The sequence below is a fragment of the Vitis vinifera genome, chromosome 12 (genome assembly GCF_030704535.1).
Source record: "Vitis vinifera cultivar Pinot Noir 40024 chromosome 12, ASM3070453v1".
NCBI lineage: Eukaryota > Viridiplantae > Streptophyta > Magnoliopsida > Vitales > Vitaceae > Vitis > Vitis vinifera.
This window is the reverse complement of record NC_081816.1, coordinates 20,450,701-20,739,058: the sequence shown is the minus strand read 5'-3', so window position 1 is coordinate 20,739,058 and position 288,358 is coordinate 20,450,701. Positions and strand designations below refer to the sequence as shown.

The following is a 288,358-nucleotide window of genomic DNA, read 5'->3' as shown; positions in this document are numbered from 1 at the left end:
ATTTTGTACTAGTTTTGTAGTTATTAAACTTTCATTCTGTTTTTGGACATTTGGCTAATATAAATGACCTTTTGTAATTATGACTTCTCGTATTACTTATGGATGTAGTGATCGGCCATTGACATAAATGGCATAAATGTATTCGCTCAATGCTGATGATGGTATATGGATGATGTATTTTCTTTTACATGTATATATTATATCTAGCTTATTTTGTTTATAGCTCTTGATATATAGGTTATTTTCATCTCTTTAAACCTTCTTCTGTAGATTTAAAATTGTTGGTGGACATCACATAATTGAGGTTCCCATTTGGGTGCCATGAATATTTTTGTGTTTTAAATATTGAGTCTGTAATCCCTGGTTTCGGATGGCAAAAGGAAGGTTATGACTATTTCCATCAAAAGCATAGCAGAATCACGCGTTAGGAAGGTTATATTGAGTATTGGTTCCTCATAAAATGTATGTATTCTCCTCCATTGGTCTAATCAACTATAATGTCTACGAATATGGTTAGGCGACTTTAAGTTTTTTTTCATAAAACTTGGGCAGTTTCAACCGGTTGATGCATTGCATCAACCGGTAGCAGTTTGTTTTGCTACCGGTAGCAACTTCCCATTTTGCTTTTGCAAAAAAAAATTGGCAGCTTCAATCGGACGAGAAACGACATCAACCGATCATAAGTTGTTTTGCAACTGGTAGCCATTGGCCATTTTGGGTGGTGCATCAAGAAATGACCAGTGTCTACCGGTCGAGTGCACAGGTCAACCGGTTGAATATAACCGATCGACCAGTTCCTCATTAATATTATTGGGTGAGATATGCTTGCCTGCTTGCATAAATTATCGTACTAAGTTTTGGCCCTCTTTTTCCTTATTAAAACCATTCTTGATTTACTATTTTAAATAGATTTTTGGCACAATTAGATCATCTCAAATTAATTTGTGTAACTTGTGAATTTAGGTAATGGAAGTTCCTTAAAAGAGACTTCAGATTCACCTCCTCTTGTTGGTGCTGCCTCTATTGGGCTCATGGGCCTCATAGGTGTTGTGGACAAATTTGTGGAGGTTTTGGCTCTGTAGTAGAAATTTGGTATGTGAGGTGTTGAAGATTCTTTGGGCTTTTATTCCAGTCAAATGCATGAGATCGATTTTGATCCATGATTTTCCGTTTTCCTTTTGTTTTCATCAGTGTTCTTGGTGATCGGGTTTTCTAAGCATATATTTGATGCTGTTGTAACTTCTTACTAAAGTCCTTTTGGAAAACATCATTGTGAACAGTAGTTGTATACTTAATATCCAAAAAATACTTGTAATAATGAAATTTTTTCTTTCTCCTCCCTAAACTTTGCTGAAAAGAGCTTTCAAGCCTAAAACCCTTGTACCTAGATGTGTTTTTGTTGTAACCAAACACACTGTAATGCTGTTTTAACAGCTACAAAGAGATTAAGGCAATAAAAAGCTGAAGCACACAAGGCTCAAGTTGATTAATCTCTTCTAGTTAAGCATTATGTTATTCCATTTTCTACTGTTCTTGCAATCTCAAGGGTTTTATTTTTTGCTCTCCTGATTTTTCTATCTGTTATTGTACAATTTTAGTTATCTACATTTAACACTCTGTGAGTGCTTTGAGTTGCAAGTTTTCTTTGATATTGCAATTATGAAAAATTTATATGTGGGAAATACTTATAAAAAATAATCAATTTTATAGCTTGTTGTTTGTGTTTGGTGCTTTGACATATCTAGTCTTTAGCTTGAAGAGTGAAATCCAGAAAAATACCAAAGTCAAATTTCTCGGAATCTAAGTCATGAAATTTTGGTCCCAAATTTCTCTGTGCAACAATAATTTCCAAAAAGAAGGATTAGGAAATACAACCTATAATTGAGCTATGGTTTCTTCAGCGGAATCTAATTGAATTTTAAGTTTTGGCAAGCAACTGACCATGGTGAAGCAGGTCCTAGCTAAAGTTATACATCAGAGATGGTTTTGCAATGGTTCAAAGTGTGTTTTGGGCTTATGCGTATTGGACTTATAATGGATTTTGATGTAAAGCTAAATTTTATCAGATGAAATTGCTTCATCATCAATTGGTTAGGCTGCTCAGCTAAGCAATTTTTCATGTTTATGATGATTGGTGTCTATAGCAGCATGAGGAAGTTGTGAATTTTTCTCATACATTTCTAAATATGTTTCTTGATAAGTGGTTATAGCTTAATGTAGAATGGTAAAAGAGAAGAAAGTAGAATTGGTGACAAAATACATCAATATATGGTTTACTCAAATATGCCTAATTATATGATTAATCTGAAGATTACAATTTGTGTTTCAGAATTGGGATATCTGGGAGAAGGCATTGCCCATTATGAAAGATTTATGGTGTAGCTTTGTGATGTCCAGCACTTGTCATGTGCATTATATACTACATACTTGCCTATTGTTATGTCCAGCACTAGGTATAGTAGTTAAACGTTTCCCATCACTTCCATTCCCACAAGTGTCATGTCTAGAACCTCATTTTTTGTAAAGCTGGTCTCAGCCTAGGAGAAATGAGGAGGGTTATATTGGGTTGACAATGAAAATTAAATCCTTAGTAGAAGTCTTAAATCCTCAAGAACATTTGTCTACAAAATTTTCAAGTTAGTGCATGGCCATTTGGTGTGACAGAAGATGATTCTAGATGGGATTAAAAAATTGTCAAAAGGATAATGTATAGCTGACCCAAAATTTTAGAACTTGTTTCAAGGTTCAAGAGGACCTAATGCCCTTGAGGCCTTGTTCAAGTGGTAAAGGGTTGGGGAGGGTTTGTGGGAGGTTCCAAGTTCAAGCCCCAATGGCGATTCAAGAGGACTTAGGTCTATGTTTCAACTCAAAATTCAGAATGGTCACATTGATAATGGAATCATTCCTTTGAAAGGAAAATAGTTGGCTCCATAACATTTTCTGCCTAAGTATTTTAATCAGGGAAGTGCAATTTTTTTCTTTTTTCTTTTATATTTATTTATTTGTTGGGGCATGGGGAGTGTGGATGGTGTTCTCAATTGTTATGATGACCTTGCTTAGCATTTTAATTGTTGGTGTCTTGAAGAATTACCAAGTTTCGAGGATTTGATGTGATAATTTTTATGAGTATTCAAGAAGATGCTCCAATTATCAAGATATGCTTGAGGCGTTTTTTATGGCACCATTATGTTTTATATCACTTAAACTAGAATTGATCTGCACTATTTTGATGAAGAAAAGAAAAAAAACTCTCTGATGGATCTCCAAATTGAATATAATTCAACAGCATGAAGATTTAATCCCAAGTATTGGGGTTGGCTACATGAATCTTGGTTTTTTGTTCTACTCTTTAAGCCATACTTTTTGCTTAATCATACACCACCAACATGTTTTGTCTTTCCGTTTCAACCATTCTCTAGAATTGACTATATACAATTTTATGTAAAGAAAAACAAGTAATTTTAACTTGTAATAAACAACATGATTGCTAAAGACCTAAATGATGATACAACTTTGAAGTTGAATGGCCAAAAGACATTTATGTGGTTAACTCCAAATATGCAGGGACCGCATTGTTTGTTAAGAAGTGTTTTCAACCAAAAAAGGTCTCTTTCTCTATTGATCAAAAGGGTATTATGGATAGGATCTTTTTTTTGTTTTATCATATGAAGAATTTCTTACTTTGATCAATTGTTCATTCTTTTCATGGTTAAGTAGAAGTTAATTGCACTTTCTTCAAATTGCAATTTGCCCATGCATTGCTTGAACATGTTTCCAGGTAATTTGTTGCATTCATCCATGTGTGTATTTATTTATTGGAATTCTTGTTATGTTTATTTGCACATGTGAATTTTATGAGTGGCAAACCGTACATATGATCTAGAATTGCATTCTAGATCAAAACCCCAGGACCCTATCCCTTACAATGTGGCTTCATGGGTCTTATATGGAAGATTGGATGCATGTGAGGGTCCACAGCAGTCACAGTAGGCCCTAAATCAATTACAAGATTAAGGATGCCTGCTTGATGCAAGGCTAGCTGGTCTCTAACCAAAGTTGCCATTGCTAGAATATTGAAGGTCAAACATACATGTAACAGAACGATAGGTTAGCTGGTGCCATGAAAGAAACTGAATCTATTGTTGAGATGATCACTAGGTTCACTGAAATTGTCAATGGCCTTTAAGCATTGTGAAAGGTCATAAATGAATCCGAAAAGGTGATGAAGATATTGAGGTCTCTCCCCTCAAAGTGGCATACAAAGGTCACCGCTATTCAAGAAGCTAAAGATTTGACCAAGCTACCTATGGAAGAGAACTCTTAGGGTCATTAATGACTTATGAAATCAGTTTGACAAAGAAACTATAAGAGAGTGAAGACAACAATTGGGGATTTCAATTGAAAAGGGCAGGGGGAGGATCACTAGGCAAGGAAATGGACAAAAATCGAAGCGTTGCCCACGTTGACCGCGTTGACCATGCGGTCAACCGGTTTAGTAACCGGTCGACCGGTTTGTCGGGGCTGAGAATTTAAAGAGCCTCCCGCGCCCCAGTTTCTCACCCATTTCTTCTGGTTCTTCAACCCTTGTGCCGTTCCAGCTGCCCTCAAGGGATTTTTGACGCCATTATAGCCTTCTGAGAGGTACAGATTGGATTTTGGAGGTTAGGGTTTTGGATTTTGGGACCCAGGGCTTCGCATTTGGGCAAGTTCCTCCTCAGTTCGCGCATCAGGGCCTGCGTCAGTGTCTTCCCGCGCTTGAGGGCTTTCAGGTGTGTGTGCATCCCTCTCTTCAGCCTCGTCTCCTTCATCTCAGCCTTTCGGATGGCGCTTAGGAGAGAGTCAGCCGCTTCCAGGGCTCAGGGCAAGCGCCCTGCTGATCCATCTCAGCCAGATCAGTCGGAGGCTCGCCGAAAGGCGAGGTACGACACCGCTCTTTTCGACTCTGTCAAAGACTACCAGAGATATAAACAAAAATTCGCCCAGAGGAAAGTTGTTCTAGGGAGAAGCATCAATTTTTCTCAGCTTAAGTACTTTGGATTTGAGGAGATATTTGGACAGATGAGATGGCTGCTAGTGGTGACTATTTCGGAGCCTATCTTCCTGACTCTGATTCGCACTTTCTACTCACGGGTGACCTACGGGGTTGGAGGACCGATCACTTCCACTATCAGAGGAGTTGAGATCACCTTGAGTCCGGAAAGCATTTGCCGGATTTTCGATATACCATCAGTTGGACTCAAGGTGTATGAGTCCAAGGTGTGGCCCACGGTGCCGGGATTTGAGCCCAGAGAGGCTATTCAGACCCGCATGCTCCCCTATGGTCGCTTCCTCACGAGAGTATTCAAGGATGCCGGGGTTGATTTGAGCCGCGAGACAAATTTCGAGGCCCCAACCACGTATGACACATGTGACGAGCAGTCTCTGAGGCGGATGAAGTTTGAGAAGGCCCCTGATGGCTCTTGGATCGAGAGAGCTGAGCGACCACCGGCACAGGACCAGGGGCAGGGACAGATGCATCCTGGAGATGAGGAGGAGGCCGAGATTCGAGAGATGGAGAGTGGGCTAGACCCTCAGAGGGACTTTGAGCAGAGCATGCCTGAGTGTGACATTCCTCCTCCACTTCAGACGGAAAGTGTTCAGTTTGAGGCATTCTTTCTTGAGCCGATGATATCTGAGCCGGCATACACAACTGGACCATCTGAGTCATTCTTCACTGAGCCTTCTCACGCAGAGATACCATTTCAAGCACCTCACGCACCTGATCATGCGCCTTGGATGGATTTATCCGCTCAGATCAGTTCTCTTGGGACTTGTATGGAGGAGCTTGCAGTCGTCAATGATACTCGTTTCCACTCTATGGAGGATCGCATAGATGAGTATCAGACCGGCTTCACCTCTCAGTTTGAGCATCTCGATCAGAGACTTGGGCTTCTTGAGGAGCGTATGGATCAGTAGCATGAGGAGATGATGACCTACCTTCGCTCAGTGTTTCCTCCACCTCCGCCTTGATATCTTCGAGACCCCCCCCCCCTCCCCCCTTCGTTTCTTTATGATGTTGCCAAATGGGGAGAAATTTTAGGATCTAGGGGGCACACACATGTATGACATTTCCATATCATTAGTCTTGTGTTGTGTATATGCGATATTATTATATATGATATGATATTTTCAGAATTCACATTGTCATTTAAAATTTTCGCTTTAATTGATCCATGTTTGGATTGAGGGGGGGATTTCTTCTCTCCTAGATAACCAAGGTTTGTCATCATAAAAAAGGGGGAGATTGTTAGCCCAAGGGTTCCCCTAATCGGGTTTTGATGATAACAAACCATGGTTAAGTGACTAATTGTTTTAAATGTTTAAGAATTTCAGCTATAAACTCGAAAATTCATCAAATGACCAAATGAATACATGATCGAGATGCTTGGAAGACTTGAGATCAAAGGAAATGAATGTAAGATGATAGCATGAGTGCACTTAGGATGTTCAAACTTTTTCATGCATCTTAGAAAACTCGGTTTATTCTTTAAAACTTGATTTTCTTTAAAACCCGAGTTTTATCAAATATACCTTAGGTAAATTGACTCAAAAGTGGCATATTAATTCACCTAAAGACCTTGCCTAAGTAGTAGAAAAGAAAGAAATTTCAAAAGGAAGGTTTTCGGGGCCAAAAAGCTCAACTGGTCGAGGCTATGGCCAGCCGGCTCAATAGGGTATGAAACCGGTCGATCGGTTGACCCTGTCCGGTCGAGAACCGATCGAGGAGTGTCAAAAACACTCTCTCCCATCCATTAGCCTTCTCTTCCCAGTTGAGGTTCACACACTTCCCGGTCGATGTACGGTCGAGGTCTGGTCGAGGCAACGGTAACCTGTCATGCATTAAATGCTCCAACGGCTAGTGAACCGGTCTACCCCTACATCGACTGGACGAGGTTGCCTTTTGCTGTTTTTGACTCCCGAGCTTAGAAACCTATAAATTGAGAGCTCCACTTCATTTATGACTAAACATAACAATTTTTTTTTAATTAAAAAAGAAAAATTTGAACACGTATTCCTGAACTTCGAAACTCCTCAGGGCAGTCCCTTCAAGGGAAAAATCTCAACCCAGTAAAATTCTACACTTAAATTCTAGTTGAGTCGAGCCACCTACATGGTGCCTTGTGTGTGCATACCCATGTGTTACCACCCTTATGTCACAATTGAGCCACTACCTGACACCCCTTGCATTGACAAGCTGCTTAGCATCATAGGCATCCCTACTTGCCATCTTATTTTGAATATGGCATGTCAACCTGCATGTGATAGGTAGTCATGGGTGTAAGTTGGCATCACATGAGGCCTTGACACCACATCAACTTAATCAAGGTGGTGATGCTTGGCCATTATGTGAGAGGTTTTGGAAATTGACCCTAAGCCAGCCAGCCAGCTAGCCAGGGACTATGGTTAAGCTTAGTCTTTCTTGGCTGAGTTTTCATTTTTCTCCAGTTTAGGTTTTCTTTATAGGATGTGAAAAATGGTGAATCTGTGCTTCCCTCATTTGGTTCTATTGAAATGCTATGACATGACAAGTCCATATTGTATGTGCCATCTTGTGGATATATAATATATATATTTTAGTTTTGACGGTTGCATGGGGTTTTAGAAACTTTAATGAAGATGAATGGTTACGGTCGTGTGTGAACCAAATCTACATTAAGGCTCATTTTTTAAAAATAATGGAAGATGCATTGCTAGTGGATTTGTCTCCAAATCTGTTGGATAAACTGTGCAGGAATGCAACATTAAAGAAATTGCTGATGAAGATGAACCCCCACCAAAAAGTTCCAAGGATTATATAGACCAACACATGCATTCTCTTTTGCTGGTGGTGCAAATTTGATCAGGAGTTGAACAAATTTGACCATAATATGTTACAAGATTAAATTATACCAAGCATTGGCACTAATTTGAAGTCACTGAGTAATGATGAGAGGCACCATGAAATGTGTTCAAGATGCAGGAAACAAATATCCTTGTATTTTCTAACATTATTGATAAATCCTTGCTAGTTTAACTATCTTTAATTATTGAAATGATGCATTGTGTAAACATTAAGGTCATCATTTTTCCCCCCTAAAAATTTGAATAAAACTGAGATGTTTTAATGATATATTTGACAGCTTGGATGCCATATGAAGTTCTACACTCAAATGAATAATCCAAGTTCTTTATATTACTTTTCAGAATCCAGAACTCTGTCCAAGGTGAAAGTGATGTAATTTGGTTTGAAATTTGATTTTGCAGGAATATTTGTTTTATTCTTTTGATAAGATCCAGGAATAGTTGTTGACATTTGCAACATGGGAAAATCCTGGGCGGATGATATGATTCTCAGCTACAATGATGTTGTACTTAGGCGATCAGATTTGGACATCCTTAGTGGTCCACGCTTTCTGAATGATCGACTCATTGAGTTCTATTTCAGTTATCTTACCTCATGTTATCCTTCTCCAGACATCTCATTGGTGCCACCTTCGATTGCCTTTTGGATAATGAATTACCCAGACACTGGATCCCTCAGAGATTTTATAGAACCCATTATGCACGAAAGCACTATGCATAAACAGACCAGACAGAGAAAGCACTATGCAAGAACATGTGCAATTGCAAGGAAGGGCTCATAGGACATTTGCCCTAATTAAAAAAAAAAAAGAATTAATGCCCGCACTAAGCATAGGATCCACCTCAATTCCTTCCAAAATTTTACCAGGAAAGCAAAATTTTTGTGATGTCTATACTTTCAAGATTCCTCAATCTCCAATATGTGGAAATAATCTAGAAGTACCAGCACAATAAACAGTGTAATATACTTTTCAAGAGTGCATACCAGCAAAATGGTAAGATCATGTCCTCCATCATCCCTTTTCTCCTTCCCCTCTTTGAAGTTGACTTAAACACAGGAATAGTCTTGGTCCCTTGTGTGGGTGGACAGCTTACATAATTTATGTATAGAAAGAGCGAAGAAAGGAGATGGATTTTTCTCCTTTATCTACAGTGAGAAGATATTAGTAACATAAACTAAGGTGATTCATTAAAGTCCCCAAGCAAACCAACCATACCTAGAAACTATCTTACATGGTAGGATGGATAGTTTTGGTCCTTTCAGTGGAGAATGCTAATCTACTCCAAAAGGTGAAGAGTTTACATATTGTATGACAGTGAGACGGAGGGATGTTTTTATTTTTTCCTTGTTTTCTCTATCCTTTTCAATGGAAGTTGTGCCCAAGGCATTGAGGGAATCATTAAAGAAATAACAAGAAGCTGCTCTACACCTAGACTCACAATTGAAGTCTATCACTGATCAAGAAATTGAGTATATTGATATTTGTCAAATCACAACCAAGAATTGAGTCTCATCCTGATGATGTGATTAGTCCTCACTTTTCATGTTGTGCATTACTAATGTATAAATGGCTCATTGAATTACTATAAATTCATTAACTTCTGAAGCCCAATTTGGGATATGCTGGTAGCCAAGTAAATGCCTGTAGGTTCTATGAACTCAAATCGATCTTTAAGATTGAACAACGTTTAATGTAAATTCAGGCCTTAATTCCATGATCACTGTTACTTCGATCTATCAGCGCCACCGCCTTGACTACACCATCGCAAATACCATTACAGGTGAAAAGTTTCAAAAAATTTACTAGAACTGAACTCTTTCCTGATTGGTCACAGTGAAACCGAACACTCCTCAGAATACCAAATTTCCTAACAGGCATTTGTAGCAACTATGGTCATCAACTTCATTCTTTATTTATATTTTTCTTAAAAAAAAATTAGAAAACAATGTGCATGCTTTACGTATCTCTTATTGCCCCCCTTTTATTTATGTGCCAGAGAACCATCGCAATTTGATTGATGTGTAAAATTTCTTTGGTATTTTTCAATTTGGCCATGGCAAACAAATGATTGTGAATCAGTCAGGTCAACACTTACTACATGGCAAGGACAAAATTGCCTTCCCTTGGAACCCAACAAGTCAGACAAGAAATAATGTTGTTGCAATCTTCTTACACTTGGATTCCAGCTCCAATGAGCTCTTACACAATCTCTTCAAGATTTGAACCAATTGAAGGCTTTCACACTCAGTTTACACAAAGATGAAACTCTCAACCTAGATTAAGGATGGCTCAAGTATAAGAGAAAGCTAGGATGAATTACAAGAGTACACTAAGAATATGCAAGTGATGGTTTGATGCACTAAGAAAGAAATGAGAGCTTTTTGATCAAGAACAGGTAGGTAGGCTTTGAATGCAATTGTTCTCTTAGTCATAAATGAAGAGGAGCTCTCAATTTATATGTTTCTAAGCTCGGGAGTCAAAACCAGCAAAATGCAACCTCGTTCGGTTGAGCTAGGGGTCGACCGGTTCACTAGCCGTTGGAGCATTTAATGCATGACAGGTTACTGTTGCCCCAACCGAACCTCGACCGGTCCTCGACCGGATCTCGACCTGCAAAGGAATCACCTCGGTCGGGAAGAGAAGGCCACTGGGAGAGAGAGAATGTTTTTAACCTTCCTCGATCGGGACTCAACCGGACGACCTCAAACGGTCGACCGGTTCATTAACTGGTTGACCGGTTGGGCGTAGCCTCGACTAGTTGAGCCTTTTTGGCCCCAAAAAACCTATTTTTTGATTCCTTTCTTTTCTAACACTTAGGCAAGGTCTTTAGGTGAGTTAATATGCCAATTTTGAATCAATTTGCCTAAGGTATATTTGATAAAACTCGGGTTTTAAAGAAAATCAAGTTTTAAAGAATAAACCGAGTTTTCTAAGATGCATGAAAAGGTATGAACATCCTAAGTGCACTCATGCTATCATCTTACATTCATTTCCTATGATCTCAAGTCTTCCAAGCATCTCGATCTTGTATCCATTTGGTCCTCTGATGAATTTTGGAGTTAATACTTGACATTCTTAAACATTAAACCAATTAGTTACTTAACCATGGTTTGTTATCATCAAAACCCGATTAGGAGAACCCTTGGGCTAACAATCTCCCACTTTTTGATGATGACAAACCTTGGTTATCTAGGAGAGAAAGAAATCTCCCCCTCAAACCAATCATGGATCAATCAAATGATAAACAATGTAAAACACGAAGAATCAATTGATAAAAATATCATATCATATATATATGGAAATCTCACATGTACAATAAGATAGATATGACAATGATAACAATGACATGCATGAGAGACTCCTAGATCCTATAGATCCTAGATCCTATAAATATCTCCCCCTTTGGCAACATAAAAAAGAAATGAAGGGGGATCCCAAACACACTCAAGGTTGAGGAGGTGGTGGTGGAAACACAGAACTTAGGTAAGCCATCATCTCCTCGTGCTGACTCTCCTGGCGGCTCTCAAGACGCTCAATCCTCTGTACGAGATGCTCAAACTGAGATGTGAAGTCGGCCTGATACTGATCGATGTGATCCTCCATGGAAGAAAAGCGAGTATCATGCACTACGACTAACTCCTCCAGACGGGTCCCGAGAGAGCTGATCTGTGCTAACAAATCCATCCAAGGTGGATAATCAGGAACATGAGGAGCCTGAGATGGTAGCTCGGTAAATGATGGCTGAGATGAAGGGCCTGCTATGAAGGACGACTTAGTCATCATAGGCTCGGAGAAGGTAGCCTCAAAATGAATGCCCTTTGATTGATGTGGAGGGAGAATGTCAACCTCGGGCCCTCTTTGCTCAAAGTCACTCTGAGGGTCCAACCCATCCTCCATTTCTCTAATCTTGGCCTCCTCCTCTACTCCAAGGTATATCTGATCATGTCCCCGAGCCTGTCGCTCGGCTTTCCTAACCCAGGAGCCATTGGGTGCCTTCTCGAACTTCATGCGCCCCAAAGACTGCTCATCATACGTGTCATAAGTGGTGAGGGCCTCAAAATCTGTCTCTCTACTTAAGTCGACCCCATCATCCTTGAAAGCACGGGTAAGGAAGCGGTCGTAGGGGAGTACACGTGTCGAGCTCTCAACACAGGAGATCATGTGCATCATCATAAGGTAGCCAACATGAATCCATCTCCTAGTGAGGATCGAGTCAACAATGAAAGCCTCGAGGTAGGAGACCTCGTCTCGATGTCCTCCACGTGGCAAGAGAATCGAACAAATCATATGGTGAAGGACTCGGCTAGTCACTGTCAAGCTGTGAGCCGATGGTTTGCCCATCCCCTGAGGATCGACAAGTCCGCACAACCTCTGAATAGCCTCTCTAGGCTCAAATCCCAACACAGTGGGCCACGCCTTGGCCTCATAAACACGGAGTCCAACCGAAGGGATGTCGAGAATGCGACAAATGTTCTCGGGACTCAAACGGATCTCAACGCCTCTCACAGTGGATAATACGGGTCCTCCAATCCCGTAGGTCGCCCGAGAATAGAAAGCCCGCACTAGAGTCGGGAAGACGGGCTCAGAGATCGTCACTACGGGCAGCCATCCCATCCGTCCGAACAACCCCTCAAAGCCAAAGTGCTGAAGTTGGGAGAAATTGAGACTTCTCCCTGGGATGACTTTCCTCTGAGCAAATTTTTGCTTGTAGCACTGATAGTCCTCATTCGAACTGAAGAGTTCCGTGTCAAACCTTGCCTTTCGACGAGCCTCCGTCTGCTCGGGCTGAGATGACTCAACAGGGCGCTTGCTCTGAGCCCTGGAAGTGCTCGTCTCTCTCCGTGGTGCCATCAATGAAGTGAAAGAGGTGAAGAAGGAGTCCAAACAGGGAATGAAAGCAGAGAGGAAGATGCAACCACAAACCCGAAACCCTAGACGCTTGGAGATGAAACTGAACAACCCTGACATGCATGGTGAAGAGAGGAGACACCTTGAAGAGGTGAAACCCTGGGTTTCAAACCAAAACCCTAGCCCAAATCCGTCCCAAAATCAAGTCCTCAGCCTGCAAACGGTCCGAAATCTGGCCAAAAACTCTTCGGGAAGCAAGGATATGAAGGGGCGGCAAGCTCTGGAGGCGAAAATGGGAGAAATGAAGCGCGCGGGGGACATTTTAAATTCTCAGGCCTGACGAACCGGTCGACCGGTCCCTCAACCGGTCAACCGCTTGTTCAACGGTATTATCTTTGTAAAAAATGGGAAAAAATTATACTTTGATATTATTATTGTAACATCTACAAAATTAAATAAAATAAATTTATTAAATGAAATAATTTAAACTATAAATATTATAAAAATATTAAATTGGATTTAGATTAGGTTTGGGTTGTTCGAATTTTTATTTGTATTTCACCTGAATTAAGTTTGGAAAAAAAAAAATTGTACCCAAAAATTATAAATAATTGTCGAACCTTATCCAAATTAAGGTTGGCTTAAGTCATGACAACTTGCCTAAATTGCACCTCCTAATTCCGATTATCCAAAAAATACTTGATGGCCTATTGAAGAAAAAAGATCAAGTCTCAATAACCCCTTAAATGAGGATTCAACATAAGTTCAACATTTTTTAAACAAGTCAATTTTGGAACGACTTTGTGGGATTGAAAGAAACCAACAAAAACCAACAAAGGTACAAAAACTGATGCATATGGTGGTAGCATAAGGTTATATAATTCATTAGTTACTTCCAATGCAATTATTATGATCTATGCGAACGGTCATTTATTATTTTATTCATGTTCTTTATGTCCATGTTGAAATGTGTTATTTAACTAAAAATTGCATCAAATGCATTTCATTTCCCTTCTTTCTGATATATCTCCAAGGAGTATACTTCTACGAACAGTTTGTAATCCCTCTGTACCTTGATTCTCCATGGCAGAATATACATAATGTTATCTTGATGTCAGTAACCCTATATTGGCTGCTCTATGCACTATTTGATGCACTATGCACCTTTTGATGCACTATGCACCTATATCAACAGCTTCTGAATACCATGGAAAGCCACACTTAGTACATGGCAAGGACAAAATTGCCTTCCCTTGGAACCCAACAAGTCACACAAGAAACAATGTCGTTTCATGTCCTGGTGTGCCTAGGTGAAAGGAAAAGAAAACAAAGCAAAACAAGATATGCTTACCGTAATTCAGAAAATGACAGTCATGTACAGTTAAAAGTAATGTCCTAAGCTGAAGGGAACATGGGGAATGTTATTAAATTCTGAAAAGTCATATTAGGGTGCGAGGCATAAGCAAAAGTTAACGTGGAGACCTTGGTTGTTAAGGGCTTGGTTTGTGATTATGCAACTCTTTTGAGATCTATACATGATAAGGTTGGGTTTTTTAAGGATCACAAGATCCGTTTGGTGTTTGATGTGAGCTTGTCTGTGGGTAAGCCTATGTCTTGATCTATGTTGGGAATAGTAACAAAGAGAAGTCATTTGTCTTTATCTAATCGCCATATCACATACCTAAATGAAAACAAAATGAAGTATATTAACCGGTCGACCAGTTAACATTTCCTTGTATAAGTTGTAATTTGTTTGGATTCCTCCATAGATTCGTGTATTGATAGGCTATTTGGTATTTTGCTACATGTAATTGCTCTTTTTTTGAAGGGACATCATTGTGGTAAACGAACATCCATATAAACCAACCTTTAGTTGCGTGCAAGCGGTTATATATTTTATGAGAAGGTGCGTTAATAATAAAGGTCGAATTGAAGGCCTTAAGGTTGAATTTGTGTCCTCCTAACACGGAAGTTCAAAAACAGTAGCACACAAGGTAGGGATAATCCAATGGGAATAATGTTAAAGACGATGGTCAATGCAATGACACTCGACTAACATGGTGGTCAACTCTATCAGGTAGTATATGCATAGGGAATAATTTGTTTGGTGTAAGTGATATGAATTTTATAATTGAAAATGTATGTATAGGGATGAGTATAGCTGAATGTTTACTCATCCATATTTAAAATACATTTACACAAACTAAATATTATAAGCATTAGAAACCTCTTAATCCAACTTCAAGTCTTCAAATTGTGATCTTGTAATGCTCGAACAATCATCTATTGAGTAATCATGACATCCTCGTACATTGTGATGAATAAGAAGTCAAGGTCTATACAATTTAGGTTTCAATCCTCATAGGTTATCCATACAAACTAAATAAATGAGTTGCAATGATTATAAGTATTTAAAACCTCTTAATCCAACTTCAAGTCTTCAAATTTTGATCTTGTAATGCACAAACATTTATGTATTTAGTAATTACGACATCCTTGTACATTATGATGAATAAGTAGTCAAGCTCCGTAGAATTTCGATTTTATTTCTCGTAAGTTTAAAACACACTTGGACATATCAAATGAGCCATGCGGCCTCCATTGATTGGGTGCAAAATAATTATTTAAAAATTCATTGATATAATTCTTGGTATATATGGAATATCATGTCCCTTTCATGGCATTCCATGATATTTACTCTATTTAGGAGACTAACATGACAAGATGAGAAATTTCACTTACTTTGAATAAAATGAGAGCGGAATGAAATTAATAAATGATAAAAGGAAGAGGAAATATTTGATAAAATATTAAATTAATAGTAATTAATTATATTTATATTAAATTTAAGTGAGGTGAATAAAATTAATCTTAGAAAATAATGATGTTCAAATTTCCAGGGTTGGATTGAGTTTGGGTTCTTTGTATTAGACTTGAGCAAATTGGGTCTATATGATTCAACATGTATTTATATTTTGTGTAAAATACATTTTTTTTTGCATATTTATACTAAATTTAAAAATAGTTTGGGATGATAATTAAAATGGAAAAAAAAATTTATGTATCTTTGTAAAAAAGGAATATGTATGTTAAATCGATGCAAGAGAATATGTACACAAAAATATTTTAATGAAAACATTCATATTGCATATTATAGTTGTGCTAATTCTTATGAGAAGATGAGATCACAAGATGAGTATTAAATTGCTTGAAACACAATGGTTCAGACCAATCGATGCTTCATCATACATGTTTGTAGTCACACTAATATATTTGAAAGGTGCTTTGTAATAATTTTTTTTTTTTGGTGATTTTTTATTTGTAATGATAAAATATATTGCCCTATAAAGTTCGAAAAACCCGCTTAATCTTTGGTCTCGTCGTCACCCCTATGTGTCATTATTTTTTCCACATGCCCTATATCCGCTAGGCTAAGTAATGCACAAGGGTGAAAGTAATAGTGTGTTATACATTATGAGGTGGGGTGATATCATCTCATGACTGATGAATAAGGTTATGCTAGGACATATGAAAAGCCAACGCATTGGTGGTAAGAAAAATGTTTCTTTTCTTTAATTTTGTTTCCTCTTATATTCAAAACTCGCAGCTTCATTCCCTACGAATAATTGGCCAATCTATGTCATTATTGGGTAATACAATTTGAGTGTATGAATGACCAATTCAATAACATAAATGACATGTGAAAGATATTCGTGTATCGATCGACCACCATATGAAGTGGTTGAAATTATTATTACAACCGGTACACACTTCCCCTTTTGGTGCTTCAACATAAGAATTGGCAGTGGCTATCGGATGAGACTATAGGAAACCGGTAGCACTGTACCGGTCGACCGCTTATTAGTTAATGAAGTATGGTGGTAAAATGTTGGATTCATGCATAGATTGTACTCGACAAATTCAAAAAATTTTCAGACATCATATGGATTGAATGTTGTTTAAGTAGGTTCATTACACTTAGGAAGTGGTGAAATGATTTCCAGAAAAATCAAAATCCAAAAATACTAAAAAATTCACAAGGGTACGTAGAATGTGAGGAATCCTCACATTGTTCGTACCTTCCATATTCTCCACTTCTTTGGAGTTTTAAAAATTTTTAGGGACATCAAATGGTTTGGATGTTGTTTAAATAGGTTCGTTACACTTAGAAGGTAGTCAAATGATATCTGGAAAAATCCAAATCCAAAAATACTAGAAAATTCACAAGGGTACGAAGAATGTGAGGAATCCTCACATTGTTCGTACCTTCCATATTCTCCACTTCCTTGGAGTTGTTTAAATTTTTTGGGACATCATATGGCTTGGATATTGTTTAAATAGGTTTGGTACACTTGGAAGGTGGTGAAATGATTTCCAGAAAAATTCAAATCCAAAAATACTAAAAATTTCAAAAGGGTACAAAGAATGTGAGGAATCCTCACATTCTTCGTACCCGCCCAATTCTCCACTTCTTTGGAGTTTTTAAAATTTTTTGGGACATCATATGGCTTGGATATTGTTTAAATAGGTTCGTTACACTTGGAAGGTGGTGAAATGATTTTCGGAAAAATCCAAATCCAAAAATACTAAAAAATTCACAAAGGTACAAAGAATGTGAAGAATTCTCACATTCTTCGTACCCTCCCAATTCTCCACTTCTTTGGACTTTTTAAAATTTTTTTGGGACATCATATGACTTGGATATTGTTTAAATAGGTTCATTACACTAGGAAGGTGGTGAAATGATTTCCGAAAAACTCCAAATCCAAAAATACTAAAAAATTCATAAAGGTACGAAGAATGAGAAGAATCCTCACATTGTTCATACCCTCCCAATTCTCCACTTCTTTGGAGTTTTTAAAATTTTTTGGGGCATCATATGACTTGGATGTTGTTTAAATAGGTTCGTTACACTTAGGAGGTGGTGAAATGATTTTCGGAAAAATCGAAATCCAAAAATACTAAAAAATTCACAAGAGTACGAAGAATGTGAGGAATCCTCACATTCTTCGTACCCTCCCAATTCTCCACCTCTTTGGAGTTTTGAAATTTTTTTGGGACATCATATGGTTTGGATGTTGTTTAAATAGGTTCGTTACACATAGAAGGTGGTCAAATGATATCCGGAAAAATCCAAATTCAAAAATACTAAAATTTCAAAAGGGTATGAAGAATGTGAGAAATTCTCACATTCTTCGTACCCTCCCAATTCTCCACTTGTTTGAAGTTTTTAAAATTTTTTGGGACTTCATATGGCTTGGATATTGTTTAAATAGGTTCGTTACACTTAGAAGGTGGTCAAATGATATCCGAAAAAATCCAAATCCAAAAATACTAGAAAATTCACAAGGGTACGAAGAATGTGAGAAATGCTCACATTGTTCGTACCCTCCCAAATCTCCACTTCTTTGGAGTTTTTAAAATTTTTTGGGACATCATATGACTTGGATATTGTTTAAATAGGTTTGTTACACTTAGGAGGTGGTGAAATGATTTCCGGAAAAATCCAAATCCAAAAATACTAAAAAATTCACAAAGGTACGAAGAATGTGAAGAATCCTCACATTCTTCGTACCCTCCTAATTCTCCACTTGTTTGGAGTTTTTAAAATTTTTTGGGACATCATATGGCTTGGATGTTGTTTAAATAGGTTTGTTACACTTAGAAGGTGGTCAAATGATATCCAGAAAAATCCAAATCCAAAAATACTAGAAAATTCACAAGGGTACGAAGAATGTGAGGAATGCTCACATTTTTCGTACCCTCCAAAATCTCCACTTCTTTGGAGTTTTTAAAATTTTTTGGGACATCATATGGCTTGGATATTGTTTAAATAGGTTCGGTACACTTGGAAGGTGGTGAAATGATTTCCGGAAAAATCCAAATCCAAAAACAGTAAAAATTTCAAAAGGCTACGAAGAATGTGAGGATTCCTCACATTCTTCGTACCCTCCCAATTCTCCACTTCTTTGGAGTTTTTAAAATTTTTTCGGACATCATATGGCTTGGATATTGTTTAAATAGGTTTGTTACACTTGGAAGGTGGTCAAATGATATCCGGAAAAATCCAAATCTAAAAATACTAAAAAATTCACAAAGGTACGAAGAATGTGAAGAATCTTCACATTCTTCGTACCCTCCCAATTCTCCACTCATTTGGAGTTTTTAAAATTTTTTGAGACATCATATGGCCTGGATATTTTTTAAATAGGTTTGTTACACTTGGAAGGTTGTGAAATGATTTCTGGAAAAATCCAAATGCAAAAATACTAAAAAATTCACAAAGGTACGAATAATGTGAAGAATCCTCACATTGTTCGTACCCTCCCAATTCTCCACTTCTTTGGAGTTTTTAAAATTTTTTGGGGCATCATATGACTTGGATGTTGTTTAAATAGGTTTGTTACACTTAGGAGGTGGTGAAATGATTTTTGGAAAAATCGAAATCCAATAATACTAAAAAATTCACAAGAGTACGAAGAATGCAAGGAATCCTCACATTCTACATACCCTCCCAATTCTCCACTTATTTTGAGTTTTTAAAATTTTTTGGGACATCATATGGCCTGGATATAGTTTAAATAGGTTTGTTACACTTAGAAGGTGGTCAAATGATATCCGGAAAAATCAAAATCCAAAAATACTAGAAAATTCACAAGGGTACGAAGAATGTGAGGAATGCTCACATTCTTCGTACCGTCCCAAATCTCCACTTCTTTAGAGTTTTTAAAATTTTCTGGGACATCATATGGCTTGGATATTGTTTAAATAGGTTCGTTACACTTCGGAGGTGGTGAAATGATTTCCGGAAAAAATCCAAATCTAAAAATACTAGAAAATTCACAAAGGTACGAAGAATGTGATGAATCCTCACATTGTTAGTACCCTCCCAATTCTCCACTTCTTTGGAGTTTTTAAAATTTTTTGGGACATCATATGGCTTGGATATTGTTTAAATAGGTTCGGTACACTTGTAAGGTGGTGAAATGATTTTTAGAAAAATCCAAATCCAAAAATAGTAAAAATTTCAAAAGGCTACGAAGAATGTGAGGAATCCTCACATTCTTCATACCCTCCCAATTCTCCACTTCTTTGGAGTTTTTAAAATTTTTTGGGACATCATATGGCTTGGATATTGTTTAAATAGGTTCGTTACACTTGTAAGGTGGTGAAATGATTTCCGGAAAAATCCAAATCCAAAAATACTAAAAAATTCACAAAGGTACGAAGAATGTGAAGAATCTTCACATTCTTCGTACCCTCCCAATTCTCCACCTCTTTGGAGTTTTGAAATTTTTTTGGGACATCATATGGTTTGGATGTTGTTTAAATAGGTTCGTTACACATAGAAGGTGGTCAAATGATATCCGGAAAAATCCAAATTCAAAAATACTAAAATTTCAAAAGGGTATGAAGAATGTGAGAAATTCTCACATTCTTCGTACCCTCCCAATTCTCCACTTGTTTGAAGTTTTTAAAATTTTTTGGGACTTCATATGGCTTGGATATTGTTTAAATAGGTTCGTTACACTTAGAAGGTGGTCAAATGATATCCGAAAAAATCCAAATCCAAAAATACTAGAAAATTCACAAGGGTACGAAGAATGTGAGAAATGCTCACATTGTTCGTACCCTCCCAAATCTCCACTTCTTTGGAGTTTTTAAAATTTTTTGGGACATCATATGACTTGGATATTGTTTAAATAGGTTTGTTACACTTAGGAGGTGGTGAAATGATTTCCGGAAAAATCCAAATCCAAAAATACTAAAAAATTCACAAAGGTACGAAGAATGTGAAGAATCCTCACATTCTTCGTACCCTCCTAATTCTCCACTTGTTTGGAGTTTTTAAAATTTTTTGGGACATCATATGGCTTGGATGTTGTTTAAATAGGTTTGTTACACTTAGAAGGTGGTCAAATGATATCCAGAAAAATCCAAATCCAAAAATACTAGAAAATTCACAAGGGTACGAAGAATGTGAGGAATGCTCACATTTTTCGTACCCTCCAAAATCTCCACTTCTTTGGAGTTTTTAAAATTTTTTGGGACATCATATGGCTTGGATATTGTTTAAATAGGTTCGGTACACTTGGAAGGTGGTGAAATGATTTCCGGAAAAATCCAAATCCAAAAACAGTAAAAATTTCAAAAGGCTACGAAGAATGTGAGGATTCCTCACATTCTTCGTACCCTCCCAATTCTCCACTTCTTTGGAGTTTTTAAAATTTTTTCGGACATCATATGGCTTGGATATTGTTTAAATAGGTTTGTTACACTTGGAAGGTGGTCAAATGATATCCGGAAAAATCCAAATCTAAAAATACTAAAAAATTCACAAAGGTACGAAGAATGTGAAGAATCTTCACATTCTTCGTACCCTCCCAATTCTCCACTCATTTGGAGTTTTTAAAATTTTTTGAGACATCATATGGCCTGGATATTTTTTAAATAGGTTTGTTACACTTGGAAGGTTGTGAAATGATTTCTGGAAAAATCCAAATGCAAAAATACTAAAAAATTCACAAAGGTACGAATAATGTGAAGAATCCTCACATTGTTCGTACCCTCCCAATTCTCCACTTCTTTGGAGTTTTTAAAATTTTTTGGGGCATCATATGACTTGGATGTTGTTTAAATAGGTTTGTTACACTTAGGAGGTGGTGAAATGATTTTTGGAAAAATCGAAATCCAATAATACTAAAAAATTCACAAGAGTACGAAGAATGCAAGGAATCCTCACATTCTACATACCCTCCCAATTCTCCACTTATTTTGAGTTTTTAAAATTTTTTGGGACATCATATGGCTTGGATATAGTTTAAATAGGTTTGTTACACTTAGAAGGTGGTCAAATGATATCCGGAAAAATCAAAATCCAAAAATACTAGAAAATTCACAAGGGTACGAAGAATGTGAGGAATGCTCACATTCTTCGTACCGTCCCAAATCTCCACTTCTTTAGAGTTTTTAAAATTTTCTGGGACATCATATGGCTTGGATATTGTTTAAATAGGTTCGTTACACTTCGGAGGTGGTGAAATGATTTCCGGAAAAAATCCAAATCTAAAAATACTAGAAAATTCACAAAGGTACGAAGAATGTGATGAATCCTCACATTGTTAGTACCCTCCCAATTCTCCACTTCTTTGGAGTTTTTAAAAATTTTTGGGACATCATATGGCTTGGATATTGTTTAAATAGGTTCGGTACACTTGTAAGGTGGTGAAATGATTTTTGGAAAAATCCAAATCCAAAAATAGTAAAAATTTCAAAAGGCTACGAAGAATGTGAGGAATCCTCACATTCTTCATACCCTCCCAATTCTCCACTTCTTTGGAGTTTTTAAAATTTTTTGGGACATCATATGGCTTGGATATTGTTTAAATAGGTTCGTTACACTTGTAAGGTGGTGAAATGATTTCCGGAAAAATCCAAATCCAAAAATACTAAAAAATTCACAAAGGTACGAAGAATGTGAAGAATCTTCACATTCTTCGTACCCTCCCAATTCTCCACTTCTTTGGAGTTTTTAAAATTTTTTGAGACATCATATGGCCTTGATATTGTTTAAATAGGTTTTTTACACTTGGAAGGTGGTGAAATGATTTTCGGAAAAATACAAATCAAAAAATACTAAAAAATTCACAAAGGTATAAAGAATGTGAAGAATTCTCACATTCTTCGTACCGTCCCAATTCTCCACTTCTTTGGACTTTTTAAAATTTTTTTGGGACATCATATGACTTGGATATTGTTTAAATAAGTTCGTTACACTTGGAAGGTGGTGAAATGAATTCCGAAAAACTCCAAATCCAAAAATACTAAAAAATTCATAAAGGTACGAAGAATGTGAAGAATCCTCACATTGTTCATACCCTCCCAATTCTCCACTTCTTTGGAGTTTTTAAAATTTTTTGGGGCATCATATGACTTGGATGTTGTTTAAATAGGTTCGTTACACTTAGGAGGTGGTGAAATGATTTTCGGAAAAATTGAAATCCAAAAATACTAAAAAATTCACAAGAGTACGAAGAATGTGAGGAATCCTCACATTCTTCGTACCCTCCCAATTCTCCACCTCTTTGGAGTTTTGAAATTTTTTTGGGACATCATATGGTTTGGATGTTGTTTAAATAGGTTCGTTACACATAGAAGGTGGTCAAATGATATCCGGAAAAATCCAAATTCAAAAATACTAAAATTTCAAAAGGGTATGAAGAATGTGAGAAATTCTCACATTCTTCGTACCCTCCCAATTCTCCACTTGTTTGAAGTTTTTAAAATTTTTTGGGACTTCATATGGCTTGGATATTTCTTTAAATAGGTTCGTTACACTTAGAAGGTGGTCAAATGATATCCGAAAAAATCCAAATCCAAAAATACTAGAAAATTCACAAGGGTACGAAGAATGTGAGAAATGCTCACATCGTTCGTACCCTCCCAAATCTCCACTTCTTTGGAGTTTTTAAAATTTTTTGGGACATCATATGACTTGGATATTGTTTAAATAGGTTCGTTACACTTAGGAGGTGGTGAAATGATTTCCGGAAAAATCCAAATCCAAAAATACTAAAAAATTCACAAAGGTACGAAGAATGTGAAGAATCCTCACATTCTTCGTACCCTCCTAATTCTCCACTTGTTTGGAGTTTTTAAAATTTTTTTGGACATCATATGGCTTGGATGTTGTTTAAATAGGTTTGTTACACTTAGAAGGTGGTCAAATGATATCCAAAAAAATCCAAATCCAAAAATACTAGAAAATTCACAAGGGTACGAAGAATGTGAGGAATGCTCACATTTTTCGTACCCTCGAAAATCTCCACTTCTTTGGAGTTTTTAAAATTTTTTGGGACATCATATGGCTTGGATATTGTTTAAATAGGTTCGGTACACTTGGAAGGTGGTGAAATGATTTCCGGAAAAATCCAAATCCAAAAATAGTAAAAATTTCAAAAGGCTACGAAGAATGTGAGGAATCCTCACATTCTTTGTACCCTCCCAATTCTCCACTTCTTTGGAGTTTTTAAAATTTTTTTCGGACATCATACGGCTTGGATATTGTTTAAATAGGTTTGTTACACTTGGAAGGTGGTCAAATGATATCCGGAAAAATCCAAATCATAAAATATTAAAAAATTCACAAAGGTACGAAGAATGTGAAGAATCTTCACATTCTTCGTACCCTCTCAATTCTCCACTTCTTTGGAGTTTTTAAAATTTTTTGAGACATCATATGGCCTGGATATTGTTTAAATAGGTTTGTTACACTTGGAAGGTGGTGAAATGATTTCTGAAAAAATCCAAATGCAAAAATACTAAAAAATTCACAAAGGTACGAAGAATGTGAAGAATCCTCACATTGTTCGTACACTCCCAATTCTCCACTTCTTTGGAGTTTTGAAAATTTTTTGGGGCATCATATGACTTGGATGTTGTTTAAATAGGTTTGTTACACTTAGGAGGTGGTGAAATGATTTTTGGAAAAATTGAAATCCAATAATACTAAAAAATTCACAAGAGTACGAAGAATGCAAGGAATCCTCACATTCTTCGTACCCTCCTAATTCTCCACTTATTTTGAGTTTTTAAAATTTTTTGGGACATCATATTTCTTGGATATAGTTTAAATTGGTTTGTTACACTTAGAAGGTGGTCAAATGATATCCGGAAAAATCCAAATCCAAAAATACTAGAAAATTCACAAGGGTACGAAGAATGTGAGGAATGCTCACATTCTTCGTACCGTCCCAAATCTCCACTTCTTTGGAGTTTTTAAAATTTTCTGGGACATCATATGGCTTGGATATTGTTTAAATAGGTTCGTTACACTTCGGAGGTGGTGAAATGATTTCCGGAAAAAATCCAAATCTAAAAATACTAGAAAATTCACAAAGGTACGAAGAATGTGATGAATCCTCACATTGTTCGTACCCTCCCAATTCTCCACTTCTTTGGAGTTTTTAAAATTTTTTGGGACATCATATGGCTTGGATATTGTATAAATAGGTTCGGTACACTTGTAAGGTGGTGAAATGATTTTTGGAAAAATCCAAATCCAAAAATAGTAAAAATTTCAAAAGGCTACGAAGAATGTGAGGAATCCTCACATTCTTCGTACCCTCCCCATTCTCCACTTCTTTGGAGTTTTTAAAATTTTTTGGGACATCATATGGCTTTGATATTGTTTAAATAGGTTCGTTACACTTGAAAGGTGGTGAAATGATTTCCGGAAAAATCCAAATCCAAAAATACTAAAAAATTCACAAAGGTACGAAGAATGTGAAGAATCTTCACATTCTTCGTAACCTCCCAATTCTCCACTTCTTTGGAGTTTTTAAAATTTTTTGAGACATCATATGGCCTTGATATTGTTTAAATAGGTTTGTTACACTTGGAAGGAGGTAAAATGATTTCCGGAAAAATCCAAATGCAAAAATACTAAAAAATTCACAAAGGTACGAAGAATGTGAAGAATCCTCACATTGTTCGTACCCTCCCAATTCTCCACTTCTTTGGAGTTTTTAAAATTTTTTGGGGCATCATATGACTTGGATGTTTTTTAAATAGGTTTGTTACACTTAGGAGGTGGTGAAATGATTTTTGGAAAAATCGAAATCCAATAATACTAAAAAATTCACAAGAGTACGAAGAATGCGAGGAATCCTCACATTCTTCGTACCCTCCCAATTCCCCACTTATTTTGAGTTTTTAAAATTTTTTGGGACATCATATGGCTTGGATATTGTTTAAATAGGTTTGTTACACTTAGAAGGTTGTCAAATGATATCCAGAAAAATCCAAATCCAAAAATACTAGAAAATTCACAAGGGTACGAAGAATGTGAGGAATGCTCACATTCTTCGTACCGTCCCAAACCTCGACTTCTTCGGAGTTTTTAAAAATTTTTGGGGCATCATATGGCTTGGATATTGTTTAAATAGGTTCGTTACACTTAGAAGATGGTCAAATGATATCCGAAAAAATACAAATCCAAAAATACTAGAAAATTCACAAGGGTACGAAGAATGTGAAGAATCCTCACATTGTTCGTACCCTCCCAATTCTCCACTTCTTTGGAGTTTTTGAAATTTTTTGGGACATCATATGGCTAGGATGTTGTTGAAATAGGTTCGTTAAACTTAGAAGGTGGTCAAATGATATCCGAAAAAATACAAATCCAAAAATACTAGAAAATTCACAAGGGTACCAAGAATGTGAGGAATACTCACATTCTTCCTACCCTCCAAAATCTCCACTTCTTTGGAGTTTTTAAAAATTTTTGGGACATCATATGGCTTGGATATTGTTTAAATAGGTTCGTTACACTTCGGAGGTGGTGAAATGATTTCCGAAAAAATCCAAATCCAAAAATACTAAAAAATTCACAAAGGTACGAAGAATGTGAAGAATCCTCACATTGTTTGTACCCTCCCAATTCTCCACTTCTTTGGAGTTTTTAAAATTTTTTGGGACATCATATGGCTTGGATGTTGTTGAAATAGGTTCGTTACACTTAGAAGGTGGTCAAATGACATCCGAAAAAATACAAATCCAAAAATACTAGAAAATTCAAAAGGGTACGAAGAATGTGAGGAATGCTCACATTCTTCGTACCCTCCAAAATCTCCACTTCTTTGGAGTTTTTAAAATTTTTTGGGACATCATATGGCATGGATATTGTTTAAATAGGTTCGGTACACTTGTAAGGTGGTGAAATGATTTTTGGAAAAATCCGAATCCAAAAATAGTAAAAATTTTAAAAGGCTAAGAAGAATGTGAGGAATCCTCACATTCTTCGTACCCTCCCAATTCTCCACTTCTTTGGAGTTTTTAAAATTTTTTGGGACATCATATGACTTGGATATTATTTAAATAGGTTCGTTACACTTGGAAGGTGGTGAAATGATTTCCGGAGAAATCCAAATCCAAAAATACTAAAAAATTCACAAAGGTACGAAGAATGTGAAGAATCTTCACATTCTTCGTACCCTCCCAATTCTCCACTTCTTTTGTAGTTTTTAAAATTTTTTGAGACATCATATGGCCTGGATATTGTTTAAATAGGTTTGTTACACTTGGAAGGTGGTAAAATGATTTCCGGAAAAATCCAAATGCAAAAATACTAAAAAATTCACAAAGGTACGAAGAATGTGAAGAATCCTCACATTGTTCGTACCCTCCCAATTCTCCACTTCTTTGGAGTTTTTAAAATTTTTTGGGGCATCATATGACTTGGATGTTGTTTAAATAGGTTTGTTACACTTAGGAGGTGGTGAAATGATTTTTGGAAAAATCGAAATCCAATAATACTAAAAAATTCACAAGAGTACGAAGAATGCGAGGAATCCTCACATTCTTCGTACCCTCCCAATTCTCCACTTATTTTGAGTTTTTAAAATTTTTTGGGACATCATATGGCTTGGATATAGTTTAAATAGGTTTTTTACACTTAGAAGGTGGTCAAATGATATCCAGAAAAATCCAAATCCAAAAATACTATAAAATTCACAAGGGTACGAAGAATGTGAGGAATGCTCACATTCTTCGTACCGTCCCAAATCTCCACTTCTTTGGAGTTTTTAAAATTTTTTGGGGCATCATATAGCTTGGATATTGTTTAAATAGGTTCGTTACACTTAGAAGGTGGTCAAATGATATCCGAAAAAATACAAATCCAAAAATACTAGAAAATTCACAAGGGTACAAAGAATGTGAAGAATCCTCACATTCTTTGTACCCTCCCAATTCTCCACTTCTTTGGAGTTTTTAAAATTTTTTGGGACATCATATGGCTTGGATGTTGTTGAAATAGGTTCGTTACACTTAGAAGGTGGTCAAATGATATCCGAAAAAATACAAATCCAAAAATACTAGAAAATTCACAAGGGTACGAAGAATGTGAGGAATGCTCACATTCTTCGTACCCTCCAAAATCTGCACTTCTTTGGAGTTTTTAAAAAATTTTGGGACATCATATGGCTTGGATATTGTTTAAATAGGTTCGTTATACTTCGGAGGTGGTGAAATGATTTCCGGAAAAATCCAAAGCCAAAAATACTAAAAAATTCACAAAGGTACGAAGAATGTGAAGAATCCTCACATTGTTCGTACCCTCCCAATTCTCCACTTCTTTGGAGTTTTTAAAATTTTTTGGGACATCATATGGCTTGGATGTTGTTGAAATAGGTTCGTTACACTTAGAAGGTGGTCAAATGACATCCGAAAAAATAAAAATCCAAAAATACTAGAAAATTCACAAGGGTACGAAGAATGTGAGGAATGCTCACATTCTTCATACCCTCCAAAATCTCCACTTCTTTGGAGTTTTTAAAAATTTTTGGGACATCATATGGCTTGGATATTGTGTAAATAGGTTCGTTACACTTCAGAGGTGGTGAAATGATTTTCGGAAAAATCCAAATCCAAAAATACTAAAAAATTCACAAAGGTACGAAGAATGTGAAGAATCCTCACATTGTTCGTAACCTCCCAATTCTCCACTTCTTTGGAGTTTTTAAAATTTTTTGGGGCATCATATGGCTTGGATGTTGTTTAAATAGGTTCATTATACTTAGGAGGTGGTGAAATGATTTTCGGAAAAATCGAAATCCAATAGTACTAAAAAATTCACAAGAGTACGAAGAATGCGAGGAATCCTCACATTCTTCGTACCCTCCCAATTTTCCACTTCTTTGGAGTTGTGAAAATTTTTTGGGACATCATATGGTTTGGATGTTGTTTAAATAGGTTCGTTACACATAGAAGGTGGTCAAATGATATCCGGAAAAGTCCAAATTCAAAAATACTAAAAATTTCAAAAGGGTACAAAGAATGTGAAGAATCCTCACATTCTTCGTACCCTTCCAATTCTCTACTTCTTTGGAGTTTTTAAAATTTTTTGGGACATCATACGGCTTGAATGTTGTTTAAATAGGTTCGTTACACTTAGAAGGTGGTCAAATGATATCCGGAAGAATCCAAATCCAAAAATACTAGAAAATTCACAAGGGTACGAAGAATGTGAGGAATGCTCACATTCTTCGTACCCTCCCAAATCTCCACTTCTTTGGAGTTTTTAAAATTTTTTGGGACATCATATGGCTTGGATATTGTTTAAATAGGTTCATTACACTTGGAAGGTGGTGAAATGATTTCCGGAAAAATCCAAATCCAAAAATACAAAAAAATTCACAAGGGTACGAAGAATGTGAGGATTCGTCACATTCTTCGTATCCTCCCAATTCTCCACTTCTTTGGACTTTTTAAAATTTTTTGGGACATCATATGGCTTGGATGTTGTTTAAATTAGTTTGTTACACTTGGGAGGTGATCAAATGATATCTGAAAAAATCCAAATCCAAAAATACTAAAAAATTCACAAGGGTACGAAGAATGTGAGGAATTCTCATGTGCTTCGTAGCCTCCCGATTTTCCACTTGTTTTAAGTTTTTAAACTTTTTTCGAACTTAATATGACTTGGATATTGTTTAAATAAGTTCATTACACTTAGGAGGTGGTCAAATGATTTCCGGAAAAATCTAAATCCAAAAATACTCAAAAATTCAGTACATTTTGAGGGTGTGAAATGGATCGGAAAATTCAAAATGGAAATTTACCGAAAAAATATGTGAGGGGTTTGGATTTCCATATTGTTAGTAATTATACATTTTTCGTATTTTCAATATTTCAACCAATTTTTTTTGAAAAGCTAAGAAATAATTTAATCATATATTCTCAATTAATAATTAGTACACAACTAATTTAATTTTAATTTAATATATATTTTATAAAATTTAGTTTTAGTTTTCCCATTTTTTTAACTTCATAAACCAATTATATTTCTTTTCACACTTCAAATATTCGTCAAATTTTTGTCAACAAATTATTTGATGTTAAAATATATTAAATTTACTTTTCCTTAATTTATAAATTATATCACCAAATTCTTTATAATTTTTTTTTATTTTAAATTTAATTTTTATGTGGGGTTTAATCACTTTATAGTACAAAAATAAATAAACTGCAATTTATTTTTTCAAAATTTTCTTTATTTTTCTGTTTCATAAAAAAAATTTCCTAAACAAAATAATTACATTAAACAAATTTATAATTGGTTAATGTAATAAATGTAACAATGTGTGTTGCATAGGATTATTTCCCATGGCAACCGGTTGGGTGACTTGAAGAAGTGGTTTTGTTTATTTTTTTTTTAATTTAGCATGCCATGTATAGAGATCCTATTAGCCCAAAAAAGTGGGTATGGTACTGAAAAGTGCTTTTCGGTACCGTAGCAAGACCCTTTAATCCGATGAAAGTGTTTTACAAGTGTCTCAAATTATATTTTATGTAACTTTAACTTTTTTTTTTTCTCTCCTAGAAACATAGTTTAAATTTTATCAAAGAAAAAAAAAATACAAAAGGAAAATTCATAAATATTTCAAAAAATAAAAAGAAATTAAGAATGTTTAATCTATTTGGCATACAACTAGAAAAATGTATATTGTATATGGTGTAATTATTTTATAAAGGTCTTTGAATTTATTTCTCAAGTTTAAATAATTATTTTTTTATAAAGTTCAAGGTTCGTTTTCCATCAACTTGTGTGATCCAAGTTCTGATAAGGGAAGAGTTTCTACTTTGATCCTATGGAAAAAGAAAAATTGCTTGAAAGATTTTCAAATTTCCCATTTATCAATTACTTCATCAACTTTTTTTTTTGGGAAACATATATTTGTTTTACCATTTTGTCTTAAATTGGTTTCTAAAAATTATTTTGAAGATAAAGAAAAAAACATTGTTTTTAAGATCATATTTAGTAATTTTTTAAAATAGTTCTGAAAAATAATTTTTAAAAACAGTTTTTGCAAATTGTTCTATAATGTTTTGTAGAACAAAAGTCATTTTAGGAACTTGACACGTTTTAAATGTGTTTTAAAAATCATTTTTATATTTAGTGCTTTATTTTTAATCATGCGACATATTTTATAAAACAAGTGAAAACGACTAAAAGACATTCTCTAAAAACAAAAAATAGTTTTTTGATAGTCAAAATATATTTTTTTTTATTTTTTACTAAAAGACATTCTCTAAAAACAAAAAATTGTTTTTTGATAGTCAAAATATATATATTTGATTTTTTTGTTTTGTTTTGGAAAATAGAATACTATTCTTAAAAATAGTTATCAATCAAACCCCTAATGTTTTATAAAATAACTATGCTTGACAAGTTTTTGAAATGAAAAATGAAAAACTTGTTTGAATAAGTTATTTTTAAAAATATATTTTTTGTTTTGGTTTTGTAAAAACATTGCAAATTCAATTTATATAATATACATTTAATTTAATTTAATTCAAATCTTAAAATGAAAATAGTTTTATAATTATAAATAAATTATAATAAAATCATAAATTATATTTTTTATAAAAAAAATTATTATTTTAGTCTATGTTAGAAATATAAGAATATTAACATCTTCTTAATTGTCTTGCTTAAAAATAAATAATAATAATTTTTAATAATATTTTATTTAGAATGAATAATGAATAAAGTTCAACTTTTTTAACATGTAAATAAGTAAAATTTTTCATTTGCTATATGCATTTAGTAATGAATTACTAATATAATATTCTAAAATATTTTGATTTAATAAAAATTAATTATATCAATTTTTTGAATTCAAAACTATTATTAATATCTTTTTAAATCATTAAATAATTTAAATTATTAATTATATCTTTCTTAATTTATAATTTATTTACCTAAATTTAAAAAATATATTTTTATAAAAATTTTGAAATTCTTTTTCTAATAGTTGAATGTATCAAAATTCTTAAAATCTAGAGAATCTCAAAAGAGTCGTTGGTTAGATTCATAAATAATTAAAAAAATCTTTTTTAACAAATAACTAATTTTCCAAGGCAAAGGATGATCGAAACCAATGGTTATAAAAATATATAATAATAGCTTTTAATTTTTTATCAACCATTTAATAAAAAATTATTTCTTATGAATTAAGGAAGTTGGTTTTATTTTGAATTCTAAATTTATTATATTAAATAAATAAAATTTAAGAAAAATCAATTTCAATATCCATCAATTAAAAATGCATTTTGATTTAATGTAATTCTCATAAATAAATTGAAGTAGATTTTTTTATTTAAAATATTTGTTTACTACATGAAATAAATAAGGATAAAAATTTTAATTTAAAAGGATAAATTTCACTATAAAATTATTTAAATTTAATTTTAAAAGATCAATTTTGCAATAAAATTATTTAACAACAAGAATCTTTATTTTATAAATTGGTTAAATATGAAATAAAAAAGTTTTAAAATTTTTAAAAAAATAGGGGAGCTAAATAAAGAGAGAGAAAGAGAGTGAGAGAGAATGAGAGAGAGGTGAGAGTAGCACGTTAATTTTTTAATTTGACAATCAAGGGTATTTTGAGGATTTTTGGAAAGTAACATCCTTCTCCTCAATTTCTATTCCATCATTAGGTTTTGAGTTCATATATGGGTGATATGAGGATCTTGGTTAATTATCAGTCTCAACTCACCTCAAAACACAATTCTCCCTTATTATTATATATTTTTAAATAATATTGATATAAAAATAAAAAGGAAGATAAAATTAGATAATACATTATTTTTATTTATTATAAATTATATATTTTAATAATATAAAATGCCATTACTTAATTATTACTAAATTTGTATCCTTTAAAATTAGATCCTCCAATAAGAAACCGGTAGCAAGTGTTTTCCAATTCAAATCAATAGTCATGATTAAATATGTAAATCCAATGGTCAAAAATCTAATTTTGGTACAACAGACAACAAATTTTTCCTACAATCACTTTCCGTTTTATATGTTAACCAAGATGACTACTTTAATGGGTATTTTGGTCTCTCCATATTTTACATCATTCTTATCAATTATACAAGTAATTAAGGACTTTTAACCCATTATCAACAAATAGACTCCTAAAGCATAATTCTCCCTCCCTTTCCTTCTGGATGCAGCCAAAAAGGAACTTTGAATTCCAAATTTTCATGGTAGACCCTGTACGTCACCATTGTTTACCAGGCCACATGCTCTTAATCTTAATCTTATGGGGTAAGAATGTGAAAGTAAGGGCATATAAATGGAAAGTGGGGGTGGTGGATGAAGGTAGGTCGGCCTAATAATTGAGGGAAGGCAAGTTGCTTATCTTCAGCAGACCTGGGAATTAAGTCGTCTCTAATTTAATGTGCATGCAAGTGGAGAAAAGCATTGGCTGCAAGAGATGAACTAGTACAAGTTGATTTTGACAACTATAAGGAGATAGGCATTGGCTGCAAGAGATGAACTAGTCTAAGTCAATGAAAGGTCATGAAAAAGAAGTGGAGTAATTAAAATGTTCCATGAAGTAGATTAGCCTAAGTATATGTCTTTGCTGCTGTCTACTAGGGACAGCGAACTAGCCTTCACAATTTGATCACCTTAATTAACCTCTCCAAAACCTTTTGATTATAACTTATTTGACATTAATTAACCTCTCCGAAACCTTTTGATTATAACTTTGTTGGCATAGAAACCAAGTTCCTTTTCTTTGGTCCCTTTGGATCCCCATTCCTAAAATTTTCTTTGCAGATCCAAAAATTTCAAATTTTAATCTCTTGAAGAAACACCTTTAGTATAAATCCAATTTTCTTTATTGTGTGATTGGCCGGTATGAAAATCATGGAAGATGTCTTTTCAAAAGACATCTTAATTATAAATTCAGTTTTGTCAAATTGTGGAATGTGTCACCTAAAAAGTCATTTAGTATAAATTCGTTTTCTTCACTGTGTGACTAATATGAAATTTTAGAAGAAACACCTTTAATATAAATTAGATTTTGTGGAATTATGGGAGTAAAAATTCAATTTTTTTTTTTAATATTTATGATTGATAAACAAAAAAAAAAATTGTGAAAAAGTGTTTCTTGAAGAGACATTTTTAGTATGAATTCGATTTTATGAAATTGTGGAAGATGTCTCTTTAAAATACACTTTTAATATATATTCAATTTTTTTAATATATATGACTGATTAAAAAATTGTAAAAAGGTGTCTCTTAAATATAAATTTAATTTTATAAAATTATGAAAAGTGTCTCTTGAAGAGACATCTTCAATGTAAATTAATTTTTTTTGTCGTGTGTCATTCATATGAAAATTATAGAAAATGTCTTTTGAAAAGACACTTTCGATGTGACAAAAAGTGTCAACGATTTGTCAATAGTTTTGTAACTACCATCTTTTAATTTTTTTTTTTCTCAAAGTAGCTTTAGAAGTTAAAAAATAAAAAAAATAAAAACCGAAATTTTCATTTGGATACAGGGGCTTGGGCCTCATGGACACACAATATAAAGTGCATAAAGTTTGAATCCTTTTTTTTTAACATGAGAATTACAATTTTTTGCATAAGCACTCCAACACGCACATGTACTTTTTCAACACATTATATTGTTAACTTCTTAGATTTGAAGTATAGTATGTATCCATTTAGTACTTTGGTTTTTCCCCTTATAATTTACATAAATTAAGAAGTTGAGAGTAATTCAAATTAAAGTATTTTGGTTCGTACCACTTTTATTAATAGTGCTTAAGTTAAAAATATTCTTTAAGAATTTTTTTTGCTTTTAAAAATAGAAATAAGTAATAAATTCTATATAAAAGCTAGAACCTCTTGTACGGAAAATATAGATTTATATTATGTATCTAAATATCACTTTTAAACATTTTAAAACTTGAAATAGTAAAAATTTGTTGACACTTGAATTTTTTATAAACAGTATTTAGAATCACAAATAAATTAAAAAATAAATCATTTTTTTAGTAAAATATGAATGCTAGTATTACAATAAAATCATAAACTATATGTTTTTTTATACAAAAAATATGCTATGTTAATACATACTATAAAAATATAGATATTAATATCTTCTTAAAAGCATAATGTTGACTCTCCAAGAACCTAATATTGATTATCATCCATCAATCGTCCGAGTGTTTTGGAGTGCACCTTGATTCATAATCTTACTTATCCATTATGATGCACTTCAATCCTAGTTTCCTTTGTATTTATTCGAGTCAAAATAGTACACAAGGATTAATCTTCTTTCAATTGCAGATCTTATGAGGATTAACTAGTGTGGAATCACTTAGACAGCTTAAGAGCAAGGTATCGCTTGAAAGGGTACTTTGGAATCATAATTTAAAAGAAAAAGTTTGGAGAATTTGTCTTTAAAAGTTTTGTTATAACAAGGTATCTTAGAACCATAATCCAAGTATAAAGAGTTTAAAGACTTGAGCTTTAAAAAGTCTTAGATTAATGGAACATTTATCGTGATTAAAAATTGAGGAGAGTGGATATAAGTCGGATATAAGTAGGATTACACCGAACCACTATAAAAATCTTAAGTTTAAATTCTTTTTGTCCCTTTTCTATTTATTTTATATTATTGCTTAAATTATCTCTTGTATTCATTTTTGTATAGTGTGTGAAAAGAGATTAACACTATATTCACCTCTCTTAGATGACTATTGTAGGTTGGTTAATGCATAATTTTAACCATTTCTATAAGAAGTTTTGGTATTCAAATACTTAGTTGAAAGTGATAAAGTTTTTTATTAAAAATTATCTCTTATGTAAGTTCAACCATGAAGAACTATTAGGTCATGTTGAGAAAAATGATTTTCTCATTTTAATTTCACCATAGAAAATATGAAAGAAAATAAAACATAATTAAATTTACTTTGAAATTTATACATTTCTTAATTATTTAATCTTTATATAATAAAAAAAATAAGTTAAATGAATTTGAAAAAATATATAAAAATAATTTATTGACTTTAAATCATATTTTTAATTTTCTGCACTTTTTCTTTTTTTCTACTTTTCATCTCTATTTTCTTTCCTAAACATTTTCCTTCAAATTTTTAGAGAAATAAATATAGCTTAAAAGAAAATCTAACAATAGGATATTTCAACCTTTATAATAATAAGAAAGTCTATTCCATGAATATGTCCTAATGCAAAAACATCAATGACTTATAAATTGACTCGGAAAAGAATTTGAGACACTTTCCAATAATTATCCTTATAACTTAATTTTTTCAATTATTTGCTTCATACGTTCTAAATCCTTTGAATATTTAATATATACATCGAACTACTTAGATAGGTACAAATATACTAGGCTACATCATAAAAGATATATCAAATACTCTTTTGGGCTATCATGTCAATTTATAAACATGATCAAGCATACTGCAGACATTATATTTTGACCTAAACAACAGAAGGTGCTATATTCCTATCTCCTTGCCTATTGAAAATGGCCTAATGGTTGATGTTGGGATCAATAAGGTGACCGAGTAGCGCTAGGATCTTTAATGCAAGTAAAAACTTGAGCAGACTGTGAGCATATATAGAAGAGAAGTCAATTTTCATTTCATGAAGAAGTGAAGAAGTGAGTAAGGTCAACACAACATCATCTTTCCTATACAAAGTTTGGAAGCTTGAATGAGGGAGTTATGGTCTACCACCCTCTTCAAATGGTACCAACACCATAATGGCAAACAGAATTACAAAAGCCCTCAAAATCGAATAAATCGAATTACGACATTCTTCATGGGAATCTCAAATGTATAGGCCTTCACCTGAACTTTGGTATTTTTCTTTTCAAACAAACATCTGACTCTACTGAGATGAACAATGAGAGTCTGAATGGACCTCCTAGTCCAGAAAAGTGGGGTGTGGTACATAGTGTACATGGAAATTTCTGATCATAGCCAAGACCTAAGAAACACCAAACAAGAACTGTATGAGATCAAAATTAGGCAAAAAGAAAAGAAAAAAAAAAAAATAAGTCCGGCTAAGTACATAACAAAGAAGATGCATTCCCATATCCTTGCCTTTTGACAGTGACCAATTGGTGGTGTGGTATCAACTATCATTCAGGTGATCTCTCCCTACTTGCAAGTAGAACCATAGTGAATACTGTCTCCAGTAGGTGCAGACTGCCCAACCAAAATAGAGCAATCTCAGTAAAATTTGAGTAGGCAGTACCGTTAAGGTACTCTGCGTTCAATAAGAACAATGAACCGGGGCACTAAAACAATGACATCTTCCTCACTCCACCTTCCATCTGGAAGATCCCTTATAACAATTTTATTGTAAATTGACATAAAGCATGATATACATCACTGCACAAATGCTTTAACTATTGGAAAGTATTAGCCAAACGAGAACCTACAAAATGATGCAGTCATGATTAAGAAAAACTTGTGAGGTCTCCACTATTGGACCATCGGGAAGTCGAAAATGAAGTCTCTACAAGTACAAATCCATAATAGATCATGACAAAGGATCAAAGAGAATTAAAATATTTCACTAACCATAAATCATGATTGAGGCTCAAGAAGAGCAAGTCACTTAGAATACCCTGAGAGCTGCTTGGCACCATGCCTTTATGACCATAGCCAAATCAACCAAACCTTACAGAAAGCAAGGAAGCACAATAGAGATGATAAGAAATTTTGAAGCATAAACTTAATTTTTGAAACAAATGAGTATGGAACAAGTACCTGATTGACATTGATATATTTCCATCTTCATCAGTATAACACATCGTTGATGATTATGTGTGGAATGTGAGCTACATACTGCCAATCTTGGCCTTTCCCAAATTGGCAGAGACCTTCCAGCAAAGAGCATTTGTAAACAACCAGAGAAGAGAGGGAGTTTGGCAGTCTCTCTTTCGTCAGGTATTGGAGCTTCGGGCAGCCGGAGATGTGCAATTTTTCAAGTGAGCTATGGTGTTGAAGACCTGCTTCTGTTAAAGATTTGAGCTCAGGGCAGCAGCAAATGGATAATGTTTCGAGGGAGGTGAGATGTTGAAGCCCCTCTTCTCCAAAGGATTGGAGCTCAGAACAATTGCTAATGGATAATGTTATGAGGGAGGTGAGATGTTGAAGCCCCTCTTCTCCAAAGGATTGGAACTCAGGGCAGTCGCCAATGTGTAAGTTTGAGAGAGAGGTAAGTTGTTGAAGCCCCTTACTGTCCAGAGACTTGAGGTTTGGAAGTCGTTCAATTCTGAGAGTGGTAATTGTGGAGGGCAGTAGGCACTCCCAGGGAAGAGAATGAATCTCTTGGCATCCACCCCTGATATTGAATGTTGTAAGAGAGGCCAGTCTTTGCAAACCCCAGTCCACCTGAGATGTGAGTTGGTCGCAGGATGAAATTTCAAGTTCACGTAGGTTGGAGGGCAAGCCGTCCCTCTGAAACAACAATTCTGGACAATGAAATAACCTCAAACACCGCAAAGTTAAGAGGGTGTGCTTCAATAACTTGAGCTTCAAGCATCTGGAGATCTCATACCTTGCTGAGTCGAGAGCCGGCAATTCAATATATACAAGATCAGGGCACTCATAGATATTCAAATAATTAAGAGATGTGGGATCCCCCTCTGAAATGGAGATATAGAGGAATTCAAGCCCCTGAAGCTTACTGATTTCAAAACAACGCAATCTTGGGAAGATGCTTAAGGAGAAGGATAATGAAAGAGAATCACAGGTGTTATCTCTGATGTGTATATTTTTTAGGAAAGGGTGGTGGCATCTCAACAACACAGATAGGAGAAACTCTAGCTTGGAACAGTGAGAGATTTTTAGTGATTCCAATGCATTAGTGGGTAAACCAACTCTGCGCAAGGATCTAGACAAACAACAATATGTGATTTCCAAATATTTGAGAAGACAAGTTTTGCTCTGGAGCGGTTCCTCTTCTATTAGAGTCTTCACAGAATCACATTCTGTAATTGAGAGCCTATGCACTCCCACTGGTAGTTGCTTCCACTGAGAGATGTTTGAAATTTTAACGCGTGAGAATTGAAGAGCAGTGAAGCCACTAGCTGGCCTTTTCAACTGTAATTTACCACAATCGACCATCGTCAATTCACTGATTGCAGGGACTCTGAGTGAAGGCACAAGCAGCTGCGGACATCCAACAATTTCAAGTTTCTTCAAGGATCGAAGCTGTTTTGGTAATTTCCCAGTGAGTTTTGGACAGTTGATTATATAAAGCTCCTGGAGACGAGGGAATTCTCCACGTCTGCATCCACAATACAACCATTTCTCCCAATTATGCATGCACTCAAATATTAGAGTTTGTAAGGATGGGAAGGAAGGCTTAACTACGATGGAGGAAGAAGCATTCCCATAATGATAAAACTCACTACCCACCCTCTCTATTCCATTCATTCCTGAGATCCGTAAGTGTTCAAGAGAGGGTAGCTGCCCAAGTGGTGGCAATGATAAGCAATTTTTACATTTCCAAAGCTCTAGGGTCTGGAGATTAGAGAAAAAAGGATTTGCTACCCATGTTGGAAATCTCGAACCACCAAAACGATTAATAGAGAGTCTCTTTAGGTTTGTATGTGGCCGAAGATTATCAATTATGTCTCCATCTTGTATAATATCATCTGCTCTCCAATCCCAATCCAACACTAACTCCTCCATGTACATCTTGTCCTTCAAATTGGCTTCTCTTGCATCCCTGCCACATTTCACATTCTGCAACTTTGAAATTCTAAGTGTTCCCTTTATATCTGAAAGTTCCTTCAATTCTCCAATCCCCGACCTGCTCTTTTGCCCCACAATGAAATCACTCAAGTTTTGCAAACATTTTAAATGGCCAATATGACTTGGCATCTCTCTTAGTGGGGTACGATGAATGTCAAGATAACACAAATTAATCAAATTTTCGATTCTTGAAGGCAATTCATATAGATTCGAACACATTGACAATATCAATGTTTGTAAATTGTACAAAGTACATATTGATGTAGGTAATTTTTCAATCAAAGCATAAGAGAGATCCAAGTAGCGCAAATGTTGTAACTTGCCAATTGAATGGGGCAAATTAACAATACCATAGCCACGCAAACACAACACCCGCAAGCACCTAATTTCCGATAATAGATTGTGTAAAACTCTATTACTTAAGTAGCCAAACATGTAAACCCTCAATGGTAAAAATGTTCGCAAACACTTAAATTCAGAAAGTGTTCCATATCTATCAAAGCTATTATATTCTCTCGGAAAATATGATAAATGACGAGTCTTTTCTGAGATTTGGCATACCCGACCATCCTCCAAACTAACAGAAAATTCTCCAGACACCAGTTGAGCCAAGTCATGAATTAGGTCATGCATTACAAAGTGTGTCTTCTTTTTCCAAACTGAATTTTGAAAAAACGACTTCGATAAAAGCTCGTGAAAGTACAAGTCACCTACCTCTTCCATTCTTCTCTTGCCTTTTGATTCTTGTAAAAGACCTTCAGCCATCCATAACAAAATTAGCTTCTCTTTCTCCAATTCGTAGTCCTTGGGAAAAATTGAGCAATAAGCAAAACATTGCTTTAGATGTGAAGGCAGATAATTGTAACTCAATCTCAATGCAGGAAGAACTGTATCAGTGGACAAATCCCATATTTGGCTGTTTAGTATATCATCCCATTTCCTCGCTTCAACCTCAGAATGTAAAAGGCCCCCCACTGCTTTTACAGCTAGTGGCAAACCTTGGCACTTGTCCACAATCTTCTTACCAATTGCTTCTAGTTGTGGATACGCACTCGAGTCTCCATTTTCAAATGCGAGTTTTCTAAACAGAGACCAGGAATCTTCAGAGGATAGTTCACCAAGACAATGAGAATAAACAGCGCGCATAACAGCTGCAACATTGGTGCTGCGGGTCGTTACAACAATCTTGCTTCCCTTTGCCCCGCCTTTGAGTGGAGTTTGTAGCATAGCCCAGTTACTAGAGTCCTCGTTCCAAACATCATCCAAGACAAGTAGAAATTTCTTCGTATTAATTCTCTCTTTCAGTTTAACTTGAAGCTGATTTAGGTTATTTGTCTCGAAAGTGGATGAAGTAATCTCCTCCAGAATTGTTTTTGTAACTCTAATAGGATCAAATTCTTCGGAAACACAAACCCATGCCTTCAAATCGAAGTGTTCCATCACCCTTGGGTCATTATATAGAAGCTGAGCAAGTGTGGTCTTGCCAAGGCCGCCCATGCCCACTATGGAAATCACACCTATCTCATCCCTCCTTGCATTATCAGACAACACCTGTTCAATCATCTTCTGTTTTTCATCATCCCTGCCATAGACAAGAGATTCATCCACCAAAGAAGTAGAAGGCCACCTTTGTGACAGTTTCTCGCCAACACCTTCTTTCAACCCAAGGACGGCTCTGTCTCGTGCCATATCTTCAAGTCTATCAATGATCTCCTCCACCCTCTTTTCTATGCTCTGACTGTCAAATGGGGCATGAACCCAGGTAGACATGTCCATGATGTTACCCACCTGACTTGTGCTGGTTTGGGACTCCGCAGCTTCCATCTTATGTCTCAAAGCCTCTGTGGCGATCTCATCCAATATGTCCTCCGCATCATACACAGCCTCTTTAAGCAAGACCAGCCACTTCTTCACATATGGATCTGTAAATTGTTTGACCTCAGCATCGTTGAGCACTGCATGGACGACCAGCAACTTCCTTTCCAACTTCTTCAGGAGCGCATCACTGAGCTTCTTCCCCCGGATGAAGCTCACAACCTCGCGAGAAGCCAACCTGTCAAATAGAACTTGAAGAGAAGCGGAGAGGAAAGCTCCCCCAACTAAAGCCCCAGCCATGTCTGTTGGTTTGTAGAGAAAAGTGAGTGATGAATCAAGGAAAAATGAAGGTAAGCGATCCAAAATCAAACCACCAAAGTGGAAAAGATTGGTTTGTATTGAGAAAATGCAATAATTTCTTGGTAGCGAAGCTGGCTCAGTTCTGGTTTGGCCAAAAGCAAGTCTGGATTCCAACGCTAGAATGAATTATTAGAGAAGATGGTTGAGCCCAGGTGCTGACTTTGTTTACAAACCAGTGACCACCCACCCACCCACAAAGTAATAGAAGGAGAAAAAACGGGTAGAAAATAAACATATAATTTACTTACATTTAGAAGAATTAGTTGGCAATTGGCCCCTTGAATAATCTATGAAAATTGATTATAAACATCAGACTCATTTCTATACATTCATCAACTTTGTTTAGTAGGAAAAATAATTTTATAAAACTTTAAATATTTTTTTTATTATTAAACTAATTAGTTAAAATAATTTTTTTTTCATATGAGCAATTATTTTCCAAGATTCTGTATATAATTTCTCAGTCTAAAATTTAATTGAAAGATTAAGGGCAGCACCCTTCTCCAAGGTATGGAGAATGAAATGATGGTGGGTCCTAGTTTTAATTGCGACCACACAAATTCTGTAATCATCCACCTGTTTTTTTTTTTTAAATAAATAAATAAAATTTATAAGTCTAATACCCATAATACCTTCCTTTTCTACCCATCCATCCACTTCTCCAAACCCTTGTCACCATTGCCAGGACTAGGCTGGCAATGGTGATTGTTACGACGCCTATTGATGCAGGAGTCGTCGGGCATTGGGTGAGCAACCTATCATTCACCCTCATTGGTTTGTCCCATTTAAAAAAAAAAAGAAAAAAAAAAGAAGAATTGGATTAAGGCTTGAGACAGGTACGTTTTGGAGGTCAAAGAAGATGATATTTTAATCCGATGAAAGTGTTTTACAAGTGTCTCAACTTATATTTTATGTAACTTTAACAATTTTTTTCTCTCCTAGGAACATAGTTTAAATTTTATCAAAGAAAAAAAAACAAAAGGAAAATTCATAAATATTTCAAAAAATAAAAATAAATTAAGAATGTTAATTTTATTTGACAGACAACTAGAAAAATGTATATTGTATATGGTGTAATTATTTTATAAAGGTCTTTTAATTTCTTTCTCAAGTTTAAATAATTATTTTTTTATAAAGTTCAAGGTTCATTTTCCATCAACTTGTGTGATCCAAGTTCTGATAAGGGAAGAGTTTTTACTTTGATCCTATGGAAAAAGAAAAATTGCTTGAAAGATTTTCAAATTTCCCATTTATCAATTACTTCATCAACTTTTTTGTTTGGGAAACATATATTTGTTTTACCATGTTGTCTTAAATTGGTTTCTAAAAATTATTTTGAAGATAAAGAAAAAAAACATTGTTTTTTAGATCATATTTAGTAATTTTTTAAAATAGTTATGAAAAATAATTTTTAAGAACAGTTTTTGCAAAATGTTCTATAAGATTTTGTAGAACAAAAGTCTTTTTAGGAACTTGACATGTTTTAAATGTGTTTTAAAAATCATTTTTATATTTAGTGATTTATTTTTAATCATGCGACATATTTTATAAAACAAGTGAAAACAGCTAAAAGACATTCTCTAAAAACAAAAAATAGTTTTTTGGTAGTCAAAATATATATTTTTGATTTTTTTGGTTTGTTTTGGAAAACAGAATACTATTCTTAAAAATAGTTGTCAATCAAACCCCTAATGTTTTATAAAACAACTATGCTTGACAAGTTTTTAAAAATGAAAAATGAAAAACTTGTTTGAATAAGTTATTTTTAAAAATATGTTTTTTGTTTTGGTTTTGTAAAAACATTGCAATTTCAATTTATATAATATAGATTAAATTTAATTTAATTCAAATTTTAAAATGAAAATAGTTTTATAATTACAAATAAATTATAATAAAATCATAAATTATATTGTTTATAAAAAAAATTATTATTTTAGTCTATGTTAGAAATATAAGAATATTAACATCTTCTTAATTGTCTTGCTCAAAAATAAATAATAATAATTTTTAATAATATTTTATTTAGAATGAATAATGAATAAAGTTCAACTTTTTTAACATGTAAATAAGTAAAGTTTTTCATTTGCAATATGCATTTAGTAACGAATTACTAATATAATATTCTAAAATATTTTGATTTAATAAAAATTAATTATATCAATTTTTTGAATTCAAAACTATTATTAATATCTTTTTAAATCATTAAAGAATTTAAATTATTGATTATATCTTTCTTAATTTATAATTTATTTACCTAAATTTAAAAAATATATTTTTATAAAAATTTTGAAATTCTTTTTCTAATAGTTGAATGTATCAAAATTCTTAAAATCTAGAGAATCTCAAAAGAGTTCGTTGGTTGGATTCAGAAATAATTAAGAAAATCTTTTTTACCGTTATAAAAATGAATTATAAAATTTCTTTCTAATAAAATAAGTTATTATTTTATCTTTTTGTACAAATAACTAATTTTCCAAGGCAAAGGATGATCGAAACCAATGGTTATAAAAATATATAATAATAGTTTTTAATCTTTTATCAACCATTTAATAAAAAATTATTTCTTATGAATTAAGGAAGTTGGTTTTATTTTGAATTCTAAATTTATTATATTTAAAAAATAAAATTTAAGAAAAATGAATTTCAATATCCATCAATTAAAAATGCATTTTGATTTAATGTAATTCTCATAAATAAATTGAAGTAGACTTTTTTTATTTAAAATATTTGTTTAAAAGATAAATTTTGCAATAAAATTATTTAACAACAAGAATCTTTATTTTATAAATTGGTTAAATATGAAATAAAAAAGTTCTAAATTTTTTAAAAAATAGGGGAGCTAAATAAAGAGAGAGAAAGAGAGAGAGAGAATGAGAGAGAGGTGAGAGTAGCACGTTAATTTTTTTAATTTGACAGTCAAGGGTATTTTGAGGATTTTTGGAAAGTAACGACATCCTTCTCCTCAATTTCTATTCCATCATTAGGTTTTGAGTTCATATACGGGTGATGTGAGGATCTTGGTTAATTATCAGTCTCAACTTACCTCAAAACACAATTCTCCCTTATTATTATATATTTTAAATAATATTGATATAAAAATAAAAAGGAAGATAAAATTAGATAATACATTATTTTTATTTATTATAAGTTATATATTTTAATAATCTAAAATGCAATTACTTAATTATTACTAAATTTGTATCCTCTAAAATTGGATCCTCCAATAAGAAACCGGTAGCAAATGTTTTCCAATTCAAATCAATGGTCATGATTAAATATGTAAATCCAATGGTCAAAAATCTAATTTTGGTACAGCAGACCACAAATTTTTCCTACAATATAAAATGTTAACCAAGATGATTACTTTAATGGGTATTTTGGTCTCTCCATATTTTACATCCTTCTTATCAATTATACAAGTTATTAAGGACTTTTAACCCATTATCAACAAATAGACTCCTAAAGCATAATTCTCCCTCCCTTTCCTTCTGGATGCAGCAAAAAGGAACTTTGAATTCCAAATTTTCATGGTAGACCCTGTACGTCACCATTGTTTACCAGGCCACATGCTCTTAATCTTAATCTTATGGGGTAAGAATATGAAAGTAAAGGCAAATAAATGGAAAGTGGGGGTGGTGGATGAAGGTAGGTCGGCCTATAATAATTGTTAAGGGAAGGCAAGTTGCTTATCTTCAACAGACCTGGGAATTAAGTCGTCTCTAATTTAATGTGCATGCAAGTGGAGAAAAGCATTGGCTGCAACTGCAAGAGATGAATTAGTCCAAGTTGCTTATCTTTAACAATGCCGGCTAGACGAGAGAAGCTGATTTTGGCAAATATAAGGAGATAGGCATTGGCTGCAAGAGATGAACTAGTCCAAGCCAATGAAAGGTAATTAAAATGTTCCATGAAGTAGATTAGCCTAAGTATATGTCTTTGTTGCTGTCTTCCAGGGACAGAGAGCTAGCCTTCACAATTTGATCACCTTAATTAGATCAAAGCTTATCAATTTCAAAACCGTCTTCAGTGCCCCTTAAGGCTACCCTTCACTGTTCATACAAAAAATATGCTATGCTAATACATGCTATAAAAATATAAATCTTAATATCTTCATAAAAGCATATTTATTATAGACAAAGTATGCATACTTTTGATTTTGTATGTAATTAATTAGATTACTTTTTTGAATTCCAAATTATTCTTAAAAATTAGAAGATTTATTAAATAATTTAAAGTACTAGTTATGTCTCACTTAATTTAGAATTCATTTACTTAGCGAAAAATTCTAAAAATATAGTCATTTTTATAGGAAAATAGTTAAGTTATGACTCATAATGCATTAGTTTTGGTCTATTATTATTTTATAGTCATTAGATATATATTTTGAATTTCAAATTATTTTTAAAAATTATTAAACTCATTGATAAATTCAATGCAAGGTCTTGTTTGATTTGAAGTTCATTTCTCTAGTAAGAAAAATTATAAAAAAATAATAATTATGTGCAAAAAAAAAAAACAATATATTTATTTTAGACCAATTTTTGTCCATAAATTTTTTATATTAATTGGAGTACTATTTGAGTCTTGAATTATTTTTAAAACTTACTAGACTTGCTAATAAATGTGACACATTAACTTGTTTGATTTAGAGTATTCTATTGATCAAGAAAAGAAATTGGAAAATATGATTCTATGTAGAAAAGAAACAATAGTCAATTTGAATAATTTGTATCCATAACTTTCTTATGTTAATTGAATTAATATTTGAGTTTTAAATTATTTTTAAAAATACTACATTTTTTTTTTAATAAATCTGATGTATTAAACAAGATTTGAAGTATATTTGTCTAATGAAAAAAATCGAAAAAATACAATTCTATGTAAAAGAGAATGGAGTTATTTTAGATCAATTTAATTCATAAATTTTTTGTATTAATTAGATCACTATTGGAGTTTTAAATATTTTTAAAAAATATGAGACTCATTAATGAATCTAATGCATTAAATCTTGTTTAATTTAAAGTTTATTTGTCTGGTAAAAACTAGAACAAAAATATGATTATATGTGAAGAATATACTAACAAAGTCATTCAAAATGAAGTTTAGTTTGTGAAGTTCTAGTATTGATTAGATGGATTTTGAGTTCCATGATTTTCTAGTAGCAATTATATAAGTTTTCAAGTTTCAAATTATTTTTAAAAATTAATGAATTTTATGTATAAAATATTATTTAATTTAAAATCTATTTGCCTGATGAAAATTTAAAAGAATTTAAGAAAAATGAAATAAAAATTAAAAACAAATCATATTTGAAGATTGAATGAAAGAAAAAATATTTTGTATTTTACCTTATTTTCTTTTTATGACTTTATTTTTTTATTTTTTATTTCTTTGTATTTTCCTTTTATTTTTAAAAACTAATAAAAACAATTTTTATTTATTCTCTAAAAAGAATTCTATTTCACTTTGTTTTTAAAAACCGTTCAATAGAATAATGACCTAACAATGATATGAATTTTAAAACTTTTAAAAATAGAAAACCGTTTTAAATGTAATGGCCAAATAGACCCTTAGTGTGAGATTTTTTATTTTTTTTAAAATTGTTTAATAGTATCTTTGGTAAAGTGTTATATGTGTAATAAAAAAAAAAAGGACTTGTTGGGTGTTAACATTAATTTTTTTATGAAAGGACTGACATGCCATTTAAGTTTTAAATATCAATTATGATTTAATAAATTTTTATGAGAAAATTTTGATAACTAATTGTCCACTTTGATGGAAAGTAAGATAATAGGTATATTTAAAACTAGTCCTTCCTCTACCTAGAATAGAGATGCCGGTTTTTCTCTCCATCAAAAAAGCATTGGTTAAGATTAAAGGGGTCAAGAGAGTTGGTAGAAAGTTGATCCACAATCAAACCACCCATCTGGAAAAGATTGATTTGTATTGAGAAAATCCAATAACTTGTTGGTAGTGAAGCTGGTTCAAATCTGGTTTGGTCAAAATTAAGCAACTTTGGATTCCAATGCTTGAATGAGTTATTGGATTGGAGAAGATGGTAGACCCCAGGTGCTGACTTCGTTTCCAAACCGCCCACCCACAAAATAAAAGATGAAGGAAAAACGAGTTGAAGAAATAGTTTGAAATTGGCACCTTGAATACTCAATGAAAATTGACTTGTAATCTGATCAGACTCATTTTAATACAGAATTCATCAACTTTGTTTAGTGGGAAAAATATTTTTATAAAAATTTAAATTTTTTATAATTAAATAAATTAAAATAAAAACTTTATCATATGAGCAATTATTTTTCCAAGGGTTGTGTATATAATTTCTTAGTCTAAAATTTAATTAAAATATTTTAAAAAAAAATCTCTGATGGTGGGCCCTAGTTGCTGACATATATTATTAACATTACCACAACAAACAAAAGATAAAGAGAGAAACAAGAAACAAGAAGTTTTAATTGCTACCACCTAAATTCTCTAACCATCCACCTGTTTTTTTTTTTTTTTTTAAAAATAAATGAATAATATTTGTTGGTGTTGTGTTAATTAGATACAGATCTGTCTAACTTCATTGGATTCAGACAAACCTCTTCCCTACAATGAAAGGATGTTCGGACAGGTGGTCCAAGCATGCCCCTCTGAAGCTTAAGTTAGGAATTAACAAGGATGAATCCAACTATTTTGAATGACTATGTACGCGCATACTTTTTTTCATGCTTTTAGAGGGGTTTTTATAGAGTAGATGACACCATCATCACAATGCTGATTGTGCATTCATGTCTTTCTTACGATGATGATTGCCATCAGGGCGGATTACTAATAAGGCAGTCAACACCTTTACCTTAGCGTGGATTGGGCAATCATACCAAGCAAGAGCTATCAACTGGTGTCATTTGTTGGTTATCGTGCAAAAATCTCGGACCATATAGTTGATTGTGCATTTGCGCTTGTCAATGTCGCTAATTGCGTGTAATGACTAATTGACACTGGTTTTTGAATGTAAATGTCGTCTAGTCCATCGCTCAGGCATCAAGTGTGATTAACCATTCATTCAATGTCTAGAGACTTAAGCTCGATGGGTTTGTCCATTATATCTGGCATTGAAGAAGAAGGAAATATCTTGCCCTTTGTGCCATACGAAACTTATCTTGGTCCAAATGGATCAATCTTGGACGGATTATATGTTTACCTTGGACGACCAAACGGTCTTGAGTTTGGGGAGCGCATGCGGAAGGAAGCCTCCCACAATGCCCCTTAATCCGTTTCCCCATGTTTAACAAAGTAGCTGACGAGTTGAGATAGAATGGGTTATTTGTTTTTTCAAGTTTTTAAGCGCCAAGGATTGCATGTTATTTGGGCCTTCAATGAGGGGTCAACATCGACCGAGGGAGGCTGTCAAGCGACGTGTCCCTCGTGGGCTTTAGCAAGTGTTGCCAGGCCGCATGTTTTTTAGGTTGCCTAGGTTTTTTATCCCTATAAATATTAAGGTTCCACACATTTGGCTCACCTTTTGGCATTTTCCTCCTTAAAGTCCTTTTGCCTACCTTGCTCTTTCGCCACCATTGTGTTTATATTGCTCTCCTTTGCTTTCATTGTCACTGTCGGCTGGTTTGTTGTTGGAGGATCTCTTCTCCACTAAAAAGAGTTTTCAGTCTTGATTTTGGTAACTTTTCTACTACATGTTCATTCCTTTGTTGCGCTTGTGATTGTTCCTTGAATTGTTTTGATTTTGCTAGTCTAGAAAGAAAATGAACATATCGTTGTCCAGATTTAGGGTTTCTCAGTTTCTCTACTCGCTTTTATGGTTTGTTTGGGGAAGATATGGACATGTTGATGTCCAGATTTAGCGCTTTTTAGTCTCCTCTCTTGCTTTGGTGTTGTCACTATGCCCATGTCATCAACTTACTATTTTCGTTATCATCGGGATGGTGCGATGTGCGCGAATTTTCCTTTGCCATTAGCGAAGAAACTTGCTCTACAAGTTTCCACAGCCAAGTCCATCTAGACTCAGACTATTAGTCCATCTAGGTTTATTTATATATTACTGAGGCAACACCGAAAGACAGATGGGTCAGGTGGTTGGTTTTGATAACTGCGTTAATTCGTGCAGGTTTCCACATGGCCCAGGTCCACTTAGTTTAATAGAGAGAAGAGGAATTACTTCTACCAACGGAAAGCCTCAGTAGGGTGGACGAAAAAAATACTAGAGTCGGGCGTCTCTGACTGGAACGTCTAATTGGTGTCCTGTCTGAGCGAGAATTCCGAGCTCGTTTTCATATTCCTGATACTATTCTAAATTCAGCTAACAGACAACGAGGCTTTATCATTTATTAACCTTCCGAATAACATGATGTATTTTACCACGGATCAATTCGCTGCTAGGTTATGTCTTTCCATTCCTTCCATCTTCAAAAAATTTATCCATTTCACACAAATCGCTCAAACTTTTCTTCATTTAAATATTATTCAGATATTGATAGGGTGTAGTGTATTGGACATGTTTTTCCAGTTGGATATTTCCCTATTGGAAGTCTTATTCATCTATACTGTCAAAATGAGCCAAAAGGAAAGGTTTAACTTATCTGCCCTCCTTCCCTCCAATTGGTGATTGGTCTTCTAGATTCATGCAAAGGCTGGGCCAAGGGGCATGTTTTGGCATCCGGACCTTGGAGTGGTTCATCTAAGGGTCCAAATGGAGTTTTTTCTCCATAGTGTTCATTGGAGATTCCAAGTAGGCCATGCTTCTATCACTTTCTTTATATCTTATTGTTATTTCCTCATTGTTGTGAATCTATTCACAATCTTTATGTTCGTTTAATACAAGTAAGAAAATATGGGAACGCCTTGTAAAGTGGGTGGAAAAGGCTTCATTCGCCCGACTTAACAAGTTGTTCAAAATAGACGTTGTTGAACGGGCTCACAGCGCTTTCTTATCGGACAAGAACCTACTAGCGTTGATCAAAAATCCTAAGTCGTTTATCATCCTTGTGTTTACTCAACTAGCTCCTGCGTATTTGGTACCCGACGAACGCTTCGTGTTGAAGGATTTGTATTTCTATGCGAATTTTGAGGCATACTAGGCTCGTCTAGAGGAATGGGAGAAAAAAAAAATGCCAAAATGGGACATTGAGGCAAACTCCAGCTATTGGTCGTCCATCTTCCAGTACCGCTATCCATCCTCCTACTCAAAAGAAGAAGAGGCCTACTGCTCATCCCGTCTAAAAGGCGAGAACTCCATCTTCTGTCTTGCCGTCGTCATCGTCAGCTTCATCCTCTTCACCATCTCTGTCATCTTCGTCTTCCAATGACGAAGCAAAAACAGGGGTTAGCGACTAGTGCCCCTTATTATTTGTGAAGAGGAGAAACAGGAGGAGGAGATGGCCTCCAACTTGAGGGTTGAATTCCACGAGAGGCAACATAAGCACCTATCCAAATCCATTGCTATCAATCTCTCTCCTTCAAAGAAAGCCTACCCGAAACCTGCCCCCAATCCTCCATCCAAGTCAGCACCATGGACTACTATTGTAGCTGTCATTTCGGAAATGGATGAGAAACCTTCCTTTGTTGATGACATTTCTTATCACAAAATAAGGAAACCTTTTATCATCCTAGGAGAAATCAGTGAGGACTCATTCGAGTGTCTGAATACTTCTCCTCTCTGTCCAAAGACAACCTATGTCCCCAATCGGGAGGAGATATCCAAGCTTCTAAGTTGTATCTCTTCTTTCACCGAAAGTGAGCTTCTAGTATCGAACATGGGGGTTCTCTTCCCAGCTATGCAACGAATCCTGGTCAAGGTGGATGAGAATTCTATCTAATCTTTCATGGCATGGCTTTCGTCCGGTACTCCATATGCATCCATTGATTGCATCCTTCATATGAAGGACTACACAACTTTTGAGATAGCAAAAGTGGTTTTGCTTGTGACTTTTCTCGTTTTTCCTTTAGTCTCTCGTCTCATAATAATCTCTATTATCCCCAGGTGGTACCCGGAGTTCATAACCTCTTGTGACAACAAGCGCACATTCTCCAGTGACTAAAAGTAGTCAAAACCATGAGAAGATACATTGCCCATAACATGGATGGAAGTGAGGATCTTCTTGCCAGCTTGGAGACAACGAAAAGCAAGGCTGCTGCTGCCTAGAAACTGGTTGAGGAAGGTTCTTGTCTACTGAAGAAGGGCGAGGAGGAGAAGAAGGTGCCTTAAGCTGAGGTTTTCCAACTAGTTGAGGAGAAGACGATTATGACAACCGAAAAGGAGAAAACTGAAGAAAAAACTGTCCGGTTAAGGCGGGAGTTGTAAAATCTTCTGGCAAGGTTTGCCTCTCAAAATGAAGACTTAGAGGCAGACTACCAAAATTAGGTGGATGACATGTTCTTCTATGGTTATCGATGTTGTATGAAGAAGCATGGCATTGCCCATGATACTCCCAACTTTCCTTTTGATGATGAGGACGAGTTTTTAGGTTGCTCTACCCAAGGAGTTGGACCTTCTATTAGGGACGATTCCCCTAGCAAGAGGACTTGATCTTTTTTTAATTTCTTTTCTTTAGTTGGCTGTGGCTTTGACTTTTAGACGTGTAAATACAATGACTGCTCTTTTAAGTTTTTTTCCTCAATGCCATTACATTTTTTTTAAGTGTTTGTTTTACCCGTTTGTTCTTGCTATATTATTTTGATAAGAAACTTTTGTTGATAATGTTGCTTCAAGTTGGTGACATTTTATGGGCGGAGCATGGGTACACCATCTAGTGTCTGGAGATGGTACACCCCTGAGTCTCTTGCCTTAATTACAACATAAAACTATTCCCAATTAGCTAGTAACTTTTTGGCTCCTACTTTAGTTGTGTTCTCAAATATTCTTCTAAGGACTAAAGATCTTGGCCAGAAAAATTGTGGTCGTGCCCTTTTGTTGTATTGAGTGATTATCCTTTGATGGTAAGAAGTTATCCAGATAGTTGCATCTCCTCTTTTCATCTACCCAATCCAGTTGTGTTATGAGTTCTTCATCATTGTCCCTTTAATTTGCATGGTTGTTTTGGCAATAGACATGCCAATTGCGATTGGAATGATGGCTTCCATCGCATAAGCAAGGACAAAAGGAGTGGCTCTCATTGGACGTCTAAATGTTGTTTGGTAGGCTCATAAGGTTCTGAGCAACCCATCCACCCATTTTTCTTTTGCTCATTCCAATCTTTTTTTCAGTGCATTCAATATGATCTTACTTGTCGCATTCGCTTGCCCTTTGATTTGTGGATAGTAGGGTGTTGAGTATAAATTCTTGATATTTAACTTCGAGAAAATTTTCAAAAGATGACACTATCAAACCGTGGCCTATTATCTGTAACAATTGCTCGTAGAATTCTGAATCGACATACGATGTTTTTCTAAATGAACTTGGAGACATCTTTGTCTTTGATGTTGGCATAGACTTCTGCCTTTACCCACTTGTTGAAGTGGTCGGTTGCAATGAGCAAAAACTTCTTTTGTGTTACTCTAATGGGCAACAGGCCGACTATGTCCATTCCCCACTATGCAAATGGCTAAAAACTTGTTACTGGGTTAAGAGCTTCTAAAGGTAGACGATGAATAGGAGCATGTTTTTTACACCGATCACATCTTTTAACATAACTTTTAGTGTCTCGCTTCATGGTGGGTCAATAGTATCTTTGCGTGTAGGTGCGGTGTGCCAAAGTTCGTCCGCTTGGGTGATTGTCGCATATGCCCTTATGGAGTTTGGCCAGGACATATTTGGCTTCTAGCTCACTCAAACACTTTAGGTATGAACCTCCAAATGATCGTCTATAGAGTTGATCATTAATTAAAGTGAAGCGTGCTGCTTGTATATGAAGTTTTTGTGCTTGCTTCCCATTTTCTGGTACTTCCTGTTTGGAGGTATTTCATGATGTCGAGAATCCAACTTGAGTCTGTTTAACTAGTATTGCACACTGGCTCAGGTGTGATTGAAAGCTCGACTTTGAGGTAGATAGGTAGCATTACTATCTCATTTATAGGGAGAGTGGCAGTTATTTCGACTAGTGTGTCTACCTTTCCATTCTCTTCTCATTGTACTCATCTAGCTTTTTCAGGCATTCTTCCATCATGGCGAGGTATCAAGCCATACGTTCATCCTTTGCTTCGTACTCTCGTTGAACCTATCCGATAATTAGTTGAGAGTCGCTCCTGATTTCCAACTTGGTTGAGGATAATATTAGAGCGAGGTCTAGCATAACTAGCACAACTTCATATTCGGTCTCGTTGTTAGAGGTCGATAAGTTGAGACGGATAACTTGCTCTATTAGTTTCCCAATTAGTGACTACAAGACCAAACCTACTCCGGATCTAAACGCTCTGGATGCTCCGTCTACATGAAGTGTCCACCATTGCTCTTCAAGGTGGTCGGTCATATGTGTTTGTTTTGGGAAGAGTTCAGCTATAAAGTCAACCAAAACCTGCCCTTTTAAGAATAATTCGTGGCTGATACTTGATTCCATACTCGCTGAATTCGATTGACTATTTCAACATTAGTTTGGATAGGTCCAACTTGTGCAAGGTAATTCTGAGCGGTTGGTTTGTAAGTATGGTCACTTGATGAGCCTAGAAGTATGGGCGGAGCTTTCAAGCGGCATTTTTTTTGTGTCAAAGTAGTCTACTCTACTTGGGAATACCAAGTCTCAACATCTACCATTGCTTTGCTCACACAATAGACAGATCTCTATTCTTTGTCTTCTATATGCCGAAGTAGGACGACATTGATAGCATAATTAGATATAGCTAGATACATATAAAGTTTTTCACTAGACTTGGAGTTGCTCAGAATAGGCGGTTTAGTGAGGTAGTACTTGACTGCTTCAAATGATTGCTTACACTCGTTTGTCCAACCGAATGTGCTTGACTTCTTAAGTGTGAGGAAGAAAGGTCTTAGTTTGTCTATGAAATGAGCTATGAAGCGAATTAACTTCAATTCCTGTGAGGCGTTGCAATTCCTTTTCATTGTTTGGAGCAGGCATTTCGAGGATGGATTTCACTTGAGCCGGATTAACTTCAATTCCTCTTTGGGTTACCATAAACCCTAGAAACTTCCCTGAACTGACGCCAAAGGCACACTTGGCTAGATTGAGCTTCATGTTATATGTCCGCATTAGATAAAATGCTTCTTCCAAGTGATGGACGTGCTTAGCTTGGGTTTCACTCTTTACAATAATGTCGTCAATGTAAACTTCCATAGTTCAACCGATCAAGGGCTTGAAGATCTTTGTCATTAGCCTCTGGTAAGTAGCACCAACTTTCTTAAGTTTAACGACATGACTTTGTAATAGTACGACCCTTATGGTGTGATAAAGGTTGTCTTCTCCTCATTTGGCTAGTACATAGAGATCTGGTGGTATCTGAAAAAATAGTCTAGAAATGAGAGCATCCCATGCTTGATAGTGGCATCGACTATCAATCTATTTGGGGCAAGGAAAAACTATCCTTTGGGCAGACGTCATTCAGGTTGGTGTAGTTAACACAAACTCGTCACCTCCCATCTTTCTTCGAGACTACCACCACGTTCACCAACCAATCCAGAACATGTGAATCCAACTTCCAATAGTTTGTTAATTTCCATTTGAATGATTTTTTTTGTTTATCCAAATGAAAATGCCAAACCTTTTTCCGGATAGGCTGTGAGGTGGGTGAGACGTTGAGCTTATGGAAAGCCATGACTAATGAATTCCTAGCATATCCGAGTGAGTTTCGGAGAAGATGTCCTTATTGCGCTGAAGCATATTCCTTAGCAGCTCCAGCTCATCTTGCGTAAGCAGGGAATTAGTGTAGATGATTGGATCTGCGTCATGTGAGAAGCACAATGGTTGGAGCGGATCAGTCGTATATGAATCTTTCTTTGCCAGGCTCAGTAATTGCTATTACTCTCTTACATTCGATGACTCCAAATGCGTCTCTTTGCTGGTTGGATGTCCGGATTCTAATGTCACTTGATAGCATTGGCGCACAACTAGCCGATTGCCAAGGAGATCGACTTGTCCTTCTTTTGTGAGGTAGCTCATCATTTGATGGTATGTGGAAGGAATGACTTTCATTTTGTGAAGTCATGCACGTTCCATAATGGCATTGTATGAAGACAAATCATTGACCACTGAGAATCGCACTTTCAATGTGATCGACCCAACTTGGATGGGCAACAAAACATCGCCAAGTGAAGTTGTTGTAGCTCCATTGAATTCAGACAACAAACGTCCTGTGTTCTCTAGGGCGGATGATGAGTAGCTCATTTGCTTATAGGTCGACATTTGTAAGAGGTCGATTGAACTACCTAAGTCAACTAGGATTCTCCTCACATCAAATCCGCCTACCCCCAGTGTTAGGATCAAGGCATCTTCATATGGTTGCAACATCGGATTAACATCTACTGAAGGGAAGATGATTGTGTCGTTAACTGGACGTGCACTTCCTTCTACAAAGGTGCACTGGACGGAGTTAATCCGTTCTCTTATAGAAGCCTTGCGGAACAACCTTCGTCTTTGTCGCTTGCTTGTCATCTATTGGACCTTCGTGTATGTAGTTAATGACAGCTTTAGGAGTTACCGGAGATGCAAGGGCTTGGACGACTACCCCTTGCATCGTCTCTCTTTACTCGCTGGTTGTGTGAACATACTGTTGTGGATCCGCATTTTTCACGTGCGTCCCCACTCAATGACGAGACTCATTTTTATTGGTGAAAAATTAGTTTTGGAAAAATTGGAGTCGCCATTTATTTTATTTTATTTTAAAAGGGAAAATAAAATAAGAAAGAAAACCCTAAAGAAGTGACCTCATAGTTTTGGAAAAGCGTGCCTTCGAAAACAGAAGTCTTGGTCCAGGGATCAAGTTACCTATTGGGAAGGTACCTCTAAGAGGTAGCACCCCTCTAAGCCCTAAAAAGTTCTCTACTGGCTAAGTCGAGGGAAATGTTGCAATTAATAAAATTTACAAGTCTATTACCCATAATACCCTCCTTTTTTACCCATCCATCCACTTCTCCAAACCCTTATCGACTTAGCCCTTCCTTTTCTTCCCCTTTCTTCCTCGTACCTTTCCTTCCCATTTATCTTCTAACTTAAAATTATTTCTAAAACATTGAAAAGCGAAGAAAGTCTAGGGTAGCACGAGCCAGGCTGGCAATGGTGACTAGTACGATGTTTGCTGATGCAGGAGTCGTCGGGCACTGGGTGAGCAACCTATCATTCACCCTCATTGGTTTGTCCCCTTTTTTAAAAATAAAGAAAAAAAATGAAGAATTGGATTAAGGCTTGGGACAGGTACGTTTTGGAGGTCAAATAAGATGATATTTTAATCCGATGAAAGTGTTTTGCAAGTCTCTCAACTTATATTTTAGGTAACTTTAACATTTTTTTTTCTCTCCTAGAAACATAGTTTAAATTTTATCAAAGAAAAAAAAACAAAAGGAAAATTCATAAATATTCCAAAAAATAAAAATAAATTAAGAATGTTTAATTTATTTGGTAGATAACTAGAAAAATGTATATTGTATATGGTGTAATTATTTTATAAAGGTCTTTTAATTTATTTCTCAAGTTTAAATAATTATTTTTTTATAAAGTTCAAGGTTCATTTTCCGTCCACTTGTTTGATCCAAGTTTTGATAAGGGGAGAGTTTCTACTTTGATCCTATGGGAAAAAAAATTGCTTGAAAGATTTTCAAATTTCCCATTTATCAATTATTTCATTAACTTTTTTGTTTGGGAAACATATATCTATTTTACAATGTTTTCTTAAATTGGTTTCTAAAAATTATTTTGAAGATAAAGAAAAAAAAAAGCAGTTTTTAAGATCTTATTTAATAATTTTTAAAAATAATTTTGAAAAATAATTTTTAAGAACAGTTTTTGCAAACTATTTTGTGGTGTTTTGTAGAACAAAAGTCTTTTTAGGAACTTGAAATGTTTTAAAAATAATTATTATATTTAGTGCTTTATTTTAATCATTTGAAATATTTTATAAAACAAGTGAAAACAAATAAAAGACATTCTCTGAAAACAAAAAATAGTTTTTTGGTTGTCAAAATATATTTACCTAATTTTTATTTTTTTTTGGAAAACAGAATACTATTCTTAAAAATAGTTGTCAAACATACCCCTAGTGTTTTATAAAATAACGACACTTGACAAGTTTTTAAAAATGAAAAATGAAAAACTTGTTTGAATAAGTTATTTTTAAAAATAATTTTTTTTGTTTTGGGTTCGTAAAAACATTGCAAATTCAATTTATACAATATAGATTAAATTTAATTTAATTCAAATCTTAAAATGAAAATAGTTTTGTAATTACAAATAAATTATAATAAAATCATAAATTATATTTTTTATAAAAAAATTATTATTTTAGTCTATGTTAGAAATATAAGAATATTAACATCTTCTTAATTTTCTTGCTTAAAAATAAATAATAATAATTTTTAATAATATTTTATTTAGAATGAATAATGAATAAAGTTTAACTTTTCTAGCATGTAAATAAGTAAAGTTTTTCATTTGTTATATACAATTACTACCGAATTACTAATATAATATTCTAAAATGTTTTTATTTAATAAGCAATTAATTATATCAATTTTTTGAATTCAAAACTATTATTAATTTTTTTTAAATCATTAAAGAATTTAAATTATTAAATTTATTTATTTTTAATTTATAATTTATTTACCTAAATTTTAAAAATATACTTGTATAAAAATTTTGAAATTTTTTTTCTAATAGTTGAATTTATCAAAATTCTTAAAATCTAGACAATCTCAAAAGAGTCGTTGGTTGGATTCAGAAATAATTAAGAAAATCTTTTTTACCATTATAAAAATGAATTATAAAATTTCTTTCTAATAAAAGAAGTTATTATTTTATCTTTTTTTACAAATAACTAATTTTCCAAGGCATAGGATGATAGAAACGAATGGTTATAAAAATATATAATAATAGTTTTTAATTTTTTATCAACCATTTAATAAAAAATTATTTCTTATGAATGAAGGAAGTTGGTTTTATTTTGAATTCTAAATTTATTATATTAAATAAATAAAATATAAGAAAAGTCAATTTCAATATCCATCAATTAAAAATGCATTTTCATTTAATGTAATTCTCATAAATAAATTGAAGTAGATTTTTTTATTTAAAATATTTGTTTACTACATGAAATAAATAAGGATAAAAAATTTAATTTAAAAAGATAAATTTCACTATAAAATTATTTAAATTTAATTTTAAAAGATAAATTTTGCAATAAAATTATTTAACAACAAGAATCTTTATTTTATAAATTGGTTAACTATGAAATAAAAAAGTTCTAAAATTTTTAAAAAAATAGGGGAGCTAAATAAAGAGAGAGAAAGAGAGAGAGGTGAGAGTCGCAAGTTAATTTTTTAATTTGACAATCAAGGGTATTTTTGAAAAGTAACATCCTTCTTAATTTCTATTCCACCAATAGGTTTTGAGTTCAAACATGGGTGATATAAGGATCTTGGGTCAATTATCAGCCTCAATTCACCTCAAAACACAATTCTCCCTTATTATTATATATTTTTAAATAATATTGATATAAAAATAAAAAAGAAGATAAAATTAGATAATACATTATTTTTATTTATTATAAATTATATATTTTGATAATATAAAATCCCATTACTTAATTATTACTAAATTTGTATCCTCTAAAATTCGATCCTATAATAAGAAACCATTAGCAAGTGTTTTCCAATTCAAATCAATGGTCATGATTAAATATGTAAATCCAATGGCCAAAAATCTAATTTTGGTACAGCAGACCACAAATTTTTCCTACAATCACTTTCCATTTTATATGTTAACCAAGATGACTACTTTAATGGGTATTTTGATCTCTCCATATTTTACATCCTCCTTATGAATTATACAAGTTATTAAGGACTTTTAACCCATTATCAACAAATAGACACCTATAGCATAATTCTCCTTCCCTTTCCTTCTGGATTCGGCCAAAAAGGAACTTTGAATTCCAAATTTTCGTGGTAGACCCTGTACGTCACCATTGTTTACCAGGCCACATGCTCTTAATCTTAATCTCATGGGGTAAGAATATGAAAGCAAAGGCATATAAATGGAAAGTGGGGGTGGTGGATGAAGGTAGGTCGGCCTATAATAATTGTTAAGGGAAGGCAAGTTGCTTATCTTCAACAGACCTGGTAATTAAGTCATGTCTAATTTAATGTGCATGCAAGTGGAGAAAGGCATTGGCTACAAGAGATGAATTAGTCCAAGTTGCTTATCTTCAACAATGTCGGCTAGACAAGAGAAGCTGATTTTGACAAATATAAGGAGATAGGCATTGGCTGCAAGAGATGAACTAGTCCAAGTGAATGAAAGGTCATGAAAGAGAAGTGGAGTAATTAAAATGTTCCATGAAGTAGATTAGCCTAAGTATATGTCTTTGCTGCTGTCTTCCAGGGACAGAGAGCTAGCCTTCACAATTTGATCACCTTAATTAACCTCTCCAAAACCTTTTGATTATAACTTATTTGACATCAATTAACCGCTCCAAAACCTTTTGATTATAACTTTGTTGGCATAGAAACCAAGTTCCATTTCTTTGGTCCCTTTAGATCCCCATTCCTAAAATTTTCTTTGCAGATCCAAAATTTTCGAACTTAGTTTTTAATCTCTTGAACAAACACCTTTAGTATAAATCTAATTTTCTTTATTGTGTGACTGGTATGAAAATCATGGAAGATGTCTTTTCAAAAGACATCTTAATTATAAATTTAGTTTTGTCGAATTGTGGAATGTGTCACCTAAAAAGTCATTTAGTATAAATTCATTTTCTTCACTGTGTGACTAATATGAAAATTTTGGAAGAGATACTTTTAGTATAAATTCGATTTTGTGGAATTATGAGAGTAAAAATTCAAATTTTTTTTAATATGTATGATTGATAAAAAAAAAAAAAAAGAAGTGAAAAAGTGTTTCTTAAAGAGACACTTTTAATATGAATTCAATTTTATGAAATTGTGAAAGATGTCTCTTCAAAATACACTTTTAATAAATATTCAATTTTTTTAATGTATATGTCTAATTTAAAAAAATTGTAAAAAAGTGTCTCTTAAATATAAATTTAATTTTATAAAATTATGGAAAATATCTCTTGAAGAGACATCTTCAATGTAAATTTAATTTTTTTTTTATCAAGTGTCATTCATATGAAAATTATGGAAAATGTCTTTTGGAGAGACACATTCGATACGACAAAAAGTGTCATCGATTTGTCATTAGTTTTGTAACTACCATCTTTTAAATTTTTTTTCTCAAAGTAGCTTTAGAAGTTAAAAAAACTCGAATTTTCATTTGGATATAGGGGCTTGGGCCCCATGGACACAATATAAAGTGCATAAAGTTTGAATCTTTTTTTTAACATGAGAATTACAATTTTATGCATAAGCACTCCAACACGCACATGTACTTTTTCAACACATTATATTGTTATCTTCTTAGATTTGAAGTATGGTATGTATCTATTTAGTACTTTGGTTTTTTCCCTTATAATTTACATAAATTAAGAAGTTGAGAGTAATTCAAATTAAAGTATTTCGGTTCGTACCATTTTTATTAATAGTGCTTAGGTTAAAAATATTCTTTAAGAAAAATTTTTGCTTTTAAAAATAGAAACAAGTAATAAATTCTATATAAAAGCTACAACCTCTTGTACGGAAAATATAGATTTATATTATGTATCTAAATATCACTTTTAAACATTGAAAAACTTGAAATAGTAAAAATTTGTTGACACTTGAATTTTTTATAAATAGTATTTAGAATCACAAATAAATTAAAAAATAAATTATTTTTAGTAAAATATGAATGCTAGTATTATAATAAAACCATAAACTATAAGTCTTTTTATACAAAAAAAATATGCTTCAACCTTCCATTGGCATCCTAAAAGCATCATCTGATTCTGCACCAGCCTCTCAAGAGAAGACACGTGGTGGAGCAAGGCTCTTCCACGTGGCAAAATGAGCAGCTGCCCGAATGGCCCCAAATGGGGGGTCTACAGCTATGTTAATACATACTATAAAAATATAGATAGTAATATCTTCGTAAAAGCATAATATTGACTCTCCATGAACCTAATATTGATTATCATCCATCAGTCGCTGAGTGTTTTGGAGTGCACCTTGATTCATAATCTTACTTATCCACTATGATGCACTTCAATCCTAGTTTCCTTTGTATTTATTTGAATCAAAATTGTACACAAAGATTAATCTTCTTTCAATTGTAGATCTTATGAGGATTAACTAGTGTGGGATCACTTAGACAACTCAAGGGCAAGGTATCGCTTGAAAGGGTACTTTGGAATCATAATTCAAAGGAAAAAGTTTGGAGAATTTGTCTTTAAAAGTTTTGTTATTACACGGTATCTTAGAACCATAATCCAAGTATAAAGAGTTTAAAGACTTGAGCTTTAAAAAGTCTTAGATTAATGGAACATTTATCGTGATTAAAAATTGAGGAGAGTGGATATGAGTAGGATTACAACAAACCACTATAAAAATCTTAAGTTTAAATTCTTTTTTTCCCTTATCTATTTATTTTAATAAATTGTTTCTTTTATTGTTATTTATTATATTATTGCTTAAATTATCTCTTGTATTCATTTTTGTATAGTGTGTAAAAAGAGATTAACACTATATTCACCTCTCTTAGATGACTATTGTTGGTTGATTAATGCATAATTTTAACCATTTCTATAAGAAATTTTGGTATTCAAATACTTTGTTGAAAGTGATAAAGTTTTTTATTAAAATTTATCTCTTATGTAAGTTGGACCATGAGGAACTATTAGGTCATGTTGAGAAAAATGATTTTCTCATTTTAATTTCACCATAGAAAATATGAAAGAAAGCAAAACATAATTAAATTTAATTTGAAATTTATACATTTTTAATTATTTAATCTTCATACAATAGAGAAAAATAAGTTAAATGAATTTGAAAAACTAATTTATTGACTTTAAATCATATTTTTAATTTTCTTCACTTTTTCTTTCTTTCTACTTTTTATCTCTATTTTCTTTCCTATGCATTTTCCTTCAAATTTTCCGAGAAATAAATATAGCTTAAAAGAAAATTTAACAATAGGATATTTCAACCTTTATAATAATAAGAAAGTCTATTCCATGAATATGTCCTAATGCAAAAACATCAATGACTTATAAATTGACTCGAAAAAGAATTTGAGACACTTTCCAATAATTATCCTTGTAACTTAATTTTTTCAATTATTTGCTTCATACGTTCTAAATCCTTTGAATATTTAATATATACATCGAACTACTTAGATAGGTACACATATACTAGGCTACATCATAAAAAATATATCGAATACTCTTTTGGGTTATCATGTCAATTTATAAACATGATCAAGCATACTGCAGACATTATATTTTGACCTAAACAACAGAAGGTGCTATATTCCTATCTCCTTGCCTATTGAAAATGGCCTAATGGTTGATGTGGGGATCAATATTAAGGTGACCGAGTAGCGCTAGTATCGTTAATGCAAGTAAAAACTTGAGCAGACTGTGAGCATATATAGAAGAGAAGTAAATTTTCATTGCATGAAGAAGTGAAGAAGAGAGTAAGGTCAACACAACATCATCTTTCCTATACAAAGTTTGGAAACTTGAATGAGGGAGTTATGGTCTACCACCCTCTTCAAATGGTACCAACACCACAATGGCAAACAGAATTACAAAAGCCCTCAAAATTGAACAAATTGAATTACAGCATTCTTCATGGGAATCTCAAATGTATAGGCCTTCACCTGAACTTTGGTATTTTTCTTTTCAAACAAACATCTGACTCTCCTGAGATGAACAATGACAGCCTAAATGGACCTCCTCGTCCTGAAAAGTGGGGTGTGCTACATAGTGTAGATGGAAATTTCTGATCATAGCCAAGACCTAAGAAACACCAAACAAGAACTGTATGAGATCAAAATTAGGGGAAAAAAAAAAACAAAGAAAAGAAATAAGTCTTGCTAAGCACATAACAAAGAAGACGCATTCCCATATCCTTGCCTTTTGATAGTGGCTAATTGGTGGTGCGGTATCAACTATCATTCAGGTGATCTCTCCCTGCTTGCAAGTAGAACCATAGTGAATACTGTCTCTAGTAATTGCAGACTGCCCAACCAAAACAGAGCAATCTCAGTAAAATTTGAGCAGGCAGTACCTTTAAGGTACTCTGCGTTCAATAAGAACAATGAACCGAGACACTAAAACAACGACATCTTCCTCACTCCACCTTCCATCTGGAAGATCCCTTATAACAATTTTATTGTCAATTGACATAGAACATGATATACATCACTGCACAAATGCTTTAACTATTGGAAAGTATTAGCCAAATGAGAACCCACAAAATGATGCAGTCATGATTAAGAAAAACTTGTGAGGTCTCCACTGTTGGACCATCGGGAAGTAGAAAATGAAGTCTCTACAAGTACAAATCCATAATAACTCATGACAAAGGATCAAAGCAATTAAAATATTTCACTAACCATAAATCATGATTGAGGCTCAAGAAGACCAAGTCACTTAGAACACCCTGAGAGCTGCTTGGCACCATGCCTTTATGACCATAGCCAAATCAATCAAACCTTATAGAGAGCAAGGAAGCACAATAGAGATGATAAGAAATTTTGAAGCATAAACTTAATAATTGCCACAACGTTTTTTATTTTGAAGGAAGTTATTTTGAGTATGGAACAAGTACCTGATTGACATTAATATATTTCCATCTTCATCAGTATAACACATGGTTGATGATTATGTGTGGAATGTGAGCTACATAATGCCAATCCTGGCCTTTCTCAAATTGGCAGCGACCTTCCAGCAAAGAGCATTTGTCAACAGCCAGAAGAGAGAGGGAGTTTGGCAGTCTCTCTTTCGTCAGGTATTGAAGCTTCAGGCAGTCGGAGATCTGCAATTTTTCAACTGAGCTAAGGTGTTGAAGACCTGCTTCTGTTAAAGATTTGAGCTTAGGGCAGCAGCTAATGGATAATGTTTTGAGTGAGGTGAGATGTTGAAGCCCCTCTTCTCCAAAGGATTGGAGCTCAGAACAATTGCTAATGGATAATGTTATGAGGGAGGTAAGATGTTGAAGCCCCTCTTCTCCAAAGGATTGGAACTCAGAACAACTGCTAATGGATAATGTTACGAGGGAGGTGAGATGTTGAAGCCCCTCTTCTCCAAAGGATTGCAACTCAGAACAATTTCTAATGGATAATGTTGTGAGGGAGGTGAGATGTTGAAGCCCCTCTTCTCCAAAGGATTGGAACTCAGGGCAGTCGCCAATGTATAAGTTTGAGAGAGAGGTAAGTTGTTGAAGCCCCTTACTGTCCAGAGACTTGAGGTTTGGAAGTTGTTCAATTCTGAGAGTGGTAATTGTGGAGGGCAGTAGACACTCCCAGGGAAGAGAATGAACATCTTGGCATCCACCCCTGATATTGAATCTTGTAAGAGAGGCCAATCTTTGCAAACCCCAGTCCACCTGAGATGTGAGTTGGTCGCAGGATGAAATTTCAAGTTCACGTAGGTTAGAGGGCAAGCCATCCCTCTGAAACAACAATTCTGGACAATGAAATAACCTCAAACACCGCAAAGTTGAGAGGGTGTGTTTCAATAACTTGAGCTTCAAGCATCCGGAGATCTCATAACTTGCTAGGTCGAGAGCCGGCAATTCAATATATACAACATCAGGGCACCGTGAGATATTCAAAGAATTAAGAGATGTGGGATCTCCCTCTGAAACGGAGATATAGAGGAATTCAAGCCCCTGAAGCTTACTGATTTCAAAACAACGCAATCTTGGAAAGATGCTTAAGGAGAAGGATAATGAAAGAGAATCATAGGTGTTATCTCTGATGTATATATTTTCGAGGAAAGGGTGGTGGCATCTCAACAACACAGGTAGGAGAAACTCTAGCTTGGAACAGTGAGAGATTTTTAGTGATTCCAATGCATTAGTGGGTAAACCAACTCTGTGCAAGGATCTAGACAAACAACAATATGTGATTTCCAAATATCTGAGAAGACAAGTTTTGCTCTGGACCAGTTCCTCTTCTATTAGAGTCTCCACAGAATCACATTCTGTAATTGAGAGCCTATGCACTCCCACTGGTAGTTGCTTCCACTGAGAGATGTTTGAAATTTTAACGTGTGAGGTTTGAAGAGCAGTGAAGCCACTAGTTGGCCTTTTCAACTGCAATTTACCACAATCGACCATCGTCAATTCACTGATTGCAGGAACTTTGAGTGAAGCCACAAGCAGCTGCGGACATCCAACAATTTCAAGTTTCTTCAAGGATCGAAGCTGTTTTGGTAATTTCCCTGTGAGTTTGGGACATTTCTTTATATAAAGCTCCTGGAGACGAGGGAATTCTCCACGTCTGCATCCACAACACAACCATTTCTCCCAATTGTGCATGCACTCAAATGTTAGAGTTTGTAAGGATGGGAAGGAAGGCTTAACTGCAATGGAGGAAGAAGCATTCCCATAATAATAAAACTCACTGCCCACCCTCTGTATTCCATTCATTCCTGAGATCCGTAACTGTTCAAGAGAGGGTAGCTGCCCAAGTGGTGGCAATGACAAGCAAATTTTACAATTCCAAAGCTTTAGGGTCTGGAGATTAGAGAATGAAGGATTTGCTATCCATGTCGGAAATCTCGAACCACCAAAAAGATTAATAGAGAGTCTCTTTAGGTTTGTATGTGGCCGAAGATTATCAATTATGTCTCCATCTTGTATAACATCACCTGCTCTCCAATCCCAATCCAACACTAACTCCTCCATGTACATCTTGTCCTTCAAATTGGCTTCTTTTGCATCCCTGCCACATTTCACATTCTGCAACTTTGAAATTGTAAGTGTTCCCTTTATATCTGAAAGTTCCTTCAATTCTCCAATCCCCGACCGGCTCTTTTGCCCCACAATGAAATAACTCAAGTTTTGCAAACATTTTAAATGGCCAATATGACTTGGCATCTCTCTTAGTGGGGTATCATCAATGTCAAGATAACGCAAATTAATCAAATTTTCGATTTTTGAAGGCAATTCATACAGATTCGAACACATTGACAATATCAATGTTTGTAAATTGTACAAAGTACATATTGATGTAGGCAATTTTTCAATCAAAGTATTAGAGAGATCCAAGTAGCGCAAATGTTGCAACTTGCCAATTGAATGGGGCAAATTAACAATCCTGTAGTTATGAAAACATAACACCCGCAAGCACCTAATTTTCGATAATAGATTGTGTAGAACTCTATTACTTAAGTAGCCAAGCATGTACCCCAATGATAAAAATGTTCGTAAGCACTTAAATTCAGAAAGTGTTCCATATCTATCAAAGGTATCATATTGTCTACGAAAATATGATAAATGACGAGTCTTTTCTGAGATTTGGCATACCCGACCATCCTCCAAACTGACAGAAAATTCTCCAGACACCAGTTGAGCCAAGTCATGAATAAGGTCATGCATTACAAAGTGTGTCTTCTTTTTCCAAACTGAATTTTGAAAAAACGACTTCGATAAAAGCTCGTGAAAGTACAAGTCACCTACCTCTTCCATTCTTCTCTTGCCTTTTGATTCTTGTAAAAGACCTTCAGCCATCCATAACAAAATTAGCTTCTCTTTCTCCAATACGTAGTCCTTGGGAAAAATTGAGCAATAGGCAAAACATTGCTTTAGATGTGAAGGCAGATAATTGTAACTCAATCTCAATGCAGGAAGAACTGTATCAGTTGACAAATCCCATATTTGGCTGTTTAGTATATCATCCCATTTCCTCGCTTCAACCTCAGAATGTAAAAGGCCCCCCACTGCTTTTACAGCTAGTGGCAAACCTTGGCATTTGTCCACAATCTTCTTACCAATTGCTTCTAGTTGTGGATACGCACTCGAGTCTCCATTTTCAAATGCGAGTTTTCTAAACAGAGACCAGGAATCTTCAGAGGATAGTTCACCAAGACAATGAGAATAAACAGCGCGCATAACTGCTGCAACATTGGTGCTGCGGGTCGTTACAACAATCTTGCTTCCCTTTGCCCCGCCTTTGAGTGGAGTTTGTAGCATAGCCCAGTTACTAGAGTCCTCGTTCCAAACATCATCCAAGACAAGTAGAAATTTCTTCGTATTAATTCTCTCTTTCAGTTTAACTTGAAGCTGATTTAGGTTATTTGTCTCGAAAGTGGATGAAGTAATCTCCTCCAGAATTGTTTTTGTAACTCTAATAGGATCAAATTCTTCGGAAACACAAACCCATGCCTTCAAATCGAAGTGTTCCATCACCCTTGCGTCATTATATAGAAGTTGAGCAAGTGTGGTCTTGCCAAGGCCGCCCATGCCCACTATGGAAATCACACCTATCTCATCCCTCCTTGCATTATCAGACAACACCTGTTCAATCATCTTCTGTTTTTCATCATGCCTGCCATAGACAAGAGATTCATCCACCAAAGAAGTAGAAGGCCACCTTTGTGACAGTTTCTCGCCAACACCTTCTTTCAACCCAAGGACGGCTCTGTCTCGTGCCATATCTTCAAGTCTATCAATGATCTCCTCCACCCTCGACTCTATGCTCTGACTGTCAAATGGGGCATGAACCCAGGTACACATGTCCATGATGTTACCCACCTGACTCGTGCTGGTTTGGGACTCTGCAGCTTCCATCTTGTGTCGCAAAGCCTCTGTGGCGATCTCATCCAGTATGTCCTCCGCATCATACACAGTCTCTTTAAGCAAGACCAGCCACTTCTTCACATATGGATCTGTAAATTGTTTGACCTCAGCATCGTTGAGCACTGCATGGACTACCAGCAACTTCCTTTCCAACTTCTTCAGGAGCGCATCGCTGAGCTTCCGCCCCTGGATGAAGCTCACAACCTCGCGAGAAGCCAACCTGTCAAATAGAACTTGAAGAGAAGCCGAGAAGAAAGCTCCTCCAACTAAAGCCCCAGCCATATCTGTTCGTTTGTAGAGAAAAGTGAGTGATGAATCAAGGAAAAACGAAGGCAAGCGATCCAAAATCAAACCACCAAACTGGAAAAGATTGGTTTGTATTGAGAAAATGCAATGTTTCTTGGTAGCGAAGTTGGGTCAGACCTGGTTAAATTATTCGAGACGATGGAAGGCCTCAGGTCTGACATTGTTCACAAATGACAAACCACACAAAACAAAGGAGGCCGGCTTGAAAAGGAGCATGGACATGGCCGGCCACAAGAAGGGCCAAAAAACTTATTTAATTAAGCTTACAATTTACTTCCGTTTAGAAGACTTATTGGCCATTAGCACCTAATTAAATGATCTTTTAAATTTAGAAGAGTTTTTTTATTTCATTTCCAAATATCTTGAGTAGGTGAAATTTTGTTGTGACGATTTTCAAATTTAATATTACTGATCATTGTCATATTTCAACACTTTCATAAACTCCTTTTTGTGGGAGAAATATTTTATAAATTTTTTTTAAAATTTTTAATAATTAAATATGTACAAGGCACAAAAAAAAAAAAAAAAAAACAGAAAAAACAAAAACAAAAACAAAAACAAAAGGCAAAAACAAAAACAAAAAACAAAACAAAAAAAACAATGAATAAATAAATGAATAAAGGATTCAATAATAGTTGAGGGATGTTTTTTTCCTACGAATTTTGATATTTCATTTCAATGAATTGAGTTATCATTTTATTTATTTTCACACTCAATCAATTTTTGATAAAATGTTGCAATATAAATAAATACTTACATGGTAATATGAAGGTTATGTATGCTTATTATATAGTTTTGTCAGCCATAAAGTTACATAAAATTAGTTGAGATTATGAGATCATTTACTAATTTTGACAAGATTTTCACCATAATTAATTAGTACAATTATTTGAAAATTATCTATCAAGGAATATTTTTCTAGGTTTTTAAAAATGATTTTAATTATTAGAAGTAACTTTAATTATTATAAAATTATTATAAAAATGATTTTAATTTTGTTAGCCATATGCTAAAACTCAAGTGTATTTTCCATCTCCAAGAAACAAGAGAAAGTGCAATTGTAGAAGGAGATTATCTATAACAAGAAGACTTCCTTTGAGTTATAATCAAGAAGAAAATATCATTAAGATTAAAGTGGATCAAAATGGGTTTAAAAGGAAAAAGTTTATGAAATTCAGGTTTAAGATACTACATTGTAAGATTGTTGGTGCACTAAATTATGATTGTGTGCGTATTTTTATTAAAGTAGCTATCACCAAATTTCATCCAATTAAAATCAAATTGTAATAAATCTTTTTAGAAGTTGGATGAAGTATTTTCTCTTTGAAACCACGTTTGATTTATTTATTTCAAGCTTAAAAGAGTTCTAAAAAGGTATGAAATAAAACTACATTAAGTATAGTGTTACTAAATTTTCACTAACTGGAAGCTAAAGGACAATGGAGTGTTAATGAGCGATTGATCAGGTCGTTGACCAAATTGCCCATGAGAGGTCTTTCAATATGCCCCTTCTAGCTTACACATAAAATTATGATGACCTTTCTGATTCAATCAAATAATTGATCAATTAACATAGGGCCTTACAATGTTAATTTCCACTACATGTATAAAGACCTTTCAACGGTAACATAGGCTTATGAGTAATGACTAGTTGCTGCTCGATTGGGACTTCAGGGTTTTTATCTCTAATGATCACTAGTTTACTTTCAATACATATATAAAGGCCATTTAATTCTCATTGTTGACTCTCCAAGAACCTAACATTAATTATTATCCATTGGTTGTAGGGAGTTTTTTTTTAGTGCTCCTTGATTCATAATCTTACTTATCCACCATGATGTTGTATTTATTTGAATCAAAATTGTACACAAAGATTAATCTTCTTTCAATCATAAATCTTATGAGGATTGACAAGTGTGGGATCACTTGGGCACGTGGTTCAAGAGTCGGGTATTTCTTGAAAGGGTATTTTGGAACCATAATTCATAGAGAAAAATTTGGAAACTGTCTTTAAAAGTTTCATTATAGAAGGTATCTTAAAACCATAATCCAAGTATAAAGAGTTTAAAAGTTTGGATTTTAAAAAAATTTTAAAAAAGTATGGTTGTGGCTAGGGCCTTGGTCCCTAAGCTTTAAGCGGCTCCTGCAGCAGTGCCCACACATGGTGAAGAAAAGCTTACTCGGGTTATTTCTAATAGAAGTTAAAGGACGATGGTGTGTATGTATCAAGTATTGTATTCTATAGCAATCCATTTGCAAAAACAACAAATATTTTTTTCTTAATTTTTTTAATGTTAGAAATTGATGATACCAACTACTCCAAACAGAGTACTACGGTAAACTACTTTCATAATTATCAAAGATACATTTTCTTAAAGTCTAATCGAAAGAAGAAAATGTTTAAAAAAAAAATGATTTTCTTATATATATTTAGTTTTACCATAAAAATATGAAAAAAAAAAAATTATTAAAATTACTTTAAAATTTATATATTTTTAAATTATTTAATCTTTATATAATAAAGAAAAATAAGTGAAATGAATTTGAAAAAATATATAAGAATAATTTATTAATTTTAAATCATTTTTTTTTCACTTTTTCTTTCCCTTACATTTTCCTTCAATTTTTTTTGGAGAAATAAATATAGCTTAAAAGAAAATATAGCAATAGGATATTTCAACCTTTATAATTATAAGAAATTCTATTCCATGAATATATCGTAATGAAAAAAATATCGATGACTTATAAATTAATTCAAAAGAGAATTTGTGACCGCCTTCAACAATGATCCTTGTAACTTAATCTTGAATATATTTAAAAAATCTCAATCGTTTGATTTATACATTCTAAATCCTTTGAAAATTTAACATAGACATCAAACTACTAATTTACAAACATGATCAAGCGTACTGCAGACATTAGATTTTGACCTAAACAACAGAAGGTGTGCCCATTGAAAATGGCCTAATGGTTGATGTGGGGATCAATAAGGTGACCGAGTAGTATCATTAATGCAAGTAAAAACCTGAGCAGAGTGTGGGCATATATAGAAGAGAAGTAAATTTTCATTGCATGAAGAAGTGAAGAAGTGAAGAAGGTCAATACAACATCATCTTTCCTATACAAAATTTGGAAGCTTGAATGAGGGAGTGGTAGTCTACCACCCTCTTCAAATAGTACCAACATTCTTCATGGGAATCTCAAATGTATAAACCTTCACTTGAACTTTGGTATTTTTCTTTTCAAACAAACATCTGAATCTCCTGAGATAAACAATGAGAGCCTGAATGGGCCTCATGGTCCTAAAAAGTGTGGCTTGGAAATTTCAACAGCAACATACCGTACATGGAAATTTCTGATCATAGCCAAGACCTAAGATGATGTATTCCCATATCCTTGCCTTTTCACGGTGGCTAATTGGTGGTGTGGTATCAACTATCAATAAGGTGATCTCTCCCTGTTTGCAAGTAGAACGCAGCGAACCATCTCTGGTAAGTGGAGACTGTCCAACCAAAACAGAGTAGTCTCATTAAAATTTGACCAGGCCGTGCCATTAAGTAGCATGTCAATCCATGGTAACAGCAGAGCCACCTGATCAGTTTTTGTCAAGGATACAGTATCAGCAGAATAGTTTCTCTGTGTTCAATAAGAATAATGCCTACAGGCACTAAAACTTCATCATCTTCTCCACTCCACGTTCCATCTGGAAGAACCCTTACAACAATTTTATTGTGAATTGACATAGAACACGACATACATCACTGCATGAATGCGTTAGCTATTAAAAAGCATTAGCCAAATGAAACATACCTGTTCCTTTATACATGCCAACCTTATAGAACCTACAAAATGATGCAGTCATGATTAAGAGAAACTTGTAATTTGCAGATTAATTGTTAAGTGAGGTCTCCACTGATGGAACATCTGAAAGAAACCAACCAGTACAAATCCATAATCGGTCATGAGAAAGAATCAAAGCAAATAAAATATCTCACTAACCATAAATCATGATTGAGGCTCAAGAAGAGCAAGTCACTTAGAACACCCGGAGAGCTGCTTGGCACCATGCCTTTATGACCATAGGCAAATCAATCAAACCTCACAGAGCCAGCAAGTACAATAGAGATGATAAGAAATTTTGAAGCCTAGACTTAATAATAACCACATCATTTTTATTTTTTTTAAAGGAAGTTATTTTGAGTATGGAACAAGTAACTGATTGACAATGATAAATTTCCATCTTCATCAGTATAACTCATCGTTGATGATTATGTGTGGAATGTGAGCTATATGCTGCCAATCTTGGCCTTTACCAAATTGGCAGCAACGTTCCAGCAAAGAACATTTGTCAACAGACAGATGAGAGAGGGAGTTTGGCAGCCTCTCTTTTGTCAAGTATTGGAGCTTCGGGCAATCGGAGATCTGCAAATTTTCAAGTGAGATAAGGCGTTGAAGACCTGCTTCTGTTAAAGATTCGAGCTCATGGCAGCCACTAATGGATAATGATTTGAGGGAGGTGAGATGTTGAAGCCTCTCTTCTCCAAGGGATCGGAGCTTAGAACAATTGCTAATGGATAATGTTGTGAGGGAGGTGGATGTTGAAGCCCCTCTTCTCCAAAGGATTGGAACTCAGGGCATTTGCCGATGTCTAAGTCTGAGAGGGAGGTAAGTTGTTGAAGCCCCTTACTGTCCAGAGACCTGAGGTTTGGAAGTCGTTTAATTCTGAGAGTGGTAATTGTGGAGGGCAATAGGCACTCATCGGGGAATGATTCCATGTCTTGGCATCCACCTTTGATTGTGAACATTGTAAGAGAGGCCAGTCTTTGCAAACCCAGTCCACCTGAGATGTGAGTAGGTTGCAGGATGAAATGAGAAGTTCACGTAGGTTGGAGGGCAAACCATCTCTCTGGAACAACAATTCTGGGCAACCTCTTAAATTCAAACTCTCCAAAGTTGAGAGGGTGTGCTTCAATAACTTGAGCTTCAAGCATCTGGAGATCACATAAGTTGCTCAGTCGAGAGCCGGCAATTCAATATATACAATATCAGGGCACTCTTGGATATCCAAATAATTAAGAGATGTGGGATCCCCCACTGAACTCAAAATTGAGAGGAATTCAAGCCCTTCAAGATTATAGATTTCAAATTGGTTCAACCTTGGGAAGAAGCTTAAGGAGAAGGATAATGAGAGAAAATCACAAGTGCTATCTCCGATCAGTATATATTTAAGGAAAGGGTGGTGGCATCTCAACAACACAGGTAGGAGAAACTCTAGCTTGGAACAGTGAGAGATTTCTAGTGATTCCAATGCATTAGTGGGTAAACCAACTCTGCGCAAGGATCTAGACAAACAACAATTTGTGATTTGCAAATCTTTGAGAACACAAGTTTTGCTCTGGAGCGGTTCCTCTTCTATTAGAGTCTCCACAGAATCACATTCTGTAATTGAGAGGCTATGCACTCCCACTGGTAGCTGCTTCCACTGAGAGATGTTTGAAATTTTAACGAGTGAGGTTTGAAGAGCAATGAAGCCACTATCTGGCCTTTTCAACTAAAATTTACCACAATCGACCATCGTCAATTTACTGATTGCAGGGACTTTGAGTGAAGGCACAAGCAGCTGCGGACATCCAACAATTTCAAGTTTCTTCAAGGATCGAAGCTGTTTTGGTAATTTCCCAGTGAGTTTGGGACAGTGCCGCATATAAAGCTCCTGGAGACGAGGGAATTCTCCACGTCTGCATCCACAACACAACCATTTCTTCCAATTGTCCATCCACTCAAATGTTTTGTAAGGATGGGAAGGAAGGCTTAACAGAAATGGAAGAAGAAGCATTCCCATAATGATAAAACTCACTGCCCACCCTCTCTATTCCATTCATTCCTGAGATCCGTAAGTGTTCAAGAGAGGGTAGCTGCCCAAGTGGTGGTATTGATAAGCAATTTTTACATTTCCAAAGCTTTAGGGTCTGGAGATTAGAGAATAAAGGATTTGCTATCCATGTCGGAAATCTCGAACCACCAAAAAGATTAACAGAGAGTCTCTTTAGGTTTGTATGTGGCCGAAGATTATCAATTATGTCTCCATCTTGTATAATATCACTTGCTTCCCAATCCCAATCCAACACTAACTCCTCCATGTACATCTTGTCCTTCAAATTGGCTTCTCTTGCATCCCTGCCACATTTCACATTCTGCAACTTTGAAATTCTAAGTGTTCCCTTTATATCTGAAAGTTACTTCAATTCTCCAATCCCCGACCTGTTCTTTTGCCCCACAATGAAATAACTCAAGTTTTGCAAACATTTTAAATGGCCAATATGACTTGGCATCCCTCTTAGTGGGGTACCAAGAATGTCAAGATAACGCAAATTAATCAAATTTTCGATTCTTGAAGGCAATTCATACAGATTCGAACACCTTGACAATATCAATGTTTGTAAATTGTACAAAGTACATATTGATGTAGGCAATTTTTCAAGCAAAGCATTATAGAGATCCAAGTAGCACAAATGTTGTAACTTGCCAATTGAATTGGGCAAATAAACAATCCTATAGTTATGCAAACACAACACCCGCAAGCATCTAATTTCTGATAATAGATTGTGTAGAACTCTATTACTTAAGTAGCCAATCCCGTAAACCTCCAATGATAAAAATGTTCGCAAACACTTAAATTCAGAAAGTGTTCCATATCTATCAAATGTATTATATTTTCTAGGAAAATATGATAAATGACGTGTCTTTTCTGAGATTTGGCATACATAAAAAATTCTCCAGACACCAGTTGAGCCAAGTCATGAATAAGGTCATGCATTACAAAGTGTCTCCTTTTTCCTAACTGAATTTTGAAAAAATGACTTCGATAAAAGCTCTTCTGCCCCACATTAATGGTCATTGGGCTCATAGCTTCTGGCAGCATTTTAGGATGCCACATTTGTTCTGTTGCCTTGGATAGGTGGAAAAGAAAAGGGGGGAAAACAACGACACACAGACAAAAAGAAAGAAAAAAGATAACATTATTTAGTAGACTGCAAGCTGCAGCTGAACAATAACATGTGCATAGATATAGAGAGACAAGAACTTATGTATGTTTGTGTGTGTGTATGCAAGAAACATATCATGATAAAGAAAAAGTTGATGAAAACAAAGGTCAGACATTGCATTCACCTTCAGTGTGGTATTTAAGTTATTTCTCACATTGCTAAGGAGCTTTATTTGGTCATGATTTTCAATTAAGTTTTGGCACTCTTGACATAGCCTGAGGCAAAAGCAAGTAAACACATTAGTCCTTAAAGTTGAATGCTTTAATACTGAGTTGAAGCCTAATAACTGCACATATAGAAAACAACAAGAATTTTCTAGGAAAATCATAAGCAGAACATACCTCTCAATAGAGAGAAAGTTCTCACGAAGCTGGTTTATTGTCTTTTGAGATGAGGAAATTGATTCCAACCCAGCCTGTACCTGTTCAACCTGAATTTAAGAGTGTTGTTTCAATAGAACACATCAATATGGTAGTAAAATTAAAGTGCCTGGGATTCTTCAGCTCCATAGACTCATAAAAAAAGTGAAGAACATAAGAGACTTAATAGTAACCACATAACATTAATAACAACATAATAATTTCCCTGAAGCTTAGAATAGAAGTTTCTGTATACCTGCTCTGCAACCATCATACTAAGTTGTGCATCATTTGCCTGACATTAAAAAAATATAGCAACATTCAGAAGGCAACTTGAAGGTTTTACATAAATTTAATATAAGAAATATTAGGAATTTAGCATTTTTATGATCCATTAAAAGATCTAGTTAGGTTAGTCAGAGTTCCCTCAGATGTCCAATGTGATCCAGCATGCTCTGAACTCAATCCTTGAACGCATCATTGAAGACCATCAGGATCAGTCAACACACTTTTTTGGCTATACCAAGTGACCTAGAAAACATAGGACTTGGATAGTTTTTAGTTCCCCACCAATCTTTTAAATGCCCTAACTCATTGCATAGGGAATTGGATCTCCACACATGCTAGGAGTATATTTGAGAATTGATAGATTGAGCCCCTTCATAAATTTAGCTCTAAGGCTTTTCTTTCTCAATCAATTGTCAATAAAGATTCTACATGTCAATTGATGGAGCACTCTATTGATCGGATGCTAAGAATAGTTGAGTTCCATACTAGTTTTAAATCCTCTTACAAGCCTAATTGGACTCCTCCTTGTTGGGGAGCATCTTAAAATCTTTCACTTCAGAAACAGAGTGAAGTAGCCCCAAGAAAGCAAAACTTGAGAGATCTGATTCCTAGCACATGAACTCAACTTTCATAAATAAAACAAGCTAGCAACTCATTCAACCTGATCTCACACTTCAATTTCCATGTATCTAGAGAGTTCCAAGATGATTGCTCATTCCAGTCACCCAAAACCAAAAATTTCTCTTGTTCAATCAGTATAATCTTAACGCAACACCTGCATAACTTCAAAATTTTGCATGTGTGTGGATAGGTGTGCACACACACACACACACACACACACACACGTACTCACCTACATATGTGATTGAAACTAACCCAAATTGAAATAGAAATTTTGACTATTAAATTGGACAAAGAAGCATCACCTGTTGGCGCGTAATGTAATCAGCCTTGATTGACGAAATTGACTGCAAAAGTTCAGGTAGTGGCAAAAGTTTGGCAACCTCACGAACCGCCGCTTCCTTGGCTTCAATTCCAAGATCCTCTACAATCATTGTCTAAGCTTGATGTATGAGCATGTAATAAATTCAGTACCTGGACAAATGGAACGTCAAATCTTTTGAAATTTTAGAGAGACAAAACACTATTGAAAATTATTTGTCGCTCATTGTCTCCATGAAATCTTTAAGGTTAGTGTTAAACTAGAGCAATGCAGGAACAGATATAGACAGAATGGTCGAACCCACAAACAGCGAACCACAACTCAACCCACTTCCCAACTCATCGATGAGTTCCAGAAATGATCTCCTACTCAGGTTTCACAACCTGACAAATAGGCAGATGAATGAAGGGGCAAGTTTACATGCACATTTGCTTATTTCTGATTGTAAGGTCATTGTCCACAAACACGGATTTGGATTTAGAATCCAAGGATGAGAAATTCACCTGTTTGGGTGAAAAAATGAAACGGAAGGATACAAGACTCCATAACACAGTTTTCCATCAACAATTTGTGGGTTTTTCATCAAACTGATTCGGTACAATTTGAATGTATCATCAAACGACTTGCACAGTCCAACACTCAGACAAAACTCACATTAAGAAACAAAATTCAGAATAGTCAAAGCTCCCATTCAAAAGAAACCCAAATAAAATCAATCAAATTCAAGTCAAAAGAACAAACTAATTGATCAAAAGAACATAAATTTAAGAGAAAACAATGAAGAAGATAAGACAGAAATTGGCGTACCCACAAATGAGAGAGTTTCAGGCTATAAAATCCAAATCCAAACACAAATAAAAAGAAAAGAAAAAGAAAGAGAAATATAATTAGGGGCAATGGCAGCAGGGGCGAGAGAGAAGCTGTTTCTCTTGCTCTAATTATTACTCACAGATCTGAGAAAAGAAGTTTTTCTGCATTGTTCCAATTTATTGTTCAAGAAGGTGACCAACAGCATTTCAACTTGAAATCGAATAAGTAATAAATTTGTATTAATTGGAGATAAATACCTAGTATTTCAACCCCAAACCCACACTGCTTAAGAAATTTCATCCATAATGAGATACGCTGTGCAAAATATATTGATCAAACCCTCACCTAGCTATTCCATGAGGACCACTACCTAATAAAAGGCAGGATACTCTATATTATTTTGACTTTATATTTTTTTCCTACACTTTCTCCGCAACCAAACACACGCAAGTGATTCAAAATCTCAAATAGAAGCGACAAACGAAAGAGCCTCCAATATTGAGAAAATTAACCAAAATTGGAATAATTGAGGATGCCCTTAAGCTATAATTCATATACTAAAGCCTAAATTAACTCAATAACTTACCAGGGAAGATGGATTCTGAATTTCTGAGAGGATTCGCACGTGAGGAAGTGTCCGATATGGAGTGGCACGTGAGCAACTAATAGCGGTGACGTGGCTCTTTTTCATCCGATTTGTCACGTGGCACTTCGGGTAACAAATTTCAGGGATTTTTTTTTAAAAATAAATAAATACAAAAATACGACACTTTTTATTACTTTTTATTTTTATTTTTACACTAAACTCGTTTTCTTAAGAGACGAATTCTTCTTTTATATTGAACTTGTCTTTTAAAAAGACGAATTCACTTTTTGTATATTTTTTATTTTAAAACTTTTTATATTGAAAATGTAAAAAATATGAGCTCATCTTTTTAACATATGAGTTCACTTTTACATTGAATTCGTCTTTTTAAATCACGAGTTCTATTTAAAATTAAAAAAATACTATAATTTTAAAATTATTCAAATTTCAATAAATTCTCCCATGGGAAACAAACTTTCTATTAAATAATAAATTCATCTCCGATGTCAAAAGAAAATAGCAAATAATTAAAACAAAAAAATATATATACAAGTTATATGATCCATAAGTTTATTAATTGTAGTAAAATATGGAGCTTCTTAACCTAGGGGTTCTTTATTATTTCAATTGAACTTTTTCCTTGTAGTATGAACTCTTTATTATTTCAAGTGATTGAATAACTACTTGTAAATTAAGTTTATTCATAAAATTGATTTGTCCATGTGAAAATACTTCAACACTTTCACTATGCTAGTAGATTTAATGTGTTTTGCACAGTTGCTACATATTATAAAATTGGAATACAAACTTCTTCACTATTTTAATGTACAGTAAAAAACTATGGACAAAAAATTATTAAAGAATAGTTTAAAATAAGTTAAAAGTCAAAATTAAGATATTCATGTTGATCTCAAGCTCAAAAAAGAAATATAAAAACGACAATAAATTGAAAAGTGAAAAATATCAAAATGTCCTTATATTAGACAACTAGAAACTAAGTATTTTTCTTCTAAGAAAAAAATGAAATATGAAAATTTGTTTTGAATAATAGAATGGTATACGTAGATTTGAGGACATACACGTGAGGGGAAACAAAAAACACAAAAAGTTCGTGATTGCTCGAAACTTTAAGATTTCTTTAATTATCTCTAATGTCTAGTTTACTCACAATACATGTATAAAGACCTTTTAACTCTCATTATTAATTCTCTAAGAACCAAATTTTGATTATTATCCATTGGGATAATGGTTTTTAGTGCATCTTGATTCATAATCTTACTTATCCATTTGATGCACTTTGATATCATTGCTTCCTTTGTATTTATTTGAATCAAAATTGTATAATACAAAGATTAATCTTCTTTCAATTGTTAGTCCTACGAAGATTAACAAGTGTAGGATTGCTTGAATAGCTCAAGAGCGGGATATCTCTTGAGATGGTACTTTGGAACCATAATTTAGAAGGAAAAGTTTGGAGACTTTGTTTTTAAAAATTTTGCTATAGAGAGTTCCTTAGAACCATAATCCAAATATATAAAGTTTGAAGGCTTGAGCTTTAAAAAGTTTTGGATTAGTGGAACCTTCATCCCAATTGGAACTTGAGCAGAACGGATATACGTAAGGTTATGTACTATAAAGATCTTGAGTTTGAATTCTCTTTATCTCTAGCTTTCCTATTTACTTTTATGCATTATTTCTTTTATTGTTATTTATTACAATCTCAAAGTTTTCAAATATCAAATCTCAAAGTAGTATCACCAATGCACTCCTCTACATAGTAGTGGGTGTTGTATGAGTGTCTTTTAACTACAATCATGGGTCCTTAGATGGAAGGATGTATTCATATGAAGAATTCTTTCATAGATAGGGATAGAGGGATGATGTAAATTAATAGTATTGATGTTGGAACTAAATGTTTCTTTTCTACTATGATTCAGTTTCCTTCATTTTTTGTCTTCCCATAAATGAAGCTTGATTGTCAGCGGCTAGTAATTAAGAATGCGTTTAACAATGATTCTAGGAAGTGTTTATAATATTTCTAATACTTGAAAAATAAAATTTTTCAAGTATTAGAAATGATAGAAATATTTTCTAAAATTACTGTCAAACGCACTCTAAAGCAGGTATGAATATCATTAATGTGAAAAGGTAAAAACTTGAGCAGACTTGGGAGTATTGAAGAGAGGAGAATTTTCATTGCATGAAGAAGTGAATAAGGTCAATACAACATCATCTTTCCTATACAAAATTTGGAAGGTTGAATGGGGGAGTTATAGTCTACCGCCCTCATCAAATGGTACCAACATCAAAATGGCAAACAGAACTACAAAAGCTCTCAAAATTGAATAGATCGAATTACAACATTCTTCATGGGAATCTCAAATGTATAGACCTTCACCTGAACTTTGGTATTTTTCTTTTCAAACAAACATCTGACTCTCCTGAGATGAACAATGAGAGCTTGAATGGACCTCCTGGTCCTGAAAAGTGGGGTGTGCTACATAGTGTACATGGAAATTTCTGATCATAGCCAAGACCTAAGAAACACCAAACAAGAACTGTATGAGATCAAAATTAGGCAAAAAAAAACAAAGAAAAGAAATAAGTCCTGCTAAGTACATAACAAAGAAGATGCATTCCCATATCCTTGCCTTTTGACAGTGGCTAATTGGTGGTGTGGTATCAACTATCATTCAGGTGATCTCTCCCCGCTTACAAGTAGAACCATAGTGAATACTGTCTCCAGTAGGTGCAGATTGCCCAACAAAAACAGAGCAATCTCAGTAAAATTTGAGCAGGCAGTACCATTAAGATACTTTGCGTTCAATAAGAACAATGAGTCGGGGCACTAAAACAACGACATCTTCCTCACTCCACCTTCCATCTGGAAGATCCCTTATAACAATTTTTTTGTAAATTGACATAAAGCATGATATACATCACTGCACAAATGCTTTAACTATTGGAAAGTATTAGCCAAACGAGAACCTACAAAATGATGCAGTCATGATTAAGAAAAACTTGTGAGGTCTCCACTGTTGGTCCATCGGGAAGTCGAAAATGAAGTCTCTACAAGTACAAATCCATAATAGATCATGACAAAGGATCAAAGAGAATTAAAATATTTCACTAACCATAAATCATGATTGAGGCTCAAGAAGACCAAGTCACTTAGAATATCCTGAGAGCTGCTTGGCACCATGCCTTTATGACCATAGCCAAATCAACCAAACCTTATAGAGAACAAGGAAGCACTATAGAGATGATAAGAAATTTTGAAGCATAAACTTAATAATTGCCACATCATTTTTTATTTTAAAGGAAGTTATTTTGAGTATGGAACAAGTACCTGATTGACATTGATATATTTCCATCTTCATCAGTATAACACATCGTTGATGATTATGTGTGGAATGTGAGCTACATACTGCCAATCTTGGCCTTTCCCAAATTGGCAGCGACCTTCCAGCAAAGAGCATTTGTAAACAACCAGAGAAGAGAGGGAGTTTGGCAGTCTCTCTTTCGTCAGGTATTGGAGCTTCGGGCAGTCGAAGATCAGCAATTTTTCAAGTGAGCTAAGGTGTTGAAGACCTGCTTCTGTTAAAGATTTGAGCTCAGGGCAGCAGCTAATGGATAATGTTTTAAGGGAGGTGAGATGTTGAAGCCCCTCTTCTCCAAAGGATTGGAACTCAGGGCAGTCGCCAATGTATAAGTTTGAGAGAGAGGTAAGTTGTTGAAGCCCCTTACTGTCTAGAGACTTGAGGTTTCGAAGTCCTTCAATTCTGAGAGTGGTAATTGTGGAGGGCAGTAGGCACTCCCAGGGAAGAGAATGAACCTCTTGGCATCCACCCCTGATATTGAATCTTGTAAGAGAGGCCAATCTTTGCAAACCCCAGTCCACCTGAGATGTGAGTTGGTCGCAGGATGAAATTTCAAGTTCACGTAGGTTGGAGGGCAAGCCATCCCTCTGAAACAACAATTCTGGACAATGAAATAACCTCAAACACCGCAAAGTTGAGAGGGTGTGCTTCAATAACTTGAGCTTCAAGCATCCGGAGATCTCATAACTTGCTAGGTCGAGAGTCGACAATTCAATATATACAACATCAGGGCACCGTGAGATATTCAAAGAATTAAGAGATGTGAGATCCCCCTCTGAAATGGAGATATAGAGGAATTCAACCCCCTGAAGCTTACTGATTTCAAAACAACGCAATCTTGGGAAGATGCTTAAGGAGAAGGATAATGAAAGAGAATCATAGGTGTTATCTCTGATGTATATATTTTCGAGGAAAGGGTGGTGGCATCTCAACAACACAGGTAGGAGAAACTCTAGCTTGGAACAGTGAGAGATGTTTAGTAATTCCAATGCATTAGTGGGTAAACCAACTCTGCGCAAGGATCTAGACAAACAACAATTTGTGATTTCCAATTTTTTGAGAAGACAAGTTTTGCTCTGGAGCGGTTCCTCTTCTATTAGAGTCTCCACAGAATCACATTCTGTAATTGAGAGGCTATGCACTCCCACTGGTAGTTGCTTCCACTGAGAGATGTTTGAAATTTTAACGTGTGAGGTTTGAAGAGCAGTGAAGCCACTAGATGGCCTTTTCAACTGCAATTTACCAAAATTGCCCATCCACAAGTCACTGATTGCAGGAACTCTGAGTGAAGCCACAAGCAGCTGTGGACATCCAGCAATTTCAAGTTTCTTCAAGGATCGAAGCTGTTTTGGTAATTTCCCAGTGAGTTTGGGACAGTGCCGCATATAAAGCTCCTGGAGACGAGGGAATTCTCCACGTCTGCATCCACAACACAACCATTTCTCCCAATTGTGCATCCACTCAAATGTTAGAGTTTGTAAGGATGGGAAGGAAGGCTTAACTGCAATGGAGGAAGAAGCATTCCCATAATGATAAAACTCACTGCCCACCCTCTCTATTCCATTCATTCCTGAGATCCGTAAGTGTTCAAGAGAGGGTAGCTGCCCAAGTGGTGGCAATGATAAGCAATTTTCACAATCCCAAAGCGCTAGGGTCTGGAGATTAGAGAATAAAGGATTTGCTACCCATGTCGGAAATCTCGAACCACCAAAACAATTAATAGAGAGTCTCTTTAGGTTTGTATGTGGCCGAAGATTATCAATTATGTCTCCATCTTGTATAATATCACATGCTCTCCAATCCCAAGCCAACACTAACTTCTCCATGTACATCTTGTCCTTCAAATTGGCTTCTCTTGCATCCCTGCCACATTTCACATTCTGCAACCGTGAAATTGTAAGTGTTCCCTTCATATCTGAAAGTTCCTTCAATTCTCCAATCCCCGGCCCGCTCTTTTGCCCCACAATGAAATTACTCAAGTTTTGCAAACATTTTAAATGGCCAATATGACTTGGCATCTCTCTTAGTGGGGTATGATCAATGTCAAGATAACGCAAATTAATCAAATTTCGAATCCTGAAGGCAATTCATACAGATTCAAACACCTTGACAATATCAATGTTTGTAAATTGTACAAAGTACATATTGATGTAGGCAAATTTTCAATCAAAGTATTAGAGAGATCCAAGTAGCGCAAATGTTGTAACTTGCCAATTGAATGGGGCAGATTAACAATCCTATAGTCACGCAAACACAACACCCGCAAGCACCTAATTTCCGATAATAGATTGTGTAGAACTCTATTACTTAAGTAGGCAAACCAGCGACCCTCCAATGATAAAAATGTTCGCAAACACTTAAATTCAGAAAGTGTTCCATATCTATCAAAGGTGTCATATTTTCCTAGAAAATATGATAAATGACGAGTCTTTTATGAGATTTGGCATACCCGACCCTCCTCCAAACTAACAGAAAATTCTCCAGACACCAGTTGAGCCAAGTCATGAATTAGGTCATGCATTACAAAGTTTGTCTTCTTTTGCCAAACTGAATTTTGAAAAAACGACTTCGATAAAAGCTCATGAAAGTACAAGTCACCTACCTCTTCCATTCTTCTCTTGCCTTTTGATTCTTGTAAAAGACCTTCAGCCATCCATAACAAAATTAGCTTCTCTTTCTCCAATTCGTAGTCCTTGGGAAAAATTGAGCAATAGGCAAAACATTGCTTTAGATGTGAAGGCAGATAATTGTAACTCAATCTCAATGCAGGAAGAACTGTATCAGTTGACAAATCCCATATTTGGCTGTTTAGTATATCATCCCATTTCCTCGCTTCAACCTCAGAATGTAAAAGGCCCCCCACTGCTTTTACAGCTAGTGGCAAACCTTGGCACTTGTCCGCAATCTTCTTACCAATTGCTTCTAGTTGTGGATATGCACTCGAGTCTCCATTTTCAAATGCGTGTTTTCTAAACAGAGACCAGGAATCTTCAGAGGATAGTTCACCAAGACAATGAGAATAAACAGCGCGCATAACTGCTGCAACATGGGTGCTGCGGGTCGTTACAACAATCTTGCTTCCCTTTGCCCCGCCTTTGAGTGGAGTTTGTAGTATAGCCCAGTTACTAGAGTCCTCGTTCCAAACATCATCCAAGACAAGTAGAAATTTCTTCGTATTAATTCTCTCTTTCAGTTTAACTTGAAGCTGATTTAGGTTATTTGTCTCGAAAGTGGATGAAGTAATCTCCTCCAGAATTGTTTTTGTAACTCTAATAGGATCAAATTCTTCGGAAACACAAACCCATGCCTTCAAATCGAAGTGTTCCATCACCCTTGGGTCATTATATAGAAGCTGAGCAAGTGTGGTCTTGCCAAGGCCGCCCATGCCCACTATGGAAATCACACCTATCTCATCCCTCCTTGCATTATCAGACAACACCTGTTCAATCATCTTCTGTTTTTCATCATCCCTGCCATAGACAAGAGATTCATCCACCAAAGAAGTAGAAGGCCACCTTTGTGACAGTTTCTCGCCAACACCTTCTTTCAACCCAGGGACGGCTCTGTCTCGTGCCATATCTTCAAGTGTATCAATGATCTTCTCCACCCTCGACTCTATGCTCTGACTTTCAAATGGGGCATGAACCCAGGTAGACATGTCCATGATGTTACCCACCTGACTTGTGCTGGTTTGGGACTCCGCAGCTTCCATCTTGTGTCGCAAAGCCTCTGTGGCGATCTCATCCAATATGTCCTCCGCATCATACACAGCCTCTTTAAGCAAGACCAGCCACTTCTTCACATATGGATCTGTAAATTGTTTGACCTCAGCATCGTTGAGCACTGCATGGACGACCAGCACCTTCCTTTCCAACTTCTTCAGGAGCGCATCACTGAGCTTCTGCCCCCGGATGAAGCTCACAACCTCGCGAGAAGCCAACCTGTCAAATAGAACTTGAAGAGAAGCCGAGAGGAAAGCACCTCCAACTAAAGCCCCAGCCATGTCTGTTGGTTTTTAGAGAAAAGTGAGTGATGAATCAAGGAAAAATGAAGGTAAGCGATCCAAAATCAAACCACCAAAGTGGAAAAGATTGGTTTGTATTGAGAAAATGCAATAATTTCTTGGGAGAAGCTGGCTCAGTTCTGGTTTGGCCAAAAGCAACTTTGGATTCCAATGCTAGAATGAATTATTGGAGAAGATGGTTGACCCACAAAGCAAAAGAGGAAGGAAAAAGGAGTAGAAAAAGTGGCATACATGCACATGGCCTGCCACCAGAAGGGTTCAAGAAAATTATTTATACAAACTTATATTTATTTTCTCAATAAAATTAGTTTCATTTTTATAAAAATTTAGATTTTAATAATTAAATATATTAAATTATTTATTTATTTTATCATATGAACAATTATTTTTCCAAGGATTGTGTATATAATTTCTCATTTTGAAATTTACTTAAAAGATTAAAAAAGAAAAACTTTGATAACCCAGCCCCTTCTTTAAGGTATTTGAGAAAATGCAATGATGTTGAACCGAAATGATGGAGGCCCTACTTGCCGACATTGTTGACAATACCACTGCGCTACACAGAAAACAAAAGATAAAAGAAAAGAAAAGTTAAGGGAAGTCAAAAAGCCAAGAAACCAGTACATGGGCTGCCACTAGGAGGGTTAAAAAATTATTGAAATAAATTTATCATTTACGTAACTTTAACATTTGTTTTCCCTTAGTAATTCATAGTATAAATGGTAAAGAAAAAGTGAAAATTCGTAAGCATTAATATCGTGTATAGTTTTTCAAAAAATTAAGGATATCTACACTAGGAGAATTTATATTGTTTGTGGTTTAATTATTTATTCATATTTCAAATACAGGAAGATGATGAAATTATGAAATAGTCTCTTACTTTGTTGATGAAGTTTCTACACAATATATACCTGTCCTAGTATATGGTCAAATTAAAACTACCTAAAATAAAAATGAGAAACTAACTAAAATAAAGGATATATATAATACCAACATTAAGAAAAAGAAACTAGTTAAAGTAAATGATATATATACTATCAAAAATAAGAAAATGAGTCTAACTAAAATAAAGGATATATATACTAATTATAATCCTATAATTTTTGTATTTGATTGAAATTGACTTTCCTCATTCTCTCCCCTCAAGATGGAGTTTCCATAGATAACACCAATCTTGATGCGTAAATCTTACCGTGGTTGTCAAGATAAAGGTTTGGTCAAAGCATCTACTAGTTGATCATTAGAGCCGATATAGGAGACGTGGAGTTGACCTTGTTGAGCTTTCTCGTGAAAAAAATGGAAATTGATTTCAATATGTTTCATGCGAGAATGGAAGACCAGATTTGCACAAAGATAGGTGGTGCCAACATTGAAGCAATATATGGTTGGCGGAGCATTGATAGTGATGGCAAGTTCGATGAGAAGTGATTAGATCTAGGTAGGTTCAATTGTTGTATATGCAATCGCCCTATATTCAGCCTCTAATGAGGACCTCACAACAGAAGTTGCTTGTTGGAGTTCTAGGAAGAGCATTGGACCCAAGGAAGATGAGATATGCATTGGTGGATGTTCAGTCATCTGTATTACCAACCCAATCGACATTGGAGAGTTCTTGTGAAGATGAAGATCATGAGTGATTGTGCCCCAAAAATAATGTAGAAGTCATTTGACGACAAACCAATGACTAATTGTTGTACAATACATAAATTGAGACAACTTATTGACAGTGAAAGATTGGTTGAGTAAAAGTGAGGTACTAAAAGGCACCGACAATGGACCAATACTTAGTAGCATCAATTAGAGAAGTGTTGTTAAGCACTTGGAGACATTGGTGTTGACATATCATCGGCATTGTCTATTTTGGCTATAGTAAGAAGATATTGGATATACTTGTGTTGAGAGAAAAAGGCTCCTACAGGTGTTGGAAGAACCTTAATGCCAAGAAAGTAAGAAAGAGTACCAAGATCTTTAATGGAGAACTTAGACCTTAATTGAGTAACAACCCGTTGAACAGTGGCAGGGTTGCAACCTATAATGATAAGATTGTCTACATAGACCAACACAAAAATAGTGGGATGTTTTTGTTGTAAAAGAAATAAAGAAGTGTTGGAGCGAGAATTGACAAATCCATTAGAGAGAAAGAATTGTCACCAATTCATGGTACCAAGCACAAGGTGCTTGTTTGAGTTCGTAAAGCGCCTTTTTAAGATGACATACATGTGATGGTTGGTTGGGATCAATCAACCCAGGCGGTTGACTCATAAAAACATCCTCATTGAGGTGTCCATGAACAAAGGTGTTGTTGACGTCAAGTTGGCGAAGTGACTAACCATGTTGAACGGAAAAACTAAGAAGTAAACTACTGTAGTGGGTTTAATCACTAGGCTAAAAGTCTTGTGGTAATCAATGCCCGCCTGTAGATGAAAATCTTTTGCCACAAAGCGAGCTTTGTAGCGATCAATTGAGCCATCAAGGTAGCACTTGATTCAAAATATCCATTTGCAGCCACTAAGGTTTTGTAACGTATGTGGAGGAACAAGTTCCCAAGTACCATTCTTGATGAGAGTAGTGAACTCTTCAGACATTGCTTTGTGCCATTTAGGTGATTTTAGGGCTTGGGTAACACTAGTGGATTCAATGGGTAGGTTTGGTGAAGGTGTATTGAGGAGAGCATAGTTGGGACTGGGTTTGAAAATATTGTTTTTAGACCTTGTTTTCATGGGGTGGGTTATAAGTGCCAAAGGTGATGGAAAAGGTGCATGAATTTGCATAGGATTAGAGTAGAGGGAGAGAGGACTAGGTGAAGGTTGGGGTGGATTGGAAGGCAAGAGAGAGGGTGAATGGGAAGAATAAAGTATAGAGGGTGTACTTTGTAGGGAAGAAACAATAGTGGATGTGGATGAGAAGGTCCCAATTGTGCCGAAGTCATTGTCACCATTTATTGCTATGGAGATGGAGTTGTTTGGGAGGGAAAACACAGGAATGAGTTGGAACAGGAGCTAGAAGTGAATTGTGGTAGAATCGGGGCGAGGAAGATATTAAAGGACAAGTATATGATAAAGAGTTTGGAAAATTGAGTCTATCTGAAGAAAAAAATAAATCACACCCAATATCAACAAGGTATGTCTATGAATGATCATATACATGCATTTGATAGAATTGTAGCAGTTTTGTTGGATTTAGATGAGAATAGGGCCTTATGGTTATTGAATTCTCTTCTTGGTGATTATGGACATCTCACCACCACCTTACTTTATGATAAGGATATATAAGGTAACCTTTGATGTTGTATATACTACTTTACTAAGCTTTAAATACGAAAAAAAAAGGACCAAAAAGTTCATAGAGATATATTAACAAAAGCATTAACAATGAATGACCAATCTCAAAGTCATAAACCTAGAAAAGAAGATAATTCTCAATCTAAACGCAAATCTATAAAAGATGAATGTTCCTTTTGTCACAAAAAATATCACTAGAAGAAGGATTGTCCTAATCTACAAAAGAAGAATAAAGACAAGACAATCTTTAATGCTTGTGTGGCCATGTTTGGAGAAGATGAGTCATATGCTTAGGTTGGCTTATCCTTGGTTAGTAACTCAAATCAATGGATTTTGGACACTAAATTCTCATATCACATGTGTCCCTACAAGGATTGGTTTTCAAGCTTTGAAGAACTATAAGGTGGAGTTGTTTACATGGACAATAATAATGCTTGTAAGACAATAGGAGTAGGTACAATATGATTGAAAACTAATGATGGATTAACTAAAACATTGACAAACATTCAATATGTTCTTAGTATGAAGATATGGCTCATCTCATTAGGAGTATTAGAATCCATGGGGTTCATTGTTACTATGAAAGATGAGATTTTGAAAGTTATGTAAGGTAAAATTTTTGTTAGATAATGGTGGTGAATATAGAAGTGATCCATTTTTCCAAGTATGTTAAGTTGAGGGCATTGTTTGACATTTCACAATTAGAGATACACCACAATAGAATGGGTTGAAGAGCAAGAAAATGTATGTTGTCAAATGTTGGATTGAGCAAAAAAAATATAGGATGAGGTAGTTGTTTATGCGTGTCCTCCTTTCAATGATATACCATCTACTATAATTAAGGGTAAAAGTACTCCTATTGAGGTATGGTCTGGAAAGCCTTCAAATGATTAATATTCTTTGTACTTTTTTTGTTCCATTGAATTTTTTTTTGTTTTTGTTTCTTTCAAGTGAAGTAATCTAAAATAGATCCAAGAGCCAAGGAGACCATTATTCATGGGACTTAGTATAGGTGTGAAAGGATATCATCTTTGGTGTCTAGATTCAAAGAAATAATTTTGAATGGGGATATGACTTTTGATGAATATGCTCTATTGAAACATGTAAGAAAAGAAAATTGTTCTCAAATTGAGGAGACTGAGTAATCAAGAATAGGTGGAGCTGAAGACAACAATAATCAATCCAACAAATGTTAATGAGACAAATGATGACATTCAAATGACAAATGAAAGTATCAAAGATGAAGAAGATCCTTCAAATAAAGCACTTCAATAATAGCAAAATTCAACCACAATTAGTAGACCAAGAAGAGAGATTTGCATGCTTGCTCAATTTAATGATAATATGGCATATGTACTTCCAATAGTAGAAGGTGATGTACCTTCTTTTTACTATTTGGACTTAGTCAATATCTTGCAAATTTAAACACCTTTGACTAAGGTATTTAGATTCGTTTTAGTCAATTTTTATAGTTTTAGCCAATCTTAGCGACTTTGGCCAATTTTTGTGTGCAAAAAGTATTTTTTTTTCAATTAAGAGCCTCCTATTTGATTCGATTATTTTCTGATTTGAAGGTTAGTGGTTTAATCATCATTGCCCGAGGACGTAGGTAAGACATTCTTACTAAAGCTCGTGTAGGGTTCTTTCGTTGTTATCCTTTTTTCTGTTTTTTGAGTATTTAAATCTGCATAAACAAGAAAATTTTGATGATCCCTGGCTGCTATGTGCCCAGGAGAGATTTGCCTAACGAGGCTTTATGTGTTTTTGGCCTATGAGCGTTTTATAAATCGCCCCATGACTTTTGGCCTATGAATCTTAACAATTTGGTCTCTGGAGCTTGACCTATGGGTCTTTGGCCTGAAAATTGCTTACCTTTATTTACAATATTCACTTCAATGGATTCAATTTCCAACCTTTCATTACCTGTTACCTGTTACCATTGTATTTTTTTGAATCAAATCCACACTTTTCCTCTGTTAGAGAAAATAAAAAAACCCATGCAGCATTGGAATCAAAAAAGGAGGGACAAGATTGAGAGTCATTTTTTTATCCCAATTAGATAGAAGGTTCTGATTTACATCAGGGAGTTTGGATCTTCAACTAGGAAAAGCGTATCATTGTCTCTAATAACTTCAATGGAGTCGATTTCTGCTCCTTCTTCGTTCGTTACCATTGCATTTCTTGCATCAAATCCAAGCTTCTCACCTGTTGAAAATCATTCCAAAGTCATCCTCTCTATTGAAATGAGTTCTAAAACAACATCAAGTATGCCATACTTGGGGGCAATTCTCGTCCCTTCTGAAAGTTTTTCGAATACTACAATGTCAATGGGGACTCAGTGGCTTTATGGCATGTTAAAATTCAGTGCAGAATTTTGAGTTTAGTCAGTAAAGGCACAGAAAACTGCAGTTGATGAAAATAGTTCAATAGTTTTACCGCTATGGATCATTGTCTAATAGTCTATAGGTTGTGTCACTTCATTGTTTACTATTGAAATTAGGATGGGTTAGGAGTTCTAGTTGGATACTGATAACAACGCATAGTTATTAGAGAATTAAACAAGAGATGGGGTTTGAAGAAGTGTACCTGCAATGGCCTTGAGCTCCATTAATGAGTTTGGCAACCTAATCAGCCGGCCAGCTTCAGTGCAGCAGCTCTCTTTTCTCTGCAGAGGATGGCCTCTATATATGCTCACCCTTGGAACATTTGTTCCTTTGAATCCTCCATTAGTATTAAACTCCTTTTCTCCTCCTTGGTCCCTCAACAACGTTTCATGATCAGTAGGCAAGGTATCAGGCACCATAATTCGGTGTCCCATCTCTCGCTTTTGCAGCATTTCATTCAGAGTTTCTGAAGAGAACTCATAGGTATTGGCATGGATAACATCTGCGCCATTCATTACAAGTAGCTTTACCATATCTGTGTGGTCTTCTGCCATGGCAATCTGGATTGCTGTTAACCCTTGGCGATTCTTCGAGTCTATGTTTAAACCTTGTTTCAGGAGCTCCTTCATCGCTGTTAGGTCATTTCTCTTTGCAGCAGTGCACAAAAGATCACCAGAAGTGTAGGGATCTGAAAGGGAAGCACAGTGATATAGGATCCAGAATATAGAATTGTGTTTTGCAGATACAGCATCCCATAATGCAGTGTTGCCATTTATATCTGCCATGTATGGTGTTATGATAATGATCAGATGGAATCAAGAAATGAAGTTGACGATTGGATCATATTTTCATAGACTTCAAAAAAATTAAGATATATAACAATCCTATTTACCTCGGACATGTACATTGCACGCATGTTTGAGAAGTACCATTACACAATCTTCATGCCCTTTTGATGCTGCTATGTGCTGAAGCATCACAACAAATCATGATAACCGTTTCAATATGCTGTTAGGGGGTTTACATTTTCCAGATGAAGAAAAAGGCCAATGAGTTTGATCATCTAGCCAGGAAGCTCAATGAACAACCTGGTTTGATTAGGCTAGTAAACAGTTTCCTGGAAGAAAGGGGTATTAGATTGCTGGTTCAGGGGTCTATAATGCAATCTTAGAGGTTTTAGAAGTTCGTAAGCAAAGCTTGAACAGAGCTAATTCAGATTGGATGCAACTTTGAGCTCCATCCATGTCCAAACAAGCAGAGCATTGTACCTGTTGGACAGAATAAAGCTTGAAAAGTCTACTTTGGTTGCCAATTTTTCACTTATTTTCCCCCATTTGTTTGGAAACCATGAAAGTAATACCAATTTTGCAGTTCTAGGCATTTTGGTTACAGTATGCAAGCATTGTATGTACTCGAAGGCATGAATATTTGGCATCTCTGGCTTTTAGAGAGTGTACCTAGAGAATGAAATTAGGCCCTGGGGAGAAGTAATGTCCGATAAAGTTTCAAAATCCAACTGACCCAATTGAAAAAGAATCGAAAAATGAAACATTTGACATGTATTAGGATCAAGAAGCTGTAGCCTCGATTCTCTGTACATCCAGGTGACTAAAGGATTGAAATATTATGAGTTGAAACCAGCCAAGACAGAGTCGAGTTGGGTTTATCTCAAAGTTGTGATCTTCTTAAGTTCTTAGATGTTTAGAAACGTACCAATGGGGTTCTTCCTTTGGAGTCCCCAATATCAGGGTCCAATTTTGCCTTGAGAAGCTCATCAAGAAAGGCTGCGTTGCCAGTGCTGGCAACAGTCAGTAAATTGAAAGCCATGTTGGGGTTAACATCTTCTTCCCCATTCTCCACCAGCAAATCTCCAATGTTTAGATCCTTAAGCCTTTTGTGATGCTGCAATTCACCATTATATATCATAAAAATTAGGTCCTCTATGGTAGATCATATCAAGAAGCAGAGCATGCGACTGATCTTGTGTATTGGTGAAAACGTTGCTGCAATATATACTTGCAAATGATCTAATAAAAACAGAGAGCAGAAGAAAAAACAGAAGGGGGAAGGAAATTAGTACTCAGATAGGTACAAACCTGAAGAAAGTTTTTAAGGATAATCACATTGTCTTCCTTCTTAGTCTGCATTGCTTCTATCAGTGCACTGGTCTTCAGCCTCAGGAGTTGTGAAAGGGTCTTGGTTCGGAACGTATAGGTTTGAGGTCTGCAGCAAAGTGCCCCAACTTCTCCAAACATGTCTGCAGACTGTAGAGTCCCAACAACATGCTCTTTCTCTCCCTCATAATCAATAATTTCAACTTCTCCAGATACAATTATGTAAACGTCATCTGGCGCCTCATTCTGCATTATAACATCTTCTCTAGGAGGTATGTACTCAGCCTTCATCTTTGCAACCTGCTCAATGTGATTACATTGTTAGAGAATCTCACTAGGATTAGAATTTCTTCCAAGTTTTCAATATTTTAGATGTTTGATCCTATTTTATTCAATATGAAAATCAATAATTTCACTGGAAAATCAATAATTTCACCAACTTTCTTAGTTAGGAATTGAACTTCGTTTTAATTGAATCCATCCAAAAATGGTCTCATACCAGGAGCAAGAGTATTTCTCTTGAGATTCCCTTGAAAAGATAGACCTTCTCCACAGTTGGCAAGAATAAATGCTGGCAGATGCTTTTGCATATGGATTTGGGCAGCTGTTCAATTAGTTGGTGCTGATTCAAGCTCTCAGCCTTAAATCTCAAACACATATAAGCCAGTATCTGCTCTTTCAATCTTGGAGGCAACCGGTTTCTGCATACAAAGTTTGATGCTGCTTCTATGCTATTTCTCTATGTCACAAGCCACAGATCCCAAAATTCATCACTCATCTAAACATGGTTAACTTAATCTGAGGACCAAAAGAGGGAAAAAGATCATAGTACTCACAAATTCCATAGTACGTCTAGTGCCTTCAACAACTAAGTTTGTCATGTTACCGATCAAGTAAGCAGTTAAGCCAAGGTTGAATAGCATGTAGAAAATGATGAAGATCATCTCCATAGTGTTCACAGCATGCATGTCACCATAGCCAACAGTGGTCATGGTGGTGATGGACCAATACAGGGCTGAAATATATCTGATCCAAAGGCTTGTCTCTCTAAAATTCGGTATAACGGCTCCAATCCACGTCTTTCCTTGATGCGGGTATCGATCAGCTAGCAAGTAGTATAGGCACCCAGCACAGTGGACCAGAAACAATGTCACCTACACCAAAAAAATGTACACTTTCTTCATTAGGTTAGCTACTTTTACTGGAAACAAATGACAGAAAACTCAATAAGACCAGGGCATGCACCAACAAAATTGTCGGTATGTTAGTATAGATCGCTTGTGTATACATGCAGCTTTACTCTTAAATTGTACTTAACTGATAATAGCCTAGCACATCGAACCCAGAAATAGCTGAATCTGATGTCCTTCTCAAGCCTGAAAAAGAGGAGAGAAAGTGAGAAAAGAAGAGAATTGGGTGGAATTGTGGCTGGGATGATTAATTGAATAAATCAACCTGGTGAAGAGTTGCTTGACACGGCGGAGACGCCAGAATCTGAGCAGACCCAAGAGGGAGTAGGAGAGACCCACTTTCTGTTTGCCAGTGATCAAGGAGCCCAGTGCCTCAAAAGGCATAGTTGATGCCATATCCATCAGAAACCATGTTGACAGGTACCTATGGCATTGTTACAAGCTTGGTTAATCCTCGTGTACTAGTACCCTTTACACAAAGGCCACCAGGGCTTGCTTGAAGCAAATTTTGATCTTTTCCAATAACACCCATCTTCAAAGAATTGATCTATATTATTTATTTAACAGTTCGGGGGTGTAAAAGTAATTTTAGTCATTGTTTCTGAAATTCCTCAAGGACAGCCCAACAAGCAAAAGGCTGAGCCCAAGAGGAGGAATACAGTATGCTTGCAAGTGAGATGCAGTGAGGCACACCTTTGGCATGGGAGACATTCATTATAAGGACGACACCAGTTTTAGTAGGGAATAGTTTCAAATTAGGTCGTTGTGAGCATCTGTTTTGTTATTATATCTTGTTGGAAAGAAAAAAGTTCCTTCTTTTTAGAGCATCATGGTTGTTTTGTTGACTTGGTGATCCAGTGGAAGAAGTAGGTCAGAGTAAATAAACTATTTTCCATTTACGGGCATATGCTCTATGATTTGGGTCCAAGGGAGGTGGGGTGATCCACCAATTAAGACACTCAACTCAATAATTGAGGTTTGGTCACACCATCTGGGAGCTACACATTGATGGTGATCATGGGCTTTGTTGAATGACAGATGAGAGTTGGGCCACTACATATATATAAAATAACAATAATGGGGTTGGTGACTCTGATTTGCATCCATGGCCACACCCATACACCCATGCACCCATATCCACATACCCTTCAAGTGTGTTATTCTCAGAAAAGGCATTGGCCCACAGTGCCCATTGATGCATAGTGCTTGTTGCACTATTCGAAAAGGGCATGGAATTATGACCATACGGTCAGGCCAACCAGTACAGTACCATCTCAAAAAGAAAATAGCAAAAAGAAAGTTTATTCCAGAAGTCATTCTCAGCAAATTAAAGTGATTCAAGAGAGATTCTCTTCCCATTAGAAAAAAAATAAAGATGATTTTCTCAGCCAAGTGCTATGTCCTGATAAGGACATTCAACCAAAGAATCAAATAGAGTCAAAACCAGCCTTAAGTGTGTCTATATGCAACATGACCAAATCAAACAAAAATCAAAGTCCTAACTGGGAATTGCTAATTTCTTTCCTCATCTGTTTGTTTCTAGAGAAAGAAAAGGGAAAACATTTGTGGGTGCTTTCAGTATCTAGGTGTTGATTAATGATCTCTTATAGCTTGAAGTGATTAATCTACTAACCTCACTGCAATCTTTCTCCAGTCACAAACAAGTAGCTGAGTTCTTCGATCAATGTAAGCGACAAAAAATGTTAAGACGATGTCAACAGCGAAAAATAGATCAACGACATTATCCGTGATATATAGTTGTCTATTTGGAGAGGCTTTCAGAAATGCAACTTGAAAAGGGTAAATCCATAGAGAGTAGGCTACTAAAACCACCATAAATGTCTCCCAACACCTGCATATGTGCAACATACAAATTTATCCTTGCCCATACTCATTACTAGATCAAACAAACACTATTCATCAAATATAAATTATTCAAATCTTATTATATAATGAAAATCAAGGAGAAAATTTTGCCTTCAAACTAGAAATCAACCATAATATATAGCAGACAATATTGAGTTATCAGAATAAATTGTAGCCTAATGGTTTTTCCTAACTTTCCTCTATTGAAATAGTAGTAACACTATCTAAGAATCACTTTTCCCACAAAAAAAGATCAATAAAAAAGCTATATGCCATGTATGTGTCCTCTAATAAGGCCATTTAAAGGGTGAGTATCATTCTTATTTGCAGAAGTGCATGGTGACCGCTGATTGGAAGCGATATATATCAGTGATTCCAGCAACTTTCCCTTTTCTATTTGAACGAACACTTTTGAAGTTCAATTCTCTCACTCAATCAAGAGTTGTGTTCATTATGGTTAAGTCATCAACTAAGCATGAATAGACAACTTCAAAAACTGATATATATATATATATATATATATATGCCAGTATATATGCTTATTTATATACATGTACACATAAATAGTGGTTTGAAAAGTAATTTATCAGTCTATTAGATATGGACCTATGGACATGAAGGTGTGCACGTATGCATATAGACATTATTTACGTTTAACATGCATATTTTAATATATCAACCATATATGAACTGATCATGGTAATAGAAGTTTAATCATGATGATTGATTTTTGTCCGTTTCTTCGGGTATAGTACTCATACCTGTATCTTGAATCCATTGGTGAGATGATCCATCCTTTGGGCGCTAACGGATTTTGGTTATAACTTGAGACACCTAAGGGAGGGAGAATGACCTTTGACAGATTCCGGGAGTTGAAAGGTTTGGAGTCATCATGCTGCTTTTCTTCTGGCTTTTTCAGACTTTTCCGGCTATGATCTTCCCTCTTGATCATGTTGGAGGCTGAGTACAGACTGTAGAGCTGATGAGGAACTTTCATTTCCATTCTTCCCAAAACAACTCAACCAACTCTCTTAGCTGGGTACTGCTTTTGAAATGATCGTTAGGGTGTTTGAATGGGTTTCAGAGAGGAGGAAAGAGAGGCCAAAAAGGAGAAGAGAGGCCTGTGAGATGATATAATTGTGATGTGTGAGGGACAATGAGTGGTGGTCCTCTCAATTCGTAGTGAGTGTCTGTGCGGGCAATGGCCTAATGGAAGCACCTGCATTGATTGATATGTTTGTGATAAGATCCCATAAGCATTTAGCAATATTTTGGCTGTGTGTGGATGAGGACTATGGAGGGCCATTGCCCTTTCCTCACCTTTATTATATACATACATACATGATGTTAACTGGTCTAAACAGTTCCACATTGGGACAAGGATATTCAATATGTGTATAAAAGATAGGACCCAGTGATATACCACATGGCCACCCAGCTGAAGGTTTATCATCACACAAAATTCATATCTCATATCATGTTACAGATTTGAATTGAATTTTCATTAAATTTTCATTACATTGTCGGTACGTAAAGATCCCGAAACGTCCTGAAAAGTTAGGCTTTTAGTTTGGCAAAACTTCTTAAAGATCGTATAGCACATGCCTGGTTTTTTTTGGATGTCACCATCAGTTTGACAACACCATCAATTTATCTTTAATTTACTGCATGGTTGCACATACACATAGAGCATTCTGAACTAGACCACCCCCTGATCACATTGATTAGCTGAAGGGAATATTAGGTATCGATCTTTGACTTGCACCAGAAAAATAAAGGTAAATATGGGATGCAGCAAGTTGTTCTAGCATGATTGTATGCAATATATATAGTTTTGGTCAATGATATGTAATTGCCCTCAACAAACCAAGTCACATGAAGTCAGTAACATTTGATTTTGAGGGGACCATGGTGTCTGTTGTGATGTGATTGAAGAAATTATCCCAAGGTATATCACTTTTGGTGCATATCTAGGGTTGTGAGGAATGAAACAACTGCACACTAAATGAACAAATCAATTGAGAAATTTTGGTTCAATACACTGTAAATGAAACCATTTCTTGATTAATCTCTGAGAGTAAATCATTTATTCACAATAATAGATCATTAGATTCATTTCAAACCAATATAGGTTTTAATTTGTGGGTTTTTATTGATTCCATTACTAGGGTTTGTTTGAGAACATTTTTGAAAACAATGCTCGAAAAAACAATTTTTTAGAACAAATTTTTAAAAATTAGTTTTTGGATCTTTTTTTTTTAGGAATAAAAATTTATTTGAAAGTTTCAAATATTCTTAATTTGTTTTTCTATGTTTCCAAATATTTTTAAACAATAATTTTTATGTGTAATATTTTATTTTCAATTATTCTCCATATATATATATATATATATATATATATAATTATTTTTTTTAAAATAAAAATAAAAATAAAAAATATATTTTTTGAAAAACACTAGTTTTCAGAACAATTTTTAAAAACCTATTTTGGGAATAATTGATAATAAAATCTGTTTTCTATTTTTTTATTCTTCCAAAAAAAAAAAAAAAAAACCTGCTCTTTATAGTAGTTGGCAAACATGGTAACATTGGGCACCCCTCTCAGTCACATTGTTCTGATATTGGACCATAAGGCACACCATTACCATACTGGAATACTAGAAAAAGAAAAAAGGTATCTAGCTATTTCCAAGTGGCCATGGCATGAAATACCCTTCATTGATGCCCCTAACCAAACCTCAATCTGAGCCCTGCAGACAATAATTCCATGTTAAAAAGCTAGGCAAATACTATGCTTTTCATCTTTTGTCACTACCCAGAATATATCCAAATCGTGTACACATTGTCACCAGTATACATCCATGCATTAGTTTTGCACTAGTGCATACATTTGGTTTTCCTTCTTTTAGGAATCAAAGAAAACCCCAATAGCATTCTTGAGCATATATTCACCTTTTCCCAATACATACTAATCCACCTTTCCCTACTAATCCTTGGACAAAACTTCATATCTATCTATCAATCTAGATATTTATCTATATATATAATTTTCGTTCTTATAAATAACCAATCATTTGGTATGTATAAGTATTTTTTAAGACTGTATATGAAAGTCAATTGATCATCCAAAGTAAACAATATCTACATCGATCATTCTGTAGTATCAGAAAATCACATCTCCTTCAAAAAAGTTTGGCAAATAATGTTGTTACACAATTATCTCGTCCAATATCTGTAAATAACATTTTAAATCAAGTCCAAAATCGAGAATATCTATATAGAGCATGTACAAGTCATTGACAATATCTACGCTAGACCAAAAGCAAACCATATTTACATGAATTGTGAGCATGGTAGACAACCATTATTAGAGAATTGCTTTCAGCCATTTATTCTTCCCAAAACTTTGCCGTGTTGCCCTAAAATTATGCTTTGTTGGATGGCATATAATCATCTTGGTGGTGATGCTATACATGGATATATATACAACAAATCCTACAACAAAAAACTAATGTTTTCCTAGTCACATTACCAATTCAGGCTTGCACCCACCAAGCATATTGTGATTCATACACTTTGAACATTTCATTAATGGCAAATGTGACTAGCATGGAGCACATTGATATTCGACTAACCCTAGTTTTGCAAATTGCTTTGGCTTAATGCAAAATTAATGACATTAATCTAAGTAGTTTTGAGATTGAGTGTCAATTTGATTCATTTGAGTTTGTTGAGCTCCTCCTTGTTAGCTTGGTTTGATGTGATGCTTACAATATTTTTTGGCGTTTTCATATTTTTAGCCTCTTTAATAAATATTTGGATGAATTTCATTCGCCTCATTTGGGGTTTTAACTAAAAATAACTAGTCTCCATTGGTTTGAAAATTCATCAACTCACCTCCTTGTTAGCTTGGTTTGATGTGATGCCTACAATATTTTTTGGCATTTTCATAATTTTAGCCTATTTAATATAAATTTGGGTTAATTTCATTCGCCTCCTTTGAAATTTTAACTAAATATAACGAGCCTTCAGTGGTTTGAAATTTGTCAAATACCACCCTTATTTTGAATTAGAGGAGAAGTGAAAATATCAAATGAGAAGTATAAGGAAAACATTTGATGAAATTTCAAACCAATAGGAGCTAAATTTATTTAGCTAAAATCTCATAAAAGGCCAATGAAATTAACTTACATAAATTTTGATCTTAATCATTATAATAATGTCCTCTGTAGATTAATGGATGGGTGATATATGTTATGTCGGTTAAAATTTTCTACAAAGCATAAGTTATAAATACTAAAATTAGAAGAGGTGTTATTATGTGATGAAACAATTTGAATCCTCAAATAAAATTATTTAATTTAAGAATTAATTAAGATAGAATTAGTTTGCTCTCATCAAGTATTTCTTCCATATAGCCTTCTTTGGATTCTTTGTGAGTATAAAATATTATTTAAGAAAACATTTTTTTAAAATTTAAAAAATAAAAATAAACAATAGATGTAAAATTTTAAAAATCATTTTCATTTGACTTGGTATAATTGATAAAAAGCTTTATTTTGCAGATGATCTAACAAAGGCCAAAATTTACATCCATATAAGATTAATATTTAGCAATTTTACTATTGAAATGAAGAATTTGGAACCATTGTCTCCTTGGGCCTACCTTTTTTTTTTCTCTATGGATTTGTTTGTTTGTTTCCCGGGAAATATGATACCCAAAAGATAATTGGAGAAGTGCCATCTTTTCAAATAATTAGAGTTGGTTGTTGCTTTGATATTGCTTTATCTAGGTGGGTGAGTGTAAAGGCATTACAGTAATGTTTGATAAGACAATCAAATTCAATGTAGAGATTAGTGATTGATATGAAGAATATTGAACCCAATTAGTATATGTATGTGGCTCTTCTTTTATAGAAGCAACTCTACCTCGGATTTTTGACAAATACAAAATACAACACTTCTAAAAGATATTTATTAAAATATGACTTTTAAAATCATTTCCGAATCTATCACACTTTTTATAACATCAATTGATTTTTATTTTTTATTTATTTATTTTTTATGAAGAGACAAACCCATCATTGGTATGGTGATGAACCTAAATCAAAATATGTTCAACAATGGAGATTGTGAGCTTACCTAAGGCCCACTCTTACTCTATCTTTTGAATAAAAGCATTTTAAATCTTTAGTAATTACCTTAATGAATAAATTATCCAAAAATATTCATTTTCTAATTTGAAATCCAATGTAATTGGAGAATGTCAATCAAGAAATTTTTAAAATTTTAATAAAAATATTTTTTAAAAAATAAATTTTGATGAAACCCTTCTCTCAAAATTTTAAAAACTATTTTCATAAAAGTCTCATTCCCTTACACAAATCCAATTAATGAATATATTATCTAGGAAATATCTTCAAAGAAATTTATAACCATCATATTACTAAGGTGGTGTTTGTTTTTTTTACTTTTTGTTGAAAACAATTTGTTTTCAGAATTTAGGTTGTTTGTTTTTCTATTTTTTCATAACTTATTATAAACTTTTTACTGAATAGAAAAAACCAAAATATGTAACTTTTTCTAAATAGAAAAAATAACATACTAGTTTTTTTTTTTTTTAACTTTTTAATACATAATAGAAATAAAATACTACAAAAACAAACAACCTAATATTTAAACACTATTAAGTATTAAGGTTCTATTTAGAATTAAGTAAAAAAACAAACAATACCTAAGTCTTTTAGTAATAAATTTTTAATCATAAATTATCTTTAATTAAAGTTTTCAGAATATTTATTTCCAAAATTGGAAACTCTAATATAATAAGGAAATTACTAATTTATAAGATTTTGAAAATCTTAGGAGCAACACCTTACCCGCTAAAGGAACTTTTACTTCTCATATTCAAAATTTTCATTAATCTACTTTTTTTATTCCTCGACACATTTCCAACTTAAATAAATATTCTCATAAAAACTTCATAATAATTTATTCCATTAAATACTACCAAAAATACAACTTTTAGTAATTCCTTAATGGATAAAACATTCTTTTTGAAAAAAACTTCTAAAAAATGTTTATTTCCTTAAAAGAATTAAACAATTCATTTTGGAATGTATTTTCAAAATATTTTATATCTCCATTAAATTACTAAAACTTTGCACAAATATTTTGTTAAAATTTCTTAAAATAAATTCTTTGTCATGAGATTTTCTAAACCCATTATTTTCTTCTTAAATCGGGACTCTTATTCTAAAAGAATTTCTCTCTTATTCCTTTATTATTGGACTATTCATATCCACAAAAACAATTTTCTTCTTCCCTCAAAGGGGGAGAGCCTAGAAGACAAATGATACATGTAGTTATCCTTCTCTCAGGAGGAGAGAGTCTAGAAAACCACTATCCAACCAAGTGCATAATCTAAAAAGGAATAGCAATTTCATTTTTCAACAACAAGTTTTAAGAAAAATAATAATAAAGAAATTAACTTTTCATGAAAATTTATTTTCTTAAGAAAAATCCAAAATCATTTTTAAAAAATTTAAACAAATATCTTGGTAGGTTTTCTTAATCATTAATTGTTTATCATGGATTTTTCCAAAATTGATTTATTTCTTTAAAGATTTCATAATAACTTAGCACATTCCAATTTAATAAGTTATCTAATTTAGAAAAATCATAGGAAAATTCACTTACCTTAGGAATACCAAATATTCACATGTTAATAGCATACCAAGCATAAAAGGAAATTAAAAAGAATAATTCTCATGGCCTTAAGGATCCTCTTGCATATTTGGTAATTAAATATGGATAAGAATATAAATTACCAAATGACCAAAATAATCCTACTACCAAAATAGAGTTAGTTATACAAAAAAAACCCTAATCTATTACAAAAATTCCAATTTTTTTTTTTATCTTTTTATGCTACTGCCCCTTCCTTATTGTTGCCTCCAGTTGTTGACCACTCGAGCGCCCTAAGGGATCGCTTGAATGCTTGAGCCACTTAAGTGCTAATCCTAGCACTTTAGTGTTGCATCTTCTTCAAGTGAACCCAAGGTTGTTTCTTTTGCAAATTCTAATCATTTCCTTCACCAAAAACTTACCTTGGTCGAAGTGGAAGTCATGATGGCTATGATTGACATACAAGATCACTTTCTTGCCTTCTATTGGTTACAAGATTGATAAAACCTAGATTTTTACAATAAAAATCTTATACTCCATCAAAAGAGTTTACAACCAATCTAAATAAAAACAAGATTTTTACAATCAATTAAAAAAAAATCCATGCTCTTAAATACGGAGATTACAACTCATTCTAGAAAACAAACAATCCAAACATTATTAGAACCATCATATTACAACCATCAAAATAAAATCATGGACAAATTTAATTATCCCATATATTCATCCTTGGGTCATGGGATGAATCAAAATACCCTGTAAAATAGAGTTAGCACACCTTAAAGCAGATCTGACAAGCAAAAACCTATCTTAGGGTTCTGATATTAGTTGATGGGAATCCTAGATTTCTATGTTCCCAAACCCTAGATCATATAAGTACAAGCAAATCTACCCTAGGTTTCTCTAGGACCTATTCTAGCATAAACAATAGCAATAACAACCATATAGAATAATAAACTAAAGAAAATAGTTATCATACCTAGATTTGGATGTTCCTTGATCAATTTCTTACAATGAAGGATGTGCTTGAATAGTCTAGAGGTCTTATACACCCAAGATCTTCTTTCGTCCGATGAATTGAACCATGATCTTAATACTCCAAAGTGTGGGCTTTGGAGGGAAGGAATTCTATGCTCTTCTTCTCACTCTTTGGAGATGAAAGATAATTATCTCACCAAAAGCCTCGGAAACTCTAACTCTTAAGAGGGTATATATAAGGTTCCCATACTAGGCTTTAGTGACTTGAGCCCACCAAGGTTTGAGTCACTTAATATAACCTAAAAAGAGTTCTAATTGATTAATTAACCATGTAGGGTTATCTAATTAATCAATTAGTCCAATCCAAAGAACTTGTTCACTATCACCCTATACAACCTACGTAATAACCAAAACACCTTTATGCATAGGAGTATTGGCTCCCTCAAAATCCAATTTTGAAGTTGATTTAATATTTTACTAAAGGTAATCAACTGCACTCCAATACCTTATGAAAATTACAATGAGATGGAGCTTCAGTTTATAACTTACTATCCACTACATATAGAATCCCTATGAACTAGTGTCTGTATTCTAACAAAGTAGTGTTATCACCTATCAAGATTACCTCTCCAATCTTTGAGTTAAAGATATCACTTATATGTGATCAATTGATATACTTTAACTCTAAGGAACATGTGTCAAAATTTCACTAAATGAAATGTTATGGTCATAGTCTTCTAGATCACATGTCTTTTAGATCATCCAAGGAGACACAATATCTCAATCTCATGAGATGTTATAGTGTCTCTATTGAGAATACCTATTGTTACCGGCTTCCATCAATAATGACCCAATCTACAGGGAATATATGATCAGCTTATGATCTCTCCCATAGGTCAAAATCACTATTAACTTTAGTACAAACTCAACATTCTTTTAAGGTCGAGAGTCCATATAGTATAGTAGTTTGGTGAATCATGGTAATTAATAGTCTTATGTCTTAATTTATCGTAGGTCTTATCCAATGTACATCACATACACTAGTGCAGTCACCATCGGAAACTCATCCTAATGGCCAAGACAAGTCATCCCTCCAATTAAGGTGTAATGCACTATTCTCTACTAGATTGCTCAAATCCACAAATTGATTATAGATAACTTATCTACTTATAAAGAACTCATGATTCGTTTCCTTTATGCAACTCACAATACACCCAAGTCATGTTCAATGTAAGAAATATGAGTTGAATGCTCAAATTGATATTAATGCATAAAAAGTGATAGTTTAAGGATAATGAAGTTTAACTTTGTTACATCATGTCTTGTTTTTAGGGGCTTAATCCCAATATAAGCATCTTATAACCAATGTCTAACAATGCATCAATAAAGTATAAAATGATGTAAGCCACTCAATAACTGACATGATAAAACTTACCAAACCAATATGATTATGTCACTATAAAAACTGCATAATTGAAGTAAACCAAGTTATGAAGAATTCTAAGTCCTTATTTTTTTCTCTTATATTTATTAAGCTCTCTTACTTTCCATGACTAACTTGAGCCATGGAGAGGGGGTCGACAAACCAACCACCTCACTCTAATTGTTTTCTCTTTTGTTGTAGACGAAGGTCTTGATCAAAAGTAGCATAGATCTTAACATAGACTTGGAGCCTATGTGAATAGATTCAAAGCTTATATGAATAGATTCAGATCCTAAAAATTTCAAGAGGTTATCCTAACATAGATCTTATGTGAATAGATTCAAAGAGCTAGTCGCCCAAGCCATAGAGGCATTTTTTAGAATATCAATAAAGGTAAGTGTACCCTTAGAACTCATTGAATGCCCTAGTATCAAAGAGATGTGAGATTTATTTCAAGTCTAAGCATAAGATCTAGGATGGATGACCCCCAATGTGCATACTACAACACCTTTAGGATGACTTAGAACCAATGAATCATAAGGAAGTGTAACAATTGAGGCAAAATGGGGCTTGATACACATTAATCGAAAGGGAATGGTACAAATACTCCTTCACTAGCTCATATCGGCCTCTTCCACCTTACAATGGAAGTAGTAAAATACATCTTAGGAAAAAAGAATGCATGAAATAATCTATAGAGGATATATAGGGGTATAAACCATGGATCACTTAGGCATAACCAAAAGCTATTATTGACCAACTATGTAAAGAGATGCTCACCAATAAATCGAGAAGTGTGATATGTTCGAATGATTCACCCTTGCTAAACGTAAAGCCCTTGAAGAACTAATGATCCAAGTCGTGCTATGGCCACTCGTCTAGTAGGGATTGGACACAACTAAACTTCTATCTATCCTCCCTACTAGAAAAGGTCCATGACTGTAGCCACCAAATATTACACCAAATTGGTAGAAGCTAAGGCTCACTCTTAGGTGAAAATGGGAGACATACCAAAGTTCATATGGAAAAATATAGTGTGAATCATATGCCCTCATGACAATGAGGCCTAATTCAAATGTAAATAATTTAAGAGTTTCTACAAGGAATTGGGGATAACAAACCTCAATGCCATACCACACCACAATACTCATAGGGTAACGACCAAGCAAAGGTTACCAACAAAACCATCGTGAACTGCTTCACAAAATGACTAGATAAAGTTAATAATGCCTTGGTGAAGAAAATACCAACCATCCTTTAAGCCTACAAAATAATTAAAAGAGAAGCTAACGAGGAAACCATTTTTGCATTAACATATGAGCAATGATAGCAATAGTGATCCACATGTCTACATGTCGCATACCCTATGAACATAGGATATGCGTTCAACCTACTAAAAAAACAATAAGAAGTAGTCGCCCTCAAAGTGATCACTACTTATCAACAACATGTGGCATCATCCTTTAACCTGAAGATTTGGGAAAGACAATTCCATGAAGGACAATTTCTATAATGAAGGATCATGGAGAATGTTAAGGACCTAATAAAAGGCAAGTCGAGACCAAATAGGAAAGGCTCATACCATGTTCAAATAGTCTAAGGCATAGGAGTGTACTATTTAGAGCAACTAAATGGAATAGGAATACCCTAATTCTAATATGCTTTTGATATGAAGAAATATTATTAATAAATAAACCTTCAAGTAAAATCTTACAAATTCATTCCAAGCTAAGCATCTTCCTAGAAAGATCCATATCACAACTAAACCCTAGAGGTTAAACCCTTAAGAACATTAACCTAAGGTTACAAAGTCATTTTAGATTAGGTATCTTTGTAGAATGACCCTATCATAACTAGCCCTAAATAGCTACAACCTCAAGGGCATTAGTCTAAGGGTACAAAGTTATTCTAGATCAAGCATCTTCTAAAGTGACCTTATCATAGTTGACCCTTAACACCAAAACCGTAAGGGTATTAGATTTAAAGTCATTATAGGTCAAATATCTTCAAGAATGACCTTATCATAACCTAATCTTGGCAGCTAAACTGTCAAGGGCATTGGCTTAAGAGTACAAAGTCATTCCAGGTGAAACATCTCTCTAGAATATTAACCATATCATAATTGGCCCCTAGCAACGAAACCCTTAAAGGCATTTAGCCTAAGGGTACCAAGTCATTCCATGCTAAGCACCTACTTAGAACAACATTTTAGCTATCGAATGTTGACAAAGCATGAAAAAGAAGAATAGTCATTTATGCATCATTTTCATTGTTGTTCTCTATGCCAATCTATGCCAAAACTTGAGTACAACTTATATGTTTTCCAAACTCGAAGGTCAACTTCAATTGAGCAAAGTACACTTCAGTCAGGCAAGATTAAGTAGCCAACACATCCATATAAGCCTTTGTTACATCTACATTAAGTGACTCAATACTGCAAGTTTGCCTCACCAAAATTATAGACATTTCATCTTTAGCTTGAATGGGTTCCCTCTCTACTCTTCACTTCTTCCTAACTCTAGTGTAGTTAGATCTCCAAAGTAACTAGTAAAAAATGAGCAATATCTTTTAGCTCAACTTAAGCGAAGTTAGCTAGACTTTGAAAGGCCATCACCTCCTCCCGCAACCTAAAAATTTTACCCCGAAGGGCTTTGTTCTTTGCATGTAAAATGGAAGTTGGCAATTGGAACACGACCACATTTTTTTTTTCTCCTATAATGCCTTGGATTTCTTAGCTAGTTTTTTCTCCATGACCAAGATGGACTTCTCAACTTGGCCATGAGCTATGGCATCTATATTCAAGGATAGCCATAAGCACTTGATCGCTTCTTCCTTCTAATTCATCAATAGCTTGACTTACAAGCTAGCTTAATTCATAAGATTGGAAGTAATCACACAAGCCAATAAAAAAAGAATAGGAAAAAAAGGTTAGGAATTAGAAAATAAGCAACCAAAAGAGGAGTAAAAGAATGCTTATACCATTTCAATTAAATTTAAGAGATTAAGAGTCCAAAATTTAAAGGATCTTATTCGCTACCTAGAACATTCCTTGACATAACCCTTCTTCTAGGATCTTATGCTCCTCAATGTTAGAAATGATGGTAATCTCGTGATTGTCCATCTTCTAAGGGTGATAATGAGATTAATAGACCATATGAGGAGTTGAAGCCTTAACTTTGATCTCTCTAGAGGTAGAATCAAGCATTAGTTATTGCTCTTCAATGTTAGAAATGCCAAGAATCTTGTGTTTGTCTATTTCTTAAAGGTGGTATTTTCCTTTAACAATATGGATCTCATCAAAACAAGCATAAGCTTCTCACCTTGACCTTGGACAGACCAGGTTTCACTCCCACCTAAGGAGGGGGTAGAATGCAGCATAGATTCACTTGTTTTTTCCTCTCCAAAATAAATGAGAGAGCTTTGTATAAAAAAAAGTACCCCTCAATGGCTAGATCCACTAGCAGGAAAAGAGATGTCATAGGAGTAAATGTGACAATGCCTTTAAGTGAGTTGTAGAGGTGATGAGAAAAGACCCTGATCTATCTTGAGATAGATCAATCGGGTAGGCGTGAACTTTTGTGACTAGAGAGGCTACAAATTTCTTAGGTTTCATGTCAAATAAGCCACTTGGCATGTTTAAAAAATCAACTTAGTAAACAATAACAATAACAAAAAAAAAAAAAGTAAGAAAAGATCACCATACCATCACCACCCTCAAGTAAAGGCATTAGAAAAACATTCTTTGGCACGTTTAGTCTCTCCTAATCTCCTTCGACTAGGAAGAAATATTTGTGCACCTATTTCTTCTTTAAATCAAAGATTCTTGAAAGTAAGCTCCAAGCCCCATCATTGGGGAAAAAGATAAAATGTCTCAATACTATAATGTTGACTTAATATAAGGGGATCAATTATCTAACCTCAATGAAGTCGTTTAAGGTTAGGTTCATGATCACAATTGCCATTAGAATAGTAAAAGTGTTCAAATTGAAATGGTGGAGTGTTACCTTTACAAAAGAGAAAAAAATGACACAAAAATGACAATAATGGCTAGCAAAGCCTTGCCTTTAGGTGGTCCATCAGAACATAACACTCTCGAAGATGCAAATGCCATAATTCATCTTTGCGCAAAAGACCCAAATCCTTCACATTCAAAAGGATGCGATAATGACAAGTTGAATAAGCAAAAATCTAACATTTTATCTTGGTGAAGAAAGGTAAAGAGAAGCAAAAAAAAACAAAGAGAGAAACTTAAATTGTAGTTGATAGAAGCAAAAAATAAAATAAAAAATAAAAAATAGAGAAGTTGGAAATTGTTTTATGTAGGCACTAAATATGGTTGTTGGAATAACCAAAGTAGGTACAATCATTGTGTAGCTACTATAAATCTTTTCAAATCTATGGTTTCTGTAAAACCACTTTTTTTTTTATTTTCCCACTCATAACTTTACCATGGGAAACACTAAATGGGGTAGAGATGCCTAAACCAAATGATGCATGCCATATTACAAGAGGACATGAGTAAAAAAATGATTGAATGGTTTAATGCTAACAATCACATAATAACTATCCCCTCCCAAGGTGAAATTCAAATAGTAGTGGTAGAATTAAGGGAGGAAATTGTAGGATTCCTATACCAAGCAACACATGCTATACAAAAGGGCACGATTTAAAAGACCATTAGGTCGGTTTAAGCTCAATAATGGCAAAATGATTGTCCCCTTCCAAGGCGGCATTCAACCTAGCAATAGTAGAATGGGGAAGGAGGCATGAGTCAAAAGAGGACTAGATGGTTTGAGCCCGACAACAACATAATGATCGTCCCATCCTAAGGTAGCATTTGGACTAGCAATGGTAATTAATTGTAATAAAACAAGCTTTAAATGTGATTAACTCCACACTAAAATTATGGCATACAAAACCTAGTAAATACAATATATGTAGAGTTGTATACCATAAAATAAGCGTTATTTAACGAGTGTTTGACAATGCATTGATAAAGTACATAATGACGTAAGCCGCTCAATAGTCAATGTAGTCAAACTTACCAAACTAATACAAACGGAAGACCATAAAAACCATATAATTGGTGCATCCCAAGGTATGATGAATTTCAAGTCTTAGTCCTTCTCTTAATATACATCTATTAACCCCTCTTATTGTTCATAACTAACTTTATCATCAAAGAAAGGTCGATCAAATCAACCATCTCACTCTAATCATTTTCTCATGTGTTATAGATGAAGGTTACAATCAAAAGTTGCTTACCAATTTCAAGAAAGTGAAATAAATTATAATTAATGAAAACTATGGATTCATATTTTTAAATTTTAATTTTCGCATAATAAATTTTAAAATTAAGTTATAATTAATGAAAATTATATGATAAAATAAGGTATTGATAAAATACAAACTAAGATAAATTGTTCTATATTATATTTATTAAAATTCAAAATAAAGTAAAGTTTATAACGACTTTTATTATTGTAATTGAGTTTATAAGTATATGATTTTAAACCATAAATTTTTATTACTTTGTAATACATTTTTAATAATTTACTAAATTTTACACCATCAAATTAAATTAGAAGTTTTCGACTTGAATTTTAGCTTGTTAGATGGAGTTTCAAGCCAAGCTTATAAGAAAATTATAGGTTCAAGCTTGAAAGAAAGAAGTTCATTGTTTCTGTTGGATCCAAGTTTTGATTAAGTTTTTTTCAATGGTTCAATTGGATTTCTAGTTATTAGAATTGTTTTATTAGAAATTTAGAATTATATTTTACTTGTTTTGCCTCCGTAATAGTAGGAAAAGTGCATCTGCATCCACCAAATTGATCTTTACATCCACCTAAATGATAAATATTTCTAGGACAAAAATTCCCCTTAATGAAATTCCTAAATTATCTTATTCTTCTTCCTTCATTTCTCTTCTAATCTCTCCATAATCTTGATAAAATTTATCAAAAAAGTTTTGTTTCTCACCAATGGATAAGCAAATATAATTTGCTGGATGCAACTATAATTTCTTACTTCCATTTGATGGAAATATATGATCTTATTGATAATATTTTGATATTTGTTTGAAAATTAAAGAAAATATTTTAAAATTTCTTTCGAAAACATGTTTTTCATGAACCTTTTTCAGTTTTCCCTCTTTTGTTTTTATGGTCTTTGTTATCATTAGAATATCTCATTTTTTCTTTTGTATAATTTTCTTTTCTAAATAGACTTTTGTTTCCCAAGTTTTAATTTTAAATCCAATGATTGTAGTCCAAACTCTATTCTTCGAATGAACTCCAAATTAATTTCTTTAAACTATGCATAATTGAACGAATATAAGATATCCTAATATATATATCCATTGGACATGATATCTTCAATACTTGATTTGAGAATTTAAAAAAAAAAAAAGAAAAAGAAAATACATTATTTTTTAATATTCGATATTTGTTTAAAATAAAAATGATCTTGTATCACATATTTACTATTAAAAAAAGTGTGAAATCTCTCACATGTTTAGTATTATTTATAATTGCGTTCTTTATAATTAGTAAGTAATTTTTTATTTCTTTGTTAATAATATTCATAAATAAAATATTCATAAATAAAAATATTATATTATATTGTTAAATATATAAAAAAAATCATATAAATTAGATATTATATTAAATAATACATATATTAGTATTATTTTATTATATATTTTATATATTTTTTTAATTCCTTTTTTTAACTATAAACTTTTTTTTGTTAATTTTTTGTTTCATAAAATGAGTAATATAGGAAATTAACACAAAAGACAAAAATAAAGAAATAAATAAATAACTTAGGATTATTGTTTAGTTGAAGATACGATATAACAAGCAACAAGATAACTTATTTTATCTCAATATCAAATAAAAATATAGAACATGATATATAATCTATTGTAGGTTATATACAACTAATCAAACATGGTTTAATTTTATTGAATATCAAATCATTTATAAATATCTTTAATAGTAAATTTTCCCTTTGTACTTTATTCAGTCAACATCATTATCATATATCATCCTAAAAGTGTGTCACACTATCTAGTGGATATGAAATCAAATAACAATAATGATGATAAGGGTAATTAAATTATAAAAAGCTCAAAAGAACACCTTATTCTAAACTTAATGACTAGAGATTATCATGAAAGCTCGAATTTTGTGGTAGCTTATTTTTACTTTATTCGGTGTACAATGGGTGATGCGCTCTTCGATGACAGGTTTACTCTTGAGTTGGGGAGGCTTTCCTATTGGTAGAAAAAAGAAAAAGGCTTGGAAGGTTGCTTCATTATGCTTTTTTTTTTGTCTATTTGGAGGAAAAGAAATAGGAGAACCTTTGAGAATTTTGGATGTTCAAATCATTCTTTAAAAAGTTCTTTTTTGTATCTATTTTGGGATTGGGTAAGATTGTATATTGGGGATGACTCCTTATCGATGCTTGATTTTGTAGATTGGTTAGGAGCTTTGTAAGGTATGGTTGTTTCTGTGTGTCTGTGCCTTTTTGTTTTTTGTTTTCTTGTATGCATCATGTATACTTTTCTTTTTAATACAATTACTTTTACATATATATAATAAAAAAATAAATAAAAAGTCATTCCAGATCAAGCATCATCTAAGATGACTTACAATAACGGACTCTTAACAACCAAAAAATGCATTAGCTTAAGGGTATAAAATCTTCCATGCTAAGGATCTTCCTAAAACAACCCTATTATAACCTGCTCTTGGTAGCTAAACCCTCAACGGCATTGGAGTACAAAGTCATTCCATATGAAGCATCTCTCTCTATAATCACCATATTATACCTGCCCTTAGCAACTAAACCTTTAAAGGCATTTAGCCTAGGGTACCAAGTCAGTCCAATTCCTACTTGGAATAACCTATAGCTACCAAATGTTGACAAAGCATGACAAAGAAGAACAATCATCTATGCATTGTTTTCATTATTGTCCTCACAAATCTATGCCAAAACCTAGGTGCAATTCGTTGCAAACTCGAAGATCAACTTCACTTGAGCAAAGTACACTTTAGTCAAGCAAGATTAGGTAGCCAACACATCCACATAGGCCTTTGTGACATCCATATTAAGTGACTCAATGGTGCAAGTCTGCTTCTCTAAAATTATAGACATTTCATCTTTGGATCAAATGGATTCCTCCACTTCTTCCGAACTCAAATGAAGTTGGTCTTCCAAAGAAACAAGTCATGAACGAGCATCCTCTAGCTTGGCTTCAGCAAAGTAAGCTTGACTCTAAAGGGTCATCACCTCCTCCACGCAACCTAAAAACCTTACCTTAAAAGGCTTCATTCTATGCATGCAAAATGGAAGTTGATTATTGGAATGCAGCCATGGAAGTTGATAATGCCTTGGATTTCTTAGTTAGCTTTTTCTCCATGACCAAGATGGACTCCTCAACTTAGGCTTAGTTCATAGCCTCCAAATTCAAGGATAGCCATAGGCATTTGATCGCCTCTTCCTTTTGGTCAATCAACAGCTTGAGGTACTAGCTGACTTGACGTATAAAACCGAAGGTAAATCATGCAAGTCAATCAAAAAAACAAAAAAAATAAATAAAATTAGAAACTAGAAAGATAAGCTACTAAGAAAATCATAGGTTCAAGCCTGAAAAAGAAGTTCATTGGAGATTATGTTGGATCTAGGTTTTGAGATTTTAATTTTGAATCAAGTGATTGTACTTCAAACTCTCTTCTTCACATAAAATTCAAATTAATTTATTTATACTACATGTAATTGATTGAATATAATAGAATAAGATATCAGACAATATCGTATATCACTTTACAGAATGTAAGTGATATCATTTCTAGTCAAATATTATATCCAATAGACATGATATAAGATACTATCTTCAGTAAGATATTTCAAGCTTTTATTTTATTTGAACAAAAAATAAACAAATGAAATAGAAAATATTTTTTTTTATAATATCATTTAAAATAAAGATGATATTGCATCACATAGTTGCTATTAAAAAAAGGTATAAAATCTCCCACATGTTTAGTATTATTTGGACATCGTTCTATAATTTATAATTTAGTTAGTAGTTTTTTTATTTCTTTATTAATAATATCCATTATTAAAATACTATAAATAAAAAATATTATATTATTAAATATATAAAACAATTTGTATAAATTAAATATTATATTAAATAATACATATATTAGTATTTATTTTACTATATATTTTATACATATTTTTCAATCTTTAATAAAAAAAATTGTCAATATTTTATTTTACAAAATGATTAATATAGAAAATTAACAAAAAAAAAAAAAGCAACTTGATGATTTATGGAATATATGTATCTCATATCTCGATTTAGGATAAGGAGATCCTTTATTTTATCCCAACACTCACCACATATGGGATAGAATATATTATCTATCACATGTTATATTTGAGAACAAAACACGAGCTTAACATAATTGAATACTAAATTATTTAGTTATCCCTTTTGCTTTATTCAATCAATATCATTAATATGTATTATCCTTAAAGGGTGTCACTATGTGGTGGATGTGAAATCAATAATTATAATGGTAATAATAATGATGATAAGGTTGATTAAATAATAAAAAGTTCAAAGGGCACACCTTATTCTAAACCTAATGACTGCAACATTACTTATGAGGCCCACCCTCGCAACAATTCAATCAATTGGTCAATGTTGACTGGTATCTTCTATTGATAATAATTTAAATTTTTGTAAAAAAACACACTTTTCCTTTTTATAAAATATCAATTCATGTTTAGATATAAACCGAAGAAGCATTTTTATATTATTTTAATAAATAATAAAAAAATAATTTTTGAAAAATTAATATTATATTTGGTTTTTGAAAAAAAATTGAAAGAAAATGGGAGAAAAAGAAAATAAATATGAAAAATATAAAGAAAGAAAAAAATAAAGGAAAATAAAAATAAATTTAAGTTAATAAATTATTTTTATATTCCACTTTAAATTTATTTCACTTATTTTAACTTTTTCATATAAAATTAAATAATTTTAAAATAAATAAATTTTTAATTATATTTAATTTTTCTTCATATTTTTCATAAAACATCCCAACATGAAAAAACCTTCTTTTTTATTTTTAGCATTTTTTTTTCTTTCCTTTGTATTTTTCTGAGAACCAAACATAAACTAAGGTGGTATTTGTTTTTTGGTTTTTTGCTGAAAGCAATTTAATTTTAGAATTTAGGTTGTTTGTTTTTCTACTTTTTCATGACTTATTATAAATTTTTTACTAAATAGAAAAAACTAAAATATGTAGCTTTTTCTAAATAGAAAAAATAACACATTGATTTTTTTTACCTTTTAATATTTAATAAAAATAAAATACTACAAAAACAAACAACCTAATATTTAACACTATTAAGCCTTAAAGTTCTATTTAGAATTAAGTAAAAAAATAAACACCACCCGAGTGCTAATCTACCAAATATTAAGGATTTTTACTTTTAAATCACTAGCTTTTATCAAATTTTTACCATTGGACTCATATGGTATTTTCCATTCTACCTTGTCAAATTGGAAATGGCTTTATTTTGTATACTTCTACCTTGTTCCAGATGACCCAGTATGAATAAATACATAGATGTGTGCCATGAATAATTACCGAGTCAAATAAAATCAAAGACGAGAAACCAAGAATTCCAGCATTGAGTACAAAACTTTCTACTTATTGCTATCAAATGTGGAATATCTAACAAAAATTTCTTGCATTCTTCTTTGCAAGAATTTCCAGATAAATTAACAGTTCAAAATTTTTATATCTCCAAAATATCTCAGCCTACCTCTTCACAGTTACTGAAACCTCCCTATGGATTCTTAACCCCAAGGCAAAAGACAATATTTATCAATAATCAGTTGTTACAGAGAGTTCATATCAAGAATGATATAATATAGAATCCTTCAAGATCTCCTCCTCAGTTGATAGTCTTCCCACTGCTGCAACCTATGAATTCCTTCTCCTGCATTGCCTGCTTCTTCCTTCCAGTTGGGAGTGCCTGGCAAATCCCTAATGAAGCATACAGTTTCAGGGTTGAAATGGAGGATGTTCTTGGGATAAATTATATTATGGGATAATGCCTTGGGTTTCCCATCAAAATGTTCTAATGAACTGAAAATGGTGGATATTCATCACAACTCTGATTTAGATTCCTGGTCATCTTCTTCAGGTGAACTGTCAGTGATTGGATCCTGTGATTGTTTAGGAGGTGTGACTGGCTCTTGGGGGTCCACCTCCCCTGAGACTTTTGCAGTGAATTGTCTTGCCTCGAAGTCAAGATCTTGCCACTCAGGGACTATTCTTCTAGCACCCTGGGAGAATGACAAAGAGCAAACAGAAATGGAAAGGGAAAGAAGTGATGACGGTGGTGGTAAAGTTATTTGAAGAGAGGGAAGATAAGCTCAAGGATATGAATGTTTACCTGAAGCTTGGGTTCCTTTGTCATGGGATTGTTGCAAAGATCAATGGTTTTTGCCTTGGATTTTGTAGCATTTCCGCACCATGATTCACACCATAACCACTCTTGGGGAAGTGAAAAGATGGGCACCGTATGCTGAGCAAAGTTTGGAAGATCCTGAAATGTGGATGGCTATCAGAGCAATGCATATTATTTGGAAAATAATAATCAAGCAAACAGAACATAAAAAGATAAAATGATGGAGCATTCAGATGTTGTAAGGAGCTTGAATGAATTCAGAGTGCATTTGGCATGAGAGAATAGGAACGAAAATAAGATGGGAAATGGAGTGGAATCATAATACCATGTAGAAGCAAGGAATCAAAATCCTAGTGAAAGTAGGATTTGATTTCTATAACAATGAATTTAATGCATTTTTTATTCAGATGCCCATTCTAAAAAAACAATCCGAAGACATGAATGAATAGGAGATGGAATTGACTTCTCATTCCCATTCTCTAATCCAGCATTACAAACATAGCCCCATTGTATTTTGCGCAGGAATTGGAACACATCACAAGAATCTTGATACCAGCTAAATAGACTTTTTTAGATAGGGCACTACAGGATTTTTATAAATGTTTCTGATTTTATCAGGTAGCATGATCTTTTCATAATACATGACCAACTTGTTTGCTAAAATTTTACATGAATGCACTAAATTGATATGTGTTTAAGGGCTGCTATGTCCTAACTAAATGAACTAAAATATCATTATCTTACAGACTGGAAGAAAACATATCAATTTCACGAGTCACCATGAGTCCCATTAATTTTCTTCCCCTGCCTTCTTCAATGTCAAACTCATTTCTCTTTCTTTGCCTAACATAATAAAAATGAGTATTCATTAAAATTAAATCACATTAACCCACACACCAGACTCAAATGTCATTTTGGTGACAACATAGAAGTAACGAATTGTACACAGGTGGTAATTTAAGGTGATAGTAATGAAATAGAAAAAATTATCTCAAAGCTTGATATCGAATGTGACATGGACCAATACGGCTTCCTTCTAAGTGGTCTTTCCCTTTAAGTTGCGCACCAGTTGTCTTTAACAATGCCAAGTTCTGATCAAAATTGAAAGGTTGGACGTAATTTGTTCAAGAAGTGAAAAAATGTTCCTTGGAACCAAATTCATTTACCTGTATAGTAATTGAAATGAGTCATGTTTGGCTTCCATAGCGTTTCAAACTAGTTCATTATCTTGAATGTATAGGATCGGTTTCAAAATTCAAAAAAATGTCATTTTAGAACTTGAGTGAGACTGGAAAAGGCTCCATAATGAATTTATGACTTCTCTTTTAGGTAGGGAAAAATCTCCGAAGAATTGAAACTTCCTCCAGTCTCAATCGGATACTTTTGAGGTCTCTGTTTCTATATGGAGAACCATGGTCTAACAATGTTAGGGGGTGGGATTTTTCATATTTTGTTGACAGCATTTTTTTGGGTAACCCACTTGGTTCTCACAGTGTGATGTGGGTTTGCCCCTTCTTTCTGTTTTGGACCGTTGATAAACTAAGATGCTTCATTATTGAGTCAATATAGAACAGGGAGAATTTACAAAACTTGTGAAATTTATAAAGCTAATATATTGAATTATTATTAAAGGAACTGAGAGTAGAAGATGATACTGAATAATCATGAAAATGGTGACTTGCCTGATCAAGATTTGATAGACTGTTCGGATCCTTGCTGAGAGTTTCATAGAAAACCCTTAGATTATCTCCCGCTGCAGTTTCTCGGAATTTCACCAAATCAACAACATATAAAGCACTGGAGGAAGTATGCCACATGTCAGAACTGTAGTTCTTTCTCGAAGAATTCTAGCAATCCATGAAATGAAGAAATTAATGAAATCGGTTATTTACCTGATGTGATATGGTTTCCCCCTCAAATGATCTTTCCAGAAACCCTGTTCAACAAAAAATAAGGGATAATATAAGCCAATAGAGTAGGACAATTAGATCAATCAGCATTTCAATGGCATGCTTAATAGAACCATGAACCCAAACATAAAAGAGGATGATATTGAAGGGTATCTACTTGTCTCCAAAATCGATATCCATCCATATCTTTGTTGTTGTCACAGAAAGGTGTATATGCAAGTGGTCTTCCTTTTATATCCATGTCATAGAGTTCTCCCATGTCTGCCCTGACAATTTGATCGGCATCGACAAATATAACCTGCAGATATACACATTGATAGATTGTGAAAAGCTATACATGCATGTGAAGTTGGAAAGCATAAGAAGATGAATGAAATGGAAACAAGGCAGCACTCTATGTTTAAGCAGGACTTGAAACCAAATTACCTTTTCCAAAGAAAGTGGGAAAATAACATCAAGGAACAGGATTTTATATGCCCAGATAATTCGCTGCTTTTCTTTCTGCTTATGCAACCATGTTGGCCATTTGTAAGTAATCAACTCATACTCAAAACCATATTCCTGTGCCATATGTGGAATTACATCCTGCATTGAAAGTTAACAACAAAAGAGAGTTTCCCCATAAGAAATTGACTACATTTAATTTAGAAGAAAACAACGACAGTCAAAACACTAAAAGAAGAGTGAAAGAAAATGGTTGCAACCTTAAATTGAGGAGAAAGATAGTTCTTTATAAACCAGAATTTTACGGGGCGATTGCTGTTCTTCAGGACACTTAGAATCATGATTTTCAGAAAACGTTCATATCTGCAGAAAGCAAACCATTAAATATTAGCAGAGCAATTTCTGGTACTACAAACAAACAAAACATAAACAGGAATTAGCGCAGACTCCCTCCCTGTAGAAATGGAAATGTCATGCTCAAACTGTGTCAAGGATATTCTAAAGAAATCTGCCCAACTCATATACAGCCCATTTAATAATTGGGTTAAAATTCTCTGGCACAAAAACATCCTGTTGATTACATGGATAACATGATCCGATGTGCATAACTCATTAAACAAACAGGTTGGATTAGTTCGAGTTGGATTAAGCCTTGTTATAGTTCATACATAACTGGTTAACTTACATGTTATAACCCATTTAACCTGTTTGATATTTCAAACTAATAAAATTACAATTTGACTTGTTTTGTCAATTAATTTATTGAAAAATAATAAAATTAATGCATATCAATAAGAATTCCTGTTTCTTTTTGAGATTTTAAAAAATAGATTATGAGGCAAAAAGGCTTAAAATACAAGCCAAGTCCTAATTGTGCTTAAATAATACAAAAATTAAAATGAGTCATATACAGGTGGAGTTGTAGTCGTATCAAAATAGCACAGATTAGTTAAGTGGGTCAAAACAGGTAGAACAAGTTGGACATCTCTAGCTTCAAAAAGACTTATTTAATAAATTAGTAAAGTCAGTTGACAAGAGCATTACAAACACAATTACATTTAACCTAAACCAATAATGTTGTGTCATTTTCAAGTCATGTTTATGAATCGTGTGAAGAATTTCCAACCCTACTCCATTCATCATTTTTTATATCTTATACAAAAATGATAACCCATAGCCTGAGAAGAAGTAAGGTTCCCTTACCTCACCTTTTTGGCTTTAAAAGCAATGGAAAAATCGTATATAAATTTTAGTTCAATTTCCTAGGGCAAAAGTGCTAGGAAGCTCTTGTGTAAAATTACATATTTAATATGAAAATGTTCAAGATTTAGTTTTTTTCTTAAATTTCAGTAATTGCACTAATTGTTGATAAGAGTATAACATATTGAATATTAACAGTTCGAGTCCCCTCAGGGCCACTGGAGGTTTACCCGGTCGTTAACTTCAGGGCCCAGTGGGATTAGTCGAGGTGCGCGTAAGCTGGCCCGGACATTCACGGTTATCAAAAAAATAAAATAAAATAACATATTGAATATTAACATGAGGTCAGTTCATTATTGTTCTGCAGGCCATAAAAATGACACTTTCCAGGATCTTGATCTTTGTTTCCTTCATTGTATGTTCATTAGTTTCCTTCATGCATAAATATATATATATATATATATATATATATATATGTACAGTATATAAATCTATTTCTCAACATGCGATTTGTTCAATATTAAATATAACAAGATTTTAACAAACAAGTAAAATCATTGTCCAAGTTCAGAGAAATATAGAAAGAAAAAAATATTAAAAAGAAGGCTGGAAGAAGAAAGACAGGAAACACTCACAAGTGTCCAGAAGCAATGGAAAAAATATTAATCGTTTTCCCACGTCTTCCACCTTTTCCATGTCCCTGAAAATAAAGAATTTTTTTTTTTTTAAAAAAAAATGTCCCACCAATCACCATCGAAAAGCTTAGTAAAAAAAATATCCACAAATTAGAATTGATATTGATGCCTAATTTTGAAAAAGATACGATGTTGGAGATTCATAAATGACAAATTCTTCGTCATGCCAAAAAATTTAACCATGACAGGTGAATATACAGCATATCATGATTGTCACATTATGGACATGCAGGACTAGAGTAATAAAGCTGGAAAGGTAATTTCTTCCACAAATTAGATTCCAAGTTAACATCTATTATCTATTAACAACTTGAAATTTTGCTTTTTGGAAGAATCTTCATGACTGAAATGAGGGTTTTCCTTTTCTATTTTTCTTCAAAACACTTGTCCTTATCAATCCCTAACAAGGATGGACCAAGGAGAGGAGGATTTTGTTTACCTCCAAATCCCTTTGCTGTATCTCTTCAGAATTGTTATGGAAGATGTTATTTAATCTAGCTAGGATTGTCTCAGGTGTTCTAAGGAGATTCGATTAATGATATCTCCTATGATGGCTTTAGTAAGGAGGTGAGAAGTAGAGTACTTCAGAACTATTAGGGTCCTCCAGTTGGCAAGGAATGCAAGAATTTTAAACATCATATAGAGAACACTGAATAATATGTGAAATTGGCATGGATGAAGCTCTTATCATGCTTGCTTTGGTCCATTTAGGAAGAGTTAAACAGAAGAACCTTTTTTTTTAATAGAAACAACCACCTTCACTTATCTTAAGACAAGTACAAGAAGGATGAGCGATCCTTCAAGGGTGTATAAAAATGTTATAAAGTAAACAGAAGACCTTTTGAAGGCCTCAAGAGGTCAGAATGAGCTGTGAAGGGTAGTTTCTTTATGGCACTAGTATTTGTTGTCTAGTATTATTAAAGAAATCGGCGATCTTTCCTTCCTAAAGTCTGTAGCTACTTTGGGATGTCATAGTTAAGACTATGTCATGCCTTTAATTTTTTCCTTCATTATTTTGCATTTGCATGCCTTGTATACTCATGTATACATGGATTATAGCCCCTTCTTGTCAGCTATTAAGATAGAGCCCTAGAAAACATGACATAATATAACAGATTTAGTTTCATTAATAAATTTATTTATGATTTTGGTTCCCTTTACTATCCTATTTGTATTAATTGGTTATTTGAGCATTTATGCTTCCATCACTTGTATTGTACATAACTTAGGTGCATTAGGAGTTGTGCAAAAAATCCAAGTTATGGGTTTTTTGCAAGATGATAAGTAGTTCACAACCGATTCATGGATTTGGGTAATCCAACAAAGGTTGTATAGCACTACCTCCTAATTGAAGGGATAACTTGTCTTAGTCATTGGGATGGTTTTCCCATAGTAAGTACACTAGTGTATATAGTTACATATGAGATAGAACTTATTGTGAATCATGACATTAGCTATCGGGTAGTCATGATTCACCAAACTACTATACTATATGAACTGTTAACCTTGAAAAAATATTGAGCATGTGCTAAACTCAATAAAAGGCTTTGACTTATGGGTGAGACCTTTAAGGTAGTTATATGTTCCCTACAGATTGTATTACTATTGATGGAGGTCAATAGCAACAAGCATTCTTGACAAAAGCACCGTAATATTTCATGGGATTAAAACAGCATGTCTCCTTAGGTGATCGATATGTTAAGGAAATCTATGGTCATAGTAATTTATTAAGTAGAATTTAACATATGCTCTTTGTGAGTTAAAATTTATTAGTTGATCATATAATAAGAGGATCTATAACTCAAAGATCTTAAAGGTAATCTTCAAAGGATGTTAGCACATACCTCATTAGATTACTCATACCAATTCATGGGGAGTCTGCATGTGGTGGATAATAGGTTACAAACCCGAGATTTGTCTCGTTATAATATCATAGCAGACTGGAGTGCGGTTGTCTCTCTTTAGTAAAGTGTTGAGTCAACTTCAAAATTGGTTTCGAAAGGATTTAGCATTTTCCTATGGGTCTCAATGGTCTTGGTTTGAGCTCTTGATTCATGGTGGTATGTTTGTTTGAGGGGATAATGGGTTTGCAATTCATAAGTGTGCTAATGGCGTTTTGGTAAAAACCTAAAGTTGCATTAGATCTTATGAATGGTCTTTTTGGATTAGGTTAATTAATTAATGGAACCCAATATAGCTAATTAATTAATTAGAACCCAAGTGGGCTAGATTAAGTGACCTAAGGCCAAGTATGGGTCTCAATGGTCTTGGTTTGAGCTCTTGATTCATGGTGGTATGTTTGTTTGAGGGGATAATGGGTTTGCAATTCATAAGTGTGCTAATGGCGTTTTGGTAAAAACCTAAAGTTGCATTAGATCTTATGAATGGTCTTTTTGGATTAGGTTAATTAATTAATGGAACCCAATATAGCTAATTAATTAATTAGAACCCAAGTGGGCTAGATTAAGTGACCTAAGGCCAAGTTGGGCTCAAGTCACTTAAACCCATAGGGAAGCCTATACAAACCCCCTTAGGGGCTTAGGGCTTCACTTTTGCATCCTTGGCTTGTAGACTCCAGAAAACCCTAATCTCCCCTCTAAAAAGAGAAGACCACCCTTCTCTTGTGCCAGAGATCAGTGAAAGGAGAGATCGGGTAGCAGATTGTTGGGTCCAGACAAGATCTACAATGCCTACGAACTATCTTCATCAGATTAGAATCAATCTAGGAACATCCAGATCACAGATATGACTCAAAATATCTAAATTTATAGTTGTTATTGGTTTTTATCGTCATATGTTTCCACTACTTAGATCTAGAGAGCCTTAGAAATAGTATGCATGCACCCTATGAGATGTAGGGTCAAAGAACGAAGTAATCCAAGCTTCCCTACATTAGTACCTTTCAAATGGAAGTATACACGAGAAAAAGCACCCTACGGATTTCAATTAGTAGAGATCCTTGTTCATCGATTTAGCTTCACCGCTATGGGTTGGGAAGCTATTTTCTTAGAAGATAAGAAAGGGAGCTCTATTCTCCAGTGGACTCCCATAAGGCTTCTTAAGTTTAATTTTGAAGGGTGTTCCTCAGTTAACTTGTGCAAGATGGACCTTCAAGGGGGTATTAAGGATGATAGTGGACTTCTTATTGAGCTTATTATACGTCCGCTGCATTTGGCTTCCTATTAAGGCTGGGATTTTGACCTTTTTTTGGTTAGCAGCCCTTTAGAGGGCCTAAAGATTGCTTCTTCCATGATGATTTCTAATCTTATTGGGAAGGGGGATTCTTAGGTTGTTATATCAAGGTTCTCATCCAATGGGAGAGGTCCTTGGCATTTAAATCAGGATTGCAAAATTAAGCATATAAAGAAAGATGTGGTGGTTTCCTTGTCACAGAGACCCTAGATTGGCTGGGGTTTCCCATGACTGAAAGGTGTAAGTTAGACAAGGGAAACTTGATCCCATGAGTTTTTTGTTGGGGATTGTGTTCCCTTAGAAGGATTTTGAGGGTAGATTCTCAATACTGCAAAACACAACCACCAAAATTAATGAGAGCATGAACTTGTATCATGCATTTAATCAATGATACCTGAGTTACAACTAGAGCAGAACCCATGGCAAAAGTCTGATATACTATATGATCTAAAACTAGAGAAACCTAATGGAAAGTTAAATTGCAGTAATTAGGAGCTTTAGAATCCACTAATAGTCTCCAATGGAACTCAAATTAAGAGTGACTGGAGTCACAAGAAAGAGGGAGGGTTTGCATATTATATATATATATATATATTAGAGAAAGAGAGAGAGAGAGAGAGAGAGAGAGAGAGAGAGAGAGAGAGAGAGAGAGAGAGAAAGAGTCACCACTGAAGTGCTTTCACTCTTTTTCAACTGCTCCCCACCACTGATAAAGCCAGAAGCCCATTTCAAAAGGTTGGAGTTCCAGCTGTCATGATTTCCCTGAAGAATTCAACAAGAAAATGGTTTTCAGTTTTCACATCATACATTTGTACCTAGTCAGCTGCTAAACCTTGTTTAGTGACATGTAGTTTGAGGGAAACAATTCAATAAATGGCAGTGAGAACTCACTTTTTTTCCATCTTGCAAGTGGTTATCATCAGAAGAAATCAACAAGTTTTCATGCTCTTTGCCCTTTTTCTTCACTACTTCCAAATGAACTAGTTTACCTCGTAAGTCGTTTATAGTGATACGTTTTGACAAAGGTGAGTCCTGACTTCCAACACCACCTTCCTTCAGAAGGTAGAGCTCAGAACTTCTACCTGGAGCAAGTTGTAGATACCAAACCCCAGGAAAGACTTTCATTTGCCAATAACCCAAATTGGCCATCACAAGGGTATCAACCAAGTGAGGTGTACTTTTAGTCCCAAGAATTAACTGAAGGCCTCTAGGAGGATCATGATCTTTTTCTGAACAATGACCTGATCAATGATAGTTAATTGTAAGAACAATAACAATCACTGATAACACGCAAAAATATCAAAATGCACCTAAACACAAATTTACCTGTTAAAAGAAGAGCCTCAAGTTCAAACACGGCTTGTAATGTCCTTGTGTCTCCAAGGTTCTCAAGCAAAATATTATCCAGGTCATGTCTGAAAGAACCAGACCAGACCAAGAAAAGATCAAATGTAAACAAGTTAGTCTAATAAGATGCACACACAGATTCAAAAAACTGACATCAATTCTTATACAACAGGTAATGGAAGAAACATACACAGCAATAACAGGCTCAACAAGCCATGGCTCAGGCACATCGAGATTCATAGTGAGGGTTTTGGATAATGGCATATTGGCAAAAAATGCTTTAGGGCCATTGATTGTATAATCTGTACTGCTGAAGTCATCCTGCAAAACCATAGCATAACTAAGACACCACATGCAAGCTGAAATTTGGTCTCTAAACAACAAAATACACTGCTGATACCATTGTTGGAACTACATATCTGTAGTAATTCTTCAAAGGGATGTCCACCAGAGAACTCTGCCGGGAACCGGAAAAAAAAAATTACATTTATTCCTCAGAAGGCATTTGTGGCATCTTTGAATAATATCAAAGAAATAAATATTACAAGGAGAGATTACCATAAAATGCTATAAGAAATACAGATTAAAAACAATATCATCTTGAAATATAATTTATGAGAACATATACTAATATTAACTAAGCCCTTTACCATAAAATGGAGGAAACGGACTGATAATTAACCTAAAATGGAGGAAATCAACAAGTTATCATGACTTCCAATATAAACAACATATTTCCTACCAAATCATTATTCAGGAAAATTATCAAAACAGTATCATAGAGTTCAGAAGAGCATGACTGCAGTTGAACACATGTACATTACAGCTGCATTTCATTCTTCCCCGTTTATACCTTTTTTCTAATACAAATTATGATTAGAGTGTCCATTTCATATCATTCAGTATGTGTTCTCTTTTCTGCATTGAAAAAAAAAATTCCTAACCAAAAAAGTAAGAAAATATCAGCATCTCCTTGAATCATCTTCTTTCACCTTTAAAAGGTCAGAAAGCCTTTTTTTTTTTTAATGACAATTCTTAAAGGATTTTATATTTTAATGGAAAAAGATAGGAAAATATTTCACATGCAGAAAAAAATATACAGAAATACAATCACTAAAAAATTGAATTTCACTATGTTATTTAGATGAAAAACCCACTTTGCCAAAGAAGTGGAAGAAAGAAAAATTACATAACAGATGTTCCGGTGAAACTGGTTGATTGATTATTTAAGTGCAACTTACTTTCCTATTTTATTACATTTTCATATAGTTTTAAGTGTACATTATTTTTAGAATTTCAACTCAAGAATTGGGACCAAACCAATCTCACAGCAGAATATCTTTTTGCTCACAGAAAGGATCTAAAGCCCAATTGATATCACTAATCTGAAAAAGGAAAAGACATTATATTAAATCTGATGATTCTGTTAGCTTCAGAATTGACATAGAGATAAATAAGTTTCAAACATTTTAAAGGTACATGAAAAATACAAAAATAAAGTTACCAATGGATTAAGTATAATCCTCATGCTTGGTTGAATGTATTTCCATAGAACCCGAAGAAGTGAAGCAAGCTTCTGCCCCGATGGGCTTAAAGGATCAACGACAGCATCAATGTGAATGCTAGAATTTCCATTATTCAACAGAACCGCACTGTACAACCAAAACAAGGTGATGTGTTAGATTTCAGGAGATAGTAAAATAATAATTTCTAAATTAGTAGATGAAGAATGAATTATCGATGAAGCCTAAATATTTTTGTTTTCAATAGGTCAATATGAAACTGAAATAAAGGGCACCCAAAAGGAGTGAAACCCAAGCACAAAAGACGATGAAGCATAGATAATTAATTAGAAGAACAAGAATCAATGGAACACGACACTCATAAGTGATTATTCTGTCTCTGAAAAGGAAAAAAACACCTCATAAGTGACAAGGGCACGACCCAAAAGGGAGTTATGCTAAATGGAGGCATACAAAAAACCAGTAATTTCTAAGACTGTACCTTGGGTGGGTTGGTTGGGTTGATGACTAGCCCAAGCCCAACCCGAATTAAGAAACAATGAACCTCAGCTCAACCCAACCCAAACTCTAACTCGAGGTACTCAACCCAACCTCATTTTTCTAAGCTCAGATTAGATTCGATTTGATCAAGTTAGACTCGGGTTGGTCAGGTTAGACTCAAGTTGACCAGGTTGCACAATTCAAAATCCATCTATAATTAATTAAAAAAAAAACCTTTTTTAATGTATTTATATGAAAATTTAAATAGTAAATAGGGCAAAATTTCAAGATAGCAACAAAAGAACAAACATAAATTTATATATTTTCTAAAAAAATGAAAAACATATGATATAATATAATTTGATATTTTTTTCTTAAAAATAGAAAAAGAAAATAAATATTATAATATAGGATAATATGCATTATCATCCTATGCATTATAAATATTATAAAGCCATTAAATCAAATTCGGTTAGGCTCAGATTGTCCGAACCTTAACCCAAACCCAACTCAAATTGAGCTCAGGTTGAAAAAAACCTACCCAAACCCAACCCAAGTATTTAAAATGATTGCCCAAACCTGCCCAAACCCGCCCAAACGTCAGGTTGGGTTCAGGTTGGGTCAGGTCAACCAATTTAAGTTGCACCCCTAGTAAGTTCTATAAAAGAAAGAGTACACAAGTATAGACTCGTCACAGCATCTCATTCAGACAAACATAAACAGTTAATCTCCAAAAAGAAAAAAGAAAAAAACTTGAAAACATAAAATAATGACAGTCCATGACTGATTCAGAAGCAGTGAGGTCATAAAACACAAATTTGTCCCCTCGATCTTGGATTGATAAATTGCCTTTGTTTTCTTCAAATTAAAGATTAATATAACTGTTAATTCACACTGGATAGTTATTTGGAAATTCTTAAGTATTTTGTCATCAGTTCAAATATTAATATAAATCTTTGGTTTTTGTATTGTGCAACAGTGTTTTCCTATAGTTTTCTAATAGGTTATCATTGTATTTCATTGGATGCTTGAAATAAGTGCAATAGTGTTTTACTTGATGACACTTAATATGCCAAAAAAAAAAGCACCCGCAGTCAAACTACAACATATTTGTAATGCACGATTAACAATATTATGTGCTTTGTTTGTATTCAACATGTCCAAAAGTAAAAGCAACTCATTAGAATTCAAACTAAATGACAAAAGACCAATAGACAAAAGCTTATATGAATAAAATTCTCCTCTCTCCAAAAAAAACTGTTATGCAAACGCCTTCAAAAACCTCTTTCCAGAAGAACACCAAGAGGTCAACTTGTTTATGTCCTCACGTATATATATCATAAAATAGGAAACCAATATAAACCATAAACTTAAAAACCTTTTTTAAAAATAAGAAATAGGAGTGGTCTGCACCTGTATTTTGCATTCAAAATCTCAAAACGAGCACTTTCAGAACTTCGATCTCGTGTGGCCATTGCAGATGAAACAAACATAATAACATCACTAATGAATTTGCTGCAAGTCATATATAAAAAATTGTCATCAACTCACAGAAAATGTATTTAAAAGAAATTACATAAAATATCAGCTTAACGATGTTAAAAAATAGGGAAATTAGACTTACCTCCCCTAACAAATGGCCCCTAATGCTTCTAAAATTACATTAACCTCCATCTAGAGCACTAAGTTATGTTTTGAAAAGGCACTTACACTAGTTAATGTGTCAGACAGGTTAGAATTCCCTTCCGAGAAAAAATCCCCTTCAGAGAAGATATTATGTTTCTGCCTTAGCTCTGATTAATTTCCTATTTTCTCCACAGACACACACAAATGCATATGACATATACATCATGACCTCTGTCTGACGTATGCCTATAGTAACAAATAAATAAAAGTCCTTCTGAGAAGAGTTTAGCTATGTAACCACCAGGGGATACAGAAAAGAGATATTCAAGAGCCCAATTCACTTGAATTCCACTTAGTTCACATCATTTGTTACAATGTCACAAAGGACCAAAAACATCATTCATTATTTCTTTCATTTTTATTCTAATCAGGAGACCTTAAGCAGGCACTAATGTGGGGAGTGTCAAGAAAATGTCATTTAAGACATTTCTGCAAGTCAAGGAGGTTCAATTAGACCTTGCATTTCTTTTTTCTTTTTTATACTTTTTTTTTGGGTAGGGGCATGGTGGGGGTAGCTGTTACATGCCAACCTAGAATTTCTCCATCCCCACCCTAATGCTTGCCACTTGAATTAGGCCTCAAGGGCTTAATTATGATATACATTTCAAGCAATGGACAACTCACCTATTGCTTTAATAAGGCTAAATACTACTCATATTTGACCATCCCAGCTGTATGTGTGAATTGGAAAATTCAATTTTCCTAATTAGCCCCTGTTTGGTGCAGATTTCCGGCAGTTTGAAAGCACTCCCTGCATTCCAAAGCACTTTCCAGTGTTTTGTTACACACTGAAGCAGTTTAAGACAAGAAATTTGAGACCTGATTCTCAGCCAAGCTCCCTTGTTATTGTTTACAAAGAATTTAAACTTAAAAAAATTCCAGTGGACTGCACAGATATCAGGAATGATCAGCTCTGACATGGTTTGTATACCCAACTAACTTCTGAACATCTTTTTATGTTAGTAAAGAATTCTGTGCATCTAGGGGAAAATTTAGGGATCCACTCTGCTACACAAGAATTGGAAAAAGAAGAAACAACTGGAAGAAGCAACTATGAGAAAAAAATTGTCACACCTTGTTAGCATGTCAGGATCCATGTCTTGCCACTTCACTTCTTCAATAATTTCCAAAATGAACTTTATTCTCTGCTTAAACTCCACAGATTCTAAAAGAAGCAGATCATGGCTCAAAATTGTGCCCTCATCAACAGCAACCATAACCTATCAAATGTCAAAATAATGTACATGCAAATACAAAGAAATGCGTGATGTTAATGGAAAATTAATAATAATATATGCATGAAATACAATAAGGAACATAAAAAGGCAAGACTCTACTTTTAAATTTCTAATCATCAAAAAGAATAAATCTTAAGATCCAATTGATTTCCAATCAAGCAGAAAGGGCCCACATAAACTCACTCTTCCATTAGTAATGACAGCATTAGAACCAGATTCGAGTCCAAGTTGCCTGTACAAAAATTGTGCCACCTGCAGACCATTTAAAACATAAGTGTATATAGCATAAGAAATCTGCATTCAAATATGTCATTAGAAACTATAGACAAGAAATTTTGTGACTGGATGCATAAACAATGTAAAACTGCATTTCCAACATCTCACCAAAACCAGAAATTAAGAAATGACTTGACCAATCTGATCAATCAGTTTTCAAGAACCCTTACACTGAAGACATAAGGCAAATACTGAAGAATCTCAAGATATTTCAACCTTAAGAAGATAAATAAATATTAAATAAAAATAAGATATAAGAGGCTTTTGAAAGCCACAAGAAGATTTAAGTGCTACATGTCAGACCAGTTTCTTCCAGGATATGAAGTAGGATTATGAGAGATGTTGGACTCCCAATTTTCCAAAGAGCTCAAATTGTTAGGCTTTGAGCTCACACTGTATATCATGCCCTTCAACACCCTCCCTCACATGCAACCCCTTCCTGGCATGTGGGGAGACATACAAGCCTGTAGACAAACAAACTATGAATAAACCCTTTTTGTGTTTACACACACATGAGGTTCAAACTCGTGACCTGCCACCAAATGAGACTATGATACCATGTTGGACAACTAATTTTCTTAAAAGCTTAGGTTGTTAAGATTCAGGGCCCATAATGTACATCATGCTCTCGAACAAAAGACAAGAATGTGTGGCATTGTTACTTTTGAGATTCAGATGTTCAAAAGACAACAAATTGTCGTATACCTTGTTCAGATGACCTCTGAATTCATCAACTGAAAATTCAGAGAGAATGGATTTATAGCCCTTAGATGGTATCCCATTCGCATCAGCAAGCTCGCAGACCTTATCTATAAATGCTTGAGTGCCTTCAACCACTATGGAAGAAGCAAGCATGTACTCACTTGCATAAAATGAGCACAGTTGATCCAGGAAATTTAGCACCTTTTTCTTATGACTGCATGACACCACAAATCATACAATTGGATTACCAACCAGAAATTTTTTTATTAAAATCAGCCAAACAGAAAACATAAAGAAATATAAAATCAAGGTTACATGATGATTAACATATAGCCCATAATGCTATTGGAGACTTAACAAACCTATATGAGGATGCAGTGATTTCAAAAACCTTCACGAAAAGGAGGCTAGGTGAATCAGGACCTGGATTGACACTAAATAGCACTCCTAAGCGTGAACTCTTAGGCCCTCCAATCTGCACCATAGTGAAACATTGCAACATCATAAATTATTGCAACTAAAATGACGCTAATATCAAGAATGAAAATGAGAGATTTAGCATCTTGGTTGTAAAGAATAACCAGGTAACGTATTCCTTCACGAAGCAATTTCATCCCTTTCCTTGACGTGATGTCAACAGCAAGAAGGTGAGTGACAGGCTTCAAATCATCTATTGCTGTTACAATAATTGGATCATATGAACCACGTTAAAATTCAATCGTGCAATAATATTGCAAAGAGTAGTGCAATGATACAACTTGACTAAGTCTTACTGTCAGGAGAATGCAAGTAGCTGATATCATTGAGCACAGATTCCCCACCAAGAACTGATGAAGCCAGAGAGATAAACCTGGGTTTGACCTTGGTATCTGCAATAATCTACATAATCACGTTGACATAAGAGATTAAGCAAAGCCATTAACCTAGTTGTGGAATCATCCTAAAACAATAATAAATAATAAAAGAAAACATGTAAACAAGACCCATCTACCATTTCACAGGAATTATTCCAAATGATTTACCTGTGGGTTGTAGCGTTGAATGCCGCTTTCTGATAGGAACTTTTCCAGCACATTGGTATGTGAACTTATATGCCCATAGTAAACTTGCTCCTGTATTCTAGGGAGCTCATCGTTCATAGCATTTATAAGAGCATCCTGATCAAACAAATCCAAAATGTCAAAAGTGCATAGCCAAAGAGTTATAAACACACAGGTCCAATATTATGGCTTCACAATAGCATCAGCATAACCTACAAGGATGATGAGACAAGAATGATTTTTTACAAAAAAACAAAAAGAAAAATATTATTAAAGAATCAATAAATTTTTTTTTTTTTTTATAGGTAAAGAAAATTTCATATATAAAAAGAGACGCCAAAAAGGCAACTCAAGGTATACAATACCTATACACCCACCTCCAATAAGGCCAAAAAGAACCTAGATGGCCCAAAAAACAACCTTAATTAGAGCCCAACCAATCAATAAAATTAGCTATAGTTAGAGGGCATTCAACTATAAACAACTTAGCCTCAGACCAAAAAGACAGAATAAAAGAGTATTTCAGTCTCTGTATTGACAACATATCATCCTTGAAAGTCAATCTATTTCTCGCCTTCCAAACCGTTCAAAAAATGTGAAGAGGAGCAGTTCTCCACACCTTGCGCTTTTAGCCCACAAAAGAACCATGCCAGCTTAGAAGAGTCTCTCTAACTGAAGAAGGCAACACCCAAGACACCCCAAATAAAGTAAAGAGTAAATCCCATAAAACCCTTGTTTTTGAACAATATAGGAGAAAATGGTCTATGGTCTCCTCTTTCTCAAGACACATAAAGCATCTATTTGCCAAAGCCTGTCCTCTTTTCTGGACCATATCCAAGGTTAAGGCTTTGCCCCACATACCCTCCCACGCAAAGAAACTAATCTTAGGCTGCACATTCACATTCCAAATGCAGCTAGAAGGAAACAAAGACGGATAACCTGCTTCTAAGGCAAAGTAGAGAGACTTGACGAGAATTTTCCACTCTTTGTTTCAGTCCATGACATCATATCATCCACATCTTCAAGTACTCTCTTACCATGTAGCCGCTCCAAAAATCTTTTAGCCTTCTTTACCTCCCAATCATTGAAGGCTCTTGAAAAACAGGGGTTCCAACCCCCCTCAGCCAAAGGGTCCCAAATATCTATCACCCACACTTCCTTATCAACAATCAAAGCAAATAAGGAAGGGAAAGACACACACAAAGGGAAATCCCCGCACCATCTATCCCTCCAAAAACTCACCCTCCGCCCATTACCAACGATGAAAACCATCCTATCACCCACCAACTCCCAATCCATCCTTGTTCCTTTCCACAACCCCATATCATGAGCCTCTCTCACTTCCCAAGAGCACCAACCCCCTCTATCTTCCCCATACTTCCCTCTAATCACTTGATTCCACAAAGCCTCTCTCTCATTTGCAAAACACCAATTCCATTTAGCAAGAAGAGCCTTATTGAGAATGGAAAGGCATTTGACCCCCAAACCCCCTTTCTTCTTACTTAAGCACACCAACTCCCATCTTACTAAATGAGGCTTTCGCTCCAAATTGCCACCACCCCAAAGGAAGTCCCTTTGAATTTTCTCTATTCTCCATCTGACTGAGCTTGGTAAGCACAATAGTGACATAAGATAAATAGGTAAATTCGATAACATGCTTCGAATTAGAGACGCCCTCTCTCTATTGGATAAATATTATCTCTTTCACATGGCCAACAATCTATGGAAACGCTCTTCCACTCCATCCCAAACTGTTACTGACTTAAACGGAGCACCCAAGGGCATGCCCAAATAAGTGGATGGTAGACTCCCCACTCTACAACCAAAGTCCCAAGCAAGATCATCAATATTCTCTACCCTCCCTACTAGAATGAGTTCACTTTTTTCCAAGTTTATTCTCAATCCCGACACGGCCTCAAACCACATAAGTAACCAACTGAGATAAGTCAAATGGTCTTGAGAAGCTTTGCAAAACACCAAGGTATCATCAACAAACAACAAATGGGAAATTATAACCCCTTCTTCACTCCTACTCTTCACCCTACAACCCGACATAAAACCTCCATCCACAGCTCTTTTTAGAAGAGAACTAAAGACCTGCATAGCAATCACAAAAAGATAAGGAGAAAGAAGATCACCTTGCCTCAAACCCTTTGAGCTTTGGAAGAAGCCCGTAGGGGTTCCATTAACCAACACAGAGAAACTTGCAGTGGATATGCACCACCATATCCACCTAATCCATTTCTCCCCAAAACCCATTTTCTGCATAACTGTGAGAAGAAAATACCAGTCCACATTGTCGTACGCTCTATGTCCAGTTTGCACAAAATGTCATTCTCATTATTCTTGAGAGCTTAATCAATGGCTCCATTAGCTATCAACACTACATCTAGGATTTGTCTACCTTCCAAAAAAGCCCCTTGAGCCTTAGAGACCACCTTTCCAACCATTTTTTTTAGTCTATTGGCTAAAACCTTGGCTAGCCACTTGTACAAACTTCCCACCAAACTTATAGGCCTAAAATCCTCTAAATCTTCAGCCCTTGCTTTTTTTGGAATTGAAACCATAAAAGTTGCATTTAGGCTTCTAACAAATTTGTCGTTTTCATAGAATTCCCTGAAGAAACTGATCACATCAACCTTCACGAAGTCCCAAGAAAATTGCCAGAAGGCAATAGAAAAGCCATCTGGCCCCGGAGCTTTATCCCCATTACAACCCAACAGAGCATCAAATACCTCATCTTCCGTAAAAGACATCTCCAAAGCACAAGCATCCATATGCTCCAAAGTCTCATACTGCAGCCCAGAAACAGAAGGGCGCTAATCCCCCGGATTGGACAGCAAAGACCTAAAGGCATTGGCTATCCCTTCCTTCATTCCATTCTCCTCCATAGTCAAACACCATTAATCCTATTTTTGTCCACATTGTTCCTTCTTCTACGAGCATTGGCCATCTTGTGAAAGAAATCCGTATTTATATCACCCTCTTTCAGCCACACTTCCCTAGATTTTTGCCTCCACGTGATCTCTTAAAGTAAAACCCATTTTTTATATTCTTCCCTCGCTTCTTTTCTAGTTTCCAGCTCTTCCAAGGACGGTCTGCTAGTCTTCTCCTTAGCATCCTAAAACTCCACCTGCTCCAAAGCCAAATCCTTCCTATATTCAACCCTACCAAAGATGTCTCTATTCCACTCCTTCAACTTAGCCTTCAGAACCTTTAGTTTTTCCACCAAAATAAAACTTGAGGAGCCACTAAAGTTGTCTCCCTCCCACCAAGACTTCAAGAGGTCCCTAAAACCCTCCACTTTTAGCCACATATTCTCAAATCTAAAAGGGGAAGGGCCTCTTCTCAGACCCCCTCCGTCCAAAAGAATCGAAAAATGATCGGACACAGGTCTTGGTAGGACACATTACCTCGCATCACCAAAACGACAGTCCCACTCCTCATTAACCAAGAACCGATCCAGCCTTGAAAATTACTAGTTATTCACCCCTTCATTCCAAGTAAAAGGACCCCCAACCAAAGGCAGATCCTTTAACTCTAAATCTTCTATAACTTCTAAGAACCTTCTCATGTTTGAATTCAGGCTCCCTCCTCTGCCACACTCTTCCGGACTTAAGATGGCATTAAAATCCCCAGCAACACACCACGACCCATTCCAAAGCCCCTTTATGGCCCCTAACTCCTCCCAGAAACACTCCCTGTCTCTCCTCATGGTTTGGGCCATAAACCCCTGTAAAAGTCCACATGAAACCGTCCTCACAATTCTTAAAAATGCAAGAAATTGAGAACATTCCTTTTTGAAGGTCAACCAAATCCAACACCCTATTATCCCAAAACACCACAATACCACCAGCAGCACCCCTTGAATCCACAGTTCCCCATTCAAGAAATCTTCCCACTCCTAAACTACGGATAATACCCCTTGACATTTCCTGGATCTTGGTTTCCTGTAAGCAAACCAAATCCACCCTATTCTTCTTTATCAAAGCTTTGATCACCTTCCTCTTATCCCAATTATTAGCCCCTCTTACATTCCAAGAGAGCAACCAGAGCTTCATTTAGACCTGCAAGTACTTCCCCCCCCCCCCCCCCCCCCCCCCCCAAGATGGTTCACTGTCCATTCCAATTTTCTCAATTCTCTTTCGAATTTTGACGACTCCAATTTCTTCCTTTTTCTACCATTCAACTTTCCTTCTTGAAGTTTCCTTTATTTTATTCCTTTTGGTAAAAACAAAATCTCCCCTTCGAAACCCTTTGTCGGCATTCCAAGATAACGGCTAAACTTAGCCAAGCTACTGGAATGCCAACACGATTCACCCTCTTCGTCCGTTTCCTCCACGTCCTCTTGAAAAGCCCTTTCCGAAACCCCCTTTATCGCCTCCTCAAAAGCCCTATTAGCCCTACCCGCCAAATCAAAGACCTCCGTCTCCCTCCCGTCCACCAAAATCACCCTTAAAGGGCCCAAAACTGCTCCCTCGACTGCTTCTGAACCACTGCCCCGATTGGAATCCCTAGCAGTGGCAATGCTTACCCCATCCCGCTCAGAAGGAGTAGAAGATGGAGAGAAATCCCGCTTCCCCAAAGAAAACAAAGAGCAAGTATAGCAATCTGTGTACCTAGAAGCCTCCTCCATCAAAGCTTCGTCGATGATCTCTGTAAGATTTAAGGCCGGTGGAGACAACCCCAACTGAGAACCAAAAACTTCCCCCCTTGTTCTCCGCAGTCACAAAGACCCCTGCGTGCCCCAACTCCATTTAACACTTCAATATTGGGTCGTTTCACCACCACCGGGCCTTTTAAAGGCATCGTCATGGGCCAACCCACTTCCAAAAATTCTTTTAAAACTCCACTAACTTGGCCCTCCTTGGTGGGCCTTCTCTCCATAACCATCTCCCTTACCCGGCCGAGCGAAACTTGGGTTACAGGCCCGAAATTTGTAGTCTCCTCCCAAACAGTCTGTTGGCTTCCTCTAGCCACATCAACCTCTGCTCCTCTTGCCGACACAAGGTCAGAGAGCTCAACCTTCCTATCTTTTCTGCAGCCACCTTCACCAACTTCGCACAACATGGCCACTTTTGCAGTCTGCCCATGCGTCTGTCCCTTCTCCACATTGAAATCGGCGCGTGAATCACCTCCTCCATCATCCCTAACCTCCTGCTCCTTACCCGTCTCATTTCTGATCATCGGAGCCACTTCCGACACCTCTAGTTGCACCTCCCACCATAGCTGGATAGCATAACAAGAAGAACCAACTACCACTTGCAAGGAGCTTGGCCACTCTAAACCTTCAGATTTCACAAATAATCTAGCCCATTGGAGCTCCTTAAAAGCAGCAGTGTCTTCATCCACTGCAACAAATCCCCCGCAACAATCCCCAATCTTTCTAAACACTTCCCGACTCCAAAAATGCAGCGGCAAGGCCACTACTCTCACCCTAACATCCTTGCCCCACTCGCCATTTTGAGAACACCCCACTTTTGGGTTCCACCTATCCAAGTGCAGAAACAATTCCTTAAACCATCGATATCCTCTTAAAAGCACCTTGTCTGTCTCTTCTTTATTCTCAAACTCAATCAGTATGAAAAAGCCCCCCAACCTCGCAAACTTCACCCCTCCTCTAATATTCCAAAGAGATCTTCCCCAGCTGCCCAAAGCGGACAAATCTGAGGCCGACACGGGAGACTGTCCCCATCTCCCAACCAAGCACCGGTCCAAAAACTCCCTTCCGCTTAGCACGTCTTTCTCCCCCAGTTGTAACCATATTGCTTCCCTTAATTTTTCGCTCTTGTTTTCACCGCATCAACATAGGAGTTTTTGGCCTTTCCCTCAAAAGCCCCATCTCTACACCCTGTCCTATAGTAAGCGAAGACTCCCCTAGGCTCATTGCGAGTCAAAACTCTCAGCCAACAAGACCCAACCTCCCAGAATACCGTTCCCCTCTGGAAACACTAAACAATACCTCTTTGTTTCCGAGTCAACCACAGAGCACAATAAGAACCTACCTGCCTCATTTGCACGACTTTCCAATTTAAACTTCCTACCTCCATCATCCCAACTTTTAACAAATCTCTGAACAAGCTCACCCCTACAACAAGCCTCCACTCCCTCCAACAAACAACACAAGTTGAGGTTCCCAAACCTGATCCAAGAAGTAAAACCTCTGCTCTTTTCCACAATGATTCCCTTAAGTCTCTCCCCAGACACATCCATAGAAATTTCAAAGGACTCTGAGTCCATTGCAAACCAGCATCTGCCCCCTCTTCTATCAAACATCTCCCTAACTCGCCCATCAATAAAATTAATTAAAACTGAAGAATATCTGGTTCTTCAAAGAGATTCTACAGGATAGAGCTATACAAAGGTCCTTAGCAAGCACAAACAATCTATGGAGCAGGATGCCACTTGAAGGACTATTGCTCCTAAGCGGACATGAACAAACTGCTCCAAAATCAGACATACCGATACTGAATGGTAAACCCTCAAAGTTCGACACCATGACCCATAGGGAACTTCAAAATGGATCATGTCCTAAATTTTCTTCAGAGAAACCAACATTCCCTAAAAAAAAATCTGAGCATTCTTCTACATACAAATCATCTTTAGAGTGGGAAGAACATCATTCATCCATCAAGTTCCACCCTTGCCACTCTTCTAAAATAATAAAAGATCATTTCCATAATTGCTAGAGCACCCTTCCTCCCACTAGAGAAAACACCGGAGGTTCATGTAGGAGGATAGTGTGTGAATGAATGACCAATCTTCTCTTCACATCGTGCATATGGCAAGACACAATGCTTTGTCAAGCACTATGGCCCAAAGGTTCTCATGGATATTAAAGCCCTGTTTGGTAAATATTTTTAGAAACAATTTTCTGTTCTTCAAAACAAAAAAACAAGAAAACATGTTTGGCAACCAGAAAACAGTTTTCTACTCTTAAAAAATAGAATATTTCAGATAACATCTTTTAATTGTTTTTAGTTGTTTGCACTTGTTTTATGAAGCTTTTTTAAAAAACAATCATACAGATCTAGAAAATGATTAAAAATAAAGCACTATAATATAAAAGTTATTTTTAAAACATATTTAAAAACATAGAAAACAGGTTAAGAACATTTTAAATTCCCAAATAAACTTTTGTTCTACAAAATATCATAAAACGGTTTTCAAAAGCTATTTCTCAAAAGTGTTTTCGAAAAACACTTCCCAAACAAAGCCTAACTTTTTTATAGGTGACTAACCAGGCCAAAGTGAGGATGGAGAGTCTTCAAATGAAGATAGCAATTAAAACTTCCAAAAGAAGTGCATCAATAAACAAATTGGTACAAAACAAACTGAAGTAAATGAAAATGGAATTTAATGTGTGGAAATCTTTCAATTACTGGTTTGATTTCTATGAGTTTTAATGTTGTAAATTAATTGACTTTGTTTGGTATTTTCTATGATAAGGAAATTCTGGCAGCGTGTAACCCAATCTCACAGTTATTTTGTTTCCTAAAATTAGGGAATCTTTCTAGGTAAGTTAGTAGTTGTATCCCGTGAATAATGGGATGATATTTTTAGCCACTCCATTATTTATAGTAGTGTATTTTCTTCTCTATTCAAGAAATGAAAAATAGACTCATTTTTTTTTATCAAAAATAACATATGTATTAATTAAAAGTGAATAGAACATGAGAAGGATGAGAAATCCTCACCATGATATACAAACCTGACCAAAAGAACCCAAGAAACCTCCACTATAGAAGAAGGGGTTATATAAAAAGGAACAAAAAAGCCTATACAAGTATAACATCTCTTGAAGCTCATATAGGAACTTGACCTTAAAGACTCAACCCTAGGGTGTACATATCGAAAGCCAACTAAGTTGAATTACACTCAAAGGATAGGGTTTAAAAACTTCACTACAGTAAGTGCAAAAAGAAACATAGAAATAAAGCAAGTCCTACATCAACTTCGGTGTCTTTCAAGTATCCTTAAAAATTCTAACATTCCTTTTTCTTTACACAATTCACAACAAAGCAAGACAAGTGATCTTTCAAATAGTCTTGCCTCTAGTAGAGTTCTCAAAGCACTTGAAAGAAATAATCATCATTTCTCAAATACTGCCAGGCTGAACCCACTTCATCTTAGTCTATGAGAATATCCTATGTCATAATCCCAAAGTAATCGGAAATTGTAGGCAAAAGATGATCAATCATCTCTTTATTCCTCTTACATAGGATGCACCAATCAGGGCTAAGGGCTTTGAAAGGTCTTCTCAACTGTAGGAAATCATTGGTATTTACCTTCTTATGTGTGACCAACCAAGCAAAGGCCATGACCTTAAAAGGAACTCTTGATTTCCACCAAAAAAATTAGTTGGGTGGAAAGGAACTGATTCTGAGAAATTGGACAAGACTAAGAAAAAGGATTTTACTGAAAATACTCTTGAAGAAGAAGGTACCCAAGCTTTTGCATCTGGAACGAAAGGAGACAAATGTACATGGGAAAGTAAAGACATTAGTCTTTCAAGATCCTCAATCTCCACATTTGTTAGATTTTGACGAAAAATAAGATCCTAAGACAAAGAGGTGTACCCATGATGGCTGAAACGGATCTGATTTCTAGGAGTTTTAATGTCGTAAATTAATTGACTTTGTTCGGTATTTCTATAATAAGGAGATTTTGGTAGCATGTTACCCAATCTCATAGTTATTTTGTTTCCTAAAATTAGGAAATCTTTCTAGGTAACTTAGTAGTTGTATCCTGTGAATAATGGGATGGTATTTTCAGCCACTCCATTATTTATAGCAGTGTATTTTCTTCTCTATTTAAGAAATGAAAAATAGAATCATTTTTTCCTTCTCATATTTCTTCAATATGTAATTTCACATCAGACAGAATAAAATCTAAAATGAAGTTATACATGTGTTTCTAAACAGTTAATAATGAGATACTGCCTCCCATATCCACATCAAATATGCTTATCCCATATTTCATGAGAGACTTAAAAGGATCCAATATGTTGGGTGAAACTTCAAATAAAGAATTTAACCCAAAAGAAAATTTAACAACTACTAAAGAAAGATAAGTTAAAAAGAAATGGCATTTATTAACTGAAGAGAAAAAAAGATGGCAGGAAGAATTTTAAGTTGTACCTCATTAGTATCAAAAACAAGGCCATTCATCAAGAGGCAACACTGCAGCTTGGACAAACCCAGCTTAAGAACAAAAATGGAGCTTTCTTGAGACAGTTCCTTGAAATTTTGCTCCTTTTGCAGTTTAAGTAGAATATCCTGCGGTGGAGTTTTTGCCTTTGGTCTAAAAGAAAACAGTGTGGCCATTAAAGCAGGAAAGGATACGATATGGGTGCTTACCAAGAGAACACAAAACATTTGTATCAAGTTTATAAGTTGATAAGAAAAATTCATATTTACATGAAAAATTTTCATATAATATTTAGGAAAAGCAGCACAGCGATAAATATCAGGTTTGCATAACTCACAATAGTGTTTCTACAAATGCTCCTTCCACATGGTGAACTTCAAGAGCACCTGAAGAATCTTCTGATTCAGTCCTTAAACGGTTTACCTGCAATATATGTGATAACTTTAATCAAGATATAAGTTTGGATGCCACTGAAAAGCACATCAGCTTATTAAAAGTGATATACTCTACATCAAAATGAGAACTTGAGCTTTTAACAGCTAAAAATGTACAGATGAAGATGATGTCATTATACAACTTGTGCCATTAAATGAGCTGGGAAAAAAAATACTCCAAACTCACTTATGTTACAAGGAAAACCAAAAGAAGAGAGAACATAAGAAGTTTCTTTGAAAGCAATATTTAATTCTCTATAAACAGTCCTTAACTTGCCAACAGCTCAAGTTATGTAACATTTCACAAGGATGATCTCAATGAGGACATTGCTTTACCACTAACATCTACCTGATTTTCTGAAAAACAAAATCCTGAAATGAATGTATCATCATCAAGACAGTGGCATGGGTAAGCATTATACAGAAAAATTTTCAAAAAATAAGAAGAATGAAGCCAACCTTTCCCAGCACATTCCCTAATAATTCAAAGGGGGAAGTGATGTTTTACTTGTCATTAACAAACTACCTATATTCTTATACTGCAGCAATGGTAATTTCCAGATTAGAGTTCCTCCCAAAACAAAACAGAGCATTAAGGAAGAATTTAGAAAAAATAAATAAACATAAATGGGATTTTATTTTTTTTTATAGGAAACCGCACAAGAATATATTGATATAAAAGAAGTACAAAAGGAGGATGAGGAATCCTCCCTCAAAAAGAAAAACTAAACAACATGAAAAAATAACAATACACTAGGCCGTCCCATTGGAACTATTTGAACTACACACTGATAGCCAATCAAGTTGTAATACGTTAAGGGGGGTGCCCTTAAAACCCGCTAAACAAAACGCCCAAAAGGACGCAAGGAAATGAATGGAATCCCAAAGATTCCCTGAATTCCTAGCCTTGTCCTCAAATATCCTAGCGTTTCTTTCCCGCCACACAACCCAGATTAACTCTATACTCGCGTTTTGCCATAGAATTACCCCTCTCTTGGACTTGCCAAATCCTTTGTAATTGATGAACATCATGTCCGAAATGCTTTTCGGAGGAACCCAATCCATCTTGGCTAGCTGAAAAAGTCTGTGCCATAACCCCAACGTCACTGAACAATGGAGGAAGAGATGATCTGCTGATTCTCCTTGTTCCATACACAACTTACATATGTCAGGGCTAATAGCTTTGTGGGGTCTCCTCAATTGTAGCAAGTCATTGGTATTCACCTTCTTATGTGCCACAAGCCAGATAAAGGCCTTAACTTTGAAAGGGACTTGAGATTTCCAAACAAACTTAGTAGGGAAAAATGGAGATGAATCAGGCATTTGGGACAGGGCTGTAAAGAAAGATTTGACTGTGAACAAATCTGAAGAACATAAGGACCATGATCTCGCGTTTGAAACGGAAGTGGATAAGTTCATACAATCTAGAGAGTGCATGAGGCGTTCTAGATCTTCTATCTCAGAATCGGTTAGATTACGACGGAAATTAAAGTTCCATGAGAAAGGGCGAGACGAACCAAGGATTGAAGAAATTGGAATATTTTTATCCATTACTACTCGAAATAGTCTTGGATATTGGTCTTTTAAAGTTTGGTCCCCCCACCACAAATCTTCCCAAAAGCGAATTCTTTCCCCATCTCCTACGATAAACCGAGTATACTTGGAAAAATCCTGAAAGCCTTGTGCTATGGCCTTCCAAGGACAGCGGTGTGACCATCTGACTATAGTATTGGCATCCCAACCATTTGAGTGTGTCCCGTATATGCTAAGAATGACATGATGCCAAAGAGATGTACTCTCCGTAGGGAACCTCCACAACCATTTCCCTAGAAGAGCACGATTCCTTAAAGGAATCTTCCCAATCCCCAAACCCCCTATAACCCTCGGCTTGCACACTGCTTCCCACCTAACTAGATGATCTCTTTTACCTTCCCCAACCCCTGACCATAGAAAGTCCCTTTGTATCCTCTCGATTTTTGCAGCCACTGAAGCTGGAATCTTAAACAAAGATAGGAAGTAGCTAGGGATATGGGAAAGGCAAGAGTGTAGGAGAGTTATCCTACCACCGAAAGATAAGTAAGCCTTTTGCCATCCGTCTAATCTCCTAGAAATTCTCTCAATCACTGGATCCCAGAATCCACAAGCAATTGGTTCCCTCCCAAAGGAAGACCCAGATAAAGAATGGGCCAATCTGAAGCCTTGCAGTCAAGCAGCAACGCTAACCTAGAAAGATGATTCTGATCAAGATTGATGCCAAAAAGATTACTCTTGTCAAGATTGACCTTAAGCCCAGAGATTTGACCAAACACTAACAATAAACTCTTAAGAGTTTGCAATTCTTCCTCTCTAGGGTTAGCAAATAGGATAGTATCATCTGCAAATTGCAGATGGGTCACCCTACATCTATTTCTACCTACCTTGAAGCCCTCTAGCAAATTTCTTTCCTCAGCTTTCAACAACATTCTACTCAACACATCTGCAACAATAGTGAATAGGAAAGGGGATAAAGGGTCACCTTGTCTTAAACCTCTAGCTGCCTTGACCCATCCTTTAGCATTACCGTTCACTAGAATAGTGTAAGATACCGACGACAGACAACCTCTCATCCAACTCCTCCATTTAGAACTAAAACCCTTCTTCTCCAACACGTGGAAATCCCATTTCACATGGGCATAAGCCTTTTCAAAGTCTATCTTGAACACAACTCCCTCCTCCCCTGATCGCTTTTTCTCGTCCACAATCTCATTGGCTATAAGAACTGCATCCAGAATTTGTCTCCCTTGCACAAAAGCACCTTGAGTGGAGTGGATGGTCTCTTGTAGGACTCCTCTTAGACGCCCTGACAATACTTTTGCTATTATCTTATATAGACAAGTGATCAGACTGATAGGTCTAAAATCCGAAATCTTCTTTGACTGACTCTTTTTAGGCAAAAGGACTATGAAGGAAGCATTAGTGTTTTGATTAATAATCCCACTATTGTGAAACTCTGCAAACACCCTCACTAAGTCTTCCTTGATCACATCCCAACAGTCCTGAAAAACTGCTATGGTGAAACCATCAGGCCCCGGCGCCTTATCCCTATCTAACTGAAAGATGGCATTAAAGATCTCTGCTTCGGCGAAAGGGGAATCCAACCTAGAAGCACTCTCTTCTGAAATAGGGGACCAATCAATACCTTCTACTCTCCATGACTCGCCAGGAGGACTCGAGTAAAGCTTCTTGAAATATAGTAATATCTCCTCTATGATGCTCTCGGAACTGTCCAACACCAAACCTCTTTCATTCTCCAAGAGTTTGATGAAGTTCTTGTTACGTCTCCCATTAGCCACTTTATGAAACAGCTTTGAGTTACAATCCCCCTCCTTAACCCATTTTATCTTAGCTTTTTGTTTCCAATGAATTTCTTCCCTTAAAATTAGCTCCTCTAACTCCCCTTTTCTTATAACTCTTTGAGCTGCAAGATCAGAAGAGAGAGCCCCTTCTTGTTCAATGGCATCAATGTAAGCTATTTCATCCAATATGGTTTTTTTCCGTTCCTTAAGCATTCCAAAAGTATTCTTATTCCAATCTTTCAATTTTGCCTTAACGAATTGTAACTTCCTCATGAACTTGTGACCTTCCCAACCATTTCCTTCAAATTCTCTCCACCAACTGCTAAAGCTCTCTTTGAAATTATGATGTTGCAACCACATATTCTCAAACCTAAAAGGTGTTGGTCCCCACTTGAACGGATTAGTATCCAAGACAATCGGCCAGTGATCTGATGTCCATCTAGGAAGAACTTCTTGAAGGCTTTGAGGGAAGGAAAGCTCCCACTTATTTGAATAGAGGAACCGATCCAATCTCTTACACACCGGTGACTCCTGCATGTTTGACCAAGTAAAAAAGGCATTCCTTAATGGGGGATCATGTAATTCGCTCTCTCTTATAAAACCATCAAAATCCCTCATGCTGGAAGTGACTCCAGATCCCCCCAGTTTTTTTGATCTTCTCCTTATCACATTGAAGTCACCTCCAACACACCATGAGGGATAAGTAAGACCAAAAAGGTCTAACAACTCCACCCAAAACTCCTTCCTAATTGAGGAATTGTTTGGACCATAGACTGCAGACAACCACAATGGTCCGCTTCCATCCAACAAGAACTTGACTGAGACGGAAAAGGATCCTCTTACCACCTCCTCACCTCTCATTTTTTTTGAGTCCCAAATGATCAAAATCCCTCCTGAAGCCCCGCACGCCGGAAGAATAGCCCACTCCTTATTTCTAACCGACCAGACACTACCTACAAACCTTCTGTCGCACACCTCTCTTTTTGTTTCCTGAAACATCACTACATCCGGATTCTGAAGTCGCAGAAAATCCTTAACCACCCTCCTCTTTGTCCTAGATCCCAACCCCCTTATATTCCAACTTATGATCTTCATAAAAACACCTCACTGCCCCTATAACTCCAGACCTTCACCACCAAATCTCAATTGCCTATGGCAATTCTGTTCTTTCGTCTTAAGTACACCTTAATATCCAAGGAACTCAAGACTTCACAAACTTTAGCCATCTTGCTAGGGGAAAGACCTTCTATTTGGAATCCACTCATCTGGGAGAAATCTGAGTCTCCCTTGCTTACTGCGCCCAGAATAGGGACCCCGTGAGGCGAGCTGGAATTGGACATATCGTAGTTAAAGCTCTCAAACATCAGATTCATTCCAGCCATCTGGGACTCCACTTCAACATGATTAGGATTGCCAACATACCCAAGACGATGATCCCCAACGTCACTTCTTTTTAAGCAATTTTCAGTTAACACTCGGTTTTTCATAGGAAACTGGGAATGAAAGGCTAAAATGGAGAGATCGGGATCAAAAGGACTCTGGTATGGAGGAGCCACACCAGAGAAGGGATACTGTAAAGGCAGAGAAGGCTGAGAAGTATGATGAGCAGATACCTGGAAAATTCCCACTTTCGTCAATCCACAGTCCCCCCCAAAGATAAGCCTTTTTTCACTGTTCTCGTGATAAGAAGGATGATCCGCGACTGAAGATCCACTATGAGAATAACCCACAAAGCCCTTAACACCTTCTCCGTCTTCTTCTATAGCAATATTACACATTTTCTCCTTCTCTTTTGACATAAAAGGAACCCTAGGAGTATTCCTTTGTTCCACGATTTCCTCCGTCGGCGTCGTTCCTTCCTCGGGACCCCCTTGAAACAAAAGAGATCCCACTTCGGCGACTTCTTCCACTGAAAGAGAATCGCTACCTGTCGGCGATCTCTCAGCCGTAACTGGCTCTTCTCGGCTTCGATTTCCTTGTCGGCTTTCAGAGCTTGACGGAAGTAGGACGTTCCACAGCTTCTTTGAACCACGCATCACCGTGGGGTCCCTTTGTTGAAGTTTTGAGTCCTCGTAACCTACCTTCGCCTTCCCCTTTGCAGCGTGAGAAGCTCTGTGTGACGGGCCCTTCCACGAACTGTTTTGCTTACCGCCCAACTCTTGGCCCATCTGTTGGATCGGGCCTCTCCCAGGGGCTTCCCTCTTCCAGCCCACATCATTTTCTAACATAGGCCTGGGCTTACTAAAAGATTGGGCCCTTGACAAATGTTTGGAGGCCCAGATCTCATCCACGAGATTTGACTGGGCTTTGACCTTACCAGCCTGCTTTGGCCCAACACCACCTGCCTTCAGTCTTTTAAATTTTGAATTGAAAAACGTTGGATGCCAGCTGTTTCCCTCTTCTGTCCACTTCGTTCCACGTGTCCTCCCGAGATCATTTCCAGCCTTTTGACCACCTCTCCCCTCCATCAATCTGTCAGCTGCCCCAGCCGAGGACACCTTTCCAGCCGTTGATCGATCTTCAACTTCCCTTCTTCTGCCAGCTATCCCCGAGTGAGCCTCAGCCAAATGCCAAGTTAACTCACCTATTTTTCTAGCCTGCATGCCATCTTCTTTCCCTACCACTGTAACTGAGACTGTGAAGTCCCAACCCCCATCTACCACCTCAATCAAAGCGGGAAGCACCGATCTTTCTTTCATAACAACTCTCACCCTAGCTTTGCTTAGATAAAAAATTTTCAGTGTACGCCAATCTATCTCTGTCACCGTCCCCCATTGCTCCATGATTTTCTTCAAGTGAACCTTAGACCATAAATGGAATGGTAAACCCCTTAACTCAATCCAACCTTCCTTGAATTTCCCCTCTATTTCTGAGTTTTCCTTTGGCGACCATCTTCTCAACAAGACTGTATTTCCTCCTTTAATCCTGATGAACCTTGACTCGTGTTGTGATACAGCCTCCTCTAAGGTTTCTACAAAAAACAATCCTTTTCCTCCGGCGAATGGAATCACTGTCACCACGCCTTTGTGCCCTAACCTTCTCGCCATAGCCCGACCAACCTCATCCCAGTTAACAGAATCATCGTGACATTCGCACACCACGGCCCTCGCCCATCTCCCTACAGAAACAAGGCCGCCTCTCCTCGGTCGTTCTTCTCTGACTACATTCGCGAAGGACCGTTGCAAGGGACCCGCGAGTTTGTGCAAATTCCTTCCTTCCCTGCTCTGCCTACCTTTTTCGTCAAAACCCGAGGAGGGGACCACCAGCATTGAATACAACGCTTCCTTCAAAAGTTCCCATCCCTTGCCATTGTCCCCCTCAGGTATTACCAAAAAGGTTGACTTCCTTCTGGATGCGAATTCTGATAATCTTATATACCTGCCATGCTCGTTGAAGCCAACCTCCAATAGATGAACTCTGTTCTTTCCTCTAAATTTTCTGTTGAAACCCATAAAAATCTTCATCTCAATGGCCTTTGTCAATTGTTCTATCAACCAGCTAACCTCTTCCTTCTCAAAACCTAAGACGAAGACAGAGCCTTTGCTGTGCTCTGTTATTGAACACCATCTTCCTCCGATTTCTCCCTCGAAACTAACCCAGAATGTCTTCCTCTCCACTAAGACCTTCAAGGTCCTTCCCATTCTCTGTGGAAAATTCTCCACTAAGACCTTCAAAATTGCCTCATTTTAATTGAAGTTTCAGATTAACATAAATGGGATTTTATTCATGCATAATAAGATGAGGCAGTAACGAATAACTAGGGCAGAACATTCTCACTTTCACATAAAACAAGAAAAAAAAAATGAAAATTTCAGACATAAGGAAATTGAAACTAGCAGAGTAGAGCACAACTGGACAAGAGCCAAGAGCGTGTCAGATAATTGCCAATAGGATGGAATCACAAAAATGTATATACTACACAAAAGATATATATAATGCACACATCGACACATCAGAAGTTATAACTAGACAATATCTTCAGCATAACCTGTAACGACCCGCACCCAACCATGTAGATATTGTCCACTTTGGGCCCAAGGGGGCCCTCACGGCTTTAAAACGCGTCTACTTGGTTAAGAGGAGCCTCTACATATATAGCGCCAGGAACATTCTCCCCTATCCGATGTGGGACATCACAAACACCCCCCCATGCAGACACAACGTCCTCATTGTGTCCCATAGGATTGCGGGGTCAAACAGACAAACACTCCTTACTGAGCCAAACAAACCCCCACACCGGGGTCGGGGATCGGCTCTGATACCATTTGTAACGACCCGCACCCAACCATGTAGATATTGTCCGCTTTGGGCCCAAGGGGGCCCTCACGGTTTTAAAACGCGTCTACTTGGTTAAGAGGAGCCTCTACATATATAGCGCCAGGAACATTCTCCCCTATCCGATGTGGGACATCACATAACCACCATATAATTAAAACATCCTGCTAGAGTAAGGCCCTGGAAATTAAGACATATCTAACTCCTCACCAATGAGGAAGAAATTTATAAACATGAACACAGAGGTAGGTGTCACAACTCACATCCAGCACAAACATGAGACACATTCAACAGAAAAATGGGGCAAAAGAAAAAGAAAAAGGAAAGCAGCATAGTAAATGCGGTGATAGATTGATCAAATATCAATTTTACAGACTGGTACTATCAGTCTTCACCCAAAGGAAATGGTTAAAGTATATCCGTACATTACTCAAAAACTGGAAAGCCATTTGAGTCCCCTGGTCCTCTTTAATATAAATGAACAGGCGTATAATCTGCAAAACAAATTGTTGTCAATTTCCATTAGCACCACAAAAGTCAATATACCAAAACTGAACAAAAAAGTGATGGGCATGTAGCAATACAGCAGCAAGGCAGACAATGGTTTCAGACCAGCAAAGTGTTTTGAATCTAAAAGCTGGAGCAGAAATTTGAAATAGTAAAAACATGGAACAGATTAAAGGCTGAGCTTGGACCTCCAATACAAATCTTTACAGTTGAATAAACTTCCACTTCAAGATTGCAGAAACGTCAATGGAAAAAAGCAGACCCAAATACTTTGTAATACTGTCGCACATGAAGAGATCTAGTGATAGTGAGCACAAACCATAAATATGGAGCCAACCATGCAATTCAATCCATGGTAGCAGACATCCAACACCAAGCTAGTGGAGAACAGTCTAGGTCGTGACACAGGACACATGGTGTTTACGGATGATCATGCCATAATCACTTTTACGTAGCATAAACTAGGTAAGTGGCATGCAATGACTGGCCATGGGAATTTGCAAAATAAGAAATTACACCCCTTTTTTCATTAGGCACTTTGTTATGAAATTCTATGTTGCACGGGTTCAGGTATAAGTGTCTGATGGGGATATGTATCTCGGTATCTGATCCTTCACAATTCAAATTTTAGAATATGGGGGAACTCAGCTAAAAAGGATCCAAAAAAGGGGCATGGGTGTTAGGATACGGCATAATAAAAGAAAAATCAATTAAAAACAAATTGGAAGTGAAGATATCCTTTTTAAAAGATGTCATCTTTTCCCTCTAATCCCTTTTTTATCCTTTTATCCCTAAATATTCTGACAAAGATTCACTTTTCAACTAACTCTTCTTTTTCTCTAATGTAATTATTACTAAGAAGGTTAAAACACTGAAAGGATATCAATAAAAAAATCAAACAGTCACACCCAAAGTAAAATAGAAGTGTCCAACAAGGATCATATACCCATACCTGTGTAATGTCCTTCAACACAGGTACATTGGATGAAATTGAAGGATCCAGGAATAAAAGTTCTAACAAACAAAATGTTTGAACAAACGAGGTTGATTTTTCCCTATTCATAGGCCTGAACCTAAATTGGTTACAGAAAATAATGGGAACACTCATGAACATGAATTTTCAAACAAGAAACTCTTGTCCCAACTCAGTAAAATCCAGGTAAATGACAGTTAGTCAAAAGGTTAAAACAAAAATGAAATAAAATGCAACCCCAACCTTATTAATACTAAAAAAAATTCCCGATCCCAATTTCTGGTGGGTGGTGATTCATTTTCGCAAATTACTACAGTAGTCACTTGTGATAATAGCTCAAGGAGAAAGCAGACTACGAAAAAATGACAAATGTAAAACAAAAGGCAAAAACTAAGAATAAATAAAAAATAAGAAAGCAAACAAATGAATGAAAAGAAGCAAATACCAAATTGGATATATCCTCCTCAACTTGACCATCCTCCGCTTTGGAAACTTGGAGTTCACCACCACTCATTTCAACCATCTTGATGAATGTTGTAGAATACAGTATTACTCCAAATCTCATTGGGAGATTGTTTTCATACATGGATATAATCATATCAACAGACTGGAAATGTCACACAAAACAAAATTACATGATTAGATTCTGCAACATAAACAAAAATAATACAAATAAAAAGACATTTTCAAGGATATCAAATAATTAGCAAGCAAATTGAACTTACCTCAAGTCCACAAACTGAGGCAGGATCAAGAACATAAACTGCATGGAACAAATTCTTGCGGATGTAACGTAATTGGCCAGGGAAAACTGGCATCAAGATCTTCATCAAAGACGAGTTAGAAAGTATGTTTCCAGAGAAATCCATCAAAAGCATATCTTCACATAAAACAACTATGATTGAAAAACTTGTACCTCATTTATATTGCTTCGCCATCGCCTGTACCTTGCATCCTCCTCCAAGTCATTGAGATAATGAACATGGGTCGAGCGGAAATCAATACGAAACATATTTGACTCAGGAGGAGGTTGAGTTGCTAGGAGCTTCTGAACAGTGCTTTGAGGAATCTAAATTTTTAACAATTGTAATTAGTTCATAATGGGACTCATCTAGAAAAGGAAGGAATGCAAAAAAATAACTAGAATAGAGGGGAAATTCAATTGGCCTTTCAAAAGGTGAATTTTTAGCATCACAAGCATCATCTAGATGAACAGTTCATTCTGGAAGTACAGACTTTAGGTCTGTACAATTAGGCATCAGGCAGTTAAAAGGCCTAGCTTGTCTACCTTACCTTTCCTGCACCAAACTCGGAACTCTACTGATCTTACCTAGAATTATTCACAATTTTCATAGATAAAATAAGCAACTTCTACAATTAACTTTCCAATTAATTCCCAAATTTCATTGAAGATTCAAATCTACTTGATGTTTTGGAATTATATCAAATTCAAAACTTCTTTCAAATAAGGTCCAATGCGTCTTATCAACTTTATCCAATCTTTAAACAAATTTTACACATTATCTCAAATTTGAAATCTTGAAAAACCTCTCCTATTTTGGAAGGCTAAAAACTCTATTAGTACTTCAATATAGCTTTGATTGAGTCAGGTGGTCTACAATCATATCTTAAAGTTTAAAGCTTCTGCCATACGGCCCTCTAGGTGGTGTCAAATAACTGCTTAAAACATTGGCATGTAGTCCTCTTGCATCTGTCTCTTTGTGTGCACCCAGAGAGATCCTGGGCCCAAAACTAGCAACAGAAGCCATAAACCCCAAATCTGAATTCAAACTCTGGGTCAGAGCAGGATTCCAAGAAGAGATATATTTCCATTCAAGCTGTCTTCAGGTACAAGAGCAGACAAAAAAGATTAACCAGCACACAACTACTCATCATTAGGCAAGACTCATTCCTGAAATCCAAAACTGGCGTTATGGAGTCAAACCCAAATATGGTAGGAGTTAGGAAGGCTATTGAAGATGAATGCTTACCATTTACAAAGAAAAGAGGAAAAAACATAGGAAAGAAGAAACTTGAACAAGGTGCAAAATGACTACTAAAACCAGAAATGATCCAAGGTGTCTAGAAGAACTGAAGAAAAAGACTCCAATCCTTTTAAATAGGGCCTAGGTCCTTTTAGATTTTGAGAATATGTGGTTATCTCATGTTGATTTTAAGACTGATGTTAGATCTTGGTAAAGAGATCCACCTGTTGACAGATGAGATGAGAAGGTCATTGCCATTCATGAAAGCAAAATTAAAAAATTGGAGGAAGGAAACCTTTAGGGATATAAAAGAGAAGAAAGACACTATCTTAAAAGACATTCCCATGGTAGATTCTTGTGAAGGGGAAGGTGCTTTGACAAGTGAATTAGCAGCATTGAGACATGCTAGAAAGATTGAACTTGAGCAATTGTCATTAAGAGAGCTAGGGTAAAGTGGGTCAAAGGAAGGGGTTTACAACTCCAAGTATTTCAGTAAAGTGGAAAATGGTAAGAGGAAAAAGAAATATATCAAGTCTCTTGTGTTTGTAGATGGGGCGTTGTTGGAGGATCAACAAAGTATAACAAAAGAGATTTTGAATTTCTTTGCCAGCCTATGCAACAAATCAATTGAGGATACTTGGAGGTTAGAAGGTTGGATTGGTCTTCAATCTCTTAGTTGGCTACAGCATCCTTTACAGAAGAGGAAATCTGAGGAGCAATTTTTCAGATTGGACAAAGAAAAAGCTCTAGGTCTTGATGGTTTTACCTTAGCTTTTTATAAAGAAAGTTGGGACACCACCAAGTGAAATGGGATTTCCTAATGACAATCACGGAGAAAATGGTCATTGGATTAGATAGATCAAATGGTGCATCTCCACAACAAAATTTTTAGTTCTATTTAATAGTTAATGGGACTCAACCTAGATTTTTTTAGAGCCCCAGGGTGTTGAGCAGGGGAACCCTGGTGCTTAGTCGAATTCTTAGGAGAGCTAGGAAGGGGGCTTAATCTAGGGCTTCAAGGTGGGTAGTAGAGGAGGTGAGGGGTTAGAAACGACCCATCTCCTGTTTGCTTATGTTGCCCTGATTTTTTGTGACACTAGTCAAGAATATTTAGAGTATCTAAGTCGGTCTTTTATGTGGTTTGAGGTAATATCCAAATTGAAAATTAATCTAAAGAAAAGTGAGCTAATTTTGGTTAAGAGGAGCTGAAAATGTGAAGGGTCTTGCCACTACGTTGGGATGTAGGGTGGAGCATCTACCCACCATACATCTAGGCTTGCCTTTGGGAGCTCCTTTCAAAGCAGTAAGGGCTTGGGATGGAATGGAAGACGATTCCAAAAAAGGCTCACCATGTGGAAGAGGCAATTTTTTTCCAAAGCAAGGAGACTCGCCCTAATAAAAGGGACTTCGTTTAGCCTACCAATCTACTTAAAAAGGCGATTCCAAGATTAGATCAGATTCAAAGGAATTTCCTTTAGGGTGGATGTGCAACAATGAAAAAACCTCATTTGGTTAATTGGTCCATGGCCTACTCGAACAAAAAATTTGGGGACCTTGGCATTATCCTTTTTTTTTTTATGAGAAAAAACAATGTAATAAATTAAGTTAGGTATCAAGAGGTACAAAAGAAGGATGAGGAATGAGGAATCCTCCAAAAAATAAAAAAACACTAAACAAAAGGTATGAACCTCCAAAGTGTTAAGTAAACCTATACAACTATGAAGTACCACAACCCATATGGGAATAACAAACCTCCAAAGTACTAAGGATTAGGCCTTGGCATTATAAACCTCTCTAGTCTCTACTCTAAACAAGGCACACCTTAGCAAGTTGAGTTCGAGATACGCCACCACGAGGGAATCCCTATGGAAAAGTGTTATAGCACAAAAGTTTGGGAAGGGGAAGTGGGATTGCACTCAAAGCCTATCAAAAGAAAGATATTAAAAAGTGGGATAGTGCTTAAAGGTTTTGAGGAGTGGTTATAGGGTGAGCATGCGAAATGCTATTAGAAATGGGAGGGAGTCCTTTATAAGCAAATCTCATTTCTCGGTGGGCAATGGAACAAGGGTCAAATTTTAGAAAGATAGATGGTGTGGTAACTCGTCATTAGAAGAGTCTCTTTCGACTTTATTTTTTATAGCCAATGATAAAGAATCATGGGTAGCAAAGGTGTGGGAGCAAATAGGAGAGAGAGGTCAATGGAGTCCCCACTTCTCTAACCACTTTCATGATTGGAAGATCAAAGGAGTGATAGCATTTTTGAAGAATTTTTCAAAGAACCCGATTAGGAGAGAGGAGGATGACGTAATGGGGTGAAAGGAATCCAACAGTGGTAAGTTCCAAGTCAAATTCTTCTACCACTCCTTAAGCATACCTGTGAAGATGGGATTCTTTACATGGGAAGCAACATAGAGTTGGATTTTAGCAATTGATCAACTTAAAAGTAAGGGATGAACAATGTCGAATTGATGCTATTTGTGCAAAGTTGAGGAAGAATCAATTGATCAATTACTTCTTCACTGCCCTAAAGCATCCTATGGTAGCTTTTTTTTTTTTTTTTTTTTTTTTGGTGTGGTTTGGTTTATGCACTCCATAGTAAGAGGAAATCTGTTGAGTTGGCACGAATTTTTCATGGAAAAGAAAAAATAATTAAATAAATAAATAATTGGAGGGCTACCCCTTTGTGTTTGTTTTGAACACTATTGAAGGAAAAAAAACAGAAGGTCTTTTGAAGATTTAGAATAGTCAGAACAAAAAATTAAATCATCTTTTATGAATACTTTTTTTGGAATGGGTCAAAGTGTACACAGATGAGAATTCTTAATCTATGATATGCTTTTTTGATTGGCCTAACTCAAAGTAAGGAGTCATAACTTGTTTTTTTGTATATATATATATATGCTAAACTTATCCAGATTATGCTTAATCTTAACTGAACCAGCATCCACAAGGATTTGTTCATAAAATTCCCTTGTTTTTCAAAAATCACCAGAGAGATAATGAAAATTTCATGAAAAGCTCTTGTGGCTATCTCTCTGGGGTTATATATATATTTACATATAATGACAAGAAATTTCCTTCTTTTCTTCTCTTCAAGGATTTTTATATTAGCCTCATAGCTTGTTGGTTTCAAGCTTTCTTAAATGGAATTATAGAAACCTGATTTAAAATTAGATCAGCAAGGTTTCCACCTTGAGTCCAAGCTTTAGCATGTAACAACTAAACCCATTAAGTCAACTGTTTTTTTTTTTTTAATCAAAAACAACAATTTCATTCAGTGATATGGTAAATATTAAGAAGGATAAGACTTCCTCCCAATAAGTACAAAAGCCTCTATACAAAGTCTGATAAAAAAGCCAAAGAAGTAATACTAGTTTAAAAAAGCAAATCCATCTGCACCCATCTAATGGTTAGAACAACACTAGCTATAGGCACCTGGTAATTTAACAATGTATCAAGAGCTTTGGTTACTAAAAGTCTCAAATTAACCATTAGTTTCCAACACAAGTACCCCTCAAATTCTCTAATTTTTAACTGTTAGATCTACATTCAGATACCCCATCTGAGTAAATGATCCTTCTCATCTCCCAACCAGCACAAAAGGAAGTCTACTTGGAGGACCTAGGAACTTCACAGAAATCTGAAAAATGATTAAGAAACATGCTAGAATATTGTGGAAATCTCGTATGATTTGGGGGGTGATTTGTAGGATATTATGGTAGAAGATTGAGGCCCCAATTAGATCTGATATTTAGGCTAAATGTTTGGTTTGATTTTTATATTTCCATATTTTGCTCTCTATGTAAATGTTAAATAGAAACCCGATTATGTAAAATACACATGATTGAATATACAATTGTATTATTCCCAGTTTCTACATGGTATCAAAGCACGGATTGCTCTAAAACCCTAATCAATCCATGGCTGCCCAAAAAGGAGACAGCCATGAGTCCAGTCAATCGGCAACCCATGAAAGAGAGTCGGAGATAAACTCCTCCATGGGCTCGGTCGGTGCATTTGACAACTACCCACTCCATTTTACCGTTGAAAAATTGAACGGTAAGAATTAAAAAGAGTGGGCACAAGTAATCAAGCTTGTTATTGACGGAAAGGGAAAGCTAGGGTTTCTTACCGGCGAGACTCGGCGACCACCTCCGACTGATGCAGCAGCATCCCAGAAATGGCGGTCTGAAAACTCCTTCATCACCTCATGCTTGATCAACTCCATGAAGCCAACCATTGGCAAAACGTATATGTTCCTCCCGGCGGCAAAGGATGTGTGGGGTGCGATACGGGAAACATACTCTGATGCCAAGAATGCTCCCCAAATCTTCGAACTCAAGATGCGACTCTGGCAGATGAAGCAAGGAGATCGGGAAGTCACGGAATACTACACCGAGATGTTGGGTTTGTGGCAAGAACTCGATTTCAGCCGCAAAGAGGAATGGGAGCGCACGGGTGACAATGTGCGATTCAAGAAGAAGATGGAGAACGAGAGAGTCTTCGAGTTTCTAGCGAGGCTGAACCACAAGCTTGACAACGTTAGGAGCAGAGTTCTTAGTCGTCGGCCGCTGCCCTCCATCTGAGAGGTCTTCTTTGAGGTGCGACGTGAGGAGAGCAGAAGGAAAGTGATGTTGCGAGAACATCTCACTTCTGGCCCCGAGGCTTCAACACTTGTAACCCGTGGGCCTCATGCTGGATCTGGCCCAAGACAGTCTTAGAGGACTTATTGTGAGCATTGTAAGAAAACGGGCCACACTAAAGACACTTGCTAGACTTTACATGGCAAGCCTGCGGATTGGAAGTCCAGACAACCCAATAAAGCCCATAGTCATCAAGCCTCCACCAAAACCTAGGCAGATAAAACACCCATAGAAAATCATCAGTCAGCTTCTAGTGTGGGGTTTAATTCCAACCAGTTTGCGAAATTATATGAGCTTTTTTCTAATTTCCAAGCCTCTGGTCAATCTTCTACTACTCTGTCCTCTAGTTCTTTAACCCACAAAGGTACCTTTCTGACAGCACTTAGCACCACGTCTCATATTACTCCCTGGATTATTGACTTTGGTGCATCTGATCATATGATTGATGCTCATCATTTATTTTCTACATACTCTCCTTGTGCCGGTAATTTAAAAGTAAAAATTGTAGAAGGTACTTTATCCCTAGTTGTTGGCAAAGGGAGTATTTGTATTTTTGAATCTATTACTCTCAACCCTATCCTACCTATTCCTAATTTATCTTGCAATTTGTTGTCTATTAGCCAATTAACCAAACAGTCTAATTGCTCAGCTAAATTCCTACCCTCTCATTGTGTTTTTCAAAACCTATCATCTGGGAAGACAATTGGCAATGCTAAGGAACGTGAGGGGCTATATTACTTCAACGAAGCTAATGTGTGTGGACAGTGTCCTACTATTTGTAATTCTACATCTAGTCCTGGGGAAAGTGAACTTTTGTTATGGCACAAAAGGATGGGTCATCCTAGTTTTCAGTACTTGCAACACTTATTTCCTTCACTATGTTCAAATAAAGCTTCATGGGATTTTCAGTGTGAAGTGTGTGAACTTGCCAAACACCATCGTGCATCTTTTCCTAAATCTAAGTATAAATCACCCATACCATTTACTCTAATTCATAATGATCTATGGGGACCCTCACATACCCCTAATAGGACCCATAAAAAATGGTTTATTACTTTTATTGATGATCACGCTCGCCCGTGTTGGGTATATTTGTTGACAGATAAAACTGAGATCCGATCAGTCTTCATGAACTTTCACTCTATGATACAAACTTAGTTTCACAACAAAATTCAAATTCTTCGTACTGATAATGGTATTGAGTATTTCAATCACTCCTTGAGCACTTATCTACAAGAAAATGGTATTATCCATCAAAGTTCTTGCGTTGACACCCCTCAGCAAAATGGGGTTGCAGAACAGAAATAGAGACATATTCTTGAAGTTGCTCGTGCCTTGCTGTTTACCTCTCACATGCCCTCACAATTTTGGGGTGACTCCATTTTGACAACCACATACCTAATTAACCGAATGCCAAGTCGGATCATATGTTTTGCCACACCTCTCCAGAAATTCCAAGAGTTTTTTCCCCATTCTAGACTCAGTGCACATCTTCCACTTCGTGTCTTTGGGTCCACTGTGTTTGTCCATGCTCACACACCTAAGCAGAACAAATTGGATCCCAGAGCGCTTAAATGTGTCTTTCTTGGCTACTCTTCCACACAAAAGGGCTACAAATCCTATGACCCAATTTCACAGAAGCTATATGTTAACCTAGATGTCACATTCTTTAAGCATACTCCCTACTACTCGCTTCAGGGGGAGTCCGTGAGTGAAACTAGACCACCCTTAACCTTAGACTACCTCTACGTTGCTATGTTCGAATCCACTTCGTGCCTTATATCTACCCCTTCGCCTAATATAGAAGGACACTTGAACTCAAGGGGAGATACGGAAATACAGACAAATAGGGAAACACTCGTCTACTCAAGAGGGCAAAATCGAAGTCTAATGAGACACTCACCTCCGAAACACTAAAAGAGTCATAACCGGTGATAGCTCCAACCCCTCGAGAGTCTGACTCCAATCCAGATCAGATAACAGATGACTTACCCATTGCTCTTAGGAAGCAACCTCGTTCATGTACTCTCCATCCTATCTCGAAATTTGTGTCGTATAATACTCTTTTTGCAAAGTGTCATGCTTTTACGACTAACCTTGATAGAATCCAGATTCCTAAAAACATTCAAGAAGCCTTGGAGATTCCAGATTGGAGAGAGGCAATGGTGGAAGAAATAAGGGCATTGGAAAAAAATGGGACTTGGGAAGTGATGATGACTTTGCCGAGAGGGAAGAAACCAGTGGGTTGTAAATGGGTATTCACAATGAAATATAAAGCGGATGGCACAGTAGAACGATACAAAGCCCACCTGGTTGCAAAGGGGTTCACTCAAACCTACGGCATCAACTACACCGAGACATTTGCACCAATGGCAAAGCTGAACACTATACGAGATCTCTTATCCTTGGCAACAAACCTAGACTGGCCACTCCATCAGTTTGATATCAATAATGCCTTTCTGAATGGTGAGCTGGAAGAAGAAGTGTTTATGACGCTACCACCAGGGTTTTGTAAGGAAGAAGAAAAAATCAGGGTATGCAAATTGAAGAAATCTCTGTATAGTCTCAAACAATCTCCAAGAGCAAGGTTCGATAGATTTGCAAAGGTGATTAAGAACCAAGGATACCAACAGGGACAATTAGATCATACTATGTTCTTCAAACAGTCCAACAATGGAAGGATGACCATTCTAATCGTGTATGTCGATGACATCATTCTCACTAGAGATAACACATGAGAAGTGGAGAGGTTGAAGAAGGTCTTAGCCACAGAGTTTGAGTTAAAAGATCTGGGTCAAATGCGGTATTTCCTAGGAATAGAGGTCGTCAAATCAAGGAAGGGAATTAGTATCTCCTAGAGAAAGTATGTACTTGACTTGCTGATTGAGACTGGCATGCTTGGTTGCAAGCCAAGCGATACCCTTATCAAGGCAAGAAAAATGACAGAAAGCAACGGAAAACCCGTGGATAAAGAGGGATATCAACGACTAGTAGGTAGACTGATCTACCTTTCTCACACTAGACCAGACATTGCTTTCGCCATAAGCGTGGTTAGCCGGTACATGCATTCACCAAAGGAAAGTCACCTGGAAGCAGTGTATAACATCCTCAGATATCTAAAGGGTTCTCAGGAAGAGGACTATTCTTTAAGAAGGGTGACAGTAAGAAGGTAGAGATCTATACAGATGCAGATTAGACAGCATCAATAGAAGACAAAAGGTCTACTACCGGCTACTGTACCTATGTCTGGGGAAATCTAGTAACATAGAGAAGTAAGAAGCAGAGTGTAGTAGCCAAAAGCAGTGCTAAGGCTGAATTCAGAGCAGTTGTACAAGGTATGTGTGAAGGACTATGGTTGCAAAAACTGTTGGAAGAACTACACATTACAGTAGAGATCCCAATCAAACTCTATCGCGACAACAAAGCCGCCATTAATATTTCTCATAATCCTGTTCAACACGATAAGACCAAACATATAGAAGTGGATAGACACTTTATAAAGGAGAAAATTGAGAAGGAGACGATTTGCATGACTTATATCCCTACAAGGGAACAATTGGCAGATATATTCACCAAGGGGTTACAAAAATCTAGCTTTAAAGATTTTATTTGCAAGTTGGACATGATTAATATCTATGATCCAACTTGAGGGGGAATGTGGAAGTCCCGTATGATTTGAGGGGTGATTTATAGGATATTGTGGTAGAAGATTGAGACCCCAATTAGATCTGATATTTAGGCTAAATGTTTGGTTTGATTTTTATATTTTCATATTTTGCTCTCTGTGTATATGTTAAATAGGGACTCAATTATGTAAAATACACACGATTGAATATACAATTGTATTATTCTCAGTTTCTACAAATATGAACTACTACACATTCAAGAATCCATGGTTCCTTTAAATTGCCTCTTCTTTTCTTCAAGCACAGGCACAAATGCAATTTTTTTTTGTAGGCAACAAAAGCAAATATACAATAATTCAAACACATAAACAATGAAACAATATTAGCCTAAGGTTCACGGTTTTTTTACCTTCAATTTTGAAAATTGATCAGCTAATGATAGCTCCTGATGAACCATGTCCATTAGCCTGTCAAAAGGATAATACAAAGGTGCTATAAAAAGTTAAGAAATGACAATATAGTTGTAATTAATGAAGACATCCAAATGAGTATCCAATGCACAATAAAAATTAGTGAACAAATGGATCATGGGACAAACATGGACACAGGTTTTATATTTTAATGAGAACACAAGGCATTAGAAATAGCAACTCCCACAAGAAGGTTAACATGGAAGATAAGCTTCCAAAAAAGAGAATTATAACTTTCAACCCTCATGTTTTTATCATGTAAGAAGCATAAAAAAAAAAAAGAAATAAATAAATAAAAAATTAAGCTCTTCTACTTCTTCATTATGAGTTACCCCCACTATATTTAGATGTTCGAAAACATTTTCAACATTTTTTTTATCAAAAAAAAAAAAAAATCATTAAAAGAGTAAACAAGAGAATGATGAGAATACAAAACCTGATCAAAAGAAAGGAAAAGAAAAACAATCCAAAAGACATCAAAACGTCTCAACACGGCTATTTTAACCTTTTTGATCTATATATCAAAAATCAACAAGAAGGTTTGGAGTGTAGGCCCCTTATGCATATTATGGACAGTTTGGAAGGCAAGGAACAGAATTGCATTCCATGACGAGATGTTTTCAATCCAAAGGCTAAAAAGAGCTTTTGTTTTATTTCTTTGGTCAGAAATTAAGTTGTTTAAAGATGATTTTCCTCCAACTTTAGTGAGTTTCTTTGATTAGTTGGGCACTTATTGAGGCTCTAATTCTTTTGGTAAATTTTTCTCCTGTTTGAGCCTTGGAGGCAGAGGAAGGTTTGTTTCTTGTATCCATTGGGTTGTTCTTTTGGCAGCTCTTTTTATACAATTTAATTCTTTATCTATCAAAAAAACACACAAAATGTAACAATCCGGAATAAGGGCTTTGAAAGGTCTTCTCACCTAAAGCAAGCCATTGGTATCAACCTTTTTGTTGGCCATTTACCAAGCAAATGTCTTGACCTCTGATGGGGCTTTTAATTTCCATATGAAATTAGCAGGAGAAAAGAAAACTAAAGTTGAATGATTAGATAAGGCTAGGAAAAAAGATTTGACAAAAAATAAATCTATATTGAAAGGGAGCTTGTTTTTTGGTTGATTGGCTTAACTCCAAGTAAAGAGAGGGAGCTTTTCTTTTGGTTTTTTCTCTTCTTTTTTGTTTGTCTATTGGTGCTTATTGTACACATCATGTGTACTCTAATGTACCTTTTCTTTGGTCCTATTAAATATATCCAATTTTTCCTAACAAAAAAAAAAGACTAGGGTTAAACCTTTAATAAAGTACAAGCTTAGTTAACTATTAATTAAATGGAGAGGGAAGAATGAGATTGAGAAGAGGAACTAAAGGAGTTGTTGGCCATTGTAATGATTGAACTCATATATAATAATTAATTCCATATTATAATAAATAAAGGAAAAAGACCACTATAATTGATAGATGAAGAAAAAAAACGCATAGACATTAACATTGATGTGAAGGATAATAGAGTAAAAGAATATGATTATTATTACTAGGATGATCCCACTTATGATAGCAATGGTAGTGTTGAATAATAAAAAAAGAAGCCATACAATTCATAATAACCAAATTATTTTTTTATCATTATCAGTAGTTTCTATTGTTGTTGTTATTGTTGTCATTCTTCGTATTCTTCTTGTTGTTGACGCCTCATCTCATTTAGGCAAAATGCCTCAATACTGACTTTGACCTTTTAAAACATTGGCAACTAATAATATATTTTATGGATTTAAGACATTTAACTTTTAACAATTTATTCCATAATATGGCTTAATTTTATTGCCTTGAAATAATAGTTTTATTTAATGGGAGTGGGCTTTTTCTTTGACAACTAGTAAGAACCTGAGTTGCCCGTAGGCTTGGCATGGGTTGAGAATTGTCAATCTGATCTTAGGTTGGGTTTGGCATGGATTAAACATATTGATAAACAGATTCGGCATGAGTTAGCTTTCCATTCACCCAACTGGCCCACATTGCAGCCCAAATTCCCACTGTTTCTGCCCAATTAGAAACTGATAGTCACCTCCACCTAAAATCATCAAGCTAAACCATGATGCTTGCTCCCATGAAAATCCAAGAGAATGGGGTATTAGTGGAATCTTGAGAAACTATGAAAGCAACATTACCACCATCTTCCCATATGCTCAATCATGGAGAAGCCATAAAAGTGAAGAGATCTCCATTGGTAGCCTTAGAGGAAGTCTGTGATCAGCCCTGAGCATGAAGAAAGGGATCTCTATTAATTGAGTCAAAGAAGGAGATGCCTCTTCCATTTCTGGATCCTTCTCAACTTCAGCCTAAAAGCCATGCAATTTGCTTTTATTGCACCCTTTGGTTGTTTCTGCCCTTTCTTTCCTCTTTGTACATTTCTTTCATCATCAACAAATTTAGTTTGGTATCAAAATGACTAAAAGGGGGAAAATTTTGACAATCAAAAAGTCAAGCAGAAATCAGCTTTCTTTATGAACACATCATCTTAAATACTTACATGATATTAAACATAAGGTGGCTTCAGGGTTTTAAAAGAACATATGAAAGGATCTTATGTAGATGCTGAAAAACCTGCTTAACTCCACTTGCATATATCCCAGCCACTTCAGGGCTACTTGCATCCATCAACTGTCAGGTTCACATTCATAAAGCTGGAACCATGGATATTATGTTAGCTATCCACCAAAGACTCCCGACCTTTCTCCAGGTATGAGACCAAGTTTTTGAAGTATCACACTCAACATGAAACAGTTGAAGTTGGCTTCAATTTTGGAGGAAATGAAAATACAGAATGATATTGCATGGGAACAGAACACACTGAACTTGGATCAAGTCTTCAATTTTTATTTTTTTTATATAATTATTCTTTTTACTTTTTCAGTTTTTCTTTTATAGGATAGACTAAGTCAACTTACCATCTCAAAATATGTTGAATGGAAGATGCTATATGGGATCAACCCAAACTACAATCCTACTATGAGAAAAAGTTTGGTCAAACAGAGTCCTTAACAATGTGTTCTAGGAATAGCTAATTATCACATTTCATAGTTATTCCACATCCTGTATCGATAACCCAGTTAGTCACATGTCTAGAAGCAGTTAAATATCAAAAATATTAACGACTAGCCATAATTATTTATAAATCAAATTGCTGCTAATCAGAGGCCAAGAACTGAAATCAAATAAATTAATAAAAATATTGTTTAAGCAAAGAAGATAGTAATATGTCTAATCCTTATCATGTACGCTCAGGGCTTCAAAACAGTGAGCCCAGCCCAAAAACTGAAATATAAGAGAACATAATTTCAAAGCTGTCAAATATCAAATTACTACAAACAATCAGGATTAAGTGTAAGATCTTCAGCATTAAATCGAAAGAGAAATTAGGAGGAGCAAAAGCTTACAGATAAAGGTCAATATCATCAATATTGATTATAGCACCATTCAGAGCCATTAATGATTTGCCAGGTGGGATCATTCGCTGGTTTGCAATTATTTCATCTTTAACTGAATCATTGAGCTGCAAAATGTTCAGCACCATACCATTTAATCAGGATGTCTAAAAGCATTAGATATCCTTGGAACAAACTTTCCATGTTTCAACAGACACCTTTTTAGATCATTTAGGACCTGCAACATCTTAGTAGGATGATTTACCTTCATGCGAGATAAGGAAGAAACTACACTAGGGAAATTTTGGTTGATCTCTTGCATTGACTGCAGAGGATCAGAGGCATGAACTATCCTCTGTGCAGTTTGATGTCCTAAATCTGTTAAAAAGTCATCATTAGGCAAATTTCAGTTATTTTAAATAATTAATCCAAATCAGATAATTTTCATGACCAATAGTGACAAAAATTTAAACCCCAAATCATATACTTTTCATCAACAGTCATGATAAATACCCTTTAGCTCCCAAACATCAAGAGTATCTGATATTGTTGATGACAAGAGATAATCCCTAAAAGCCATTATCTCAGATGACAGCTCAGGTTTGCGTTCCTGCATATTGACAAACACAGTAGTGAGGGGGGGAAATTGATAGACAACACCAACATGGACTAAAAAGCACCAAAGAGAGGGGTGCACCCTATGTATCCAGGCAGTGTACGTAGAGCATCACAATACCAGCACCAAAAGACATGAACAAGAACAGCCTACAAATCAAGCCAAGCTATCCACAAGGAAGAGCATCTAAGAAATCTAGAATAGAGGGGCCCTCCATTTCCAATGATACATGGGACCACTCCAATAGTGATTTAATCAAGAACTCCTTCAATCTTTGATCTGAGAACTCTTCTTCATCGAAAATCTATCAGTTACACTCTTTTCATATGCACCAAAATAAGAAAACCGGAGCCATATACCAAACAACAATTCTTCTCTTCTTATCCAGCCCCTTAAATCTCCACTCAAGGAGTTTTCTCACTGAAACTGGGAACACTTATTTCAAGCTAAAGACTACTAAAAGAAAAGTCCAAAGCACTCTTGTTTTATCACAATGAACAAAGATATGATTGGTTGATTCTTCATCGTCTTTACAAAGGTTGCATCTGTTGACCATGGACCATCCCTCCTTCATTAACATATCTACTGTTACAATTGTCCTCCAAACAGTTTCCCATGCAAAAGAAAAAAAAAACACATTCTCAAGGGAGCCCAGGATCCTCAAATCTCTTTGGCTAGGAATACTATATTACCCTAAGCACTTAAGGATTTATAGTATACTTGACACTAAAATTTCCCCTCCCATCCTCTTTCTAAAGTAAAAAGTGTCTTCTTGCACTCTCAAAGGGTGAATAAGATCTAAAAATTGGGTTAGCTCCTTTATCTCTCAATCTTGGAAGGGTCTTCCGAATTGAACCTCCCAATGACCACCTCCACCGGTATCCCATAAATATGCAACTGTAGCATTATTGGAAAAGGCTATTCTGAAAAGCGAATAACCTAAACTCCCTTGTCCATCTGTCACCAAAATTTTGTATGTCTACCATTTTTTATTCATTGATTCTTCACTCCCCTTGAGTATGACACGCCACTTCAAATTGAAGGCCTTGAAAGACCTCCAATTCTAGGCATATAATTAGTATTAATCTTCTTCCAAGCTACAAGTCAAACAAAAGTCTTTCTTTAGGAGGGGCTTTAGATCTCCCAATAATGTTCGAAAAGGCAAGAAATGGATTTGATAGAATTCAGACGAGCTCAGAAGAATGAACCGTACAAACTTGGAGAGATCAAAGACCAAACTATCACATCAAGCTGTGAAGGTAATAGATACACTTAGACTACAAAAGACATAATAAAATCTGGTTCCTTAATTTCATAATCCAAAAGGTCTCAGCATAAGGTAAAGTTCCAAGACAAAAAGAGGAAGTGGAAGTGACAAAATCAACAAAAGCATGGAAGTCTCTTATCCTTGCCACACAAAAGAGATTTAAGTATTAAAGACAAAAGGGTAACTCACTACACCAAGTGTCTTCCCAAAAGTGGATTTTTTTTCGTCACCCACAACCAAATGAGTAAAGAGAGAAATCAAAGGCGATTTGAGCTATAACCTTCCTAGGCAACAATGCAATGGCGTGATAATAGTGTTCGCATCCTAATCGTTAGAATGTGACCCATAGATACTCAAATTCACCTTGTGTCATCTAGCATACTTCTCCCTTGGAAACCTCCATGGCCACTTTCCTTCCTTGGGGATATCATACCTACAGTTACACCCTTCCCTCTTAGGTCTACACACAAGGTTCCAACCCACAAGGTGAATTCTCTCTTTCCCCTATTCCTGAAGCAAGAAAATCTCTGCAAATATTTAATCCCAAAACTCGTTTTTAATGGAATTTTAAAAACTGACAGAAAATAAAATAGAAATGAGTAACAACCAATGACGAATGAAATATTCTGTCACCAAAAGAAAAGTAGACTCTCTTCCAATCATTTATAAGCTTCAAGAAATCCTTTCTAAGACTGGATGTCAAAGGGAAACTACAGTTGGATTCCCTCCTTATAGGAAAACCAAAACGGGCATAGGCCTATCAAAGACCCAACAATATAAAAGGGAAGCTAAAGCCAGAAGTTGGTCTTCACTAACATTGATACCTAACAAACACCCAAAAAGGATTGTTCTCTAATATGCTTAATTTTTTTCCTTTTCCAGTTTTACTTATTACAAAAACATAAAGGCATTTCCAAACTTGTGTTTCTGTAACATTTCAGGATCAACTAAAATTCTCTGAATCATGTTCTGAACTGTATAGAAGTTAAATAAGGATCCCAAAGCAACTATAGGTGCACCTAATCACAACTCCAAAACATCAATAAGCTACAGATTAACTTTCCAAGATATTGCGGGAAAAGAAAAGAACAAAAGGAAGTGCTTCCTTGCCACTTGTCTTCCTTAATTGCAGATGGTCTAAATTTTCCTTCTCCTTTTCAATCTCTGTTTCAGTAAAGGGTTAAGAGAGGTAAGAAATTTCCTGGTCTTCAAAACTCAGAAACCATGAACCAATGGTTGGAAGTTGGTCTCACACAAGCATTATTTTTTTCTTTTTCTTTTTCTTTTTTCCCTTTTTTTTTCTTTTTTTCTGATAGGCAAATAAGAAAATATATTAGAAGCACCTAAGAGGAGACCTGTTGATGTACACACAATACACACCAAAAGGCTAACCAAGGAAAGGGAAAACAAAAAACAAACTCCCTCTCCTTACAGGAAGCTCAGTCAATCTACAAATTCTATAAAGAACATTCCATAGTAACTTATGTACACTTTAACCCATTCTCAAAAATAGACTTTGCAAATTCACTTAATGCTGAGCTAGACAGACTTAGGTGGCTTTTTTTTTTTTTTTTACTTTTTGCTGAAAGCAATTTACTTTCAAATTCAGATTGTTTTTTCACTTTCTGTTGACTTTACTTCTTTCTTAAATTTTTTAATTGAATAGAAAAAGGCAAAATATTTGGCTTTTTCTGAATGTTAAAAGTAATATATTGGTTTTCCTTTACTTTTTAATACTTAATAGAAATAAAATATTAAAAAAACAAACAACTTAATGTTTAACACTATTAAGTACTATTTAGTTTTAAGTTCTATTTAGAATTAAGTAAAAAAAAAAAAAAAAAGCACCCCCTTAGTAAATTCCCTTACATAAACTTTTGTTTTTTTTTTTTTTTTATAAATAAGCAAGCAATAGATTAAAAGGCAAAAAGTCACAAGGCATACAGGGAGTATACACAGCAGCCTAACCCAAAAAACACAAAAAACAAACACCCTCACCAGCCCTTAAGTGGACGCTAGCCACTCCAAAAGCCTAAGAGAGACAAGGACTCCCCACCAATGTACACCTGAGCACAACTCCAAAGATTACAAACAAAAGAATTTTTGAGCTTCTGTATAGCTAAAGACCCTCCCCTAAAAGCTAACCTATTCCTCTCTTTCCAAACCGTCTTTGTTAATATGATAATTCGCTTTTGTCCTTGATGTAAATTCCCTTATTTTTCATAATTTCCAATATGCTACTTCACTTGTTATTGTTTAGAGTTCCTATACCCCTTTGTTAATCCCCTTAACGGTCCTTCTAGGCAAGGTTCAGTTACAGACTAGCAGGACTTCAATGTTAGATATATTGTCTTCTCATATGTTTGGTGTTCTATTAATGTTGAGCAGTCAGAGGAAGGAAGATGCAAAAGTAATTATTAATAAAATAAAAGCTAAAAAATAAATTTAAAAAAGAAAAATTATAAAACAAAGAAATGGCTCACATAAAAAAACAACTCCATGAAGTAGCTTCACACCACTTTTGAGGTTTAGGTAGAAGTAGGTAATATTATATTACAAACTGAACAAAAGTTTAAGGGACTTTTCAGGATAACAAACCAGAATTTTAGAGAATATGAACCCTCTAACTTCTTGGCTAAGATCTTCAGTCCGAGGATCCTCTAACGTGACACCTGCAACTCAAACCTCACATTTTTAAGGAAAGCATCCTCCACTGAAAAATGAATAGAACTGAAAAAGAAATCAACTAACTAGAAAGATGGAACAAAATCTAAAAACAAAGTACTAAACATGCAAACACAAATAGGACCAAGTTCAAGAATAGAGCCCTTAGAGCCCTGACCTTCATAACTTTAACTTTTATCAGCAAGACTTAACTGACTTCCATGATGAACTTATGTCAGAGTAAATAAAATAATTTCCCAAAGAGGCTTCCATAATAGAACATTGAGAACATTCTTACAATGTTATGAAACTGCATATAAATACAAAATGTAATAAATGCTAACCAAGAAATGGGAGCACTAAGCACGGCTTAAAAAGGTAATATCACACTCACCTCCCTAAAAGTTTCTGGACTGCAGAAAACTCCCCATAACATTTCGATAAAACCACTATCCTTTCTATAGTTTATTAACACTATCACAGGCTCCCCTCATTGTCAAGCTGCCAATATCACTAAACTTTTGTTCCAAAAGACACTTTCTTAAAACCATATTTAACATGCTGATGTGAGGAAAAAACCCACATACCCTTATTTCCAATAAAAGAAGGCAAAGTAAAGATATATTAGTTTTTTTGCTGGGTCAATAGGTCAAACAACAGTAAACTCCTCTTGAAATTGGGCTTTACTGATGTCACCATCATCAATCACCTGACTTAATGGTTAGGGTAGACCTGTGACAGTAACAGTAACTGGAGGGGTGATAATTATAATTATAGAAACAAAAAGGCTATTTCCTGTAATTATTGAAAATCATTTTTGATAGGTAAATAAGAGCATGTATTAGAAACACCTAGAAACAGCGAAAACAGTACACAAGAAGTAATTGTTGAAAATCATAAAGGAGATAAATGCACTTCATCCTATAAAAAGTAAAATATGATTGCAAGGCCACTTTAAAACCAGCTTAGAACCACAGGATGACAAAACCATTTAACTCTTACATGCAAAATGATTATATATTAGGCCCGTGAAAGAGAGGCATGAGATATTTGGGGGCAAAAGCAAATGATATAAAAATAAAGATACCAGGTCAAAGAATAAGAAAATTAGAAATGAATTCCATCCATCACTAATGACAAGCACAAAAAAATAATAAAGGTATTCATGTAGTATGTCAAGTAACCATAGAAATAAGAGACCGACAAGACAAACCAAGAAGAAAAAAAGAAAAAAAAAAGATTAAGCTATTAAGCTTAAAATAACAGCTAGGTTTGGAATCCAATCAATAAAATTGTAGCCACAGAAAACAGCACAAAGTCTAGCTTTTAAAGTTTAAGCATAAGCTGAAAAAAAAGTAGATACAGAATGAGTCAACCACTCTAACCTTTCTTTATCATACTGTCATCCATAGCCTTATATTCCATATTCTTCAAAGCAAGTTCAACACCATAGCCACCCAAGTTTAAGGGATCTTTTGTACCAACAACACCACAATGGCCAATCTTTGTTTCACATCCAGAAGGTAATACAGGTCTAACAACATATTTAACTTTTCCCTGAAAATTGATTGAGCAAAATTTATCAGCACAATTAAAACAGAATAACCTGAAGACTAGATTGTTACTTCAAATGCTATAAATAATCCATAGTAAAAAAGAGAGAATAAATGGTAATCTTTCCAAATTGACTAGAAAAATGGAAGTGTTATTTCCAGAATTCTTTTGATTGCTACCAGTCTTTTAGGGTGGATCTTCAAACAGCTCCTTAATATAGGTAAAAAAAAAAATAGCTCTATCGTAGAGGAAAGTGTACATAGAACTTGAAAAGTTGATCAAAATAAGGGTGAATTAGCACCCAGACAATGCAGAAACTGAATGAGAATATGCAGCTCCTAGAGTATAGGGATTAGCGATCATCAGAAAGCACATAGCCAAATTGTTTCATTGAAACTTCCTCTCTAGTATGTTTTTCTGCTCTGCTTAAAGATTTCCCTTTTAATTAACAAATCAATATATTATGTGTCATAGTGAACATGCAATATTTTTAGTAAAGTGGGATCAGCACCACAATGTTCTATAACCTCCTTCAAATAGAAGTGCTTGACTCCTGAGCCTTTCATTTCCTTAGCCTAGAATGGGACTGAAATGCCAGGTGATAATGTCAAAAGAAGACATGGTAAGGACGTTGAAGGTCTTTGTGGAGAGAAAGACTTTCTTGGTTAGGTTGGAAGGCGAGCACGGAGGAAATTGGTGCTTGATTAAAAAGCACAGTAAAGGCTCTGTTTTTGTCTTAGGTTTTGAAAAGGATGCAGTCGGATGGATGATCGAACATTTGACGAAAGCCATCGAAATGAAGAGTCACCTAGGATTCAACAGAAAGTTCAGGGGAAAATGTTGTGTCCACTTGATGGAAGTTGGCTTCAACAACCACGGAAGGTTCATAAGGATCTCGGAGTTTGCTACCAACAGAAAATCTTCTTTTCTGATTATTCCTGAGGACGAGAAGGGCAAAGGATGGGAGAATATTAAAAGCCCGTTGTCTTCAATGTTGGTGGTTCCCCCTTCGAATGCAATCGAAAAAGGAAGGCAATATAGAGGGGAAAGATTTTCCCACAATCACATGGGTCCTCTGCATCGGTCCTTTGCGAAAGTAGTCAGTGGTGAAGGACCAAGAGGAAGAGCCTTGTTCCTGTCGAGAGGTGGGCGCAAGCCGTGGTGTGTGAACGCAATGATGATAGCGTTAAATGGGTTGAGGTTGGCCGAGCGATGGCGAGAAGCTTAGGGAAGAAAGGTATAGTAACGATTGTACCCATCTCAGGTGGAAAAGGAGTATTTTTCGTTGAAACAACAGAGGAAGCTCTCTTTCTCCAAGATTTGAGGAATTTAAGGGTTGAGGGAAGGAATATAGTCTAGTTGCGACGATGGTCGCCGAAGGAAAATTCGGAAATAGAGAGGAAGTTCAGAGGAGGCTGGATCGACTTACAGGGGTTGCCATTTCATCTATGGTTTGAGGTACACCTGAAGAAAATTGTGGAGCAGTGGGGGACGGTGACTGAAATTGATTGGCGAACGTTGAAACTGTTCGATCTTAGCAAAGCGAGGGTAAGAATTGCAATGAAGGATAGGTCAATCCTCCCAGCTTTGATCGAGGTGACAGACAGGGATTAAGTGTTTACAGGTTCCGTCGTAGTGGTCGGAGATGAAGATGGTCAAAGAGGTAGCGTAAAGGGTGAGTCGACTCGGGAGGCTATTGCATCCCATTCAGGGACAGGTAGAGGAAGGAAGAGGGAGAGAGTAAGATCAACGGTTGGGGGAAGATGCCGTGTCGGGGAAGATAGCAGAATGAGGAAGGGAAGGGGGAAGAAAAGGGTATGGTTGGATTTCTTTTAGACGGGACACGTGGTAAGGCAGATTCCATCATTGCCCAGTTTGAATTCAAATAAAACAGACAATGGGCTTGTTGGGACTGAGGAAGCAGGAGTTAGAGCCAGAGGAGACGAGGCCTCCGCTGTTGAGGGCTATCGGGCCTACGAGAGGAAGGCGGCCCAGTCATTGTCTAAGACTGGTCCAAAATATGCAAAAGTGGGCTGCAACTCCAAAGACCAATCGGGGTTGGGCCTAAGCCTAGGAGGAAAAAACCCAAATGAGACGGTGGTGTCGTTACAAAAGGAAGAAGATCCTTCTACAGGGGAAAACAACTTTTGTATTTCTTGAGGTTCAGTCGAGTAGTTCCGCAAAGAAGAAGGTGATGTTCGGTTCAAAGAAGCTGTGGTCTACCCTTTTTCCTCCAAGCTCTGAGAGCCAACAAGGTCTTCGGTGTCGCAGCGAGCCTCTATTGCACGGGAAGAATCAAGCAGACAACGAAGAGGACCCAAAGGAAGAGGCTCCCGAGGCCGATTTTCAAGCAGATCGAGGATCTAGTGCGAGTCCTCTCTTTTCTCGTCGATTTCCAAGGTTTCGGAAGAATTGTTTGGGGGAAGGGGCTTCGTTGTCAAGAAACGAAGTGGCTCTGAACAAATTTTCCTCCGACGAAGACAGGGAAGGATTTTTGGGCCGAGTGGGGTCCAATCTTCATGGCCCAGCAGTCATGGTTTTGCCCTCTACGCCTGAAATCAGAGGTAAAGGGCTTAACTTTATGGGGAATTGTGGATTGTTGGTCGCAGAAAATTTGGAGGTAATCCCGTCTTCACCTATTCAGTCACCCTCGTCTTCTATACCCCCTTCTTATGGTTTGACTTCTTTCTTTCCGAGTCCTTCTGTTCCCAATCTTCCCAGTTCAGCCTTTCAGTCTCAGTTTCCTATGGAAAATCGACTCAACTCTGAATTTTTTTCCAAAAAAGATGATGATGGTTCTATAGGTCAATCTTCTGTTGGCATCCCTAATCTTGTAATGGAGGTGATCCAGCCTGCTTATCCATACCAGATGACCGAGAGTGTTAACCCATTTTTGCCTAAACCAATTTCACCTAATAAGGCCTCCAACCTGGTTATAGTTAGCCAGGGTGTCACTGCGGGCTCCCCATCGGGTGTGTTCCAAATCAAAGGACTGTCCACCAGGAAAATGGCAAAAGTTCGTGAGGTTTTAAAGTCTCTGGATATTAAGGTAGATTCCAGGAGGAAGAGTAGATGCTCCATAGGTTTGTTAGACTTGTTGGAACTGGATTAGAGGATTAGGGTCTGTGAGTTTAATCCATGAAGATAATTAGTTGGAATACCAGGGGTTTGGGTTCAAGGAAAAAGCGAAGGGTGGTTAAAGATTTTCTGAGATCAGAAAATCCAAATGTAGTGATGATTTAGGAAACAAAAAAGGCGGAGTGTGATAGAAGGTTCGTGGGTAGTGTTTGGACAGTTAGAAATAAGGAATGGGCAGCCCTTCCGACGTGCGGGGCTTTGGTTGGGATTTTGATTATTTGGGACTCTAAAAAACTGCGTAGTGAGGAGGTGGTAATAGGCTCATTTTCGGTCTCAGTCAAGTTCACATTGGATGGATGTGAACTGTTATGGTTATCCGCAGTTTATGGCCCAAACAACACAGTACTTAGGAAGGATTTTTGGGTGGAGATTTCAAACATTTTTGGACTTCCTTCCCCGTGTTGGTGTGTGGGCGGTGATTTCAATGTCATAAGGAGAAGTTCAAAAAAATTGGGAGGTTCTAGTTTAACCCCAAGCATGAAGGACTTTGATGATTTTATAAGAGAATGTGAATTGATAGATTCACCTTTAAGGAGCGCACCATTCACTTGGTCAAACATGCAAGAGTATCCCATATGCAAGAGATTAGATCATTTTCTTTACTCTAATGAGTGGGAACAATTATTTCCTCAAAGTCTTCAAGAAGTTCTTCCTAGATGGACATAGGATCATTGGCCGATAGTCTTGGAAACCAATCCGTTCAAGTGGGGCCCAACACCATTTAGGTTTGAGAATATGTGGTTGCAACATCCTAGTTTTAAGGAGCACTTTGGAAGTTGGTGGAGAGAGTTTCAAGGAAATGGGTAGGAAGGTCACAAATTCATGAGGAAATTACAATTTGTTAAGGCCAAATTGAAAGAGTGGAATAAGGCATCTTTTGGAGAGCTAAATGAAAGGAAAAAAAGTATCCTAATTGATTTAGCTAACTTTGATACCTTGGAGCAAGAAGGGGGTCTCTCCCCTAAACTTTTAGTCCAGAGAGCTTTAAGAAAAGGGGAGTTAGAGGAGTTGATTTTGAGGGAAGAAATACATTTGAGACAAAAGGTTAGGGTGAAATGGGTTAAGGAAAGGGATTGTAACTCAAATTTTTTTCATAAAGTGGCTAATGGCAGGCGAAATAGGAAATATATCAAGGTGTTGGAGAATGAAAGAAGCCTAGTGTTGAATAATTCAGAGAACATCAAAGAGGAGATCGTAAGGTATTTTGAAAAGCTCTACACGAGCCCTTCTGAAGAGTCTTAGAGAGTTGAAGGCTTAGATTGGTCCCCTATATCTGGAGAGAGTACGTCTAGGTTGGAATCCCCTTTTACTGAAGAAGAGATTTCTAAAGCCATTTTTCAGATGGATAGGGATAAGGCACTAGGGTCTGATGACTTTACCATTGCAGTGTTTCAAGATTGTTGGGATGTGATCAAGGAGGATCTAGTGAGAGTGTTTGCAGAGTTTCACAAGAGTGGGATTATCAATCAAAGCACTAATACTTCCTTCATAGTTTTGTTACCCAAAAAAAACATGTAAAAGAAAATCTCAGACTATAGACCTATTAGCTTGATCACTAGTCTTTACAAGATAATAGTCAAAGTGTTAATAAGGCGTCTAAGAGGGGTACTTCATGAAACTATCCATCCTACTCAAGGAGCTTTTGTTCAAGGGAGACAAATTTTGGATGCAGTTTTCATAGCCAATGAGATAGTGGATGAGAAAAAACGATCAAGGAAGGAAGGAGTTGTCTTCAAAATTGACTTTGAAAAGGCTTATGACCATGTGAGTTGGGATTTTTTGGATCCCGTGTTGGAGAAGAAGGGGTTTAGTCCTAGATGGAGGAAATGGATGAGAAGTTGTTTGTCCTCGGTATCTTTTGCAATCCTAGTGAATGGAAACGCTAAAGGGTGGGTTAAGGCATCTAGAGGTTTAAGACAAAGAGACCCTTTATCCCCTTTTTTGTTCACTTTAGTTGCAGATGTATTGAGCAGGATGTTATTGAGAGCAGAGGAAAGAAATGTCTTGGAGGGTTTCAGGGTGGGTAGGAACAGGACAAGGGTGTCCCATTTACAATTTGCAAATGATACCATTTTCTTTTCTAGCACTCGAGAAGAGGATATGCTGACTCTTAAGAGTGTTTTGCTAGTGTTTGGGCATATTTTTGGGCTGAAGGTTAACCTTGACAAAAGTAATATTTATAGCATTAATCTTGAACAGAATCATCTCTTTAGGTTGGCCGAGTTGCTTGATTGCAAGGCTTCGGGGTGGCCTATACTCTACCCGGGTCTTCCTCTGGGAGGGAATCCCAAGGCTTGTGGCTTTTGGGATCCTGTGATTGAGAGGATCACGAGAAGATTAGATGGGTGGCAAAAGGCGTATTTATCTTTTGGAGGCAGGATAACTTTCATTCAATCTTGTCTCACCCATATGCCCTGTTACTTCCTCTCCTTGTTTAAGATTCCCGCCTCAAGGGCAGCAAAAATTGAGAGATTGCAAAGAGATTTTTTATGGTCAGGGGTTGGGGAAGGCAAAAGAGATCATTTGGTTAGCTGGGATGTAGTGTGTAATCCAAAGGCGAAAGAGGGATTGGGATTTGGAAAGATTTCTATAAGGAATTTCGCTCTCTTAGGGAAATGGTTGTGGAGATATTCTAGGGAGGGTTCAGCTCTGTGGCATCAGGTTATTTTAAGCATTTATGGATCACACTCCAATGGTTGGGATGCCAACACTATAGTCAGATGGTCACATCGTTGTCCTTGGAAGGCTATTGCACAAGTCTTCCAAGAGTTTTCCAAGTTTACTCGGTTTGTGGTAGGAGATGGGGAAAGAATTCAGTTCTGGGAAGACTTGTGGTGGGGGGACCAACCTTTGGGGGTCCAATATCCAAGACTACTTAGAGTAGTCACGAATAAAAATACTCTTATTTCTTCAATTCTCGGCTCTACTCGCCCCTTCTCTTGGAACTTTAACTTTCACCGTAACCTTTCCGATTTTGAGATAGAAGATTTAGAAGGCCTCATGCGGTCTCTGAATCATTTATATTTATCACTTTCGGTTCCAAATATGAGATCCTGGTCTTTATCTCCTTCAGGACTTTTTGCAGTCAAATCTTTCTTTCTTGCCTTATCCCAATTTTCTAGTTTGCCTCCAGTTTTCCCTACTAAGTTCGTCTGGAATTCTCAAGTCCCTTTCAAAGTCAAGTCCCTTGTCTGGTTAGTGGTACACAAGAAGGTAAATACTAATGACTTACTACAGTTGAGAAGACCCTACAAAGCACTTAGTCCCGACATTTGTAAGTTGTGCATGAAACATGGAGAAACAGTAGATCATCTTTTCCTCCATTGCTCTTTGACGACAAGGTTGTGGCACAAATTATTTCAGTTAGCAAAGACGGATTGGGTTCCCTCAAGGAGTATCTTTGACATGCTATCTACCAATTTTAACGGTTTTGGATCTTCTAAGAGAGGGATTGTTTTATGGCAAGCTGCGTGCATCGCTTTAATTTGGGTGGTGTGGCGAAAAAGAAATGCAAGGATTTTTTAGGATAAAGCAAGGAATTCAAAGAACCTTTGGGATTCTATTCATTTCCTTGCTTCTCTTTGGGCTTTTTGTTCTAGGGTTTTTAAGGGGATTCCCCTTAACGTGTTACAACTTGATTGGTTAGCAGTGTGTAATCCCAATGGGTTGGCCTAACCTAGAGAGTTTGTTTGTTTTTACTTTGTATTTTCTTGTATTTGATTCCTTGTAGTTTTGTTTTTCTTTGGTGGGAGGATTCCTCATCCTTCTCTTGTACATCCTTTTTATCATTTCCTTGCTTCTCTTTGGGCTTTTTGTTCTAAGGTTTTTAAGGGAATTCCCCTTAACGTGTTACAACTTGATTGGTTAGCGGTGTGTAATCCCAATGGGTTGGCCTAACCTAGAGAGTTTGTTTGTTTTTACTTTGTATTTTCTTGTATTTGATTCCTTGTAGTTTTGTTTTTCTTTGGTGGGAGGATTCCTCATCCTTCTCTTGTACATCCTTTTTATCAATATATTCCTTTGTCGTTTCCTATAAAAAAAAATATATATTAACAGTAAAACATATTTTCCACTGATGAAAGTAGAGAGATTACAGCTTTAAGGCAACTGTTGTCCATGATTGGGGATTTAAAAGCTGAACGATCTGTCCTTTGTTAAGCCCCAAATTCTAAAATGCCTGATAGTAACCCAGCAGTTAGGTAGAGTAAAAAGTGGAAACAGTAATATGACTATTGAAATTTTATTACACTTTTTTTTTTTTTTTTTGATAGACAAGTAAAATAAATATATTAACAGTGCCTAGCAAAAGAGCACCAAAATACATAGGTAGTATACACAGGATGCCAAAAAGTAAAACACAATAAAATGGGCAACAAAAACAAAGGCCCCTTCATGAGGTGGACCCTAACCAATCTATAAATGTTATATTATAGTGATCCTGTATTTATTCTCTCATTTGTCTACAAAACTGTATATCTCGTCCTTGTTCTATAACTTGTCTATTGTCATTTGTTATGGAATTAACCAGTCTCCCCCAATTTATCTTTTTACATTCCCAGAAAGTAATTCCAATTCAGAAAGTGGGATAAATAATATCATAAAAATCAATTAATTTAATTCCTAGAAACACAGAATGAAACAAGATTAGAAAATAACATAGATAGGTTAAAAACTAATACAAACCTCTTTGGCAGCTTCTGCTAAGATGACATGAAATTCCCTGAAGCAATCAGTTCCCAGAGCTCCATACAAAATCGTAACTGGGCTTGAAACACTTGAACCAAAATGGATGTGATCAAAATCAAAAAGTTCAGGCGGCTGAAATGAACCCCTGGCAACCAAAAACAAGGAAAAGACAAGCATATACAAACAGATGTACATAAGACAGCATCATATGAAAATTATAGGATTCAAAAGAAAGATATCAAACGGTTACATGAAAAATATAGGGTAGGACCTACGATTCAGTAGGGCTGCGAAGCCATAAAAGCAATTCTGCCCCATCAAAGAACAGTGACCCACCAGTATCCACCCAACAACATTTTCCACCAGGGCTTTTCGGGTTTACACCAACAAGGAAAGGATCTAATTTTTTAGTTTCCATGTTTTCATTTATCTCTGAAGTTCCCCCACCAATGTTGTTAGGGTTACTCTCATCTGTCAGGGGAAAAGACGAAAGAGATTCCTCTGCTAATTGCCGATAAAGCACCAATCTTGGGGATGCTGATCTAAGAGTAAGAGAAAATTCAAACAATGATGCCAGCGATTCACTTAAAAGAGAGTGTCCATATTTTACAATTTTTTTAAGACAATCTTTAGCTGTAAAAGAATCAGCATCATCCTTCTCAGCACTAAGCCAGACCTCAATGAACCGCCAAAATAGATCTTTCCTTTCTTTAGCTAGTAACTCACTGTAGAATGGAAACAAGTGGAAGTTATTACAGGTTTGAAAAAGATGAATTTCTTTTAAAGAAACTAAACTGCACTTCCAAATAGTAGATGAAAAAAATTCATATGTTAGTTCCAATTACAGTTAACCTCTGAGAACAACTTCTGCAGAACAAAACCAAAGACTGCAGAAATGGCCCAAAAAAGGGCATCCAAAACAAATGACAAAATTTATTTGCTAATAACTATTCAAAGAACCAAGAATATTCCCAACAGGAGCCCACTAAGCCTGTGCATGCATTGTTATCATGACATGCAAGAACACATGCCATTTGTAGAAAAGAGGGTGCTCCAAGACTTCAAGTCCACAACTTACTCATGAGACTCATGCACATGTCCCTTGTAGCTGGGATTAGCACATAGGGGTGATATATCAGAACCAGTGATCTAGCGATAACATGAAACTATTTTAGAACAAACAAATATTTTTAGTCTTAAGCAAGACACACAACTTCTAACCATTTTCCATAACAAAATTTTATTACACCCAGTATGGATGGGGTGTATTTTAAAACCACAGCATTTTTGCAAATGCTTGATGTAATGTTGAAGGGTGTGATTTACCATGTCCCAGGAGTCAGGACTTCTCATAAGTGTTTCTAAGTCCCAGCTCTTGGTCAAGATTTTTAATTCCCAAAATTCAAAGGATTTAAGATCCCCACATCTCCTCTTGTCATTTCAAAAAATGGAAAGACTGGAATATCTCTTGCCTTTGTCTTCTCTTAAAGAATCTCCTATTTAGTTTGTAGCAACAAACCTGACATGCACTGCCTAGCCACCCCTTTCTTTCTTCTTATATTTCATTCTTCTTCATCAATTTTCAGATCTGTCTGTTGGACTTTAGTCATGCAACTATCGGTTCGCAGCATATTAGTATTATAAGTTTACAGCCTTCATCTAAGAGTTTCATCACTAAACGCCTTTGTCACATGTTTTGAACTTTTTTTCTCATTTTACTGAACAGTCTTTTCCCTTTTTCCTTTCTTTATTATTTTCCAGGTTCATCTCTTGTTTTTTGGAGTGCAGTGGGTGTTGTGTTCCTCTATTAGATGGGATTTGTTGAGCTGACATGGCTCTTTCGTGTGCAAAAAAGAGAAAAAAGCGTGGAGGGCTTCTCTCTTATGCCTGTTGTGGACTATTGAAAGGAATAGAAGGGCTTTTAATGACATTACCCATTAGGGTAACCCAGTTGGTCAGGGCGAACACTAGGAAATGTGGTCCCAATAAGTAAATAGCAATAGTATTGAAAAGCGCCAAAAAGGGGTGCACCAAAGTACACAGGATGTATACAACGACTACCAAAAGGCACAAAAAAAAAGGAAGGGAAAACAAAAACCACTCCCTCCCTCAAACCAAACTCAACCAATCAATGAAATCAAATAAGGACATTGATCTTTCTCCTATAAAAAGTTTGGTCTAAAAAAACAAGCTACATAAAAATAAGACTTTTAGTCTTTGATCAAAGAAATCCACATTTTCAAACGATCTTTTGTTTCTCTCCTTTCAAATTATCCAAGAAAGGCATAAAGGAGCCGCTACCCTAACCTTTTCCCACTTCCTTCCGACAAAAGAGTCATGTCAACCTAACAAAGTCTCTCCAACTGAAGAGTAAACCACCCATGAAATACTAAAAAGAGATAACAAAAGCTACCACAACAACCTCGCCTTGCTACAATGCAGAAGGATGTGGTCATTTGACTCCTCATGAGTGTAACACAAAAAACATCTATTAGCCAATGACCAATCTCTCCACTATAGCTAATCAAGAGTCCAAGTTTTTCCCTAAATCGCCTCCCAAGCAAAAAAACTCACCTTAGGTGGAACCCAAGCATTCCACCTAGTACTTACTGAGAACGGCACTGATCTCCCCATCTCAAGACTAGAGTAAAGGGACTTAACAAAGAAAGTTTCACTCCTTGTCTCCAACCACCACACCTTATCCTCTCCTTCATCAACTACCACCTTATCTTGTAGCCTTGCCAAGAAGCACTCCACAATTTCAATCTCCCAATCATTTAAACACCTAGAGAATCTAGGAGTCTAAACACCCCTTCCATTAGAATGAAACCACAAGTCCACCACCTAAGCCTCCTTTTTTTTTTTTTTTTGATAGATAAAAAGGAAGTATATTAAACGAAAAGAGGAAGCACCAAAAATAGTGTCCTCCAAGTATACAGGGAGTATACAAACAAGCCCAAAGACACACTCCTAAGGGGAAAGGAAAGCAACACACCACCTTCCCTTACTTAGAGCCTAACCAGTCTAAAAAACTTACAAGAGAAGGACTTAAAACTAAAGAAACCCTGACCTAAGACCAAAGATTACATACAAAAGAATATTTCAATATTTGAAGCGAAAGTTCCCCATTCCCAAAAGCTAAAAAATTCCTTTCCTTCCAGACTGACCAAAAAATACATAAGGGAATCATTTGCCAAGCCTTCTTACGAACTTTCCCAACAAACGCTCCATGCCACCTAAGAAGAGTTTCCTTCACTATACACGAAAAAGTCCAAGTCACATCAAAGAGGGAGAAAAGAAGATTCCACAAGACCCGCGTCTTAACACAATGAAGTAAAAGGTGATTCACCGTTTCTACTTCAGATAGACAAAGAAAACACCTGTTTGCCAAAGAGAACCCCCTCCTTTGAAGTTGCTCCAAAGTTAAGACTTTACCCCAGGAAGCCTCCCAAGCGAAGAATGCTACCTTAGGAGGCACTCTCACCCTCCAAATACTATCACAAGGGAACAAAGAAGGACCTCCGAGCTCCAAAATAGAATAAAGAGACTTGACTGAGAAAGCGCCACACTTTAAAGCTATCCAGAATACTCTATCTTCCTCCTCCCTTTGCACCCGGAAGGCTTGGATCTTCTGCAAAAAATGCTCCACCAACTCGATCTCCCAATCATTAAACGCCCTTGCAAAAAGAGGGGTCCAACCATCCCCATCACCAACGGGATTCCAAACATCCGAAACCCAAGCATTCTTAGACAAAGAGATGGAAAATAAAGAGGGGAAGGACTCATAAAGTGGTTCATCTCCACACCACTTGTCTGTCCAGAATCTCACTCTCTGCCCACTACCGACATGGTAGGCCAATCTTCCATTTAAAAACAACCACTCCTTCCTAATTGCTTTCCAAACCCCAACACCGTATCTCCCACTTACTTCCCAAGTGCACCAACCCCCCTCCTCTTCACCACTCCTTCGTAATTGCTTTCCAAAGTCCACCACCTAAGCCTCCTTTGAACTAGCTAAGGTAAATAAGGAGGGAAAAGAAACACTTAAAGGTTCGTTGTCACACCATTTATCCTTCCAAAACTTTACCCTTCTCCTATTGCCCACAAAGAAGGATATTCTACAATTTACTACCTCCCACAATTTTCTTATAACCTTCCATAACCCAACACCATAACCATCGCTCGTTTGTTGGTTCATCTCTTGTTGATTTTCTTTTTCTTTTCTTTTCTTTTTTCTTTGATAGGCAAATATCCATTATATTAATAGTACCTAACAAGAGAGCACACTAAAGAATACACGACGATGTAAACAAAGGCACCAAACGGCCATACCAAATGGAGGAATACACGAAAAAAAACTCCCACACACTACATAAAGCTCAACCAATCAATAAAATCCAACATGGACAAAGGACAATCTCCTACTTACTCTCTAACCCATTCATAAATGATCGTTTGATTTTTTAACCCGCTTTTTCAATATTCTCAGACATTCACCTATTTATCTCCTTCACATGGTCCAAAATAGGCATAAGGGAGCAACTCTCCAAGCTTTCTTCCTTTGTCTCCCATCAAAGGATCCATGCCAACTCACAACAGCATTCTTTAATAAGAAGTGCATTACCCACTCTATTCTAAATAGAGCGTAAATCAGTTGCCACAAGGTTTTTGCTTTCAAACAGTGAAGGAGGATGTGATCAACTATTTCTTCTACTTTTTTATACATAAAACATCTATTTGGCATCATCCATCCCCTTTTTTGAGCTAGTTTGTAACAGTCAGGAAGAAGAAGACATGGTATAGACTAAAAAATAGAACTTTTATTGAATAAACGTCTCATAATCCTTACCAAAAGAACCAATCTCTTTATACCTAAGAGTCATTGACTCAGCAAAAATAATCCTCACTCTTGATAGGCTTCAGAGAAGAGGGTGGCAATTTCCTAACCGTTGTTTCTTGTGATGGTGTGAAGAGGAAACGATTAATCATATTTTAATTCATTGTACAGTGGTAAGAGGGTTGTGGGATATCATTCTTGTGTTGTGTGGTGTTCAGTGGGTCTTTCCAGAATCTGTAAAGGAGGTTCTATGTAACTAGAAGGGCTCTTTTGTGGGGAAAAAAAGGAAAAAATTGTGGAAGTCCATTTCGCTGTACATTTTTTGGACAATTTGGAAGGAGAGGAATAGGCTAGTTTTTAAGGGGGGGGGGGGGGGGGGTGTTAGCAGTTCAGAAGTTAAAAACTTCGTTTGTGTGTAATATTTGGGGTTGGGCTAAAGTGCACATTGGTATGGAGTCGAACTCCCTAATAGGTTTCTTGGAGTGGTTAGCCTCCAATTAGGGGTTGGGGTGTTTTGTTTTTTGGTTGGGAGGCCATAGTCACCTCATATACTCCCTGTATGCTTTGCGGCTTTTTTGCCTTCTGTTAATATATGTGCTTACTTATCAAAAAAAAAAATTGACTCAGCAAAAATAAAAGGAAAGCATAAATCATAGAATAAAATCAAACAAAATCAAGCAATTGTCAAACTTGGCTTATTTAGAAATACCTAAAATAACCAAAATAAAATCAGCAATTGCTTCATAAGTGGTTTGAGAGATACTATCAAGAATCAAGTAAGCCAAGTTTGATTTTATTTTGGTTATTTTAGGTATTTCTGAATAAGCCAAGTTTGGCAATTGCTTGATTTTATTTGATTTTATTCCGTGATTTATGCTTTCCTTTTATTTTTGTTGAGTCAGTGACTCTTAGGTATAAAGAGATAGGTTCTTTTGGTAGAGATTATGAGAAGTTTATTCAATAAAAGCTCTATTTTTTAGTCTATACCGTGTCTTCTTCCTGGCTGTTACATAGTCCAACCTCAATATCCTTCCCCACACAGCTTATGAGGCAAAAAAGTTGAGTCTCTATGGAACCCAAGGATTCCAAACAATTCCTGAAGGAAAAAAGCCTTCGCATTTTCATCGGACAAAGAGGAGTAGAGAGATTTAACTGAAAAAGTACCATGCTTTGAGTTTCATTTTCTTTTTCTAAATTTATGCTTAGTGTTATTTCATAGGTTTTCACTTTAATTTCTTTAGCCTTGCACTAAAATTAGGATGATGCCCATATTCTCTTTTAACTGCATCCAGCTCCTTTATATAATAAATATGTAACTTAGTGCTCAGTTGGATATGCATTCTATTTCCTATTTTTAAAAATAGAAAAATAGTAGTAACTTCTATATTCTTATATAAAAAATATGGACTTACCTTATGTCCTCAAAAAATACTTTTAAAATGGTTCAAATTTGAAATATTAAATATTCTTTAATACCTTAATTTTTTAAAACAGCTTTTAAAATATCATTACCTTTTTAAGGTAAACCTGAAAGAGTTTCTGCATTTTATATAGGAGTTATATCATTTTCTGTTTTTAAAACAGGAAACAAGAAGTATATCCAAATGACACCTTAGTTTACTATTTTATAATTAACAGGGGATTTATGATATGAATTTTCTAGATATAAATAACTGATGGGTAAAAGGAAACAAATGAATCTGGTTCACTGTACTTTTTAAGAAAAAATAATATGCAGAAACAAAATTATATGAGAATATGTAGCATTTACCATCCAGTTGATCAAACTGCTTTCACTGGAACCTTAAAACAACCAGGTCTAATGATCTAATGATCTCAAGTCTCAACTTTGATTCAATTAAGAAAAAAGAAAAGTATTTACAATATGATGGTGATTTCTTTCACGTGTTTTGGGAATTCTATTAGAGGCAAAACTCTTTGGAAAATCATGTGTCTCTCTCTGTTATGGATTGTGTAGAGAAAGAGGAATGCTAGGATTTTCGAGGACATTTGGAAAACACCGGTAATGATGTGGGATCAACTTCATTTCTATGTTTCTTTTTAGGCTCACTGTACAGACATTTTTAAACACTATCCTTTGAGATGTAATTTAGCTTAGTTGACTTTTGATATGTACACCTAGGATTGGGTTTATAGGGTCAAGAGACGTTATACTTGTATAGGCTTTTTGTACCTCTTGTATAGCCTTCCTTGGTTACTAGAGGTTTACTCAGTTCTTTTGATCAGATTTGTACATCATGGGGAGGATTCCTCATCCTTCTCGTGTTTCTTTTCTTATTAATATATATGTTTTGTTTCTGATCAAAAACAAAACAAAAAAAAAAGTATATTGTGGAAGAGAGGATGAATAATGATGCAACCCAAAGTTAAGAAGCTTGAAGACCTCGGCACTAATCTTATTGTAGTGGCAAAACCTTGCTGATGATGAGCAAAGACTGAAACACTTCTCACCATCGATCTTAAACTAAGGCAATCTTGGTCACTTAAACATCTTCATGAGGAGAGAGTGAGACTTCGGAATTTGTTCTAATATTAAGGGTGATAGAATTTTGGTTAGCATTTAATTTTGATCAATGTTATATACCTCCATTGGCCACTACAAATTATTTTTTCATATCTAATTTATGATCAGTGCTTCATTCATAGGGATGTCCTTCTAATTTTCATGGCAAAGTATGATGTTTCAGATTATTTTTATCACTCAGCTGCTTATGATCAGTGCTTCATTCATAGGGATGTCCTTCTAATTTTCATGGCAAAGTATGATGTTTCAGATTATTTTTATCACTCAGCTGCTCAAAATTGGATCAAGGAAATAACTAAAATAAAACAAGAAGCAAAAATTGTATTTGAAACCAAAAAAATCAAAAGAACAACATAATCTGAATTGCAGAAAGTAAATGTTTCAATTCCTCAAAGAAGTAAAGAGCAGTAAACTCTCAAATCTTGAGATTCCAGATTCCATGAATTTCTGAGTTCTGGGACTTCAAAATTCTCGAACAATTGAAGAGAATGAACAGGACCTTAAGACACCTAAAGGCTCAATTTGGATCCTGGAAATTGCCTTCCTTTTCTTACATTCACTCTGTGATCGAATTGAACCTAAAGAGGAAAAGTGGACAATTCTTTATTCACACTCCCTCAGTCTCACATGACCTCTAGGATTTCCAATGACAATCTTAGCACCAGTGTTAAATATGCTTCCCTCGTATCATATTCACAGTGATTCTAAGCTGGAACGGTTTTAGGCAATGAAAAAAAGCCTACTTTGTGAACAAAAGAGCTAGTATTTAATGATCAACTAAGCTTACATTATGAACCCAATGATTGTTACAACTTCAGATATAATTACAAGATCAAAAATTCAAATCTTTTTTATTCTGAATAAATGGCAACCAACATTTCCACAGCCACTCAATCTCGCTCACAAACACCCATTTCAAAATTCACGTAAATTGAACTCACCCATACAACTCTACTATCAAACCTTTAAAAATTATGATAAAACCCATCTCAAATTTCAGAAAACTCAATATATAATCACACGTGTCATACATATAAAGATCAAAAAACCAAACTTTTAATTGTCAATGAATGCCAAACAACGACTCCCACACCCCACTCAATCTCACCCACAAAGACCCTTTTCAAAATTCACAAAAACTGAACTAGCCCAACAGTCCTATGCTCAAAACCATCAAAACAATGAAAATAACAACAGACCAACGAAAAACCCACCTTCAAATGCAGCCAAAACAATTCCCTTGCACAACCAATTCAATAATTACACCCACAAAAACAATGAGAAAAATCACATACCCAGCTTCCAGAAGAAGTGGGGTGCCAGACCATTTGGCCCGAACCGCCACTTGCACGTTCTTGGGTCGACGATTATCAGCTACAACCGAACCATTCCAACACAGGCTTGCACAAGCCAGAACCACCAAAACCCAGAACCCAGATCTGAAATGGGTCCCCATTGGTGATTGAAAATGGGTTCGGATCTATCCGATGAATAGATCCACCGTCGATTAGTATCAGAAGACTCAGAGACGACGAAGACTTCTGGGTTTTTGGAGGAGCTTGTTGCAGTTTCCACTGAGTGCACTTAGGGCTCTGAGATTTTCCCTCTGGTTTGCCTGTACTCAATGCGGGGCTGCCACGTCAGGACTCTGTGGGTTTTTAGTCTTTCTGGAGGAAAGTTCAAGGGTAGTTTGGGAATGTACGGATTTGGGGTTTTGGGCCACGTCCTGTTTTCGAGGTGTCGGCCTATGGTTGGACATTTCAAGTCACGTAGGTCAATATCGGGTCGGGTCAACCAGTCATGTCGGGTTTACAAGAAATCCTAGTAAATCGTCACTAACCAATCAAAATATATTTGGTAGAAGAAATTATTCTTTAAAATAGTCTTCTTCTTTTTTTCTTTAAATTAATTTGAAATCGTATCTTAAAAATATAGTTTTGATAGACATTATAAACCATAATTTAAGAATATTATTTCTAAATATATATACTAAAATCGCAATTTCAAAATAAAATATCTAAATTTATATTAAAATTGCATTTTTAAAATACAATTTCTAACAAATTTTTTAAAAATAAAAAATAAAAGATAGAATACATAAAAGAAATAGGCTATTAAATATATGTCATTATTATTTTATGAAAAATTAGGGTCCTGTGAGGTAATTATTTCCAAAACCAATTTTAAAAAACAGTTTTTAAAAATAGATTTTGAAAATTATTATTTCCAAAAAAAAAATTTAACATTTTTAAATATGTTTTAAAAGTAAATTTATATCAAGTGTTTTATTTTTAATCATTTTACATATTAGTATAATTATTTAAAAATAAATAAATTAAAACAATTAAAATATTCTTTTTTTTTAAAATACCATATTTTCTATTCTTAAGAATAGAAAACAAAAAATGGTATCTAATTGTCAATTATTTTCTTTTTCTTTTTTCTTTTGAATGAAAAATAAAAATAGTTTTTGATTATCAAACATTATTTCTTATTTCTTTTTGTTTTGAAAAATAGAAAGTTATTTTCAAAAATAATTTTCAAACATTATAAATTTATAGATTCTCTTTTTCCTTCAACAAAAGCCACCTCTCCAAATATTTACATTCAAATCACTGCCCTTTCAAAAATTAATTTTACAAATTTACATTTGCCTAAAATTATGGGTGACCTATCTCATAAATACATTTCTAGTACACCAATCTTTAAGAATCAAAATTTTGATATCATATTAAATTATAAATCACTCAAAAATTGAAAATGTTTGATGATAGAACAATCATATTTATCAAGTAAATTAAAACTTTTGTTTCATTTATCTCATATTTCTAGAACCAAAGTAAATTAAACTTCTGTCTAAAAAATGTTTTTAACCTAAAAAATATTTTTTTATAAAAATGATAAGGTATTTGGTAAAATTTAAAAAATATTTTTAACTAAAAAAACATTTTCGCTAAAAACATTTCAAGGTCAAACACTGTCAAACGCATTCTATAATTGGTTATTTTTTTACTCAAAAGTGTTTTTAAGAGAATTATCTATCAAGTATTTATTAAAAAAAAAAGTATAAGTGATTTTTCAAAATTTTAAAAATGTTTTTAAAATTTTGTCGAACACCTAATTTTTTTTCAAAAACACTTTCACTTTTTAGATTAAAAATATTTTTTAAAATTATTGTCAAACAGACCATTATACCCTTAAAGTTGATGACCAAAGGGCAATACCATTGAGCAAGACTCATGAGGTTTTGGGCAACTAACCCTAGTAATTTTCAATACATGGAATGCAACATATATAAGTTACAATTCAATTTCTACAAAAAAAGATCATGACCCAAGAAATTTTAGGATGCTATGATGATGAACCTCTTATATTTATACATGCAGCCAAGAAAGTTGCAGCTCTTCAATGTAATGGTCAGTTTCTTTGCTCTGAGAGAAAGAACATCACACAAAAATCCAACTCACTTTAGGTTCCAAGATTCCAAACTTTTACTTTCTTTTTCTCTTCACTGTATCTGCATCAAAACTGAGCTCAATGCTCACTTCCCAGGCATCTGATGAAAACAAATACCCATCTTGTGTCAATCAATCCAAAAGCCTTCCAATATGGTCTTGTAGAAAAGAAAGAAAAAAGGAAGGTATGCAGCAAATGCTTAAGAAAAATCAAGAGCTTTCCTCAAAGCTGCAAAAAAAAAGGGCACATTTCAAAGGCACTTACCTGTCCATCAAGGCCACTTTGGTATTGAGCTGAGACTCTTATCTGCATTTAACAGAGTGTTAGCAACTTCAATATATGTTTGATATGTTGCAGATTTCATTCCATGCTGAAGGTAACAAGGATCGGGCGCTCCTGTCCACCATTAATCTCTGAGTATGACCTTTGAGGCTAGCTTCAGTGTATAAGGATGGACATACTAACACGTTCCAGTAATTAGCATGAAAGGTATAAAATCCGACACTATAAGTGTGATATGCAAGTAAGCTCAGGTGGGGTTCTTTTTTTCACATCAACTTCTCAAAAATCACTGATCCAGGCCGAACACCTCGACCAACAACAGTTTCAGATTGCAGGGCACCATGATAATTTCAAAAGACAGAAAAGAACTTGGTGTTTAAGTAAATAGAAGTTGTTGATCTTACACTATAAATTAGTATTGACATCAAATTGCTTCACTTACATAAAAACATGTACTTGGAATTGCTTCAAATGAGAAAGCATATCTTTTTTCTGTCTTTTCATGCAATTAACTATATTAACTAGTGTTCTCTACTGCAGCATTACCAAAAGTACAACGATCTTCTATCAGGAGAAAGGAGGGAAGCACCTGTTCCTCACTACACTGAGGGAAGAGCTTTAACGCACTTCAGAACACCTCGTCTGTGAAAAGCCCATCAAGCCTGCAGCTGTCCTCTAAAACGTCCTTCCCTAATTCCCCAAATAAAGTATTAAGGCATACAAACATTCTTAAGGAAGAGATAGCATCAAGGCAAATCAAAACCAGAAAAACTCTTTTAAGACATCGAAAGTACATATATGAGAAGCTTGTAATTGTCTAAATTACAGTTCAAATTCTATGACTAAGATCTTAATGTCGTACAATGAACCTTTTTGCCAGCTAGTAATCAAACTCACAGCTCTACAATGAAGAAGTCAATGCTTAACTCTTACTCCCCACATAAACATTAATACACAAAACTACAGGTAGTATCTATATTACAAGTCGACTTCTCAAGAATTTCCTTTCTATAGAGATCCTTTTTGCCCATTTTGGTTTCCGATGAGTCAGTAGGAAATGGAAATTTAGAAATTTCTAAAATTTCATTTCATACTATCACCTTATAGGAAACCAAACTGAGCTGGATGCTTACTGCTGTGCATAGGGTTTGTAAAAAAATAAAATAACATCAGCTAATATCCATCTATGATACATTCGTTTGTGTCCATCAATCTCCAAGCCTTCTTCTATGGTCTCATCTTCTCAACAACATTCCATGAATCAACTGAGGGAGTTCGATCCATGCAGCCTTTTGGGTCAAGAGACTATACATTATAAACATTCTTGATTACCTGAGCATGTCTCCTGTGTGTAATTTAGGTCCGCTCAATGCTGGTGATATGCTAAACGTATTCCCATCAGTGAGAAACGAAGGGTGCCCAAGAGGCACTGGCCTATCAGGAATGGCAGGAACCTCAACATCGCCTTCGAGCATTTTCAGTGCATCTGAAATGGTAGGCCTGAGAGCCACCATAACATGAGCACACAAAATCCCAACCAGCAAAAATCTCTCCATTATCGCCTTTGGGTTTGAATTTGATGAATCCCCATCTTTCACCAAAGAAGCATCTAAAGCCTCTTCTGCTTTCCCAGCTTTCACCATTGACCAAGCCCAATCCGTTATCAAAAATGCCCGAGGCGATCTTGATGACAAATCAAGAGCTTTTCTCCCACACATTATCTCCAAAACAACCACCCCAAAGCTATAAACATCGCTCTTCTCAGTCAGCTGTCCATAGAGGGCATACTCTGGGGCTAGGTACCCATGAGTACCGGCCACTCTAGTAGTGAGATGAGACTGCCCTTCTCTGCTCTGCTTCGCTAGCCCAAAATCGGCCACTCTTGCTCTCATATCTGCATCCAACAGTATGTTTGTGGCCTTAATATCTCGATGATATATCGCGGGTTTCACTCCATAGTGAAGATAAGCAAGCCCCTTTGCCACATCCAAGATTATGCTCTTCCTCTGAGGCCATGTCAGTGGCTTCTTTCCCATTCCATTCCCATTTCCATTCTCCCATTTCGAAAACAAATGGTCATCAAGATTCCCATTTGGCATGTAATCATAAACAAGGTACCTCGGGCTTGCCCTGTCATCATAACCCTCACCTCCATCAACCACACAACAACCTCTAAGGGGAACGAGATTCCGATGCTTCAAATTGCTAATGATCTCAATCTCATTACAAAAGTCTGCATCAACCTGAATATCGGACTCTATAATCTTCTTGACTGCAACAGTGCTCCCATCTGCTAAAGTCCCCTTGTAAACAAGACCAAACCCCCCTCGCCCAATGAAATTCTTCTGCGAAAAATTGTCGGTTGCCCTCTCAAGGTCCGGAATTTTGAACCAGATTGAACCAGTATTCGGCCTAACCCGCGGCCTAGACCCTCCCAAATCCTCCAAATCCACTCCGAAAAACCCTGAACCACTCCTCTTACTCTTCTTCCCCCACTTCCTCTCCCACCAAAAGTACAGCCCCAACAAGCAGGACATCACCAATACAGCAACACCCGCCCCTGTAAACCCAAAAATCAGAGCCGAATGGCTCTTACTACTAGACCCCTCATCAGAATTCAAAGGTACTGCGAGTACACACGACATTGCGCCAGTACTCTCAGGCCCAGCCTCATTTACAATTCCAGCAGCATACAAAACCGTGAAATAAAAGCAATCCGTAGAATGAGACTTGTTGCCATCAATCTCAATCAACTTGGATTGAACCTCGAACCCAGCGTTCACGCAGGCGTCACATGCTGTCAGGTCGGTCAGATCCGCCCGGCAGCTGCTGTCGAGGGCGGTGGAGGGGCCGAGTTTCGCCACCCAGTCGGAGATGTTCTGCACACCGGCACATATGTCAGGTCCAATCACGAACTGCTGAGGATCAAAGCAAGAAGAGGCGAGGTTGTTGGCCAGGGGGAGAGAGGTGAGCTTGGATTGAAAATCGTGGAGACAGGATTGGGAGGTGGAGACGTCCGGGAGATTAAAGAGGGAGGTCTCTTTGAGGTGTTGAGCGAGTGAGACTGCAAAGAGGCTGAGGAGAGTTGTGCAACATGAGCTTTTGCTGTTGACGCTGGTGTTGCCCTGTGAGACGAAGTTGTGGCAGTTTGAGGAGTTCCATGAGATTCTGAGAACGTAGTTGAAGTCCATGGGACATGCGGAGGCGTTGGAGGATTGAGAGAGAGCGGTGGTGGCGGAGACAGAGAGGAGACAGAGAGTCGTCAGCAGGCTCAAAGCCCAGCTGAAGTTGCTGCCGTTGCCCATGTTTGTTAGCTGTGTTTCTGGGTTTGGGAGGATTTATGGTGGGTGGCTTCTGATGTGGGAAAATTTGGAGTTGCAGAGATAGATATGATACCTACAGCGAAGGGAAGGGAGTCAAAGGGAAGGGAGTCAAAAACGCCTCCCTCTTTGTCATCCTCGGCTGCTGGCTGGAGAGCTAAGGTTAGTCCAGTCCCAGATTCTGGAGCGTGCACTCCACGCGCTAGGGTTGGTGTGGGCCCTCGGATAGATAGTTTGGCATTGCAGGCCTCAACTCGATTTTAATTAAAATAAATTATTAAATTATTTTTCTATAAGATCATATATATATATATGTATATATATAAATTATACCCTAAGAAAATTAAATTTAATCCAATCAAATTATACTTTGTTAGGAAAATATAGTGTAAGATTAGTTTTTAATTATTGATTAGACTTGACCAAAATTCCAATAATTATTTTTGATAAATTTATATATTTTTTAAACAAATAATACCATAAATATAGAATAAAATCAAGAAAAAAATATATAGTGTACAAATATTTTTCAATCTTAGATAAAACCTATTATTACTGACATGATATATATTTTCAACGAGTAATATTATAGTATTGATAAAATTTTCTCAAATAAACAGGCATTAAATATTTTTTTTATGTTTTACAAAATTTACGTCATATATCATTGCTAATCAAATGATACTTCAACAATACGATAGTGGAACCCTAATAAATTGATAATTTTCAAGTAAATAATATTTTATGTCAGTTCCGATTTCGGGTCAATATCCTAAATTAATAATTTGATAAATTTGTAAGATAATACGTTATAAAAAAATTTAATAATATTGTGGGGTTTGTGGGAAGGTGGTGAGAAATGGGTCGAAGATAATGGAGTTGAGAATAAAAAGAAAGAAGCGAGTGAGTCATTTTGAAAGTTACGTGTATTTCCACGTACCACATGCCATGAAAAATGAAAGGTGGTACTTTCCTATCCTTTTGACATTCATGCCTTGGGTGCTGATGGAAGGGATAGAAAAATTGTGATGATAGGGTTGATTTTTATTTTATTTATTTATTTATTTTGTATTTATAATGTCCCCTTGTTAATAGAAAGAATTTGAGATAAAGATAAGTAAATTTAGAAAAGGTTTCAGAAGTTTTTAAAAATTTGAGACAAGTTTGAAATGAGTTGGAGTATGATAATTATACATAATTTTAAATAAAAAATTATATTAATTGATTTTTTAAAAAAACATTTTAGAGATAAATAAAATATTACTTTTTATAAAAATAAATTATAAGTATTTCTAATATTTTTTTTATTTATAACTTATATTCATTTTTAATGAATTTAAATTTTAAAAATAAAAAATTGAAAAGAATAATCAATGTACCGATGAGATAAATATGAGAACATTTGTTAATGATATTCATCCTACCAAAAGATAAATCCATAGAGTGATAAATCATACCAATACAAAGGCAAATCATACGTACTATCCTTCTTCATCCTCTCTAACTTTTTTTTTAATTTTTATTTATCATTTTTTTTACTTTAACTTAAGAGGGTGTTTGATAAATCAATTTAATGACTTAATATGATTTAGTAACTTAATTTAAATCATTAAATAGATTAAATATATTTATTAAATAACTTAATATTATAAATTAAAATTATTTTTATTTTTAAATATTAAGTCAAAATAATTAACTTATTTTTAATTTCAAAATTTTTTTACCTTATTTGCCTATATTAGCGAAAATATATTTCAAAATTATGATTTCATATCCATGACTCATTTTTTATAATAAATATTTTATGGTTATTTTAGGTATTTATAATATTTTAAATATAGATGTTTTTACAAATAAATTAATTACTTAAACTTAGAGGATGTTTGTTTCTTTAACTTTTTATTAAAAGAAATTTGCTTTCACATTTAAGTTGTTTGTTTTTCTATTTTTTTCACGACTTATTATAAATTTTTTATTATATAGAAAAAGTCAAAATTTTTTTTTTTCTAGATGAAAAAAATTACACATTGGTTTTTTTTTAATACTTGTTAGCTCAAAAGTTTTCCTAATCATGTTTTATTTACAACAAATCATGATTAAGTTACTAATCGTTTTAAATTTAAAAAGAATTTCATGTTTTAGTTTGGAAATTTATGAAAGGACTCAATGGATGCAAGATCAAGACAATTGAAAAACCTTTAATTATAGGAAACATATGTAAGATGAATGCATAAGTGCACTTAAGTTTTTCATATCTTTTCATGCATCTTTAAAAACTCGGTATATGCATTCAAGTTACATTTCCAATAAAAACTAAGTTTTGTCAAATGAACCTTAGGCAAATTATTTTAAACTTGACATATTAATTTACCTAAACACCTTACCTAAGTGTTAGAAGGGAAAAGAATATTAAAAGATAGGATTTTGGGCAAAAAATTGTGAACTAGTCGAGGCACTGGTCAATCAACTCAACCTATTAGGGTACCGATTGACTGATTATATCTTCCCGATTGAGGTTCAGTTGAGAAATGTAAAAAAATCTTCTCTCTTTTCTAGTAGTCTTGTATTCTCGATCGAGGGTTATGTCTTCCCAGTCGAGGTTCGATCAAGGTTCGATTAAGGGTTGGTTGAGGCCAAACAATCACCTGCCACAACTAGTCAACCGGTCGACCCTCAACTCGACCGGTCAAGGTTACTTTTTGGCATTTTGGCTCTCGATGCTAGAAAACTATAAATTGAGAACTTCACTTCATTTATGGTATAAGAACACTTGCATTTATTTGTTTATCTATTTGTTCTTACTTGAAAAGTTTTCATTCTTTCTTTGGTGCATTAAACTTTTATTTACATATTCTTTAGTGCACCCTTATTATTCATTATAGCATTTGAGTTATTTTTTAGCTAGGTTGAGAGATTTAAATTTGTTATTTGAGTGTTAGAAGTTTCAAGTGAGAAGAGACTTGAAGAGATTGTGTAAGAGCCCATTAGAGTTGGAATCTGAATGTAAAAGTGTTGGAAGTTTGGTTGAAACTTCAAATTATAATAGAACCCTTACTCGATTAGGAGCTTGAAGAGAGTGGATATAGGTAAGGAGTGTCGAACTACTATAAAATCTGAGTTTGCTTCCTCTAACCTTATCTTTTTATATTTGTGTTTTCTTTGTTATATTTGAAAAAGATTTTTAAAAACTCAATCCACCCCCCTCTTGAGTGTTTTTCCTATTAAGATTAACCTTTATTTTCTCAATACTTAATAGAAATAAAATATTTAAAAAATAAATAATCTAATACTTAACATGATTAAACACTATTTAATTTCAAATTTTATTTAGAATTAAGTAAAAAATAACAAACACCACCTTAATAAAAATAAATACAAGTTGAAATCCATGGGGATAAATATTAATTAAAATTAAGAAGGATTAATATTTCAATTTGATGATTTAAAATAAATTTTAAATTAAATTTATCAAACAACTTTAATATTAAAAATAAAAAATAAACTTAAAATCAAGTTAAGTCGCTAAATAATTACCCTTTTATTTTTAAAGGGCACCTCTTGAATCCCAAATATCCGACGCGTAACACATCCTTTTGCTTGCAAGTGGTCTATAGGACATGTGGAGACGTTGGAGGATTGAGAGAGAGCGGTGGCGGTGGAGAGAGAGAGAGGAGACAGAGAGTCGTCAGCAGACTCAAAACCCTTATGTCCATGTTTGTTGGCTATGTTTCTGGGTTCGGGAGGATCTATGGTGGGTGGCTTCTTATTTGGGAGAATTTGGAGTTTTAGAGATATAAACGAGAGAGAGACAGAGACAAGGGAGGGACAAAAGGCTTCTCTATCCGTCATCCTTGGCTGCTGGGTGGAGAGATAAGGTTAGCCCAGACCCAGTTTCCGGCGCGTGTACGCCACGCGCTATGGTTGATATCCACCGCCAAATAAATAGTTTTGCATTGAAGGCCTCAACTCGATTTTAATTAAATTAAATTATTTTTCATTAAATTATTCTAAAATTAGACTCAAAGCAAATTAAATTTAATCCAATCAAATTATACCTTGTTAAGAAAAATTATTGTAAGATTAGTTTTTAAGTGTTGATAATACAATCAAAATTCGAATAAATATTTTAGCTAAATTTTTATATATATGTTTTTGAAAAATAATACATCTCAAGGAAAAATATATAAATATTTTCTATTTTTAAAAAAAACAATATTATCGAATTGTGCCAATATATCATTTTTAGTCAAATGATATTTCAATGAAACGTGTAGTAAAACCTTCATAAATTAATAATCTTTAATTAAATAATATTTTTTATTAGTCTCAATTTAGGACCAACATGCGTGATTTATTACATATATTAATATTTAATTAAATCCATACAATCTTTTTAGGAGGTCTTCGTAATATGTATGTTCACATGTTGATTTGAATTTCCTTTTTAACTTTTCCTAACGTATAAAAAGAAAATAGTATTTCCACTTCTACTTTGCCACAAGTCAACAAAGATACAAAATTTTGGAAAAACAAGAAATTTATTAATAAATTAATAATTTGTTAGTTAACTAATTTTGACCTAGTTGATAGATTTTCCTTGCTCCAATCAATTTCCATTTTCTATTGGGGTGGGACAAGGCCAATGACATGGTGATATGGAAGGGTGGTGAGAAATGGGTCAAAGACAATGGAGTTGGTGAGGGGTCAAGACAAAAAGAGGAGTTTGTGAATTATTTTGAGAGTCCATTAAAATGAAAGTTGATTGAACTTGCTTTGATGCATTAATTTGACATTTGCCCTTTATCCTTTTGACTAATGTTTTCATTATTGAACCGATTCATTGTTTGAATCGACGGTCGAACTGTGGTTGAATCGGTGATATAATAAATATATAATTTATATATTATATAAAATTAAAAATAATTATAAAAAGTTAAAAATATATAAAATTACAAATTTTAATAATGTTTGATTTTTATATTTGGTATATTAAATTAAATGACAAAATTTATTATTTTAAATTTTATTAAATAGAAATACGTAATATTTAAGAATGAAGATATATTTAAGATGAAAAAATTTATAATATTTAATTTTATTTTTTTGTCTTTGTATTTTATTGTTTTAAAATTATTATATTAATTAATTTATATTATTTTTTATAATTATTATCATATTATTATAAAAATAAACAGGAATTTAAATATTTACATTTCTTTAAAGATTTTTATATGATAAAAATTTGAAATAAAAACATTAATCTTATATTCTTATTATATATATTTTTTAACAACATCATTTAATAAATATGGTGCAATGCTCAATGGTTCAAAGACTTCAAACTTTAATATTTAAGAGATCCGTGTGTCCAGCCCTCCAAGAAGCAATGTTTTACTTCTAATAAGTCCTAGTCCCACGTCGGAAGCACATGAATTTTATGTGCTTTATAAATACCTTGCAACATCCCTTGCAAGCCAAACTTGCCAGCAAATTGGGCCTGGACACATGACCCAAATATAAGTTTTATAAGCATTTATTGTCATTGGATTAGGCTTAGTGGCTTGGACCAAATATGGGCTTATAATTAGTTTTAGTTTTAAAAGTATTGGGTGTGGAATGGGCCTGATGGATAATGAGCCTTTTAATAGTAAACAAATATTTGGAGCAATTAAGGTCTAGTCAGTTCAGCAGTTCAACCGTCAGTTTGAACGGTTCAATGTCGGTTTGACCACAAAACGGTTCATTGAGATGGACCAAACCGAAAAGTTCACCGGTTGACGGTCCAGTCTGGTTTTTAAAACAATGCTTTTGACACTCATGCCTTAGGGTAGAAAAGTGTGATGAAACTTAGCTTATTAATCATTGAATGTAATAAGTGGTAATCAAGCCACCAAGTCTTGTTTTCACATGTGAGAAATACCATGAAATAGAGTTTTGGGTCAAAATGTCCCATATATATATATATATATACATAAATATAAGATCTAATCACTTTATGAAATTTATATTCAAATTGACATCTTTAATGCCATGTAGGAGCCATGTTATATATATATATATATATATATTTTATAATTTTAGTTAAAGCCTCAATTGGTAACTGTGGCTTCATTTTGAACTAAAGTCGCATTTGCCAAAAGAAGACTTTAGTTTTTTAACTAAAGCCACAGTTGCCAATTAAGACTTAATTTTTGAACTAAAGTCTCAATTGGTAACTGAAACTTCATTTTTTAATTGAAGTCGTAGTTGTCAACTGAGACTTTATTTTTGAATTAAAGCCTCAATTGGCAATTGAGGTTTCATTTATGAACTGAACTCGCAGTTGCCAATTGAAGCTTCATTTTTTAACTGAAACCTCAATTGGCAACTAAGACTTCATTTTTGAATTAAAGCTTCAATTGTCAATTGAGGTTTTAGTTAATTTTTTTTAAATTTAAAATTTAATTAAAACTATTAAATTACAATTTATTATTAAAATTAAAAATATATACTTTAATAATAAATTATTTATATTTAAACTTAATAATCTAGTATTACTTCAACAAATATAAATTAATAAACAGAAGAGATTATAAATGAATATTTTATTTATTAATAAATTAATAATCTTAAAATAATAAATTTATACAACATATAAATAACATATAAAATTGTACAACTTATTAATTTAAGATATTTAATTTGTTTTTTAAGATATTAATTTATTTGTTTTATGACAAATTTATCTTTATCGAAATAATAGTATACCCTCAAGTCGTAGTTGCCATATATAGATTTTATGACAAAATTAGTTAATGAAATTAATTAGCTACAAAATGTAATTTTTAGTAATTTCATCAAAGTCACAAAAAATACCCTGTAAACATTTATATAATGAAAAAAAACATATATAATTTCACATGTCTCCACAAGTAGAGAATCTATGTGTAATTGGTACTCTCTTTCTTTTTGGTTACTCTTCTCTAACTGTAGTAGGTACTGCATGTGACACATGAAGAACATTTGTCTGTGATGGAGTTGGAGTTGGAAATAGAGGTGGTGGTGGAAGTAGCAATCTAGGTTGACGTAGGTCCTGCCTATCCCTCAAAATGGCTGGGGGTAAATCTAATTGAGTAGATGTGTTAGTCTGTATAGGCATAGTGACAAATATAAATGACTCTAGTGATGGTAGAATTGATGTCCTAAACTTAGGTCCTAGTGAAGTAGCTAAGGAAACATCTAGGTGCAATGAAAGAGGATTAACATATGAGGTAGTAGGCACTGAAAGTGGGTTTGAAGAGGTAAGTGGTTGTACTGATAGTAGGTCTAAATAGGTAGGGGGTTGCACTGATGGTGGGTCTGAAGAGGTAGGGGGTTATAATGGAGGTAGGTCTAAAGAGGTAAGGGGCTATACTGATGGTGGGTTTGAAGAGGTAGAGGGTTGTACTGATGGTGGGTTTGAAGAGATAGGAGGCTAAATTGAAGGTAGGTCTAAAGAAATAGGGGGTTGTACTATGGTGGGTTTGAATAGGTAGGGGGCTACATTGATGGTAGGTTTGAAGAGGTAGAGGGCTGCACTTATGGTAAGTCTAAAGAGATGGGTGACTATACTAATTGTGGGGATAAAAAATGAGGGGGCTGTAATGATGCTGACATTGACGAGGTGATGGGCTGACGACTAATATATTCACCTCCACCTCGAAATGTTGATCGACCTCGAACAAGTGGGAGTCGAACAACTGTCGACTGAGCTAGTGACCTGCCTCCTCTATAGAGACATGTGGGATACGATAATCCCCCAGAATAATGCACATAACATCAGTGACCATACAAATAATATCAACAATACTAGTGTGACAAACATCAGTATTAGAGTCCTTCAATGCATGACCTTCTCGAGATATGATTAATGTCAATCTCAATCTATCACATAAAATGATATGTAATTATTTGTTGGAATAAATACTATACACAATATGTACATAATATTAAAGAGATACAAATCAATAAGTAGGTAAATAAGACAGTAGCTTGGTACTACATAAGTCCAAAATCATCCATAGGTGTAATAAAGTGATGTGTAATACGACGATACAATGTCAGGTACGAAGCATGGTAGTCCATATGAGGCTCTATAGGCTTCATAGAAATAATGTGGTCCCCCTAGCCTTCCATAATGCCACATTGCGCTCATGATACAACCTCTAATCAAATTGAGCTCGACCGCGTCGATCTATGAAGTGAAGGTCAGAATCTATATAGGATGTTGGAGGAATACCCTGTATGAGTCCAAATTGTCACAAGACACGCTTAGGACGATGCCACTTAACAATATAAAAAAATATAAGTGGTGACATCGTCTACCAAATATCCTGATCAACTAAATAAATGTCTGGAAGTAATGCTAGTGTATCATCTGTGTAAGGCTACCATAATACCTGACATATTCAAATCTTAGTATGTATTTAATAAAGTTTAAATTATAATATTAATATTAATAATCTTGTTAAAGAATACAAGTATCACATAGTTGTCTGTATGTGACCAACACATGATGAGGAGTGTCTGTATGAGATAAGGGAACTCTCTACCTACTCCTTAGTGCATCTGGCGGGAGTATCTCATCTATAGGCACTAGTGCATGGGGAAGTGATTTAGTAGGACGACCCACGTGTAATCGCTCCCATGACCATAACTAAAAATGAAACAAGATTATGTTTAAATGCACATAATTATGACAAAATTACATAACTAATAAGACTTGTAATTATACCTGCAACAATTGTAATGGTCCTGCAATAGTTTCTATACTATTTAAGCTAGCTCGACATAACTCTTTATAAAGATGTGCTAGTGTTGCACTTCCCTAACTATATTGTGTAGTCTCATCAAAATCTCTTAACATGGGTAGAATTGCTAATTTGAGGTAGGTTCCCTTCTTATATCGAAATAATGAACCACCAACTAACAATAAAATATATGCTCCAGCATGGCACTGTAATGTGACCTCATCTAAAACCTCTGGTGGTAAGTGAGAGAAATGAGTGATAATAAAATGAACTCTAAGGGATGCTCCACAAATATCAGTCTCTGTTAGTCGAACACCCAATAACTCTTCACAAAGTGCATTCCAATCGATATCTGCAGTACCGGTGATAAGATGACCATGTACACATAAATCCAAATTAATAAAATGGCTACGTCCTGTAATGTGATGGTCATCTTACCAACTGGCATGCGGAATGTGTGTTTCTCTAGGCGTCACCACACTTTTAGTGCAGTAATAAAAGGCTAGTCAACCTTAGCATGTCCCACTCAATGAAAAACATAAAATCCTGATTGTATAATGTATGACCAAACACAATAATCCAAAACCCACTCTCAATGAACCTATGTCAACAAGTCAAAACATGACCCATATTTGGATCAACACGAATGGTGGATGATTGATGTCGATGCTAAAGAGTAAGCAAAGATGTATCATCAGGGTCAGAATGAACAAGAAACGACCGAGTGTCCATGTATGCATGTACATCAAATACATGATATTAGCAAAATATAAATGAATTGACAAGAAACAACAATTTCTAACAACATAAATTTTATGATTAAAATTTTATAAATTTGAGCAGCAACTCCCCTAAACAGTAGAGATTCAAAATTTTTCCAAATAACCTAATATAAGCAAAATATGAATGAATTGACAAGAAACAACAATTTCTTACCCATGAATTTTATGATTAAAATTTTAAAAATTTGAGCAACATCTCCCTTAAATAGTAGCGATTAAGATTTTTTTCAAGTAACCTGATATAAGCAAAATATGAATTAATTAACAATAAACAACAATTTCTAACAAACAAACGTAAAAAAAATGTTCAATAAGATACTTTCTACATATATTTTAAAACAATTAAGGTTAATATTAATAAATAAGAAAATAATAGTACAATAAGATGTTCATAAAGTACATCAATTGCTCTTATCATTGGTTTCTCTATTAGGAAAAGATTGACGATTATGACTCGATTGCTTGCAAAGTCTACATGTTTGTGGAGTTCTAGTTTCCCTTGCATCCATCTCATTATGCAAACAACTTGATTTTGGTCGATCAGAAGTTACATGCTTCATTGAGTTCGAAGGTACAATTATTGGTCCATTATATTGAGGCCACTCAAACTTATAAAATATGGGATAAAACAAGGGAGCCCATGTTGATAGGTAAGCACGTGTGGTGTAATAACGTTGTACAAATTGTTGAAAATCAATTAACCGACAATGACAAGCAGCAAAAATGTGCGAACATGGAAATCCTAACAAAAGTGTTTTGTTACATGTGCAAGACCCTTTCAAAGATTAACATGAAATGTGCGAGGTTTCCTCTTACTATTTCCAACAGAGCATCTAGTTTTAACATGAAAACGCCCCTCCATATGATCATACAAAACAACCTCATGTGAACTTGCCTTAACAACTTTAACCTTTATCTTAGCGTCAATATATGAAGTGAATTCTTCACTCGAAGTGAGTTGACTGACACCATGCTCTCGCTTGACTATGAATTAATTGTTAACTTGATAGAAAGTTAATTGGACTAAAACTGTTATTGGTAAGTTATGAGCACCCTTAAGGATACCATTAAAAACTTCAGACATGTTAGTTGTCATAATTCGATATCTCCGCCCACCATCATGTGAGAGTGTCCATTTTTCAAGAGGAATATGCTCCAACCAATTTCTAGCCTCAACATTTATCCAGCTAATTGTATCCATGTGAGAAATAAATTTTTTAACTTTACTCTTCATAGCAACCCTACATATGAGATCTTTTAACGTCTTATCTTTGAACCTTGTGTTGAAGTTACTCGCTAAATGACACATGCAAAATCTATATTAAGCATTTGGCTCAGTCTATTTTGAATATATCTCATTTACAAAAGCTATAATGCTAGGATGACGGTTAGAGATCAAACACAAGTCTTTCCTTTATGTTACCCCAATTTTGATACATGCCAAAAACCAACTCTAACTATCTTTATTATCTTATTCTATAATGATAAATGCAAGTGGAAACAATTGGTTATTACCATCACATCCCATAGCAATCAACAAAGTCCTTTTATATTTTCCATACAAATGTGTCCCGTTAATACTAAGAAAATTGGTCAACAATGAGTAAACCCTTTAATAGATGAAGTGAATGCTCAAAAAACACGCTGAAAATTTCTTCATTTAGGTCGTTTCTAGTAACCATTTTGGAATACACAATACATCTAGGATTTAACTGCTCCAAAGCAAGGAAGAAGCAAGACAACTCTACATAAGACTTGTGTCAATCACCAAATAATCGAGTTATTGCTTTTTTTTTTTGCCTTCATTGCTTTTTGATAAGAAATTTGGTAACCAAATTGTTCCGCAACAACAGCTTGAATTGCAGTAGCTGTAATGATCATTTCTACCTTCACCAATGTTTCAATATACTTGAATACAAAGCTAGAATCCAACTGTGAATGATCTTGATTAATGCATGGATTGACACATGTATGAGGACCTTTGTACTTTGTGATTCTAAACATACTTGTATCTTTCACCGCCATTGCCCTTAGTCACCATTAACACTCAGATGCTTTTTTACATTTAAGAACTAATATACTTGTATTTGATTTATAAACTGTAAACTCTTAGTGCAACTTTATGGAAAACATCTTCACAACATATTGCAAATATGATTTTGAGGGAAATATTTGGCCAATTGATAACTCCCTATCAACATTTCCTAAAGTTGGATTTTTCCACGGAGTCCAATCTCTTACAACACAATTAATTGTCTTGTCCATATTTAAAAATTGTGGTGTTGGTGGAATATGGTATGAAACGGGTGCAAATGTTGCCTCTAGGTTCTTATTAGATATATTAATTTGGGTGCCATGTAGGGAGGCAATTGGTGATGTGTTTCGAACCTCAAACTCAACCTCAGGATCATTGGACCTATCACTAACTTCAAGGTTCACATATATTGTGCTTTCACATTCCACAACTTCTTGGACCATCACAAAATCAATATTTTCTCTTTGACCACAATTTTCATCATCATTAGGTAAATGAATCTAATCTATATCGATTGCATTACCTCTATGATCTTACTCATACATCTCATTTTTCTCATCAACATCAATATCACTTGTCGATAACTATATCAAATGATCCATTTCATTACTCAAATGATAGTGATTGAAAGTTTGCCCTATGAATAATTGAATTGAAGATATTTCATACTTCGATGGCACCGCTAGCATACGTGCAACTATTCGATCATTTGTAACCACTAACGATTGAAATTTGTTCATTTCAGTTGGATGTTGACATTTCAAGACTAACTGATTGTGTCTTTCAACACCAATGATATCATATATCATGTTCAGTAACTCCACAAAGGTCGTATGAATGAGCACGTCTATAGGCTCAATCTTTACATTATTTCCAATATATCTCAAATCCATTTATGTCCTCAAAATTATTCCATTCCAATAACATAACACTTCTACTATGGAATCAATCATAATTGCCTTTATATAGATAATGTCAAATGGTTATTACATAAAAAATAATATTTATTCAAGTAAAAAATAATACTTTACGATCAATGATTCATAAAATACAAGAATAAACCAAATAAATATTGAAATGGAAAAAAACTTCATGTCTAAATACCAAGTTCAACTCAAATGAAAGCAATTTATAAGTAAATAAGTGTATGAGTAAAGAGTAGGATGATATTATGAATTAATATCATAATTTCAATAAATATTTGATAATGAAGAACTCATAGAGATAAGGAACTCATGGTAGTGAATTCACATGTCATTTTATATTCAAAAAATAAAAGAAAATAGTATAGGGTTTAGGTTCAATTTTTTTTTTATTGATTTTTAAATAAAAAATCATGAGTATGTCCTAGATGGCCTAAATAATGGCAATAAATTGTAGCATTGGTCATAATACTAAACATCAATATGGGCATCAGGACTCTTGTCTTGGGTGGTAGCATATTCGAAATGGATAAGAATTTTTCCATCATTCCCTAAATACTAGCTTCTACCTAATGGTTTCTCCATTGACAATTTATACAACCACATCGAAAAAAAATAATGAAAGGCTACTAAGGAAGTTCCCCGAGTTCCAATAACATATATCACATCTAAAAAGACAAGTAAACTAAATCTATTCTATAATTCTTAAAAATTGTTTTTAATTGTTTTTAAGAACAAAATTATGTTTGAGAATTTAAATATGAAATACAATTTGCTTAGCTTATTCTTCATAAAATTACTACGTACTTATATACAATATAAAATTTTATAAAATATCTTTAGAAAACTATCTAATGGTAATACTCTTGTTTGGATGCTGAGAAATTGTTGAGCTTACTACTATGTCTATTGTCTGGTCCTCTAACAAAAATGCAAACTTAGTGGAACAAATTAATAAATTAAATGCTTGGGGAAGAAGAACTAGTAATAAAATTGCTTTAATTTAAATAAAAAAATTAAATGCTTGAACAAATGATGACACTTGATCCTGCTGAACGTGATGCCTTTTTGGCAAATGAAGATACCAAGAGATGGACTTCAAGCAATCAAGTTTTGGAACTCTAACAAAAATACAAACCCATTGGAACAAATTAAATTAAATTAAATGTATGGGGAAGAAGAACTAGTAATAAAATTGCTTTTCATTTATTTAATTTAAATAAAAAAATTAAATGTTTGATCTTGTGTACTATATTTAACATTTTGGGGTTTACCAAATGATGTCCATTACTTGTGGGAATATGTTAGAAACTAGTGAAATAATTGTTAACCATTTGTTTTATGGTCCTAATATATTCTCTAAGATGAACATTTAAGAATTTGTTTTCTCCATTATTTTGCATGAGTAGAGGAGTTGTTTGGAAATATTTTTAAAGATGTAAATTTCCTTTTATAGGTACCATTATATACTACTACAATTTTCCAAAGTGAAAATGACAGAGAATGAATGAGTTTGATGTTGTACTTCAAGCTATTTGAAAGTTTCTTAAAATAACTTCCACTTCATTTCCAAGAAAATATCAGAGTAAGAAGGACTCATTTGTAGCTTTCTACTTTTGATCATTGCTGTGAGTTTGAAAAGCATAGTTTTTAATACAAGAAAAATGCTTAAAATGAATAATTTACTCATGTGGATGGTTCCTGAGAAGCTAGTCTTTATTTTAGAAAGGCTTAAAGGTCTATTTATTGGGCACAGTTTATTAATTAGTTTGTATCCTTGTTTCTTTCCATCACAGAGGTTAATTGATGATGAAGTAGAGATGGTAAGAGGTTTTGATCTCGATATAATTGCACCATTTAGGGAAAGACTAAAGATACCGGGCCGACTAGTAAATATGAAGGATCTTCATTTAAGTGCAGCTGAAAGGAAGCTAATGAATGACTACAACGAAAAACCTGTTTTATCATGTCCGCAACATGAGTTTTACTTGGTAAATTTCAGTCCAACTTTTCAAACATCATTAATATAATTTATACCATTTTCTAAAAAACAAATCATTGCATTTGAATTTCACATGAGATTAAACAACACTAGTGCATATAGAAATATGTATATGTGCTTTATAGAATTTTTCTGGAAACTCTTATAGGGGGAAAATTATTTTGAGATTGATTTGGATATGCATAGATTCAATTACATCTCTAGGAAAGGTTTTGGAGAAACCTAAGTGCCCTGTTTCGATTCAATGGTAGATCCCTCTATATTTCTGAAAACTGAGATTATGAGAAGGGGAAGAAGATGAGAAAGTGCCAAAAACTTTACATAAAACAAGCCAAAAGGAAGATTATGACCAACTTCAACCTTGATGCTTTGTAGCTCCAACAATGTTTCTCTCATAGTGGCCCACTGGTAGGGCTAGGGTTTGAAGAGAAAAACTGGACAGAGCAATCATAGGATGGGAAGCAAATGAGAAAGTAAACAAAAATAACATAAAAAAATGGTCTCTATGTTTATGTGGACATATGAGGACTACTTTGAACAATTGTTTTGGATGAAGCCTACTTTTAATATTAAGTTTGGGGAGAAGCCCATTTTGGCCCAAAACTCCATGAAATAAGCAACTACACTACGTAACCTATTTATATTTTGAAATATTTTCAATAAGAAAAGTTTTAAAAAAATTTGAAGAGAACAAATTCTATCTTCTCTAATTTAAACAAAGAAACAAAACATATGTTCATATATGATTAAGGAGTGAATTTGTCATCTTTCCATCATCCTTGGACCTAATTATTGTATGAGTGAAGGACAATGTTGAAACAATTTTATATTGTATTTCATCTGTCATCATAATGGATCATTTGATTAATGGTAACGTGTATAACATGAAATCACGTAGAAATGACATAAAACTGGTGTGTGAAATCTCCAAAGATATCTATGAACGATATTCATCCTATCAAGAGATACATCTATATAGTAACAATTAAATAGATTATCCTGAAGTATATGTACAAGTAGCTTAATACCAATACAAAGGCAAATCTTCATACTATTCTTCTTCTTCTCTTATTTTTTTCTTTTCCGTTGTCTCTCATATTGACTTGATTGTCAAAGGGGATCTATTGAAATCCCCATATTCAACATATCCTTTTTCTTGTAGGTGGTCTATAGGAAAAAGCAAGATCAATTGATTGGTCGACTCACAAAGTTAATAATAGTAGTAGAGAGGAAAATTCAAGGAAGAAAATTAAGATTACAACCACCTTAAAATTCAACTAAGATACAAAAAATTATCTTAGAAGTTAATTTTTATGCCTTAACATTCAATAAATATGTTACATCATTTAGATGATGAGTCCATAAATAGGTGTTATAGAAAAAACCTAGAACTAATTAAGCTTGTTGGTAACTCAAAAATTAAAGAGTAGATTACAACTACCATGCATGAATTAGTTTCATTTGACCATAGAATATTAAGTTAGTTTATGAAAAAAATAAATATAATAACCTAAATATTACACTTTTGTTTGCTTTTCAAAAAATTTGAGGGAATTACGAGAAAAAGAAAATAAAGAAAAAAATAAAAGAAAAAAAAATGCATTCGAAGTTCATAAATTGTTTTTATATATTTTTTCAAAATAATTTCACTTAATTTGTTTAACTTTTATATAAAGATTAAATAAATAAAAAAGTATGCATTTTTAACTAATATTAATTGTGATTAATTTTTTAAATATTTTTATTATAAATTAAATATAAAAAAGTCATTTTTTTTTCATTTTTGAGTTCATGATAAGATAATTCAAAGTCACATTTGGAAAAATAAAAATAAAAATCTTTACCCTAATTTCCCATGCAAACTGTTTCGTAAGCCTTTCAATGTTGGTTCTATGGGCTTCTTTCTTTCGTATGGCATGGGCTCTTTTCTCGTCTATGAATCTGGACAGAAAAAAAATACTATCCGGGCATCACTTATTGCTACATGGCGGACATTAAATACTAAAGCTTTAAATGTCGTAAACATTACATCAAGACTATTCATGAGCATAAATGTTTGATCTTAAAGCATGAAAACCGTTATGCACAAGCCAATTAAGGCATATGGGAAACATTGTGACTTGGCTAAGATAAATAGTCATCAAACATTAGAATCTAGGTAAGCAACAAGTTTCTAGTAAATTTCTGCTTGTCTTTTCCCTATATTAACTTAAAGCTTCGAATGATGTGCCCGAAAAAACCATTTGGACACTCCTTATTGTAGGTACATTTCCCATTCACTCAGAGGAGGCTGGCTGGATTACAAATTGTTGATTGTGCACCAACCATTGGCACCGTACGTGGAAAGTGAACCAAAAGCTAAAAGAACACATGGCCAACGTACCTCTTGGAGCCCATCCCCATTGGTGGACGTGGATGACCGATTCCACGCATGGCAAACTGAAATGGAAAAAAAGCATGAAGAGTACGAGAGGTGTATGCAAGCCCTACAACAATACACAAAACAATTGAAATAGGAAAACAAAAAATTATAGGCACAAATGTCTTCTGGGTCCCACATGAGCAAATGAGCCACCGCATGCCTAGTTGGACGACTTCGAGACCTACTTGAAGTCGTACAATGAGAGCTCCTCCATCTGATTATAAATCCTCACTATAAGTGCATGACGTATTATCCACTAGTGGTGTCCTTACTTTGCCCAACTAGGTAATTCCAAGCAAATGTGCGCGATTGAGAAAAGTTGAATGGATGAAGCCACTATGTCTATGCAACAAAAACATACGAGAAGTTTTGAATGGGAACCACGAGTATTGGAGGCCCTAATAGTTCATCTAAGGCAACCTTAAGAAGAAGTGTCACCAAGTCGTATTCCCCAACGCACAATGCCAGAGTTACAACCTAAGGGTCGTTTGTTGAAAGCTTGTCTTGGTTCAATAGGTAGACGATTGGATGACATGCTTTCCATGCCATTTGGTTCTCACATCATAAGCTACGATTCTCCTAGGGGATTTGTTGTACCAAAGTGCATTATGTATGATGAATCGAGTGACCCCTTCAACTTCTTGATGCACTTCCAACAAACAATGACATTGGACATAGGCAATGCCTTCCTAGTATGCAAGGTATTTCCAGTCAATCTTCATGGTTTAGCTCTTTAATGGTTTCACCACCTTCCTCGAAAATTGATTAACTTCTTTAAGGATAAAGCAAAGGCCTTTGTGGCTCATTATCTACGTTCCGCCTAGCAGAAGCAGAATATCAACATCTTGCAAAACATTAAAATGCTAGAAAACAAATCATTAAGAGATTTTATGAAGTAATTTGGCCAAGTGGTATTGTAGGTAGAATCATATAGTATGGACGCTTGATTTTCAAAAAAAGTATAAGTCCGAGTACACCTTCCTTCAAGTCCCTCGCTAAGAAGCAACCAATTACTATGGACGATCTATTTCAAATAGTAGATAAATATGCTACGCTTGAGAATGATGTTCAAGCAGCCTTTTAATGGATTCTTGTTACAAGCCAAACCAAAAAAAATAGTAGTAAAACATAAAGCTCTAAGCCACTAGACAATCGGTTAAGATAAGGTAAACGAAAATATTCTCAACAGGGGCAACAACGACAACAATCATCTCCATTCACCCCATTGACAGTCTCCTGTGAAAAAATTCTGCCACTCATCTAAGAATTACCTAAATTCAAATGACCAGAGCCCATCAAAGCCGACCTGACTAGAAGAGATCAGAGGCAGTGATGCTCTTAGCACAAGGAGCACGAACACACTACAGAAGAGTGTCTGCACTACTTAGTGAAAAAGTTGATAAAATTTGAACATCTAAAACAAAACATTCAAATAGCTAAAATACATTAAGACACTGCTTGAGAAACACCAAAAGAGTTCTTGTTTCTCCTATGACATAGTCAGCGATGATAAACTATATTCATAGGGGGTCGGTGAGCTATAGACTCTAGATGGAAAATGAGGAGAATGATTAAGATGAAAACTATAAAAGAATGAGTAAACACAGTCCAATGCACCTTTACTATAAAGAGTGTTTAACCCATTGACAAACCCATCACCTTTCCTCAAGTTAATCCTCATCGGGTTATAGTGGTCGACGAGGACACATTGGTAATGACACTTGGACTTGACGATTTTAATGTGTATAAAACTTTAATCAATTCGGGCCACTTTGTTGACTTGCTGCAAATGTCAGCTTATAATCAAATGCGATATTCACCAGTTGCCCTAGAGAATCCAGGTTGTGTGCTATTCTGATTTAATGAAACCATTACCATATCTCTAAGAGATGTTGTGCTCCCACTTAATGTAAGGTTCTTTGTTGTGGAAGATTTGTCACCATATAATGCCATATTGGGACAATCATGGTTGAACAAGATGAAAGTCATTCCGTCTACTTATCATTAGATGATCAACTACCTAATAGAGATAAGCCAAGTGGATTTGCATGGGAGTTAACTAGCTACCCAGAAATGTTACCAATTCACAATAGAAGCCAAATAAAGTGTCCAACATGAAAAAGAACATGAGTCATTTGCGAAAAAAACTAAAAAACAATTATAGAGCCAAATGCAAAAAATAGTGAAGGATAGAGACCTTTTGGCAGCAAATCCATTCGAACAATTGGCCTTATTAGAAGATAAAGAGCATGTGACTTATGTTAGTATTATGCTAATCGAATATGAATGTGATTGTTTGTGGAAAGTGTTAGGAAGGAATAAAGACGTGTTCACATGGAAGCACTCTAACCTGCCTGGGATAAACCCGACCATAGCGTCCCACAAATTGAATATCATTTTTTTTGCAAGACTGATGCAACAAAGAGTTCAACACTTCCACTCTAATTGAAAAAAAATCATGCAAGTTGAAGTGGATAATTTATTAAAAGCTGGATTTATAAGAGAAGTCTTCTATTCGAACTAGTTGGCCAATGTAGTGTTGGTACAAAAGAATGGCGTAAAATGGAGAGTATGCATCGACTACACAAATCTAAATGATGTCTGTCTAAAAGACAGTTTTCCATTGCTCTGCATAGATTAAATAGTAAACGCTGTAGTAAAATATGGGATGTTATTTTTCCTTGATGCCTTCTTTAGGTACCACACAATACCTATGTTTCCACCTGAAGTAAAGAAAATAGCTTTCGTTACCTCGTAAGGATTGTACCACTATAAGTCATGTTGTTTAGATTAAAAAAAATGCAGGGGTCACGTACCAATGGTTGATGACTAAAATTTTCAACCCTTTGATAGGTAGAACAATGGAAGTCTACATCAACGATATCTTGATCAATAGTGAAACTTGTCTCGATCATTTTCACTATTTGGAAGAAACTTTTGAATTGTTTGTGGACCCGCATTTTTCACGTGCGTCCCCACTCGATCGGCGAGACTCGCTTTTTATTTGTAAAAAATTAATTTTTGGAAAAAGTTGGAGTCGCCACTTATTTTATTTTTATTTTAAAGGGAAAATAAAACAAGAAAGAAAAACCCTAAAATGTGACTCCATAATTTTTGGAAAAAGCATGTCTTTGAAAAACCCAAGTCTAAGTCCGGGGATCAGGTTACCTATTGGGAAGGTACCTTTAAAAGGTAGCACCCCTCTAAGCCCTATAAAGGTCTCTACTAACTAAGTTAAGGGGAATGTGACAATTAATCAGTTAATTATGGATACCTAAGTAGGCTAGATGGTTCAAAAAAAACTAGCATGCCAAACAAAATCAAATCATAATAAAGGAAGGTTAGGATGCGTACCTGGACCGTTTCTCAAGCACTATCATAAAACATCGATGGTTAATTTAAACAATATATCATCCAACATGTGTTTTATTAGAAATGATCAAACAATGAAACATGTATATTAGAACACTCAAGCATTATTAGACATAAGCATTATTTCACAATGACAGTCATATTCACAGAATTCAGAAAGTAGGTGATAGAGGACATACCTGGATAGCATAGATAATTTGTAACGTGCTTCCTCAAGTTGTAAGGGGTTAGGTAATAAATAATAAAATATAGAAATCCTAGCATGCTCGTTATCTAATTAGCATAGCAAAAGTGATCATAGTATACAGAATCATCAATTATCACATACATCTTGTATATTATTCTTAAAAAATAGATAGACGTGATTTCAACAAGTGACAAAAATGGCAACAAAAATAATTTTTGAAAAGATTTTCTTATGTAGGGGTTTCACCAATTCCCCAAATTAATATACACGAATTTAGCCTAGAATTATCCCATTTATTTGGGACCACAAGCTTTGATTCGTGTTTTTGTTCAAAACCAAAATTTTTGTTGAAAACCGAGAAGGATGTGAACCGAACAAGATATGGTTGCATATTATTTTTAAATAAATAAATAAAAAAAAAAAAGGAGATTTTGATCCTGAGGACTCTAATGAGTTTTTGAAATAAATTTTTTTAAAATGATTTTTGAGAAAAGTATTTTATTTTAAAATAATAGGGATTAATTTGGGAAAAAATAAAATATAAGAAATAAAATACCGAACAAAACAAAAATGAAACCTCAAAGTAAAATATTTTTTTAGTAATTAAAAAAAATGATAATGGTGATGGTAGAGGCCAATCTTCATGATTTTCCAATGGCCTCAGAAAGAAAGTCAAATTAAATGAAGGATCACTAACAGGCAAGACATTCTAAATTAGACAAACTAACAAAGTATCAATTCATAAACTAACCGTTAGGATTTTAAAAGCATATAAGCTAAGATAAGGGTGATCGGGAACTAACATTAATGATTTTGAAATAAAAACTAAAAAGGGATCAATTCGGGTAAGGAACTAAAATTATAGAAGTACCTAAACTAATTATAACGAGTTTGACTAAATTAAACTAAAAACATGAACTTTCAAACATAGAATTAATTCTACTAATGAACCAAGGCAAACTAAAAATATATACTTTCAAGCATGAAATTAATTTTATTGATGAACCAAAAATTGTGAGAGTGTCTAAACTAAATAGATGAATTAAATTAAATCAAAGTACACTAAAAACATGAACTTTTAAATAAAGAATCAATTTTATCAATAAGCTAATAAAACTATAAAAAAACACATAAACTAATTAAAATGAACGAAATTAAATCAAAGAATACTAAAAATATGAACTTTCAAACATGGGATCAATTTTACTAATGAATTAAAACTATAAAAACACCTAAAAATAATGAATATAAATTATTAAATCAAAGCAAACTAAAAACTGAAACTTTCAAACATGGGATCAATTTCATTAATGAACTAAACTATAACAAATATCTAAACTAAATATAATGAATCAAATTAAATTAAAACATCCTAAAAACGCAAACTTTCAAATAAAGGATCAATTTTATCAATAAGCTAGTAAAACTATAAAAACACATAAACTAATTAAAATGAACGAAATTAAATCAAAGAATACTAAAAATATGAACTTTCAAACATGGGATCAATTTTACTAACGAATTAAAACTATAACAAATATCTAAACTAAATATAATGAATCAAATTAAATTAAAACATCCTAAAAACGCAAACTTTCAAATAAAGGGTCAATTTTATCAATAAGCTAATAAAACTATAAAAACACATAAACTAATTAAAACGAACGAAATTAAATCAAAGAATATTAAAAATATGAACTTTCAAACATGGGATCAATTTTACTAATGAATTAAAACTATAAAAACACCTAAAAATAATGAATATAAATTATTAAATCAAAGCGAACTAAAAACTGAAACTTTCAAACATGGGAACAATTCTATTAAATGAACTAAACTATAAAAAATATCTAAACTAACTATAATGAATCAAATTAAATTAAAGCAACCTAAAAACGCAAACTTTCAAACATAAAATCAATTTTATCAATGAATTAGAACTATAAATGTATTTGAACTAAATATATGAATCAAACTAAATCAGAGTAAACTAAAAACATGAACTTTTAATATAGAATCAATTTTATTAATGAACTAAAATTATAAAAGTATCTAAACTAATTAAAATGAATCACATTAAATCAAAGAATATTAAAAATATGAACTTCCAAACATGGGATCAATTTTATTAGTAAACTAAAACCATAAAAACACCTAAAATAATGAATACAAATTATTAAATCAAAGCAAACTAAAAAAAAACTGAAACTTTCAAACATGGGATCAATTTCATTAATGAACTAAACTATAACAAATATCTAAACTAAATATAATGAATCAAATATTAAATTAAAGCAACCTAAAAACGCAAACTTTCAAACATAGAATCAATTTTTATCAATGAATTAGAACTATAAATGTATTTGAACTAAATAGATGAATTAAACTAAATCAAAAGTAAACTAAAGACATGAACTTTTAATATAGAATCAATTTTATTAATGAACTAAAATTATAAAAGTATCTAAATTAATTAAAATGAATCACATTAAATCAAAGAATACTAAAAATATGAACTTCCAAACATGGGATCAATTTTATTAATAAACTAAAACCATAAAAACACCTAAAATAATGAATACAAATTATTAAATCAAAGCAAACTAAAAAAAAACTGAAACTTTCAAACATGGGAACAATTCTATTAAATGAACTAAACTATAAAAAATATCTAAACTAACTATAATGAATCAAATTAAATTAAAGCAACCTAAAAACGCAAACTTTCAAACATAAAATCAATTTTATCAATGAATTAGAACTATAAATGTATTTGAACTAAATATATGAATCAAACTAAATCAGAGTAAACTAAAAACATGAACTTTTAATATAGAATCAATTTTTATTAATGAACTAAAATTATAAAAGTATCTAAACTAATTAAAATGAATCACATTAAATCAAAGAATACTAAAAATATGAACTTCCAAACATGGGATCAATTTTATCAATAAACTAAAACCATAAAAACACCTAAAATAATGAATACAAATTATTAAATCAAAGCAAACTAAAAAAAAAAACTGAAACTTTCAAACACGGGATCAATTTCATTAATGAACTAAACTATAACAAATATCTAAACTAAATATAATGAATCAAATATTAAATTAAAGCAACCTAAAAACGCAAACTTTCAAACATAGAATCAATTTTTATCAATGAATTAGAACTATAAATGTATTTGAACTAAATAGATGAATTAAACTAAATCAAAAGTAAACTAAAGACATGAACTTTTAATATAGAATCAATTTTATTAATGAACTAAAATTATAAAAGTATCTAAACTAATTAAAATGAATCACATTAAATCAAAGAATACTAAAAATATGAACTTCCAAACATGGGATCAATTTTATTAATAAACTAAAACCATAAAAACACCTAAAATAATGAATACAAATTATTAAATCAAAGCAAACTAAAAAAAAAATTGAAACTTTCAAACATGGGAACAATTCTATTAAATGAACTAAACTATAAAAAATATCTAAACTAACTATAATGAATCAAATTAAATTAAAGCAACCTAAAAACGCAAACTTTCAAACATAAAATCAATTTTATCAATGAATTAGAATGAATAACAAGTAATTAAAAGAATGACAAATATATGAATAACTGAATGAATAAAATCCAAACATTTTCAATCTGAAGCAATCAATCACAATTAAATAGGGATCAAATCAAGATAATCGAAATCGAAAAACAATATGCAATCTTTCTAAAGGTTTAATCAGACCATTGAATTAAAATTATGAATAGAATAAATTAATAAATCAAATCGAAACCTAAATTGTACCTAAAAAAAGATTAATTAATTAAACTAAGAAATCAAAATCAATAACAAAACTAAACTAAGGAGTGAATTAAAACAAAACTAATTAAATTAAACTCACTAACACATTTTAACTATCATATGGATTCAAACAAAATTAGCATGGACCTATGAATTACGAACAAAAAATAATCAAAACTATTTCAAAAAAACTCACCTGTATTATCAAAAAAAAAATATGCCTTTGATGCGTTAAGGTGGCTCCCCTTTCTGTGTGGATTTCTCTGTTTCCTCTCTCTTTCAAAAAGAATATCACGACCCTTTGCTCCGAAAATTCTCTCTTGCGTGTTCTCTAAAAAAAATCCTCCTTTTCTAAAAGCTCCCTCACGTTCCTCCGTTCTCCTCCCTTATATGACAGCCCACTTTTTTTTTATATGGAATATCCTCTTTCCTTTTTTTTTTAATGCACATGGATATAGAAAGTGCATGCATGTGGCTCACATTGGAGACTTCCCCAAGATGCAGTCGTGTCCTCTTTGGTAAGTCATCAAGCATGTTGACTTTTCTTTCTTAAAAATAATAAAGAAGTCTCTCTTACAGCTGTGCACAAAGTGGCCACTTCCTTCCTTTTTATTTTCAACAATATAAATCTCTTTTTCCCACCCTCCATTCAGCCGTGATCTCCTCTTTCTATATGTAGCTCGGATTCCTATTTGAAGCCATGATCTCACTTCCCTTAATGAGGACTCTTCCCAAAACGTTCACGCCTACCTTTCAATGTATCCATCCCACCGTGCATCCAAGGAAATCCTCCAAATATTCAATCTCAATGTGATTGTGCACACCTTCCATATTTTTCCTACAAAATTTCAAAGTTAATAGATTAAATAAAATAATAATAATAATGATGATAAAAAATGAGTAAAAGTAATAATAATAATAATAGTTGTAAAATAAAAATAAACATTTAAATAAAATTCTTAAATTAAAATAGATAAGTAAGGGCAATTATTATGGAAAAAGTGACAAAATAATAAGGAAATAAAATAGGTGAAGAAATAGACAAGATAATAAATATAATAAATAAAAATAAAATAATAAAAAGTCAAGTCATGCAACTTTAAAATAAACGAGCCATGCAAGTCATGCAAGCCATACAAAAAACAAAATAAAAATAAAAATAAATAAATAAATAAATAAATAAAAATTTAAAAGGTGATCTAAGTGGGCCTAAGTGAGCCTAAGTGGGCCAAGTGTATCTAAATAGGCTTAGGGTGCCTAATGAACTAAGTGTCCTAAAGTGATCGGGATATTGTCTAAGTGACCTAAACATGCTTAAGAACTATCCTAAAAAGGAATGGAAAGCTTAAGTCTAAATCAAAACTACCAAGGGTCACAATAAAGGGGCGGATAATCCCTTAACCAAAATCTCCGAGGTGACTCAGAAAAGATAAGTGGTGAGTAGTACTGGGCCACCAAGGAACTACTGTGGAGCATTGAAAACGAACTTAAAGACATGTGTTAAAGGGACAAAATTGAGGGCCTACATGTTGTGAAAATTTGGAATGAATATGAATCCACTAAAAAGTGTATTCGGGGTAAATACAGGCAAGTTCCTTGAATTCATGGTAACCCAAAGGGACATAAAAGCAAGTCCTGCCTAAGTCAAAGCAATTCTAGAATCTCATCTTCCAACAAATAAGAAATAAGTGCAATGCCTCACTAGTCAGCTAGCTTCCTTAAAACGGTTTATATCATGCTTCATAGATTGGCTTCGTCTATTTTTTAGCATTCTCCAAGGAGCAAGAGTCTCCAACTAAACAGATGAATGTGAATATGCTTTCAATAACATTAAATAGTACCTTTCAAAGCCATCGATCCTTAGTAGTCTTGTAGCTAGAGAAGAGCTATTCATGTATCTTGCCATATCAAAATTTTTTCTTGTTAGCATCGCCTTATTTTGACAGGACTAGTGCAATGAGCAATGAGCAAAGACCCATTTATTATGTGAGCAAAGCCTTGGTAGATGTTAAAATAAGGTATTCCTAAGTAGAGCAAACTACCCTTGCACTAAGAGTGCTGCCAAAAAGCTCTGACCATACTTCCATGCTCGCTAGGTGACAATATTAACGAACTTGTCATTACGAACCACTTTACATAATCTAGATCTATCTGAGCGAATGGTGAAAGAGGCAGTTGAATTAAGTGAGTACAACATATGGTATAAAACCTAACATTCCCTCAAATGGCAAGTTCTAGCCAACTTCATAGCTGAGTTACCCCAAAGATGAATAATGTTTGAGAACAATAAGCAATGATGGATCTTCCACGTAGAGGGATCATTAAGAATATCAGGGGTCAGAGTAGGAATCATATTACAATCTCCCATGGGAGAGCAAATTGAGCAAGTTGTATGACTCGATTTCCTAGTATCCAATAATAAGGCAAAATACAAGGTGATCATAGTCGGACTTGACCTAGCAATCGCTCTAACAATTGCAAAAATAGAAATCAAAAGCGATTCAAAATTGATGGTCAGACAGATCCATAAAGAATATGAGGCAAAGGACGAACACATGGCTCGCTATCTCGCCTTAATGGCCACTTGGACAAAAAAGTTAGAAGAATGGAAATCAAATGAATATCTTAAGAGGAAAATAGGCGAGTTGATGCTCTAGTTGGGACTACAATTGTTGTTCCCATATGGGAAACCACCTTGTTGCCAATCTCTACTCTTTCCATCTCCTGTGGACAAGTAAATGACATCACTAAATAGACCTAGGATGGATGAAAGCAATTGCAAAATACCTTAAAATATGAGAAGTCTCTAATGATGGAAAAGAAACTCACAAGATATGGGTGCAAACCACACAGTATTCTTTAATCAATGGGCAATTATATAGATGATCCTTTAGAGGACCTTACCTTAGGTACCTAAACAATTCGAAGAAACAATCACTTTGGAGGACATACGCTAACATATCAAGCATATTCCAAAGGATACAATTGGCCCACTATGAAAAATAATGCAGAAAGTTATGTTAAAAAGGTGACCAATGCTAAAGGCACACCCCTATACTTAGACTACCATTTGAATGTCTCAATCTGGTTATTAGCCCTTGGTCATTTGTGCAATGTGGGGCATTGACATAGTCAGTCTTCTCCCAATCGGAGCAACATAGAAAAAACAGTTGCTGGTGGCAACTAATTATTTCAACAAATGGGTGGAAGCAGAAGCTTATGCCACCATCAAGGACAAGGACATTGTTAAGTTCATCTGGAAAAACATCGTATGCTAATCAGAATCCCTCAATCAATTGTTGTTGACAATGAACTGTAATTTAATTGTCAAGTTTTCCGAACCATTTGTTCAAAAATTGAAAATAAAAAATCTTTATTCAACTCTTAGATATCCCAGAGCTACGGACAGAGTTATGGACAGGCAAAGCAACAAACAAGACTCTATTGAATTCACTCAAGAAAATGGGTGGATGAACTCCTAGACGAATTATGGGCTTATCGAACTACTAGTCTAAAACCCACAGGACCCACGTTGTTCGCCCTAACGTATGGAATGGTAGCCATTATCCTAACGAAAATTAGGATGCCCGCTACTAAAACAACAGTACGAGAGATAGGAAACAACAACAATGATTTGGAAAAACATTTAAATTGGGCAAATGAAGAGAAAGAAATGGCTGCAATTCGAATAGCTTCTTATCAACAGATGGTCATTGCTTAGTATAACAAGAAAACACCATAATGAACATTCCACTTAGGAGACCTAGTGATGAGACGAGTCTTCAAAAATATAATATAAATTAGAGTCAATAAGCTCCAGGCTAACTAGGAAGAACCATTTGTTACAACCAAGGCAGAGGATTCCAAGATATATCATATGTAGACTATGAACGAAATACCACTGCCATGATCATAAAGTTTTGAAAATTTCAAGAAATATTATCAATAAAGTATAAATATCATCAAATGCATTGAATACCGGTCACTTATTTAGAAAGGCAAAGCCAACAAAGGTAAACTAAGATAAAGAAAGTAAAACCAAACGGCTTAAACCCAAAAGTGGCAGACAAGCCAAAATACAAAGAAAGCAAAGCTAAATGGCTTAAGCCCAAACGTGGCAAACAAGCCAAAATCCAAAGAAAGCAAAGCCAAATGACTTAGGCCCAAAAATGGCAAGCAAACCAAAATTCAACATAAGGCAAAGTTAAACCACGTAAGCCTCCAAGGCACATCAAAACCCAAATGGCATAAGCCTCAAAATCATGCAGAAACAACCTAAGTCCCTAAAGTAAAGGCAAATTGAATGGCAAAAAAGCCTTTGAAAAAACATAAAAGTATGAATTATCAAGAAAAACATGCATAATTTGGTTATAACAGCCAAAGTGTAACATCATATGACAAAAACGAAGTTAAGCCTAGTTAACCAAGATAGTCGTATTATAAAAAAAGCCTATTGGGTCGAAATTAACAAAGTTGAAAGACGACCTATTCAACCACATTGCTTGATTGGGCCTCAACATCTTTATCTTAAGTGTCTCGGTCGTCTAGAACTGGAACTTCTTCATTTGGCTCGACCTTATCATTAGATGAAATACTGGAAATATCATCAATAATCTCATGTTTCCTCATACAATAGTTGTACCCATAGAAAAACATATCGTCTTCTTGTTTGTGGTCCATTGCCTTAACATCCTTCATTTCTTTAAAGAAATCAACTTGAACTTGCTCGAGCTCGAGCTTTAGCCGAGTACTCTCCTCTTTGACTTTGGCCTTGACAGATCCTAAAGATGCATTGTCTAGCTTTAAGCTTTGTATCTTTGCCTAAAGTGCCTCATTTGTCAACTTCGAATCCCTAAGCAAGCCAACCTCTTCCTTAGTCTCTTTCCAAGCCTTAGCAGCTACAACCCAGGCAATATCAAGCTCTTTGTGCAGCTTTTGCTGTTTGTTTGCCAAGAATGTCATATAAGATCTAATCTTCTTAGCTGCTTCCAATCTCTAGAAGAGATGGTCACATTGCCACATCAAATTGTGGACCAAGCTTCAATTTGAATGTGTCACACAAATTAAGAAGGGTCATAAAACTTCAAAATAAAAAATAAAAATCCAATATTACTTTTTCCATTTGCAAGGTAGAATATCCTCACATGGTAATGATTGCTTCAATGACACTATTTGGAGTGCCATGAGGGATCCGAGCTCATATAAGACTTTATGTTTGTAAAAGTGGGAAAACATCTCAGCAAATCATCTAACTCTTCCCTACTAGGCATATCACTAACAACAACAAGGTGTTGTGATGGAATCGGAGTGGAATTGCTCGAAATTACCACAGGATCTCCCATGGAATGGAGTCGACGTCAAATTTCTTAACAGTTGGAGTAGTAGAGTGTGAACCAGTAGTAAGGACAATCTTGGTGTCCAAACGAGCCTTTCGTGCCTCTGTATCAGTGAAACAAACAACTTCATAAAATGTTAAGTCTTTTAACACAAAATACTCACCGAGAACAAGAATAAGAAGAGCAAGTTGGGGAAATACCAAAATCACAAATGAACTAGGGTTCTCCAATTAACTTTTGAAATTATTTTCTATTAGCAGCATAGAGAACTTCCTTTCGACCAAGTTAATCTCATACAACTTATTAAGTAGGCCCAAGATGATTTCTCCACCTACTCAACTAAGTGACCTCGCCTTTCTTTATTTACACGGAGAAATTAAAATTATTATTGCACTTGAAACTTCACTCATAACAAAAAACAAACGAGCTATGAACAAATAACTATACTTGGTAAGTCAAGTGAGTGGTTCGACTTGAATAAACGATCTAACCCATTAGTTGAACCACTCCAAGGGCCAGACACCAAGACATGCGCTTTTGCCCATCATTTGCTGGAGTTAGGTAGGCCAATCACAAATTGTAGCGAAGAAATATGAGTTGACAGGTTGAATTGTTCTCTAGGGCTCATCTTAATGGTATAGACGAATAGAATCTCTAAAATGAAGAGTTCTAGTTGGTGTTACACATCCAAGACATTGCAACCTATGAGGATTTGGATGACATTCGGGTCAATGTAGATGAGTGGAATTACCGAATAATGTAAAAACTATTTGAGTAATGATAGAACAGGAAAACATAGCTCTGCTACAAAGTGCTCCTTGGTGAAGTAAATCATATTGTGAGGAAGCTCATTTGTCGACAAAGTTTTTTCATCTGATAGCTAGATATCGACAGAATCGAGAATATGAGAACGAGCTCAAAACTCATGTTCAAACAACTCATCCACAAGGCAATCCATTCTAGAGTGGTTGAATCGAGAAACCTTCGTCCTACTTTGTTGAGACCTATCACTCATAGAAGCAACACCTCTTCTATCCATGCAAATAGATGAGACGAAGGTCGATTAGACACTTGTGTGGGAGCAGTGCAAACTAATAAGTTGAATGACTAGACGCGACAAACACTAACCAATCATCCTACATTGCTAAGAGGATTTTGACTTCTCAGACACATACTAGTCCAAATGAACTGAACCATCCCAAGAAACTTATTACCTAACAATTTGAACTCTAGAACTCCACTCAAATAACATTTTCAACATGATTGCATTCCAAAACAATTTTTTTTTTTTAAAAAAAAGGAGAAAGGTAACCAAAAACCTCAAACCAAACATCATAGCCCTAAAGTGCATGAAAAACAAGAAATCACAAAGGCAAGAATAGGAAAAACGTGAAACATGGTAAAATAATCAGAGTGATAAAAGGAAGCACCAACATGGAAGATGAATGCCAGAGTCAATATCAAAAGCACAATGACAATACCCCAACAACGATGAGGTTGCATAGTGGCAATGTACACAAGAAAAGTAAAAAGCCCATCAAAATGCAAGATCCAAAACCTAAAAAGGTGTCTTTAAATAAGTTAAAGGGATGCGTGTATCGAGGCAACTGAAAAGCCATGCTGCTTGCCAATCGCCGCAATGATGTGACCCCTCAAACTATACGTGTACGACGGACATGTGTCCTCTTGGCACCAAAAATTTGAAACTTTTCTTGAAAACGACACATAAAATTCTTTGCTCCTACTGTCTACAACCTAGCCGGATTAGACTACAAAAATTTAGGGGCATTGTGGGCTCCTTGCTTCCATCTAGCATGAGTCTTTTTCCCATTTATGAATTTGGACGACGAAATACTATTCGAGCAACAGATATTGCTACCTGACGGACATTAAATACTAAAGCTCTTAATGTCGTAATCGTTACATTAAGGTTATTCATAAGAATAAATGTATGATCTAAAAGCACAAAAACCGTTATGCACAAGCTAATTGGCATTAAAGATAATTAAGGCGTATGGCAAATGTTGTGACTTGGCTAAGATAAATAGCCATCATAAATCAGAATCCAAGTATGAAACAAGTTCCTAGCAAATTTCTACCCATATCTTCCCTAGATTAACTTAAACTTCAAAGGGATGTGCATGAAAAAACCATCTGAACACTCCTTGTTGCAAGTGCATTCGCCATTCACTCGGAGGAAGCTAGCTGAATTGCAAATTGTTAACCGTGCACCAACAAGTTTTGCATTTTTTTCCTTTATTACTTATGGAAGAGATTGGAAATGAATACTAAAGAAGAGAGAAAAAGTAAAAGTACACAAGTGAGGAAAAAAATGATGTTTTTTCATTTCATTGGACTGATCATGGAGCCAAGATGAAGGGATTTCTAAAAAAAAGAATTTAGAAGCGATTGTTCAAAAAATATTTTCAAATCTACGACAATTTAATGAAATCAAATAAAAAGTTATCTATTGAAAAGATCATTTCAGTTTAAATAATAAATTTTGAACTTCTGAAAAAATAATTTCAATCATAAAGTGGCTCACATGTCACTTTTATTTGGATATTATAAATACATCTAATTTGGTTTAATAAATAAATAATTATTGTCTAAAAATCCTATTAGTTATGAGTCACTTTTATTTGGGTATCATAAATATGTTTAATTTGGTTTAATAAATAAATAATTATTGCCTAAAAATCCTATTGATCAATTCTAAGAGAATTTGATAACTAATTACTCATTTTGATAGAAAGCGGGATAAAAGAGTTTATTTAAAAAAATAGTATTTTCTCTACCTAAAAAATATGTCTATTATAAAAGTTATATTATGACTTACCTTATCATATAAGTCTTTAAAAATAGATGAGGTTTCACACTTTGGTACTGCCTTGTGCTTCTCTATTTTACTTGAATCAAATAAGTGGAAGAAGACTTCTATTCGAATGTAAGAATTACTTGAATAAGATGAGTACAAAAACAGAAGTCTTCAAATGCTCATGCTGATAACATGTTATAAAAGAAGTTAATAGGAGAATAAATTGAAGAAAATAGTGGGAATAAACTATTAAACCTTGTGTCAATTCCATTATAAAAGAAGAGATAGTGGATATTTGACCAAATATCCACTAGTATTTTTCCGATATTTCGGATATATTTGTTAAACACATTTTCATCCTTGCTTATAGGAAAGCAAACTAAGCTCCATGCTCAGTGCTGTGCATCAGATGATTTAAAAAATAAAATACCATCTGCTCATATAAATCTTTGATATATTCATTTGTGGACATCAATCTCCGAGCCTTCTTCAATGGTCTCATCTTCTCAACAACGTTCCATGAATCAACTGAGGGAGTTCAATCCATGTAGCCTTTTGGGTGAAGAGACTATACATTATAAACATTCTTGATTACCTGAGCATGTCTCCTGAGTGTAATTGAGGTCCGCTCAATGCTGGTGATATGGAAAACGTATTCCCATCAGTGAAAAACGAAGGGTGCCCAAGAGGCACTGGCCTATCGGGAATGGCAGGAACCTCAACATCGCCTTCAAGCATTTTCAGTGCATCTGAAATGGTAGGCCTGAGAGCCACCATAACATGAGCACACAAAATCCCAACCAGCAAAAATCTCTCCATTATCACCTTTGGGTTCGAATTTGATGAATCCTCATCTTTCAACAAAGAAGCATCTAAAGCCTCTTCTATTTTCCCAGCTTTCACCATTGACCAAGCCCAATCAGTTATCAAAAATGCCCCCGGCGATCGTGATGACAAATCAAGAGCTTTTCTCCCACACATTATCTCCAAAACAACCACCCCAAAGCTATAAACATCGCTCTTCTCAGTCAGCTGTCCATAAAGCGCATACTCTGGGGCTAGGTACCCATGAGTACCGGCCACTCTAGTAGTGAGATGAGACTGCCCTTCCCTGCTCTGTTTTGCTAGCCCAAAATCAGCCACTCTTGCTCTCATATCTGCATCCAACAGTATGTTTGTGGCCTTAATATCTCGATGATATATCGCGGGTTTCACTCCATAGTGAAGATAAGCAAGCCCCTTTGCCACATCCAAGATTATGCTCTTCCTCTGAGGCCATGTCAATGGCTTCTTTCCCATTCCATTCCCATTCCCATTCTCCCATTTCGAAAACAAATGGTCATCAAGATTCCCATTTGGCATGTAATCATAAACAAGGTACCTCTGGCTTGCCCTGTCATCATAACTCTCATCTCCATCAACCACACAACACCCTCTGAGGGGAACCAGATTCCTATGCTTCAAATTGCTAATGATCTCAATCTCATTACAAAAGTCTGCATCAACCTGAATATCGGACTCTATAATCTTCTTGACTGCAACATTGCTCCCATCTGCTAAAGTCCCCTTGTAAACAAGACCACACCCCCCTCGCCCAATGAAATTCTTCTGCGAAAAATTGTCGGTCGCCCTCTCAAGGTCCGGAATTTTGAACCAGATTGAGCCAGTATTCGGCCTAACCCGCGGCCTAGACCCTCCCAAATCCTCCAAATCCACTCCGAAAAACCCTGAATCACTCCGCTTACTCTTCGTCCCCCACTTTCTCTCCCACCAAAAGTACAGCCCCAACAAGCAGGACATCACCAATACAGCAACACCCACCCCTGTCAACCCAAAAACCAGAGCCGAATGGCTCTTACTCGCAGACCCCACATGAGAATCCAAAGGTACTGCCAGTACACACGACATTGCACCATTACTCTCAGGCCCAGCTTCATTCACAACGCCAGCGGCATACAAAATCGTGAAATAAAAGCAATCTTTACTATGAGACTCGTTACCATCAATCTGAATCAACTTGGATTGCACCTGGAACCCAGCTTTCACACAGGCGTCGCATGCCGTCAGGACACTGAGATCCGCCCGGCAGTTGCCGTCGAGGGCGGTGGAGCGGCCGAGCTTCGCCACCCAGTCGGAGATGTTCTGCACACCGGCACATATGTTGGGTCCAATCACGAACCGCTGAGGATTAAAGCAAGAGGAGGCGAGGTTGTTGGGCAGGAGAAGAGAGGTGAGCTTGGATTGAAAATCGAGGATACAGGATTGGGAGGTGGAGACATCCGGGAGCCGAAAGAGGGAGGTCTCTTTGAGGTGTTGAGCGAGTGCGACTGCAAAGAGGCTGAGGAGAGTAGTGCAACATGGGGTTTTGCTGTTGTCGCTGGGGCTGCCCTGTGAGATGAAGTTGTGGCAATTTGAGGAGTTCCATGGGATTCTGAGAACGAAGTTGAAGTCCATGGGACATGAGGAGACGTTGGAGGATTGAGAGAGAGCGGTGGTGGCGGGGAGAGAGAGGAGACAGAGAGTCGTCAGCAGGCTCAAAACCCACCTGAAGTTGCTGCCGTTGTCCATGTTTGTTGGCTGTGTTTCTGGGTTTGGGAGGATCTATGGTGGGTGACTTCAGATTTGGGAAAATTTGGAGTTTCAGAGATAGAAATGATAGGGGAGAGACGCAGAGATTGAATGGAAGGGAGTCAAAAGCCTTCTCTCCTTGTCATCTGCTGGGTGGAGAGCTAAGGTTAGTCCAGTCTCATACTCTGGAGCGTGCACCCCACGCGCTAGGGTTGGTGTGGCCCTCTCAAATATATTGTTTGGCATTGAAGTGATTGATGGCCCCAACTCGATTTTAATTAAATTTTAAGTTCAATTAAATTATTTTTCTTTAAATTTATACTCTCTTTTTTAACAAATAATACCATAATATAGATTAGATCCATGAAATCTCAAGGAAAATACATAACGTAGAAATATTTTTTATTTTAGAAAAAAAAAATATTATCTCAATAATGTTATGGAGATGATAAATATTTTTAGAGCATTATTATTGTAGAAAAATATATATATTATTATTGTAGAAAAATATATATATTATCTCAATAATGTTATCGAGATGATAAATATTTTTAGAGCATTATTATTGTAGAAAAATATATATATTATTATTGTGATGAAGAGGATGAAAGTCGGTTTTATTGATCAGATAGTGACAAGTGGAAGGGTCATCGCTCAACGAATAAAGTTGCTTTAAGAATAATAGGTTGTATCCCCCTAAAAAAAGACGTGTATAGGAATAAATCGTATAGAAACAAACATTAAAGAGATTTCAAGAGAAATAAATGATTTAATGAGGTGATCAAATAATATGATTCGAGAGAAAGTGATAGTATTTATTAGGACACTGCAGTGGAAGTGCGTCCACTTCTACTTTGCTTGTGTGTTAGTAAGTCAACAAAGATATAAGAAATTTTTTAATAAATTATTAATTTATGAGTTAATTAATATTCACCTGACAGATTTTCCTTACTCCAAGCAATTTCCTTTTCCAATTGGACTTAGAGAAGACCAATGAGATGGTAAAGTGGGGAGGTAGTGAGAAATGGGTCAAAAACAACGGAGTTGGTAAAGGGTGAAGACTAAAGAGGAGTGAGTCATTTTGAGCGTCCATTCAAATGGAAGGTGATTGAGCTTGCTTTGATACTTTTCTTTCCCTTTATCCTTTTGAGTCTTGACACATACGTTAGGGTAGGAAGGTGTGATGCAACACGGCTTACTAGTCATTGCATGTAATAAGTGGTAATACCAATACCAAGACAAATCTTCATACCATTCTTCTTCCTCTCTTATTTTTTCTTTCCCATCATCTCTTATATTGACTTGATTGTAGAATGGGGTCTACTAAGATCCCCATATTCAATGCATCCTTTTGCTTATAGATGTGTATACGAAAAAGCAAAATCAATCGATTGGTCGACTCACGAAGTTAATAGTAGTAGTAGAGAGGAAAATTCAAGGAAGAAAATTAAGATTTCAACCACCTTAAAATTCCACTAATAGACAAAAAATCCTCTTAAAAGTCAATTTTATACCTTAAAATTCAATAAATATGTTACATCATTTAGATGATGAAAAAGGTGTTATATAAAATCCTAGAATTAATTAAGTTTGGTGGTATTTGATTGAAGGCTTGGGGTATGCTTGACAACTTTTTTCGAAAACGGTTCATTATTCTTCAGAACAAAAAAACCAAAAAAACACGTTTAACAATTAAAAACTTTTTAATTTTTTTAAACGTTTAAAAAAATAATTATATAAATATGTAAAATGATTAAAAATAAAATATTAGATATAAAAAATTATTTTTAAAACATATTTAAAAATATTAAAAATATTTTAGGTTTCAAACATATTTTTGTGTTACAAAACATTAGAAAACAGTTTTCAAAAATTGTTTTTTAGAATAGTTTTCAAAAATAGTTATCAAATAGGGTCTTAGTATTTCTATCTAAAAATCTAATAAATTACTATTAGTCCATTAGTGATGTTTACACATTAAAAAAAAATTCATAAACTGCAATTAGGTACCTCAAAGATTAAGGGGTAGATTACAACTACCATACATGAATTAGTTTCATTTGACCATAAAATATCAAGTCAGTTATAGAAAAAAAAAAAAACATATATAATAACCCAAACATTACCCTTATATTTGGTTCTCAAAAAAATTAAGGGAATTGTGACTTGTGAGAACAAGAAAAAAATAATAATAAAAGAAAAGGTAAAAAAAACAAAAAAGATTTGAGGTTGATAAATTATTTTTTATATTTCTTTAAATTCATTTCACTTAATTTTTTCTCTTTTATATACAAATTAAATAAATGAAAAAGTATATATTTTTAACTAATATTAATTGTAATTAGTTTTTTAAAAATATTTTTTATAAAAAATTAAATATGATTTTTTTTTTTTTAAGTTCATGATAAGATTATTGGAATTTTTATGTGTGAACTTACATAATCAATGTGATAATGTCATAAATCAATGTTATTTTATTTTTTGCATTGTGGTCCATAATGAGGCTAGACACATTGTTACTTGATTTTTTATGAGTTCACCCTAATTCATTTGACTGTGTGTGTAATGTGATATATATGAATATATTTGTTTATATATATATACATAAGGGAAAAAGGAAGGTTCCTATTCTATTATGTTTTCTCTTTAGGGCTGAAAAGGGCACGTAGTGCAAACTCTTCAGAGCACACACATGGACTGAATTTGGGTGTAGAAAGGGAAGAGCTCATTAAACCCGGTTTCACACCATCACTGACTGAGCATATTCTTGGACACCAGTGGAGCACAGAAATGGTTTTCCATGGGATTAATCAAGGTAAACACTTCATCAATTGCCATTTTACTACATGTTTTAATGTAAACATGTCATCCTATGTGGTTTAAAGTTTTTTCTTCAAAGATAACTCTAAGTCACCTTTGAAAAAAAAAACCTTTTCCCTTATGTCTCATGCAGCTTTTTCCTGGGTCTTTCAATGTTGGTTCTCCCTGTATTTTTTCCTCTTGTGGAAAATATTGAAAATGTATAGGAAGGAAGGGAGAAAATTTAAAAGTAGAAGGGCTGAGAGGAAAAAAAAATATGTATTTTCATTTCATTGGAATGAACATGGAGCCAAGATGAAGGGATTTCCAAAAAGGAAAAAATAGAAGTGATTGTTCAAAAAACATTTTCAAATCTATTATAATTTAATGAAATCAAATAAAAAGTCGTCTATTAAAAAAAAAAATTAATTTAAATAATAAGATTTGAATTTCTCAAAAAAGAAAAAAAAAACGACTTCAATTATTAAGTCGCTCACATGCCACTTTTATTTGGGTATTATAAATACATCTAATTTGGTTTAATAAATAAATAATTATTTTTTAAAAATCCTATTTACTTATGGGTATTATCACGTGCTTTTAATATATATAGTTAATGGTCCTTGATTTCTCACAATAGAAAATATAATGATTATTTAAAAGGTAAAAGTTAAGACCTTATTTGATAATTGTTTTAAAAAACTAATGTCGAAAAATGATTTTTGAAAACTGTTTTATAATAATTTGTAGAATAAAAATTTGTTTGAAAATTTGAAATGTTTTTAATATTTTTAAATATGTTTTAAAAATAATTTTTATATCTATTATTTTATTTTTAACAATTTTACATGTTTATATAATTATTTTCTAAGATAGATTTTAAAAAATAAGTAAAAATAATAAATAAATAAATAAACAATTAAAATATATTCATAGGCTAATGGGTGAAAAAGCCTATAAAAACAGTTTATAAACAAACCCTAAATGAATTTTAATCATCGGAGGCTCATGAGTCAGAAAGCCTGTTGCTTTCTACTTTCTACATTTCTTGTAACAATTTCCATGAAGTGGTTGAAGACTTTTCCTTAACTTCCCTTCAAAGATCTCACTTGAAATTGTCTAAAAGTTGTGGAAATTTGGGAGATTCCCTCCTACCCATGGTTTTTTTAAAAAATAATAATAATTTGTAGTTTCATTTCATTAACTTTATAAATCATATCATTATCTTCAACCAATTTTTAAATCTTGAGCATCTCCTTTGAATCACTTTGAATAAAAAATCAAAATATTAATGGTATGTTTAGTTCTGCAAAATGGTATGAAAAAAGAATTAAAGAAAATGATTTTTTATGTTTGATTTTATTATAAAAAATAATTAAAATTAATTAAAATTTTATATATTTTTTAAAATTATTTAATATTTATATAAATTATTTAAAATAAATAAAATAAGTCGAAAGTAACGTATAAAAATATTTAATTAATTTTAAATTTATGATTTATTTTCCTTCTATTTTTCATGCTTTCTTTCCCTTGCAAATTTAGCATAGCTTAAGCCATTGAGAAAGTGAGTGGTCCCATGACAAAGGAATGAATATGTAAAATATATTAAATTATCATAAATATTCAATTTGGGTCATCATACTTACTTTCCCTTTCCAAATGACTTTTTCCTTCTTCTTTTTTTAATGAAAGATTAAACTGACCAATTAAAGCAATTCAATTTAATTTATTGGGTTTGTTGTATCAGTGTGTGTTTCTCTTTTGAATTTAGTAGAAGTTGGGTTTCTCTTTTAACTTTACCTTCAAGTACTCATCTTTAATAACATACACAAAGTTTACTATTTTCATTGAGGGTGTTATAAATGCAACGAATGAAAATAGAAGGAAATAAAAAAAAAATAAAAGAAAATAAAATATAAATTTGAAGTAAATAAGTAAAAAATTATTTTTATATGTTTTTTTAAACTTATTTCACTTATTATTTTTCATTATATAAATATTAAGTAATTTTAAAAATATTAAATTTTAATTGTATTTGATTTTTTTTCATATTTTTTACAATAAAACCAAATACGAAAAAACCGTTTTCTTTATATTTTTTCTAATTTTATTTTCTTAGTATTTTCCATAAACTAAACATAGCCTTTAATGTTTCCTTTTCCCCTTCCTTTTCATGTCTTATAACCCTTTTTTTAGCCTATTAATGTATTTTTCCTTTGTGGGCATAATTTCATCGTCAAACCAATGATTAATTTTATATATTATACTTAATATTTTAAACTTTTATGTTAATTAATAACTTAATACGGTATATATCAAAGTTTGCTTTTCAAAAAATAGGATTATGTTTTGAAATTGTTTTTGAAAACAATTTTCTAAGTAAAAAAAAAAATACATTTAACACACTTCTTATTGAACAAGCTATTTTGAGGATAAATTTTAGATATTTTGAATTATTTTTTGTATAGTGCTCCAAATAACAATTGAAATAATGGAAAATATTTTAAAAGTTTTGGTATTGTACATAAAGATACAATAGTTCATTGAGAATATACAACCCCAAAAGACTATTTTTCATATTTAAATTTTCAAGCAAAGTTTTGCTTCTAAAAACAATTAAGGATTGCTTCTAAAACTTGTTTTCAAAAAATGTTTTTTGGAAATAGTATTTGAAAATATTCCCAAACAAACCTAGATTTTCTCATTTATTGTCATTAATTAAATTTGCATGCAATTTGAACCTAGCCCACATATATTTTTTTTAGTTGATCGTTGAATAAAAACAAAGTAAATTGTCCCAAACTTGAACTTTTTCTAAGCTAACATAAGACACTTAAATAAGTTAAGACACTTAAAACTACTAAGTCAACCTAAAATGCTTCAATAGAAAGTATAAAGTAATTGAGGTAATATATTAAGACACTTATCTATAGGGAGATTACTAATGGCCCCAAGAAGTAGTAAAAGTATATAGGCTAGCTTGGACAAGAATAATACATGGAAGACAAAGCAAAGGAATGAATTCACAAACTGACAAACCCTAGCCGGACATTCACATTTTTTTTAACATGGTAGACCTCAGCTTGCAAATAAGTCCAAAACCCCTTACACAAAGCCATCATTTCCATCGATACCTCCAAAGATGTGTCACATGCACTTCTACATTGCTTTGATTTTTAAGCTAGCTAGCTTGGAGTTTAGCCCATTTAAGAATTAAGATCTCCATTGTAGCCACAAATTAATAAGCTTTGATTCTTAAAATCCTGATCATCTTGAGTTGTTCTCTAGTGAGCGTCCAAGGTGTGTTTGGCAGCTCTAGTCCTTGCCATAAATTTCGCCCGGTGCCGGACTAATGCATATGAACAACAAAGTGATCATGATTTAGAGCAAAAAGCTATAAAAATGATGAAACTCACTCCTAAATTTTCTGCAATTAGGCATCATATGAGAGAGTTGTTCAATTTCAAATGTTAATAGATTGAAGATATATGGCTAATATTAGCTTTGTTAATATACTTGAGTACTTGTTTATAGCTGGGAATTCATTAAGGGTGTGGTCTGTTGTAACAAAGGACAGAAGATAAATCACAACACCCACTAAAAATAGTGGAATCATCAATGAGGAAAAAAAAACACAAACCCTACTTAGAAACTTCAAAACAGGTTCTGCCTAATAAAAGCCATAACAAAACAGTTGATATATGTTTGGTTATCCGCACATTTGGTTGGATGTAGAGCTGCAGCTCCTTCTCCCTTTTTGGACAATTTCTCCTCCTTCTCTGCAATCCATCTGTCTCCCTGTAGCTCTTCTCCTTCTTCTTCTCCTGCTTCGCAGCCATCTCTCGCATGGGAGATCCTCCACGTTCACCAACCCCAGATTTTTACAGCATTCTCGGGATCTCAAGAGGGGCTTCCATACTGGATGTCTGCAAAGCATACAAATCCCTCGCCAAGAAATGGCACCCTGATAAGAATCCGTCGAATAAACCCGAGGCTCAGGCCAAGTTTCAAGCCATTAATGAAGCCTATAAGGTAAGACCATCTCTATTCTCATGCGTATGGATATAGACATGAATCCATGCAAAGCCATGCAGAATGAAAATATGAGAATGGTTTTGAGTTTAAGGTCATTCATCTTTGGTTAATTTCTGCTCATTTGTTAGGCCCTCAACAAGGGGGAAGAAAAGACTACAATGGGAGCTGATGATTCAACCACGCCTAAAGGGTCCTACTTCCACCTGAGCATGGACGATGGCTTCTTCCAGCTCCCTTCTTTTCTGTCAAAGAGTTCAAGTAGGCGAAGCCATACTCCACCGCGTGCCCAAACCCCCACAAGGTTCGGAGTCTCCTTGTCCAAAAGTGCTAGTCGGAGAAACTCCATCCCCACGGATTTTCCGATCTCACCGTCAACAACCACACCCAATTGGACTAGCAGCAGCCCTGCAGACTTCCCCTCCTCCCCATTAGGCGGTACGCCCAACAGGAGGAGCTCCACCCCCACCTCCCTATCCAAAAGTGCTGGCCGGCAGAGCACCAACCCTAACTCTCTATCAAAAAGTGCTAGTCGGCGGAGCAACAGCGCTGGTACCTCAACAGATTTTGCGGCCTCTCTGTCGAAAAGTACAAGCAGGAGGAGCACCACGCCTATCATCTATTCCCAGTCGACAGTTCGGAGGAAACCACAGCCCATTGAGAAGAAGCTTGAGTGCACACTGGAGGAGCTGTGCCATGGATGCAACAAGAAGATCAAGATCACAAGAGATGTCATCTCCGACATCGGGTTTGTTGCCTTCTTTCCCAAATCATCACCTTCTTTTCTAAGTGGCCAACATTCAGCACTCAGAAGGCTTGCAATTGCAAGTTTTGGAAACATATGTTCAGGGAGAATATGTAATTTGTGTTTCAGCTACATCCTCAATTGGGCCCTTAACTTCATTGATGAATGGCATCCCTTTCTCAATGAGTCATTTCCAGCAAAAACTCAGAGAAAGGAATTTGTCCAGTTGTGGTTCATGCCCTTGAATCTGCAAGATTTCTTGTGTGTTTCTAGCTCGTTAACTTGAGCCAGAAAGGCTACAAATCTAACACCCCATCTCACAGGCAACCCTCTTTGGACTTACACATGGGGTCACTAATGAAACAAATAGCTCAAAGCTTTAATACTATTACACCCCGATTAATCTAAAAGTTTAAGTTGTTAGATAACGGACGAACATCAAACCTTAGAAAGAAAGTTTTCGACCTTTTAGTAAGGAACTAGTGACTAAGAAGTATCCTTAGTTTCAATTTGACAATTTGACCTTCTTATGATATTTGTTTATCTCTGCAGGCTAATAGTTCAAGAAGAGGAGATACTACGGATACAAATAAAACCAGGATGGAGGCAAGGAACAAAGGTTAAATTTGATGGAAGAGGCGATGAGAGACCAGGTACTCTCCCAGCTGATATAATCTTCTTGATAGATGAGAAGAGACATCCCATCTTCAAGAGGGTAGGCGACAATTTGGAGATAGGAGTTGAGATCCCTTTGGTGAAGGCTATTACTGGTTGTCCACTTTCAGTTCCTCTATTAGGAGGTGAAAAGATGAGCTTGTTCATTGATGATATCATATACCATGGATATGAGAAGATTATTCCAGGCCAAGGTATGCCCATGGCCAAACAAGAAGGAAGGAGAGGAGATCTGAAAATCAAATTTCTTGTCAGTTTCCCAACAGAATTGAGTGATCAACAACGGTCTGATGTTTATAGAATTCTGCAGGATTCTTCTTGATCTTCAAAATATGTTGATGTTCATGTTTCTTGGTTTTTGCTGACACCCTCTTCTATGGATGAATACAGTTAACATTTTGTCACAAGACCTCAAAATCATGCATTTTTCATAGCATTTTATACATTGCTTTGATGTAGAAGCATTTGAGTTTTTATCAACAAAGAACATAAATGTCTCACTGTTGAGGTGGATTCTTTGTTATCAAAAAATAAAAAAAAAATAAAAAAATCTGAATATTGGTGTGTCCTATAACCACTCTTCTAAAGGATAATTATGCCTTTTTATAGAAACAATCCATTGTTATGAGAGTCACATTCTGGGTCACAGGCAGTCTGATCTTCCACTCTTGTAATGATTCTTATGGCCATTAGAAGAAGACATGTTTCAATGACAAGGTTTTGAGACAGCAAGCACATACAAATTTTGGATAAAAGATTTAGGAAGGTACTGATTTTGGCTCCAATTTGGCCAAGATAATAATTTCATTAAGCTTTGCAACACTCACTATGAACAGACTTTGATTGCAATCAGATTATAAAAAACCCATGCACTCTAAGAAAGGATGAGGATGATTTACAACAATATTATGCTATATCCAAATAAAACTACCCTGTTCTGGCCTGCATTTGATACAACATTCTTTAACAAGCAGAGACCAGCTTCTGTCTTTTGAAGGGGATTATAATCTTTCTTTTTGGTGGGAGGTTCATCTTCAATAATGGTTGCAAGAACACCATTACGTAAGTCATTCCTCCTGTTGTTGAAGAGTTATGAAGTGGTTTGAAATTATCTGCATGGCCGTAGAAAGTTAAGGACCCGAGCTTTTTGATGGTGGTGATTGCCAAGCAAGAAAAGGAACTTCCACCACTGTGCCAGCAATGTTATCTCCAACAATCACAGTGTTGCCATTTGAAGCAGCTTGCCTCTTGATATAGCCTAATCCAAAATGTTCAGATTCTGTTCTTCCACATGCATAGCTAGTTAGCTTCCCCACCTATGAAGGCCAAGCATTGTTAAACATTGCCATGAATTTTTAAGGCTTAAAAAAAATTAAAAATATAAGGAAGAAAGAAAACAAGTGTGGGACAATAATGCACAAAACAAAATGGGTCAAATGATGCATTTTCAGTCAGAGAGCAAAGCTTTTAAATCACCAGCTATTTTAGTAATTTTCCAAATTAAACAAGGATATGATGCATACCTTTTTCCCGTCGGCTGTAATAGGGCTGCCTGGTTCTGCTGGTCCTGAAAGGCTTATTCCCCAAAGTCTCTGCTTGACACCATCATATGTTATGAGTCTAGAGATGGTCTCTTGTCCCTTGTAACACCCTGAGAAGATTAGGATTAGAACAACCTTCCATAGGAAACTATGACTTCAAATATTATGTCTTGATAGCTACACTTGACCAACAACCATGTACTCTTCCCATAGTCTCTCTGATTTGATTTAGATATGACTTTATTGGGTTTAAGAATATCTAGGTCATTGCTCTTGGATCAGAAATTATTCAATAAAACTATGTTTATATTCAATAAAACCTCTTTGTATACAGAGATTTTTTGGTGAGTAAGATACCTTTGTTAAGGGAAATTGAGTTCCAGAGACCAGCCTCCAGGACATTGAATTCATTGGTAAGCTCTTTTCCAGGAGCTGGTCTTCCTGCAAAAATCATAGAGAAGGAAATCTCAGAAGATGAGAGAAAGAAAGAAACCTCAAAAGATGACATGGACTTTTCCACCAAGTTCCAATACAAAACTGCTTCTCTGCCTTAAACTTCATTTGGTTGCTAATGTGGGGGAGAAAAAATATTTGAACAGCTTTCCTAAACCCCAATGGTTGTTCTTTTCCAAGAATACTTCCCCTTTTTTATGGCTTTCTCAAAAAACAATCTTACATTACTGAAACTAATTCAAACAATTGAACTTGCTTATATTTTGTAGATTGTTTTAAAAAACTTATTATGTTTAACTTTCAACACAAGCGTTACAAGGAGGTATATCCTTTACACCAGTGCAAATCACTAAGGCAAAATGCCTCCAGAAAAGGCCAAACCTACAGTAAACCAAAAACAAGAACAGTGATTCAAGGGGGGAAATATAAGAAAACCACAAAGAATTAGAGAGATGTTGGCAACTGTCCAGGAAGCACACAAGCATAATAAATATATTTATGAAATCTAGGCATGAAAGACAGTAAGTTTGTAAAAGGAATTTCCACAGTTCTGCCAACCCGAAACTTCCAATTTAGAAACTATGGTATACATTTTAATGGAATTTTCAGATTGAATTTAATCAGCAGCTTTTTGATAGGCTGCAAACTAGCCCATTAAGTTTTAAGAAAATTTCTGTAATTGGTTTGGATATAACCATTTTAGGTACATGATTGCCAGGTTTTTCATTTTGCTACCACAATGATAAGTTCAGCCAATAATAACCTACTCCTACATTCTTCTAGCCTAAAAACCCAGATTTCATGATCCTATATCCACTTACCTTTAGGGCATCAAATAAACACCCAAAACTGTTAAGTAGTTGACGTCCTAACCTTTCTTAATATTTAAGAGAGATACATTTGACAAAAAAGTAAGTGCCAGAGGGGCTAACTGTAGTACATAGAGCTATAATAGAATGTCCAAACGAGTTACATAAAAAGGAACTTCATGTTTTTTGATTCCAGCAATTGGCTTCCTTCTTGACAAATAAAAACATCAACTTTCCTAGACTTAGCCAACTAGCACCTTTCAAGGTTTAAGTGATGCCCTGCATCAGAAATAGAAATGCTTTTCCAAGCAAAGCGTTGGTTGATGCAAAATACTAATGAAATAAGCATGATTGAGATAAGTAAATGATGGTGAATGCAAAATTGGAACTAAAAGCATTAAAAGACCATATAGGTAACAGAGAAAAAGGAGAACCAACCGAAACTTTCTGCTACATACAACTAAGATCAAGGACTAGTGCTACCAACGGGTAATGTTTTTATTTAATCGTAAGGCTCTACGGATCAAGGAGAAAACAAAATGTTTTGAGTACGGTAATGAGAAACACATGTACACACTTCAGCATCTCATGATAGAGTAGAAGGGATTAAATAAAAATAGTTTACCAAAACAGTTGAGTTAAGGTCTAAAGTCTGAACCACACAATGATTAAAAAGTACTGATTTTTAAATCAATAATTTCCTATCATGCGAGAAAGCACTGCAAGAAAGAGAAATACATTGGATTAAAATAAGGAGTTCTTGGAGGAAATCACATTCCTGTATTGAGAAACAGTGTCTGTTTAATAAGATGGAATTCTTCTGTAAACTTCAAAAGTTGTATCGTCATCAACCAAACCCATGTTGAACACAATTAACAAAGTTTAAAAAAGTACCCATTTGAAATCACTACAGACACTAATCCTCAAACTTTGCTACCCTTAGCAACTTTCCACCAAAGAAAAAGTTATGCAATGGTTGTGCAATCAACATAAAGGGAAATTTGGAAAGAATCAAATGGACATTGCTGATTTAGTGTGTAATCTTATTTCTTATTCCAATATTTTGTTATTGTTAGCTTGGCTGAGTTAATATATATATATGGTCTAACTATCAAGGTTCACTGTAACATGAACCATATTCTATTTCTAGACAATATTGGTGCACCGTTCGCTTCACTTGTAACACATCAAACTCATAGAAGGTTGATGACTTGATATTCCTGGAATGTCATTAGCTGCTAGATTTGATTCACCTCCAGAACAGCGTATAGGTAATACTATTTCTATTACATTTTTATAACATCCAGCTAAAAACACTTTTTTTCATGAAAACATCACTGAGAAGCAACACTTTTCCCACTGCACTCAACCTATTGTGTGAGACAGGACATTGTACAATCAGTGCAAAATTATACTCAGATAAACAATATTTACCAGTTTGAGCTAATTAATCAACCTCCTCCAAATGGTTATGTGGCTTTTTGGAAGTGAGTTGATTGTTTTGATAAATAAAAAAATCACCTTATTTACACAAAATTCAAAGCTAGAACTGACCAGATGTTAAAATAATCAGATGAAAAGGCTATAACGCATATATATATAGATATTAAACAGGTGAATGTATGTAAGCCAAATCATTAGGTGAAGAGTTTATGACCTTGAAAAATCCTTAGTTTTTCCCAAGCATTAGAACCCATGGGGATAGCACCTTGACTTAGAAGAGCTTTCCAGACAGATCCGGCAATAGCTGGTGACATCATAAATGAAAATCCATCTTCAGAGATGGCATTTCCCACTCCTACAGTTATCGGCATCCCATTCACCTGCAGATTGATAAGGATGCTGATTTTATTTTTTTATTTTTTTTGATAGGTAAAAGAAAAGTATACACGATGTATACAAGGAAACAAAAAACAAACAGGCCCAGACACACAAAAACAACCGCACATTACGGAGCTCCTAACCAATCTACAAAATCTAGCATCAACAAGGAGTCATCCCTAATATACAATCTTACCCAATCCCAAAATAGATACAAAAAAGAACTTTTTAAAGAATGATCTGAACACTCACAATTCTCAAAGACTATCCTATTTCTTTCCATCCAAATAGACCAAAAAAGGCATAACGGAGCAACCTTCCAAGCCTTTTTCCTTTTTCTACCAATAGGAAAGCCTCCTCAACTTAAGATTAAACCTCTCACTGAAGAGTGCATCACCCATTGTACACTGAATAAAGCAAAAAGAAGCTGCCACAAAATACGAGCTTTCGGGCAATGAAGAAGAATATGAACACGCGTTTCTTCTTCCTCTTTGCACATGTAGCATCCATTAGGCATCTTCCACCCCCTCTTTTTGAGTTGATCTAGAGTCAAAATCATAGCCAAAGTTGCCTCCCAAGCAAAGAAGCTGACTCTAACAGGGACCCAAGAATTCCAGACTATACTGTGAGGGAAAGGATCCACTCCCCTATTAGCCAAGGAGGAGTAGAAGGGCCTAACAGAAAAAATACCACTCTTTGTGTCAACCGACTCCACTGAATCCTCAGTATCCATAGAAATAGAATGATCATACAACCTCTCAAAGAAGATGTCTACCTCCTCCAGCTCCCAATCATTCAATTGTCTAATAAACCTAGGATTCCAACTACCACCATCCCAAGCATTAGCCACCCGAGCATCTTTAAAGGAAGCTATAGAAAAAAGGTTCGGGAAAACATCCCTCAACGGCACATCCCCACACCATCTATCTTTCCAGAACTTCACCCTGTTTCCAGAACCAACCTTGAAACGCATTCTAACTTTGAGATCCTCCCAACCATTTTTGATTGCCTTCCAAACCCCCACTCCATGCCTCTCTCTCACCCCATTCGTGCACCAACCCTCATCTTCTTGTCCATACTTTCCAACAATTACTTGTTTCCAAAGAGGGTTTCTTTCAATCGCAAATCTCCAAGACCACTTCCACGAAAGGGCCTTACTAAAGGTTCCAAGACTTCTAAATCCCAACCCTCCTTTCACTTTTTCCAAGCAAACAACCGACCAGCTCAATAGATGGGGTTTGTTAACCAGAGCTCCCCCACCCCAAAGGAAATCCCTTTGAATCTTTTCCAATCTAGCTGTTACCCTCTTAGGAATGACAAAAAGGGACATATAATAAATTGGTAAACTACATAAGGTGCTCTTAATCAAGGTCTGTCTTCCGCCTTTTGAAAGATACTGCCGCTTCCACCAAGCTAGCCTTTTCTGAAACCCCTCCTCCACCCCTTTCCAAACTTTAGAAAACTTATAGGGAGCTTCAAGAGGGATACCAAGATAGGTGGTTGGGATGGCTCCCACCTTGCATCCTAAAACCTCCGCAAACTCCTCCAAATTTGGGTCATTCCCTACTGGAATCATCTCACTTTTCCCCAGATTGATCTTCAACCCTGAACAAGCCTCAAACCACATAAAAACCCAATTTAGATACTCAAGGTTTTCCTTACTAGCATCGCACATGATTAGTGTGTCGTCTACGAACAAGAAGTGTGACACCTCCACTCCCACACCATTCCTCCCTCTGAATAAAAATCCATTAATGAAACTACCTTCCTTTGCCTAAGAGAGCAAACGAGAAAGAGTCTCCATCGCCAAAATGAACAAGGAGACAATGGTTCTCCTTGTCTCAACCCTTTAGAGTTATGGAAAAAAACCTAAAGGGAAGCCATTTAACAAAACAGAGAAGGGCACTGTTGAAATACACCATCTAATCCATCCTATCCACTTGGGGCCAAACCCCATTTTCTCCATTATTGCCAGGATAAAATTCCAATTAACATGGCCTTTTCGATGTCCAGCTTGCATAAGACACCTCTCAAATTATCATTAATTTTGGAGTCAATGGCCTCATTTGCAATCAACACAACATCTAAAATTTGTCTCCTTGCCACAAAGGCATGCTGAAAATTTGAAACTAAGAAGCCCACCACCATTTTAAGCCTATTTGCTAGAACCTTAGCCAAAAGCTTGTAGAGCCCTCCAACCAAACTAATAAGTCTAAAGTCCTTCAAGTCATCTACCCCCTCTTTCTTAGGCACCAAGACTAAGAATGTAGCATTCAAACTCCTCTCAACAGACCCCAAACCATAGAATTCAGCAAAACAAGCCCATCACCTCAGGTTTCACAAAGTCCCAACAGTGCTGCCAAAATGCCAAGGTAAAACCATCCGGACCTAGGGCCTTATCACCGCACAAATTGGATAAAGCTTCAAGGACCTCCTCTTCAGAGAAAGGGGTCTCCAAAACTTCAGAATCTACACATTGCAGACAGTCAAAGTCTAGTCCATCTAAACTCAGTCTCCACTCCCCTGTTTCTGCTAGAATTCTTTGAAAGGCATTTGTGACTGCTTCTTTGATGTTATCCTCCCCATCTAACAAAACACCATCTACCCTTAGCTTGGCCATTTTGTGAAAGAAACTAGTGTTTTTATCCCCTTCTTTTAGCCATAACTCTCTAGACTTTTGCCCCCAAGAGATTTCCTCCATCTCTGCCCATTTCTTAAACTCTTCCACCACACCCCTTCTAACCTCAGTTTCCTCCACTGTGAGGGCTCTTTCTCTTTCCTTCACATCCCACAGCCCTAACTGAGCCAAGGCCTCCAGTTTCTTGGTGGTCACATTTTCGAGAACCTCCTTATTCCAAATTTTCAGATCTTGTTTCAAAGCCTTAAGCTTCACAGCCAGTATGTGACTGAAAGACCCTTGAACACTGTACCCCTCCCACCAATTCCTAATAAGATCTTTGAAACCTTCCACCTTTAACAACATATTCTCAAATCTGAAAGGCATCTTGCCTTTCCTTTTCCCTCCACCATCCAGCAAAATTGGTGCATGATCTAAAACTGGCTTTGGAAGGGTATTTCGAAACAACCCACTGAAATGATTCTCCCAATCATCAGAAACAAGAAAGCGGTCCAACCTGGATGCTGACTCGTTATTAGACCCACCACACCAAGTAAACAGACCACCAGAAAGAGGGAGATCTTTAAGGCACATTTCCTCAATAAACTGAGAAAAGCGCCTCATAGAAGTCAATAATCTTTGACAATTCCTCCTTTCCTCCAGGAATCTGACTACATTAAAATCCCCTCCCACACACCAGGGATCATGCCAAAGACCTCTAATAGCACCTAATTCATTCGAAAAGACATCCCTCTCCTCAGCCAAAACAGGGTCGTATACCCCTGTGAACATCCAAATAAAATTGTCCTCACAATTTTTGAAACAACAAGAGACTAAAAAGGCACTTAACTCCATATCCAAAAGCTCCAATATCAGATTGTCCCAAAAAACCAAAATACCCCCTGATTAACCCCTAGCATCCACCACCTCCCACTCCAAACACCTCCCCACACCCAAACTCCTCACTAGGCAAGTTGACATTTGTTGGACCTTCGTTTCTTGAAGACAAACAAGATCAGCTGAGTGGGAATGAATCAAAGATTTAATGATTCTATGCTTATCCCCCTCATTAATCCATCGCGCATTCCAAGATAAAATTCTTAGCTTCATGGACACACTTCAACTAATACCCCAAAAGAGCTCCTTCATGTTCTCCCACTTGATAAATTTGTCTTATAAGAAACTGAACATTCTAATTTCCTTAGCTCCCTCTCAAGTTTAGACCCACTGGAGCTAGCCTATTTCACCACCTGCCCCAATGACTTCCTATTTGCTTGGAATTCCAAATTCTAGAAAAGACCCAGAATTTCCTTTTCGTAGCCATCCACCGAAAATCCCAAAAATTTGCTAAAAGCCAGTAGTTTCTCAAAACTATCCTGAGAATAGGCGAAGTCCCTCCCCAACTCCATTGGGCTACTGTTCTTAACCAAGGCTAACTGCAAATCCTCTTCCCACCCCCAGAATTTAGACTCTAAGTCATCACTATTTGAAAGAAGATTCAGTTTACACCCCTCCTTCGTGATCATGGCAAGGGGGGCATCTCTAACTTCCTCTTCAACAAAGGGCATCTCATCGTCCTTCGTCACCAAAACCTCCTAACAGATCATCCCCAAATCATGTCTGGCTTCATCGACCAAACCCCTTAGGGCAGAAGACAAAGGAGTAGAAGAAAGAGGCCCCCAACCCAAATTAGAAGAGAAAAGGTTCCTCATCCCTTGGAATAAAGCCGCTTCCTCTACCAGAGCTTCATCGATGGGAGTGAGGGCACCAACCAAGGAGAACATCGAGCTTCCGCTCAGCAAATCTCCCTCCTTGGGGCAAAGATCGATCCCACAGGGAGGAGCCCAGCTTGCCAAGGCTTTAAAAGGGACCCTAAAGCCCTTTTGGGCCAGCGGAAAAGTGTGATAGGCCAATTTACCATCCTCAACCCAAAACTCATTAACTAGGCCAGGATTTCTTTTTGAGGGCCTGGCCTCCTTAGTACCACTGCCTACCACTTTGAAAGAGCCCACAAACCCCTCTTCCAACCCATGGGGAACGGAGACTGCAATAGGAGGCAAGTTTCCCTCCTCCCACGCAACCCTGGCAAAAGGCTACTGCTCCAAACGCGTTCTTTCCACAGAAAAGGCTGACGAAGCCATTCCTCCTGCAGTGTTTGGCCCTTTAGCAATCAACAGCTCACCTTCTGGAAGCATTCCCTCGGACCCCACACGAGCAGATGCACGTGAACCCTTTAACTTCTTCGTCCCTGCTTCTGACCTCTCTTTGCTGGAAGTTACCATAGCAACCCAAGGCGGAAGTTACCATAGCTTGAACTCCTCTGAAAAAGCCTGTTGTCGGGGCCCATCTCTTTAAAAACAAGAACTTCTACTTATAAATCCGCTCTCCTTCCTGCAGCACCCTCTGCCCTCTCTGCCTCCTTTGTACTTTCAAACTCAAACAAAATCAAAGCACCTCCCGACAAGGAAAGAGAGAGGTTTCCCTTTATCCTCCAATTGTACCTAGCCCACTCCTTCAAAGGAGATAGCAATGGGGCATCATCTGAGAAATCTCCTCACCGTCCCACCAGGCAACAGTTGAGAATATGCATCTTGTTGAAAGCATCAACACCCCCAAACTGCAGCCATACCGACTCACTCACACTTCTCCAGTCCTTTGACACATTATCAACCTTCAAAGGCAAATCCTTCTGCACAAGGTCGTGCTGCGGTTTAGGACCATCTCCTACATTGACTGGGAGCTTCACTTCACAGGCTCTCAACTTTTGAGCTAAAATATTCCACCCCCCTGGCAGCCCCTTCCCTTCAGGGAAGATTAAAACAAAGTGATTTGCTTCTGCTGAGACTACGGAACAAAAGAGGTACCTGCCCACCTCATTGCTACGTAACTGAAGCTTATAACTTCTCCTTCCCTCCAACCAAGAGTTGTTGAAAACCTTCAAACCCTCCTTGACAGCAAGCCTCCACCCCTTCAGCAGCAGGGAAAGACCCCTCTCACCAAATCTGATCCAAGAAGAAAAGCTTCTACCTCTCTCAGTGATGACCCTAGAGAGCTTCCTTTTAAAAGACTCCACCAAAATCTCAAAGGACTTAGAATCAACCCCAAACCAGACACTACCTCCACTCTTCATCCTATTTGGAGATGAATCCAGTGATTAAGGATGCTGATAATGTTTTTCATAAAGAAAATAAAGTTGCAGAGCACACCATAATACTTCAATAGTTGTTTATCACTGTTTCTAATTTTCATCATTTCCTTTTCCCTTCTTCATTTTGAAGGTTACTCACCAACAAGGATAAAAGTTGCCTTACTACAAGAATGAGGTGAAACTCTTAAGTTGCAGCATTACCAATGGTATATAACTTCTGGCTTATATATTGGACTATGGAACATGGGTAAAAAACAAAACAAAACCAAACCAAACCGAAAAAAAAAAAAAAGGAGAGCAGACTCAGTGTTTGGAGGAATAAAATTAAATGGAATACAGGAAGCTTGTAGAATTAAGAAGGTAAAACAAATGGTGATTTTTGTTGCTCAGATGAAAGCTTATAATGAGGTCAGACAAAGAGATAATATGCATGTGCAAGTCAAACACAAACACACAAATTATTCATAAACCTCAATACGTGCAGATTGTTGGGTACATGGATCATTATCATAATAAAACATGTCCAATATTTAGTTTATCAATAATGAAAGTAGAATTGAAAATAAATGTACTGGCAACTCCTGCTTATCAGAAAATATATATATACTAGTAACTCCTATAATTCTTACAGATGAATAAATCAGTGGAGGCATCTGGAAATGAAACTAGGATAGTTATGATGGTTACCATAAAATGTTGATGGGTGCCATATGGCTTTCCAACAAGAGCACCAAGATTTAAATCCTCCATAACCTATTCACATGCCACATATCAGAAACATCTTATCAAATCCAAAACTCTACCAGCATAATCTTAGAAATAGGAGAAGAATTGAAACAGTTGATAACAAATTGCCAGTACTCCATACTTGGTGGCTTTTTGGTCCCACTAAAACAAAGAAGGATGTTTTCTTGGTGATGTCTTGAATTTCTACCTTGTCGGCAAAAAATATGTACCTGTACAAAGGAAATATTAATAAATATATATACTTAAGAATGACATTGAAAAAGGTATAATCTTCTTAACATGGTTGGAAGTTCTAATATTTTCTTGTCTTTCTCAATAGGCAAATGCAAAAAATTTATTAAAAATGCCAAGCAAAAAGTGGGCACAACCAAAGTACACAGGAATTCTATTAAGACCATCCAAGTGTGAAAGACAAAAGAAAGTGAGAAGCAAAAGACCAGAATCCCTATCCCTTACTATAATCCCATCAATGAAATTCTAAAAGCATAACATTGGCATTTGTGGCTCCAACTCTAGACTACTCAAACAAGGTGAACTGAGGAAAAACACTTTTAATGACTGATCAAAGTACTCCTCTTTCAAATACAGTATCTGCAAAAGCACCAAAACAAGCAAAGAAGCCCTTTGCCACTTCCTCACCCCACTTGCTACCCTAATGGTAACTCTTTAACTGACCATGGGGATGCCCACAAATATATATAAGGAAAGCAAATATCCCAAAGTATATGAGCCTTACCACAGCGAATGAGAATATAATTTGCAGACTCCTCCAATTCTTAGACAAGCAGCCTCTGTTAACTGATGACTACCCCCAACCCACCCAACACCTTACTGCCTTCCAATAACAACAACCATGTTAAAGAGGCACCCTAGGAGACATACCTCCTTACCAGGGAACCTAAAGGAGCTCCCTGAGGAAAAGAAAGAAGAAAAAGATTGTAACAAAAATGCACCAATTCTTTTCCATACCTTTCTTTTTATATGTAAAAAGAGTGATTATATTAAAAGTGCATGAAAAAGGTGCATCAAAGAACACAAGGAGTATAGATATAGCACCTCATGGCAAGCAAAAGGAAAGAGCAAAAGCAACCCACTGCCCAAACCAAGCCAAAATCCTTAAAGACTTAGAAAAAAAAAGAGTGCCCCCACACATCTTCTTGCAGGCATACCAAAACTGGTTGCCGCAATCCAAACAAAGCCTAGATGAACTTCCTCTTGACACAGTCAGAAGCCCCTCCAGCATTCCAAAGAGATGAAAAAAGTATCATCTACCCACAACAGAGAATTCCCACTCTTCCTTTCCACATCCTGATCATCTACCTTTTGATCCCTTATAATTCACAAAACACTCTAACTTCCTTAGCTCCCTTTCAAATTTTGAAGATGAAGAGTTCTTCCTCCTCTTCCCACCCTCCCGGCCCCTCACCCCTTTCCTAGCCTTCATTTTCCTGAGGAGAGCTAAGATCTCAGACTCGAAGCGCTTTGCCAGCATGCCCAATCAATTGCTGAATTTGCCAGATTGCTTGAGGACCAATCCGCCATGTCCCCTTTTCCTTATCCTTCTCACCCACTGCGACTTCAATCGGCCTCACCCCAGCCTCTTCAAACTCAATTGAAGTGTCATCCACCAAAACCATTCTTAGGGGACCACAACTCTCTCCTAGTGGATCAACTCCAAAATCCACCTCACATCCCTCCTGACCAAGATCATTCCCAGAAAGAGAAGGAGGAAAAGTTGGGGGGTCCCAAGGAAGAAACAGAGAGAGAGAGAAAGAGAGACAGTACCAGGGTGTCTCGTCACTTCTGCCATTAGAGCCATGCCAATGCTTGTGTGAAGAACCATCGGCAGGGAGAGCTCAGGATTCTAGAAATCCTACCCTCTAGAGGCGAAAGAAGCCCCTTGTTTCCCTACCTTCACACTAATCTATCTTCATCATCCCTTGTGTAAGCCATCAACACCACCTTCCAATCATGAAAAGAACTTTTAAAACAAACACACATATGACCCAAACCGCCTTTTCCACCCAGAGATCTGCAAATCTAGCCTTCTTGTTCATAAGAAGCTCTAAATAACTATCAATAAACAGTTTTCTCCAGCAGACTTCAAGCATTTTCTAGTTATAGGAGGTGTTGGTGATGATATGGAAGAATGGAAGTGTATGCAACTTTATGACTTGGGCCCATTAAGAAAGTAATTTTGACTACAATAGTAGTGCTAAGGCAATGGTGCACTTGCTAGGCAGCCAAGTCAGAGCCTATCAAATAAGCAGCATAGGTGACACTGAGAAGAAGACAGGATTTAAAAACTATTCTCCCCAAAACTGTGACTTTGATGATGTGGTTACATATTACTGAAATGAGCATGAGTTCAAGTTGGGTCACATTTCAAAACTAAATATCATTATATAAAGAAGGCAAGCCAAAGGAAAATGCACACAAACTCCATGTATAGAAATTTGATAAAAGGATACAATGAATATGATCCACATACTTTGTAAGCATTTCAATTATGCTTCCACAGGTCACTGGGGAGACCACCAATGTGACTGCATTTTTCTGTGAAGGTGGTGATGAACTAATTAATTAACAAAAAGCACAAAGACCATTTATGAATGCAGAAAAGCAAACTAACACCAGAAACAAGGCACAAGAGACTACCATAATCCACGCATGTGCAACATCTATTGTTCTGGCTGTTGGTGTAACAAAGACAGTATCACATCCCTACGCATTTCAGTCATTCAAATCCTATTAATTAACCAGATGAATCTATTAATCCAAGAATGAATTTTTGAAACATAAATTTTCCCATTTTTCATGAAAGAAATTAAAATTACAGGATCCCAGCAAAACTTACCTGTCCTTCCTGAAGACATTCGAAATTTGCAGTACTTTGGTTGTGAAGGAACTGAATACGGTCGTCTCCACTGACTTCATGTCAATTAAACCCATATTTATTCACAAAGAAGGGGAATATGAAAGCATCAAATTAATTAAAATCCTAACTCTCAGAAAGAGCAATCTAGATAGGGTCATATAACTGTGAAAAAATGCAAACCATCCCAAGAAATAAATGTGTTGAATCAATCTGCAAAATATCACTAGTTGGATGCATCAGGCAACAAGGTTGTGCATACCTTGGACTAATCATCAGCCAGAAGTGCAACATGAAAATTGAGATATTCTTTTTCCTCAACAAAAGGCCACTAGCCCATGGCCATATGCTTTTCTCAGATTTTATAGTAATAAACTGACTCCAAAGAGCAGTTCATAAGAAATCAATTGTCCTCCTATTCTCTAAAAATTTAAGGATGTGCCGGGTCTACATCAACAGGTTTCAAATTCCCATCACAGGGTGGTTCCAACATTTGGAAGTTATGTCTCTCCAGTAGAAAATGAAATTTGCTGCATCAGTTTTGAAAGGCATCAGATCTCAACATACTATTTTATCAGACAGAAAATGGCATCCCACATATCAATGTGGAAATTTTCCTCCATAAAGCCTGATATATTGCATTGAGTTCTCTAACTTAAATGAAATACCTAAGACACCAGATTCTCCCAGGTTAAACAATGACTTTTTATTAGTCATGGTTGTGATACATGGATACGTTAATTTCAGTCAAAATACCTATGACACGATGGTGTGGTTGTGAGATCCAGACACTATTGATTATAAGATGATGATGCTTTTCTATATGTTACTCAGCTGTATAATATGCTTGTTATAACAAAAAAAAAAAAAAACTATGTTGTATAATATACTAGTTATTATAAATAAATAAATAAATAATAGAACAAACAACAACATTGTTTGAAACACATTTTATTTAGTCATACAAGAAACCAGCAAGTTTAGAATTCATAGAAGATGCATTAATATTATTTTATAGGAATATGCAGGAAGTAGGATGAAAACATTCATACAAGTATTGGGGAAAGAATGTACCTCGTATCCGACCAAAATGAGAAAGGTCCACAACCTAGATCAGAAAAGGAATTTGATCAAACAAGAAGATCAATACTGGAGTTCAAATCCCATGAAAGAATTAAACATTGAAGAGTTATCCACTTGTTAAAGATTGCACACATCACTAATATCACATTCCCCTTCAACCAGATGTACAAAAGCAATTGGAGTAGCATTGAAAATCCTACTTAGAGTGAATGTGCAATGCCTAAGGCCATAAGCTAAACCATATAAAGAACATTGACCTTTTCAGACATCATCCACAAGAAAATATTAGTTGAAAATTTGTTGCATGTGCAACCAAAAAAAATCAGGCAAATAAGAACCTCATAACGATCTTGCCTTGACGTTTTTTAACTCCAAGTTCTTCATTTCCAATTGAGTTTCAAAAATGATTCACATTTCCTTGAAAAAATGAATACATGGAGTGAGCAACAAGAAGACAAAGAGGAAAAACAAGCAATGATATGAAATTATGTACCCACCACCACCCCATTGTCAACTGCATCTAATGCTTCATCATCATTATCAAAGGTTTCAATAATCCCAGCTTCTGAAACCTCTGCCCCTGCTTCTGTCACAGTATCCTGCAAGGAGCCAAGCCATAAATCCTATAGGCATGACACATATCATCTGAGCCAAAGGAGCAAAACAATAGTAAAATCAGAGAATAGAAAGGAAAACAAAACTGTGCAACAGAACACAATATCTCAATCCTCGTATCAATAGCATTGATCTTAAGAAGATCAGAGAATACTGAGGAAAATTATCACTAAATTTGAACCTCAGAACTTAATCCAAGAAGGAGACCATCCTTTTGGAAACAAAACCAGTGATAAGAACATAGAAACAGAAAGCAAACTGTATAAAAGAGAAATTTGTATCTCAATCCTCATAAAAATCACTGATCTTAAGAATTGTAAACAGTATTTAGGAAAGTTATCAGATTTTTAACCTCAGCACTTTATCTGAGAAGAAGGAAACCATTCTTTTGGAACTCAGACACTAACATCTTTCATTGTACCAAAAAATAAAATAAAAAAGAAGCATAGCTCAAGTAACAGGGAATTCAACATGTATAACAAATGCTATCAATTTACTTCACAAGAATTGATCATTCGGTTGACAAAAGGATGTCAAAATGCAGACCCCTTTGAAGCACATTAAAAACCAACATCTTCAATGTTTTGATTAACAACTTTAGACCTAAAAATACTTTTCATTCTCACAAGATAGTCATCAAGTGTAATGTCATAGTATTGTCATTTGATCCAGTTCTATTTTATTGCAAAAAGGTATAAAACAAAGCGAACCTATGCAGATGAAGGCCACCAAATATACCCAACTCAAAGGACAAAGATATACATCAACATGGGATCTAGTCTAGCTTTAGAAAAGAAAGACGATCTACAAAGAAAAAGATGCTTCAAGAACAATATCTTTGAACTTCCAGATGGCTAACTCCTCATTCTCAGCCTAACATTAATCCACCAACAACAAGGCATATACCACCAAAGATAACAAAAAGAGCAAAGCTCCAGAGCCCCTGAAGAATATATTAAAAGGCAATCTGTGAATTCTTTATTCCTTCCCGTTGAAATCATGCATCTCCTATAAATAAAGTGATAGGTCAGGAATGTTTACCTCTAGATGTCATGCAAACAAGGAAAGCCACCTTCAAAGGAGCTAACCAGAAATGCATTAATCCTCAAGGCTTCTCAATTGGTTGTACCAAGTCTTTCAGGGAAACCAGTAGAGTTCTTTCACCAAACCATCGCATCGTCACCGTCTTTATAAATGCTACTTAAACCCAATGGTAAGAATATCTCATAAGAAAAGAATCCAATGCATTTCAAGTCTGCCTAAACCACATAATCCATCATTGAACCTTCCTTATTAATAAGAAAAGAGAACAAATCAGGGAATCACTCCATCATCACTGCACCAAATGACCTCACAACACTCAATCCTCTCTCCTATTCCCGGTGAACATAAATAACAAACCTTTTTCTGCAGATGGAACATATAAAAGCTGAGTTGACATTCCACTATTTCACCATCACAAATTCTTAGAACATTCAAGAGTAACTATCTTTTTTATTACCTCCACTACAATTCTTTTCCAAAATAAAATCAATCAAACACTTCAAATACCATCCTATTATTAGAAACAAACTTGCAACAATGCACAATAATTAATATCGACATTACACCTACACATCCATTAGAAATTTCACTATGATAACCCCATTTTTCAGATTTTTTTTTTTCCAAAGAAAAATCATCGAAAATTTTAATTTCCATCAAACTACAGAAAATAAACCAATATTCTGAGGAGACTAAAAAACGTTTTACACCAACACTTACCATGAACAAAACTTATAACTTTGTCGAGAATTTTAGAACAGATACTAAAATTCAAACTATAGATTTATTCAAGAAAAAAACAATAGTATCATTGCTAATCAAATTTCAATTATTTTCTCCAACATTGAAATGGAGAATATATGTGAACCCAGTTTCGTTGCCAAGAGAAACAAATTTCAAGAGTTGAAAACAATTAAAACCTACTTTAAACCAACAACTTCATCAGAAACTTTTCTATGATGACACTACTAACATTATTGTTTTCCAATATAGAAAAAATAAAATTTTCAATTTCCAATAAATTAATCAAAAGAAAATTCCAAAATTTTGAGGCAACTAAAAAGCCTCTCACACAAACACTTATCACGACCAAGCACTATATTCTTGCACCAATATTAAAATTGAAACTATAAATTTGATCAATAAACAAACAATAGTATCATTACTTATAAATTTAAATCGCTTTTCCAGAATTCAAAAGCAGAATAGAAATAAGGCCTGTTTGGTTGCCTAGAAAAACAAATTTCAAGAGTCTACAACAATTAAAACCCACTTTCTACCAACATTTTCCTCCGAAACTTCAGTATTATAATCCCATTCACATAATTTATTCCCAAGTACTATCAATTAAATTTTCAAATTCAATTAAATTAATCCAAATAAAATTCCAACTTTTTGAGGCAATTAAAAAAAATCCACACCAACATTGACCGCACGACTGAACACCATAATTTTGCGCCACCACTAACATTGAAGCTATAAATATGTTCACGAAACAAACAATAGTATTTCAATGCTCATCAAATTTCATCATTTGTCCACAATTCAAAGCCAAAATACACTCCAGGCCTAACTGCCCAGAAAAACACAATTCAAGAGTAGAGAGAGAGAGATAGAGAGAGGAGAGTATTACAAGGAGGTCGAGATCGATGGGGGGAGGGGAGAGGTCGAAAGGCGAGGCGGCGGCCAGAGGAGTGAAGAATTTCTCTGGAGAGCGAAAGGCATGGTTTTGGATTGGGAACGAAATGGGATTGGGTTTCCATGTCCAGGAAGAGAAAGAGGAAGAGGAAGGGAGAGAAGTGCTTCTTCTGAGAGGAGTTGTGGCACCCACCAACAGATACCTCATACAACCCACTGTCGCAGCCATGGCTTTGGCTTTCGCAGACAAGGAGAACTTATAAGCGCTTTTGGGAGTTACCACTGCTGTTTAGGCTGCACTGCTTTGTAACCTGCCCTTATGTTAGAAGCACTTTTACCAGTGCTGTGGAAAAAAACACCTGTGTTTCAGTAGGAAATAAAATAAAATTAAAAAAATTAAAAAAAAAATAAATAAATACATCACTTCACCCTAATTCTCAGTTTAAAAGAACAAGAAGTCATGAGTGTTAGAAGTATTAAAAATCTTTCTTAAAATCATAATTAAATAAGTTTTTAAAGTACGTTTAGTAGTAATTTTGAAAAATATTTATAATTTTTTAAACACTTGAATGAAAAAAAAAATTAAATGTTAAAAATATTAAAAATATTTTATAAAATTATTATCAAATAAGTTCAAAGAGTATATTTATTAGTAATTTTAGAAAATGTTTTTAGTTTTTCTAATATTTAAAAAACAAAAATTTATAGGTGTTATAAAGGCTAGAAACACTTCCTAAAATCATTATCAAATATATTCGAAATCTCATTTTATATGAAATATTGTAATTAAAATTTGGGAAAGTGCATGACTCTTTATGATCATTATCACACCCGATCCATTTTATATGAATTCTCTCGAACAAAAAAATAAGAAGTGTATTTAAATAGACAATTAGGGCTTATTGGAAAACTGTTTTTGAAAATAAAAGATTGTTATTCAAAATAAAAAACATAGAAAACGTATTTGATAATCAAAAACTGTTTTCTATTTTATGTTCTTAAGAACATAAAATATGGTGTTTTCAAATAAATCTTTTAATTGTTTTTTGTTATTTTCACTTAATTTCTAAAGACTATTTTAAGAAATAATTATATAAATATGTAGAATAATTAAAAATAAAACACTAGATATAAAAATATATTTTAAAAAATATTAAAAACATGTTAGAAATATTTTAGGTTTCCAAATAGATTTTTGTTCTACCAAAATTGCATATGTTAGAGTTTGGTGACTTGAATTCTTTTTTATTCGATTCAAAAAGCTTGTGATGCGACATATGTGGTAAAGCTAAAATTATGAGATTTTTTGGGGATCTATGGTGGTAGTAGAGGAATCAAGCCAATAGGCCCAATCCTGTAGCCCACCACTAATTTTGTTGGGGGTGTGGCGGCTTACCTCGGCCCGATCCTATAACCCACCATGAATCTTATTGGGGGTGTGGGCCGTGTGGCAATTTCCTCTTACGATATGGACCTACTTTGTTAATTACTCTAGTTTTAAGGAAATGATGTATAATCAGTTATAACTCTTCCCTCTTGTACCAATCTTTTGACATAGTGGATCTTTCTTCTCTGTCAATAATTTTTTTCATCTAGAGTTTTTCACATAAATTTGCATGTTCTTATTATGTCTTTCTTATTGTCTATTCTCGTTATTACATAATGACAAAAATAAAAAATGAAAAAATGAAGAAAAAAAAATACAAAAAAATAAAAATAAATAAATAAAAGGGTGAATAAAGTACATTCTCCCCTATATGAACAAAAAGATAAACTATCTCATCTCAAGGGAAGAGGTAGAAGTGAAAATTACATCAAGGGGTTTACTCATCAGTAGTGTACTTTTGGGAATACAATGAGCAAAAATACTCCACTATGTTTAATAGACAAGAAAGGATTCAGCCACCCCAAATGCATCAGACTCGGTTCCTTTCATAAGGTTCTTGTAGCCTGCAGGCAGGTTGGTTCTTGGCCAACATGTACACCAATCAAGAGATTATTCCACTGTTGGTAGATCCCATGCTTTGTGGAAGAGCTTTGAATTTTGGCAAATAATAAAAATAAACAATCCCATAAGAAGAAGGCAATTAAATATATAAATAAAAGTAATAATAATAATAATAATGTCCAATATTTGTACCTATGTCAGCTGATAAATCAATGCTTGAAGTACATCCTTTCAGCTTGATACAATATTCTTCCAACTCATGGGATCTATAGCCAAATCTCTGTAATCAACTAATACAAGCAGTCAGACCAAAAATAAATCAAAATAAAACCCTTATAATAAGCTTTTATTTCATCCCTTTTCTCTCTACCTCATACCTTTTGGTGGCACGGAATCAACCCCACCACAACAGACTCCGCGTAACCTTCAATAAACCCGCTTAAGTCAATTACGGAATCGAGAAATTAAGAAGAGTAAACCATATAAATAGTATCGCAATCACTTTCCTATATATATCATGGTGTCTTATAAGATTACGAGATTAAATAGAAAAACACCCCTTATAGAGTCAGAAGTTTTACATTAGGATTAGGGATCAGTCAATATTAGCTCTAAAATCCTACACCAAGATTAGAAATTAAGGATCCATTCTAATTTCATCTGTAATGACATGCTTCTTTTTATGTGGATAAGCAACAAACAATGTCAAGCTTGATTAGGGCAAGAAACTATGGGTAACAAAGTACATGTATAATTCTATTTGTTTTAATAGATGTTAGTAGAGTTGTCCTAGATTATGTTTTTAGTAATTAAATTTTAAATTAAAGAATAATTTAATCAACACTTGATAAGCCAAATATCATCATAAATTTAAAATAACATCAAAAGCAGATCTACCATTCGAATTGAAATTAAGCATTGAAAATTAGATATATCCCAAATAAACCTAGGGTTTGGATATTTATATATCAATTTTTAATTTCTTTAGCAAAATGAAACTTTCGTATGATCTAGATGTTAAACAAATAAGATAATTCAAAACCAGATCTACCCTTTGAATTGAAATTAAGCATTGAAAATTAGATAAATCCCCAAATAACCTAGGGTTTGGATATTTATATATCAAATTTTAATTTTTTTAGAAAAATGAAAAATTTGTATGATCTAAACGTTAAACAAAGAAGATAATTCAATGATATCAAATCATCAATTAAAATCTATTTTATCAATCATAAATGACTTAAAACTCACTCAAATTAAATAAGTTACCAAAATGCTAAATCATTGATTCAATCAAATGAAACCATATATATGGTCTCACGATGGTCATCATTCTCGCCATCATCATTGTTGTTGTTGTTATTTTCATCTTGGTGCTCTTCCACTCTGCTAACAACACAACCCATGCCCACAAAATTAATCGATTTATGAGAGATGAACCATTAGCCTCTCTGTGGCTCTATATATAATAAGCCCTTCTATATGAAAACGAAGATTAGGTTAGGGTTAGAGTTAGGGTTAGGTTTATGGTTAGGTTAGCGTTAACGTTAACGTTACATTGTAGTAGATGACAGTTGTAGTCATATATAATTAATTGTGATATTTGTTTATCTATAAATACTCACACTTAAATTAAGTACATTGCTTTGATCATGCATAGAATGAATAATTAGTTATTTTTGTACATATTTTAGCCTATTGATCAAATATGTTACTTCTCTTAATGTTTTAAATATAAGGCAATAACAATTTGTTTTCCTCATGGCATGTACTAAATTCTCTTTTTCACCATTGAGATAAAAATAAATAATTTGGAAATTCATATTTTCTTGAAAAATCATTAATAAATGATTTGGAAAGCGAGAAAATAATCGATATAATTTAAAATGAAGAATCAAAAAGATGTTTATTACTTTAGTAGTTTTTAAAATATTTCAAGTAGCATAATATCGATTGGTTGATAATTATGCTACAATTTTTGTTGTAAATTTTAGCTTAGGTTGAATATTGAATTGTTTAAGTAAGATCTACCTTATTTTAATCTACATTATGTTCAAAATTATTGCGCTTGATTAAAGAAAATGAAAATCACCAAATAACCGATAATGTGCAAGAGATTTTGTTTTAAACTCACACAAGAGGAAATGCTAGCTCAAATGAAATTCATATGAAAGTCATCTACTCATGTCACAACTAGTCGAAATTACTACAAAAATCTTAGAAGCTTGAGGTGATATTAACAAAAATTGCTGTTGATTTTACTTTGCATGAAAATTGGTTTTTATCAAATAAGATTTTATTTTCTTTTGCTAAGACATTGAAATATAATTTTATGAAAAATTAAGAGACTTATTTATGGCGAATAAATAATATGAGAAGTAAAATGGAGTGAACATTTAATGGAAGTGGCTTTGCACTATTATAAAATCTCCATGTGGTTTATGGGCTGAAATTCATTCTCCCTGCTTTAGATTCTTCTCTCCCTTTTATCATAGTATTATTATCTAGCACTTCCTGTAGAAGTCATCCGGGGTGGTGGCGCAGTTGGCTAGCGCGTAGGTCTCATAGCTTCGAGTTATCCTGAGGTCGAGAGTTCGAGCCTCTCTCACCCCAAATCTTTTTAAGATTAAAAAGAAATAGGTTTTTATTACTAAAAACCTTTTATTTAATATAATAAATTAAATTTTTATAACCTATTTTTTAATAAAATATTTAATGCGTTTTGTTTTTTATTTTTAAAGTCAGAATTTTTATATAAAAATACAACGTCTTATGTAAAAATATAAATTTTTACTATATCTTTAAAAATCATTTTCCAAAATTTTAAAATTTAAGATTATAATAATTTTTTTATACCTCAATATTTTAAAATAATTTTTAAAACCATTACTTTTTTAATATAAGTTTTTTAAAATTCTTTCATCTTATATAAACATTGGTACTATTTTTTTAAAAAAGAAAAAAGAAAAAAAAAGCCCAAGAGGAAGGAAAAAAATTTGTCATTTTATTTGTCATTTAAATAAAAATAAAAGATACTTTAATCAAATTAAAAACCTTATTGTTGGATCATCCTCCCTTTTTCATGATAAATTATTAACACTAACCACCCCAACCACAAAAGAAAAATATAACCGTGGCCATGATAGCCTAGTTAGTCGAGACAAACACTAGGAAGTGTGGCCCTAATTAATAGCACATGGTCCTAAGTTCAAATCATGCCGCTGATTATACCCAGAATTTATCCCATGTTGGTTGTTATAGGGCGGCCAACACCCCGTGGTTTGGGTTCCCATAGAGTCTTAAGAGCTTAACCACAAAAGGTTCCTCAGTTACTAAAAAAAAACAGCAACCACACCACCACACCAAGCAAGCTTCCATATGGAAAGTTACTATATACATGTATAACTGAAAGTGACCCAGTTTGTACACATTCCCACAGCAGATGTAGAGATTTTATCTACGTTGACATTGACACAATGTTTTTCAGAATATTGGTTAGTAGGGTTTGTTGTATCAAGGTCCAAACACAAAGTATACAGAGCTTTGAACATTATGGTGATTCCTCGATTGGAACAGTTGAGTATGTACAAGTCTCTACCTTTACTTCGTCTTCTTTGACCTTGGTCCAGGAAATCTTCCATGTCTTCAACAAACTTTGCCTGCATTCAAGGGCCACAAAACGTGAATGTGAGAAGGAGAGAACTCCAAGCCTCGGAAAGAATATGGCCAAAGACCACAAAATTTTAATGTGTGCAGCTGGGGGGGAGGGTGCAGGTTGTACTAACCACACTTTCTATTCAATGCATTACAGCTCAAATTTATAGCTAAGTTGTAACCCGAGGCAGTTTCGAAGTAAAATTGAGAGGCAATGTTGTTTCCATGATTTCCACTTGGGTCTGGTAGATTTTAAATGACTTTCCTAAGCTTCTCGAGACATCTATGGTGAAGGAAGTGAACTATTTGTTTGATACAAGGATTTCAGGTTTACAAGAGGAACAAGTCAAACTCAATGCCTTGTAGACCTCTAATCAAGGCTTTTTGGTAAGAGATCTGACATAAGAGGTGGAAGAAAGCATGGTTGGCTGCCCCTTTGTACCTTTTGTGGATAATATGGTAGAAGGGAAATCGAAGGGCATTAGAAAGTGTGGAAATTTCTGATCAATCATTCAAAGCCCTTTTATGTGCAGTTTTTGGATTGAGTTAGGTACTGTATAGAAGAGGCATCTATGCCTATCTTAGAGTTTGTTGATTCAATAGGCTTGAAGTACGCATGGAAGGATTTGTACTCTTCTTTTTCTATCTTTTATTTGGTGCGCCTTTGTATAGCCCCTATGTACTCTAGTGTGCCCTTGTCATAGCTCTTTTTGAAGCTTCTCTTTTAATACATTATAAATATTGCTTGTGCTTATCAAAAAAATTATTTCTTCATATTCAAAAGTAGGAAAACCAGCCCTCTTTAATCAAGAAATAACAAAGGAAAATCAATCCCAAATCCTAGGCCTACAGCTCTAGAGGTTGAGAAGAAAAACTCAAAGCACAAATCTAGGATCAAAGCTCTTGAAACAACAAATTTTCCTTCTTTTGAGTGGATTCTACTCAGAATTTTTTTGTTCTAGTAAGTCACTCAGAAATAAAAATGTTGGGAATATTATGTTAATAAATGTTCCGCCCAGTTCTTAAGTCTAGTGCATTGACGGTTAATAAACCAGTTAAGTGTTGTTATTTAGATGCCATCAATTGAGGCAACATTCAAAGACATGCTAATAACTTCATGATAACTCTAAATGATGAAAAAGTGAAGTTGCTAGGGTAAACAGACATAATAGTTTACCTCTCAGTCTCAATACTCCTCTTTGCCAACATGAGCGTCAAGAAAACAGGAACCATTGCAGCACACAAGTGCTTAAGTGTGTGCCCACTAACAATATGATGAGTCCATTTGTAAATTGGTTTATCCTCTGCTTCTTCCACCTTGGCCAAAAGGTAAAATCCTGAAACATGGAGATGAGTTCATGCCAGAAACAACTAAAAGCTGTAGGAGATATACAAAAGAACAATCCGCATGATTAAAAACACTGACCTGCAGCCCAAAGCCAAAATGTGGAATGCGTGTACATTGGAGGCAGCAATATTGCCATTAACGGAATGGCAATGCAAGGAAGAAACTGGACCAGTGCATATGGGCGAAGGTCATCAAAAAACCTGCAGAAGAAAATAAAAAATATCAGTAAGCAATATATTTCACAATAACTGCCAGTTATGCAAACCTCTTGGCGACGTCTGTTCTAGACATCACAAACCACTCATAACCTAGGTAGAAGCACACACAGATAGTATTGAATCTATTGATTCCCTGAATCACTAAAATATAAATTCAACTAGCACCCTAACAAGAGGTAAACTGAGCCCCACCTATCAAAAATGTAAAATATCTGCCATCTCCAACCATGAATGCTACCTATAACCATTAATTTCTCCCCTCCACAACCAGTACAAGGCTTCATTATCACAGAAAAGGGACAAAACTGAGTCTTTACTGAGAAATCAATTTCCAGCCACCAAATTGAGCTCAAACAAAAGAATCATTACATCACAAAAAAATGAAAAGTAGCAATGCTTACCTCCAATACAAAATGCTAATTACACCCACCAAAAGTAGGGGTACAATGGACAATGTTCCCTTTCTCTCATCAATTCTTTCAATGATAAAGATTGCAATAATTGATGTGAACGCAATGGTCATCTGTATCGATTAAAAACAGCTTAGAAGATTCTGAACTGAAACAGATTCTAGATTAAAGCAAAAAACCAATATTCTCAGATATAATAGCGTCTTTCATTGCAAGAATAAGCTCACCGGCAAGCGATCCCACACAAGACGTGCATCATTTGGTTTGAGATGATAGTAAGAAGATCCAATTCCAACAGCAGCCACACCAATGAAAAAAAATGTCCAGCCCCAAAGCTCACCTTGCAAGCTTTTGGCTCGAAATATTGAAAGAACATCAAAATCAGTGATCCAATCCTACTAAGTTTAGAATTCAGCATAATAATTCATCTGTAATTACAATCACCATATTACCTTAACTTAAAATAGTTCCCATGATAGCAAAGTACAAGCCCGATGAGACCAACAATAAGAAATGGAAAATTTGAAATCACATTTAGTGTATTTGGTATGCCTGAAAAATGAAAAACACGTACATCAGCTACACAAAAACAGAGCAGAATAAAGGGAGAAGCCATTAGACTTTGTTTGATTTATGAAATTTTTTGAGAGGGTAAAAATTAAAGGGAAATAAATTACTAGTTAGAACCTAATAAACTTTTTCTCCAATCTTTCCCTAGCTTTCACACACTTTGTTAAATATAAAGGAGAAGTTCAAAAATGTATAAATCTCCCCTTTAATTTCCTCATATTTCTTTTCCTTCCTTTTTCAAAACACAACCCAACAACAGATACCAATCTTCCTTCTATGTTTCCCCTTTTTTTTCTTTTCCCAAGTTGTTCCTCCTAACTAAATAGAGCCTTAACACTTTTGAATCATACATAGACCAAAAAAAGAAAGACGATTCCACCCCCACTGCACCATGAAGAATATAACTTCCAACAAGCATACCCCTTTGCCCCTAAAATCACAATTCACCATTAAAAAAATACAATATCTAGCAAAAAAAGGCCCTAACCCTCCATTTCTCTCTAGAAAAGTTTCCTACCAATATTTCATTCTCTTCTTTAGTGGGCATTCATCAATGAAACGAAAAGCACACCCCTTTGCACCTAAGATTTGGTTTGTTTCCTTGGAAAATGAAAAAAATAAAAATAAAAATCCACCAAGACAAAAAAATGAGAGGATGAGTTACCGAAAAATTCACGTTGGTCAGCGAAATCATGATAAGCTTCAGACTGAGGAATGGCTGGAGTGACAATCATAAGAACAACAAAGCACAAGATCGCCAAGCCCCAGACATAGATGGTTCGCCTTCTCATCTCCTCTTCACAATATTGTCAATGCTGAATTGAATGTTACACCGTTTTAGAGATAGAGAGTGAGGATCAACCTATAAATTGAAGAAAAATCTCTGGTTTTTGGGTTTCCTAGTCAACCTGAAGCCAACAAAATTACAAATGGACCAGTGTGATATGAATCAGTCAAAAAGAGTTTGTTCCTCCATGCTCCAATTTTTGTTGTCCAATCCACTCTGTATATCCAAAAACAAATAGAAAAATAGAAAAAGAGATAGTCAAAATAGTGGAAAAAAAAAAAAAACTCATATGACTGCCCATATGTGTAAAATTATTGAATATGGCTATCCATCCACTAAAACCCTATTAGATTGAGTTGTGATAAGTCAAAAACTCTTAATTTAATATACCCATATGTGTAAAATTAATTATTATTGATTATGGCTATCCATCCACTAAAAAATTATTATTGACTATAGCTATCCATCCACTAAAAACTCTCATTTTGTTCTGTCAGCGTGGATTTTTTTTTTCTTTTTCATTTCCCAAGGAAACAAACACATTTTTTTTAGGTGCACAGGGGTGTGCTTTTCTTCTTGCCAATGAATACCCATTAAAACAAGAATGAAAAATTGGTGAGAAGTTTTTCTAGAAGCTATTTTTCCAGAGAAAAAAAATGGAGGTTAAGTCTTGTCTTTATTAAATATTGTACCTTTTTTAAATGGTGGATTGTGATTTTAGGTCCAAAGGGGTATACTTTTCATTTCAATGATGAATACCCATTGATAAGAAATGACAGAGACATTTGAGGGCAATTTTTCTGGAAGTTGTTTTCGTGAAAACAAATGGATGGTTAGGGTTTAGTTTTGTTGGAAGATCCATTTTTCATGGTAAATTGATGTTGGAATCATTCTTCTTTTTATGCTCTATGCATGATTCAAATGCATTAAGACTCCATTTGGTTCTCGGGAACAACTTGGGAAAAGAGAAAAAAAAACATTGAAGAAAGATTGTTACTGTTACTTGGTTGCATTTGGATAAAAATTAAAAATTAAAAAATTAAAAAAATAAATAAAGAGGAAAAGAAAATATGACGGAATTAAGGGAGATCTATACATTTTTAACCTTGCCATTTATATTGAAGAAAGTGAGTAAAAGCTAGAGAAAGATTGGAAGAGAAGTTTATTGGGTTCAAACTAGTAATTTATTTCCCCTTAAGTTTTCCTTTCCCTCAAAATTTATAATAAACCAAACAAAGTCTAATAGCTCCTCCCTTTCTTCTGCTCTGTTCTTTTGTAGGTGATATAATTGTTTTCTATTTTTCAATCATACTAAATACACTCAATGTGGTTCTGAATTTTCCATTTCTTACTGTTGGTCTCATAGGGCATGGGCATATACTTTTCCATCATGAGAACTATTTTAAGTTAAGGTAATACAGTGATTATTATATCCAATGAACTACAATGCTAAATGTTGAACCAAGTAGGATTGGGTCACTGATTTTGGTTTTCTCTCAATATTTTGAACCAAAAGCTTGCAAGGTGAGCTATGGGTTTGGATATGTTTTTTCATTGATGGGCTGCTGTTGGAGTTGGATCTTCTTCCCATCATCTCAAACCAAATGATGCACATCCCATGTGGAATCACTTGCCAGTGAGCTCATTCTTGCAATGAAAGACACTAATGTTTTAGAGAATTATCAGTTTTCACTTTGAGATAGAATTTATTTCAGTTTGGAATCTTCTAACCTGTTTTTAAGTGATATAGATGACTGCCACATTCACGTCAATTATTGCAATCTGTATTATTGAAAGAACTGATGGGAAAAGGGAAACATTGTCTATCATACCCCTACTTTGATCGGGTATGATTAGCATTTTGTATTGGAGCTAATCATGTTACTTTTTTTTTCCCGTTTAACAGTTCTTCTGTTTAAGCTCTATTTCTTGTCTGAAAAGGACCGAATTTTGTCCCTTTCTTCGATAGTTGTGGAGAGGAGAGATTCGGACAAACAAAATATAAGATTTAAGCACCGTTCAAAACTGTTGTGAAGCATATTGCCTCCTAATAAAAACGCCAAATTTTCACAGAGATGCAAACAATCTCGGTAAAATCAACTCGGAAGAAAACCCTAATTTCAGAATAAAACACCATAACATCAATTAAAAAAGAGTGAGAAAACCCTAATCCTAACTAACAAATCAAAATCCTAGATCAACACAACTCCTGGGATTCCGATAACGGAAAATATTTCAAGTCAGGGGATGATAAGTACCTGATCCGAGGCGGAGGTGGGGGCGGAAAGCGGAGAACAGCGGCGGAGAAGACAGGCGAAGATGACGAAGAAGCGAGTCAGCAGCGTGGCCGATCAGGATTTGAGTTTGGAGTCTGGAATCGGATGACTGCAATATAAAACCCCGGTGGGCTTGGCACATAGGAAGGGGAAATGAAATTGAAAATTTATTTAATTAATGCATTTAAAATACTCATGACAAGTAGGAATATAAATTAAAAAGAAAAAATTAAATGTGATAAATAAGACTCATTATATCTACATCGGTGAGTACATGACACTATAAGCATATACTCCTTTTAACATCGGGTTTTAAAGTTGTAAAGAGTCTGTTTGGCTTCATAATTTCATGATATATGGACTTATACACGTGTTTTAAAGTCACGATGAGTCTATTTGACATTGTAATCTTATGGTATAAAAAGTATTTGTGATATCTCACATTTGATACCAGAAAAAAGTTTCAGATATTATATAAGTTTGAACTTCTTTTAATCTTATAAATGCGTTTTAATGTCGTAAGACTCCTCTCGAGCCAAAACGAATAATATTCAAGACGATATCTAATATCGAATTAAGAAAAAAAGTTTCTAACACTATATAAATATGAATTTCTCTTAATTTTGTAAACACATTTTAAAGTCATCATTTCTTAACTATAAAGATACGTTTTAAAGTTGTTGCGACAATTTTGGATCAAAATAGACAATATTTACATGGTTCGAAGTTTTCTATTTTGATTTACCTATTTTCTATTACAATGAATTAATAAAATTTCATTATTTATTAATTATTATAATAATAATATTAATTTTTTTTCATTTACCATAAATATTATAATTTCTATAAAAAAATTTAAATAATTTATTCACTTATTAATTAATCTAAAACTTATAATTTTATATAATATTATATTCTTTTTATTATAAATTTAATATATGGTAGTGAGAAAAAAAATTACTTATTACATAAGCTACATTTGGAATATTTAAGAAACAAACTTTATATTATGTTTTTGTCTTCTGGTTGAAGCAAAAAAAAAAAAAAAATAGCAACATGTGAAAAAAATAAAAATAAAAAGATATTGCTTGGCTTATAAGCATTCAGTATTTTCAACAAAGCCCTCAGCATTCGATTGCAGTGTTTCCACAAGCCATGTTGGCTTGTATTGACTCTCCAAAAGCGGTTACCTTACTTCAGGGAACAAAAAAACAAAAAAGAAAAAGTTATTGATAGGCCCATCCAGTATGAAATTATTAAGGGTTAACCCTTCTATCTTTGACTGTTTTACAATTTAGCCCCTCGTATTTAAAATCTAACACTTTGCTCCCAAACTTGAGATCAACCCTTTGGCCCCAATTTCAAACTCTTTGTAAAATTATAAAAGAGATTGCTTTTTCTACACGCCACTAGCGTAATCTTGGATGCAACAAACTTTGAATTCACAACTTTCAAGTAGAATTTCTCAAATGTCTTTAAAACATAATAACTACCGATTTTGAATTTCTCAGACCGTTTATGATTTTTATTTACTGCTATCAAAAGTCTAGTAACTTTAAATTTAGTGGGTATTTGATAAATCAATTTAATAAATTAAAATAACTTAATGGTATGACTTAAATTCAAAAATAATGTTAAGTAACAAATAAAAAAATTAACTTATTTTTAAGTTCATGTTTTCATTTTATATTTTTCATCTATTTATCTTAATTATCTTTTATTTCACAACCTCATTTGTTCTAATTATAATTCATGACGATAAATATGTCAATGTGATGATTTAGAATAAATTTTAAGTTAATTTTATTAAATAATTTTAATACTTACATTAATAATTAAATAATAAATTTTAAATTAACAACTTAAACATAATTTAACTTAAAATCAAGTTAAATTACTAAGTAACATCCTGTAAGAAATTTTTTATTATATTTCAATTTTGTTTCTTTACTTAATAACTTATTAATTGACTTTTTAACAAGTTTCAGGATTCAAGTGTTAAGTTTTGAATGTAAGAAAATAAAATATAAAATAGATTAAAATGTATTTAACCTAATAATTAAATAGTAATAATATATATATATATATATATATATATATATATATATAATGTGGTGATCGAAATCATTTTAGTGATGGTGTGACATGGTTGAAAAAATTGAATAATAATAATGAGGTTATATATACACGTATTTGAGAAGGTTTGAGATGGATCTCAATATCAATCATTTAAATATATTCTCTTCTTCATCCTAAAAATAGTTTAAATTGGGTAACAATATGAAAATTTCCTATGCCACACCTCATTCCATTTATTTTTGATTTATAAATAGATAAATTTTTATAATTTATTTTGTTGAGAAGTGGAATTTTGTTTTCATTCTATGTGTTAAAAAAAGGAAAAATACAAAGTAAATAAAACTATTTAAAATATAAGTGTGTCCAAATGAACACTAAGGTGGTGTTTGTTTTTTTTACTTAATTCTAAATAAAACTTTAATGTTTAATAGTGTTAAATATTAGGTTGTTTGTTTTTATAGTATTTTATTTCGGTAAAGTATTAAAAAATAAAGAAAAACTAATATGTTATTTTTTCTATTTAGAAAAAGCTACATATTTTGGTTTTTTCTATTTAGTAAAAAGTTTATAATAAGTCATGAAAAAGTAGAAAAACAAACAACCTAAATTCTGAAAATAAATTACTTTCAGTAAAAAGCCAAAAAAACAAACACCACCTAAGACTTTGTTTGGAAAATATTTTCAAAAACAATTTTTTATGATAGTTGTTTAAATGTTTTTTTTATAATAAAACCCTATTTAAAAACTTGAAATGTTTTTTACTTTATGGTTTTATGTGGTGATGTTATTGAAAACCCTTTTTTGATTTTGAAGGCTCGAGGTTTGATGGCAAGCTTTTCTTGGTGGATCTTAAAATGCATAAAGACTTTTGTATGGACTTTAAGTGTGATTAGAAGGATTTTTAATACAAGTAAGATCATATTAAAAAGAATTTTTAAAATTCAGCATATTGGAAAATATTTTCAATTCTACAGCAATTTATGCCATGTTGGCTTTTTATGTGGAGAAATTAGGTTTTGATAAATATGTTCACCAAATGCAAACACCTTACCCATTTCCCAAATGATAAAAACCCTAACCATTTCCCTCTTTTCCTTACCTAGTTGCTTGAAATGAGTTCGATCTCTATTTTAAGGTCACCATCATAGTGGAGTTTCAAAATTAGTGCATTGACATTGACACCAAGGAGGTAAATGTGTAGATTTGGGACACCGTTGGCAAGGAGCGCTTTAGAGTCATCACCTCCACTTATTATCGCAGTGCTTTCGGTGCTTTGATATCAATCATCGCTCTACCTTTAGTAAGGCAGGGAACACTCGTTCAAAACTTTAGTAAGGAAGCGGTCATAAGGGAACACTCAAGTCTTGCTTTGATAGCAAGCAATCATATGTTGCATCATAATGTAACTAAGGTGAATTCATCATGCCATCAAAATCAAATCAATTAAGAATGCCTCTAGGTATGAAACCTCATCTTGATGTCTTCCTTTGGGCATGAGTGAGTAGCATATCATGTGATGCAATACATGACTAATGGTGGTCAAGTTGTTGGTAGACAATTTGCCAAGTCTATTGGTGTCAGGAAGTCCATAGAGATGTTAAACAACCTCTCATACTATAAAATCGAGAACTATAAGGCATGTCTTGAACTCATATACTCTCAATTCAACTACAAGCACTCCTAGGACTTGACAAATGACATCTGCATCTAGCTCAATCTCAGCTCCTTTCAATGTGCATGATATTGGGCCTCTAACATAGAATCTCACCTTGGAATAGAATGCTCAGACCAAGGTCAGAAAGATGGGCTTTGAAAGAGAGATAGTTGGAAGCCAACTCATCTTAGAAAACAAGTCCTAGAACTTGAAATAACTCAGCTGAGCAAAATTTATGTCTCTTCTAGGAACCACTGTAGACCCCAAAATTTGTCCAAATTTTATTTTTATATTGATTTTGAGCCTAATTTTATCTTTAGATTTCAAATTTGATTACACTTGATTTTTTGCCCATTCATACCCTTTAAATCTTAATTTTCATTATTATTGTTTTACTAGTATTTTGTATTTTATATTATATTATATTTTTAATTTTATTATTTTATTTTACTTTTCTTTCTTTCTTTTTCTTTTCCCCTTATTTTTTTCCCACTCTCTCTTACCTACCCCTATACCCCTACGTCAGGAGACCCATGCTCCAACTCTTTCTTTCCTTCCCTCATTATTTTATTTTTTTATTTTTTTCCTACACAATCTCTCTGTTGTTTTTCCCCCATGTTTTCTCCATCTTTGCTTCCTCCCTTCCATTTTTTCTTCCTTTGTCGTCGCCCCTACTCCACCCAAACTACGCACTTCCAGCCACACTCACTTCCAAAGACATCCTTCACACCCACATGACCCCCATTCTCTTTCTCATATTCTTCCTTTTTTTTTTTTTTTTTTTTTACTATTTATTTTATTTATTTCATTTTTTTGTTTCTCAAAAAGCCCATCGACCTTTCACATCGGTTGTTGCCATTGCCGACGATGTGGCGCTAACGCTATTTCCAGCACCCCCTTTCCTTCTTTCACTTTCTCACCGCACCTATTTTTTTTATTATTCATTTTATTTTATTTTCATTTTTCATTTTTTTTTCTTTCTTTCTCTCTTCGACTCCACTGTCGGCCAAACGTTGTTGGCTAGCAATTCTTATCACCTATAGTCTCTTACAAATTCATTTTTGTTGAGTTATGAAATGAGGTTCATGTTAGCATTGTCCCAATCTCCTATGCTAGAACCAACTTTGATCATGCATACTTGAAAAACATCTATCATGACCATCACATCTTGAAATATTGATAATGTAAACATTATCGCTTTTATGGACAGTGAAGATGATTTTGTCATTTTGAATATCCTTTATGATGTAGTGAGATACTTCAAAAATCACTTTAAAACCTTTGTTATAAAGTTGACTAATGTTTAAAAGATTGTGTTTTAAACCATCTATTAATACAACATTTTCAATGAGAGTGGATGCGTCATTACCAATGTTTCCATGTCCAATGATCTTTCTTTTTGCATTATCTCCAAAGGTAACATTATCTTATCTTTCTCCTTGTAAAGAAAACAAACTTAGATTTATCTCTGGTCATGTATTTTGAACATCTACTATCCAATAACCACTTGTCCTTTTTTGAGCCTTTATCAAATTCATCTATTGCTATGAACCACATGTTACCTAGCTACTTCATTTTTTTCTTCTTCAAAGAAGTCTTCTTCACTATTACTCTAAGTGACCACCATTGCCTTTTTTCCCTTCTTGGCTTCACTCTTGTAGAGAGGACGATCATATTGAAAGTGCATTGGTTTCTTGCACTTGAAGCACACCAAGTCCTTTTTCTTCCTTTTTTTTTTTTTCTGTCACCATTTGATGAACCTTCTTTCTTGTGGAAGTCTCTTACAGAAGAGAACCTTCTCCCTTTGAACTTTTTACACTTCATAAACTCTCTAAATTTTCTTATGATGAGAACTAACTCTTCATTTTCTTCACTTTCATTTTCTTCCTCAACTTCTTATTTTTCCTTTGTTGAAGCTTTGAGAGCTATGTTCTTCTTCTTTTTGTCTTCTCCATCTTGTTTTTCTGTCAAGGTGATCTCATATGTAATCAAAGATCCCATGAGTTCTTCCAAATGTAACTTGTCAAGTCTTTAGTTTCTTGAATTGCGGTAACCTTTGCATCCCATTTTGGTGGAAGTGACCTCAAGACCTTCATCATCTTCTTCGATTCTTTGTAGGTCTTTCCTAAAACTTCAAGACTATTGATGATGTTGATGAACCTAGTTATTATCTCAACAATGATTTAATTATCTTTCATTGAAAATAACTCATAACTATGAACAAATAAATTGATTTTTGATTTTTTTAACTTGATTTGTTCCTTCATGAGATACTTTAAACAATCTTCATATTTCTTTAACCGATTTATATTGACAAACTCTATTGTATTCATTTCTATCAATGACACATTGCAAGAAATAAACGGCTGCAACATTCAATTAAACATTTTTTCTATCACGCTCATCCCATTCATGTTTAGGTATTGGAACCATAACCCCATCAAGAAGTTTTGAAGGAATAGTGAGACCATCTTTAATAACATCTCAAAGGTAAAAATTAGTAGATTTCAAAAACCAAGTCATTTTAGTTTTCCAATCAGGATAGTTAGTTCTTGTAAAAAATAGAGGTTGGTTAGTTGCAAAACCTTTCAAATGAGATGAGTTTGATGGATTAATCATTTCCTCTTAGATGATTAAGTCGTAAACAAAAGGTTTAGCTTTGATACTAATTATGAATTTAAGACTAATCAAATTAATCACCCAAGGGGGAGGGGGTGTGAAATGGTTTTTTAAAAAATCTTTTCCACCCACACTAAATTTAAGCAAGTTAAAGAACAATAATCAAAGGGATAAAAGTTAGAGAAAGCGAACACAAGTATTATAGTGGTTTGACACTTCTTACGTATGTCCACTATCCTCAAACTCCAACTAAGTGAGGGTTCCACTATTTTTGGAGCTTTAACCAACCTTATAATCCTTTACACTTAGATTCCAGCTCTAACGGGCGCTACAAGATCCTTTCAAGTATCCTTCAACTTGAAGTTTTGAATGTACACAATCTCACTTTCATAATAAATGAAAAACACTCTTAATCTAGCTCAATAAATACACAACTACAAAGGGAAGCTAGGATGAATGACAAGAGTGGGCTAGTTGGTATGCAAGTGATGAATCAATGCACCAAAGAAGGAAATGAGAGCTTTTAATGAGAAAAAAAAAATTGTTGGGAAGATGATTGCATGTGTTCTCTATCTCATAAATGAAGTGAAACAATATATTTATAGGTTTTTAGTCCCAAGCACCAAAAACACCAAAAAGTGGTCTCATTCAATCGAACTTCGATTTCATTGGTAGATTAGCCATTAGACATTAAATGCACAGTAAGTGACCATTGGACCTTGACCGGGAAAACCTACTTCTCGATTGGGAGAGGTTTCACCCTTCATCAGGAATGTATAACTATTGTATGAGAGAATATTTTTTGCATTCCTTAGTCGATCCTTAATAAGGAAGAGGTAACTAGTTGATCGGTTCCATATTCGATTAAGTCGGTTGACTAGTTCGTCGACCGGTTCATAAAAAATGCTTTAAAAAACTTATCTTTTTCAATTTCTTTCATTTCTAATGCTTATGCCAGGTCTTTAAGTACGATAACAAGTCAAGTTTGAAAGGTTTGCCAAAGGTTCAAGTGAAAATATTTGGTTTTAATAAAAAAAAATTTAATACATAAACTAAGTATTGAAAAATGCATGGTTTAATATGAAATACTTAGGTGCGCCAATGTATTCACCTTACAATTAAATCCTAGGCTTGAATGGTTTTTTCATATGCTTGAATTTGCATTCCTTTGGTCCTTTGATAATTATCTTGAATTTCAAAAGAGTTTCTTGTATAGAACTGATATTTGAAACTCAAAAATAGATCCAATTACTATAAAAAAATAATAAATCTAAACCAATACATAATGAGTTAAATTTTACTATTTCTCCTATGCACATAATTATTTTATTTGAATTTTCTTACTAAGTAAATAAAATCTAAATTAAGTGAAAATGAATGCTTTAAATTATTTAATGAATATTTTAATTGTAAAAAATAATTTAATTTTTAAAAAAACCGATTAAATTAACTATATACTAAACCAACCAGTCAAAATTACTATATTTTAATTGAATATTAAATATGTATATATAATGACAAATTTATCTTATTTATATATTACAAAAAAGTATACTTTATTTATTTTTAAATTATTTACTATTATTATTTTTAAATTATTTTATTTATTTTTAACAAAAAATTTCAATTATACTTTCATGGAGATTTTACCATCTATGTTTTTATAATATAAACTAAAATGGTATCTATTTTTATAAAATATATAATTTATAATTTTAGTATAATATTAGTATTTATCTTTTACTTAAATTATTTATTTTTAAATTTACTAGTAATTATAATATATTTTTATTTTTAATAAAACTTCAATTAAAGTCAAGTAATATTATCTAAATGAGTTTTTTTTTTTAACCTTTTTAAGTTTTTAATCTCTTTTCTTTATATGAAAGTTTCCAATAAGCTCAGCCCAAAAATGGTGTTGGGCCCAAGCCCGGCCCAATATTATATTGGGCTGAAGCTCAGACCAATTCAGAAAGAGTCTCTTCTCTTACTCTACAAGTAGTTGTAAAACCACCAAAAAACCTCGTCAGAGTCTACAGCCGCTTAAATACAAGTGAAAGCACAGCAAAAGCCTGCAATTTAGCCACCTCCGCAGTAGGGTTTTTTTTCTCTCTCCTCTCTGCTCCTCGGTTGATCTAGAGAGAGAACCATAAACCCTATAATCTACATAAAGAAGCAATAAGCCCTACAGAGACAAACTTCTCCCAATGGCTCAATCCCTTGAACTCCTATTGATTCAATTCTTGATGCCTGACAACGACGCTCGCCGGCAAGCTGAGGAGCAGATTAAGCGTCTGGCGAAGGATCCGCAGGTGATTCCAGCTCTGATTCATCATCTTCGCACTGCTAAAACCCCCAATGTTCGCCAACTCTCCGCTGTGCTCCTCCGCAAGAAGATCACTGGCCACTGGGCCAAGCTTTCCCCTCAGCTTCGGCATCTAGTGAAGCAGTCTCTTATTGAAAGCATCACCATGGAGCACAGGTGATTTCGATGTTCCGAAAGCTGCCCACCTATCTTCACTACCTAATATTTCTTGAGTTTTTGTCAATTGACACGATTTTTATTTTTATTTTTAATTTTTAATTTTATTTTGATAGGTTGTTTTGAATGGACATATGCGAGTTTAGAGTTTTCTCAATTGAATTGTGAATAATTTATGGACGCTTTTTTCATTTGATTCTATCATTTATGGGTGTTCTTCAGTTCACATGAATTTTGATGGGCTGCTGGGATTCAGTGGATTTCGGAAAATCATCCCTTCTTTTCTTTCTCTTGTTTCTTTTACTTTTTTTTTTGGAATACACAGTTCATGTTTAACAGAATTAGTGTGTTCTCGGTATAATGATTTTAATGTTTCTCAGTCAAATTGTGAATAAGTAATGAGTCTATTTGTCATATGCCATCCTATGATTCATGGGTTAATGTAGGTTTTTGTGAATGGGATTCATTGGATTTTGTGAATACTATTCTGGGTCTTTTTGGCCATTCATTGGAACTTACAATGTTGGTTATAACAATATTCCAAGCAAAATGCTATGTTTTCTTGGGCATATGTAATGTTTTCTCAATTAAATTGTGAATAATTGAAGGACCATTGAGCGTAATTTTGCTGAATTCTGTGATCTTGTGCCAAATTTCTCTTTTATCAATCAATATAGTGAGGGGTTCCTTTGGGAGACTGAGACTTATTGAATATGATGGTTTTTTTGCAGTCCGCCAGTGAGGCGAGCAAGTGCAAATGTGGTAAGTATTGTTGCAAAGTATGCTGTTCCTGCAGGGGAGTGGCCAGATTTGTTACCTTTTCTGTTCCAGTGCAGTCAGAGTGCACAAGAAGACCATAGAGAAGTAAGTTCATCTTGCTGAAAAGATTTTTTCTTGTATTCTCTGTGTTTTTTTTATTCATTATCCTTATTTTCCATAGTTTTATGTTTGCTAAACGAAACACGATTCAAGAAACATCTTCTTAGTTGTAGTCCCTGATATAAGCATCTCCATCTCCTTCTCGTGGGAACATATGGTTTATAATCTTATGGTGATGTTTGCTGCATAAATAAGATCATGGTAAAAAAGTGCTTTTTCTTTGTGTTTGGTAGTAAAGATTAAGTTTTATAAAAAATTAAAAAAGATTGAAATTGTTGAAGAATGGACAGATTTTGTGGGTGGTTTTTTGCCTATAAAAAAAATATTGAATATAGTCAACGCTTATCCTGTTTGTAAAATTTATGGCTTCTTTAAGGGACAAACTTGCTGGCATAAAACATCAGTGTGTCTCCTTTATATTTAATTAGGAAACAATCTACAACTCCCTGAAAAATCATCTGTAGACTGGTGGTTCTCTTTAATCTAATCTTCTCAGGATATTTTGACTCTTCTGCTGCTTCCCATTTCAAGTTCAACATCTTTAGGAACTCTCAATGTTAGTTGATGCTTCACCTTTTCCTTTTCTTTGGTTTTTTTTTTTTTTTTGTTTTTTTTGGGTCTGAATGATTCACATATGTACTTATTCATGTGGTCAATTATTTATGCTGCTAAATGAACTAACAGACATGATTGTTTTTCTTTTGGTGATAAAAGGTGGCATTGATTCTTTTCAGCTCATTAACGGAAACTATCGGGATCGCATTCCGACCTCATTTCGCAGATTTACAGGCTCTTCTCCTCAAGTGTTTACAGGATGAGACCAGCAATCGTGTTAGAGTTGCTGCTCTCAAGTAATTCTTGAGCCTCAATTCGTTTAGCATTTCTTGTGATTTTATGTTGTTGTGAAAGATGATCTTGTGCTCTTACAAAATTTCACTCATGTTGAATTCTTATCTTGTTACCAGGGCTGTTGGGTCTTTTCTAGAGTTCACTCAAGATGGGGCTGAAGTGGTGAGTTTGTATTTTGTTTCATATGGTAGTGCTTACCTCACATCCACATTGCTAATATTAGTAAAGCATTTATGTTAGGAGCAACATTGTGCATTCTGCCTCAGAAAAGCACGTTTTTTGATCATTTGGCCTACAATGCAGGCACTTTTGGTTTTCATAAACTTTTTCACTTCATCTATTGAGAATTTGGTAACCATGCTACTTATTAAAGGTATGATCACTTTCATTGGGTGAGACTGCCTTGGAACCTTGTCGTGATTGCCAAAGATCTATTCTTCTCTTTTCATCTCACCTAGGTGTGATTTCTAAGAGACCTTGGGTACTAGGAACCTTGTTGTGATTGCCAAAGATCTATCCTTTCTTTTCTTTCTTTTTCTTTTGTCTTTTTTGATCTTTCACCTCATTATACAACAAAGGAAAATTTCTATAGGATTGGAATTTTTACAGTTCTACACCAAGTTTGTTGGACTACAATTGGCTTCAACTTGTTCTCACCTATCAAACTCCTTTAGATAGTTCCCAGATGGCACCACTTTGGGCTAAGTTCCCATAACCTTGGGTCTCACTACCTCTATTCTCTCTCCCCATCTCAAATTACTCTTTCCCCTCTTTCTTGGTGCTATTGCAAGCTTAACTGTCTTGTATGGCCCCTATCTCACCTAAGAACCCTACCCTGACACTTTGTCAACTCAATTGGGGAGGTAATTCACACAGTTCTGATACCACTTGCAGTAGTTGTTAAATGGCTTAACTGTAAGGAGAACCGAAGGACTCAAATTCCAGCTTTGCCAAGGTTTTGGTGGCTTTTGGTTCAAACCTGAGACCAAATCCTTATAGCCTTCATGTTCTTTCAGTAAAGCCATTTATGAAAGTTATAATCTCATCTGCACCAAATTGCTGAAGTGGGTTCCTTGCCTCCAGGTGATCCATTGTCAGAGGAAGATGGATTATTAGTCCCTCAAGTTGCTCCAGCTAAAGCTGTGGAGACTTATAAATAGGCCAATCTACCATACCTGATTGAACTAGCAAGTTAACCTTATCCCTTGATAACATCTTTCCTACCAGTCTCCATTTCTAGGAACAAGGAGGTAGCTTGCAAGAATTCTCAGTCTTTCAACCATCATTTATATTCATCTGACTTAACATAATTCCATGGTGATATGCCATCGGGAAAAAATGGTTAAGTCTTTTTCCTGATTTAATTCTTTGTCACTGACTAAAAAATGATTGCCATAGCACTCAGCTAAGAAGATTAGCACGTGGAGAGAATTTCATTACACCTGTGCAGTGATTTCAAGCCTATAATAGAAGAAATCGTTACGGCAATGTGTGCCACTGGTTTGCTTGCCTATACCCACAGTTAGGAACATAAATCTCATTTCCCAACTTGATGAGGCTCCTGTAGCAAATGCTTTTCAAGGTATAGACATGGAGATAGCAAAGAAAAGGCACATGTTCCTGCCAGTTTTTGAATTAGATTCTTTGAGAATCCTAAAAGGGATACTGTGGTGAGCAGAGTTTCAAGAATACGTTATCAAACTCTTCTGCACAAGAGAATCCATATTTCAAGAATACTGTATGCATACTTGATGCAAACTCCTAATTCAACAAAGATTTCTAATTCATTCTAAGCTCTGAATCCCTAATTCGGCAAAGTCGCCTAGTTCATTCTAAACTCTTGACCCAACAAGGACACTGCATGGATTCATATTGTAGTCTCCTGATTTAATAACGACACTGTAATACATAAAACAAGGAGATTATTAAAACTCACAAAAAGGTTCTTCTTTTTGTTTTTTGATAGGCAAACAAAAATATATTAAACAGAACCACGAATTTTTTTTTTTAAAAAAAAATCCTAGTTTGATGCAAAATCACTTTAATGATCTTAATTCTTAAAACAACTAAATTTTATTCTTTCTTCCATCTGTCTAACATCTTGGGAGGTTAGCCTGCTGCTTTCTTGACCAAGGGAGTGCAAAGTGCTAATTTCATATTATTATTGACAAGCTTCACATGTGTTTTCTGTTCATCTTCATGTTCCACATTGCCTGTCATCACACATCAGCTAATTTTCTGCTGCTGCATTGGCGTATAAGAAAGCTTTTAGTTTATTGATCTCTATAATACAAATTCCTTGATCTGATTGTGCATTTTGGTTTGTTGTGGCTTGATTCTCATAATATTTTTGCAGGTCAAATTTCGAGAGTTTATTCCCAGCATTTTAAATGTATCAAGACAATGTCTTGCCTCTGGTGAGGAGGATGTGGCCATAATTGCTTTTGAAATTTTTGATGAACTGATTGAATCTCCTGCACCTCTTCTTGGGGACTCTGTTAAATCCATTGTGCAGTTCTCTCTTGATGTTTGCTCTAGTCAAAATTTGGAATCCAACACACGCCATCAGGTTAGGAAGGAGATGAAATATAATTTTTCCTGTATTTCTATTGTTCTAGCCAATCCTAACTATTTGGGATATCATTTCATTGAGTTGGTGAGATGTACTTTTTCTATTTGTTCCTGGATCCTGAATATCTTGTTCCATCCTTTTGTTTTGAAATATATCAGGCTATTCAGATCATTTCATGGCTAGCAAAATACAAGTCCAATTCTCTAAAAAAGCATAAGCTGGTTATCCCAATACTGCAAGTTATGTGCCCATTACTTGCAGAATCAGCTAATGGAGATGAAGATGATGATCTTGCCCCAGATCGAGCTGCTGCAGAAGTTATTGACACCATGGCTTTGAACCTTTCAAAGCACATGTTCCCACCAGTTTTTGAATTTGCTTCTTTGAGCAGTCAGAGTGCAAATCCGAAGTACAGGGAAGCTTCTGCTACAGTTTTAGGTGTCATTTCTGAGGGCTGTTTGGACTTGATGAAAGATAAGTTGGAACCTATCCTTCATATTGTGTTAGGGGCTTTGAGGGATCCTGAGCAAATGGTAAGAGGGGCTGCATCATTTGCATTGGGTCAGTTTGCTGAGCATTTGCAGCCAGAGATTGTATCTCACTATGAAAGTGTTCTTCCTTGCATTTTAAATGCCCTTGAGGATGCATCTGATGAAGTGAAGGTATGTGTAGTAGATGGGATCACTTCTGGTGTTGATTATTTTTCTTTAGAATTTTTGACTTAAGGCTAATTCTTTTGTACAGGAAAAGTCATATTATGCATTAGCGGCATTTTGTGAGAATATGGGTGAGGAGATCCTTCCTTTTCTTGATCCTTTGATGGGGAAACTACTTGCAGCCCTCCAAAACAGCCCCCGTAATTTACAAGAGACATGCATGGTATAAAGATATCTTTCCTTTTCTCCAAAAACCTCTACATAATTTAGTTTAAATGTCAAATTTGATTTTATTTACCATGTTAAGATTTCTCCTACTGTTATTGCAGTCTGCAATTGGTTCAGTTGCGGCTGCTGCAGAGCAAGCATTTGTTCCATATGCTGAAAGGGTTCTGGAGTTGATGAAAAATTTCATGGTGCTTACCAATGATGAGGACCTTCGTTCACGAGCAAGGGCTACTGAGCTAGTTGGGATGGTTGCAATGTCTGTTGGGAGAATTAAAATGGAACCGATCTTACCCCCTTTCATTGAAGCTGCAATTTCAGTAATTAATATTAGCACTTCTCTTTGATTTTAAGGGTCATGCTATATCTTCAAGCAATTGATTTATGTATCTTCCCAGGGTTTTGCATTGGAGTTCAGTGAGCTTCGTGAGTACACACATGGATTCTTCAGCAATTTGGCAGAGATTATGGATGATAGTTTTACACAGGTATTACACAGTTCTATTTGAATTAAGTTTATGTGATAATTTCTTTTAGCCATGTTTATGTGTAAAAAGTTATTTTGGCAAACAGTATCTTCCACATGTTGTACCTCTGGCATTTTCGTCCTGCAATCTTGATGATGGTTCTGCTGTGGACATTGATGAATCTGATGATGAAAACATCAATGGATTTGGCGGAGTATCATCTGATGACGAAGCTCATGATGAGCCAAGAGTTCGAAATATCAGTATAAGAACAGGAGTGTTGGATGAAAAGGCAGCTGCAACTCAAGCCCTTGGCTTATTTGCACTTCATACCAAGGGTTCTTATGCACCGTATCCTCTTGATCTTTCCTAATATTATTTCTTTCTTGTGTCAACATAGTGAAAATTTATGTTGTTATTTGGATTCTTTAATTTTGTTTAAGTTATTTGGAGGAGTCATTGAAGATTCTGGTAAGACACTCAGGGTATTTTCATGAAGATGTTCGGCTTCAAGCTATTATTGCTTTGAAATGTGAGTACTTCTCCATAACAGAATCTTACTGATGTTTTATTCCGATATGTTCTTGTGATCTGTTCATCCTAGGATGCATTTCAAAACATGTGAATAGTTTCTAGTTTCTTCTAGATTAGTGATGTGGTATTCTCTCTTTAAGGAAAACAGACATCACTATGATCATAATTGCCAGAACTGTGTTACCAACTGCTTGCTTTGAAAATATAAATCCTATAGGTGCCCCTCCACTCTTGGTTTGCTAAACTTATGTTTAAGTTTTTTTCCCTCCCACTGATCTTTATCGATAATGAAACATAATTAAAGTTAGTTACAGTGTTGCAAACAAACAACTATGCAACCTTTTCTGCGTTCAACTGCTAACTTCAATGGAGGCCACTCTTTTGGTTTCGTGCATTCTTCAGAAAGTTGGATATTCCTAGGGTGTGCCATTTGCTCAACTCCCACTTCCACAACTGTTACCACCATGTCAGCACTGCCACAACCACTGGAGCTCCATCTCTGCCACCACTACCATTTTCATTCCCATCAGCTACTTTTCTATTGGGGCTTCTATACCTACGCCAAACTATGGAAATTGATATTTTGATCTTGGATTGGCAAATCCAAAGACTTCAAGTTCTTCTTGATTTGAAGTCAAAAGAACATGACCTTGTGACATTTTTCTGAAGTTTATATTCTGTTCTCATACTAGAGATAACATGAACTGTCATCCACCAGGAGAAAGAGAAAATGCTCTTTTTATTTTTTATTTTAATTTTTTAAAATGTTGGGTGATGAACTTTGACTTAGAAAGTACAAAAAAGGGTAAGATGTCCCTTCCAAGGGGTACAAAAGCTGATCAGAAAAGAGAAAACTTCAACCAAAAAGCTCCAGCCTAAATATGCAAACAAGACACAAAAGAAACAAGCTGCAAACTCAAAGTTGGTAAACAGAACCCGCAAAGGAACCCAATGCAAGACACCTCAAGTAGCTAGTTGATCTACAACTTGATTAGTAAAATGTGAAATCCAAATTAAGAACATTCATGTCTCTAGCAACATTAATAATTTAGTGAGTCTATCACCGTACTTCCATGGACCTTGCTCCTCCTTTGACATCCAAAAATGACAATAGCAGAATCTCATCCACCAGGAGATTCGGAAGACCCAGAATTTTGTACAGACCAAGCTTCCCAAAAGGGCTAAGATCTCTGTCTCAATGATAAGTTCCACTCTAGGTGGTTTGGAGATGGCTCTCAACATTGCCACAATGATCTCTAAGCACCCCTCTCATCCCAAGTTGCTTGGATTGTCCAAAGAGCATCCTTCAAAATCTAGTTTAAGTGAACATTGGAGGGCTTTCTATTTGCTCACATCTCTACAACTGTCCTTTTGGTATTACAATGTACAATCAATGCCCCAATATAGCATGAATATGCTCAATGGGGTCCAAAGAAGAAGTGACGGAATTCCAAAGAGAGGAAAATAAATATACCATGTTCCACAAAGGCCCTAGGGTGTGTCATTTTAATAATCAGTTTTTGATTTTTTTCCCCCTTTTTGATAACTGAGAAACTTTCCATGGTCAAGCCTTTAGGACTCTCTATGGGAACCCAAACCTCGGAGTGCTGGCTGCCTCGCAACAACTAGAACCGGGTAAATTTAGGGGATCATCAATGGTAGAATTCAAACTCAGGACCATGTGCCATTTATTGGGACCACACTTCCTAGTGTTTGCCTTGACCAATTGGGCTACCCTGGCGAGTCTTAGTTTTTTGAATTTCAGTTTCAGTAAATAATAATTGGAGTGGTAGATATTGATCACTCTTTATTGTTTGAATCATGAATGCTTATTTTGTCTTCTGAAGTGATGTTGAACTTACTGAAACTCATGGTTAAATGTTCCGTTAACTGCAGATATGTTGACAGCAGCAGAGGCAGTTTTCCAAGGTCATAATGTGAGTGAAATTAATATGTTGACTAATTCTGCTCCTTGTAGTCAACAACTTTGTTAGGCTGTTTCATAAATTTGTTTCAATTAAAAGTTCTGAAAGAGGCTCCATTGCCCTGACTGTTAGAAGCTTTGTATGGCTAATTGGTGCCATTAGTTCCACACCAATCTTTTTAACCAATTTATTTCTATGTTGGGAAAGCCCCCATAGGTGGCTGGATATGCTATTGATATTATCACAATTTTGCTTATTTTATTTATATATTTTAATGCAGGAAGGGCCAGCAAAGGCAAAAGAAATTATAGGTACAATGTTACACAAAAGTGAAAAATATTTTTCCTATTCCATGGTTGCCTTGCTTAACCTGATTTATTGGTAATGGGAATCCAATTATGCTCTTTACTTTATGCAGATACTGTGATGAATATTTATATCAAGACGATGACAGAAGATGATGATAAGGAAGTTGTTGCTCAAGCTTGTATGAGCACAGCTGAGATTATCAAGGATTTTGGATACATGGCTGTTGAGCCTTGTAAGTCATTCTAATCAGCTTCATTTGCTTATCCATTAAAATAATCTTGTGCAAATGCGTGTTTTAGACTTTAGTTGAGAGTCTTGAGACCTGTTATTGACTTTATTTGATTTTCAGATATGCCTCAGCTTGTTGAGGCAACCTTGGTATTGCTTCGAGAGGAATCAGCTTGTCAGCAACAAGAATCAGATAGTGATATTGATGATAATGATACTGAACATGATGAAGTGCTCATGGATGCAGTTTCTGACCTTCTTCCAGCATTTGCAAAGTCCATGGGTCCTCATTTTGCCCCTACTTTTGCAACACTATTTAACCCTCTAATGAAATTTGCGGTGAGTTGCAACTAGTTGCCTCTGATATTTGAAATCTCAATCCTTTTTGTCATTTCATGGTTGTAGTGTGCTTGTCACTCATTTAATTATTGGAGAGTGCAGAAATCCTCACGTCCACCGCAAGATAGGACCATGGTGGTTGCATGCCTTGCAGAGGTTGCTCAGGATATGGGTGCTCCAATTGCAGGATACGTTGATGTAATTTCTTAAGAATCCAAAATTTATATTTGTTTTTGGTTCTTTGTGGCCTCCTAAATACATGCAGCTAACTTCTGAAAAATTACCTCATGTTTCAGGCTTTGATGCCCTTGGTACTAAAAGAGCTAGCATCATCTGAGGCAACTAATAGGAGAAATGCTGCTTTTTGTGTTGGAGAGTTGTGCAAAAATGGCGGCGAGTCAACTCTAAAGTATCCTCTTGGTTACCTTTTGGTTCTAATTTTTCTTTTATAATTTTCATTTCCTCTGTTACATTTTCATATGTACTCTGTTGTTTAGCTATTGTTGGGACTGAATTTAATTTATCATTAGACATTGAACTTTCTTCTCTTTGAACCTTGCATCATTACCAGATACTATGGTGATATATTGCGCGGGCTTTATCCATTATTTGGGGAATCTGAGCCAGATGATGCCGTAAGAGATAATGCAGCTGGTGCAGTGGCAAGGATGATTATGGTTCACCCTGAGGCCATCCCATTGAATCAGGTTATTTTTCTGTTTTCGTCTTGTGACTCTTTATCATCCTTAATCCTTATGATTTGTCATTTCTTTTGGGCTTTTCTATCTATTTCTTAGTTATTTTTCTCAGGTCCTTCCTGTTTTCTTGAAAGTTCTTCCTCTGAAAGAAGATCGTGAGGAGTCCATTGCTGTCTTTACCTGTGTATGTAATCTTGTTGTGGCATCTAATCCTCAGGTATTTGTTTCATACCCTAATCTTAAATAAAATTGGCTAGATCGTGTTGTTTGAAATCTAGAAGGTCATTCATTCTCTATTTTTAATTTTTGGGTTCTTGTTCTCTTCCATTAAAATGTGAAACAGATCCTTGCTCTAGTTCCAGATCTGGTTAATCTTTTTGCCCAAGTTGCAGCATCCCCAGTTGAAACTTCTGAAGTTAAAGCTCAAGTAGGAAGGGCTTTCTCTCACCTGATTTCACTCTATGGTCATCAAATGCAACCTCTTCTGAGCAACCTTTCACCTGTGCATGCCAATGCTCTCGCTGCATTTGCTCCGAAAAGTTGATACCTAATTGAGCCAGTATACTGCTCTTCATCCCCACTTTTGTGTGGACATGTTTATTCATACTGAGTTAGTTTTCAAAGAGAATGGTTTGTTTCACTTACACTTCAGATGGGAACAGTTGAAAAGTGAATGGCAATTGTTCCTACGCAGGTATGTGTATGATTTATGTTGAGTTGAGCTATATTACCTGAAAGGCATGACATGGAAAGCATTTGGCTAACAAGATATGTCCACAAAACTATTTCTTGAGTTGGTCCTCAATCTCAAACTTGCAGCTTCTAGAGCCTGTTTGCCTTAATATTTGTTTCACAATTTTATCCCCGAATGTCCAAGTTAGCCATGTCATAATTCTCCTTCCCTCCTTCGAACCCATGGGGCAAGAAAAAGTCACTATTAACAAAGCTTGGAGTTTAGAGCCTTATTTTGACAAGTTGATTCCTATCTATAATTTGAAGTGTAATAACTTCCCAAAAAAAGAAACGAAATTTGGTTGTTGTTTTTCTTTTCTAAAAAAAATTATAATAAGATCCTTCAATCCTACATTTGATGGCCAAAAGTTTGGTGAAAATGCCAGTTGTTTGTGAACTGATTTTGTCAAATGTGGCCTATTCCTCATGGAGTGTGAAATCAAAATGAGATTCAGTTTTCCATTCAGAAGCAGTTAATGTGGCATACTCGTAAACGCCAAAAGTTCTAAATCATGCCCTTTTGTTAGTCTTCGTATTTATTAGCTCTTTGGTTTAATTACTTTCATCATAAGAATCTGATCTATGCTTTCCAATTTTTGCAGGTTTTGTACACACACAATGCAGCATTGTCTCCATTTTTCCTGTGTGGAGACACTGGCCTTTCTTTCAGTTTCTATGTGTCAGAATGGTATTTATCTTTCCCATTATTGGTTTCCCCTTGTCTTCAAATTTTTTTTAAAAATTTTTTTCAAGTTGTGTGCTATGTTCTTTAATTAATTCGTTTGTTGAGTTAGTTGCCTACAGCAGTGTTATTAGAGGATGTTGTAGGTTACAACATCCCAAGTCATCGTCAATCAAAATAACAGTGATTTCTACCTATTCTTTAATTTATATAAAAGGGTTTGTGTATATCATTGGCGTTTATCATTGCAAAATATTTCTGACAGCATATTGTGAATGAAGATTATTGGTTTATCGGCTTAGAGGAAGTTGTTTTTGTATTGTTCATCATTTGACTGAATATTTTTATTGCATTGGAAGTCATACTTGGCAGCCACCACTAATAACTGAAACATTCCCATGATTTCCTAGAGTAGTGATTTTTAGTTTTCCCCCTAGTTTCAAAATGGAATCTATTCCAAACATATATGCCATGGTTCCTTACTTTGACATGGTATAAGTATCTAAATTTGATGTTTTTAGGTATTTTTTCAGACCTAGGTCATTACACTTTTCATGGGGTCGGGTACTTACCTGACAAGGAATTTCACTACCTTAGGACCGTTTCCCCTAAACCTGTGCTCGAGAGATGGCTGTTCATACATTGCTAAGGGATGTATGGATTCTCGAGAAGAGACCCCCAACACCCCTACTGCCTGGATCCCACGAGTGAATAGAAAGTTGTGGACAGAGCAAAACAGAGCGAGAACAAAAGAATGAGGAAACGACTCAAAACACTGTTTCTACCCCTAAAAATTAGTTGAACTCTATGAAGGAACTGTCTTCTATCCAGTTAACTATGAAGGTCATGAGAATGTTCCCAGGTTCCCCTCCTCTTTTTCCAGATACTCCTACCAACTCAGATCAGATGGGAATAGCACTTCACCCTCTACTTGAAGAATTTCCCAGGCTGCTGCCTAAGGAGAAACAGAGTAGTTGGCAGGAGAGTTCTTAATACTAGTGCTTGGGTTTTGATTTCGAGGGTTAAATTAGTTTTAAGAGCACTTATCTCAATGCTTAATATTGATTTTTTGGCTGTCCAAATACATTATCAGGTAACCCTGGAAGGTAGCCAAATCAATACATGGAACAAATGGAACTGATTGTTGTTCCCTAATTTTTAT

At 35.0% G+C, this 288,358-nt stretch overlaps 13 protein-coding genes, 1 long non-coding RNA gene and 1 other non-coding gene across 38 annotated transcripts; 3 read left to right on the top strand and 12 right to left on the bottom strand.

Annotated features, from left to right (window-relative positions):
* Nucleotides 1-36,196: 36,196 nt before the first annotated feature.
* On the bottom strand, nt 36,197-41,619 carry LOC100244674 (putative disease resistance RPP13-like protein 1). The gene is made up of 2 exons (XM_059741312.1): nt 40,064-41,619; nt 36,197-36,566 (listed from the first exon to the last, which is right to left on the bottom strand). The coding sequence occupies exons 1-2, from the start codon at nt 41,462-41,464 to the stop codon at nt 36,504-36,506; spliced, it is 1,464 nt and encodes a 487-aa protein (XP_059597295.1). The 5' UTR covers nt 41,465-41,619; the 3' UTR covers nt 36,197-36,503.
* A 22,045-nt stretch (nt 41,620-63,664) lies between these two features.
* Nucleotides 63,665-78,608, bottom strand: LOC100266992 (exocyst complex component SEC6). 11 transcript variants are annotated; one of them, XR_009467176.1, is made up of 8 exons: nt 78,322-78,608; nt 77,238-77,406; nt 76,280-76,318; nt 76,006-76,094; nt 75,789-75,879; nt 72,429-72,542; nt 72,210-72,332; nt 71,664-72,120 (listed from the first exon to the last, which is right to left on the bottom strand). XR_009467176.1 is itself a non-coding variant. In XM_059741358.1 (7 exons), the coding sequence occupies exons 2-6, from the start codon at nt 77,364-77,366 to the stop codon at nt 72,452-72,454; spliced, it is 357 nt and encodes a 118-aa protein (XP_059597341.1). In that variant the 5' UTR covers nt 77,367-77,406; nt 78,204-78,304; the 3' UTR covers nt 63,666-63,873; nt 72,429-72,451. The 11 variants fall into 11 exon arrangements, 2 of the variants coding, with proteins under 2 accessions (XP_059597341.1, XP_059597340.1); XR_009467181.1 differs by having other exon boundaries at nt 72,210-72,321; nt 72,429-72,460; nt 78,322-78,606; XR_009467182.1 differs by having other exon boundaries at nt 72,210-72,321; nt 72,429-72,460; nt 78,410-78,606.
* Nucleotides 63,888-68,697, bottom strand: LOC132252621 (putative disease resistance RPP13-like protein 1). Its single transcript, XM_059741352.1, has 2 exons — nt 64,169-68,697; nt 63,888-64,058 (listed from the first exon to the last, which is right to left on the bottom strand). Exon 1 carries the CDS (start codon nt 68,592-68,594, stop codon nt 64,368-64,370), a length of 4,227 nt encoding a protein of 1,408 aa, XP_059597335.1. The 5' UTR covers nt 68,595-68,697; the 3' UTR covers nt 63,888-64,058; nt 64,169-64,367.
* LOC109121409 (putative disease resistance protein At3g14460) lies at nt 71,664-84,048 on the bottom strand. 4 transcript variants are annotated; one of them, XM_059741356.1, is made up of 3 exons: nt 81,785-84,048; nt 81,188-81,638; nt 71,664-71,990 (listed from the first exon to the last, which is right to left on the bottom strand). In XM_059741356.1, exon 1 carries the CDS (start codon nt 84,046-84,048, stop codon nt 82,030-82,032), a length of 2,019 nt encoding a protein of 672 aa, XP_059597339.1. In that variant the 3' UTR covers nt 71,664-71,990; nt 81,188-81,638; nt 81,785-82,029. The 4 variants fall into 4 exon arrangements, with proteins under 4 accessions (XP_059597339.1, XP_059597338.1, XP_059597337.1 ...); XM_059741355.1 differs by having other exon boundaries at nt 81,188-81,904; nt 82,000-84,048; XM_059741354.1 differs by having other exon boundaries at nt 81,188-81,883; nt 82,000-84,048.
* LOC132252524 (putative disease resistance RPP13-like protein 1) lies at nt 80,824-86,269 on the bottom strand. The gene is made up of 2 exons (XM_019223710.2): nt 84,633-86,269; nt 80,824-81,187 (listed from the first exon to the last, which is right to left on the bottom strand). Exons 1-2 carry the CDS (start codon nt 86,031-86,033, stop codon nt 81,071-81,073), a joined length of 1,518 nt encoding a protein of 505 aa, XP_019079255.1. The 5' UTR covers nt 86,034-86,269; the 3' UTR covers nt 80,824-81,070.
* A 5,042-nt stretch (nt 86,270-91,311) lies between these two features.
* Nucleotides 91,312-98,189, bottom strand: LOC100261806 (potassium channel AKT2/3). 2 transcript variants are annotated; one of them, XM_002268888.4, is made up of 11 exons: nt 97,651-98,189; nt 96,657-96,875; nt 95,289-95,447; nt 95,152-95,209; nt 94,670-94,987; nt 94,333-94,572; nt 93,816-94,133; nt 93,433-93,621; nt 92,612-92,687; nt 91,922-92,497; nt 91,312-91,540 (listed from the first exon to the last, which is right to left on the bottom strand). In XM_002268888.4, the coding sequence occupies exons 1-11, from the start codon at nt 97,890-97,892 to the stop codon at nt 91,410-91,412; spliced, it is 2,526 nt and encodes an 841-aa protein (XP_002268924.1). In that variant the 5' UTR covers nt 97,893-98,189; the 3' UTR covers nt 91,312-91,409. The 2 variants fall into 2 exon arrangements, with proteins under 2 accessions (XP_002268924.1, XP_019079233.1); XM_019223688.2 differs by having other exon boundaries at nt 91,922-92,407.
* Nucleotides 98,190-116,693: 18,504 nt separating this feature from the next.
* LOC100256709 (UDP-glucose:glycoprotein glucosyltransferase) lies at nt 116,694-188,961 on the bottom strand. 2 transcript variants are annotated; one of them, XM_010659381.3, is made up of 37 exons: nt 188,631-188,961; nt 180,229-180,678; nt 179,951-180,098; nt 171,961-172,132; nt 170,510-170,583; nt 166,542-166,638; nt 166,294-166,406; nt 166,041-166,156; nt 162,550-162,607; nt 152,803-152,955; nt 152,612-152,710; nt 152,332-152,493; nt 150,832-150,900; nt 142,700-142,785; nt 142,353-142,515; nt 133,195-133,329; nt 132,946-133,051; nt 132,754-132,848; nt 132,535-132,647; nt 132,176-132,386; nt 131,378-131,446; nt 131,031-131,176; nt 129,684-129,785; nt 127,772-127,919; nt 126,668-126,724; nt 126,458-126,588; nt 126,247-126,335; nt 125,812-126,161; nt 125,587-125,682; nt 121,669-121,733; nt 120,094-120,196; nt 119,816-119,974; nt 119,547-119,687; nt 119,372-119,415; nt 119,162-119,276; nt 117,465-117,617; nt 116,694-117,354 (listed from the first exon to the last, which is right to left on the bottom strand). In XM_010659381.3, the coding sequence occupies exons 1-37, from the start codon at nt 188,789-188,791 to the stop codon at nt 117,175-117,177; spliced, it is 4,929 nt and encodes a 1,642-aa protein (XP_010657683.1). In that variant the 5' UTR covers nt 188,792-188,961; the 3' UTR covers nt 116,694-117,174. The 2 variants fall into 2 exon arrangements, with proteins under 2 accessions (XP_010657683.1, XP_059597350.1); XM_059741367.1 differs by lacking the exons at nt 116,694-117,354; nt 117,465-117,617 and adding an exon at nt 117,658-118,322.
* A 1,569-nt stretch (nt 188,962-190,530) lies between these two features.
* LOC100251586 (probable receptor-like protein kinase At1g11050) lies at nt 190,531-194,519 on the bottom strand. 4 transcript variants are annotated; one of them, XR_002031347.2, is made up of 4 exons: nt 192,406-194,497; nt 191,663-191,763; nt 191,056-191,097; nt 190,531-190,891 (listed from the first exon to the last, which is right to left on the bottom strand). XR_002031347.2 is itself a non-coding variant. In XM_059740988.1 (2 exons), the coding sequence occupies exons 1-2, from the start codon at nt 194,376-194,378 to the stop codon at nt 191,730-191,732; spliced, it is 2,007 nt and encodes a 668-aa protein (XP_059596971.1). In that variant the 5' UTR covers nt 194,379-194,519; the 3' UTR covers nt 190,531-191,729. The 4 variants fall into 4 exon arrangements, 1 of the variants encoding a protein (XP_059596971.1); XR_002031344.2 differs by having other exon boundaries at nt 191,056-191,763; XR_002031346.2 differs by having other exon boundaries at nt 190,531-191,097.
* A 32,566-nt stretch (nt 194,520-227,085) lies between these two features.
* LOC100246443 (probable receptor-like protein kinase At1g11050) lies at nt 227,086-229,594 on the bottom strand. Its single transcript, XM_059740987.1, has one exon. The coding sequence runs from the start codon at nt 229,409-229,411 to the stop codon at nt 227,435-227,437; it is 1,977 nt and encodes a 658-aa protein (XP_059596970.1). The 5' UTR covers nt 229,412-229,594; the 3' UTR covers nt 227,086-227,434.
* Nucleotides 229,595-235,701: 6,107 nt separating this feature from the next.
* On the top strand, nt 235,702-238,060 carry LOC100241312 (uncharacterized). Its single transcript, XM_010659383.3, has 3 exons — nt 235,702-236,245; nt 236,377-236,993; nt 237,543-238,060. Exons 1-3 carry the CDS (start codon nt 236,060-236,062, stop codon nt 237,985-237,987), a joined length of 1,248 nt encoding a protein of 415 aa, XP_010657685.1. The 5' UTR covers nt 235,702-236,059; the 3' UTR covers nt 237,988-238,060.
* Nucleotides 238,061-238,435: 375 nt separating this feature from the next.
* On the bottom strand, nt 238,436-256,360 carry LOC100263404 (putative transferase At1g60990, chloroplastic). 3 transcript variants are annotated; one of them, XM_019223814.2, is made up of 12 exons: nt 256,052-256,359; nt 253,257-253,382; nt 252,751-252,784; nt 251,659-251,732; nt 251,460-251,525; nt 251,293-251,357; nt 248,923-249,010; nt 248,742-248,807; nt 242,126-242,291; nt 239,564-239,647; nt 239,189-239,316; nt 238,436-238,981 (listed from the first exon to the last, which is right to left on the bottom strand). In XM_019223814.2, the coding sequence occupies exons 1-12, from the start codon at nt 256,283-256,285 to the stop codon at nt 238,796-238,798; spliced, it is 1,317 nt and encodes a 438-aa protein (XP_019079359.1). In that variant the 5' UTR covers nt 256,286-256,359; the 3' UTR covers nt 238,436-238,795. The 3 variants fall into 3 exon arrangements, with proteins under 3 accessions (XP_019079359.1, XP_002269147.1, XP_019079360.1); XM_002269111.4 differs by having other exon boundaries at nt 253,257-253,358; nt 256,052-256,358; XM_019223815.2 differs by lacking the exons at nt 242,126-242,291; nt 251,293-251,357 and having other exon boundaries at nt 256,052-256,360.
* A 1,397-nt stretch (nt 256,361-257,757) lies between these two features.
* On the bottom strand, nt 257,758-259,455 carry LOC104880980 (uncharacterized). Its single transcript, XR_787050.3, has 4 exons — nt 259,274-259,455; nt 258,382-258,428; nt 258,197-258,284; nt 257,758-258,091 (listed from the first exon to the last, which is right to left on the bottom strand). It is a non-coding gene; the product is annotated as an uncharacterized LOC104880980 (long non-coding RNA).
* A 1,078-nt stretch (nt 259,456-260,533) lies between these two features.
* On the top strand, nt 260,534-260,617 carry TRNAM-CAU (transfer RNA methionine (anticodon CAU)). Its single transcript is given in 2 exon segments — nt 260,534-260,571; nt 260,582-260,617. It is a non-coding gene; the product is annotated as a tRNA-Met (tRNA).
* Nucleotides 260,618-261,381: 764 nt separating this feature from the next.
* Nucleotides 261,382-267,534, bottom strand: LOC100258355 (uncharacterized). Of its 2 annotated transcripts, XM_010659385.3 has the most exons (9): nt 267,250-267,474; nt 265,113-265,207; nt 264,869-265,019; nt 264,087-264,186; nt 263,862-263,982; nt 263,626-263,747; nt 263,085-263,206; nt 262,836-262,995; nt 261,382-261,663 (listed from the first exon to the last, which is right to left on the bottom strand). In XM_010659385.3, exons 3-9 carry the CDS (start codon nt 264,993-264,995, stop codon nt 261,555-261,557), a joined length of 861 nt encoding a protein of 286 aa, XP_010657687.1. In that variant the 5' UTR covers nt 264,996-265,019; nt 265,113-265,207; nt 267,250-267,474; the 3' UTR covers nt 261,382-261,554. The 2 variants fall into 2 exon arrangements, with proteins under 2 accessions (XP_010657687.1, XP_002267621.1); XM_002267585.4 differs by having other exon boundaries at nt 264,869-265,207; nt 267,250-267,534.
* An 8,105-nt stretch (nt 267,535-275,639) lies between these two features.
* LOC100253220 (uncharacterized) lies at nt 275,640-287,497 on the top strand. Of its 3 annotated transcripts, XR_009467088.1 has the most exons (21): nt 275,640-276,101; nt 276,833-276,965; nt 277,695-277,831; nt 277,946-277,991; nt 280,186-280,398; nt 280,560-281,063; nt 281,146-281,280; nt 281,387-281,602; nt 281,681-281,770; nt 281,856-282,100; nt 282,193-282,281; nt 284,180-284,220; nt 284,489-284,519; nt 284,627-284,749; nt 284,867-285,084; nt 285,187-285,282; nt 285,381-285,493; nt 285,656-285,791; nt 285,895-285,999; nt 286,126-286,476; nt 287,117-287,497. XR_009467088.1 is itself a non-coding variant. In XM_059741129.1 (20 exons), exons 1-20 carry the CDS (start codon nt 275,827-275,829, stop codon nt 286,324-286,326), a joined length of 3,147 nt encoding a protein of 1,048 aa, XP_059597112.1. In that variant the 5' UTR covers nt 275,640-275,826; the 3' UTR covers nt 286,327-287,497. The 3 variants fall into 3 exon arrangements, 1 of the variants encoding a protein (XP_059597112.1); XM_059741129.1 differs by having other exon boundaries at nt 286,126-287,497; XR_009467089.1 differs by lacking the exon at nt 275,640-276,101 and having other exon boundaries at nt 276,836-276,965; nt 277,715-277,831.
* Nucleotides 287,498-288,358: the final 861 nt, after the last annotated feature.

Coding starts and splice junctions, on each gene's coding strand:
- LOC100258355 (XM_002267585.4), bottom strand. CDS start 264,995: ATGAGAAGGCGAACCATCTATGTCTGGGGCTTGGCGATCTTGTGCTTT. Junction 264,187..264,868: donor TGACCAACGTGAATTTTTCG/GTAACTCATCCT, acceptor TTCATTTTTCAG/GCATACCAAATACACTAAAT. Junction 262,996..263,084: donor ATTTTGGCTTTGGGCTGCAG/GTCAGTGTTTTT, acceptor TCCATGTTTCAG/GATTTTACCTTTTGGCCAAG.
- LOC100266992 (XM_059741357.1), bottom strand. CDS start 77,366: ATGATTGTAGAGGATCTTGGAATTGAAGCCAAGGAAGCGGCGGTTCGT. Junction 76,319..77,237: donor ATTACATTACGCGCCAACAG/GTGATGCTTCTT, acceptor TTTTAATGTCAG/GCAAATGATGCACAACTTAG. Junction 75,880..76,005: donor AACTTTCTCTCTATTGAGAG/GTATGTTCTGCT, acceptor CTTTTGCCTCAG/GCTATGTCAAGAGTGCCAAA.
- LOC100241312 (XM_010659383.3), top strand. CDS start 236,060: ATGGGAGATCCTCCACGTTCACCAACCCCAGATTTTTACAGCATTCTC. Junction 236,246..236,376: donor CCATTAATGAAGCCTATAAG/GTAAGACCATCT, acceptor CTCATTTGTTAG/GCCCTCAACAAGGGGGAAGA. Junction 236,994..237,542: donor GATGTCATCTCCGACATCGG/GTTTGTTGCCTT, acceptor TTATCTCTGCAG/GCTAATAGTTCAAGAAGAGG.
- LOC109121409 (XM_059741353.1), bottom strand. CDS start 84,048: ATGCCAAGTCATATTGGCCATTTAAAATGTTTGCAAAACTTGAGTAAT.
- LOC100256709 (XM_010659381.3), bottom strand. CDS start 188,791: ATGGGGACCCATTTCAGATCTGGGTTCTGGGTTTTGGTGGTTCTGGCT. Junction 126,162..126,246: donor TGAGGCTCTTCTTTTAACAG/GTAAATTTGTGT, acceptor ATCATTGATCAG/GTCATTGTTCAGAAAAAGAT. Junction 121,734..125,586: donor AGAGTGAAAGCACTTCAGTG/GTGACTCTTTCT, acceptor CTTTATTTTCAG/GGACATGGAAAAGGTGGAAG.
- LOC132252621 (XM_059741352.1), bottom strand. CDS start 68,594: ATGGCTGGGGCTTTAGTTGGAGGAGCTTTCTTCTCGGCTTCTCTTCAA.
- LOC100244674 (XM_059741312.1), bottom strand. CDS start 41,464: ATGGCTGGGGCTTTAGTTGGGGGAGCTTTCCTCTCCGCTTCTCTTCAA. Junction 36,567..40,063: donor GCAAGAGAAGAATGGAAGAG/GTAGGTGACTTG, acceptor GGTGTTTCTTAG/GTCTTGGCTATGATCAGAAA.
- LOC100253220 (XM_059741129.1), top strand. CDS start 275,827: ATGGCTCAATCCCTTGAACTCCTATTGATTCAATTCTTGATGCCTGAC. Junction 281,064..281,145: donor ATGCATCTGATGAAGTGAAG/GTATGTGTAGTA, acceptor TCTTTTGTACAG/GAAAAGTCATATTATGCATT. Junction 281,281..281,386: donor ATTTACAAGAGACATGCATG/GTATAAAGATAT, acceptor CTGTTATTGCAG/TCTGCAATTGGTTCAGTTGC.
- LOC100251586 (XM_059740988.1), bottom strand. CDS start 194,378: ATGGGCAACGGCAGCAACTTCAGCTGGGCTTTGAGCCTGCTGACGACT. Junction 191,764..192,405: donor CACACAGGAGACATGCTCAG/GTAATCAAGAAT, acceptor TTGGGGAATTAG/GGAAGGACGTTTTAGAGGAC.
- LOC132252524 (XM_019223710.2), bottom strand. CDS start 86,033: ATGGCTGGGGCTTTAGTTGGAGGTGCTTTCCTCTCGGCTTCTCTTCAA. Junction 81,188..84,632: donor GCAAGAGAAGAATGGAAGAG/GTAGGTGACTTG, acceptor GGTGTTTCTTAG/GTCTTGGCTATGATCAGAAA.
- LOC100263404 (XM_019223814.2), bottom strand. CDS start 256,285: ATGGCTGCGACAGTGGGTTGTATGAGGTATCTGTTGGTGGGTGCCACA. Junction 251,733..252,750: donor TCATTTTGGTCGGATACGAG/GTACATTCTTTC, acceptor ATTGACATGAAG/TCAGTGGAGACGACCGTATT. Junction 242,292..248,741: donor GCACCCATCAACATTTTATG/GTAACCATCATA, acceptor ATCAATCTGCAG/GTGAATGGGATGCCGATAAC.
- LOC100246443 (XM_059740987.1), bottom strand. CDS start 229,411: ATGGACAACGGCAGCAACTTCAGGTGGGTTTTGAGCCTGCTGACGACT.
- LOC100261806 (XM_002268888.4), bottom strand. CDS start 97,892: ATGGAAATGAAAGTTCCTCATCAGCTCTACAGTCTGTACTCAGCCTCC. Junction 94,573..94,669: donor CTAGACGTACTATGGAATTT/GTGAGTACTATG, acceptor CTTGTGACATAG/AGAAATAGCATAGAAGCAGC. Junction 94,134..94,332: donor GAGAAATACTCTTGCTCCTG/GTATGAGACCAT, acceptor CACATTGAGCAG/GTTGCAAAGATGAAGGCTGA.